Source organism: Pimephales promelas, chromosome 16 (genome assembly GCF_988280905.1).
Source record: "Pimephales promelas chromosome 16, fPimPro1.hap1.1, whole genome shotgun sequence".
In the NCBI taxonomy this organism is placed as follows: Eukaryota; Metazoa; Chordata; class Actinopteri; order Cypriniformes; family Leuciscidae; genus Pimephales; species Pimephales promelas.
In genome coordinates this window covers 6,871,636-7,159,993 of record NC_142784.1, presented here as the reverse complement: position 1 = coordinate 7,159,993, position 288,358 = coordinate 6,871,636, and the positions used below count along the sequence as shown (strand labels likewise).

Genomic DNA, 288,358 nt, shown 5'->3' with positions numbered 1-288,358 from the left:
CAGGGAACGAGGGTTACATACGTAACCGAGACGTTCCCTTTCGTAGTCACTTCGAGTTACGTCAGAAGTGACGGAGATTGGGGGTCTGTGCCATCACGCCATCTTCAAGCTGTCTTCCAGTGCCCTGCGAAAATCTGAACCCCCCTTTTTTTTTTTTTTTTTTTTTTTTTTTGGGGACCCCACTTTGACACAGGATTACCAAGGTACACTGGGAAACATATCCCGGGAGGGACATGCTACCAGATGCCTACCGAAGGGAGGACTTAAGAATACTCATATGGCCATATAGGAACACATATGGAAACACTGGAGCACCAACTGTCGGTGGCTATTAATTTTTTTAACTCCAGGGTTGGCAGATGGCTTGCCAAGTGAAGACACATGCTCAGAGAGACTTACAGTGGATAATACACATGAGACGGTTACCAGAGGGAACTAGCTAGCATCCAGAGCGACAGCAGAGGAGCCCGCATCGTCGGTGCTGGAGGACTCAAGACTTCAATGGAAGAACTCAGGAATATCGCACTTATCCAGTCTGGGGAGTGGAGTGGCGAGCAAGCGAAGACACCTGAGCGGGTCCAGTACCGGCCTGAGCGAGTACATGAGAGGACACTGGCTCAATTCGCAGATTATAGAATCTGGCGAAGGTGTTGGGTGTCGCCCAGCCTGCAGCTCTGCAGATATCTGTTAGCGAGGCGCCGTGCGCTAGAGCCCAAGAGGAGGCCACACTCCGAGTGGAATGGGCCGTCACACCAAGGGGGCACGGACGGCCTTGCTGCTGGTAAGACAAAGCAATGGCATCCACTATCCAGTGGGACAGCCGTTGCTTTGAGAGAGCCCTTCCCTTCTGGCTCCCTCCATGACAGACAAAGAGCTGGTCTGAGGTCCTGAAACACTGCGTTCTGTCGACATAGGTGCGGAGAGCACGTACCGGACAGAGCAGTGCCAAGGCTGGGTCTGCCTCCTCCAGGGGCAGTGCTTGCAGGTTCACCACCTGGTCCCGGAAGGGAGTGGTGGGAACCTTGGGCACATATCCAGGCCGGGGTCTCAGGATCACGTGAGAGTAAGCCGGCCCGAACTCCAGGCACGCTTCGTCAACGGAGAATGCGTGCAGGTCCCCCACCCTCTTGATGGAGGCCAATGCAACCAGGAGTGCTGTCTTCATGGACAGAAACTTTAACTCTACCAATTGCAAAGGCTCAAAGGGATGCCTCTGCAGAGCACTTAAAACTACTGAGAGGTCCCAAGAGGGTACGAGGGTAGGATGAGGCAGATGTAGCCTCCTTGCTCCCCTCAGGAACCTGATGACCAGGTCGTGCTTCCCTAAGGACTTACCCTCCACTGCTTCGTGAGAAGCGGCAATGGCCGCGACGTAAACCTTAAGGGTGGAGGGCGACAGCCTGCGCTCCAACCCTTCTTGCAGGAAGGAAAGCACGACCGCGATCGAACATCTCCGGGGGTCTTCTCCGCGAGAAGAGCACCAATTGACGAAGAGGTTCCACTTCAACACATAAAGGTGTCTCGTGGACGACGCTCTTGCGGAAGTGATGGTTGCCGCCACCGCAGGTGGCAGCGAACTCAAACCTCCCTCGTCCCGTCCAGGAGCCACACGTGCAGCTTCCACAGGTCGGGACGAGGGTGCCACAGAGTGCCCCGTCTCTGAGAGAGTAGGTCCTGTCTCAGAGGAATGGGCCAAGGAGGTGCTGTCGCGAGGAGCATGAGTTCGGAGAACCACGTCTTGGTGGGCCAGTAGGGGGCTACTAGCAAGACCTGCTCCTCGTCCTCCTTGACCTTGCACAACACCCGTGCAAGGAGGCTCACTGGGGGAAACGCATACTTGCGTGGGCCCCGTGGCCAGCTGTGCGCCAGTGCATCCGAGCCGAGTGTGCCGCGGGTCAGAGAATAGAACTGGGCGCAGTGGGTCGAGTCCTGAGAGGCGAACAGGTCGATCTGTGCCTCCCCGAACTGGTCCCAGATCAGCTGGACCGACTGGGGATGGAGTCGCCATTCGCCGGAGATGGGGCGGACCCGTGACAGCTCGTCGGCTGCCAGGTTCCGGGTTCCAGGAATGTGTACTACACGAAGGGACCTCAGGTGCTTCTGACTCCATATCAAGAGGTGGCGGGCGAGCTGCGACAACCGGCGCGAGCGTAGACCCCCCTGGTGGTTGATGTACGCTACTGCGGTGGTGTTGTCTGAGCGGATAAGCACATGCTGGCCCTTGAGCAAGGCTCGGAAGCGGTGCAGGGCGAGCCGTACTGCCAGCAGCTCGAGGCAATTGATGTGCATGAGGCGCTGGGCTCCTGTCCAGGAACTGGCGGCTGCATGCCCATTGCACATGGCACCCCAACCCGTGGTAGACGCATCCGTGGAGACAACGAGATGCCTGGAAACTCGCTGAATAGGGACCCCTCTCCGTAAGAAGCTGAGGTTCGACCACGGGAAGAAGGTTCGGCGGCACGCTGGAGTCACTGGAACTCGGAGCGAGCCGCGATGCCATGCCCACCTCGGGACTCGATCGCGAAGCCACAGCTGAAGCGGTCTCATATGAAGCAAACCGAGCGGCGTTGCCGCGGCCGCGGATGCCATATGCCCCAGGAGCCTCTGAAATAGTTTCAGTGGAACCGCACTCTTGCCCTCGAACTGTCGAAGACAAGTCAGCAGTGAGTGCGCGCGCTTGTTCGTGAGCTGCGCGGACATGGCGACCGAGTCTATCTCCATGCCGAGAAAAGAGATCCTCTGCACGGGGCAAAGTTTGCTCTTTTCTCGGTTGACCCGAAGGCCCAGACGGGCTAGGTGCCGGAGCATCAGGTCTCTGTGTTCGCAAACCTGAGCTCGAGAGTGTGCTAGTATCAGCCAGTCGTCGAGATAGTTCAGGATGCGAACCCCGTGTTCGCGAAGGGGAACAAGGGCTGCCTCGACGATCTTCGTGAAGACGCGAGGGGACAGAGCTAACCCGAATGGGAGAACCGTGTACTGATATGTCTGGCCCTCGAAGGCAAACCGAAGAAACGGTCTGTGTCGAGGTAAAATGGAGACATGGAAATACGCGTCCTTCAGGTCGATCGCTGCAAACCAATCCTGAAACCGAACACATTCGAAAATGCGTTTGGCTGTGAGCATTTTGAACGGTAGTCGATGGAGAGAACGGTTCAAAATGCGCAGGTCCAGGATCGGTCGTAACCCACCGGTCTTCTTGGGGACAATGAAGTAGGGGCTGTAAAACCCGGACCTCACCTCGGCTGGAGGGACTGTCTCGATTGCACCCTTCGCCAGCAGGGTGGCAATCTCCGCTCTCAAGACTGGGGCATTGCCACCGACCATCGTGGAGCGAACTCCCCCGAACCGGGGAGGAGACCGCGCGAACTGAATCGCGTAGCCGAATCTGATCGTTCTGATGACCCAGCGGGACACCCCGGGAAGCTCTAGCCAGGCTTCCAGGAAGTGAACCAGCGGGGTCATCCGAACCACAGACGTCCCCCCGGAGGGGCAGCGGGGCGGGTCGACTGGCACGCGTGCAGGGGTTACCCCGCTCGGATGCGTCGAAGCCCGCTCCCCGACAGAAGGGACCAGGGAAGGCGAAGCGTTCCACGGGGGTCTGTTCTGCCGGGGGTCTGGCGATAGAGGGGGAAGGGATTGGCGTAGCCCGGGGGCGACACTCGCACCCTTCCGCGCCCTCAGAGACAGAGAGGAGTGTGTGGGCTGACGCACCGGGGCATCGAGCGCACCCACTCCAGTCTGTGAGCTCAGTGAAGATGTCAAGTCTTTCTTTAACCAACTCAGGGTGCTGCCCACCCGTGGGTGAGCAGCGGGGAGCTGAGAACAAAAGATTCTCCCCCGGCCCTCCACCGGGGGAAGGAGGGGGCCTGCTACCGCCTCCTGGGAAAGACTCGAGATCGACACTGAGCAGCCCGTGTCAGGATCTTCGCTTGGCCTGGCGTTTAGCGGGGCGAGCGGCCTGAGGGGGCTGTGACGCCGGCCTGCGGCCTCCTCGACGCCGGGGCCCGGGTGAAGGCTGCTGCTGGGGCCGGGCGGGAGGGAGGGGAGCTGCAGGGGGGCTTCCTCGGCGGCGAGCAGCGGAAGGCGCCTGTGCCGGCGACTGGGTGGAGGCAGCAGCTGGTCGCCAGGGCAGGATGTGTTTAATCGCCTCCGTCTGCTTCTGGGCGGTGGAGAACTGCTGGGCGAAGTCCTCGACCGCACCGCCGAAGAGGCCAACCTGGGAGAGTGGAGCGTCGAGCAGACGAGTCCGCTCGGCGCTCCGAGTGTCTGCCCGGTTGAGCCAGAGATGGCGCTCCTGGACCACGCTGGTGGCCATCACCTGACCAACGGCGCGAGTGGCCACTTTCGTTGCCCGGAGAGCAAGGTCAGTGGCGGACCGCAGATCTTTAAATGCCGTTGGGTCAGTCCCGCCCTCGTGCATGTCTCTGAGCAGCTTCGCTTGGAAGACCTGCAAAGTGCTCATTGCATGCAGAGCTGAGGCCGCCTGTCCCGCCGCTCTATAGGAACGCGCCGCCATAGCAGACGAGAACCCACAGGCTTTGGATGGGTGCTTAGGAGGACCCCGAGAGGAGGCGCTCTGTGGACACAGCTGCATCACAACAGAGCGCTCCACCGGAGGCATCCCAGTGTACCCACGGGCGGCCGCACCATCGAGGGGGGGAAAGGCGGGGTAGAGATGGCGCTCTCGAGTGGACAGGGGAGCCCCCCAAGAGTGCGATAACTCCGCATGCAGCTCGGGGAAAAAAGGTATTGGAGTCGGCCGTGGCCTTGCGGCGGCAGCATCGTCCAAAAACCAATTATCCATCCGCGATAGATCGGGGCAGGACGGAGGTTTCCATTCTAGCCCGATACTCCCAGCGGCTCGAGACAGCATGGCCGTCAGCTCAGGATCTGACCCGGACAACGCTGGTACTCCCGAAGGAGGCAACGCAGCCGGATCTTCCTCTCCCGAGGACTCAAGCCCGCCTAGTGATGCTGCGATCGACATCACATCATCATCTGGAGCGCTGCTCGACGCAGCCGGTGCCCCTGAAGAAGCAGCCGACTGGATCGAACTAACGCTCGCTGGCTCACGCACTGAGGCGGGAGGTGTGCCCCGAGGAATCGTCGGGGCTTTATCCCACACCGTCACCGATAAACCACCGGGTCCCCGGGTCGACGGGCCCCCTTTCGTGAAGGAAGCAGATCGACTAAGGGGGACCGGGGCTCTCACTCTAGTGAGATCATTTAGTCTTAACCTCAGTGTGGAGATGGTCATGTCCCCACAGAAGGAACATGAGTCATCCACGAACGCTGCTGCTGCATGCTGAATGCCCAGGCATACAAAGCAGCGATCGTGACCATCAGATGACGATAGAAATCGACCGCACCCAGAAGAACACGGGCGAACCATCTTTAAAAAGACGTGCCACGTGCAGCTCTTTTACAGAGAGGAAAATTCACTCTTTCAGCGCTGAGGCGACCAGGGAGAAGCGCAAAGTCTGGCAGACCGCTGCACAGATCGCAGGCAATGCAGAAACTCGCTGGGTACCGCCGTCACACCAACACTGAAGAGGACGCTCGTCTCGAAGAGTCTTGTGATAGCTTTCAGGAGTGAAGAGGTTCTCTTGGCTCCGAAGCGAAAACATACTGCGGTTGCGTTCACTTCCTCCTTTTATACTCACGGAGTAGGGCGGAGTACGCTATGCAAATTTCCGCAGCCCCAAGGCATTGCATGCCATTGGCTCGTTTTTAAATACTCGAAGAGGATTGGCTTTCTATGCGAAACCCCCAATCTCCGTCACTTCTGACGTAACTCGAAGTGACTACGAAAGGGAACTGATCCTACTCTCTTCCATTGCCAGCCAATCTTGCGTTGCTCCACACTCTCCCATCTCATCCACTCTCCCTGCTTGGCCTGGGAAATGGCCTTTATACACCTCATCCTCTCCTCCTGCTTTCGCTCCTCGGTGAATAGCAGCTTCCTCCTTTGAGCTGGGCCTGCCATTTAGGAGGAGCTAAATTGAGCCCAAAACTTCCATGCTCTACTCTACACATTTGTCTCTACTAAGGTCATTTCCAGTCTGACCTTGGCACACTTAAACTCCTTGGTTATAACAGAGACTGGCAGCTGCAATGATCCTTTACTATAAACTTTAAAGTCCCACTCTGCTGAGGCAGCGTGGGCCTCCCAACCATTTCCTGATATATGAACTAATTAAGGGCCAATCCCAATTCTACCCCTTACCCCTTTCCTTTCCCCTAGCCCTACCCCTTCGCCTTCCCCTTGACCCTTCAAACAGAGTGGCAATGCGTAGGGGTGAAAATATTCCCCTAAGAAATGGGACACCACTACACCTCCGTTAAACGTCATTATAAGTCGTCGCTAGCGCCTACGTCACAGGATATGCGCCGATGTTTATCACAACATCCAAGATCCCGTCGACAGCTGCAGTTATCTGTCGCGTGGGTTACAGTGGGTTATCTTGTGAAGTTCGCAGGAAACAACGGAGACGACGAAAATATGTTGCGGGACTATCGTTAGCAAACTACAGTAGTTTTAGGGATTTTTTTACAAACGTTTCTGTGAAGAAACTGACCGTAAATATGAACACAATATTGAATGTAACATAAAGCAAATCATTATTTGTCGTTATAATACTTATTAAAGCCACAAATACTTAAATTTATGGGTCTCCTTTGTCGCTTGGGCAGCCAGGCTGGGTTAGCAGCGACACTTCTCATACCCCTTCGTTTGAAGTGTGCTCCCGAAAAATCTTCGTTTGAAGGGCTATCTGCCCCTTCACCCTAGCCCTCCCCCTCCAACCAAAAGAGAATTGGGACAGCCCTACCCCTTCACGTGGACGCGCAAAACGGAGGGGAAGGGGAAAGTGAAGGGGTAAGGGGTAGAATTGGGATTGGCCCTAACTCTTCCAGCTTATCCTCTGTTGTCAAAGAAACCTCATACACAGTCAGTGGCCAAAGCAACATCGGCAGTAGACCAAACTGAAAGCACCAGATTTTTTGCTTACCTGGTAGAGCACAGCTGTTTATGCTCTTCAACCCTTCCACTGCTTCTCCCACATCTAACTTCTCCCACTCGAACTGTGTCCTTAAGATCCCCATCGAACCATCTCCCAAGACTCTTCACTGGCTTCTCTGAAACTGTAGGTATTGCCTCACCATTAATGAAGAATGTTTTATCTACTACCTTTCCTTTAACTATCGAGATGCTCCTTGATCTAGAGGGCTTAAATTGCATTTGTGCCCATTCAATATTATCGGTTAACTTCCCCAATAACCGATTAGTACAGGCTACTCTTGTAGTCATGGTTGTCATGTCATCCATGTATGTTCTAATTGGTGGTAGTCACATCCCAGAAGCCAAGCGCTCTCTTCCTACTACCCATTTTGATGCCCTAATGATTACTTCCATTGCCATGGTAAAAGCCAGTGGTGAAATGGTGCATCCTGTCATTATTCAGTCATTAATAATTCTGTCCATGTAGTGCTGAATTCTGGAGTTGAGAAACTAGACTGCAAATCTCCAAAATAGGCTTTCACTACATTTGTTATTGACATTGGTACTCTGAAAAAAATAGTGCCCAAAGAAGCTCATGTGACACTGAACCATATGCATTAGCCAAATCCAGGAATGGCACGTGGAGCTCCTTCCTCTCCTTTTTAGCTGATTGAATTTGTTGCCAGAAAACACTAATGTTATCTGGCAACGAATCTAAGCATTCCGAGAACCCAGTGTCAATGAAGTGTCAATGAAGCCATTCTTTAATAGGTAGGTGGACAATCTCTGAGCAATAATGCTGAAATATTACCTTCAACATTTAATAGTGAAAAATGACCAAACTAACTGATGCTTGTATCTTCTTTTTCTTTAGGTATAAAGACTCCACCTGCTCTCCCATGCTCTACCGTTGTCGCCTTGCTCCAGCCACAGACACAAGCTTGGAGTTCAATGACTTACTAACTGCAGATCTTGAACTAGTCTTACTCTCCAGACTCATATCCGTTTCCATTCCTAAGTCGTTAACCACGTTGTCCAACATTGAGTCATCTTCTGCCCCCGCTCTCGCAGACTCTAGGGTTATTTGGTAACACTTTATTTGAAGGGGTGTGCATAAGACTGACATGACACTGTCATAAACATGACATAACACCTGTCATGAACATGAAGGAGTCTTCATGAATGTTTATGACTGTTGTCATTAAGTATTATTCGATAAATTATGACACTTTTAATGCAAAGTTGACATTGTTTAAAGGGCACATATCATGCAAAATCCATTTGTCCGTTTTAGCCATTAAATGCATTTTGTTGTATATTTGGAGTGTTTATAAGTACAGAAAAGATGAAATTATTCTCTTCAGGTGCTTCATTTATATCTTTATATTCTGTTTTGGTAATATTTTTCAACCTGTTCAGATTTTTCTGTTCTCTATTACGTTTTTTGAACAATTACGTCACAGTATTTGCAGCGGAACTGACAAATAAGGACATTGACTACCGGTCCAACACTTCGAGTAATCCGCCATTAGTATTCCTCGCTCCGATTTTGTAGTCCAAGCTCAATGATGCAGAAGTTACGAGAGGGCTAGTCAAAATGTTTGGTTGTTGGATGTAGTGACCTGAAGCAGCCTCCGCCAGTATACAGAAGGGTTTGCCGATCGACTGAATGAGGGGTAAATTCCTTCTATCATTTAGTGTTTTCTGATGCTTTCTAAACGTAAGTTATTATATTATTATCAATACAGATTTTTAGTGGTAAGATCAGACTGCAGTCATTTATCTTGTCAGTGTGCTTGTTTTAACAAGAGAAATAGTCAACTTTCACTAATAACACAACATAGTTAACTTACATACCACTGCATCCATATGAAGACGTTGTTCTGCAGGTTCGTCGTCGTCTTTTTCGACTGTGTTTTTGAGATGTGTTTTTAGTCTAGAAACTTGAGATGTGTTTTTAGTCCTTAAACTTGAAACAGTATGAGCAGCAACAGGTAGCCAGAGCAGAGAAATGAACAAAGGTGTGGCCCTTTTGGGCTCGTTGAAGAAAAGACAAGCTGCAGCATTCTGGATAATTTGTAGAGGTTTAGTTGCACATGAAGGAAGTCTATTCAGAAGAACATTACAGTAATCAAGCCCTCAAAAAGAGATCTTTGCAGCTACTGTGGGACCATCTGGTTGAAATGAGAGGTAGAGCTGGGTGTCATCAGCATAGCAATGGTAAGAGAAACCATGTGCCTGTATAATGGGTCCCAGTGATGTGGTGTAAATGGAGAAGAGGAGCGGTCCAAGCACTGAACCCTGAGGAACCCCTGTGGTCAGTTAATGTGCTTTGGATACCTCGCCTCTCCATGCAAACCTGAAGGATCTACCAGTAAGATAGGACTCAAACCAGTGGAGAGGTGTACCTGTGATGCCCAGGGCTGAGAGGGTGGACAGAAGGATCTGATGGTTCACAGCGTCGAAGGCAGCAGACATCCAGAAGAAAGAGAACTGATGATTTGGAAGACAGGAAAGATGATACTTGGTGGAAAAGCAACTTCGCAAAGAACCTCAGATAACCAGGGGTTAGAGGGAGAAGCGTGTGCTGGCCTGGAGGAGAGAGGGCAGATATTGTCTAAAGAAGAAGTTAAAGTGGAGCATAAAGTATCCGTTGCCATATTCACATCCAGAGATGAGAATTGTAAGGGTGAGGGAAGAGAAGATGACACAGCAGAGGAAAGGTGGGAGGGAGAAAGTGAGCGCAGGTTTCGTCCGAAAATAACTGGTAGGGGAGTTGGTGGAGTGTGGGTAGTGAGTTGTAAATTGAAAGTAATGAGGAAATTATCTGAAATGTGGAGTGGTTTCACCAAAATGTTGCCTGTGATGCAGTTGTGTGTGTAAACCAGGTCCTGTTGGTTGCCTGACAGTACCTGAGGTGATGAGCCGTTTGAGATCGAAAGAGCCTAGGAGAAAGATGAAGTCTGTTGCATTCAGTTTCTCTGGATGAATGTTGAAATAACCAAAGACTACAAGTGGGATGCTATCTTCAGAGAAAGAGGACAGCAGCACATCCAGCTCCTCTACAAAGCTTCCCAGTTGACCTGGGGGCAATATATGACAACTATATGGATCTTAATGGGAGTAGTAAGTGTAATGGCATGGTATTTAAACAAGATGTTATTGCATAGAGAGGAAAGATTTGAGAATTTCCAACAGTACCAGTACCCCAGTACCCCAGTACCCCAGTACCCCCAGCCCTCCACGACTGGTCAAGTCAACTCAAGTCAAGACATCTTCATTTATATAGCGCTTTTAACAATGTAGATTGTTCCAAAGATTGTTGCTGGATCCGGCGGACTGCGGTAAACCTCGGAATAAAGAGAAAAACTAATATAGATAACTAATATAGTGTAGATGCCATTCTTCTCATGATTTAACGAGTACATTAGGATTTATGGGAAGTGTTCCCAGTTCCGGCTGACCTAATCTTTGCAGCCTAACATTGAATTATAGAAGTCTCACAGCTTCTCTAAAGGAAGAAGTCACTGAGGCACCAATGGACTTTTTTGGGGGATTTTCAGGAGGAGATTGAAGCTTCAACTTTAATTTCTACATGTTCGTAACTGTTTGTTTCACACTGACATAATGTGTTGCACTGCAGTAAACTGAAGTAACCGTTTCTGCGAGAGTGAGTGTGGGACCTTGAAATCACCGGCTCCACTTTACGCTCACTGCTGCGCAGACTCGGGTTCCGCATTCAGTACTGCGCAGAATCAGGTGCTCGAGATATCAGCGCCACATTAGGAATTTGGCGGCTTCACTTTTCACCAATGGAAGAGAGTCAAGGTGTGTCGTCCTTCTTTTTTTACAGTCTATGGTCGAAATACACCAAGCACCCCAAAGTTCCTAGTTCCTGGGGAAAGTTCCTGCAGTGGAAACGTGGCAAATATGCCAGTGCAGTGACAAGTCCCAGTTAGTCTAGCAAGGTTTTTCTTTTTTAAATAAAAAATAAATAGATGCAGAAAAGAACATAAGTGTTAGTATTAATGGGTCAAATGTTGTCAAAAAAGATCTTTAGCTGTTTCTTAAACGTCTGTCTTTACAGTACAGTAAAAAAAAAATAAATAAATAAAATAATCCCCTAAAGAGCTGCCTATATCAAACAAAAATGTACTGTATATATTAACCTTAAAAAGTTTTTAACACTGTATATTAATTACAACTAAACAATCAGCAGAGACAGCCAAAAGTTTCTAAATATTCCATCCTGTATTGCATATATATTTGTCTGTTTTTATTTATTTGTTGTGGGTCAGATGAGGAGCTATAAGCCCCTAAAAGGACAGAGTTGGGAGGAACGTTCAACTTTTAATGGTTTTGTGTTCTTTTACACTTTTGTTTTGTGTTTTTTCTGTCTAAAAAAAGTTCCCCCTCAAATCTCATCTTTTTTCCATCACCATGTCCCTTTAGGGGCCCTGAAGGGGTCTGACTGTTGAAAGGAATTTGAAAGTGAAATGTTTGCATCATTTTATTGCGCTGTTTTCTTTCTCTTCAAATCAATTATGTGACGCCACATTGATTATGCTGTATTGAAAACATATACATAGACACAGAGAATTCTGAAGATTCTTGTAGGATCCTCACTGGTTGTCATTTTAAACCACAATGATGCATGTTATACTCTCTTACTTTCAACCCATTCACAACAGATGAGGGCAGTGAAACGAGTTAGTAACTGAAATGCAAAATCTGTTATGACATGCACTTTTCTTCAAACTTTGGCTTATCTTTATCTTTCCGTTTCAAGTGTGCTCAACCTAACCACTCCCCCTAGAAACATGTGGTTGTAATCAATGCCCCTCACAGACCTCCTGCAGATAAAACTCCCTCAGCCCATAATTAATTCCAGACAGAGGAATAGTGATAGAGAAAGAAAGGAATTTATTAAAAGAGATTTATTGATTCCTGAGTTTCACAAGTATAAAAATATTCGATTTTCTATTTTCTAAAGAATATGTAAGCAGTGCTGTCCTGTTTAAAACTCTCTGCCAAGATACTTGGGTGTTGTGGGTCATTTCCAGGGTGGCACTATGCAGTTGTCTTTTGTGTGTTTTAGTGTGTTGAAGTTGCTAGGGCATTGGATACAGGTCAAGTGAAAACTCCCTCCTCTGGTTTCTGTAATATTCTTTCCCCAAGCTACTATAAATGTGCCCCCTTTTCTGTTTTCTTTATTGCTTTCTTATTGAGATCTTTCATTTCAGTCAAAACTTGTTCAATGCAGAGAGTTAATCAATAATGTATTCAGATATCATTTAATTAACCCAATTCATTTTGAAACCCTGACTTTATTCTTACAAGGAAGACAAAAAGGTAAATTGAAAAAATGTTGACACACAATATAAAAGGTGATTTTCTGAGTATATAACTGCTTTTTAATGGTGTATAACTGTATTTATCTATGAACTGCTTTTATGGTGGGGGTTTTGCCCCTGGCTATACAGGAATCTAAAGCAATTTGAAAAAAATAAAATAAAATAAAAAATAATTAAAAAAAGCTAAAGATTTTTGTGTTTCACAGAAGAAAGTCATATACATATAGGTTTGAAATGGTTAAACAAATTATTTACTTATTTTTATGTTTGTGAACTATTCTTTTAAGAACACTCTCATTCTATTTGTGCTACATTAATGTGGGAGTGTGCTTTCTAACTTCACCCCACTGCTGTTGTTTATGTTCCAGAATGTCTGGCATTCGTTTTTCCATTTCTCTCTCTCTCTCCTTCTCTTGGTAGTCATGTATTTACAATTCCCTACATGAGTTTGTTTAAACGTTCTCAGAACTTTAAAATCCCCATACCAGTCATCAGTCCACCCATGAGGATGCTTCATTGTCCATCCCATGGCCGTTTCATTCCCCTGTCTGTCCACCCACTGAACTTCTCACACTTTTTGTTTTTACCTCAGTTGGGGTAAAACGTCTTAAATATAATATTGATATTATATAAATATTATAAAACAACAATATAAGGTAACACTTTAGAATACGGTTCCTTCGTTAATAAATAACTATACACAATATTAACAATCTAGTAACTATTGTTAACTAACAAGAAACTCTGATTAACGAAATAGTAAGTAATAGCGCACAGACGAAAGTGGTAGTTCACTATTAAAAGTAATCAACAACTACTATTTTTAATACTTCCCAGAGAACTACTGAAAAATTTTATTAACAATCTAGTAACTACTATTAACTAAAAAAAAACTCTTATTAACGAATTAGTAAGTAATAGCTCACAGATAAAAAGTGTTACTAGATACTTCTGTGGGAATTACTAATTATTTGGATTCGGATTATAAAGTGAAGATCATTGGAACTAACTAGTAATTACTCAAGTGTTACTAAAGAAATTTTCTAAAAGTATACTAAAGTTCACCAAAAATCTCAAACGTTTGCACAAATCATGACTAGATCATGTAGTAACACTTGAGTAATTACTAGTTAGTTCCAATGATCTTCACTTTATAATACGGATCCAAATAATTAGTAATTCCCACAGAAGTATGTAGTAACAATTTCATCTGTTACTATTACTATTACTATTACTACAACTATTACTTACTAATTATTTGGATCCGTATTATAAAGTGAAGATCATTGGAACTAACTAGTAATGACTCAAGTGTTACTACATGATCTAGTCATCATTTGTGCAAACGTTTGAGATTTTTGGTGAACTTTAGTATACTTTTAGAAAATGTCTTTAGTAACACTTGAGTCATTACTAGTTAGTTCCAATGATCTTCACTTTATAATCCGAATCCACATAATTAGTAATTCCCACAGAAGTATGTAGTAACAATTTCATCTGTGAGCTATTACTTACTAATTCGTTAATAAGAGTTTCTTTTCAGTTAAAGGGTTAGATCACCCAAAAATGAAAATTCTGTCAGTATTTACTCACCCTCATGTTGTTCCAACCCCGTAAGTTAATTAATATATTACATATCACATTACATATCATAAGATATCACATTATATATCACAAATTAAGATATTTAAGATATTAAGATCGCTCCTGCATACTAGTCCATATATAGGCTTCTTGAGGGAATGACTTGCTGGCCTCGAAAAGTCATTAAAGGACATCGTTAAAATAGTCCAAGTGACTACAGGGGCTCAATCTTAAGTTTATCAAACGACGAGAACACTATTTGTGCGCAAAAACAACAAAAATAACAACTTTATTACAACTATTCGTTTATTTCTCCCCCTGCCTCGAGTCAGGTTACTAGTTTAATAGCGTAAGCTTCTGTTATTGTACGTCACACGCATCACACACATGACCAGCCTCGGCCAATAGTGAGCCTACGTGTGACGTAGCTCTACGCGATCACAATACGTTAACTGACTACAGGCCCATAGAGAAGGAAGTGAATAGTTAAAATAAAGTCATTATTTTTGTTTGTTTTTGCGCACAAAAAGTATTCTCGTCGTTTGATAAAGTTAAAATTGATCCACTGTAGTCACTTGGACTATTTTAACGATGTCTTTGATGACTTTTCGATGCCAGCAAGTGTCATTCCCTCAAGAAGCCTATGGACTAGTATACAGGAGCGATCTTAATATCTTAAATATCTTAATTTGTTTTCCGAAGATGAACGAAGGTCTTACAGGGTTGGAACAACATGAGGGTGAGTAAATATGACAGAATTTTCATTTTTGGGTGAACTAACCCTTTAATAGTAGTTACTAGATTATTAATAAACTTTTTCAGTAGTTCTCTGGGAAGTATCAAAAAATAGAAGTTATCGATTAGTTAATAGTGAAATACCACTTTCATCTGTGCGCTATTACTTACTAGTTCGTTAATCAGAGTTTCTTGTTAGTTAATCATAGTTACTAGATTGTTAATATTGTGTTACTCATTGGTTCTTGTGTAGTTATTTATTAACGAAGGAACTGTATTCTAAAGTGTTACCCAATATTAATATCATTTAAATATTTAATATAGTATATACTACTGTCTGCCCTTCACCGATCAATGTCTTATCCTGCAAAGAAAAAAGTTATAATTAAAAATGGTCTGAATGTGACTAGAATATTTTTAAAGTAAATAATTTTTTTTCTAGATTTATTCGCTTAAATTACAACTCAAACGTTTGAAGGTTCTGCATAACAGAATCCAGTCCACAGAGAGTGAAAGTTGATATTTGAGATTATCACACAGATTCATTCCCTAAACATGAGGAGTGAAAGTTCACACACACTTGTACCTTCACTCTTCCTGGAGCTGTTTCACAGGGCTGCTGATTCATCCTGGTGCCGGTTTCTTCACGGTGGGGTGTCCTTTGTGAGTCAGACCACCAGATGGGTTGGGAAAACATTCTCGTAATCAACTTCCTATGTCTGCACGAATGGCCATCTCAAAGATATGTTTGTGAGTTTCACACATAACTGACTGACCAAGACATTTGACACTGAATCATGATATTATTCAAGTCCAGGAATGATACGTTGTCTGGGTCATAAAGAGACTTTGATTATTATCAGAAAAAGAGACACACTTATGACTTATGAGAGTCAGCCACCATGAATCAGCAGGAGTCTGTCTTTCGTTTTACAGACTAACCCCCAAACGTCTGTCCATCTAGTCTCATAAATGGCTGCAGGAGTTGCTGTACGCATGGATAAGCAAACATTCAGACATGATAGTGTGTGCGTCAGATTTGCTATGTTGTCCAATAATTTCCGTTTTGCATGTGAACTTTCCGACTCATTACCCTGGTCACACACTTGATCCTGTTTGCACTTCTTTTTTTTGACTCATCATACTTTCCTTTTCCTGGACCTGTTCTCAAATCTGCTCTTTCCGCAATCCCAGAGCTGTTGTGTTTCTCTGACTCCATTAATGTATCTTGTCTGTTCATACTCATATTTTTCTGTCCTTTTGCAGTCCTCTCTATTTATAAATCCAGTGTGTCTGAAGCCTCAGATTATACCCTTCATCTCATGCGTCTCTTGACTCCTGAGCTCTGGTCATTAAACCAAATTGGTAGCCCCAACGCAAAGAAAATATATTTCCTTAAATATGAACGATCAATATGTTAAATGATGGTATATCTATTGAAAATATACAGAATAATATAATGAATAAAAAATAAGGAATTTGCCCGGAATTATTGCCATAAATTGCCTCTGAACACGCTCAAGTCTAGCACTGCTAGATGTAGAAACCATTGTTTCCCACAGTCAGTTAACTTGCTTACCATTCAGCATGTCATATCTCTGGCCACCCACCCACTTACTTCTTAGATTTTGTTTAATTTTTTTTGTGACTCGTCTCCATCATATCCTCTAGTCTAAACCATGTTTCTATGTCAAACTTTATTCTCACCAGCACATCTTCTGTTAGTGATCTACAGTAATGACAAAATCTCTAAAAGTTTGTGGTTTGTGAAAATGCCTGTGATCTTATTGTGCCTATTAAAAAAAACTCAACATTTAGTTAGTTAAAATGATAGGTGCGTATGTTTTGTTACAACCTTAATAACATGTGAATGCTCAGACATTTGCCCGAGACACTGCAGACCTTATATACTGTATCAGCTACACAAAATATATACATTTCAGGTAGATAAGTTTGATATAATTTATTTTGTTTTATGTGATGAAAGCCCTTTTCCAACTTGATGAAAATACACTAATAATTATTTACCCTTATTTAAATTTAGTAACATTAAACATTATCATAAACTAACTTAAACTAACATAAACTAACATAAACTAAATCTTTCCCTTTACCGAAAAACTCTTTTGTACATGGAAACACTTTACAAAAAGGTTCATTAGTTAACATTAGAATTAATAATAAACTGCACTTACAGCATTAATTAATCTTTGTTAATATTAATTTCAACATTTACTAATACTTTATTCAAATCTTGTTAACATTAGCTAATCCACTGTGAACTAACATGAACAAATGATTTACATTAACAAAGATGAACAAATACAGTAACAAATGTTATTGCTGTTACGGAACAGACTCCAGAGTACACAGGGGAATTGATGATAACCAGCTTTATTGGTATAACAGAAGGTAAGTCACAGAGGGAATGGATGACAGTGCTGGACGGCGGAAGATGGATATGCCAATCGACTGTCCTTACTGGTGATGAGGAAGAATGGTGTAGGTAATAGAAGGATCTCTTGATGCTTTAGGAGAGGAACGGAGAGATCGCTGGAGATCGTACGGAGATCGCAGGAGCTTGGAGTGATGTATGGAGTAATCGCTGGAGATCAGGGATATCGCTGGAGATGCTGGAGATAATGGAGATAATGCTGGATAGCTGGTAAGATAGCAACGACGTGAGTCTGTACATCTACAAACGAGACCAGACAAAGTGACTGTGGCTAACGAGTGCTTAAATACATCCTGTGAAGAGTGTCTGATGTCGTGCAGGTGTGTGAATAATTAATACTCAGGTGAAGGTGATCTCTGTGATGATGTGGTGATGGAACCTGGCTGATCTCTGACAGTACCCCCCCCTCCACGGCCCGCTCCCGAGGGCCGTGGACCCCGACGTCGTGGTGGTCGACCTCTTCCTCGGGGTGCTGGGCGGTCTGGGTGAGTATCGTGGAAAGTGGTGAGGAGGGTCGGATCTAGTATATCCTCCCTGGGTGTCCATGAACGTTCCTCAGGTCCATAGCCTTCCCAGTCCACTAAATACTCTAGACGACCGCCACGACGTCGGGAGTCCAAAATTTCCTTGACAGTGTAGACTGTTCCATCCTCAAGTACCAATGGCAGGGGGGGTTCTTCCACAGGTTCAGGTTCTGTTGAGGGAATAGGAACAGGTGAGTAATAGGGCTTGAGAAGTGATACATGAAAGGTAGGATGAATTCTGTAGTGTGGGGGTAACTGTAGTTGGTAAGAAACTGGATTAATTTGCCGTGTGATGATGAAGGGACCAATGTATCTGGGACTCAGCTTCTTGCAAGGCAGGCGTAGCTTGATATCCCTTGTAGAGAGCCATACCTTCTGTCCAGGCTGGTAAGTGGGTGGTTCAGCTCTTCGGGTGTCTGCCTGGACCCTTTGTCTGCGCACCGCCCTCTGGATGTGATGATGGGCGTCGTCCCAGACTCTCTCACTCTCTCGGAACCAATAGTCAACCGACGGAACATCAGAGGGTTCTCCTGACCACGGAAACAATGGAGGCTGGTAACCGAGTACGCACTGGAAGGGAGTGAGACCAGTAACAGACTGACGTAGTGAGTTCTGGGCGTACTCGGCCCAGCCTAAGAATTGGTGCCAGGAGTTCTGATGACCATGACAGAAGGTTCTCAGGAAGCGTCCAATTTCCTGAATCTTTCTCTCCGTTTGCCCATTGGTCTGAGGATGATAACCTGACGACAAGCTAACGGCCACCCCCAGGAGTTTGAAGAAAGCTTTCCAGACCTGGGAAATGAACTGCGGCCCTCTGTCTGAAACAATATCCTCTGGAATTCCGTAATATCGGAACACGTGGTTGAACAGCAACTCGGCTGTTTCCAGGGCAGTAGGAAGTCCTCTTAATGGGATGAGACGGCAGGACTTGGAAAAGCGATCAACAATTACAAAGATGCAGGTATTACCTTCTGAGGGTGGTAGGTCAGTAGCGAAATCAACTCCTAGATGTGACCAGGGGCGTCGGGGAATGGGTAGTGGAAGGAGCTTGCCGGATGGAAGATGACGTGGGTTCTTGGTGATAGCACAGTCTGAGCATCCCTGGACGAATCTTCTCACATCCCTTGCCATGTTGGGCCACCAGAAGCGATCTTGAAGCAGTGAGAGGGTGCGATTTGCCCCAGGATGACCAGTGCCCACGGACGAATGTGCAGAGTGTATAAGGTTATTGCATTGTGACCGAGGAACAAAGAGGTGATTGGGTGGACATCCTGGCGGAGATGGGTTAGCGACACTGGAGGAGGTGATCTGTTGATGTAGAGACCATTTAATGGGACTCAGAAGAATCTTTTGGGGCAAGATGGGTTCAGGATCCTCTGTGTTTTCCTCGGGATTGTAGAGACGAGATAAAGCATCTGCTTTGAGGTTCTTTGTACCAGGACGATATGAAATGTCAAAGTTAAAACGGGTGAAGAACAAAGCCCATCTCGCCTGCCGGGGATTAAGTCGTTTGGCCTCTCGGAGATATTGCAGATTTTTATGATCAGTGAGAACTGTGAATCTTTCCTTGGCCCCCTCTAACCAGTGTCTCCATTCTTCCAGAGCAAGCTTGATGGCTAGTAGTTCTCTATTGCCAATGTCGTAATTCATCTCTGCTGGGGAAAGTTTCTTTGAGAAGTAAGCGCATGGATGAAGACGGGCCGGGTTTCCCTGCTGCTGTGAGAGCACCGCTCCCACCCCTGTAGTAGAGGCATCTACCTCTACGATGAAAGGCTTGGTAGGATCTGGATGGGTAAGGAGTGGTGCTTGTGTGAAGGAGTCCTTTAAGCTTTGGAAAGCTAAGGTGGCTGCAGGTGTCCAAGACAGAGACTTGGGTTTCTTTCGGAGCAGGTTTGTTAGGGGTGACGTGATGGTACTGTAGTTGGGGATAAATCGGCGGTAGAAGTTAGAAAATCCCAGAAAGCATTGTAACTCCTTGATGGTGGTAGGTGTTGGCCAGTCCCGGACTGCATTTACCTTCTCCTCGTCCATCTGAATACCATGCTTACTAATCCAGTAACCGAGAAACTTTACGGATGGTTGATGGAAAGTACATTTCTCAGCTTTGAGGAAGAGTTGGTGTTTTCGGAGACGTTGGAGGACCTCCGCTACGTGATGGCAATGTTCGGCCAGACTCCGGGAGTATATCAGAATATCATCTATGTAAACGATAACGGAGTGATGAAGGAAATCTCGGAGCACCTCGTGCATGAAATCCTGGAATACGGAGGGGGCGTTTACTAAACCATACGGCATGACCAAGTACTCATAGTGGCCAGTAGGTGTCACAAAGGCGGTCTTCCACTCGTCTCCCTCCCGTATCCGGACGAGGTTATAAGCGCTGCGGAGGTCCAATTTGGTAAACACGGTGGCCCCACGAAGTTGCTCAAGAGCTGTTGGAACCAGAGGAAGTGGGTACCTGAACTTGACAGTGATGTTATTGAGTGCTCTGTAATCTATGCAGGGCCGTAAGCCTCCGTCCTTCTTAGCTACAAAGAAAAAACTAGACGCAGCAGGGGAAGTGGAAGGGCGGATGTAGCCTTGTTGGAGTGCTTCTGAAATGTATTCTTCCATAGCCTTCTGTTCCGGAAGAGAGAGTGGATAGATTTTACCGTGGGGCACTGGTTCATCTGGCAGGAGATCTATGGCGCAATCCCACGGTCGGTGTGGTGGTAGAGATGAAGCTTTTCTAGGACAGAAGACATCGCTGAAGTGAGCATAACAGGTGGGAATTTCCAGAGACTGTTTCTCTACTGGACTCTCGATGGATGTGGAGTGAACGGAGAGAGGAGTGATGGGTCGAGGCAGACACGTAAAACAGTTTGGAAAACAGTTATCACCCCACTTCAGAATTTCTCCGGTGGTCCAGGAAAGTGATGGATTGTGTTGTGCCAGCCATGGAAGTCCCAAAACGATATCAACAGTGGAGTTCTCCAGAACCAGGAGAGAAATGGATTCGCTGTGCAGGAGTCCAACCTGTAATTGGAGGGGTCCTATGGTGTAACGTACATTATTTTTGTTGAGTGGCTTACCGATTATTGATTGAACCTGGTATTGGACCGGATTGCGCCTCTTCGGGAGGTTGAGCTGGCGGCAGAGGGAGCCGGAGATGAAGTTGCCAGCTGACCCGGAGTCGAGAAGGGCGTAGACTGGAATCGAGAGATGGGAAGTAGAAATGGTTACTTGGGTAGTAAGCGGTTTCATACTGCTGGGGAAGCTCTGGATTACACTCACCCATGGACGTGGTGGACGAATGGGGCAGACGGAAATGAGGTGTCCTACATCGCCACAATACAAACAGAGACCCTGGGTCATCCTCCTCTGTCGCTCAGAACGTGAAAGACGGGTGCTGTCAACTTGCATGGGGACTAGTTCTTGAGAACTGGCTAGTTCGGGTTGACGAGATGGAAGAGGTGAAAACTGACTCTGCATATCTCCTAGGCATGGTTGCATACGACGATCGGTGCGGATGGCGAGATGCATGAACCTTTCCAGACCAATGGCGTCGTCGTAGGCGGCGAGATGTAGTCGTAGCCCTGGATTTAAACCTTGCCGATAGGTAGTAAGGAGAGAACGCTCGTTCCACCCACTGGCTGTTGCTAGGGTTCGAAACTTAAGAGTGTAATCGGAGACTGAATCAGCATTTTGTTTGAGATGATATAATTTCTCACCCGTGGTTGAATCACCATCTGGAATTCCGAAGACCTCTCGGAAATGATCAATAAAGTTGTTGAATGTACGTGTGACTGCAGTTTCTTGATTCCAGATAGTTTGAGCCCAATGCAGAGCTCGCCCTCTCAATAAGGAAATGACATATGCGATTTTCGCGCGTTCTGTGGGATAACGCGGAGACTGCATCTCCAAAGCCAGTGAGCACTGTAGTAGAAATCCCTCGCACTCCTCCGCCACGCCAGAGAAGGGCGCTGGAGTGGCTATGGGACTGACGGTGGCGTGTGGCGAAGAAGGATCGATGTCGGATGATGCGGAAGCGGCTGACGACAGTGCATGTTTGAAGACGTCCACCAACTCTTCGAATGATTCAGGGGAACTCATTTTACAGCTGTTCTATTATATAATAGGGTCTGGTCTTCTGTTACGGAACAGACTCCAGAGTACACAGGGGAATTGATGATAACCAGCTTTATTGGTATAACAGAAGGTAAGTCACAGAGGGAATGGATGACAGTGCTGGACGGCGGAAGATGGATATGCCAATCGACTGTCCTTACTGGTGATGAGGAAGAATGGTGTAGGTAATAGAAGGATCTCTTGATGCTTTAGGAGAGGAACGGAGAGATCGCTGGAGATCGTACGGAGATCGCAGGAGCTTGGAGTGATGTATGGAGTAATCGCTGGAGATCAGGGATATCGCTGGAGATGCTGGAGATAATGGAGATAATGCTGGATAGCTGGTAAGATAGCAACGACGTGAGTCTGTACATCTACAAACGAGACCAGACAAAGTGACTGTGGCTAACGAGTGCTTAAATACATCCTGTGAAGAGTGTCTGATGTCGTGCAGGTGTGTGAATAATTAATACTCAGGTGAAGGTGATCTCTGTGATGATGTGGTGATGGAACCTGGCTGATCTCTGACAATTGCATTGATTCAGTTCTTGAATAACACCAGTTTAATAAATAGAGTATTGTTATGAGCTGGCAGGAATGAAGCAGAGAGTGAATCCAATCGCATGCACTTTATTGAATAAACTCAGAACAGGAACATGAGGACAGGAACAGTAACCATAACAACATCAAGAACTCACAAGGACTAAACTAAAACACAGGGCTTGAATACAGAGGAACGGATGAGTGAAACAAGACACAGCTGGGCAAATTAACGAAGAACACAGGTGGTAAACATGAACCCAAACGAGGAGCGGGAAAACTGGAAGAGGAATGATCCAAATATACAATAATGGGGGGAACACAAGACAGACAGGAACCCACACCATGCCAACCCCCCCCCCCCATGGGCGGCTTGCGACGCCCATAAAAACAAAACAGTTGAGGAGGGTGGTGAAGCGGGGGCGGTCTTGGGGAGGGATGGAGGGCCAGGTCCGCGCAGGGAACGGGCCCAAGGCCTTGCAATGGCGGGCATGGGCCATGGAACGTGGGCGGAGCAGGACGCACCGGGGGCGACCAGAGCGGAGCAGGCTATGCAACTGGCCAGGGCGGTGACAGTCCATCGAGTGGCCAGGACGAGGCGAACAGTCCCTCGGGTGGCCAGGACGAGGCGAACAGTCCCTCGGGCGGCCAGGACGAGGCGAACAGTCCATCGGGCAGCCAGGATGAGGCGAACAGTTCATCGGGCGGCCAGGATGAGGCGAACAGTTCATCGGGCGGCCAGGATGAGGCGAACAGTTCATCGGGCGGCCAGGACAAGGCAAACAGTCCATTGGGCGGCCAGGACGAGGCGAACAGTCCCTCGGGCGGCCCGGACCAGACGAACAGTCCCTCGGGTGGCCAGGACGAGGCGAACAGTCCCTCGGGCGGCCAGGACGAGGCGAACAGTCCATCGGGCGGCCAGGATGAGGCGAACAGTTCATCGGGCGGCCAGGACAAGGCAAACAGTCCATTGGGCGGCCAGGACAAGGCGAACAGTCCCTCGGGCGGCCCGGACGAGACGAACAGTCCCTCGGGTGGCCAGGACGAGGCAGTACAGTCCATCAGGCGGCCAAGCAGAGATGACCCCTCGGGCGCCCAGGGCGGAGACGACCCCTTGGGCGGCACCGGCTCAGGAACAGCAGTGAATAGAACAGTAACGGCCACAAGGACAGACACAAACATAGGAACAGACGTTGGCTCCGGCTCAGGAACAGCAGACACCGGCTCAGGAACAGCAGCCACTAGAACAGAAACAGCCACAAGGACAGACACAAACACAAGAACAGACGCTGGCTCTGGCTCAGGAACAGACGCTGGCTCCGGCTCAAGAACAGACACTGGCTCCGGCTCAGGAACAGACACTGGCTCAGGAACAGACGCTGGCTCCGACTCAGGAACAGACAACACACACTTGGGCTCGGGAACAGACAACACACACACTGGCGCGGGAACAGGCAACACACACACTGGCTCGGGAACAGACAACACACACATTGGCTCGGGAACAGGAACAGACATGGCTCAGGAACAGAAACAGACTCTGGATCAGCAGAAGTAACGTGAACAGTCTCTGAATCGGCCATCTTGTCCGTAGACACTGGCTCGGAGGAAGTGACGTGAACAGACTCTGGATCAGCCATCTTGTCCGTAGACATTGGCTCGGAGGAAGTGACGTGAACAGTCTCTGGCTCGGCCATCTTGTCTGTAGACACTGGCTCTCTAGAAGTGACGTGAAGCGTCTCTGGCTCGGCAGAATTGACGTGAAGCATCTCTGGCTTGGAGGAAGTGACGTGAACAGTCTCTGGCTCGGCCATCTTGTCTGTAGACACTGGCTCTGTAGAGGTGACGTGAAGCGTCTCTGGCTCGGCAGAAGTGACGTGAACAGTCTGTGACTCAGCCATCTTGTCCGTAGACTGGCTCGGAGGAAGTGACGTGAACAGTCTCTGGCTCTGCCATCTTGTCTGTAGACACTGGCTCTCTAGAAGAAAAGTGAAGCATCTCTGGCTCGGCAGAAGTGATGTGAACAGTCTCTGACTCAGCCATCTTGTCTGTAGACACTGGCTCGGAGGAAGTGGCGTGAACAGTCTCTTGATTAGATTAGATTAGATTTATTTGACCACTTAAATATAAAAATATGAAGAACAGTAAGAAACTGTTGCATACATTAAAAACAAATACAAAAGTAGTCAGGGATAACACAATAAAGCCCGAAGACTTATTTCCATTGTGGTCCCTGGTCTTGCTCGGCCATCTTGTCCGTAGACACTGGCTCGGAGAAAGTGACGTGAACAGACTCTGGATCGGCCATCTTGTCGTAGACACTGGCTTGGCAGAAGTGACGTGAAGAGTCTCTGGATCGGCAGAAGTGACGTGATCAGTCTCTGGATCCACAGAAGTGACGTGAACAGTTTATGACATGGCAGACGTGACATGAACAGGCTCTGACTGGGCAGACATGACGTGAACAGGCTCTGGATTGGCAGAAGTGATGTGAACAGTCTCTGACTGGGCAGAAGTGACATGAACAGTCTCTGGATCGGTAAACATGACGTGAACAGTTTCTGGAACAGCAGAAGTGACGTGAACAGTCTCTGGATCGGCAGAAGTAACGTGAAGCTCAGGCTGGTCAGGGCTGATGTGAGGCCCAGGCACGGCAGGGCTGACGTGCAGCTCAGGCTCGGCAGGGCTGATGTGAGGCTCAGGCTCGGCAGGGCTGACGTGGAGCTCAGGCTCGGCAGGGCTGACATGGAACGAAGGTTTGGCAGGAATAAGCTCCGGCAGGTCGGTCTCTGCGGCAGCCATCTGGTCCATAGGCACTGGCTCGGCGGCGGCCATCTTTGGAATAAGGATCAGGCGTCGCTACTTGGCTGGAGATTCCCCTTTAGTGCTGCTGGATTCATATTTGGTGAGTTCTTCTGTTACAAGCTGGCAGGAATGAAGCAGAGATTGAATCCAATTGCAAGGACTTTATTGAAAAAACTAGGAAAAAGGAACACAAAGACAGGAATAGTAACCATAAAAACATCAAAAACTCACAAGGACTAAACTAAAACACAGGGCTTAAATACAGTGGAACGGATGAGTGAAACAAGACACAGCTGGGCAAAGTAACTAAAAGAGCACAGGTGGTAAACATGAACACAAACGAGGAGCGGGAAAACTGGAACAGGACCGAACCAAATATACAATAATGGGGGGAACAATAGCAAACTATAGATTCCGCTGAGACAGGTCACGTGTGTAAGGACTCTGCCAAGGTGAACATTTTTCAAACCATCGTCCTCCCCCAGGACTCAAACACACACACACAAACATGAGCCCTTCCCTTCCCCCCACACACGAGGGAGACTCCTGTTACCAGACTTTATAACTCATCGGAATGTCGCAGAATGTCTCTGAACAAAGAGACGGACATTTCTGTTATTTAAAGATATAAAACCATTAAGTATATTTTGCTAAATGTATGCATGTTTTCCCACGTCACAGTGAAATATCTTTGCATAAATAGACATTAGAAATACCTTCTTTGTGCATTTTAAATACCTTTAAATACCTAGTATTTTTCCTTTGACTTTCATTTGAGGTTTTTGACACCTCTAAAATGCTCATGGAACGGGCTATCTGAATATGCACAGAGATATAAAGTAAAGTGTATTTTTAATATGTTTTACTGCCATTGAAGATTCAAACTGTTAAACTTTTAGCAGCTCTCCTTGAACACACCCCCTTTCACGAGGAACATGCTTCTCTCGTGCGTCCTTATTTGCCTTCAAAATGTAATCCTCGTGTCGGCCTACGTGATCCGATCCTGGATCTTTTCTTTACTTGCAAGTCCAAAGTCTGTTTTCTGTATTCAACTCGTTTCACTTCCACGAAGTGAAATGAACTGAGCCGAACTATTTCCGTTGATAACATTACCTAAAAGACTTCCAACCGCCGTTCAAAGACTCGCGCCGCATCACGTGACTCTCCACGGAACAAAGGATTCAGCTCACGCACACAGCTAAACCATGTGGGCCGCACACACACAGTGGACAGAAGATCCTTGCAACTACTAGCTGGCCTCCGTTACACTCACCCCCCTAAACCACCCCCTTATCCGGGTCACGGCACCAATGTAACCCCTCCACCCGGGTCCTAATCAACCCGCTCCGAGCGGGCCTCAAACCCGGGTCTCCGGCATGAGAGTCAGGCGCCCTAACAAGGAGGCTAAAGACTGCAACCTCTGGCGTCTGTCGCTAGATGCCTATTGAGATGAGAGGAGTGAGGTTTACTTGCACAGTAACTACTAGCTGGCCTCCGTTACATATGTCAACTCTGAGGGAAAGTGAAAATCCCTAAAGCAGAGTCAGCACTGACAACATTCTCCACACCTTGCTCTTCCTCGTCCTCAACCTCTTCCTGCTTGTTCACCACCTCTTACACACATACTCTTCCTTCTCTCCCGCTTATATTGTTTCCATCCATTGTTGATATCAAAATTCAGTGCAACATTTTGAGTAAATTGTGGGACTCTAAACTGACTTGTATGATGTACAGTTGGAAATAAGTGTGAAGAATTTTGAGTCATTGTGTGTAAACGCTGACGACTGTGTTGCATCACAGTGCAAAATGTGTTTTAGTGAGTGAGAATGTGTTTAAAGTTTTGAAAAAAGAGTGTTTTTACCACCTGACCTTGTTTAATGTTTTACAGAAAGAGTGATTTATTTGACAAATTGGTTTAGACTATTGAGAATTTGGTTCAGAGAATGGGTTTTAGTGTTTTAGCAATTCAGAAAAACTGTAATGTGATGGCTTGTGTTAACTGTTCAAAATGAAAATACCATTTTTACGAAGGTTTGAAGAGTTAAGCAAGGTCTTTTGCAAGAGAACTACAATGTTTTGCTGATTTGGTGGAGTGTTTTCTTATTTGTGTGTAGAGTTTTGCAAAAAAAAAAATAGCCAAGGGTTACGAAAAATGTGCTTAAAGTCGGCATGAAACGGAAGTTGAGATTGTAATTTTTTCCTTATTGTGATGTATATCCGAGTGAAACGGCTTCTGAAATTTCGTTGGAATTTGGATCGTTAGAATTTGGGCCTTACAAAAAAAATGGAGGCAGATTTGAATGCCAGTATACATTCAGTCTGAGAGGCGGTGCACCAACAGCCACACCCTCATCGGCTTTGGCCGCATCCTTTTCGCCATGGCACGTGACTGAAAGAGAAGAGAGGTCGTTTCGAGGAGGAGGGAAGGGTAATGTATTTGGTTGAAGATTATAAGGGTACATGAATTTAAAAAAACTAATAAAGTGCACAGATAAATCATTTATAATAAACACTACAATATTACATATAAAAAGACGAATTTGATTTCATGCCGACTTTAAGCCATCAGAAAAAACTGTAATGCGTTTAACAACCCCAAATCACAGTTTCTCATTGAAGCAAAATTGCTTTGTTTGTTCGATGGATGGGTCAGATAAACATAGACTATTAACTTCTATTATTTATTTTAATAATACAAATACCTCAATAACCCGCTGTTCGCACCACGCTGGTTCCCTCGAGAAAGGCCCTCTAGGATTTTCCCATAGGCTTTTGGATTATCAACAAAAGTTTATGATACTTGCATGTTTTGTCCATCAAGATAATTATCACAGATGAACACAACTTTTATTAAGTTTGAAGCCTAAATGCAGTCGTGTGAAGTAAAAAAGCTAGGAAGGCTATAAACAAACTACACCATGGTCCCATGACTTCAACGTCACCATGACTAAGCTTCCCACAGTTCTTTCCATTTTCATCTAAAAACATTTTCCCAGAACCTTTTTGAGTTAGAATAGATTGTAAGAGCATGATTATGAGCATAATGAGGCTGCGGACTGAGTTTACCTTTTCAGTGTGTTGATGTTTCAAGGGACACTCCACCCATTTGCATTAAGATTTCCATTGGTAGAAACCCAGTTATACTATATTGAATGGTCATGCAACACTCTCTCATTTTCCTCTGAGACGAGAGAAATCCTTTTTCACTTCCTCCTACAATGACGCAAAATCGTAATGTTACGTCATTGTAGGAGGAAGTGTAAGAGAGGGGGATTTCTTTATAGACTACAAGCACTAGATCTCACCCTTTCAAACCCGCCCATAGGGGGCTGGGCCTAATGCACTAACAGACCAATCACAGATCAGTGCCAGTGCGTTTGATTTCACTGGCAGAAACTTTTTGAAAATATGGACGAAGGTACTGAATACTCAGACGGATGCATTATGGTTGGGTACCGAAACGCGGTGCCAGACGTAACGGTAATAACCAGACCGAAAAAAACTTGACTCTAGTCTTCATTGACGAGCGGTGTAGTGAGAGTGGCCTGCGGAGCTGAGCATTGCAATGCACTATGGGGATTGTTGTCTACAATTCATAAGCACTGAAAAGTCATTTTCTGCCTATTATCAGCCAAGAAGAACCCAAATTAGAAATTTATGATACTATTCTACAACATATTTGACCCACTTTCAATACATATTCATGTCTCCACCGGTGGAATTACCCTTTAATCTCATCAACACCCTCTGTAGTCTCATTTAACCACTTAAATAACCCTTTTTCAAAACACACAACCGATTCAAAGCATCACGACTAGTGTATTATTGATGTATTCTGTGTCGTAGAATAAAATGTGAAAGTGTCTTGAGCTTTTGTTCACCACAGACCTTATTTCAGCCATTGAACCAAAAGTCTTTCCAAAAAACCCATGAATAAATCTGTATGATTCATGGGTTTACAGATGAAAAATGTTTTGATACAGTTATGACATAACAAAGTCTCATATACTGAACCATGCGACTTTGAAAAACCGTGTCAGTTTGAAACACCCTCCGAACCACTGATTCGAAACAAAGATTCATAAAGGTTTCTGCTTCATGAGTATAGCACCCGTCAAGTGCGCATGTGTTAACATGCTTTAATGGAAATCGTATGTTGGGTCATTGTAACTTACTTAAGTTAAAACAGCATGCCCGTGCTTATGTTACATAAAACTGATTGAAGTAGGTTACAACAACAAAATTAGAGGTAGAATCAGGTTTTGATATTGTCCTTGTTTTGATATTTATTTTGGCCTTGCTGCCTTCCAAAGTCTGGTATGATGCGTTGTATTCAGTTTATTTAGTTATTTAGATAGTTTAGATAGTTTGTTTCATTCCTTTAATGTCATTAAAGAGTTTCTGTGCTTGAAGTTTGGGAAGTGAAATTGGGAAGTCTAATTTTGTTGTTCCCCGTCTTTTGTTGCAGGTCTGTTTTTAACCTTGATGGAAAGGTTGAAACGTTTTAAAAATCAAATGTAAGTGATGCAAATACATCATAAAATATCATAAAACACTCAAAAACAATAGCCAAACATTGATAATACCTTATCAAACAATATACAGACCCATCAAATATAATAAAGACCCTACAGAAATTGAAAACAAATTCTGAAGAAGGTATGATTTATTTTAAGTGGTGGAAGAAGTCAGTAGTATGTTCAGTAGTATGTTCCTACACAAAAAAATTACTCCAGTAAGAGTATTCACTCAGAAAACATATTTTTACAAATGGTCTAACATTTGTCTTGAAAAGGCCTTTTTATCCCTTGGAGAAAAATAGGTTAAATTTAACACAAAACGAAATGTTTATAAATTATATATATATATATATATATATATATATATATATATATATATATATATATATATATATATATATATTTGTTTTTTATTTTATTTTTTTTAATATATATAATATATATTAAAATGTATGTATATTCATTAAAATAAAAAGTAAATAATATGAAACACGAGACATGACCCACACAAACATGTACAATAAAGCTGTTGTGCCCTCTACAGGCATAGTCAAAACATTACACATTGTCTACTATTGGCAAAGACATCACATAGGTATAACCAAACTTACCTTTATATTCTTCGCTGAGATCAAACGAACAGTTTTTAATAAGAGGTGTATTATCCTTTTATTAATGCATTTAATGACGCCTTGTTTTATTTTGTAATTATTTTGTATTTTGATAGTATTTATTTATTTATGGGCTCTATCTGCACCCATAGACAGATCTGCACGGCGGTATTTCCGGTGAAGGTCTACTTCCCAAAAAAAAAAAAAAAAGGTTTAACGTTACTTCCGCCGATCGTAGTGCATGCAATACCGAGAATATTGAATGAATGTTATACTCCATCAGGGACGTTGGAACTATTTTGTGAGAGGAGGGGCAGGATTCCCGGGGGAATCCCCGGGGGGGGGGGGGGGGGGGGGGGGTTGGCTGTCGGAATTACGCACCGTTTCAAAATATTGGTATTAAATCCATTTTCTGAGAATTTATCAGTCAACTTGTTGATTAAAACGATTGATTAAAATGAAATACAATTTATAAAAACGAAATTCTTTTAAAAAACATAATAAGACAGATTTACTGTGGGCTATGTCTGACCCATTCCAAATGTTTTCCGATATGGTGACTCTACTGATGGACCGCTCCTTGATCCATCAGTGCTTGAGTCACCATATATCGGAAAATAAAACGTTTTAAACATGAATAAAACATATCCTGTTAAGCAGAGCATTAATTTAGTTCGTTTAAATAAGAGATCTAGCGCTAAAATGTTTTGTTTTTGAAATCAAGAGGAACGCTTGTTGCCGCTGCTGTCAGTTGTAGGCTGTTCTCTGTGGCGCGCAGTCTTCACTCGGACGCGCACTTTAATCGCCTTTACGTCGGAGACTCTATTCATTCCGGTAAAATCACAAAATAAATGTGTCCTATGCTTGATATTGACTGTAACCACAGATGGACATATTCTGTTTTGATGAGAGAGAAAAAAAACTGTACCTAGGGCGGATTAGAACCCGTAACCTCTGGCACTCTGGGCAAAAGAGCTACCACTAGACCATTCAAACGGTCAAATAAAATTTGGCGGATCGACGTATTTATTTATGGGTTGAATAGAAAGGCTGCACAGTTTGACAAGTTTGTACCCAGCACTTCCGAATGTGTCTCTGTGCCCAGCAAATTTCAAACTGACGCCCGTGCTTAGGTGAATTTAGGGGGCGGCCGGGGGAGGGGGGCGCCCGTAGGAGGGCGCCCCTCCCGCCCCCCCTGTTCCAACGTCTATGTACTCCATGGTTATATTAAAGAAACGTTAGTCGCAAAAACAAACAAAACAGACACCCATCATTTTGTTTTTGCTTCTTTGTTTATTATGTTAAATAAACATAACTATATAAAATTACATTAAAGTTTCGTTTCAAAGACGGGAGGACAGTACATTTTCATTTTGAAGACTCTGCCATAATCCCGTTTTCCTCAGCTTTAAATCTCCCCAACCGGAAACTGAAGAGCAGCCTTGCGTCAAATATGGAATTTATGCGTGCATATAGCCTATTCACAAAATTTGGCAATAACTGCAATAAGTTCAAATCAAGCTCATGTTGTTGCTCTGGAGACTGTTCTAGACGAACAGTGCTTTACGACCCTTTTGCAATTTTTGCGACAGCTCTTCGCATTCTCATGGCAGCATGGCGGAATACGGCAGTGAGAAGATGGCGGAAGAGGAGCAGAATTCCAGTGCAGAGAAACTCAAGGAGAAGGCGAATAACTATTTTAAAGGTAAAAGCTCATTAGGTACCCACTGTAAATAAGAGACTGGATTCCTATTGACTAGATAGGGCTGTGTTGGTGCAGTTTGCGGTTTTATAAGGGCTGATGTGATTAATAGTAGGGAAATGTGTGAGATGAGCATGAGCAACACATGATGAATCAGGCAGACACATGAAACACTCACTCATCAGACTTAACTGTTATGTAATCATAATTATGATTTATTTAATCAACATATATCGATGACGAGGTGAGATTAACATAGAATCCTGCTATGAACTGTCAAGCTAGATGTTCATAATGCTGTTTCACTCTGAAGTGTATACAATGAAAATGCTCTGATAACAGCAAATAAATATTATAATGAAGTGAAATTATTGCACCAGTTTGACACCCTCGTTAGCCAATGGAGTCATCTGTCACTCATTCATTGATGTCATAGATTTGCCTGCAGTCGTCATATAACATAATCCGGAAAAAACTGCATAATTTTGTTCAATAGATTTATTAAAAAATCGTATACGTGTTTCCGAAGGACATTAATCTTTAGTTCAACTGTGGTTCTATCTAGCATTTGAAAATGTGTTAAATTAAAACCGTGGAATATATATTCCATTTTCACACAATTTATCTTTAATTATTTTATTAGATTCATTTATTGATTAATCATTTATAACAACACTTTGTATATTTTATTTCCTTATTTATTTAACACTTTATTTATTTCTTGCTTTGTTTTGTGATCCCGCTATTTTTTAATACATTAACATTTCTTAATTTTTTTAGTCTCCCCAATAATATATGTAATAATATAGGTAATAATATGGGTATATTTTGAATTTAATCTAGTGTTCCATTAAACTAGATTAGTCACTAGATTAATTGTACAATTGACAATTTTTTTGTCGTAATAAAACGGACCTAAGCAAAAAATAGCATTTAAAATGATTTAAAATACATGTATGACAATGAGGCAATAATTTTTGGTTTGAATTATCAAAAGCAAGAAGTCATGCTTTTATTAGAATAATACTGTTAAATAAAATACATAATATACATAATATAAGCAATCATCTCATGTATGTTATATATTATAACAAATGCCTGCAGAGGGCGCCAACATCCTGCTGATTGTTGTTCATTAAAATGTTAACTTAATCTTTAATATTTGGCCACTTCTTTAGCATAGAAGTTTTATAGCCACTGTTATTTTTTGAACAAGAACATGTGGACATTAAAGCATGCAAACCCAGAGTGAGGGTTTAAAACCTTTATTTTGAAGTCGCGATGAACAATTTGCATACTTAGAAACTTGTTGATGTAGTTGGCGTAGGTTTATAAATGATTTACCTTACAAATCTAATGTAATGGCACACACTGCATTCCAAGATGAACATTATTAGCAACCCAAACTCACAGCATATGGAGTTTGAGACACGCTTCATGCATGTAAATACTAACAGTTAATGTAGAGAAGTATGCAATTAAAGCGCATATATATATTTTAAAGGTGCAATGTGTAACAAAGTTGAGTATCTATTAACAGAAATGCAATATGACATCCATAACTATGTTTTCAGTGGTGTAAAAAGAACTTACTTAATTAGCCGTAATGTTTTTATTACCTTAGAATGAGACATTAATAGCTCCATAACCGAGGGAATCCCCTTCTAGGAAGGTCGCCATGTTGTGACGTCATATTCCTACCGTAGCCGAACGCGAACAAACAGCGCTACAGAACGCGTTTCATCACTACCTTGAAAGAGAAGTAGCGGAAAGCTGGAAGCTAGCCTTACACTCCGTGAGTAGTGACTTTTCCCTTGTGAGTGGTGTAAAATATGTAGTTGGGATTGTTTCATGTAACTTAGTTCTCCCTCGCTGTGTTATGGGTTTGTTATGTTGGGGATAGATGTGCTGTTACGTTCGTGAGACAGCTGATTATTAGTATTCATGTCATTGACCGTAAAACAGTACGTTACAGGAATCACTAACCCGTCGATAGAGACTTTTACTAAAGTCTTTTATCACTAAGGTCGATCGCGAAGAATTTTAAAAATCAGAGAAAAAAGCCTATTGTGTGTAGTAAATAGTATCTATGGGATGCGGAGATGACATGATTGTAACAGCGCGCGCACTTCCGACCTTTGGACTCATGCAGACGCGTCCCAGCTCAGCCACAGTAACAGCTCATATTAGCCAGCTAAACTATTACTTACTACCCTGTTAGAAAAAATATATAGCTGCTCCCTCGCTGTATTATGGGTTTGCTACAGTATGTGGGGAGAAATGTGCTGCTGGTTACGTTTGTGAGACAATCAGCTGATTATTATTTTATTAAATTATATATTAAAACCCTTGATCCTCACCTGACTATGGCTTTGTAAACAGACAGTATTCATGATGTGGTTTATAATGGACTGTGGTACAGAAACAGTGACAATGTTACACACTCTTGGCTTACTCTGGCTATTCTCTGCTGTCTCAGCCGACGAGATGTTTGTCCCGTTTTAGCAACCGTAGCTTCTTCCAAAGGGAGGGGTGAGCAGTGGGCTGAGCCCTTAGTGCAAACCTGGTGCAAACTCGCAACCGAACCACTAGATGTCGCTAAAAGTCACACATTGCTCCTTTAAACCCGCAGGGCATATATTTGTTTAATTGAATCGGTGCATTTGTCAATTACTTTTTTTTTCAGTCACTAACAAGCATTTGTCCAAACAGTTGTCACATTTTCAAAACTCTAAACACAATTAGCACAGCATCGATCTTTTGTGACCATAGCATTCACGCATTTCATGTTGTTTTCACACAATATGCAGTCAGTGAACACATTTCCACAATGCTTACATTTTCTTAACAGATAAGCTATACCTCCCAACAAAATGATGGATTGTTTTTGTAGTATTTACAAATGTTAACACACACCATCCCAAAATAGCAAAAACAAACCTTAAATATAGTATAAAAACCTCTGCTTCTGCAATGATATCAGTTCAAAAACAATATATCTCAGCTGATAATAAACTAAACAATTGAATACTGTAATTGACCCACAGCTTATTTATGTCGGGTAAATTGGGCCAACCGCAGCTGTTTTCAGTCTGGCTTAGACTCAGTGGCAGGGTTTTTTTTTTCTATTACATTACAAAAGGAGGACTTTACAGTAAAGAGTAATGTTTTTGGAAACAGAAAAAGACAAACACTGTAATGTCTGGACGAGGAGAGTAAGAGCCCAGGGAGAAGAGCAGGCCCAGTGAGAGATGCAGTGAGAGATGCAGGAGCAGTGAGAGGTGTAGTGAGAGATGCAGGAGCATTTAGAGATGCAGTGAGAGATGCAGGAGTATTGAGAGATGCAGGGAGTGGTGTAGTGACCAGTGAGAGATGCAGTGAGAAGTGCAGTGAGAGGTGCAGTGAGAGATGCAGTGAGAGATGCAGGAGTATTGAGTGATGCAGTGAGAGGTGCAGTGAGAGATGCAGGGAGTGGTGTAGTGAGCAGTGCAGGAGCAGTGAAAGATGCAGTGAGAGGTGTAGTGAGAGATGCAGGAGTATTGAGAGATGCAGTGAGAGATACAGGGAGTGGTGTAGTGAGCAGTGAGAGATGCAGTGAGAGATGCAGGAGTATTTAGAGATGCAGTGAGAGATGCAGGAGTATTGAGAGATGCAGTGAGAGATGCAGAAGTATTGAGAGATGCAGTGAGAAGTGCAGTGAGAGATGTAGTGAGAGGTGCAGTGAGAGATGCAGTGAGAGATGCAGGAGTATTGAGTGATGCAGTGAGAGATGCAGGGAGTGGTGTAGTGAGCAGTGCAGGAGCAGTGAAAGATACAGTGAGAGGTGTAGTGAGAGATGCAGTGAGAGATGCAGGAATATTGAGAGATGCAGTGAGAGATACAGGGAGTGGTGTAGTGAGCAGTGAGAAGTGCAGTGAGAGATGCAGTGAGAGATGCAGGAGTATTGAGAGATGCAGTGAGAGATGCAGTGAGAGATGCAGGAGTATTAAGAGATGCAGGGAGTGGTGTAGTGACCAGTGAGAGATGCAGGAGTATTGAGAGATGCAGTGAGAGATGCAGGGAGTGGTGTAGTGAGCAGTGAGAGATACAGTGAGAGGTGCAGGGAGAGATGCAGTGAGAAGTGCAGGGAGAGATGCAGTGTGAGATGCAATGAGAGGTGCAGTGTGAGATGCAATGAGAGGTGCAGTGAGAGATGCAGGGAGAGGTGCAGTGAGAGGTGCAGTGGGAGGTGAAAAAAAATTGTTTTTTACTGGAATGCTTTTGAATGTGAACATTACTGTACATGTGGACAGTTCCCAACCAACAAATGTAGTGTAAAAAATGTAAAAAATTGCATATTTTTCATGCAAATACCTGTAAAACTGAAACATCAAAGTCTATGCAGTTTTTGTATTGTCAACAATAGCCAGTATTTTGAAACCTGGTGTACTTTGATTGACTGCATGTACCCTGTGAAGTGAAAACAAGTGTTATTCTTTGACAGAATAATTTCATTTTGAGTAAGATGTCCAGTGTTTTGGTAACGTTAGTGTGTGCAGAGAAAGATGTGTTCTAATTTGAAATGAAGAGTTAGTGTATATTTAACAAAATGTGTTTTTGAGAAGAAAATTATCCATTTGACCAATTGTGTTTTGTAGGTGTGGGTCTGTGTTAAGATCTGAAGTATGGGTAAGCGCTTGTTAGGGATTGAAAAAAACTGTAACAATAGCACAATGCTGTTGTATGGTTTATAAATGTTTTTAGTACATCACACATCCTTAGAAAAGGGTCTAATAATGTGGTTAATTGATTCTCTTCTGGTTCTTTGTTGATTAGTTGACAATTTAATCGAAGTATTGTGACAGCCCTAATACGCTGTGTTTAATAGATCTGCATGATTAATTGTTAAAAGATTGTGATCTCGATTCAAACACCCATGTGATTCACCTATTAAACATGTCTATTCGACATTTAATAAAATCACTGCCGAATATTAACATCTGCATTGGTGCGGATGCTGACCCAGAGAGAGTATTTTCAACCACACAGTATCATTATTTCTGTGTTAAAAATATTCATATCACAGGAATACTGGGATAAAATTTATATTTCTGATATAAACAATACAATACCGTACCAATCAATACAGAGTAAATCAATTTTTTGAATGTAACATGACACTACAAATAACGATTCGATTGTATCAATTACATGAACAGTCTTCCAACGCAAACATCCTAAACATTTAAATGGGTATTTGTTTAAAGTCGGATATTACTCCTGCTTATTTAAAAATTAAGTATATGTGTATTGTGAACTTAAAATATAGCTCTTTCGGATTGTGTTTTACAGATAGATCAGTAGTCTGTTCAAGTGTTTTATTAGTTAGCAAAAACATGTTCAGTAAATGCATATACAAATTGTATAGGTTAATGTACGCCTGTTTCAACTCTTATTTACTCATTTACACTGCACACGTCTGCGGCGCATTATAGTTGCGACACGCTGATCGCGCCCACTCTAGTCAATGCATCAACGCGGTGCGTTTCTATATCCTTTTGTGAACTTCGTTTTACACTTGTTGATGCACAGTGGGTCATCTTAAAAGTGCCGTCGGAGCTACCAATCTCTGTATAACGGCCGTCGGAGCTACGGCACGTTTAGAACGGCATGAGCTATCCAGTCATTATATAGATCAGTGGATTGGACCAGCCCAATGTCATTTAAGAAAATAATAAATGGGCCGCTGATCTACACATTTCGTGTGCCGGTCTGTGAGAAAGGAAAAAAAAAACCCAATGCTGTGCCGATGTGAGTTTTATTGTATGTTCAGACAAAAATAAATAAATAAAATATGAGATGTATCGGCCCACCGGGAAAATGCCCGATGGCCAGTTCAGCCCTGCCTACATTGTAACAAAAGCGTTCAGGATTCAAATAGTTAAAGGGTTAGTTCACCCAAAAATGAAAATGAAGTCATTAATTACTCACCCCCATGCTATACCAACCCCGTAAGACCTTCGATCATCTTCGGAACACAAATGAAGATATTTTTTATTAAATTTGAGGGCTGGATCACCCCTCCATAGGCTTCCTAAGGGACTAGCACTTGACGGCCCATAAAGTCATTAAAGAAAATGTTTAAATATTCCATGTGCCTACAGCGGCTCATTTATAAGTTTATCAAGCGACGAGACTACTTTTTGTGCGAAAAAAACATAACGACTTTATTCGACTATTCCATTACTTCCTTATGGGCCTTGAGACGAGAATTGAAGAGATTTCCAGAACGCATGCGCAAGAACTGAGACGAGGACGTTCTTCTTCGACTACTTCTTGTTACCGGCTACTCACCGCTAGTGGCTAGTATTACCGCCCCCTACCGTATAAGATGACGTGCTGATATAGCTGGAAGCGCAAAACTTTCTGTTTACAAGCAGAGGAAGACGCGCGCTGTACATACGCCTTTCAATTACCGTATTTTCCGCACTATAAGGCGCACTTAAAAGCCTTTAATCTTCTCATATACGACAGTGCTGTGCGCCTTACAATCCAGAGCGCCTTATATATGGATCATCATCTTATACGGTAGGTGGCGGTAATACTCCTAAGCGGTGAGCAGCCGGTAACAAGAAGTAGTCGAAGAAGAACGTCCTCAGCTCAGTTCTCGCGCATGCGTTCTGGAAATCTCTTCAATTCTCGTCTCAAGGCCCATAAGGAAGTAATGGAATAGTCGAATAAAGTCGTTATTTATGTTTTTTTTTCGCACAAAAAATATTCTCGTCGCTTGATGAATTTATAATTGAGCCGCTGTAGGCACATGGAATATTTAAACATTTTCTTTAATGACTTTATGGGCCGTCAAGTGCTAGTCCCTTAGGAAGCCTATAGAGGGGTGATCCAGCTCTCAAATTTAATCAAAAATATCTTTATTTGTGTTCCGAAGATGAACGAAGGTCTTACGGGGTTGGTACAGCATGGGGGTGAGTAATTAATGACTTAATTTTAATTTTTGGGTGAACTAACCCTTTAAAGCTCCAGTCTGTAACTGCTGTTTTGCTGTTAAAAATGATCCAAAATAATTTGAGCAAGTACATAATTAGCCAGTGTTCAAAACTCTTTGCTTGCCTTAATTTGATTCAAAAACGGTAAGCTTGTAAGAATGGTTTTAAAGGGATACTCCACTTTTTTTGGAAATAGGGTCATTTTACAATTCCCTCAGAGTTTAACAGTTGAGTTTTACCGTTTTCAAATCCATTCAGCCGATTTTCTGATATTTAGAAGAATATCAGTAACCAGACAGTTTCTGGTCTCATTGACTTCCATAGTATATTTTTCTTACTATGGAAGTCAATGGGACCAGAAACTGTTTGGTTACTCAAATTCTTCTAAATATCAGAAAATCGGCTGAATGGATTTGAAAACGGTAAAACTCAACTGTTTAACTCTGAGGGAGTTGTAAAATGAGCCTACTTCTGTACACACACAGCTGTACTCACACGTGTACTCACACATCTGGACACATACATCTGTACACATAATGTAGAATCTCGGCTACAAGGCTATGAGTGTGAGGATGTTGGAGGTGGAAATTTATAGCCTTTTCTCACAGCACTTGATATAATTAAACTTATGAATTTGATGGCGTATCTAGAAAGGTTCAAACAACAATCACCAGTGACAACAAATTCACCCATTGAAAAATGCAAAACTGCTGACTGACAGCCACACATTCTCCTCAAAACATTGTGTTCATCATCTGCGCTCTGCCTTGTCGAGGCACAACCCACGTAAAGTTGATAATTCCGTGAATGACTGCAATAGCAGATTTCAAGCAGAGATGGCGACAAAGAGGAAAAACTACAGGCTGCAGCTTTGATATTACTTTATTAAGATGATCCATATGAACAAGCAGTTTATTCCAAGTCAAGACATAATTGCTTTATTGGATGAACAGTTTAAATTTAGGCTTTAATCACTTTTAGATAATTGATCCATGCATACATGTAGAGCACATCAAACTTATACGTGCTTTTCAGTTCAAACACAAAGAAACTCACATAGAAACATACTGTGGCAAAAAATGTTTTATTTTTAGATGATATACGTAAAGGGTAACTAAACACCAAAACAACTTTTTTTAGTTAATGATCTGTAAGAATGGAGCTTCATAAATGCTGTTCATTGATTCGAGTAAATTTTTTTGACAATTGAGTATAAAGTGTTTTGATTTTCAAATATATGGTGTAAAAACGTCTGAGTGCTGCCCTCTTCAGGTTAAACGGAAAGCTCCTGCAGTAGGGGTACTTTCTGACGTAGGGAACTCTCAGACGCCACTCTGTCACGCCCTTGGTGCGAGCTCACCACGCCCTTGGCAGCCCCTGGTATAAAAGCATCTGGTTCCGTCAAAACTACTGTAGCGAGTCAGGAGTTGGATTTATGAGTATTGAAAACGATCAGGATAGCATATATTAGCATCTAGTTAGCATAGCATTTATATAGTTATTTAGATTATTTAGATTATAAATCTATAATCTAAATAACGCCCCCTGGCCCCGCTGGGGTCTGCCCATTTTTTCAGCATTTTTCAAATATTGCTAGTGGGTGGAGTCAGGCTCTGACCAGGGGTTTAGTTACTCTTTAAGCAGCTTCACACGACCAAGAGGGCATGTTTTCTTACTATCAGCACGATTGCAAATGTGACATCGGTCGATTTTTATATAACAGTTCAATTAACAAGTCGTTAATATTAATTATTACATGGGTCTGTGGAATACTTGATTCTGATTGGTCAATCGCACTATCAAATGAAATGTTATTCCCCAATAACAACCAGTAAAAACTAATAACACGGGCTCATCCGGGCATTTGTTACTGAGTTCAGTGCTACAGGATTGCTAGGAACGTTTTTCCTCTTGAAAGTCTTGCGTTTGGTGAGCTAATAAAATATTAAAACCCAGTAAAATCAATATTTTGTGTACTGTTATTTAATCAGGCCTATATCATCCGGTTATCCGGACTCACTCACTCTCGTTTCAAACAAACTCATCCGCTGCCATTTTGCGACTATTGTGTTTGGAAGATAAACAAAAGTTGTATGAGTCTTGAGCGACATGAGGGTGAGTGTATGATGACAAAAGATTTTCATAATTGAGTGATACTTGCCTTGGTTCACAATCTTATGTAACATAGATAATCCACAAGTCCATTGATTATCTCACATATTTTAGAGAGGGATCCATTCTATGTCATGGCAGCATTAATGGAGTAATTCACTTTTCAAAAAACTTTTGCTGATAATTTACTCAACCCCATGTCATCCAAGATATCCATGTCTTTCTTTCTTCATTTGAAAAGAAATTAAGGTTTTTGATGAAAACATTCCAGCATTTTTCTCCATATAATGGACTTGGGAATGACACCAGACAATGAATAAGGGTCTTATCTAGCAAAACGATCGCTCATTTAAAAAAAAAAAATTACAAAGTTTAACTTTTATAAGCTCAAATGCTCGCCTTGCTCTGTTCTGTGATGCACGTTCGTGACTCTCCTGTTCGAACTCGTTCATCAAAATGAACGAATCTTTTTCCGAGTCAATACGTTCGTTTCGTTCGTTGAATGAACCAAATGACTCGTTCAAAAAAGATTTGTTCATTTTTACGAACGAGTTCAAACAGGAGAGTCACGTACGTGCATCACAGAACAGAGCAAGGCGAGCATTTGAGCTTATAAAACTTAAACTTTGTTATTTATTTTTAAAATGAGCGATCGTTTCGCTTGATAAGACCCTTATTCATCGTCTGGTGTCGTTTAAAGCCCTTTGAACAGTTTGCAGTTTGCACTGAGACTGTCTTTTGGACCTTGAACCTTTGGTTCCCATTGAAGTCCATCATATGGAGAAAAATGCTGGAATTTTTTCATCAAAAACCTTCATTTCTTTTCAACTGAATAAAGAAAGACATGGACATCTTGGATAACATGGAGGTGAGTAAATTATCAGCGAAAGTTTTTTCAAAAGTGAACTACTTTAATGGTCTAATGCTCTTATTTCAGATAAGGACTATGAGAACGCCATCAAGTATTACACAGAAGCAGTGGAGCTAAACCCGACCAATGCCGTCTACTACAGTAACAGGAGTCTGGCGTACCTGCGCACAGAGTGTTATGGCTACGCGCTGGCGGATGCCACCCGAGCCCTGGAGCTGGACAAGAACTACATCAAGGGCTATTATCGGCGAGCCACCTCCAACATGGCCCTGGGCAAGTTTAAAGCAGCGCTCAAAGACTACGAAACGGTAAGACTCTTTATTTTCTCGTTTTGAAACCATCTATATTCTATGAAGCGTGACTTGACTTATGTAAAATTAGGGTTGTAACGGTATACCGGTATGGCGGTTTATTGCGATATTGACATGTACGATTATCAGTACGCGGTTTAAAAAAAATAATTAAACCAGAATTCACCTGCACTGCCGCAAGCAACTTCTTTCATCTTGACTGCTTAGACTCCACCCATACCTGTACAGTGCTGAAAATGTCTGAGACAGAGGTTGCGAATCTCCTGCCGAAAAAAAAAAAGTTTAAATCTGGAGTATGGGAATATTTTGGATATCCGAAAAACGATCGGTGTTGTCCTTGAAGATGGATATCCAGTTTGCAAGATATGTGGACGAAGAGTGGCGGCAAAAGGAGGAAACACATCTAACATGTTCTCCCATATTCATCCCTCCGTGAAGATATGCTGAGGGAATCCCGGTCTGTCAAAAAGACGCAGACCAGTCTTTTTGCATTACAATACAGATGCCGCATGAAATGTGCGATTTGATAGACACTAGATGGATGAATAAATCAAAATATAGCTGTGCAGTAAATCAAATCGCGATGTGCGTGTCTGTGAATATACAGCGCAAAAAGACTGCTGTGCGACTCCCTTAATTCTATATTCAGCGTGTCTCTGTATGAATGAGCAATGCCGTTTCGTCTAGTAGATCTAGTACACACTCAAGTACGCATGATGCTCATAGTTTTTAAAGCATCTACTGTCTCACCCACTATGTGAAGACGTGAACACATGAACATATCCAGACAGAGAACACTTAACCCTCAGGTGCTCTTCGTTTCGGAGTCACACTTGTTATCTTCCCGGTCAAAAGTGACCGGACACCTAAAAATGAAACTTTCTCCATCCCAGTAAAACCAATGCAATTTATTTTTGTTCTATAATATTTATTCTTTTTAATTTAGTATTTTGAGACAATTTAATTGAATTTATTAATATTTATGCAATATTTATGGTTTATTTTTACCATGGAATATATATATATATATATATATATATATATTTCTATATATATATTATTTTTGTTCAAAAAATATTAATGCATTATTTTAGTTTAATATAGAGTCTAGGCCTTCATAAAAAAAATATATTTTTTGAAGAAAATTAGCACCTCCTGGTTACAGTATAGAGAAAAATCATAGAATCATGGTGTAACCACTAGATGGCATGTACAGCTCTCCATGGAAAGGCATATGAATTCCCCAGCTGTTTATGAACACATTTTTTGTTGTTGGTGGATTTGAATATATAGTTGAAACAATCTCAAAAACTATTTCTTATTAAAAAGAATTGACAAACAAAAATTCACAATTTTTTTTACAGTTTCCCATTCATTTCCTATGGGGGTCATTTTTGACCAAAGACCACAAGTGTGACTATTTTTTTTAAGACCACTTAGCATGCTCAGATCATGACCTCAATTTTTTTGTGTGTTCACATACATAATCCCATAAAAGTCACAAAGTTTCGTAACATTGCGATGAAGCTGTGATTTTTAAAAATTCAAAACATACTTTTTGTAATCAAAATGTATTGGTGTGTATGTGTATATAAGTGTGTTTGTATGTGTGTGTGTGTTGGTGGGTGTGTCTGTTTTGAACTCTAGATGTTGTAGAGTGTCATTCCTTTCCTGCGGTGTACTTTTTTTTTAGAATTGTGGCCGATTTGTCGATTGTACATACAAAATATCAGAGATTTTTTTTTTTAGTCAATTTCCCATTCATTTCCTATGGGTCGTCATTTTGACAGAAGAGCAAAAGTGTGACTCATTTTTTACGACCACTTAAATAGCTCGAATCATGACCTCAATTATTTTTTGTGTGTGTTCACATACCCAATGCCATAAAAGTCACCAAGTTTCGTAATTTTCTGAAGAAGCTGTGATTTTTAAATATTCAAAACAGATTTCTTTAATCACAATTTATTGGTGTTTTTGTGTATAAAAGTGTGTGTGTGTGTGTGTGTGTGTGTGTGTAGGGGTGGGTATGTCTGTTTTGCACTCTTGATATTTTAGAGTGTCACCCCTTCAATGCTGAGCACTTTTTTTCTGCATCGTGGCCGATTTGTAGATTGTACACACAAAAATTCTCAAAGTTTTTGTGTTTTTGTCAATTTCCCATTCATTTCATATGGTCGGTCATTTTTGACCGAAGTCCACAAGTTTGACTATCTTTTTTACGACCACTTAGCCTGCTTGGATCATGACCTCAAATTTTTTTTTTGTTCACATACCCAATACCATAAAAGTCATCAAGTTTCGTAACATTCCGATGAAGCTGTGATTTTTAAAATTTCAAAACAGAAAATTTTTTAGAAAAGAAGAAGATTTTATAATTGTTTTTTAAAAGAATAATCATCAAATACACTGACTGAAACTCATAGGTGTTCAGTACAACCTGTAAAAAAAAGTTTGGTTTAGCCTGAAGAAATAATGACTAAAATATATTACTATTGTTTATAGTTTTTTTTTGTCCATGTTTTAATTTAGTAAACCTCTCTTGTGTAGATAAACAAAAGTTGTTACATTTTATCTGATTGCATTTTCAAAAATACATTTTGTATTCAATCACAGAATCCAGAGCAGTTATATCAGACAACCCAGAATTTCTGAGGAAATAAATATACATTTCATAAAGATTTATACTTCCATAAAGTTTTCTTATTTTCATAAAAAAAGTTTGTTACAATAAACCATGTTCAACCAAAAAACATATCTTTTTTTTATTCATTTAAAGGTGGCATATGTAATAATTGAGGTAACAATATACGAAAAATGAGCTACACGCATCAAAAGAATGAGAAGAAATAAGTGCAAAGATGTCATTAAAAAACTGACAAGTTATAGTGCTGACGAGATATTAACCTGAATTAGCATGCTAAATTACTAGCCCCGGCCCGGCAGGTATCGTAATACCAGTTCCGGCCATGGGAGGCGGTATGCGGACGGGCAACGTTAGCACCAGCCAAACTGCAATAGACGAGTGAGTCGCGCTCGCGCCGGCTTGTGGGTACTTGAACCTGATGTCAGTCGTGTTGAAATACAGCCAATTACTACATTTCAGTTCAGGGAAGAGTTCAAAAAATGATTGGTCGACATTATGCACGAGGAATACATTTTGGTAAGTTGTAGCATACTGTATCTTTCAACAGTGTTCGTGTTCTTTTTCCATTAGCTAGTAGAGACGATCGGTTCACGTGCGCTAGGGATCTGTAGTGTAACATGTACAAGCGCCAAAACGGTATTTATTCTTTGAATTGCGTAATATAATTGACAGAATCTGAGAGCTTAACTAACCTGCTTGCTAAGTGTCTATTGCGTGTGTCTCACGGTGAATTCACGGCGCTAGCTTGATCAACATCAGCGAATGCTGTCTGTCAAATTAATTCACTAACAATAAAAGTGTAATATGAACAAAACGAATACCATAAACTTCAAATAATTGCCCAAGCTTTTATTTTCCCATACCGTCGAAATGCACCAGCTTGTTTTTGAGATCTATGAGGCGGTCTTCATCATTTAGTGTTGAGATTCATAGTGTTTAGTTTAGTTCACTCTAGTGTTTAGTTCATTGAGTCTCTGATCTCTAAAAATCTCCAAATGTTCCACGTGAAACTGCGGTCTTCCAACCTTTTACTATCATGTCAAATGATTTGAATAACATGCACGATGGTAGGAGCACAAGTCATTTTTTGGAGGTATACTGCCCCCATCTGTTATGGAATATGGAGTAGGATTTGATTTATGATGTTAGATGGCACCTTTAAGGTTCATTGTAGCTGATGATGATGATTATAATAATAATGATAGTTTAATATCTAGGGGTTTCATCAACTAGTCGACTAGTCGACTGTCACAACCACTAGTTGGCGCTGTTGGCCTTAGTCGACTAGTCGGAAACAAAATGATGACATATAGATTTATTTTTTTTGTTAACTATCCCTTTAAATACAAGCGGCAGTACTATATAAAGCACTAGGGCGCACCTTCAATGACCTATTTTAGAACATTTTTCAAACGTTTGACTGGGTTTGCGTTATGCATCCACTAGATGTGCTAAAGGGAATGCAGCGAGTGCGCGGCGTCGGAGGTGAGGCGTTTATTTAGTAAGCGTGAGCGCGCTGGGGCGGGCACGTAACTTACATTCGCAGCCTGCTGACAGCAGTGTCTGTTCGTGTGTGTGTTAGAGAGAGCGCTCGTGAGCGGGAGATATTTTATACGAGCTTGAACTGGCCGTGTGACAAAGCGGATGGATTATAAAGCTTGAGAAAAGGCCAGATTGAGAAAATTAAAGGCTTTTAAGTGCGCTTTATAGTTCGGAAAATACGAGTACTACTCTCGCTTTTAGACCAGCACGCGACGTGTTTAGTTTAATATAGCCGCATATTAGCCTACACCAGATTTTCTCTCAAATGTTTGCTTTCACTTTCTATATGGGGAGGCTGCACTTTAGACATAGCCAATTCTGTTTATGTAAACATTGTGTGTATTTAACAGTATTAGCATAATAAGACTTGAAAGATAACTTAGTCCAGTATTCAGGCGCTGTTCGACAGGCTTCTAATGCCTGTGAGCGTCGGGGATATGCCGCGCGCTCAGGAAAGCGCACGTTAGAACAGCGCGTGAATTAACTGTTTAACCGGCAAGGCTTATGCAAACAATGAACTTTTGTGAATTGCAGTGTCCCGTACCTATTCCTTAACGTGTGATGTTTAGGCTACGTCGCGTTGTACAGTTGAGAGGCGCCAGAACTGATAGAATGCACTGTAACACGATACTACTACCATATTTCTTCAAAAGCAGATCGTGGAGACATTTACTATTCGTGTTGTCGCACACCCCTAGAATTTAACGACTAGTCGACTAGTCGTCGACTGTTATGCAAAACTAGTCGACTAGCAAAAATCAGTAGTTGTGAAACCCCTATTAATATCGTATACCGTGAAACCGTGATATTTTCGGAGACGATTATCATACCGTTACAACCCTATGTAAAATACAGTTTCTTGTTTTACTTCTGATTTTTGGTTGGATGTGATAGCTCAATATTAGCTCTTGATTATTATGTGCTAGGTTAATTTTGGGAGGAAAACATATCTGTGCTGAATGAATGTCTCGTTGACCTGTCGTTTCATATACGAAATTTATAAACTCACCGGGCACTTTATTTGGTACACCTTGCTAGTACCGGGTTAGTCCCGCATGTGCCTTCAGAACTTTCAGAATTCATAATGGGAGAGATTCGACAAAGTGCTGGAAACATTCCTTAGAGATTTTGGTTCATATTGACATGATATCATCATGCAGTTGCTGCAGATTTGTCGTCTGCACATCCATGATGAGAATCTCTCGTTCCAGCACATCCCCAAGTTGCTCTATTGGATTGAGATCTGGTGACTGTGAAGGCCATTTGAGTTTAGGGAACTCACTGTTATGTTCAAGAAACCCGTTGTTTTGAGCTTTGTAACATGCCCACGTTTTCCTGCTGGAAGAGGCCATCAGAAAATGGTACACTGTGGTCATAAATGGATGGACATTATCAGCAACAATACAGTGGCGTTTAAACGATGCTCAATAAATCAATAAAATAGACATGTTGAAGATTTACCTTGGATACGAGCGAGAGTGAGCCTGCTGTCTATTGCGAGTGCAATCAGGGCCTTTCCAAATCATCGAAGTGTCATGGCAAAGGCTGTGAATACTTACGTACATGTGATTTAAATTTTTTTTTTATATATATATACATTTGCAAAGATTTCAAACAAACTTCTTTCACGTTATCATTATGAGGTATTGTTTGTAGAATTTTGTGGAAAATAATATATTGAATCCATTTTGGAAAAAGGCTGTAACAAGAAAGTGTGGAAAAAGTGAAGCGCTGTGAATACTTTCCGGATGCACTGTATGTACGTATTAGTGTGAAATGATACTTTTGAATAGTGCCTTGCTGGAAATTTTTGTAAAAGTTTTTCATGCCATTGTCATTTTCAGGTAGTTAGAGTTCGTCCCAATGACAAAGATGCCAAGATGAAGTACCAGGAATGCAATAAGGTTGTCAAACAGAAGGCCTTTGAACGGGCCATCGCCAGCGACGAGCTCAAACGATCAGTAGTCGACTCCTTAGACATCGAGAACATGAGTAAGTGTTTACGGATTTATTACATTTTTTGGTATCACTTTATTTTATATTGTCCTTGTTACACATTACATGTACGAACTATAGTAATAACAGTAAATTGTGCGTAATTACAAAGAAACAACCTCAGCCCTATAGTACGTCATTTTTGTTAATTATTGTTACTCCGTACTTAATTGTGTCGCACAACAAGTGAATGGCAAAAGTGAATGTTAGTCATACAAATATATCTTCTGGGGGTGGAAATAGCCATGTTATTCTCATGGAAAAACTGATTTCATTGAGGTACATTATTTTTAAAAATTCTAATAATACTGTTAGCTATTACGTATCTGATTCAAACCTTTTTTTATTCTCTCCCACCAGCAATTGAGGATGACTATTCTGGACCTAAACTTGAAGATGGGAAAGTTACACTGAAGTTCATGAAAGAGTTAATGGACTGGTTCAAAGACCAGAAGAAACTGCACAGAAAGTTTGCTTACCAGGTGAATGCTCTTCAAGTACACGCATATACATAGATTTTGAAATATCTATTCATCTATTATTTATTTTGGGTAAAATTCAACATTTTGAACAGTCACATTGGGCATCCACATATCTCTAGGATTGAACCATGTAGGGCCTTTAAAATGAAGAAGATTCCAAAAGAGAAGTTTTTTTTAAGAACCAAAATCTAAAAGGGTAATAACATATTTTTTTAATCAGACACTCTTCTTTAAAAGAAAAAAATATCAGCTTTATGCTGACCCGCATATGATTTGACCACTTAAAATTTGTACAATTTACTCATGGAGTGAGATTGAAAGCCGTATAGACCATTTCAATAGATGTAAACAACACTGGTCCAGAAGCACTTCCTGATTCAGTTTTTTAACACTACATAAAAGCTGGGATAAATTACAACCAACAGAACATTTAAAACTGAATCAAAAAGTTAAACAAACATCTTTAAGATGTTTTCTTTACATGTGAAATAAAGAAAACAGTTACAAACTGAAACAGGAAGTGTTTCTGGACCAGTGTTGTTTACATCTTGTGAAATGGTCTATATCTCTGGAAATTAACAATATAAGCCTTAAAAATAAAGATAACAGAAGAAAAGTTTAAAGGTGCTGCATGTATTTTTTTTGGACTGTACTAAAGCATATTTAAGTACCATATTATGTTTGCAGGTAGTTTGGAAAAATGCTAAGTTGACATACTTGTTCCTCAGAAAAACAATGCTACTTTGAAATCTGCGATCTGAGTTGGAATGTCTGTTGTTTTGTTTTGTTTTGTTCTTTGTGATCCTGTTCAGTAATTTCACTTAAATGGCAATGAAGATTACCTATTAATTGTCATTTAAGTGAAATTACTGAACTTAAATATACAAGCTTGATAAAAATGGTCATTTTAGAAGAAAATTTCAAATGGCATTTAGAGGCTTTTGCATCTCTTCATATTATTTATGATTCATTTAGGTGGACAACAAGGCTACCAAGTAATGTGAACTGTGTGCAGCTAATTCATTTAAAGTTTCTTTTTCTAACGTCATTTTTAGTCGATTTTTTTGTTGAAAATTTCAGACTTCAGTCGACCAAGATTTTCTTTGGTTTAGTACAGCCCTAAATAATACAATCAGAAGGTTTGAGGGTTCAGTTTTAAAAAGACAGAAAGAGAAAGAGAGTCTGTTGTTCCAGCGGAGAGGTGTATAGTGGCTAAAAGCAGCATCAACAAATCTTATGGTTCTGCTTTGTGGGATCTGAGGATCTTTACTGAAAGCGTTTTTGAGATAGAAGGAAAGCTCAACGCAGCATAATATAGAGATATTAATAAAAATCTGGTTCAGATCATTCAGAACCTCGGACAGTGACCCTAAGCACACGTCATTTTGGTGACCACGTAGACGGTGTGCGTACAACAGCACATGTGCGAGTGACTTGAGTGCTTGAAAACAAAGTCCACTAAGTCTTCTTACTAGAACATCTTTCCGGGCTCACGGAAAGACATTCTAGCAAGAAATACTTTGAGAGGCTTTTGCGTGAGATGGAGCAGAGTGCTGAAAATGAAGTACACCTGGGCCTTAAGACAATGCAAGAGTGTTTTTTATGAACACTCTGATTGTTAACTTCAGAATAATGCCATCATCTGAGATGTTAATGTCTATCCTTCTTTCTTCAGTCAAAAAGAAAGCAAGGTTTTTGTGGAAAACACTCTAGGATTGTTCTCCATATAGTGACTACAATGGGGTCCAAATGGTTGAAGGTCCAAATGTGAGTTTCAGTGCAGCTACAAAGTCTCTGCACGATCCCATCCGAGGAATAGGTAATTTTAGGTTATTTTATCAAATAAATAAACTTTATATACTTTTTAACCACAAATATTTTTTTTAAAAACGATCAATGTTTTCGCTTGGTAAGTCTCTTATTCCTCGGCTGGGATTTTGTAGAGACTTTGAAGCTGCGCTGAATCTCTCATCTGGACCTTCAGACCGTTGGACCCCATTGAAGTCACTATATGGAAAAAAATCCTGGACTGTTTTCCTCACAAACCTTCCATTTCTTTTCAAAGAAAGACATGAACATCTTGGATGATGTAGGGTGGGGGTGAGTAAATTATCAATTTTAATTCTGAAGTAAAGTACTCCTTTAAGAGGATCTGAGGAGAAGAATGGTAGAAAATCCCCAAATGTAGATGTCCATCAAAGATGTGTGTCTGTAAAGGTGCTGTAATTATTTCAGTTTTTCATTTTTAATAATTTTGCAAAGTTGTCACAAATCTTTGCTTTGCCATTAGGGGTTTTGAAATTTGAAAAAATGAAAACAGTTTAACACAAGATTGCAATACAAAAAAAAAATGTGAACAAAAATGAAGGGGTATGAATGCTTCAGGGCTACTAATTGCTTTACGATTGTGCTTATGCAACTTCTCTGCTACAATATGTTGTCTCTTTTTTTATAGAAAAAAGCAACACAATTTAGAGAATGTGTTAATTTATGTCATACAGTAAACATAATAAATCAGGAAACTGAATGAGTCAAAACAAAGTCCTTTTAGGCAAAGTCCTTTCATGCCACTCGGCTGCCATCTTTGCAGCGCCTCCGGGCAGCTATTTCGGACTAACAAGACCAGGCTCCTATCTAAACGAATGGGCAGAGACTCAGAACTGCACTTTTACTGGTCACCAGGACATACAAACTGCTTGTATAGAAACATTAATAAAATAGGATAAAAATTGCTGAAAAAGTTTGATGACTTTGCCCCAAAATAAGGTTTAAAACGCCTTTTTCCCCACAGGTTATACTTTTACTGCGCATGCACAAGGGTTCTCTCGCTCTCTTTCGTGTGCGCGCTACTGCTCACTCGCTCTAGATTCCGGGAGATTTGAACTAATTTGCGGTCCTGGAACTTCCGGGAGACTTGGGATGTCTGATATCTACACAACTAACACATCAAATCTGCCGCCTTTTCAAACAGTAACATGTTTTCGTTGTCACCTCAACTGTGCGCATGCGGCAGTTGGCTTAAATGTTTCCCGGCTTGACTGTTAAAAGCAGACGATAGTAGACATAGATAGGGGCATGTGCATAGAACCGCCATCTTTGGGTCCATTTTGCAAGATGTAAACAACGCTGGTCCAGAAGCACTTCCTGTTTCAGTTTTTTAACACTACGTAAAAGCTGGGATAAAATACAACCAACAGAACATATAAAACTGAATCAAAAAGTGAACAAACATCTTTAAGATGTTTTCTTTACATGTGAAATAATGAAAACAGTTACAAACTGAAACAGGAAGTGTTTCTGGACCAGTGTTGTTTACATCTTGCAAAATGGAGTGGCTTGTCTCTATATAAATAGTCTGGTCAAAATCTGGTCAATTTGTGCATCTAGTGCAATAATTCTGATGAAATGTAAAAATAAATTTCTCAAATGAGAAACATGATTATCAGTTGAACAAATTTCAGGCATTCCACATTCATGGAAGGTGTGTGTTAAAGTTATTGTCTTTTCTGAATTGCATTTGTAATGTATTTATGAACGCATCAAATAGATCCTACAAAACAGTCACGTCATTGACCCATGATCATAATAAACCTGTCTGCGTTTCAGATGCTGATTCAAGTTAAAGAACTGTTATCCAAACTTCCTAGTCTTGTTGAAGTTTCGTTAAAAGAGGTAAGAGAATAGGATGAGCATTCTGCTTGAATGCAGTCTTTATGTTTTTGTCTTCATTACAGTAATTCCCTTTGATATCTAACTGATTTTCTTCTCACTGTTCACTTGTCTTGTTGTTTAGACAGAGAAAATGACTATTTGTGGGGACACGCATGGCCAGTACTACGATCTTCTAAATATATTTGAGTTGAACAGCTTACCATCTCCAACTAATCCTTATGTATCCTTTTCCTTTTGGGTTTGTAATCTTAATTGTGTGAGAGCTGTTCTCATAAAAAAAAAAAAAATCAATATTATATTAATTTGAATTAAATGAATAAGCTACACAGTACAAGCTTATCCTTTGCATTGTTTTATGATTTTATGTGTTATGCTTTTACCCAGTGTAAGGACAGGAACACGTGGCTGCTATAAAACCCTGACAGCAGCAAGACGACGAAAGGAACCAATGTTCCATAGTATATGTTATTATTATTAATAATAACGTCAACATTTATTCCTCCTAGTAATCTAGTTTAGCCGAACTGTTTGCAATGTACATTTTTGGCAGCATTGCACAGTAATGTTGAATTGAGCTGAAGTGCTATACACATTTCCCCCACTGAGATCCAGTAGCCTTGACTTTAGGATCTCAGCTGTTCAATGGTGACTTTGTGGACCGTGGCTCTTTCTCTGTAGAAGTCATTCTCACACTTTTTGGCTTCAAGCTGCTCTATCCAGAACACTTCCACCTTCTTCGGGGTGAGGAGTCCACACCAAAGCTTCCTTGTATTGTACCAGCAGAATTCCCCAAAACATTTGACATGTTTGTGTGAGAGATAAACGTTATATTTTTCCTTTTGGTTTTGTGAAGGTAACCATGAGACGGACAACATGAATCAGATGTATGGGTTCGAGGGTGAGGTGAAAGCAAAGTACACTGGCCAGATGTTCCAGCTTTTCAGTGAAGTTTTCCAGTGGCTTCCTCTCGCCCAGTGCATCAATAACAAAGTGCTGGTAAGAAACAATTCGGACGTCAGATTCAGTATATATTCTGCAGTCGGTTTATGACGCTTCGTATTTTTGTCTTTGAGTTTGAGTACAAGTGGCATTGTGTTTCAGGTGATGCATGGCGGACTGTTTAGTGAGGATGGCGTGACCTTAGATGACATTAGAAAGATAGACAGGAACAGGCAGCCTCCAGACTCTGGTAAGACTTGTCCGATATCACAAGATAATGTTGTTGATGCCAAAGCTTTTACGGCCCTGCACTGTTTGTGACCTCAAAGATTCCTCAAATCAGGTGGCTTGTTGCCGAGAGGTGTGCTATTACTTGTGATCAGATTTAAGATTTTATTCTGGCGGACTGTAAATCGGTGATCGGCGTTCGTAGATCGACTGGTAGAGACTAATTTTCAAAGATGGCTTCTTCCTGTTTTTGCGAAGTTGACTGTATGTATAAAAAATCTTCTTATTAAACTGTATGGACACTGACAAAGTTCTAAATGCTTCCTTATTATGCTACCGTGTTACTATGGGGCTATTTTGAGCCTTGTTAGTGGTAATAACAAGCGATTTTTATTTGTCATTACTCTATGCCCTATCTACTAGCGTTTTACTAGCGTTATAGGCTAAACTGTTTTTATAGATAAAACTATTTACATTCGGCAATCATGAAAACAAATCTCAGATAACGGTTGACTAGGTAACAATGTGTAATTAGACCAAAGGTTCATTTTGAACCGAAGTTCTCCTTTAAGGATCTGGATGCTTAAATAAATTATTTTGTAATATGACAATGCATGGTGTGGTTTTAATGCACAACAAAGCAAATATTTTATCAGTTAACTTTATTTCAATATACGAGACATGTTCATTTTGTATTAAATGTTATTTATTACATATCTAATGTTAGATTATATGAAATATTATTGTAATGTAAAGACAATCAACAACATACATGTGCATAAGTTTGTGTCTGGACGTGAGAGAGAAAAAATCGCATGACAGGTTAATAACTTTTGGACGCTGGCTCTGTTTATCATCAAAACAAACATAAATGACAGATTAGGTGGATGAGGGCAAGGGTGATCCTCGCTGGCTCCTATGTGGGACAACAGGTCATCAAACTGGGCGCGAGACAGGCGGAAGTACCGCTGACAGCGGCTGTCATTCAGCGCAGCTCCTGGAGCGAGGAAGTGGTGAAACTCGCCAAACGGTTCGCCTCTGAAGGGTCCGGTGGACACAAATACGGCGACGGACGATGATCCCCACGCCGCTGTTCTGCTCTCCAGAGCAAATACAGAGTGGTGACAGAAAAAAAGATGGCCGCCAACGGGTTTGGATTCTGACGCGCGTAAATTTTGCTTCAAACTTTTGTTTTTACACACGTCAATTTCTCTCTTTGACACGCGAATGGACTCAAAGTGTTCAAGCGTATAGACGCGGTAGGCGCGAATTTGGCGCGCTGTTCGCGTCTGGTGTGAAAGCACAGTTAGCCACCACAAGGCCCCAGACTGTGACTTTTTCTTGCCGGCGTGACTACATTTACTTTTAGCAGTCACACTGGTGCCACTTCAACATTACTAAATATTTGGTGACATTTTATAATATGTATACGGTAATAAAGTGCTCACAAATAAGTAGTTAATTTATAGTTTATATATTGTCGTCTCTACATTGGTAATATATTACTTGGCCATATACAGTTCTTTTAGTTCTTTATTCATTATAACACAATTATTATTGTTTAATTAGCTCATAAAATAGTTAGGTGATGTTTTTTTATGCTTAGTGTAAAGTATTTTTAAACCAGTAGTAAATTGATTGTTAATGGTTATTAGGAGTAAATACTTACATTTCACTCTATAGACCTTATGTAGCCCCGCCCCTTTTCAGTCTTTCGTCTTCTAGTTTGTATTTTCACTGCGATCTGACATGTTTATGAATGAACTGCTCATTTTCAAATCTTCCTGGTCTACTATCATTTTTTAAGACCTCTGCTTTTAAACATTGCAATGCTCATGATGAGTTTCGTTTACTGTACAATAAGTAAATCCACTTCACCAGTTAATTACTCCTGGACAGCGATGCTATAGAGATATATAGAGCTACCGCAAAAACTGAAGTTAAAAGACAATATTCTTGTGACGGCCTATTACAGCGAGCTTCCAACAACCACCCAAACACTTTAACAACCACATATTGATGCCCTAGCAACCATCCAGAGTACCGTAGCAACCACATAATTCTGCACTTAGACCACTCAGAAGGCCTGGCCAATCACACACAACACTCAAAGTTGCATTTAAGCATGTTTTTATTGGAAAATGTAATTTGTAACTCTGTTGTGCAGGTCCAATGTGTGATCTCCTGTGGTCAGATCCTCAGCCGCAGGTTAGTTTCTGTTCCCCCTTCAGATAACCCAAGATCCCTACGTTCACCTATGTTTGACTGATGTGCATTCTCTTCCAGAGTGGACGGTCCGTCAGTAAGCGGGGTGTGAGCTGTCAGTTTGGGCCTGATGTCACAGAGCGCTTCCTGGAGCAGAACAAACTGCAGTACATAGTGCGCAGTCATGAGGTGAAAGCCGAGGGTTACGAGGTCACTCACTCAGGGAAGTGCATAACCGTGTTCTCAGCGCCAAACTACTGGTATGATCGTCTCTCTCTCCCTTATTAGTGCATTGTGATTTTAAAGGCATAATATGTAAGATTTTTGGATTAAGATACAATGGTATATATTTTATGGACTTGTGTACTTGCATCGTCCTAAATGTTTCCAACAATGTTTAAATCTAGAGAAAACAAACAATTTTAACCAGACTCATAACGGTGTTGCCTGTCAAAGACGTCATATTTACATTACCCTTGATTTCCAGGTTGACTTATGTAGAAACCTTGGAAACACCAAAGATGATTTAATATGCGTTTTATTAGACAGATGAGCATCTGTTTGGATACCTTTATCAACAAAAAAATAACCATTGTTATATAGTTCAACGTGGTTAGTCTCATTGTTTGATTTACCACGAGTATCATAGTTGTACCATGTCTCTGAGACAACACTATTGTGTTGTGTCAAGTGGCTATCATAGCATGATCAGAAAGAGCTGTATTTGTTGTTACAGTAATAGCCTTTTTCTTCACCATACAATGTTTTAAAATTAATTGCATGTCATTTTGCAACACATATCATCCAGATTTTATTAATGTGATTTAAAAGCGATCTAGTTTACTGCAATGTTCAACAAGTGTCTCACAGCAGCCGTGTCACAATACCACACACAGAAAACGGGTAGATCCAAGTCTAGATCTAAAGTGGCAAGTAGTAATTCAGCACTTGCGGCTTTTTCATTAGAATAAAGTAAAATAATGTGAATTAGGGCTGAACGATTTTGGAAAATAATCTAATTCCGTTTTAATTTATTTTTTCAACATTGCGATTATTTTGATAAGCAATAAATCATTGTTTAGTATTGGTCATTGTATAGACCAACATTAGATACATTAAATATAAACTGTGCTTTCCTGTATGCCAGGCCTGTATATTATGATGAAATTAGGTGATTAAATTAATATGAATAACATATTTTTATTTAACTACTTCAATCATAGTAGTATATTGACTGATTTGTTGAACTTCCAGCCTTGTAAACATGTAATAATTATAATGACAACATTAAGTACTGATGAATAAGCCTGGTGTGAACATTAATCTGAAAATCAGTAACAAATCACACAAACTAAAGTGCAGACTTTACCAGACTCAGTGTTTAGATTAAATTCACTGTAATAGTCAAATGTAAACAAGTGGATTGCACTTTTTAAACAGTCTGTGACCTTTACAGTCTTTAAACACATTAATGCAAATATAAAATATATATTATTTTACTGATCTCCTGATTTTCTGCACACAAAGTGCAGAAAAATAAAGAACAAGTATCTCTTTGAAAATATTTAGGTAAATCAAAGTTAAACTTAATGGAAACGTGAATTGCACTTTTTTTTCAATCTTAAAAGAAATAGAACTAGGTTTGGCTCTTAATATAGACTAAACGACTAGATTCACAAAATTGAGTAGAATCAGCTCTAATAGTGAATAAGAATATAGTGTTTATCACTTTCTCTGAGGATGAATGTGTTAGCAATTTCAGTTTCAGTTTTTTTTTTTTTTTTTTTTTGCGTTAAGTTTGTGCACACACCTGATAAAAAGACATAATCATCTCTGGTAGTTGGGGCTCCCAAATGTCTGTATGCTATTTTTAAACATTTGGTACGCAAACATGTCATGGTCAAGGGCCTAAAATTTACACTCGCCAAGGTGTGTAAATATTGCATAACATATAATACTATATTGCATATACAATTTAGCATAACAATGGACGATGCTCTGTGTAGGAAGTTTTCTGTGTGAAAACATCTGAAGCGCACTCCCAGATATCCGTGTCTCAGCGCACAGTTGAGAAATTAAACGCATGTGTAACAGTATATTGGATCCGTGCTGCTCTTAAAGTGACAGCAGCCTAATATTGCTGCTACTCTCTGTGTTTTTAATGCTAATCACACAACAAAAAAACAAAAACAATTACTCTTGGCTTAACTGAATAACTTTTATAACTTTAATAAAGATAAATAAGGGTTTACTGGAAGGTAAAATATATTTATGGCTGGTAAATGTTCTCAAGTCACTGGCAATTGGCAGCTGTGAAAAAAAGTTAGTTTTAGGCCCTGTTTGAACCCCGTACTACAGACTCATTTTCCATCAGTTACAAATTGTGTGTATATCTTCATAACTTTTTCTTTTCTGTGTTCTTCTTTTTCTTTCAGTGACCAGATGGGAAATAAAGGAGCTTACATTCATCTCAGGGGATCAGACCTCACTCCAGAGTTCCACCAGTTTATTGCTGTGGTCAGTGGAATTGCATTTTTACACATATTTACTTTCATTCATTTTGAAGACGTTTTAATACAAAGTGGCTTACAAATGAGTGACCTCTCAAGATTATTGGTAGGGATGCAACAAGATCCAAAAATGCCATACATGGAAATCACTGCAAATATATTATAATATTAATAGAATCAAAAGAATTGTTTCAGAAAAGTGTCATCTAAACAGTAACACTTTACTTGAAGGGGTGTTCATAAGACTGACATGACACTTTCATAACCATGACATGACAAATGTCTTGAATTTGAAGGTTTATGCATGTTTATGATAACTGTCTTTAAGTGTCTTTTGCTCAATAATGACATTTTGAATGCAAATATGACATTGTTTAAGATGTCTTTAACATGTTATGACATCTTGACATAAACCATAACATCATAACCTGTCAATGTCTTTGTCATGACAACTTAACATAAAATTAAGTTAAATTGTCATGTGGTTGGCTTTGACATTGGCTGTCATGAGGCACTATAACTGTGTCATGAATATTTTTCGTGACCTAAACTACAGTGGTACACATTGAATTTGGCATTCAAAATTTATAATGGCTTCATGACAGCCAATATCAACACCAACCACCTGACAGTTTAATGTAATGTTAACCAATAAAGCTAGGTGGTTTATTAAGTTTGATAATTAATGTCATGTTTATGACAGGTTGTGTTGTCTTAGTAATGTCAAGCTGTCATGACAAAGACACTGACAGGTTATGATGTATTGGTTTATGTCAAGGTGTCATAACAAAGACATCTCAAACAATGTCATATTTGCATTAAAAATGACATAACTGAGCGAATGACACTTAACGACAGTTGTCGCTAACATGCATAAAACTTCCTTCATATTCATAACATATGTCATGTCATGGTTATGAAGGTGTCATGTTAGTCTTATGCACACCCCTTCAAGTAAAGTGTTACCAAATGATCTTTTTTTCCACTAGTGTCCAAAATATTTAGGGCCAGATTTACTAACAGCTTGCGGCAGCACTAACCCTCTTTTGACGTTAAAAACTACCGTGAGGATTACTAACGACTGCGCATCTTTAGGCGTAGACAGGGTTATTTTTGTGGCTGATCTTATTGCAGATGCCTTGGTAGGAGTTTCTCTATCAGACCCGAAATTTATCCACAAGTTTCCTACGCCCCATGAGGCCTTGCGTCAAAAGTGGGCGCGACTTCCGGTTTGAAGTAAACAAAGCGCTACTTGACATGCTTGACACTCGTTCATTCAACAGTTGACAGTCATTCAAGTTATAGCGATGCAAACTAGCTAACGATGTGGGAACACAAACTCAACGAAATGAAAAAGGGTGAAAAAGGGTGAAATAACAGTACCTTTACCCTCCGCAGTAGTTGATTGGGAGTATTAATAACATTATTAATAATCAATACTCGTCAAGGCATGGTGACAGACAGTTGTGCGAGCTGACAAACAATTAAAATAAAAAATACACACTTAGTCATTGTGCTTTGGAGTTTATTCAAAATTATAAATGAATGTGCTACTTGAATACAATAACTGGCACATTTGGTATTCTGTCAACTCAGGCTTTGATCCTGAGTTTAGGTGTAACATCAGTAGCGAACAGCCAAACACATGCTGATAGAGTTTATAGAATATTAAGATTTTAAACAAATGTACACAGGATGATTCGTTGTCTTTTGGGAGGTTGATGGAAACTTCAGTCGTTGGTAGGATCACTGTGATTTCGTTTTCAGCTTATGTTCAAAACAATCACGTTTAAGCCACTGAATTAGTTTAGTCCGGTTATACATACAACCGCGAACAGCACATGTTGTCCCTGAGCTCCGTAACGACATCTCTCATAAAGATTGGCGTCTTTAAATAGTAAAATAATTCTCCGAAAAACAGCTAGCCTCTTCGCTAACTAACACACAAAATACCATTGGAATGCTACTTCCGCCGCCTCACCGGAAGTTTCACCCACTTTATTTTTTACAGGAGCGCCCCTCGGAAACTTGTGGATATGAGGATATTTGCGCTCGTCAATGTACTGGTATTTACCTCCCAAAAAAGCTTGTCTTAAACTACACGCTTGTAGATTACATTGGTCAGAACAGAAATGTTCTTTCAGGTGTTATTTAATTTGCGTGATGTGAGTAGATCACGTCCCATTGGTGTGTTTTGGTTTTGCGCTCTCTCACTCTATTTTGCCTTGTTTCGTAAATCTGGCCCCTACTTTTTCCTATTGGGAGGAATTTTCCTATTGGTGCATCGAGGCTCTATATGCCTAAAATATGTGTTGCACAACTTATACATTATTTATTTTTTCCCTTTCCTCAGCCTCATCCAAACGTCAAGCCGATGGCATATGCTAACTCTCTGATGCAGATGGGAATGATGTAGAGATTTTCCATTTATCACACAGCAGCTGCTGAGGTCGGAAGTCCACGCCCCAATCCCTCTATATCCACTCTCACATTCTTCTCATCTCTGTTTCAAACAAACTGCTTCTTCCTTGCGGTCACACACACACTTTTCCAGTGCTCGTCATACCTGTAGTTACATGGGGAGAAATCACCGAGTCATACATTGGCGATGCCTTGACTTTCAAAAGGAAATAGGAATGTAATTTGCTCATTAATGGATGTCATTCTTGGGATGATGCTCCCCAAAAGATCATAACACCCCCCCAACGCCCCCACTCCCTTGTCATTTATGTATCAGTTCATGTAGAGCTGCATAGTTTGAATTGGATGTTGCTCTATGATAATGGAGCTGAATTGTACCAAAGAATGGGCAAATGTATACAATGCATCCCACAGTAAGAGTGCTGATGCAGAGGCATAAAACCTGATCAGCGCTTTTACCCAAAGGTGTGTTTCTACATAGGGCCTTTATTTTAAAATTTTGCCCCCATGAATACTTCTCAAGCCCCCCATGTTATTTCATGTTAGTGAAGTTCTGTCGGGAGGGAGAACAGTGTGTCATTCCATTTGTGCAGCAGTTAATGTGTTGTATGTGTCATCTATCAAAAACCATTAAAAAGCATAATAAAAAATGAACTTTTTATAATAAGCTCCATCAGGAAACCTGGCCCAGGGCATCGGTCTAATCTGTCAAATAAACATTACAAAAACGAGTTTAGGTAGTGTGTAACTGCAGTAGTTTTCTTCACACACTCTCTTGCAGAATGGGCAAAAGTGCAGCATTGTGAAGCTCAGTTACTGTTTGGTGTTCTCCACTATGTAGGCAGCTCCCACATGTTCTCTCTCCCAACATGCTCGACTGAAATGCACTGGAGATCTTCTTTCCCCGTGTACCTTCCACTGTTTGTCTAGCAGATCCTGAACCCTTTGTGTGGATTCAAAATAATACAGCAGAAACCTACCTTCCTCTCTTTAAGCGCACAGCAGCCATGTCCCATGCCCTTGACTTTTTAGAGAATATCGTTATATACACCAACATGTGTGTGTGTGTGTGTGTATATATATATATATATATATACACTGTATCATTGAGATTTCTGTGGATGTTTGGAAAAAAGAAGCTATTGAATAAAAAACGCCAGTCCAATAATACAGAATGTGCTCATACCTTTTTTGTGAACAATATTTGTGTTTTAGACATGAGTTGCACACCAGTAGTGACACAGGTTGGCTGCGGCTGATAAGAAAAGGAGCGTTTCATTAATTTAACGGGGACAGAATGGGAAAATGTGTCGTTTTATGTTTCAATATTGCACAATAGGCAACATGTCTGGCAGTATGTTTTGAATAAAAATTGAAATACAGACAAAAAAACTAGTTGTGTGACTTTTGTGACTCCTGGAGGTTTAGCTGGTCCTATCGATAGTATATACTGTATTTGGAAGCGACTGAGAAGTTCATCACTAACCCCTTAATAGGACCCTAAAATGTGTTAGGTCAGTCAGATAACTACAGAATTCATGGTACAGGAGTTTCTAACACTGCTAAACATGAACTGCGTTATGCTCGAGACTTCAGAACCATTTACACTTATCAAAGTCTTGGAGAACCCTATTTGCAATTGCAAGATGGCTCTCAGAGACTATCAGAGAGCAAAGATTGTGGCTGTAATGATAAAAGATGCTACAATAGTTGAATATGAAGCATACCCCATATGCACTGGCAAGGAGAAAACTTTTCCAAACTAAGGGATCCACGTTACACATAACAAACATTACAAAAGGGAATTCAATGCACACAGATATGTATTCTCCCAGCCAAAACCAAGAGCATGGAGACTTTTGAACATCAAACTGAGACTGAGCATGAAATTAAGTTTAGTTTTGGTGAAATTAAGCTTTTTGCATTTATTCAAAATGCATCTGATCACTCTGCACAATAATCTAGAAACAATAAATCAACACAACTGAAGCAGAAACCTATGAAACAGTTTATTTCACTGCCAATTCTTCTTTAGTTCACCATTAAGCAGTCCAGTGGACTAATCTCTTGAGCCCTTTGTCTTACACTGAATGGCATTTACCTCATTTCATTCAAGGATTATTATAAAAAAATACTAAAAAAAATACCTTTCTCGTTTAAGGTTATTTATTGTTGCAGGAATAATGAATGTAAATAGATTAGTAAATAAATAAAAATTAAATTTGTTTTGGTCCCAAGCCTCGGTTACACCAGAAATATGATTAGTGGCTAAGTACAGTAACATTTGACCTGAAAACCATATCTTCCCTGAGATGGACTGTTTTCATTTGGTTAAGGTATACTTGTATTTTATGAAGACATATTGTAAAGTAAAGTTAGAATGTGAGAAATGTTAAACATCAGAGACTATTAATTATCCACTTATTATCTTGTTTTAAATAGTCCACAAATTTGAAAGCCTACATAATAATCATTCACGGTAATGTGAATGTAGGCTATAGTGTATAGTGTACTACCCTTGTGTTGTGTAGAAAGAAAGAAAGAAAGGAAGGAAGGAAGGAAGGAAGGAAGGAAGGAAGGAAGAAAGAAACATATGTTAGGGCACACCATAAAATTGCAGAAAAACAATCAAACATGAGATCACTTTGGTATTAAATTCCAGACTAGTCAGCAGTTGCATTAATCTAAAGTTCATTGACTAGAATAGTGGGTGGAGTGAGTCCACCAGCCAGCACTCCACAAGGGGCTTAAAACCTGCTTTAAACTTTTGGTGGAAGTCCCGTGCCCTTTTGGAGTTTCCCTACCCCTTTAATTTATAAAACTTATTTGTAAAAAAGCTTATTTTAATTGATTCGTATGCAAATCCGTTTGAGTTATGTGAAAGATATTACATTTATTTGAGCTTCTGATTTTAGATATTTTTTAATAAACCTTCTGTTTGTGAATATGTGCAATATGTACCCATATGCTAATCTCGTTTTTTTTCTAGAATAAAATAAAATGCCAACTAAACTATCTAAGGTATGTTTGCATGTTGTAGGCTTGCATGTGATGTTCTCAAAAATGACTTATCCTATAATATTTAGATCTTGCAATAGTAGATAGCATAATGCATTTGTTAAAAAAAGAGAAAAAGAATATGACGACGAGTCACCTGAAACTAACACACAAGCCCAACCCACACACGCCGTGACACACACCAGTTCCTTTCCATCATCCGCCTTCAAGAAAACCATGAGCAGACTGGGTGTCTTTCACACGCATGGAGGGTTTTCACTTGTGATACACACGCCATGAGTCTGGGACAAGAGCTGTAAAACAAACACATAAGATGGAAGTGGAGGAAGACTTCTACTCGTACGAGTTCAGCAACGACGCCGGCCTGGCGGTGTATAAGGACGGCGAGGAGCTGTTCGCGGCTCTTCGGCAGAAGGAGGATGAAGTTCTTCTGGCTGCTCAGGTGGGCAAAGCTCTGCTCATAGAGAACAGACAACTGAAAGAAGACAGAGACACACTCCAGGACAAGTACATGGAGCAGCTGGAGGTGAGACTCGAGACAAGTTTCCATCTCTCTGCAGCGGAATAATAGAGAGTCGTCATAATTCCGTCTTTTTGTTTGTCAAGTCAACTTTATTTATAGTTCCTTTTACCATACAGATTGTTTCAAATCAGCTGTGATAACAAAAAATAATTCAACAAAAAAGTGTGTTTCTGATAGCCTCTCCGAGTCTGGACAGAACAGTGATGTTTATAATACTGTATGCTGTTGCCCCCCTAAATGTTTTTGGACACGTTAAAAAAAAAACATTTAAAAGCAAGTGTGATCTGGTGATGTTTTCCTCAGAACCAGCCTTAAGCTTGGTGTCATGATCATTTTTAGGGACTGTATGAAGTCAGTTTCCCACACAGGTCTTCTTTTCATCTCTGATATTGTTCACTCTATCTTTCTTTGAACAGTTTTCTGTTCTGTTTTCTTTTAACAGTGCATCTATTTACTATAAGGCAAATGACACTTGCTTTGATAGTTTTTCTAATCCAATCAGACATTTTTTATTTTTCAAAAAACTTTTTCAGGCCAGTTTATCAATATATAAAGATGTTTTTTAGGCAAATATTCAAAATCTCATGATGCAACAGTAAATGTAACGGTAACACTTTACAATAAGGTTTCATTAACTACTTTAACTAACATGAACTAAGAATGAACAATACTTCTACAGCATTTATTAATCTTAGTTAATGTTAATTTCAACGTTTACTAAATCAAATGTATTTGGTAACATTAATGAAGGTGAACTAACATTCAACAATAATCAACAAACAGATGGATTTTTATTAACAAACATTAATAAAAACTGTAACAAATGTATTACTAATTGTTAGTTCCTGTTAGTTAATACATTAACTAATGTTATCAAATGAGACCTTACTGTAAAGGGTTACCAATGTAACAAATTCTTCATATTTTTATAATTTAGAAATGAGATCTGAAATAAGAACAGGTTCACATCAGATTTCATGCGTCTTGTCTCATTTAATGACTGCAAATCAGAATCAGTTAAAGTTGTATGACTTTTTCAGCTGTGGAAATCAGAACAAGATGTTTAAAAATATATAATTTGATCCCATTTGCTTTCATTGTATGGATAAAAAGCACTGAGACGTTTTTTCAAAATATATTTCATGTTACACAGAAGAAAGAAATCAGAAGGTTTGAAACGTCATGAGGGTAAAAGTGTGGAAGACTATCATTGTAAGTTTACTACTACTAAAAATAAAGATTACACAACATAGCTGCGTTTCGCTGTAGGATCCACTATTAAAGTAAAGTTAGGCCGTGTTGTTTTTATATAACGTTAGTGTGATATCCCAGATTAAAATGCAGTGCAGCTGTAGTGATTGGACCTCGGGCTGCTGTGTCCTCAGGAGCTCCAGCAGTGCCGATACGAGCTGCGGGGCAAGCTGGACATCTGTCAGGCTCAGTGGCAGAGCCAGGTGTCTGAGCTGGAGCGAGATGTGCAGGAGCTGCAGGCGCAGGTGGACACACTGACCCAGGCTCTGAGCGAGGCTGACAGCGAGAAGACCAGACTGAAGCATGAGCACAGCGAGCAGAGCCAGAGACTCAGAGAACAGCTGCAGACGGTCAGTGACACCTATACTCCACAGCACACAGCTTTTACCCTTTTTTAAGCATCACGTTTACCAGTGCGGTTCGTGATCTGAACAAACATCAACCCCGAGTATTAATCCGTGGTGTATCATTGGAACTACTAGCATGAAATGGCACATCAAGTAGTGCAGCGTTTGATACATAATTATTAGGGCTGTCAAATGATTCATTGCGATTAATCGCATCCAAAATAAAAGTTTGTGTTTACATATATGTGGGTGCACTGTGCATTATTATTTTATATATATAAATGCACACACATGCTTGTATATATTTAAGAAATATTTTCATGTATATACTGTATATGTAAGCAATAAGGTACGAGAGGCTTGCTGTATCGTGAACGCTTCACGTCGTGCCTAACAACGCCCTTCAGCCGTTACTTATTCATGATACAGCACTTGCCTCGAGTACCTTATTGCTTTTATAAAACGGTTGCCACACAATATTAATGTAAAAAACAATGTATTAGTGCAACTTTCTTGAAGTAAAGTCACTAAAAGCCTTCCTTCCGCTAGAAAAAATAGTCCCTGAGCGTGAAAAGCAACAACGTTCCAGTGTGTACAATGCATGAAAGCTCAAATAAAAACAGCATAGAACCGCAGTGTTGTGCAGCGATCAATAGAACCATTGGGTGAAGCGGTCATAGCCGTGTTTTATCTTGAATAAAGCACAGCTCTTGACCAATCAGAATTAAGGATTTGAACTAACTGTTTTATAAAGATTTATATAACTTGCTAGCTAACGATGTGGGAACACAACCTCAACGAAATTAAAAAGGGTGAAATAACAGTACCTTTACCCTCCGCAGTAGTTGGTTGGGAGTATTATAACATTATTAATAATCAATATTCATCAAGGCATGGTGACAGACAGTTGTGTGAGCTGACAAACAATTAAAATAAAAAATACACACTTAAGTCATTGATGTGCTTTGGAGTTTATTCAAAATTATAAATGAATGTGCTACTTGAATATATTAATTGGCACATTTGGTATTCTGTCAACTCAGGCTTTGATCCTTTAGGAGTTTAGGTGTAACATCAGTAGCGAACAGCCAAACACATGCTGATAGAGTTTATAGAATATTAAGAATTTTAACAAATGTACACAGGAAGATTCGTAGACTTTTGGGAGGTGATGGAAACTAACGTTACAGTCTGATTTCGTTTTCAGCTTATGTTCAAAACAATTATGTTTAAGCCACTGAATTAGTTTAGTCCGGTTATACATACAACCGCGAGCAGCACATGTTGTCCCCGAGCTCCGTAACGACATCTCTCATAAAGATTTGCGTCTTTAAATAGTAAAATAATTCTCAGAAAAACAGCTAGCCTCTTCGCTAACTAACACACAAAATACCATTGGAATGCTACTTCCGCTGCCTCACCGGAAGTTTCACCCACTTTATTTTTTACAGGAGCGCCCCTCGGAAACTTGTGGATACAGTAAATACATGAAAATATTTCTTAAATATATACAAGCATGTGCATGTATTTATATAAATAAAATAATTATACACAGTGCACCCACATATATTATGTAAACACAAACTTTTATTTTGGATGTGATTAATCGCGATTAATCATTTGACTGCCCTAATAATTTATATTATATATAAATATAAATATTTTATCTATAAATACATGCATGGGTGTATTTATATATATAGAACATAATTATACACAGTGCACCCACATATATTATGTAAACACAAACTTTTATTTTGGATGCGATTACTCGCGATTAATCGCTTGACAGCCCTAGTAATTACACAATGTCGAATCATAATCATTGTAACCTTCTCCCTAATATATTATGTAATGATCATAGTGATAAGCCAGTGTTCATGATATGATCATTCAATTCTGGTGCATTTGTTGCTTTGCCAGTGGAAAGAGAGAATGTGTTCTTTTTTTAAATTTATTACACACGTAATATACGCACACATATGTAGGGGTCATAAAAAAAGACGATAGCGATTAGAAGGCCAATAGTGCAACAGAGACCGTCTCTCGCTCAGAAAAGACGACGTCACACTGTTCCTTGCACAGTGTAGCAGATATGACATGGTAAAATGAGCCACTCACACATTTTAACTGCCAACTTGTGCCAAGTCTGCAATATTTTCTTTAAGTAAATCTATGTAACACTTACAATAAGGTTTTAGTGGTTAACTACACAAGTAAACATGAATGAACAATGAACAGCATTTGTTGTATGTAGAATCTTAGTATCTGATAACATTAATGCTCTGTGAATTGTATTTTGTATTAACTAACATTAACAAAGATTAATAAATTCTGTAAAAATATATTTCTCATTGTTAGTTGAATAAAGAGCATTTACTAATGTTGAATAAAGCATTTACTAATGTTAACAAATGGGAGATTACTGTAAAGTGTTACCAATCTATAAAAAACATCAAGAAAGTGGTATCATCTCATCTGATCTCAGCATTTCTCTCTGTGATTGGGGAAGTGCTGTTTTGTTGCATTCCTCTTTTCTTTCATCATCCTTTCCATATGAGCTAAGCAGCAACATCTGACTCATATTCCAAGGATAATAGTATGAAACTCATAAAAACACATTTCAGCGCAAAATCAAAAGAGAAAAACAAGAAAACATATTTTGCATAAAGAAAATGAAACATATTTTTGGACAATTAATATTTTTTCCCGACTATTATGTTTTTTGTTTTTTAATAATAATTTAGTTCATAATGGTTGTTCTCATTACTATAATACAGTAAAATAAAGATTTTTTAACTTGTCTCCTAGTCAAAACAAATAAGACCTTGTCTAAAAACAACAACACAAATTAATTTACCGTGCGTATAGACATAATCTAAATTTAGATCCATCTGCTCCCGTTGACTCATTCACACACGTTGCTCTCACATCGGGCTGATATCTAATCTCTCATTTTGTTATGCTCAAGGTCAAGGTTTGCACTGCACTTTTTTTTTACATGCTTGTGCTCTTGCCAGGAATCTCAGTTCAAACTCATGAGCTCATTTAAAAAGCTGTTTAATCACAGTTTTGCATTACAGACATGCCAAAACACCAGGGCTGTCTTCTGTTCTGGGTGTAGTCATGTGTTGTGGTCAGTTTGAGCTGCTGGAGTAATGGCTAACTCATACTGTTCCACTGGGTGGTCACTGGTCCGCTCATTCTCCACATGACAGTCGACTGAGGTAGACGTCTTTGACGTTTTTTTTCCAAGAAGTCAAGGTTCAGGAAACACTGATGTTTACTGTATGCATCCTGTCCTGCTCTGAAGGAAGAGGAAGTGTCTCTCACTCATTCCACTGTGGCTCCCGCCGTCTATAAGCTCTTTTTTTTACTTCTCTCGAACAGTGTCTAGAGTGGAGTTATTGATAAGCGGTATTGAATAACTTTTATGGTTCGGTTGGAGATATGCTTTTGTCAGTTATGGTAAACAGACCTTGACTGGTGAGTTTTAAGCTATACTCTTTGAGACTGAAGTAAACTTGTGTTTCTGTCTGTGTGGACCAGTGTACAATAACGTAATATGCTTAATGAACATACCCAATAATGTCTTCATAAAAATGCAGAACGTTTTTTGTGAGTGTTTAGATTAGGTTGTGTGTAAGTGTTCCTTATACCTTCTGGTGTTACTGTCTTTTACATACTGTTTGTGCTCGACTGTCTGTACAGTATCATGAGAATCCTGGGTAATTTAGAGGACCCCACCCCTCCCAGATTGTTTACAGAGAAAGCTCAAAACAAGCAGTAGTTTTTCAAGGAAAGCTGAGCCTTCCTGTTGAAGAGAGTAAACCTCTCAGAATGCTTCAAACACACATCATTCAGGAGTATCAGTTTGATTGTGTTGTTGTTTCTTACATGAGACAATAAACAAGGGTATTTGTAAGAACATAACCCTGTTTTTTCTACACACTTTGAATTCACCTTTTAATGGGTATACTGGAAGTGGAGAGTTGTTGAGGTCACATGACTGATTTAGCACATCAGTCAGTTTAATTGCATTTGTAAATCATTCACACTTGTGCTGTTCTTCAGTCAGCTGACCACGGTGGACCAGTCTTACGTAATGCCACACCTAGAGCTATAGCTTCAAGTTTACAGCAATAGTGATGCATCCCAACACACAAACACCATCAATGGACTTCAATTGGTTATATGCAATGTTCTGACTTTAGAAAATAAAGTCTCTAATAAACAAGTCTCTACACAAAGTTGCTTTCAGAGTTGTGCGCAACATTAAGTTGTTCCCTGATTTTTCTTGTTGGTTTTTCTTCAGATTTTTTTGTTTTGTTTGTTTGTTTGAGTAATTTCACTCTTTTATGGAAGCTTGTTCCGCCATAGAATGAAAAATAAAAAAGGTAATTGTGACTTTTTTTCTCACAATTGCGAGTTTACATCTCGCAATTCTGACTTTATTTCTCAGAACTGCGAGATGTAAAGTCATAATTACGTGATATAAAGTCGCATTGCGAGATATAAAGTCAGAATTGCGAGTTATAAAGTCAGAATTGCGAGATATAAAGTCGCAATATACAAAAATTGCATGATATAAAGTCAGAATTGCGAGATATAAAGTCAGAATTGCGTGATATAAAGTCAGAATTGCATTCCATAAAGTCAGAATTGTGAGATATAAAGTCACAATTGCGTGATATGCTAAAGTCAGAATTGCATGATATAAAGTCAGAATTGTGAGATATAAAGTAAGAATGGCTAGATATAAAGTCAGAATTGTGAGATATAAAGTCAGAATTGTGAGATATAACGTCAGAATTGCGAGATATAAAGTCAGAATTGTGAGATATAAAGTCAGAATTGCGAGATATAAAGTCATAATTGTTCTGACTTTGGAAAATAAAGTCTCTAATAAACAAGTCTAAAGTAGGGAGCCTCTACACAAAGTTGCTTTCAGAGTTGTGCGCAACATTAAGTTGTTCCCTGATTTTTCTTGTTGGTTTTTCTTCTGATTTTTTGTTTGTTTGTTTGTTTGAGTAAATTCACTCTTTTACGGAAGCTTGTTCCGCCATAGAATGAAAAATAAAAAAAGGTAATTTTGACTTTTTATCTCACAATTCTAACTTTTTTTCTCACAATTGCGAGTTTACATCTCGCAATTCTGACTTTATTTCTCAGAACTGCGAGATGTAAAGTCATAATTACGTGATATAAAGTCGCATTGCGAGATATAAAGTCAGAATTGCGAGATATAAAGTCGCAATTGCGTGTTATGAAGTCAGAATTGCGAGATATAAAGTCACAATTGCGAGATATAAAGTCAGAATTGCTTGATATGAAGTCGCAATTGCGAGATATAAGTCAGATTTGCGTGTTATAAAGTCAGAATTGCGAGATATAGTCGCAATTGCGTGATATACTAAAGTCAAAATTGCGTGATATAAAGTCAGAATTGTGAGATGTAAAGTAAAGGCCATTGCGCGTCCCAAATTCGCATCCGAAATTTTCGCACGTTAAAAAAATAAATTCAATCTCACGTTATGTCAATCACGCTTGCACACCGCCTCCGAAACTTTCGTCCGTCATAAAAAAAATCGGATCTGGTTCGATTTTCTGCATTTTTCGCATCCACAGCCAGCATTTTGAGAGGTTTTTTGACAATTCAGGGTCAGGGGGAGCTCGTTTACTGTCTATGGAGCTCGTTCCGCACATCATTGCACATATGCACAGTGCTTTCAGTTTCAGTTTTCAATTCGATCAAGTGTTTATGTTCTCTTCTCTCGATTGGAAAGGAATAACCTCCCCTTTCAATCAGATTAAAATTTCGGATCGATTAATGTGTGATTGAGCAGCCAATTCGATAACTAATGTATTATTTGGGTACAATATATAACCTGTAGCCTATACAGCTGTTCTGTCTGCCCAGCGCTTCCACTGGGCCGCGTGCGTGCGTGTGTGCGTGTATGTTTGTGTGTGTGTGTGTGTGTGTGTCTGTGTGTCCATACCTTAGACATAATGACAGTCTCTGTTCAGAATCGATTGGTTCACGGAAATTGGTGGTCTTGTTTTTAAAATGTGGCTCCAGAATCGCAAGCAAAGCATCAAACTGTTCCACTGACATTCTGAGGTAAATTTTGAATCGCTCGGGATAAATTCGAAACTCCTTGATAAGGAGGTGCTTCCTCTTGGCGCAATTTCAGGATTAGATGGATGTAATATTTTCTCTTTCTTCTTTTTTCAATAAGAGAGAGAACAACAAAATCATCCGTTTTTTCCCGCAAAGGTTCAATAAATACGCATGATACGCATCGGAATCAGTGTGCAAGGTTTCTGTGCGCGACGAATTTTTAGGCTGACGAACGCGTAAAAACGCATACGAAAATTTCGTACTCAGTGTGCAATGGCCTTAAGAATTGCGTGATATAAAGTCAGAATTGCAAGATATGAAGTCAGAATTGTGAGATATAAAGTCAGAATTGTGAGATATAAAGTAAGAATTGCGTGATATAAAGTCGCAATTGCGTGTTATAAAGTCAGAATTGCGAGATATAAAGTCACAATTGCGTGATATAAAGTCAGAATTGTGAGATATAAAGTAAGAATGGCTAGATATAAAGTCAGAATTGTGAGATATAACATCAGAATTGTGAGATATAAAGTCAGAATTGTGAGATATAAAGTCAGAATTGCGAGATATAAAGTCATAATTGCGTGATATAAAGTCAGAATTGCGAGATATAAAGTCAATATAAAGTCAGAATTGCGAGATATAAAGTCATAATTGCGTGATATAAAGTCAGAATTGCGTGATATAAAGTCAGAATTGCGAGATATAAAGTCAGAATTGCATTCTATAAAGTAAAGTCAGAATTGTGAGATATAAAGTCACAATTGCGTGATATACTAAAGTCAGAATTGCGTGATATAAAGTCAGAATTGAGAGATAAAAAGTCGCAATTGCGTGATATACTAAAGTCAGAATTGCGTGATATAAAGTCAGAATAGTGAGATATAACGTCAGAATTGTGAGATATAAAGTCAGAATTGTGAGATATAAAGTCAGAATTGTGAGATATAACGTCAGAATTGTGAGATATAAAGTCAGAATTGTGAGATATAAAGTCAGAATTGCAAGATATAAAGTAAGAATGGCTAGATATAAAGTCGCAATTGCGTGATATAAAGTCAGAAATCTATTATATAAAGTCAGAATTGTGAGATTTAAACTATTCTGAGAAGAAAAAAAGTTAGTCTTTTTTCCCATTAGAATTAGCCTTATAACTCACAATTGTGAGTTTATATCTCACAATTCTGAGAAAAGATGTCAGAATTTCGACATGTAAACTCGCAATTATGTGTTATTAAGTCAGAATTGTGAGAAGTAAACTCGCAATTGTGAGAAAAAAAGTCAGAATTGTGAGATAGGAAGTCACACTTCTGTCTTTTTTTCTCAGAATTGCGACTTTTATATCACGCAATTCTGACTTTATATCTCACAATTCTGACTTTATATCTCTCAATTCAGGCTTTATATCTCGCAATTCGGACTTTATAACACAATTCTGACTTTATATCTTACAATTCTGACTTTATATCACGCTATTCTGACTTCATGGAATCACGGAATTGTGAGATAAAAAGTCGCAATTATTTTTTCTTTTTTTATTCAGTGGCAGAAACAAGCATACTCTTTTGACCACATTTGTAAAAAAAAAATATATATATATATTTTTTAGCTCTTTAGTGTTAGTGTTGAGAGCTAGTAGTCCCTTGAGAAAAGCCTGTGATACAAAATGATTAAGAATACATTGACATTTATTGATCTGGGGACGCCACAGGAGGTAGACCCACCATGACTGAGGTCTGGCTCGGGGCATCAGCTGGCAGGACCGTTACCGGATGCTTACAGGAGCTGGACTTGTGCTGGTTAACATAATGGTACGTTAGTGTTATCTTCAGTCCTGAATAGCCTTTCCCTCAAGGGACCACTAACCTTGTGCCGGTTGGTAGTTGAGTGTCATTGAACAAGGACCTCTTGCCACCCCTCCATATGCTGCTGGGCGTGGGGTCATACCCCGCCCCCGTCTCATACACACTCACAGTGGCTCTCTTGGATGATGAGGATGCCACCGCCAAGACTACGATGCCAAGCTGCATCTGTCATGTGTCTCTTTGATCGGGTCCTGAGCGTGTGTGATGGACGCTGAGGGCTGTCCAGTTATCTGCTGATCAGGCTGGTCTCCACAGGCCTCCCAACGCCCGGTGCCGGCTTTTGTGCAGCTCTCATCAAGCGAACGTAACTCCTTTTCATTATGAAAATGGGACACATTCCTTAGTGGAAAAACACTTCTCTTTGTTACTGTTGCGTTCTCTTCTTAATTGCGACTCTCCCGAATATGAACTCATTTGATTTGTGAACACACTGCATGCATTTGAGAGTTTTGTGGTTGATAAGTGAGCTGTGTTGTGTATGTTTAGGGTACGGAAGTAGAGCGAACCATGACCAGCGAGCTTCAAAGGCTAAAACAGGAAATGAGAGAAAGGGGGCATGCCAGACCCCAGGATGAAGAAATCATCAATGCTCTTAGAGAACAGGTGAGGAACGCTTTCATACTTGCACACTCAGATATCTGTATGGCATTATATATGATCAAAAAATAGTCCAGACCAAAATAGACCAGAAATCCCGGACCTCAGATTTGCTTGGCTGAGAGACGTTTAAAGAGGGCTTTCACTGTTTGTCTCTGTGGCTTTCTAGACTAGATCATGTGTGCAATTCTTTGGGGGGGATTCATTCAAGGATTATAACAACCTGCAAACTTTTAGAAAGTTGTGTTAAATTTTTATGTGTGTGTCTATGTTCAGGTAGCACGGCTCACGCAACGGGAGCAAACACTTGAACAGCGCTTGAAGATGACTTATCACGAGAATGAGGAACTTAAAGACAGTGTGTCCTCACTGCACAAACGCCTGGATTTACAGGAACAACAGAGTCACACACATATACAACAGGTTCGGTCACTCACACAACACACACACACACACACACACACACAGACTATGCTCAATCAAACAGAATGCTTAAAAAAGTAGTTCACTTTAAAAAAAAAAAACTTTTGCTGATAATTTACTCACCCCCATGTCATCCAAGATGTCCATGTCTTTCTTGCTTCAGTCGAAAAGAAATTAAGGTGTTTGATGAAAACATTGCAGGATTTTCATCATCTGGAGTAGTTTAAAGCCCTTTAAAGCTGCACTGAAATTCTCATTTGCGGCTTGAACCGTTTGGTTCACAATGAAGTCCATTATATTGAGAAAATCCTGGAATGTTTTCTTAAAAAACTTTAATTTCTTTTTGACTGAAGAAAGAAAGACATGGATATCTTGGATGACATGGGGGTGAGTAAATTATGAGCAAAAGTTTTTTTAAAAGTGAACTACTCATTTAATGGTAAATATTAAGGTGGGAAACCATTGCCTGTAGATTACTTGGAACAGGAAACTGGTGTTCTGCTTGTGTTAGTACAAGATGTCTATGTGTGCACCAGAGGGAGAAATCAACCAGGGCTCTGGGTTGAAGTCCACCAGGGCTCTAAAATCACACCAAAAGTGGCAATATGTTTGTTTTGTTTTATAGAGTTAAGAAAAAATATCCTCTTGTAAATGTAAAACAAATCACAAATTTCTGAGTCAAACGTTGGCTCTTTCTAGAAGATAGCGTGCACACATTTGTACATAGCCTACATGAGTACTAATAGATGTTCGCCTGTGTCTCAGCTGGCAGAGGCCTGGCGAGACGTGGACGGGGCTCGTTCATGGGCACATGAGCTGCAGTCTCGGCTAGAGGAGCTGCAGGAGGAAGTGGCCCTCCAGGAGAAAAGCCACAATGACACTTCTTTACTGTCGGAGCTGGAGAACAATCTGGACACTGCAGACTGGAGCCTGGACAAAGAACAGGTGATGCACTGAACTGTTCTCACGGTAACCCGATAATGCCACATTGTACCACACTCTACACAGCAAAATCCCCAGTGTTAAATCAACACTGAGAGTGTTAAATTAACACTGAGAAGTGTGAATTATATCAACTCTGATTGGTGGCACCCAGAATGCAATGCAACTTGCTTTAGAATTGTCACCATTGTTGAGATTCACAGGCTAATTATTGATGTCTGTGTGTCTTTTTGAAGAAAAAATGAAGAGAAGTAAAAAATTGTATGAGAGAAACTTTTAAGAAATTATTTTGAATACATTGTAAATGTTAAAATTCTAATTGTTGTAATTAATATAGTAAACCTAATTCAGAAATTAGGCTCTATATGAATTCAGTGATTTAGGTCAAATGATTGTGAAATAAAACACAACCATCACCATGAAACACAACCATCACCATCAGATCACCTTTTCTATTTGTTTATCTGGCTGTTACAACTCATGTACCTCAGCCAAAAAAAATCTAAAGTTAATGAATTAAGGGTCAAGAGCCCAACTAAAGCAAACACTAATCACCATAATGGTGACTTACGGTTTTCTCCTTCAGAGATTCTTCTTGTTAACATCAGGTGTCTTCAATAATGCTCAATCATCACTCAATTATGCACTTAATTATCTCATAAACTTTAAGTCCCATATTTCAGCTCTGTTTTTAGATCACAATTACCTGCATTAATACACCGTTGATCGTCATCATAACTCTGCCATACTGGCCACTCACATGACGTTAAACATTTTCTGGCGCATAAGGTGACGTTCGAGAACCTAGTTTCTCCCAGTTGACACAGCAACACATAACCGGAGTTATCAGAAATCTCCACTTTGGCCAGAGTTTTTAGAAATAATCTTTTTCTGTGATAACAACTGGGTTTCCGTGTAAATGAGAGGCCAAACCGCAGGGAAGTATCTCCCTTCGTCTAAACAGGGCATTAGTGTCCCGACTGATTTTGAAAAAATTGTGTTCCTTATTTCTTCTCTCCTAAATTTTCTGTGCTAGATGATCATAAAAGTAAGTAGTAGTCTACTGTCACGCGAGAATAGCCTAATCACAGGTCTCCAGTCTCATCTATCTACCCTTGCCTATCAGGTCTCTCGGGAGGTGCACGTCATCCTGGAGTTGCTTCAGCCCGTGGCCTACAGAACAGAGGCCGAGCAGAACTCGGATGACAGCCTGCAGGGCATGCTGGGACAATTGAAACATGCAGCACAATGGATAGCACAGAGCGAGACTCTACAGGTAAAGTTGTTTTGGAGCACACAGTGACACAAGCGTAACAGAAGCTGTTTTTTGACATGTTTTGACATCTCGTTCAGTCTCGCATTTCAACAACAATAGTTCACATTCACAAGCACACAGAAGTGGCCAAAACTGATGTCCGGAGGTGATATTTGTTTTTAACGACCTTACAAGTTCGAGGTGAAAAAGACGTACTGTTAAATGTATTAAAAATGTTCTTGAGTATGTTTTTAGTACGATTAGGGATGGGCATTCGATTAAATTTTCTTAGTCGATCGTGGGAAGAATTAACGATCGACTATCGATTAATCCTTAATATTTTTATATTCAAATGTATTATTTATTTAACTTTTTATAAATTAAAAATGCAATGAAAATACAAAAATACAGCGTGTTTTTCCTCGATTAGATCTTTATTACAAGATGATTAAACTGGGCGTTCGGTTAGGCTAAATTTGAAGATATGCGCGGCGGTTCTCTAACGCAACTGAACCTGCAGCTGCGAGTTGGCCCTCGTGAGACCCTCGTTTGTTCCAAAATAATAAATAAATAACTTAAAGTTAACCAAAAACATAATAATATTTATATCTGACAGGTTTTGTCAAAATGTAACGTTAATTCAACTATCCAAGGCACAGAGTCGAGAAAGGGTGAGAGAGATTAGCCTACTTAACAATCAATTAGGCTAGGCTACTTAAAGCTTCATAAAAAATAACTCGCATACAACGTCTGCTCCAGTCTACTGATTTTTGTTGAGAAAGATAAGCATGTTGATGACATGATCTGGGATCAGTCGCGACCGCAACCTGCATGGTGACCGTGAAGCCTTGTTTACACTTTCGCCTGGCTCGATTAGCGCGCGTCTCTTCAGACTCACACTACGCAACGCAGCAGCATTAGTTTAATGATAATCGATAACTAATTAACGTGATCTACGAAATTCTTCATGATCAATAATCGATCGTCGATTAATCACGCCCATCCCTAAGTACGATACAAATATACTTGCATTCTTAATACATTTAACAGTACGTATATTGCTCAAATATTATATATGTTTTAAATATTTTAAGCTCGAGGGAAGAACAAAATGCTAAACTTGGTTAAAAGGTATTTAAGTAAGCAATACAGTTTGAGAGGCTGTGCTGTATCGTGAATAAGTCACAGGTGAATGGCCTTGTTAGTCTCGACGCCAAGCGGAGTCAGCCGTGACTTATTCACGATACAGCACTAAACCTCTCGTACCTTATTGCTTATAAAACGGTTATCACACAATACAAATATTGAAGCCGAAAAATATGTATCTAAGCAACTTTCATGAAGTAAAATCACTAAAACCCTTCCTTCCGCTGGAAAAAATAGTCCCTGACCGTAAACAGCAACAGAAGTTACATACATGATTTTTCCATTAGATGAAGGCAAAAACTGTCTTTATGAGTGAGTCAGTCAGTACTGAAGATTTCTACATTTACATTTATTCATTTAGCTGACGCTTTTATCTAAAGCGACTTACAATTGCTATATATGTCAGAGGTTGCACACCTCTGGAGCAACTAGGGGTTAAGTGTCTTGCTCAGGGACACATTGGTGTCTCACAGTGGATTCGAACCAAGGTCTCTCACACCAAAGGCATGTGTCTATCCACTGCACCATTTACATTCAAAAGACTCAAACTTGTGAACACGGAAAAGCAAGACACAACTGACAAATGACTAGGGCACAGAAAACCCCTCAACTGTTAAAAGGACAAGATATCGCAGCGAACGTTCAAACGGATTTTCTTAAATAAATATAGGACTGACCTGAAGGATGCTACGTCTACTGTAAAGTACACTCGCGGCCTCGATCTCTCGCAATACTCTACTAAATAAGCTTCAATGAACAACATCATTGAGAATATAATATAGCCTATGTTTATGTTGCTAAGATGGTTGCTAGGGGTGTTGTGTAGTGATACATAGAATCGTTGGGTAAAGCGATCATAGCCACGTTTTATCGTGAATTAAACAGCTTTTGACCAATCAAATTCAAAGATTGGAACTAACCGTTTTTAGAATGGACAATTTTGTTTTTAATAATATTTGAATAAAGGGTTAAGATTTCATATTTCCTAGAGAATCACTTTTGGCCACTACTCTATATCTTCAAGTATAGCTTCATTCAGACAATATCAGTCATCTTCTATTTGTCCTCGTGGCTTATAAAAAGTTTTGGTAACCCTTCCTTTTACAGTCCAGTTACCCATGTAAATACTATGTACTTATTTTAGTAACTACAATTACAGGGTAATAACTAGTACTAACCCTGAAACTACCCCTAAACCTACCCCTGTTCCATGTACTTACCTTATATTAGCCAGTACTTTCTAGGTAAGTACACTGTAAGTACTGTACTGTAAAAGGAAGCATTACCAAAGTTTTGTCATTGGGTGAATCTTTCGTAAGCTGTCAAGAACCTTCCCGGATCATATTCCTTTCATATTATAAGGGGGAAAAATAACAAATAATCATTTGCTTAAAGAAAGTGAAGTAGTTTGAACCCTGGTGTTTTTGGATTGGGATTTTTTTTCCAATGCAAAACAAAATACATATTTTTTAAAACGTATTACATGAATGATCATTTAATAATTAATTCAGCATCAGTATGAAGAGAATTACTAAAAATTTAACTGAAATATTTGACTGAAAATGAACTAGTTAATGAAGATAATGCAAAACATATAATGGTAATATAAAACATGCAACACATTTCTTTCTTTCTTTTTTTTTTTTTTTCTTTTTAATTATTTGGAGGTAAAATGTCACCTGGACCTGTTTTTGGGAGATTTGCCCATTATGAATGGAGATCAGAAAACATATTATGTATATATTATTGTATACACAGCAGTAACTGCTGAAGTGTGCGATGTTATTAATGGACTAAAGGTTTGAATATTAAACATATTGATATTGATTCATAATATAAAGCTATATTGCAGACACAGGTCCATATAACACATCATACAGTACATGTATATGAATAGATAGTTTAGGTCATTGGTTGAGTGTTGGTGTAAGCATTGAAGTGGGAATTGTGTCAGAGTGTTTCGCTCAGGTTGGGGTGTGTTCAGTAAGGATCAGTGAAGCCACACATGTAGCCCGAGGTGGAGACTGAGAGAGAGAAGGAGGGAGAGATGGAACAGAAGGCTATTTATGTCTGTTACATGATACTGATGCTGAAGAGAGATACACCACCCCGCCATCAAGGCCTAACAAAGGCGACGCTTCACCAATTCTCCCAGGGTAATACCCATGCAGTGCTTAATGCTCCTGTATCATTGGTGTCTGCAGGAGATGAGGAAGTCCATTGTGGGACCGGTGAGCGATCCTTGTGAGAATGTCATCCGGACACAGGAGCTACAGGATCAGGTAACATTTATCCGTGCATTCAAGCTTTCACCCGCAACCAATAACAGCCCAATACCACTGTCACTGACCTCGGGTCAGTTTCTTAAAAATGGCTCCATTCTTTGGAGGGCCTGCAAAGCCTGAGGAATGTTTTTTTTTAATTTTTTTACAAAGATTCACTTTTCCTGCTGGGATTCTCAGGTGAATATCCGATAGATATGCTTTTATTAGGAAGACTGTCCTCCCTCACTGACTCTTATTTGGGCCTTTCACACTTTAATTGGCTAAAGTTGAAATGTGTAATTTCTGGAAAAAATATATCAATTACATAACTGCACCCCATCTAAATGACATGCTTTACCTTTAAACTCACCATTTACATAATCCTGGCTTATCTTCTTCTGTGTTTTACACTGTTCATACTTTGCCCTAGGGTTAACGTCTGTCCTGGGTCAGCATTGTTCAAGTTTTTGGTTAGCAATACTCATTTGCATATTTATAGTGGAGAAAATAATTATTTGAACTCCTGATGATTTTGTAAGTTTGCCCACTTACAAAGAAATGAAGGGTCTATAATTTGTAACGGTCAGACAGAATATCAACCAAATAAAAAAAAAATTCAGAAAAAAACACATTATATAAAGGTTATAAATTGATTAGCATTTGGTTGAGTGAAATAACCAAATGCTAAATTTGTAACAGACAGACAGAATATCAACCAAAAAAATTCTGAAAAAAAAAACACATTATATAAAGGTTATAAATTGATTAGCATTTGGTTGAGTGAAATAAGTATTTGATCCCCAACCAACCAGCAAGAACTCTGCCTCCCACAGATTGGTTATGTGCCCATGTGGAACACAGATTAGCCCTGTCATTTTAAGAAAGTACTCCTCATGTCAGCTAGTCCACAGAATCTGTGTCCTTCATTCCAACCTCTCCACCACCATGAGCAAGACCAAAGAGCTGTCAATCCTGGACGAGAACCTCCTTCCTTCAGCCACTTAGGGTTGGGTTGTGGATCGGTCTTCCAGCATGACAATGACCCCAAACACCCTTACGGAAAAAAAACATATGGATATATACTGCAAAATATAATGCAATATAAAATACATAATGTTTTCATATATGGGATTTGGTAAACTAGTGCTTATATTTTGCAATATACTGCAATATGTGCATTTTTATATATTAATGGATATAAAATATTTACAAATGAAGACAAAATAGCATTACATGTGATATTCACAAAGTTTAATTCTTTATTGTGTACATATACAGTATTGCACATACATGTTCCAATATAAATGTGAATGTATTTTTACATCCATTCACACACACACACACACAAATTCACGGAATGAGTTACAAATGTTAAAACTAAGTGTTGTTTAATGTGTTTTGCTCAATATTAATATTAATAGGGGAGATCTTTTAGTGTTTAATGTTCTATTATTTGGGAATTGAAAAGGTTTTCTGGCATGTGTGAGTTGTTGGGGTCATTGTGCTTTGCTTGATGATTGGCCTGAACACATTAAGACTATATTTACTATATTTAAAAGTAATGGCCGTATACTCCTCAGCACAGTGATGTACTTTTGGTTAAATACTTTAATACATGAGCTTTTGATATCTAGTTTGAAAATATTAAAAATGTAAAATCTCAATAATAATGATAAAAAAAAAGAATTATATTTAGGGCTGTCAAACGATTAACCACGATTAATCGCATCCAAAATAAAAGTTTGTGTTTACATAATATATGTGGGTGCACTGTGTATAATTATTTTATATATATAAACACACACACATGCTTGTATATATTTAAGAAATATTTTCATGTATATACTGTATATAGATTTATATATAATTTATATATAAATAATATTTTTTTCTTAAATATACATGCATGTGTGTGTATTTATATATATACAAAATAATTTTACACAGTGCACCCACATATATTATGTAAACACAAACTTTTATTTTGGATTAATCGTTTGACAGTCCTGATTATATTACATTATGTATTTCTCGATATGTGTTGAGTAAATAGATTACACATGCAGAACCATATCTGATCACATGTACATCTATATATTGTGAAGTGTATTACTGAATATAAAATTACATACATTACATTATATTATACATGCATATATTATTCATACATATATTAGTAAATATATTGTCACATATTTTTCAATATATGAAAAGCGGCACTCCCTTATGTATTATTCACTATATTGTAATACTTACAAAATCAGCCGGGGATCAAATAATTATTTTCCCCACTGTACAAGGTTATCAACATTGATTGGACATGTTTTTAACAGATGGTGTTGTGAGGATGGTCAGTGTGTTGGCTAAACAAGCAGAAGAAAAAAAAAACATTGTGTGAAATTTCTGCAACTGAAAGCTCATCAATATTTCATGAGCACACTCATAGTTTCTGTTTCTAAACAACTCGCTGTCTAAACATGTTTTCCGATCTGTACACTACCAGGATTTAAAAAAATATATATTTCTCATTAATTTAAAAACATGTTGATCAGTGAGATTAAGCTTAAATGCTGGGAATTAGTTTTGCAAGCAAGCAGAGCAAATACAGAACGTGTGTGTCCGTGTTCTCTGAGAGACATTAAGGTTGTTATTTGTTGCATTAGACAGACATATTAACCATAATTTGTTGGCACCCTCTCCAGATCGAGCGCCTGATAGCAGAAAACACTAAGCTCAAGCTGCGACTCGTGGATGAGGAGGTGGTTCAGCAGGCCATTAAGGACAGAGACCATGCCATCGCAAAGTAAATATTAAACACTTACTTCAAACTGTGGTTCCTTGAATGAGAAAGACAATATACATAATATAATTATCATTTATTATAGAAAGGTCATTTTTAAGAAAGTGTTGGTTTCCTCTCACGCAGGAAGACAGCGATGGAAGCAGAGCTGCTGAGGATGAAGCATGATATGATGTGTTTAAACAACCAACTACTGGAAGCCATTCAGCGTAAACTGGAGCTGTCGCAGGAACTGGAGGCCTGGCAGGTAGAAAACCGTAGTTTGATCACAACAGTGGATTTATAAAAGGATTTGCAGTTGTTAGGATAATGTTTGTGATGCTGTTCAGTAGTTGTGCTCTGTCTCCCCCTGCTGTTCACAGTGGAAGCATGCGGCTGTTTTAAAGGAGTAGTTCACTTTTGAAAAAACTTTTGTTGATAATTTACTCACCCCCATGTCATCCAAGATGTCCATGTCTTTCTTTCTTCAGTCGAAAAGAAATTCCCGGATTTTCTCCATATAATTTAAGGTCCAAAAGACAGTTTCAGTGCAAACTGTTCAAAGGGTTTTAAACGACACCAGACGATGAATAAGGGTCTTATCAAGCGAAACGATCGCTCATTTAATAAATAAATAACAAAGTTTAAGATTTATAAGCTCAAATGGTCGCCTTGCTCTGTTCTGTGACACACGTTTGTGACTCTCCTGTTCGAACTCCTTCATCAAAATGAACAAATCGTTTTTCAAGTCATTTGGTTCATTCAACAAACAAAACGAATGAATTGACTCAGAAAAAGATTCATTCATTTTGATTCATTCATTCATTTTCGTCACAGAACAGAGCAAGGCGACCATTTGAGCTTATAAAACCCTTATACCCTTATTCATCGTCTGGAATCGTTTAAAGCCCTTTGAACAGATTGCAGTTTGCACTGAAAGTGTCTTTTGGACCTTGAACCGTTTGGTTCCCACTGAAGTCCATTATATGGAGAAAAATGCTGGAATGTTTTCATCAAAAACCTTCATTTCTTTTCGACTGAAGAAAGAAAGACGTGGACATCTTGGATGACATGGGGGTGAGTAAATTATCAGCAAAAGTATTTTTCAAAAGTGAACTACTCCTTTAATGTGCCATCATGGAACTGTGTTTGAGATGAAATTAATTGATATCACATAGACAAATAATTATGTGCAAAAGAATAAAAACGATTGACGTGTACCCCTCAGGACGATATCCAGATTATCATCAATCAGCAGCTGAGGAGCCAACAGCAGACAGAACAGCAGCAACTTCACCCGAAGAGATCCACGGGGCGTCTTTCTTTCCTGCGTAAGTCCAGACGGCCCTCTTCTTCCCCCACGGTCGTGTCGGCCGAGATCGGCCCAGAGCAGAACCTGTCCCACTGGAGAGACTGGCTCAGACTGAGCAAATGAACCTCAGACACTTATGATCAATGCTAAAAACACATTCTAACCATGTTAGAAAACAATGAAAAACAACAACAACATTTCTTTTCTTGGAGAAAAGTCCTGCCTTCACATGTGCAAAAACACTTGGTCACATGTGGAACACACACTTTGCACATGTGAAATCCATGTGATGGCATACTCATGTGGTTTTTCAGGAAGGGTTGGCTGAATCTCACAAAAATGCATTTCTCCCCAAACTCAAAAAATAAAAAACAAGTAATATTTTGAATGAAGATAATGCATCCTTTTACAAATTTTGACAATCAAGCACATTTCCCTCTCAAAATTCTCATAAATGTAAAGAGTCCAAAAGTTGAGCTTTTATTTTATTAGTTTTGTGATATGTGGCAATGCTTTTACTCTTTCAGCAAAAATGAATGAAATATAAATATTCTTAAATAATTCTTTATTTAAGAATTAAATGAAACATAAATACTGTGGTACATACGATGGTATATGAATATTTTACCACTTCAGAATCCCTGTATTTTTGCATTACGGTAATAGCGATGAGATATTTTGTTGTGGTAGTGAAATGTGCTGTGGTTGTATTCTTTTTGTTCCTTTTTCAATCCTTATGCAAAATAGGATTTCTTTTTCTTTCTATTGACTTTGGAGTGAAATGCTTTGCTTTTAAAGGCTTTTGTGAGATTTAATTGTATATTATGAGTATTTATACTTACTTTACAGTCATATGATTTTGTAGAAAACGTGTTTATTTAAATGGTACTATTAATTTACATGGTAATTTTTTGCTGCTGTCAAACCCTAAATGTAAGTGATGAGAGAATCAATACAATGACATCATGCTGGCCATGATCTTGTTGATTTGAATGGCATTTCACATAATACTATTATGATATAATGACATTACACAGAAAGAAACATTTACCTGAACTGCAAGTATGTGGGCATGAAAGTATGTTTCAGTAGACTATAGTGAAATACTCAAAATGGTGCTTAAGATTACAAAAACTGTTCAATGCAATAATGCTCCGTATCAAATGAAGAATCTCAAACTTGTGCCATTGTAATGATCTAAAGCCTGTTCACACCAAGAACGATCACCGTAAAGATAACTCGACTAGCATTCACACCAGCACACGTTTTAAATGCTTTAAATGCTCCTTAAAGCAGGATTGACATTTTTTATTGTTCATCAGCTGGAAATCGTTCTGAAAGCCATTCCAACGATATAATTTCTTGACTTTAAGAACCATATCTTTATTGTTGTAGTTATCATCCTTGGTGTGATCGGCCCTTAAAATGATTCGATGGTCTTTGTGCTCTGGCACAGATCTTCTGCTAGAAGCGAGTTATCATTAATGCTGTTTTTAAAGCTAGTTTTGTATGTAATTGATGTATTTTTCAATGTGACAGATTTATACAATTAAATGTTTTTATTATGAACAGTCTTCAGAATATTTATTGAGAAATGCATTTGCACAGCAGCGATTTATGTTTTCCGTTGTAAAGATTATCATTACTATCATAACTATCATTAGTTATCAACTTAGGGAGCCCATCACACGGCACTGTTTTAACTGAAAACTGAAAACTGGCCGTCATTTACACCACAACAGCGTTTTGGTGGCCTGAGAACACAAACTTTGAAATAGTTTTTTCTGTGGCCTCTTCATCATTGGTAATACACGGCAATACATTATTATAATTCATTTTTTTTAAAGGAAAAAAAGTTATACATTGAACAAACTTATACACGGAACAATGAAACAACCCCAGATAATGAATGTTCACTAATACAACATCACATTGTCCAGGTACAAAAGCCCATTAACCTAGTCAAGTCATCACATTTCTTCAGGGAATGAGCCAAGTATAGCAGAGAAAAACAAAGCAAAAGAGATTAAAAAAAATCACAACAAATTAGTCATTTAGTAAGACAGATACAGTGTGCACAACAGGACATCTTGTTTTCCAGGTAAAGGAGGATATTTATTGATTGAGTTAAAGGGTTTTAACAGAGAAAAACCCTTTCAACAGAGAAAGTACTCCCATCTTCACAAATGTATTCTTACAGCCAAAGTAAAAGGAAGACCTCACCTCCTCTTCCAATCCAGATTAATTATTATAAGGAAACCATTCACTTTTTTCTATTTATTTTATTTCCCGAAAACTTTCAAACTAACCTGATCTCATATGGGATCACTCTTGTAAAGTAAAATATCTTCTTTTATTGCTGCTTTCAATTGCAAAAAAAAAGGGAGTGAAGCAACATGGGTATCCTTGATACATATCCGTCAAGTCTAAAAGGAATTTCAAAGTATTTAGTGAGGAATATAAACCTTTGCAAATACTGTTTGTTTTAGGTTGCTTGTTTGTTTAGTCTTTATCTTTTGCAGGGATAAGAAGCACCTTTACTTTTCAGCTGGTGAACCAAAAGTTATTTGATTTGTATTTGAGATTAAGCTTCTCCAAAGATCTACATGTGTACATTTTTAGATTTTTGAAGGCCAAAAAAAAGGGGAATAATAGGTTTAAAACCATGTCTGTGGGCACAAAATATTTGTAAAGCATATAACAGATTCTTAAAAATGAGAATCTGATTAAATGTTACATTAAATAATCGACACTGGAAATACAGAAGAGTTGTCTAATTTCTTTCCTCCCAAAGTGTATTAAAAACAGTTCAGTCAAATATACTTTTATCATTTTGGATTAAAATGATAGAAATTTGTCTCAAACAGTGCATAAACATAAGCAAAATGTGTTTTATATGAGCTATTTGTTTGAACATAAAAGCTCAAATAGTTTCAGTAGCTTTCTTTCCTGAATTGACATGTTTCAGTCACAGTCACTTGTGGCCTCCTCCTTGGCTGAATGATGTAATTTGCACTGAAGTCAGTCTGTTCGCAATGTTCCCAATGCTGATTGCAGTACATTTACTGAATGTATGTACACATTCTTTATTAATCATATGCTGAATATGCTGAAAACAGCTCCCCTAATGTCACAAATATGAATCAGCTTGTCATGATTCAAAAATAAGCAAAAGTATATTAGTTTGCAATGATGATTAAGTGTTTGGAGTGTTTACGGTATGGTTTGTATCAACCAAAAGAGCTACAAGAAAGGACAACCTTTGAACCAGCATCAGGCATCAGTGTATTCTTTACCGCTGTAATTGTTTCGAAGTCACCAAAATGGTGATCAGTGTTCCATTAGCTTGGGATCTTGGGCCCTCTGTATTCATATTTAAATTTCTGATCTAGCCAAGTTAGAAATGTGAAAAAAAACAACATTTGCTAAAATTATGTTAATTAGAATATGAAATTGTTCAGTCAAACTATTCTTAGCATGAATGTGAAGATTGTATTTTAGCATTAAAGGGTTTTGTTCACCCAAAATTAAAATTATATCATTAATGACTCACCCTCATGTCGTTCCAAGCCCGTAAGACCTCCGTTCATCTTCTGAACACAGTTTAAGAAGTTTTAGATTTAGTCCGAGAACTTTCTGTTCCTCCATTGGAAACGTGTGTACGTACGGTATACTGTCCTTGTCCAGAAAGGAAATAAAGACATCATCAAATAGTCCACGTGGGTTAGTTAGAATGTTTTGAAGCATTGAAAATATATTTTGGTCCAAAAATAACAAAAACTACAACTTTATTCTGGATTGTATTTGTCTTCCGGTTCTGTTGTGGATCTGCCTTCAGTGATGCTGTTGACGTGTTATCAGAGCGCCCGAGCTTCGCTTACAGTCTGAGGGAGACGCACGCTGCAAACAAAACAATCTTCGCAAACATGTCTAAGTATTTCAACATAGAGGAAGACTTGCATTTTTTTGCCCAGCCATATTTATTTGAACCCGAATACACGAACACACCAGATGACACGTCAGCAGCATTACTGCAGAGTCGTGAATGCGGATTGACAACAGAAACGGAAGATAACACAATGCTGAATAAAGTCGTAGTTTTTGTTATTTTTGGACCAAAATAAATTTTCGATGCTTCAAAAAATTTGAACTAATCCACTGATGTCACATGGACTATTTTGATGATGCCTTTATTTACTTTCTGGACAAGGACAGTATACCGTACAGAGATAGAACCAATCAGTATATGGGGACGATGAGGAGGCCATGATGGACAGAGGCCAATGAGCAAATGTGGCCAGGATGCCGGGGTTACACCCCTACTCTTTTTCCAAAGGACATCCTGGGATTTTTAATGACTACAGGACCTCGGTTTGATGTCTCATCCGAAGGACAGATTTATGTGTTTTTGGTTATACATAATAATCAAGGCAGGAAATAGGAAGATAAAGGACATGACGAAAGACATGAACGAAGAACATGAGACACAATCTAAACAGACATGACATGATCACTAGCATTCAATTTTAACCTGGGATTGTTATTGTGCCTCAAATAAATGTAAAATTCTTCTTCTTTTAGTCAATTATTTTTTATACAGACCTACCATTGACTAAAACTGCATACACTATGTGATATAATCATCACTGTCACAGAGAAAAAAAACAACAAATATGCAAAATATTAATATGTAAAATATAACCATTAAATATGGCCTTTTTGCCAATATCAGCAGAATATGAAACTGAGCATTTCCTCCCATCAAACACAAGGTTTCTGTTTTTTTGAGAAAGAAGCACAGATCTTGTGCTTGCGCTGATCACAGATCAGTGACTCTGGCGGTCCCTCACCTTCTCCAGTATCGGTCACGTGACATCAGTTTCAGATCACTGGTGAGTTTCCAAGTTTGAACAAAGAGATCTCTGTGAAGTACTAGATTGAGATCTATAAAGAAGACAACACTTAAAGTCATTGGGCTTAATTATGTTATTCATTAGGAAACTGGAAAAATGAAAACCTAAAAATATTTAACAGTTTTACAAAAGGTGATTATGCATGCCATTATATTCTGTTATTTTTTGATGTACAAATTCCTTATAATGTACATCATAAAGTCTGTTAAATGAAGAAATGTAAAATGTAATTGTTAAAAGTGTTCTGATCACCTGCTATTGTCACCTGTATTGTCTTTTTTATGTGCTATACTTAATGGAAAATTAAGAACACTTTGAAAAAGAGTGCTTATTACAGAAATAATGTATACGTATGTGTATTACTTAACTGCATGCCATTTGCTATTGAATGAAACATTTATATATCGGTGTAAAGTCCGTTATAGTTTTTAAATGATTTAAAATGTTTTAAACTTTTTAAAACTTTTAATTAGGCATTATTACAAAGTGCACTTTATAAAGATGCCATTAATACAATCAATACAATTATTAAAGTATAGTCTGAGATCTCATGTAAACAAAGCACTCATTGATATTTCAGGCTGCGAATCTCAACGTCTGTTACAGTATGTTTGTGTTATGTTGACTGTTGTGTTACTTGATAAAAGGTTTTACTTTAACTGTTGCCCTTATTTTCCTAGTAATGCCATATTAAATTAATGACCATGTTTACATGCAAGTTCATATTAGGGTCTTAATTCCCCAAAAAGACATCTGCATGCTTTACGAATGACCCTGCAGACAGCTAATGTCCAAATGAAAGAAATTCTACTGTTTGTTTAATCATTTTAGTTACTCAGCAAGTAATTTATTCAAATCATTACTTCTCATTCATTTCTGCACACAGCAGACTTTCACAGTGCTTTTATAGACATGGAATAAAGAAAAACACATTACAGTTAGTAGTATGCTTTCCGTCATCTGTTGCATATAGATTTTATATGGATGGAACAACAGTTTAGCAAACAGCTGAATGTAGTTGACCATAAAAATACACTAAGTAGATTATGCATCTCTTAAAGGGGGGGGGGGGGGGGGGGGGTTGACTGCGATTTCACTTTTTTCATTTTAAATAGTGTGTAATGTTGTTGTTGGTGCATGAACAGTATCTGCAAAGTTGCAGCGCTGAAAGTTCAATGTAAGCAGAGATATCGTCTTTTAAAAACCAGGAAGTGTAAACGCCTACAAAAACGACTCGATTGGGACTACAGCTGGGTTATGGTACATCACTAACCCACACATTTGCATAAACCACTCCCTTCAGAATATGCAGGAAAGGGCATGCGCATATTTCTGCAGCACGTCGAGTGAGTTGTGTTCACCCAGCTGACAGGTCTTGCCACGGATGCTACTTCATCAACAATGGATACAATTTATGTTTGATTATATTCCTGAAAGTGACTATCGTAATCTAGCTCTCTGTGCTGCGCATTTTACGGAAGACAGCTTCCAGAATCTCCACGAATTCAACACCGGATTCAACAACTAAAACATGAAGCAGATCCAACTTTAAAACCAGAGGCAGCAGTTGTTGGGCCACAACCTGTAAGTAGGCTAAGACTTCATCATTTTAGATGTATTTGTATAATTCCAGACGTAGCCTTGTGTTTTATTTTTTCAAATGCCAGCGCTGGCTTTATAGCCACTAGGCTACTAGTTATGCTAGTATTTTGTGTCTACGACAAACGCGTACAAACATTATGGACCTGAATTTTGTTTAAGTACTAATGTTTTAAATGTATTTTTCATGTATATATGCTTTATGACGTTATTTTCGATTTGATCTAGAACATAAACTTGCCAACGCTGTTTGTGTATAACATTAGTAGCCAGTCAGTTGCTATCGTTGCCAGTCAGATGCTATTGTGTAAAAACATGGTTAAAAAATGTAGCAAATTATCATTCAGAAACGTTTAGTAAGATCCGTGTGTGGTGAGGTTCTGCTTGACTCTCTTCATCGCAGCTTTCTCGGTCTGATTCTGCCTCACTGATACTGCAGTCTCGACATCATCATTTACGTGTATCCACCGTCTATCTATGGTATCAACCTTTGGCATGCTCGTTTCGCCCGTAAAGGTAATGGTCGTTAACCAAGGGGGTAATCCATCGACCGGAAGTTGAAGCCTCGCGGGAGCGGACATCTTGTAGCAGAACTTCACTTGCGTTAGCATTCCCATTGACTCCCATTCATTTTGGCGTCACTTTGACAGCGAATAACTTTACATCTGAGGGGTTTGAAGACCCCATTTGTCCTTTATTTATTTTTAAAAAAACACGACAATCTATAAATAGCTCCATTCCCTTGTAGCTTATGTTATGGCCCCGTAGAAGCAGTTTTAGTGAAAGTAGGCTAACGATTGCGTCATACCCACGCGACTCTCTGTCGCACGTAGAAAGATTACCGTATGGACATGAGAAGAAGCTCGCACGCAATCGGGGAAACGTGGAGGCAAAATGACAAAATAATTAATCAGAATACCTAGCAAAATTGTCTCCTTCTCCTAGCTCATGGACAGCTCCTATTCACACTCTCCGCCTCTGCAAGTTTCAGAAGGGAATGATTCAGATTTCTCATGCTACAGCACTAGAAGACAGACGGGTCACTCACGTCCCACTACGTAGTCAAGCTCTGTTTGAGTCTGCGCGTCTGGGACGGAAGTGCTAAAAAATCGCCAAAAACGGGCTTCAATCGTCTCAATGGAGTTCCAATGAGATCGCTCTGTCCATTTCTTTTACTGTCTATGGCGTTAACCTTCCGGATAACGTGAGCGACAGTTTAGCCAATCACAACACACCCGCCCAAACGAACCAATCTGAGCCCACTGCCTGTTTCTGAGGGAGTGGTTTCATAGACTCAGGAAGTCAACCGCTCGTTCAGAGGACAGAGGAGAGCGCGGCTTACAATAAAGGTGCAGTTTATGAAAAATAAGTCTTTATAAAAAATAAAAACCACAAATACATGGTGTTAATATGATCAATGTCAGTAATTAAGCCTGTGTGCTGGTCTGTGCTGACACTGATCCTGTGTTTATAGAAACAGGTGTTATACCCTGGTAAAGTGATATGCTTGATCTATGCGTCATTCATATGAGTCCCTGTTCATATTTCAAGTTAGCGCATTAAATGTTTTTTTTTTTTATACATTTGTTGCATTGTTTGGTTTCACTTTATTTTGATGGCCCCTTCAACACATTCTGTTGTCTATAAGTAACATTGCACCTACATGTCTACTAATTCTCATTATAGTATTAGTAGAGTATAAGCAGACTGGTATATGGGTTAGGGTTAGAATAAGTTGACATGTAGTTGCAAAGTTATTATGTTGTCTTTTGGAGGACCATCACCCACTGTTTTTCTATAATGAAGATAACTTCAGCTAGATAATTAACCTCTGACAAGTGTGGTTGTATTCTGTCTCTTACTTGCCACCATCTGCCACCTACACTTGTAAGGTGATCTGTTGATGATTTCATGGTGTGTATTTGGCTTTGTTGCTAACTGGAGGTAACATGGCCCCATGGCTTGAGTTTCAGGTTTTCTCTAGTCATCGTGATTATAAAGGAACAGATCCTGAAATGAATTCAAGCATCCATACTGCAATATTCAAAATTCATCGTGGGTTGGTCTATTCATTTGTCGTTGAACTGAACAATGTAATTTTCCTGATTAACAATACAATAGCTTACACAGATTATTAACTTAGACTAAACTGACCGCGCTCAGATCCTCGGCTGTTCTTTCTGCCTCAGTGCTCACTATAAAGTAGCCACACTCTCACCCACAATAGCCCACTTCAATGAGGCACTTTTTAGTTCAGTTTAGTTATTTTAATTCTTCAAATACAAATTGCAGTGGCAGCAAATGTTTATCAAACAATGATACATGTAAAGTATGTACATGTGGAGTATGTGCTTCTCAAATTCCATTCCTACAGCTTGATGAAAAACATTGTATAAATAATAAAGAAATGCACATTACAATTCAAATCATGTAAAGTAAATACATGAAAACATGGACATTTACCTGTGTCTACTTGAGGAAAAAGGACAATGACAAGTTTAAATTCTCCAACTTAGTAAACACACAGTCAACTCGTCTGTGCCAAAAATCTTAGTGCAACTAGTCCTACAAAACTAAAAGAAATGGCCAATAAATAAAAAGTCAGTTTTAAACACCCCGCTTCGTTGAGAATTCGGTCGAGAGGAACAGTCCGAGTTTACATTTTCATAGCAATTAACAGAGGTAATTTTCACACGGTCATATTCTGAACAGCCAATACCGCACTGACATAGCTGAAATAGAGATAAAAAAAACATCAAACATCAACTTCCTCAGACATGTTCCCCCGTGGCATATTTCCACTTTAATCCAGAAAATATGATGTCCACATATTGAGCTGTTGGTTTCACACATAGTCTCTTCTGTCATACCCTCCTCCACCCGTCGAGCGAGACGCAGGATACGGCATTCGAGTCTGGCTGTATTTCTTGTCCTGTGGAGGACAGGAGCAACAGAGCAAGGAACCCCCCATGATCAAGAGCGCAGATGCTGCCCAGCCGATGTACAGCGCTGCTCCCAGCTCCCGTCTCTGGGCATCGGGCAGCAAAGGGTTGTAGAAGTCCCTGATGATACTGTTGGCAGACCAGGACACAGGAATCAGCTGCATAAGCCCAGCCACGATGAAGATCACCCCTCCGAAGATCATCACTTTAGCTTTGGACGACTCGTCCTCAATGCAGTTAGTGCACTTTGCTCCTCCGATGGACACCAACACAGCCAGGACGGTCAGAAGGATGGATATCACGGTCAGGGCTCGAGCTGCCTGGAGGTCCTGCGAGAGGGCTAGCATGGAGTCGTAGACTTTACACTGCATCTGTCCCGTGCTCTGAACCACACAGCTCATCCACAGACCATCCCAGATGATCTGAGCTGTCACGATGTTGGAGCCAATAAAGGCTGTGACCCTCCACATGGGAAGAGCACAAGCCACGATGGCCAAAAGCCAACCCAACACACTTGATATCATACCTATGAGCTCCAGCCCTAAAGACATGACTTCTTAAAGATCTCCGACCGCTACATGCAATGCCAGAGCGTCCAGTAACCGGGCAAGCAGCTAGAGCAGATACAAGTCTAATTTAAGCCAATGCCTCAGAGCAAATGGAGCGCATCTGTGACAAAACAAGTGTCCTTTATATCCCAGATCAGGTAGAGAGGAGGAGTTTGTCAGGATGAAGACATTACACGGAGGAAGGGCTTAGTCACACCAGAACTGAAACTGGTCTCTATTCTTGGAAAGTATTGGGGATTGAGAACAAAACATCATTTATTTGCCCATCAACGCTTGTGCACATTCATTTTAGACAAAATATACAATTGAAGGTATTCTTTTGAAAGGATTAGCATTTTTTTCTGTAATACCAGCAAAGAGCTTTACATTGAGTAGTTTAAAAGTATAGTCATTCGTGAAAGCTATTTTAATTTGTAATAGTAATTCCTTCCGATGATTTGGTAACACTTATGTCATTGCTAGTGGGTTACCATGATCTTAACTATAAAATACTGATCCAAATAATCAGTAATTGGTTAAAGAGCCCCTATCATAGCATTTGAAATGTTCCTATTTTTGTTTTAGGAGTTCCCAAAAACAGTTTAACATGCATTGCAAGGATATAAAACACATTATTTGTCTTATAATATGCATTTATTTTTAACTGATTTCATTTGCTCACCGACTCCCAAATGATTCGTACAACGACTCATTTTTCCAAACCACTCCTTTGCGTGATGCTAATCGGCGGTGATTGGTCAGGTGACAGACCCAGCCAGTTATTGTTTGTTAGCATAACGCATAAACATATTGATAAAGCACTGCAGTACTACAAGACGCTCTATTCTTTATGACAACTCCAATACCAGCGACAAACATTTCACATATTTTAAAAAAATTGACATTGGAGACCTAGAAGCTGCGCTGAGCGTAACTTACAGTACACACACACACACACACACACATATACTTATTGCGCCTTCCCTCCTCGCGCCCGACGCTACAAAACCGTTCAAAACCCATAAAAGCAACAATTATTAATAATACTTACAGGTTGTGATTCATAGGAGGAAGCTGATCCATATACACTGGGTAAGTAAGTTACTAAGCCCTCCTTCAGGAACAACCGCTTGCGAATCCACATTTGAATTCATTTATGTTTTTTAACGATTTGCAATTAAAATTATGAGAACACAGTCGGGCTATACTGTTGTGGTATCATTGCAAATATGAACTCTAACCACCGATTCTTCACATGCTCGTCTCTGGTAAATGAAAACAAAGTGGCTGAACTATCTTTGCATTGTAGAACACAGCGTCTTCTCGACATGATGCTATGATGAAGTATTTGAATGTGTAGACTTCAAGTTTACACTTCCGTCTGCGCGCAGTAACTGGGCGCGGCCAATGACCTCTCTACGTCACGATGTAACAGCTAATGACTCGTTTCAAAAACAATTCATTTCATAGACTCAGAGTCGACTCTCACATTTGAAAGACAACTTTATATAACTTTATATACGGTGCACTTTCAGATATAAATCTTTGCATGATGTTTTCATTCCCTTTAGAGCTATATTCCACACCATATGAACAGTCATTTTCAAAAATCCATGATAGTGGCTCTTTAACACTTTAGTGTAGAGTCTAATTAACATGAGTAAATTCAGTTACACTTTAGTTTAGAGTCTAAACAGTGTGTTGAATGTTATATTCACTGCAATTCACTGCATAACCTGGCTCCTTCATACTTATCTGACCTACTTTCAACATAAACTCCCTCTCAAACTCGCCATCGTCTACATTCTCCTTAGTTCTTCCTCTGGCTTCTTACTTACTTCCACAGGATATTCACAATAGTGACTCACTCCTTCAATTTTAAAATCTCATTTGAAAACGTATCTTTTTAGGCAGGTATACTGGTCATATTTTGTATTTCCTAATGGTCCTAATGCGTTTCGCAGGCTGCTTCCCTGATTTTCATCTCTTCAGTGAAGCTCTTCGGATCTTTGATCAGCAGAAGCCACGTCGCCGTTGAGGGGCATCTAGCAAGCTTGGACAGTGCCTAAAGAAGCCGGCCGTCTTCGCCACCTTCAGCTATTCTGCGAGCTATGCCATTCGGCAACGTATCCTTTTTTGATCATTAGTTCCTCTGTGAACTCAAAAGAGTATCTTTTTCAAGATGCATCGCATTTTCTGCGACTCATGCCTTGCCCCTCTCAGCGACGGAGACCGCCATCTCATTTGCGCTCACTGCTTGGGACTGGAGAATGCAGAGCTCGCTCTCGATGACGGCGGATGCAACCTCGATCTGCAAGGAGCTTCTGATGTCGACCCTGCGGGTTCGACTCGAAGCTTTCAAAACCGAAGCCGCCGCACCGCCTTTCGTCTCACCGCGCAAGAAGAAGCCGATGGAAGGCCGCCCAAAGGCCGTCGGAACCACCGATGGAAGCGTCTGTCTCGCCGGAGCCTCTCCCTCTCTGCAAGGCCCCCCCCCCCTTCCGGACGTGCAGTTGCCGCCGAGCGGCCGTACTGCTGCTAATTCGGACGACGAGGCGGATGAAAAGAAATGCTCTTCCATCATGGCTTTGGACAGCGAGGAGTGGTCAGGCTCCCACACCTCCTCCTCGGCTGTGGAACCCAACCCGAAGTCGGGTTAATGCGCCTCCTCCCACAGGCCGTCGACCACCTTGGGCTCGAGTGGTTTGCTCATCACTCACATGTGTCTCTCTCCCCATTCACTTCAATCAGGAAGTCACTCACAGAACAGCCAACACTGGTTGTTTGCGAGCCGTCATGCACGAGCACAGTAAGTGCGCTCACACACACTGTTCAGCTCGTTGCGTGCAGCAATCAGGGCGATGTGGCCATTCACCCACTGGCGTTACGCTCCAAAGCGTGGGAAGCTATCCCAGCATGGGTGTTAAGCACAATAAAACGAGGTTATTTGCTACAGTTCGATCGCCGTTCGATCGAGCGCGGCTCGAAACCACTGTGAACACGGAAGCAGCCAGTCTGCAAAGCTTTTGTGCAAAAGGGCCATAGAGAGAGTGCGCCTTCTCTGAGCGAGTCTGGGTTTTACAGCCGTTATTTTCTTGTCCCCAAGAAAGACGGCGGCCTCAGAACGATTTTAGATCTCATATTTTTGAACAGAGTGCTTGCAAAAAGACTGTAAGTTCAAAATGCTTACAGTCAAGAAACTCCTCGCGCATGTGCACTAGGGGGACTGGTTTATTCCTCTTGATCTGAAAGATGCCTATTTTCAGATTCAGATAAATCCCCGTCACCCGCCATTCTTGAGAGTCACCTTCAACGGCCAGGTTTATCAATACACCGTCCTACCGTTCGGCCTATCCTTAGCACCCCGTAGGTTCACGAAGTGCATGGATGCGGCGCTCACACCCCTGCAGAGCCTTGCGAATTTTTAACTATCTGGACGACTAGCTGATTTTGGCACAGTCACACACGGCTTCTGTCTCATCGGACAGTTCTCCTCAATCATCTGAACAGTTTGGGTCTTTCTGTCAATTGGACAAAGAGCTCGCAGCCCAGTTAGGCGATTTCCTTCCTAGGAATAGAACTAGACTCAGTGGCTATGACGGCTCGCTTATCAACACAGCGAGCTGGCGTGTTCAGCGACTAGCCGCTTCTTTTCAGATGAACAGCCTCACGCCTCTGAAAACTTTTCAGAGAGTATTGGGTTACATGGCCTCAGCGCATGTTACTGCGCATGTGCACTGCGCATGTGCCCACTTCAACTCTGGCTAAACAACTGTGCGACTCGGGCCACAGGCTGCCAGCCGATCAGAGTGACTCAGACCTCTATCTCAGCTCTGCAGCCCTGGACAGTGGCCGAGTGGTATCAGCGGGGAGTGACTATGGGAGCTGTTTCTCGCCGAAAACTCATCTCGACAGATCAGGAGAAGTTCAGGAGAAGCACCTTTACAAAAATTATCTGGAAATGATAGCGGTCGAGTACGCGCTCTCACGCTTCCTCCCGATCATTTAGGGTCACCACATCCTGGTCCACTCGGACAACAGGTCTGTGTTATCCTATCTAAACCGTCAGGGCAGAGTCAGATACAGGAACCTCTTCTATCTTACAGAACGCATACTGAGTTGGTCCCAGTGCCATCTGCGCTCACTGAGAGCGACCTGAATGACGGCCCAGACAGACTGTCCAGGGACAACATTCCCCCAGGGGAATGGTCCCTCCATGTTCAAACAGTCCAGAAGTTATGGTGAATATTCAGCAGAGCGGGGATCACTTTGCATCAGAAGAGAACACTCACTGTCCAGTATTTTTCTGGACAGTATTTTCAGTATTTTTCTGTGTTAAACTAGGTTAAATTTGATTAAACAAAGGTAACATGATTTCCATATATCTGCCTGCCATCTTTCTGTATCTCTGCTTTTGTTTTATCAGCATTTAAACAGTGAAATACTTTTGTGTATGGTGTTTTTAAAGGAGAACAAGATCATGTTTTTTTTCAAAATAAGTCTTAGAAATGTGTCTCTGGAACAAGAAAAATTAAATTCTATTCAAACTCAATTCAAAACACACAATATTTTGGAAATTTGCCATCATTCCTCACATTCTTGAGGCACACCAATGCACTGTTATTGAGTCAGGTGGCCTACACTCATTGGGCACTAGGCACATCTTTCTGATACTGGCTATCAGCCTGATTTCTTTTTGTCTTCAACAAGGCACTGGAAAGATTCCTTACATTCTGAACCATCACAGTTACTGCAGATTTTATGAAATGCAAAAAAAAAATTCCAAAATAACAAGAGCACAAGGAAAGTTAACAAACTATTGTAATGGGGTGAATTAGGATGAAATTCATATAGCATACACTGTGAATGTTTGTGGTGTTTATTTGCTGTGTAATATGTCAATGATGATTCAGGGAGTAAAAAACTTTTTCGCATTTGTAGTGCAAAGTGTTTGGTTCAGAAGGACAGTGGTTTCTCAGTTGGTCACTGTTACGTCCATGAGACCTCACCTCACCACTGGCTCTAATTTATATATATATATATATATATATATATATATAAAGACATTAACTCATGCAGGAAATATCTACCAACTTCCTCTGATTCTACAGTTAAATGAGGCCAACAGTCAAGTCAAGTCACATTTATTTATATAGCGCTTTTCACAATACAGATTGTATCAAAGCAGCTTCACAGTGATAACATGAAAGTAGTACAACACAGATCAATAATATTGCTAAACACTAAATAACCCCAACTGAGCAAGCCAAAAGCAAGGCGACAGTGGCAAGGAACCAAAACTCCATCAGATTGGATGGAGAAAAAACCTTGGGAGAACCCAGGCTCAGTCGGGGGCCAGTTCTCCTCTGGCTTACATTCATATTGTTTATATATAAATATTAAATATAAATATTGTTTATGTATAAAACGGCGCCATAACATATCGCAGGCGTTGAGTCGTCTCTTCACAGGCGTTGATCTTCTCATCACATGCGTTGGGGCATCCGAAATCCCCGTGAGAGGCTGGAGACAAAACTGGACCTGACGAACGCCATTTTTGCGCTTGTCCCGAGATAACAGCAGAAAGGCAGATGGGAAATAATTAGCATAGCTGATGTTCATAATGATTTCCATTATACGGGAGTCGGTGTTAGAAACCACTATCTCACAAACTCTCCGGAACCTGAACTCTCCGGAACCCAGCTAGTCAGCTAGTCAAGTCAAGTCAAGTATATTTATATAGCGCCTTTTACAATATAGATTGCATCAAAGCAGCTTCACACTATCAATCAAAATATAATAAAAATGTTTCTTAGTGGAAAAACATCCACGTTTAGTAGAGCTGATCAAGGGTATTACTGATTGGTTAATTAAGTTGAATATCCCCAACTGAGCAAGCCAAAGGCAATAGTGGAAAGGAACCGAAAAACTCCATCAAGTGACCTAAAGGTGTCCTAAAACTGGTGACCCAATGGTGAAAAAAAACCTTGGGAGAACCCACAGGCTCAGTCGGGGGCCAGTTCTCTGGCGTTTATGAACTAGAGGCCGGATTTACAGTAACTGTAAGGAAAAAATTTATATGAATGTCTCTAAACAGACTTTAAATTGAACCTGTGATAACCTGTTCACATACGTATTAAGAATTGATTATATATTATGTGCGTTTGAATACAGGTTTGTAGCTCCCCCATGCCTGAACAAATTACTTGTCTATAAATTTGATACAGAATTTTGTTTTATTATATCACTTCGGGGTAGGGACGCGAAACGAAATCACAGCGCTTAATCTGTAGAGTGGGAAAGGGATCCTCCATAGAGAGAGGCTAGTTGGCACTTGTCATCAGGTCCAGGCTAAAAACAAGGCATCTCTAATGAGACAAGGCATTTTCATCAGCAGAAGTGGAACCCACTGACTGTATATGGTTTATTTGTTAGTTATTTTGTTTTTCACAGACTACTGTGCATGACAATTCCAGGAAATATGCACCAAGATCAATTCCTTTGAATAATAGGTAACACTTTATAATAACTGCACACTATTAATCATTAGTTAAGCGTGAGTAAACAGTTAATACATCATTTATAAAACATTAATAGACATTAATATGCAGTTTATAAATACAGCTATACACGTTTTTTTCTTGATTTATAAGCATATCTATAATGCGTTTAATGATTGTATTTTCATACTTTGTTAATGATCAATTAATAATTTCTAAATGAAGTATAGCATTATTTACAAACCAGTTGTTTAAGAGTTGTTAGTCATTCATAAGATCACTTAGAAAGTGTAAGTAAATGTAGTAAATACAGGTAGTTATAAAGCATTTATTAGTGGTCAGTTAACTATTTTTGTGAGCTAATCTAAAGTGAGGACTATTCATGTTTTGTAAAGCATTTATAAAGGTGATTTAAAGACTTGTCAATCTTCTAAACAGTAAAATGTAACAAACACAACGCAGTGATACAGAACATAAAAATATTTAACAGCCTTTAAAAATGCTTTACAAGGCATGAGTAGTCCTCACTTTAGATGAGCTCACGAACATAGTTAACTGACCACTACTAAATGCTTTATAACTACCCAAATTAACCCTTAATTACAGCATTAATACATGTTAATAAAGCATTTATTAACACATTAAGTTACCATCACTATATGTCTGAATAATAAGATGTATGAATGCACATTTAAATAGTTTATTAATCATTTACTCGCTCTAAGTAATCGTATGAACCACGGACAACTCTTAAATAACTGGTTAATAAAAAATGCAATTCTTCATTTAGAAATGATAAATTGATCATTAATAAAGGATGAAAATACAATTATTAAACAAATTATAGATATGCTTTTAAATCAAGAAGAAATCATTTATAGCTGTATTTATTAATGTCTATTAATGCTTTATGAATGATGAATTAATGGTTTACGCATGCTTAACTAATGATTATTAGCGTGTAGTTATTATAAAGTGTTACCGAATAATATCCTATTTCTAAATCTGATTTTAACAACAACTGAACATCTTGACAATAGCTTGTTACCTCAATCAACATTCTTTGTATATTAAAGGTCCCATTCTTTGTGATCCCATGTTTCAAATACCATGTTGTTAGAGTATAAATAATATCTGTAAAATTATAAAGCTCAAAGTTCAATGCCAAGAGAGCTATTTTATTAAACAGAAGTAGCCTACATTGAAAGGCCCGTTTGTACTACATTCCTCTACTTCCTTCTTTAATGACGTCAGTAGAACGGTTTTTGGACTATCGTCCGCCCACAGGAATGCTCCCTCAACTCCCTCAGCTTGCACACTTCTTATGACTTACTGTGTTTACTCAGCTCTTACGGTGATTTTCTGAAGTAAAACTGACGCTTCATCTTTTGTGTGATGTACAATAAACTTTATTAAACTTATCAGTATATGTTTGATCATCATTCGGACCTGGTCCGAAACAGCAGACGTGTAGGCTATTAATAAATAATGGATACATACAAGCAGACGACAAACACGTTATAAAAACAGTGCGTTTTTCTGAGCCCCCCAAAAATGACAATTTAAACATGCTGTAAAAAATGATCTGTTGGGTATTTTGAGCTGAAACTTCACATACACATTCTGGGGACATCAGAGACTTATTTTACATCTTGTGAAAAGGGGCATAATACGGGACCTTTAAACGCCATAAGTGCAAAATTACAATTTCAAAAGGTGCAACCATCTATCTTTTCATTTTTAGACGTCAACGTAATAATTGTGCACCAGAGAGGACTCTAAATGTCTAAATGCTAAATTGTTCGGTTTTGTCATGTTTTAAGTGATATAATAATATTAAAATATGATAAATTAATTAATAAAACAACACATTTGAATGATTGAATTTATTATGTTGGTATTTAGAAACATTATTTACCAAGAAGTAGCTATAGCACGTCAGTGAACATCAGACCATGAAGCACTTATAACAGCATTCAATGATTCAACAAATATGTTACATATAGGAAATAACTGAATCATTCACAAAATAAAATTTCCTCCCATAACAATAATACATTACCTCAGTAAATTCGTCAAGAAAAAGATTAGGGAAATATCCTGTTATCAAGTGAAAGACTGTCAGTGTAAAATAAAGAGGCATATATTTCTTTTAAAACTTGCCAGTCCTCTTTGCATTGGATTCAATACATCACTTGCAAGTCTATATAGGTTGCACCCCAAAAATCAGAGTGCACAAATATAGGAAATAAAACTTAACTGTTCCCTTGGAATTCGGACAGCACTACAAAATGCCTGATGCATATAGTGGTAAATAGGGAAAGAATATGGATGCAGAACATGTCTGTTTGCTTTCATGCAGTTGCTGCCCTATGATCACTCATTTGTAGAGGCATGCCACTAAGTGTTTAACTATTGACATGTCAACAGGAAGCTCTGTCTTATACTTTATGGATGGCATAATACTCAACTGAAGAATTCTTGAGTTTCAAAGATCCATTATTAAATGTAAGAAGCACAAAGAGATGTTTGTTACATTCCATGACCCAGCGCCTCATCTTCATCCCTGAAACAGGCCCATTGTCTGGGAATCGCTTGAACAGTTAGATTAGGGCCCTGGCAAAGACAAGATTCTTGTGCAGAGAGCAAATAGATCTTGAAAACAGGTGAATAACAAGGTAGTGACAGCCGATTCAACTCATCACCTCATTATTAAGGCTATGAAAGGTTCTGTTTCATACTAGACAACTCAAGAAAGATGGCACAGTCAGTTTGTTCAGTGCATTTTAGTTAGAACCAGAAAAAAACATATAGATAAAATATATAGATAAAAATATAATATAATATATATATATATAAATTCATTTCTATTTTTACCAACTATTTTTCTGTTTTTATTGGTTAATAAAAAAACACCCTGCAGCAAACAACAGAGAGTGGCACACTTAGAAAAGAAGTCTTAAGAGAACATGAGCTCATACATCATGTAAACACATGTACTGAAATGTTTGCAAAAATATAATGAAACACTTTTTACTCACATTAATTATTAGTAAAAACACAATACTAACAATTACAACAGCATTATCATATTTATATATAGATGTGCTCAGTAGTCATAATGTAATACTTGCAATTCTTCAAAACTGGGTAACACCACCAAATTGGGAAATACATTTCAATGGCAAACCCACAGAACTCACTGCACATTGTCTTGTCCTTTAACAGGCACATTTTCTGTTCAAAGAGAGTACGTTTGTTCACACATAATTCTGTTTGTCGAAGCCACTGGGTGGAACAGAGCGCGCAACGGAGTAAACCATCCTGCTGGGTGGACCGTACCTATTCTCCTCCTGTGGGGGGCAGCTGCAGCAGAGAAGGCCCCCGCCGAGGAGCAGAAGGGCACTGGACGCCCATCCCAGGTAGAGAGACGCACCTATCTCCCTTTTCTGTGCCTCCATGATTATGGGGTTGTAGAAGGCTCTGATGATACTGTGAGCAGACCAACACACGGGGATCAAGTGCATGACCGCAGCACAGATGAAGGTGACTCCAGCGGCGATCATAACTCTGGCTTTGGCACGCTCCTCCTCTAGGCATTTAGTGCACTTGGCCCCTAAAATAGAAAGCAGGAGCGCCAGCACTCCCGTCACGATGGCGATCACACACAGTGCCCGGGCCGCCTGCAGGTCTGAGCTGAGGGCCAGCATTGAGTCGTAGACTTTGCACTGCATCTGGCCAGTGCTCTGCACCACACAGCTCATCCAGATTCCTTCCCATATGGTCTGCGCCGTCACGATGTTCACCCCGATGAAAGCCGTGACCCTCCACATGGGTAAAGCGCAAGACACAATGCCCACAATCCAACCTAACACAGCCAGGGTGACCCCTAGTATCTCTAACCCCAGAGCTGCCATTCTGATCACTTAGGCTGGAAGAACGTGCTAGGATATAAACTCACAGGCTGCATTCGCTAAGGGAAGGCTCTCGGCACAATGAAGGCTTTATAACGGCAACGGCGAGGAAGGTGGAGTTATGCTGGAAAAAGTCTCGGGGGATTGGCTAAACTGTGCTGGTTTTTGAGTAAACTTAACCTTGGCCAGGAAACGAGTTCGTTTAATGATTCAACCCTCTTCATCTGGTATTTCCCACTCCGAGACCAAATAGTGGACAGATAACAAAAGCCCAGCGGGGACTGGTTAAAGGATAACAGACAAGACCACACTTTTGAAGAAAAATTCCAACGGTGTGAGATTATAATGCATGCTTGAAACGTGTGAGCAAGTAAACCACAAACATACGGTTTCATCATTTTGTTACGATACTATGAGCAGACATTCATTTGAAATTGATAATTCAACTTAGGGAGCTGATTCTGCAGGATTCACTATAATGTCCACTGATGCATGAGAGCATGTCTGTAGCTGCTATCAGCGCCACAAGGCCAATCTAATCTAAACAGAGTCAATCTAATCTAAACAGCATCACAAATAGGCATATTCAGCTCTCTCTCTCACACACACACACATTATACACACACTCACACTCTAATCAGTCATGCATAGGTTTGTTGCATGTCTTGTGACCTTGCTTTAACCTTTTCAGTAGTTATTTATTTAGGAGCATGATACTAAGGAACAAGTGGAATGGGCATCTTTTCTGTGTGCAAAAGCACGTTCAATTCTATTGCATTGATGTGCGCTAAAATTGTGGTTTTGTTGCATGAAACAATAATTAATTCAGACACAATTGTTTTATATAATCTGTCAATATTTCAACTTAAACAGATAGTTCACCCAAAAATGAAAATTCTGTCAGTAATTTCTCACAATCATGTTGTTCCAACCTCGTAAGACTTTCGTAGTTCCAACCCCAAGTGACTACAGTGGCTCAATCGTAAGTTTATCAAGCGACCAGAATACTTTTTGTTCGCACTGAACTTTATTCCAGTGTTGTAGTACTCGAGACTCGGACTCGCCTCGGACTCGGTCTCGAGACCATATTTTAATGGTCTTGGTCTTGTCATGGACTCGTGTGCATTTGGACTCGGAATTGACTCGCACTCGAACATATTTTTTTTTTTAGGACTCGGACTTATTCCCCAGTCCACTCGTGTTCAATTCAGAATATTTTTCATGATTATTAATGTATGTTAATAAAATATTTCTTTGAATTGATTGACACGCCCAGTGATTGGTGATTTTCTAGTGCGCAACTGCGCATGACAAATTGTAATAAAATTGCTTTTAACACCACCTACTATGTGGCCTTTTTACCCTAAACTGATCATATTTTTTTAAACTCTAAGTAAATTCAGTAAAAAAAAAAAAAAGGATTTCTCTAAGTAAATAAAAGTAAATTAGGTAATCAACCCTCACTGGTCTCGGTCTCGACTCGGACTCGACCGTCTCTGGTCTCTGACTCAACTCGGACTCGACTCTCTATGGACTCGGTCTTGACTCGGACTCGACTCTCTCTGGTCTCGGTCTAGACTCGGACTCGAGTGAGGTGGTCTCGACTACAACACTGCTTTATTCAACTATTAATTTCCTTCTCTGAGGGCCTCTAGTGAGTTCACGTACTGTAGCGCTTCTGTGCTGTACGTCACAGGCTCACTATTGGCCGATGCTGGTCATGTGTGTGATGCATGTGATGCACAACACAGAAGTACTGCGCTGGTGCACTATGTGAACTCACTCGAGGCCCACAGAAAAGGAAATTAATAGTTGAATAAAATGATTTATTTATTTATTTTTTTGCACACAAAAAGTATTCTCGTCGCTTGATAAACTTAAGATTGAGCCACTGTAGTCACTTGGACTATTTTTACAATGTCTTTAATAACTTTTCTGGGCCGGCAAGTTTCAATCGTTTAGTAGCCTATGGAGGAGTGATCCAGCTCTCATATTTCATCAAAAATATCTTATTTTGTATTCCGAAGTTGAACGAATCTTACGGGATTGGAACAACATGAGGGTAATTAGTGACAGAATTGACTTTTTTGGGTGAACTATCCCTTTAAATGAGTAGTAAACAAAATACCATTACAGTACCTCGAATTATAATATTTAATGAGCTGCAAAAGAAGGTTTGCATAATAACCCCCTAAAGCTTTACATGTTTTACTAATTACCAAACACTAGAGTAAATAGTAATATCTAGGCGTCCTTTAAGCAATAAGGCAGGTGCGTTTATCTTTCCGTGGTAGTCTCAGTTACGCTCTCCTGACTAAAGAATCAGGCACAAAGAGGTTTCGAGATTTACCAGAACAACCAGCGCATTGTCTCCATTCACAACTGGGAGAGTATCATTTATTTTTTTGGTAGACCTTTAAGAGTAGGATTGATTTCAAATGATGATAAAGTGATAAAGAGTTTTCCAAGTACTTTGTTTCCATAGTTCCTCCATTCAATGTTATTGAACTTTTATAGACTTTGAGGGGTGAAAAAGTAAAAAAAAAAAAAACAACAAAAAAAACTCCAACAAGTTTTGATGTTTTCCTTCAAATCATTTCATTACTTTCAGATTTATACTTTAGTTTCCACCAATATAGGATATATGAATTTTTTATTTTAGACAAAATCTAGCATTTAGCGATTTCACTTAATTTTGATGGTCCCCTTAACACATTCTGTTGACTATAAGTAACGTTGCACCTACATGTCTACTAACTATCATTAATAGAGTATTAGACTGGTAGGGTTCGGGTTATTAGAATAAATTGACACTCATAGTCAGCTTAATGTCTGCATCACAATAAAGTGATAGCAGTAATTCAGCAGATAGTTTACTAATACTCTAATGAGAGCTAGTTGACATGAAGTTGCAAAGTAGTTATAGTCAGAAGAATGCATAAATAAATTGTTACCTATTTAGCAAAACTGGCAAAATAATTATTAATAAACGGACCAATGTCTGTTTCAACAAAATCATGTTCATTGATCATTTAATGAATCTTCCAGTTTGAATGGAAAAGCATCTACGTATTATAATCATTTCAGTGAGTCAAAGAGCTACTGATTATTCACCTATTAGCAACTGGGTCAAAAGACAAAATTCCAATGAATACTTTCAAATGAAAACAAAAACAAAAGCAATAATACTATTTTATATCTGCCATGTTGGTGTTCAAGATTCAGCATCAATTGTTAATTTGCTGTTGACATTGAATGCTTGTCCTTTAGCAGACTTGTTGGCTTTTCTCTCAAGGAGGTCCTTCATGTGCAAAGATTCAGAGCCCTCAAACATAGTCTCTCCTGTCGTATCCATTCACAGAGAGGGATTTGACCCCTGAGTAGTCCACTCTTGTCGGCACGGCATTGTTCTGTGCTTTTGAGGAGCAGGAACAAGACAAAATGGCTCCACCTAGGATCAGCAGGCAGGAGGCACCCCATCCGAAGTACAGCGAGTTCCCAAACTCCCTCTTCTGCGTCTCCTCTAGAAGCGGGTTGTGAAAATCCATGACGATGCCGTTAGCTGTCCAACAGACGGCCACTAACAGCAGCAGCCCACAGGTTATGAAGGTGCCCCCAGCTGCCATCATGATGCGTGGCTTGCTGGCTGCGTCTGAGGTGCAGTTGGTGCACTTCGCCCCAGCCACTGCCAGAGCCATGCCCACCACCCCGAGCAGAGTGCTGACGACGGTGAGAGCGCGCCCAGCCTGCAGCTCGTCCGGAAGTCCAAGCATAGAGTCGTACACTCGGCAGTGCATCTGTCCTGTGCTTTGCACCACGCAGCTCATCCACAAACCTTCCCACACGATCTGTGTGATGACAATGTTCTGGCCTATGTACGCCGCTACTCTCCACATGGGCAAACAGCAGGCGACCATCACGCCGAGCCACCCCGCCACAGTCAGGATCATCCCCAGGATCTCCAGGCCGGCTGAAGCCATTGTGCTCTCCTGCCGTGTGCAGTTTCACAGACCGTGGTGCTCGGTGTCCAGGACTAAACGCTGAAAGTTAGCTCTGATATTAGAGCTGTCCTCAGACTTGAAGACTTGCTTAAATGAAGAAACGGTGAAAGAGAGAAAGGGAGAGAGAGAGAGAGAGAGAGAGAGAGAGAGAGAGAGAGAGTTTCTACCTTCTTTATACTGCTAAGAGAAGATGGAAGGTGGAGTTTTAGATGGCATCATGTTTTGTGTGGTACAAAAGAGAATGGGGCTTTTTAAAGCACACAACAGGGTGGAAATATTCAAATGATCCTCTCAAATGCTTCATATCTGGATTGTAAAATATTTGTATTCCAGTTATGTAATTCTTTAGTCTTTAATGACATAAGAAAATAGGGGAAAAATAGAAGAATACAATCTCAGAAAAAAAGGTACAAAAGATGTCAATTGGGCTGTACCTTTTCAAAAGGGAAAACTTTTGTCCCTTTTAGGTACTAATATGTACAATTTAGGTGATAATATATATATTTTAGGTGCTAATATGTACCATTATGGTACCAACATGCACCCTTTAGGTACTTTTAAAAAGGTACAGCCCCAGTGACAGCTTTTGTATCTTTTTTTCTGAGAGTGTAGCGTCATGTATCATACATGTTGTTAGTGAAAAAAGTGTTTGAAATGCATTCAGTTAAAGGTAGAAAGAAGTATTGTATTATTAATATTTCAAGGTTATCAGAAACAAATTAGAAAAATAGAAATACCCATAAACCTGCAGATCACTGATAAATGTTTCTATTTCTTCTCATAGCGTTGGGTTTACCAGGACCACACACACACACACACACACAATGCATTAAAAAGACATAACATATATTTCTTTCTTCCTTCGGCACCAGTAATCGTATGGTTCAGATTTCTGTTCTTTCTACACCTGCATACCTTGGCACTATTTAAAATAATACATTTTTGTCCCACATTAAAATGAAACTCCACTAGTGTCTCATGTGTCCACTTCTCCGGATAACCTTGAGATCTGCTGAATCACTGCTTGTTGCGAAGGGACAATTCATCTCTTTGTCTTCAGTTGTAAGACATAATCCAATGGGATCTCAGCAGTAATCATACAGTAGGCATTCATACTGTGCATGAGGTTCTAACACACTTCATTTAATCTCAAAATGAACATTTTCTGATAAATTTATTCATCCCAATGCCATCCAAGATGTTCATGTCTTTCTTTCTTCACTGGAAAATAAATTAAGCTTTTTGAGGAAAACGTTTCAGGATTTTTCTCCACACAATTGACTTCAACCCTTACGAAACAAAAATATATTGCCGTATATTGGAATATACCATGTGATATATTAGGCAATATATTCCCATATATAGGATTTAATATTTATATTGTCCAATATATTGCAATATATGCATAATCCATATATTTATATATATTGATACATATATTGCAATCAAGTATATAAAGTTTGTCTTTATATGCTTTAATATACTGCAATATATATATATATATATATATATATATATTTATATTTATGAAATTATATGGAAATATATAAATAAAATATATGTATAGATATGTGTTCAATATGTTGCGGAATATATTTTAAATATATATAAAATTGTATGGAAATATATAAATAAAGTATATGTATAGATATGTGTTCAATATATTGTGGAATATATTTTATATATATTAAATCAAATTAAATAAAAAATTTAATAAAGACAAGACAATAAAGAGGGTACAGACATCTTTTTACTTATGAGAGTCTCAGTCTGCATTACATTATCAATGGTGTTTTAGGATGCCAAACAATTATTATATTAATGTAATAATGATTTATATAATTATTCCTATGACATAAAATCAATATAGCCTATAAATTATGTACTATATAAATGAAAATTAATATTTCAAAAGTATATTTTACTCAACATTACACTATATTAATATAGGAAAATGAAAATACTTTTGTCCTTATTTCTTCACTTGCAAGAAATAAACCCTTGAGCTTTTATTTAGGAGGAAACGCAAGATGACCATGCTGATCGCGTGAGCAAAGTGCACACTTTTCTTTAAATCACCCAGCACAAACAGGAAACCTATTCTTAAAGTCTTGTGTTGTTTTATAAAGGCACAGAGCTATGTCATGAATTTGATTTTAGTTCATTGGCAAAATATAACACTAGATACCTTTATGTTAGGTTATACATTTGTACATCTCATACTGTATGTGTTGTGAAAAGGCAGAATTCGGCAAAAGGCGGATTCGAACACAGGTCGAACACATCAAAAGCTGTTTCACGCACTTCACGCTCTACGACCTACGCCACTGTAGCTATTTTGTGATGGACGTCTTTTTGCAAATAACACTGCCACTTAGTGCAAATATACGCTCCGTTTTATCAGACAGGCCTCGAAACACTACTGGCCCACCGGGGAAACTCCCGACTCTCCCGCCCCTTGTGCCCAGGGCCCCTTAGATGTCATGGGACCCTGGACAAGTGCCCAATTGCCCTAATGGTTAATCCGGCCCAGGGTGCTACTTCGGCTGGTGGCCAGGGTGACCTGAGGGTGCGAGCGTGGAACAAAACCGCTGACTGTTTGTTCATGGACCACGCCCCCCTCTTTAGTGACGCAACCTGCGAGTGTTAAGGGCATTTTCGGATGTCCCGCGGTTTCCCAAAACGAGCCAATGGCAAGAAAATGCCATGGGTCTGCAGAATTTGCATAGCGTAACTCTGCCTCACCTCGTGAGTTTAAAAGGAGGAAGTGGACGCAACCGCAGTATGTCTTCGCTGAGGAGCCGAGACTGAACTCAGTCTACCCAGCGGTACAGCAGAAGTGGCAGGGAGACGTAACGTCTCTGTTACCTACTCAGGGAACAAGGGTTACATACGTAACCGAGACGTTCCCTTTCATAGTCACTTCGAGTTACGTCGGATGATGGAGAATGGGGGTCCCCTGTGTAATCACGCCACCTTCACAGCTGTCTTCCAGTGCCCCGTGAAAGTCTGATCCCCTGTCGTGAAACTTAACACGGACGAGGAGTCCAACTTAACACAGGAATACCAAGGTCCACTGGGGAGCATATCTCCGAGGAAATACGCCGCAGTACGCCTATCCGTAGGGAGGACTTAAGAATACACATACGGCCCAGAGGGCTTCATATGGAGGAACACGGGAGTCACCAACCTAGAATCTGAACTCCAGGAGTGGCAAGGTGGCTTGCCGAGGGAAGACACATGCTCAGAGAGGCTTACAGTGGAAATACACGTGTGGGGGTTACTAGCAGGAACCATGCACGTGGAGGCACCTAGCCGACGTCCAAGCAAGATACTGGCATCAGCATCAACAGTGCTGGAAGAACTCAGGGCTTCAAACGAAGGCTCAGCTGAGGAAAAAAAACGCACTTATCCAGTCCGTGGAGTGGAATGGCGAGAAAGGGAAGACACCTGAGCAGGTCCAGTACTAGCCGGATGAGCGAGTACAAGAGAGGACACAGGCTCCACTCGGAGATTATAGAATCAAGTAAATTTGTTGGGTGTCGCCCAGCCTGCAGCTCTGCAGATGTCTGCTAGTGAGGCGCCATGTGCAAGAGCCCAAGAGGAAGCCACACTGCGGGTGGACGCCTCCACTCGGCGTCCCGCATGTCGGCCAGGTTGAGCCAAAGGTGACGTTCCTGGACCACGTTAGTGGCCATCACCTGACCCAGGGAGCACTTTAGTGCCACTTTAGTGCTTTAGTGCTTTAGACCACTTTAGTCGCCCGGAGAGCAAGGTCGGTGGCGGCACGCACCGTCAAACGTCCCTGGATCAGTCCTGCCCTCGTGCATGTCCCTGAGCAGCTGGGCCTGGTAGACCTGTAAGGTGCTCATAGCATGCATGGCAGCAGCCGCCTGTCCTGCAGCTCTGTAAGACCTCGCCACCATAGATTACGAGAAACTACAGGCCTTTGACGGGTGCTTTGGATTACCATGAGAGGAGGCACTCTGAGGACAAAGTTGCATCGCAACAGAATGCTCCACCGCGGGAAACCCAGTGTACCCATGGGCAGCTGCGCCGTCGAGGGGGGAAAAGGCGGAGAAAGCTGACGAACGCTCACGGGAGGTCAAAGGAGCCTTCCATGATTTCGTCAACTCCTCATGCAGTTCCGGTAAGAAAGGAATTGGGGTCGGCTGTGGGGTTGCGGCAGCCGCGCCCAAAAACCAATCATCCAACCACGACCGCTAACCACAACCGCTAGCGAGCGGGACAGGGCAGACGGTTCCACTGCCCGGGACAGCATAGCAGTCATTTCGAGATCCGACACAGGCAACGCTGGAACTCCCGAGGGAGGCAATGCAGCCGCATCATCACTTCCCAATGACTCCTGCTCGCCTTGTGATGCAGCGATCGACATCGCGTCCTCCTCTGGAGCGCCGAATGAAACATGCGGGACCTCCGTAGAAAATCCCGCCTGAATCACCGCGGCACTCGCGGGTTGCAACACTGGAGAGGGGGGCATGGTCCGAGGACGTGTCGTCGGATCATTCCACACCGTCACCCTCAGATCACCCTGTCCCCCAGCCGAACTACCAGCTCTGTTAGAGGAAGCAGAACGGGTGGTGGATGCGGGGACTCTCACTTTTAGATCATTGAGTCTCGATCTTAGTGTTGCCATGGTCATGTTCCCACAAAAAGAACATGAGTCATCCAAGAGCGCTGCTTTTGCATGCTCAAAGCCCAGACACACAAAACAGCGCTCGTGCCCATCAGAAGATGACAGATATCGACCGCAACCAGAAAAACACGGGCGAGATATCTTTAAAAAGACATTCAACGTGCAGCTCTTTCAGGAGAGGAAACTCTGCAATGCTGAGGCGACCAGGGATAAAACACAGAGTCTGGCAGACCACTGCACAGATCGCAGGCAATGTGAAGACTCGCTGGGTACCGCCGTCACACCAACACTGGAGAGTTACTCGTCTCGAAGATGTGAGTCACTTGTAAACTCAGATCTTGTGGCTTGTGGAGTGAAGAGGTTCTCTTGGCTCCAAAGCGCGTCTGCTTCCTCCTTTTATACTCGCGAGGTGAGGCGGAGTTAAGCTATGAAAATTCTAACTCGGAGTGACTACGAAAGGGAACTGCACCTTTCATACGGATTACATAATCAGAAGGTATTAGCTTACGATTCGAATTTGTTCTTTTTAAAGTGGACATTTAAAGCTTTAGTCTATAAAGGCTATTGGTTCAGTTCTTGCGCTCCAGTTCACGAAGATCATAAAGCGCGCCTCATTGTTTTATGTTAGGCTATTTTACAAAAGCACAACATTTTCTTGTTATTGTGACATTACGTAAATAAAAGTAGTTGCGAATAATGTATTATTATTTTCTGTATAACCAGAAATGATAGGATATTTTAAGTTGATTCCACTGTTGATGGGAAAATGGAAGTGTTCACGGCGTGCCCGCGCCTGTCTGCCATCCAGTGCGTGCTCCAAACTCCGCACACACTCTTAGATATTGGACAAAATTGAGTCTTTATTTGTGATAATCTTAGCCCTATTATTATTATTGTACAACCTGTACTATGAATGAGATGTGACGAATTGCTTTGTTCCTTTTTTGGATAAAAGCGTCTTCTATAGGGGTGTAACGATTCACTCGTTTTCTCGATGCATCGATTATAAAGCCTGGCGATGCATATGCATCGATCCTGAAACATGTATTTTGAATCATGAATCGTTTATTTACGTGAATAATCGATTTAAAAGGCTAAGAATCAAATTAATCACGATTTTATAGCGATTCAGTGGTTTAAAATATATAAACACAACCTTAAAGTGTTCCTTTTTTTTTTTTTTTTACCTTAAAGTGTTCCTGGTACAAGCTGCCTCACGCATTGGCCGTCATACGACATCCGCATTTGATTGGTTTCAGGCGCTCACACACCCCTGATTTCGCACGCTGAAGCCCGGTCGGTCAAATGCCTGAAAGATGAGTTTATCTTTCTACCTGTTGAGCTACTCATGTCGTGATCAGCTTGTATTACCGCAAATTAGTTAAAATCTCCCGGAATCTAGAGCGAGCGTGCATACGAGACAGAGGTTGTGCTCCAAACCGCGTATCGCGCGTTCACACACGGCTGCACGCACTCGGCAGAGAGGGAAAGCGAGCGAGAGACCACCTTGCGTGTACGGAGAGTCCATGTAATAAATGAATGAAAGCGTTTTATTTCATAGTGCCCACGCAATGGCATGGCAGCTTTATCAATGGCTTGAGCGGTTTGCCTCAAAACTATTGCTTTCTCGACAGAGAGCTCAGCTGGAGAGCTCAAACATCCTGCTCAAAAATCTGTAGTTAACATTATGAAAGCATGAGAGCTATGGGACCGAGCGCGAGCAAAATCCAGTGAAAAGATGATAACGAGTGCACTGAGAGGACGTAAAATGAAACTAATGAAAACGTCTCCATTAATGTGTGCATGTAGTTATTTAATGCAATACTTTAAAAGCCTTTTTCAAAATATTTGCTACTTGCAAATGCTAATTTGTAGGCCATTGAATTTTTTTTAATAATAATATATTCATTAAAATTAAAAACAAACATGAACTAACATTAACAATGGACAAAATCCCCACTATCTGATCCCCGAAGGCTAATTCAAACCCAGACAAAGATGGGTGAAGCATTGAAATAATACTATAATGCATATAAAAAATTAAGAATCGAATCGAATTAATCGAATCGCATCGAATTTGGATGTGAATCGAATCGAATCGTTCTGAATTTACACAAATCGTTCATGAATCGAATCGAAAAACCTATGAATCGTGAATCGAATCGATTCGCTGTCTACCCAAAGATTCACAGCCCTAGTCTTCTACATATGTAGCCTAATAAATGTTATAATAGGCTAATGATGATAATTATTATTATTATTTGCGGACACGGACCTAAAACACACATTCAGTCTTCTAAGTGAAAAAATCCTTTTTCGAATTGCCTGAAAAACCTCCTCATGCTAGCGTAAAAACATTTTTGCGATAAACAGGAGTTTTTGCGAAATTGACGTGTTTCCATTGAGCATATTTTCATTTCGCAATTTCAATTTGCGCAAATTGAAGGGTAATGGAAACGCAGCTAGTGTGAACTTACATTTATGAGTCATTAAATCACGTTTAATCTGGACTTCTCTGTGCATGCTCTTTGAGGTGGTGACCATAGACCTGCATTATATGACAGACAGACAAGAATGGTTTGACCTAAAATATCAAAATTGAAACTACTTCGGAAACAAAGACATCTACATCTTGGATGCCCTTGGGGTAATTTAAAACATATCAAAAATTCATTTCAAAGTGAACTAAATAGTTCTCACTAGATTTGGTCAAGGAAAATAGGAAAATTACATAGATTAAGGGCTTTAAACCGACTGGACTATAAGAACTAAATCGATGGAGATTAGATCAGTTCTCCCTACGCATCCATCTGTGTTTCAAAAGATTTGGTGTTGTTTTCAAGGCTAAAACACTTTTCACAGGTTAGATTGCTAATATCAAACTTGATGAACATCAAATACATTTTCAAGATAATTTCAAGATATATAATATTTAAAAAAATATATATTTTATATATTATATATAAACTTCTTTTGTGGTCTGTGAGCACGCCGACAGTGAACAGCACGTGTTGTGTGTTTTATTCTTGCATTCAGCTGATAGAGGGAGCTACTAGATAACAACTCATCTCACTCAAACAAGTTTGGTTTTGTGAGAACAAACACGACAGCAATGCAAACAAACTTTAGCAATGAAAAATGTCTTAAAATATATATATTTAAAAAAAAACAAAAAAAAACTTACTATTAAAATATAATTTATTGTACAAGTGTGTACAACATTCAGGACCATGTGAGCGTAACAAGTGCAAGGATTTAAAGAGTGGTTTAAAATGTGCTTATGTTAAGCACCAACCAATATATTATTATTATAATATTTTTTTTTATTTTTTTTTTACTGACTACAGGTTGTTATGTTTAAAATAGGTCAGCACTGCATTTCTGTGTGGGAGTGTGAACCTGTTCCACCATTTAGTTTCTCAGACGGCGCACATACTCTAGAGTCGATATTTGTTCAATCTTTTGAAAAATGTGACTCTGCCTAAATATTTGCATGCATGTATGCATTTCTTTGCGTTTTCCAGCTAAATCCCTTTTAATCCCTTAAATTTCCAGCTTTTAATCTCTTAAATTATGATTACGGGACTTACTGTCATTTCCTGACACCAGAGTGTCTCAACATTTGGAAATAATTTTGTAAGCTAAGGCTTTAACATATACTCCTGATATAACTATCAGTGAAATAATGTATCTTTAATGCAAAGTCTTTTGCCGGAAATGGTTGCCTGAAACTCAGTAGTTCAATGTTAAATATCTTATAGAAAAAATATCATTTTTGATAGAAACCACAAATAGCCTATGCTGGTATATAGATATATAAGATATGATATAATATATATATATATATATATATATATATATATATATATATATAATGGTGTTAATGTTTATTAATTTAACATTTAATTTAATATTCAACAATAATATTGATCTGCCTGGATTGACAATACAAGAACTGAACTGGACTATATAAGAGCAGCTATATATATATATATATATATATATATAAATTAAAATTAATAAATTACAACAAAAATGAATCATTGAGCTTACTTAAGCTGGAGTGTGAAATAAAGCTCTTTATTTTCTTCTGGAAACAAACTTTGTTACATTATCTTCCTGTTATCTCTGTAAAGCTGCTTTAAATCTTCTGTAAAAAGCACTATATAAATAAATAAATGTGACTTGACTTGACTTAATGATATTTGCTATATAATGGTTTGGTAGACAATTTGAAAATAAGTTATTTTTATGTGTGTGTGTGTATGTGTATGTATTTATTTCCTTGCTTATTTATTTACTAACGTGAATAATTACAAGCCACATCAAAACTACCAGATAGTACCAGGAATAAAGTATTTGATTTTGTTCAATTTGAAATGATTGATTTGTTGACTTTCCCTTTGCAATATATCACATTTGTCCATTGTTTGTTGCTCAGTATTTCAACATTTTCAGTCTTCTGGTCTTAATTACATCACATATAACTTCTGAAAGTGAAGACAATTAACTTTAAGGTTTATTTTCTGATGAGCTTGACCAAGATGTGTAGTCCACTGTTCTGTGTCTGGTCAAGCATGTTACTAGAAACTCACCAGTCTTTAATGATCTGGCTGGGTCAAGCATTGAGTGTTCCCAGAGTGGTGTGTTCTTGTTTGATCATTGGAAAGCACCGCTGAGTCATCCGTCTTTTCATTCTTCTAGATCGCTATCACTGATCACCCATTGAAACTGTCTACGCGTCCCACGAGCCCGGGGGTGAAACTCTCTGCCGTCAGACAACTCCCCCGCCACCGAGGAGGGAGAAACTATTAAAAGATTGATTAGTATTTACCCAGGTGACTGTAAACAGTGTGGAGACAAATGACTCACTGCTGAAAGTAGAAGTAAAAACATTTCCCATTGCCAGTGTGGAAATATTTGTTAATACGTACAGAAATGAAATGTATTTATGTTTCCTATATCTTAATGTTTGGTAACACTTTACAAAAAAGTTTCATTTGTTAACTACATTAGTCAACATAAACTAACAATGAACAATATGTCTATCATGTATTACATATGTTAATCTCAACACTTACTAATACAAATACTTGTAAGTTCAAAAGTTGTACCTGTTATGCTCTGTGAACATTTGTATATTTTTACACATACTTGCCAAAGAGGCTTATATTTTATGAAAATGTTCTTCTCACATTACAAAACTTATAGTATGAGCTGCTCTTGATCATTTTCCCATGTGTACAGTAATATTCATTTGCCTAACATCTAGACCAGCCAGTTCTCCACATGTTTAATATTCATTTGCCTACAGTATATCATCTAGACAGCCAGTTCTCCACAGCCGTTTAGGTGTTGTTGTTTTCAAGAGCCTCGCAATGATTAGCTAATGATTCTGTTCTAGTGCAGAAACCTCTAACTTGTGTGTCCATACAGGACAAACCCAATTAAATTACTGCCCTTGGATGTTTCAACAAATGAACAGTAACCATGTGACTCATTGTTACCGATTTACTAAATTACAGTCATGTGATTATGATAATATTTCAATACCAATTGAACGAATTCTGATGACTGTATTGAAATGTTTGATACCACAGCCTCAAATTGGATTTCATAGAATTGAAAATACCTGATTTTCTGAGAAGGTAAAATTTGGCAGACCATCTCTCCTCAATTCCTTAATTGCAGACATTCCTTCCCTGTGTGGAACCGTATCCTCTTTCTCCTTTCCAAGGGGATTTTAATGAGCTGCCGTGTAAAATAAAGCCGTTCTTGTCCTCCTGGCCACCAAACAGAGCCTTCATTCATTCACGAAACAAACAGTATCTCTTACTTTGTCCCTCTTTCCCCCCCTCCATTTTCGACACAGAAAACACCTGAGATTGATTTTCATCCCTTCACCATGTGCTTCTAATGCCTGTTCCCTGCGAACCGTTGGACAGCGAACGCTTTTTCGCTCTTTTAACTATATAGCGCAGCAGTGGGAAGGAAAGAAGTTAGGAAAGATTCCACCTTTCTCTGGACATTGGAAGCCAGGTCAGCATTTTACTGCTTTTTCCCCTCGTTTCTTTAGAAATTGGACTATTTAGTAAAAATATTACATATTTAAAGAATGGAAGATTGTGGAGTTTCAAATAGTGACTGTTTTAATCTAATTCAGGGTTCCCCAAACTCGGTCGTGGAGGGCCACTGTCCTGCAGAGTTTAGCTCCAACCCTGATCAAACACACCTACCTGTGAGTTTCTACTGATCCTGAAGACCTTTATTAGCTTGCTCAGGTGTGTTCGATCAGGGTTGGAGCTAAACTTTGCAGGGAGAGTGGCCTTTCAAGACCGAGTTTGGGGAACCCTGATCTAATTCAAGCAACTGCCTTTTCCATTGAATGTCTTTTTGTGAGATTAAACAAAGCCTTGGTGAGAGGGTGTCATGAAATCCGCTTTGCTCGAGATGACTAATTTCATTAAATCATTTGTCTAAAACGTTACTAAAACTGCATATAATGGTCACATAATTATGTCTAAGTAGAAATGTTTGGCTTTATGGAAAATCATCCTTCTAAGCTAAACAGCTACAATTAGTGAGGACAAAAGACAGTGAATCAAAATTAAGAGTGTTTTGGGTGTGTGTTTCAGAGGCTTAAAGATCTTTTGTACAATTCGTTGTACAATTTAAAGGTTTAAACGTTTTGCCTAGAGTTAATAATGTTACTTCATCTTTCAAAACCGTTCACGCGCCTTCTGTGTATTATATTTTTGTGTCTGCCTTGCTTCTTTAATCTTCATTTATGGATTACTCCTATAGTTGAACCATGAATCATGTTGTTTTTCACAAAAACTATGAATAACTAATGATTCATAAAATGTCCAAAAGAAGTCCACCCTAATGCGAGCATGAGTTAAGACCCGCCCCGGGATTTGCTTGCTCGATGACAGCGAGGGCCAGGGGGCGAATCATGGTGACGGTGTGCCTGTGAGTGATTCCCTGCTGCCCCTCCTTGTTCCCCGTCACATAAAAGAGCCTGCTTTATTCCCATGTTCACTAAACTGGCTCTACAGAGAGAAGCATACTGTTTCTTTCACTCTCTTTGACTTCAACTCATAAGCAAAGAAGCGTCCACCATGGGATCAGCAGGGTTGCAGATGCTGGGCATTGCCTTGGCTGTCATCGGCTGGATCGGGGTGATTGTGGTTTGCATTCTCCCCATGTGGCTTGTCACGGCTTTCATCGGACAGAACATCGTCACAGCGCAGATCACCTGGGAGGGAATCTGGATGAGCTGTGTGGTGCAGAGCACTGGCCAGATGCAGTGTAAAGTCTACGACTCAATGCTGGCCCTCAGCTCAGACCTGCAGGCGGCCCGGGCACTGTGTATCATCTCCATCCTGGTGGGTGTTGTTGGGATCCTCCTAGCGGCTGCTGGAGGGAAATGCACCAACTGCATTGAAGATGAGACAGCCAAAGCCAAAGTTGGCATTGTTTCAGGAGCCATCTTCATTGTCGCTGGGATTCTGTGTTTGATTCCAGTCTGCTGGACCGCCAACACAATCGTAAGGGACTTCTACAACCCGTTAACCATCAGTGCACAAAAGAAAGAGTTGGGAGCTTCGCTGTTTATTGGGTGGGCTGCTTCGGCACTGCTGGTTATTGGCGGCTCACTGCTTTGTGCAAATTGCCCTCCCCGGGATCAGTACACCACGAAGTACACTGCTCGACCTGGAGGAACCAAAGGGTATGTGTGAAGAGCAGCCAAAGAGCACTGCAAATAATGACATTGAAAGTGCCCAATTTGTGAACCTTGGTCAGCTTTTGACCTGTGGTGTAACAATTGACCATGCTCTATCACTGACCAAATGGTTGAATTATAGCCCTCAGCTCTCCAAGATATGACAGCAATGGTGAAACGCTCAAAATGTGTCTGAACAGAACTCTCCTGCCAAAGAACACTGTAAATATTGCTTCTTAACTTTGCTGACTGGCTTCACACTCTGAGGATGAGCCTAAACTGTTAAGGATTTATATCAAATGTAAATGTATGCATTACAACAAATAAATTCGTTACAAACACTCAAATTAGTGTCTTGTGCCTCATTACACAGTTAAAAGGGGATTTTTGCATTTTGCATGTCTATTATTTATTTATCTGATATTATTACTGTTTTTTTTTAATGCTTACACACAATTTTATAACTATGGCTCCGTTTCTCAAAACTCTACACACAAAACCACAAAACATGGAAACTGTCACAAATATCTTTCAAAAGCAACACTTTCAAAACTATGTAACACTTTAGAATAGACCATTTCAAAAGATGTAAACAACACTGGCCCAGAAGCACTTCCTGTTTCAGTTTGTAACCGTTTTCTTTATTTCACATGTAAAGAAAACATCTTAAAGATGTTTGTTTAAATTTTTGATTCAGTTTTAAATGTTCTGTTGGTTGTATTTTATCCCAGCTTTTATGTAGTGTTAAAAAACTGAAACAGGAAGTGCTTCTGGACCAGTGTTGTTTACATCTTGTGAAATGGTCTATACAGTTCCTTCGTTACTGAATAACTACACAAGAACCAATGAGTAACACATTATTAACAATCTAGTAACTATTATTAACTAACAAGAAACTCTGATTAACGAACTAAGTTATAGCGCACAGATGAAAGTGGTACTTTACTATTAGCTAATAAATAAGTACTATTTTTTTTTAAATACTTCACAGAGAACTACTGAAAAAGTTTATTAACAATCTAGAAACTATTATTAACTAAAAGAAACTCTGATTCTGACTAGTAAGTAATAGCCCACAGATGAAAGTGTTACTAGATACTTCTGTGGAAATTACTAATTATTTGGATCCGTATTATAAAGTGTAAATCATAACTAGTAATGACTCAAGTGTTACAGTACTACATGATCTAGTCATCATTTGTGCAACCAAACACTAAAGTCATTTCAAGCGTTTGAGATTTTTGCTGAACTTTAGTATACTTTTAGAAAATTTCTTTAGTAACACTTGAGACATTACTAGTTAGTTCCTCACTTCATAATACGGATCCAAATAATTAGTAATTCCCACAGAAGTATGTAGTAACACTTTCATCTGTGCACTATTACTCACTAGTTCGTTAATAAGAGTTTTTTTTTAGTTAATAATAGTTACTAGATTGTTAATAAACTTTAAAAATAATATAAAAAACGTTAATAAATACTTTAAAGAGTATTAAAAAAATAGTAGTTATTGATTAGTTAATACTGAAGTACCACTTTCATCTGTGCGCTATTACTTACTAGTTCGTTAATCAGAGTTTCTTGTTAGTTAAAGGGTTAGTTCACCCAAAAATGAAAATTAAGTCATTAATTACTCACCTCCATGCTGTACCAACCCCGTAAGACCTTCGTTCATCTTCGGAACACAAATAAAGATATTTTTGATTGAATCTGAGAGCTGGATCAGTCCTACATAAAATGCCTAAGGGACTGGCTCTTGACGGCCCATAAAGTCATTAAAGAAAAGGTTTAAATATTCCATGTGCCTACAGCGGCTCAATTATAAGTTTATCAAGCGACGAGAATACTTTTTGTGCGAAAAAACCATAAATAACGACTTTATTCCACTATTCCATTACTTCCTTATGGGCGCATGCGCGAGAACCGAGATGAGGACGTTCTCCTTCGTCTACTTCTTGTTACCGGCTGCTCACCGCTTAGGAGTTTTACCGCCCCCTACCGTATAAGATGATGTGCTGATATCTGGAAGCGCAAAACTTTCTGTTTACAAGCAGAGGAAGATGCGCGCTGTACATACGCTTTTCAATTAGCGTATTTTCCGCACTATAAGGTGCACTTAAAAGCCTTTAATCTTCTCAAAAAACGACAGTGTTCCTTATAATCAAGAGCGCCTTATATATGGATCATCATTTTATACGGTAGGTGGCGGTAAAACTCCTAAGCGGTGAGCAGCCGGTAACAAGAAGTAGACGAAGGAGAAGAACGTCCTCGTCTCAGTTCTCGCGCATGCGCCCATAAGGAAGTAATGGAATAGTGGAATAAAGTCGTTATTTATGTTTTTTTCGCACAAAAAGTAGTCTCGTCACTTGATAAACTTATAATTGAGCCGCTGTAGGCACATGGAATATTTAAACCTTTTCTTTAATGACTTTATGGGCCGTCAAGAGCCAGTCCCTTAGGCATTCTATATAGGACTGATCCAGCTCTCAGATTCAATCAAAAATATCTTTATTTGTGTTCCGAAGATGAACGAAGGTTTTACGGGGTTGGAACTGCATGGGGGTGAGTAATTAAAGACTTAATTTTCATTTTTGGGTGAACTAACCCTTTAAAGCTACACTGTGTGATTTTTACCACCATCTAGCGGTGAAAAGGTATCCCAGATAGCAAACTGACATTGAATCAACGTGGAAATATGACATCGAAACAATGTTGATCTGACATTGTTTTGCGCATCGAATTAACGTTGAACCAACGTCAGACGCGTCATTCTTTCAAAACTAACGGAAAATCAACTTGAAATCAACGCGTTGTTTCAACGTTATGAAAGCAAACCAATTTTCGATTTTCATTTAGCTTTGAAGAATGCCGCGTCTGACGTTGGTTCAACGTTAATTCGATGAGCAAAATCAACGTTGTTTCAATGTCATGAGAGACGTCGTTTCCACGTTGATTCAATGTCAGTTTGCTGTCTGGGATATGACAGCCTGGTCTCATTGTTAATACGTAGCTATTTTACGTTTTTGCAAAGATAGAAAACGTACTTTTTAGTACGTTTGCATAGATGCTGAAACGTATAATATAGACGTATCTGCAACATTTAAACGTAACATTATTACGTTTTTACAGCTACAAAACGTAAACTATTTACGTATATTCTATATCATACAGATATCTGGATAATTTCCCTTTTTACTATTTTATAGATAAATGTAAGATCCCGTAACCCTAATCCCAAACCTAAACATACCCATTTTATACTTAATATAAAAAAGGATAAAACGTAACCAGTGTTGCCACAGTTACTTTGAAAAAGTAACTAAGTTATTTTACAAGTTACTTGATTTTTAAAGTAACTAAGTTACTTTACAAGTTACTTGATTTTAAAAGTAACTAAGTTACTTACAAGTTACTTTTACTAGTTACATTCAGCAGTTGCCGACAACACACCCTCAACATAACGACCTCAACATAAAAAAAAACACACAACGTCAACATAAAAATTATAACCGGTTTTGCCAACATTCACTTTATTGGAAGTGTATTTTTAACAGTAACATCAACAATCTATCTCCTGTCATTGAAAGTGTAGCTTAAAAACTATTTCCTGAAAAAAACATTTTTTACCAAAAAAAAAAAAAAGTCTTTCTTGACTTAACTTAAGTCTTTCTTCACCTCACTTAACATAAATACTTGTTTTTATAAAAAATAAAATAAAGACAGCCTTTCTTGTCTTCACTTAACATAAATACTTGTCTTTATAAAAATTTAAAATATAGACTATAAAATTTCTTGACCTGAAATATTTAACAGTTAACACTGTGACAACTTACTATTTATAATCTGCATTTTTTATTTTTTTATCTTTATTTTTTATCTTATGTTTAATCCCATGTTATGAGTTAAGGAGAGAGGCGAGTAAAAACCAGTGGTTGTACATCATTAACAGAAGCTTCTCAAACCTCTCGGGTTGAAACGAAGGCGACCGTGTTTAATCGCAGCATTTCCTCCACAACAAACTGCCCGACCAACTTCTTCAACTCCCCCCACTTACTGGTTTTGCAACGAAGTCCAGCTTTTGCTTTTGTGGTGGGGAACCTGCTCTCTGCTTCGCATCACCTGGCGTGACTTGCTCTGTTTGGCTGTGCGGTGCTGCGAATCCAAATGTTTTTTGTTTGTTTTTTGTTTTTTTCAAATTTGACGAAGTGTTTCTGTAGGTAGATAACACTTTGTCACCGCCAGCAGTTTACAACCGACCTTAATGTTGCCGTCTTTAGCTGAGACAAACTCAAAATAGTGACTGTATTTCCAGCTAGAAAAAGCGCATCTCTCTCCTCCCTCCAACGTTGTTTACATTTGTGTCGCTGCGTGCGTGGTACACGTGACGCGAACCTCATGCTGAAAACGTGACTTGTCGCGCACACTCCCCGAGATGCAAGAAGAAATAAATATATGTATTTACTAAGGAAAATTACAAAAATAGTAACGCACAGTGACCTGGATAAGTAACTTTAATCTGATTACTGGTTTCGAAATAGTAACGCGTTATATTACTCGTTACTGAAAAAAGGGGTCAAATTAGAATAACGCGTTACTTAGTAACGCGTTACCGGCATCACTGAACGTAACAGACAGGTGTTGGGAAAGGGCAGTTTTATTAACAATATAGCATTAAAATATATTTTGAGCCACCTACTCCTACCCCTAAACCTACCATAACAATTCCTTAAAACTACGTAAAAAACGTCTCGGTTACGTATGTAACCCTCGTTCCCTGAGTAGGGAACGGAGACGTTACGTCAGAAGTGACGGAGATTGGGGGTTTCGCATAGAAAGCCAATCCTCTTCGAGTATTTAAACACGAGCCAATGGCATGCAATGCCTTGGGGCTGCGGAATTTTGCATAGCGTACTCCGCCCTACTCCGTGAGTATAAAAGGAGGAAGTGAACGCAACCGCAGTATGTCTTCGTTGAGGAGCCAAGACTGAACTCGGCATCTACCCAGCGATACAGCAGAAGTGGCAGGGAGACGTAACGTCTCCGTTCCCTACTCAGGGAACGAGGGTTACATACGTAACCGAGACGTTCCCTTTCGTAGTCACTTCGAGTTACGTCAGAAGTGACGGAGATTGGGGGTCTGTGCCATCACGCCAACTTCAGGCTGTCTTCCAGTGCCCTGCGAAAGTCTGAACCCCCGAGCCTTACCTGTTTCCCTTAGGGGATCCGACTTAGACCCAGGATTACCAAGGTACACTGGGAAACATATCCCGAAGGGGACATGCTACCAGCTGCCTACCGAAGGGAGGACTTACGAATACACATATGGCCACATAGGAACACATATGGAATCACTGGAGCACCAACCGCAGGTGGCTACTAATTTCAGCTCCAGGGGTGGCAGATGGCTTGCCAAGGGAAGACACATGCTCAGAGAGGCTTACAGTGGATAATACACATGAGACGGTTACCAAGGGGGAACCGTACGCATGGAGGCACCTAGCCAGCATCCAGAGCCACAGCAGTGGTGCCCGCATCGTCGGTGCTGGAGGACTCAAGGCTTCAATGGAAGAACTGAGGAAATATCGCACTTATCCAGTCCGGGGAGTGGAGTGGCGAGCAAGCGAAGACACCTGAGCGGATCCAGAACTGGCCGAAACGAGTACGTGAGAGGATACCGGCTCAATTCGCAGATTATAGAATCTGGCGAAGGTGTTGGGTGTCGCCCAGCCTGCAGCTCTGCAGATGTCTGTTAGCGAGGCGCCGTGCGCTAAAGCCCAAGAGGAGGCCACACTCCGAGTGGAATGGGCCGTCACACCAAGGGGGCACGGAAGGCCTTGCTGCTGGTAAGACAAAGCAATGGCATCCACTATCCAGTGGGACAGCCGTTGCTTTGAGAGAGCCCTTCCCTTCTGGCTCCCCCCATGACAGACAAAGAGCTGGTCTGAGGTCCTGAAACACTGCGTTCTGTCGACATAGGTGCGGAGAGCACGTACCGGACAGAGCAGTGCCAAGGCTGGGTCTGCCTCCTCCAGGGGCAGCGCTTGCAGGTTCACCACCAGGTCCCGGAGGGGAGTGGTAGGAACCTTGGGCATATATCCAGGCCGGGGTCTCAGGAATACGTGAGAGTAAGCCGGCCCGAACTCCAGGCACACTTCGTCAACAGAGAGTGCGTGCAGGTCCCTTACTCTCCTGATGGATACCAATGCAATCAGGAGTGCTGTCACATAGGACAGGGCAAAAACTCTACCGACTGCAAAGGCTCCAGGGGAGGCCTCTGCAGAGCACCCAGGTCTACTGAGAGGTCCCCAGAGGGCAGGAGGGGAGGGAGGCGGATTTAGCCCCCTCACTCCCCTCAGGAACCTGATGACCAGGTCATGCTTCCCATAGACTTACCTTTCACTGCATCATGAGACGCGGCAATGGCCGCGACATAAATCCAAAGGGTGGAGGGCGACAGCCTGCGCTCCAACCCCTCTTGCAGGAAGGAAGCATGACTCCGATCGAACATCTCCGGGGGTCTTCTCAGCGAGAAGAACACCAATTGACGAAGAGGTTTCACTTCAACGCATAAAGGTGTCACGTGGACGACGCTCTTGCGGAAGTGATGGTTGCCGCCACCGCAGGTGGCAGCGAACTCAAACCTGCCTCGTCCCGTCCTGGAGCCACACGTGCAGCCTCCAAGATCGGGACGAGGGTGCCACAGAGTGCCCCGTCTCTGAGAGAGTAGGTCCGGTCTCAGAGGAATAGGCCAAGGAGGTGCTGTCGCGAGGAGCAAGAGTTCGGAGAACCACGTCTTGGTGGGCCAGTAGGGGGCTACCAGCAAGACCTGCTCCTCGTCCTCCTTGATCTTGCACAACACCCGTGCAAGGAGGCTCACTGGGGGAACGCACACTTGCGTGGGCCCCGTGGCCAGCTGTGCGCCAGCGCATCCGAGCCGAGAGAGCCGCGGGTCAGAGAATAAACTGGGCGCAGTGGGACGAGTCCCGAGAGGCGAACAGGTCTAACTGTGCCTCCCCGAACTGGTCCCAAATCAGCTGGACCGACTGGGGATGGAGTCGCCATTCGCCGGAGATGGGACGGGCCCGGGACAGCTCGTCGGCTGCCCGGTTCCGGTCTCCAGGAATGTAACTGCACGAAGGGACCTCAGGTGCTTCTGACTCCATATCAAGAGGTGGCGGGCGAGCTGCGACAACCGGCGCGAGCGTAGACCCCCCCTGGTGGTTGATGTACGCTACTGCCGTAGTGTTGTCTGAGCGGACAAGCACATGCTGGCCCTAGAGCACGCTCGGAAGCGGTGCCGGGCGAGCCGTACTGCCAACAGCTCGAGGCAATTGATGTGCATGAGGCGCTGGGCTCCTGTCCAGGAACCGGCGGCTGCATGCCCATTGCACATGGCACCCCAACCCGTGGTAGACGCATCCGTGGAGACAACGAGATGCCTGGAAACTCGCTGAATAGGGACCCTGTCCGTAAAAAGCTGAGGTTCGACCACGGGAAGAAGGATCGGCGGCACGTCGGAGTCACTGGAACTCGGAGCGAGCCGCGATGCCATGCCCACCTCGGGACTCGATCGCGAAGCCACAGCTGAAGCGGTCTCATATGAAGCAAACCGAGCGGCGTTGCCGCGGCCGCGGATGCCATATGCCCCAGGAGCCTCTGAAATAGTTTCAGTGGAACCGCACTCTTGCCCTCGAACTGTCGAAGACAAGCCAGCAGTGAGTGCGCGCGCTCGTTCGTGAGCTGCGCGGACATGGCGACCGAGTCTATCTCCATGCCGAGAAAAGAGATCCTCTGCACGGGGCAAAGTTTGCTCTTTTCCCGGTTGACCCGAAGGCCCAGACGGGCTAGGTGCCGTAGCACCAGGTCTCTGTGTTCGCAAACCTGAGCTCGAGAGTGTGCTAGTAACAGCCAGTCGTCGAGATAATTCAGGATGCGAACCCCGTGTTCGCGAAGGGGAACAAGGGCTGCCTCGACGATCTTCGTGAAGACGCGAGGGGACAGAGCTAACCCGAATGGGAGAACGGCGTACTGGTATGCCTGGCCCTCGAAGGCAAACCGAAGAAACGGTCTGTGTCGAGGGAGAATGGAGACATGGAAGTACGCGTCCTTCAGGTCGATCGCTGCAAACCAATCCTGATACCGAACACATTCGAAAATGCGTTTGGCCGTGAGCATTTTGAACGGTAGTCGATGGAGAGAACGGTTCAAAATGCGCAGGTCCAGGATCGGTCGTAACCCACCGGTCTTTCTTGGGGACAATGAAGTAGGGGCTGTAAAGCCCGGACCTCACCTCGGCTGGAGGGACCGTCTCGATTGCACCCTTCGCCAGCAGGGTCGCAATCTCCGCTCTCAAGACTGGGGCATTGCCACCAACCATCGTGGAGCGAACTCCCCTGAAGCGGGGAAGAGACCGTGCGAACTGAATCGCGTAGCCGAATCCGATCGTTCTGATGACCCAGCGGGAACCCCGGGAAGCGCTAGCCAGGCTTCCAGGAAGTGAGCCAACGGGGTCATGCGAACCACAGACGTCCCCCCGGAGGGGCAGCGAGGCGGGTCGACCGGCATGCGTGCAGGAGTTACCCCGTCCGGATGCACCGTCGAAACCCGCTCCCCGACAGAAGAGACCAGGGAAGGCAGAGCGTTCCACGGGGGTCTGTTCTGCCGGGGGTCTGGCGACAGAGGGGGAAGGGATTGGCGTAGCCCGGGGACGACACACGCACCCTTCCGCGCCCTCCGAGACAGAGAGGAATGAACGGGGCGACGCACTGGACGTCGTGCGCGCTCATTCCAGTCTGTGTGCTCAATGACAGTGTCAGCTTTTCCTCAACCAGCTCAGGGAGCTAGCTAGAACAAAAGATTCTCCACCGGCCCTCCACCGGGGAAGGAGGGGCCCTGCCACCACCTCCTGAGAAAAACCCTGACACTATCACTGAGCGGCCCGCCTCAGGAACATCGCTTCGCCTGGCGTCTAGCGGGGCACGCGGCCTGAGGGGGGGCTCTTTTCTTGGGACGCTTACCTGTGGCCTCCTCCGCGACGCGAACCGGCTGAAGGCTGCTGCTGGGGCCGCGTGGGAGGGAAGGGAGCCGCAGGGGGGCGTCCTCGGCGGCGAGCTGGCGGAGGCGTCCGAGCCGACGGCTGGTTGGAGGCAGCAGCTGGCCGTCGGGGCAGAGAAACCGCCTTCGTCTGCTCCTAGGCGGTCGAGAATTGCTGGGCAAAGTCCTGGACCGCACCGCCGAACATTATGATGCTCCTGGACCACAGCGGTGGGCATCACCTGACCAAGGGAGCGAGCGACCGCCTCCGTGACCCGTTTAAGGACAAGGTAGGCGCCAGGCTCGCAGCTCGCTTGGTCCGTCACCTCCTCGTGCACATTCCTGAGCAGCTAGCTTTGTAGGTGCTCATCATATGCAGGGCGGAGGCTGCCTGTCCCGCCGCTCTACAGAATCGCGCCGCCATAGACGACGAGAACCCATAGGCTTTGGAGGGGCATCTGAGAGCAACCGCCGGTTGACCGGGGGAGCCCCAGCGTACCCACAGACAGCCGCATCGCCGAGGGGAGGAAGGGCGGGGAACTAAGCACGCTTTTTTATTTTTTTATTTTTTTATTTATTTTTTAGTGCGTGTCAGTTCCGCATGCAACTCGGGGAAAAAAGGAAATTGGGGTTGGCCGTGGCCGTAAGGCGGCAGCGTTACCCAAAAACCAATTATTCAGCCGCGAGAGATCGGGATGGGGCGGAGTTCCACCCCCACCCGATGCTCACGGACGCCCGAGATAGCACGGCCATCATCGCGGGATCAGACACGGCGGCGCTGACGCTCCCGAGGGAGGCAACGCGGCCGCATCCTCACTTCCCGAGGAGTCAAGCCCGCCTAGTGATGCTGTGATCGACATCGCATCATCATCTGGAGCGCTGCCCGAAGCAGCCGGTGCCACCGAAGAAGCAACCGACTGAATCGAACTAACGCTCGCTGGCTCTCGCACTGAGGCGGGAGGTGTGGCCCGAGGAATCGTCGGGGCTTTATCCCACACCATCACCGTAAAATCACCAGGTCCCCGGGTCGACGGGCCCCCTATGGAGGAAACCGATCGAGCGGGGGGGACCGGGACTCTCACTCAAGTGAGATCATTGAGTCTCGACCTCAGTGTAGAGATGGTCATGTTCCCACAGAAGGAAAATGAGTCATCCACGAACGCTGCTGCTGCATGCTGAAATGCCCAGGCATACAAAGCAGCGATCGTGACCATCAGATGACGACAGAAATCAATCACACCCAGAAGAGCACGGGCGAACCGTCTTTAAAAAGACGTGCGCGTGCAGCTCTTTCAATGAGAGGAGGAAATTCACTCTTTCAGCGCTGAAGCGACCAGGGAGAAGCGCAAAGTCTGGCAGACCACTGCTCAGATCGCAGGCGATGCAGAATCTCGCTGGGTACCGCCGTCACACCAACACTGAAGAGGACGCTCGTCTCGAAGAGTCTTGAACAGTGCTTTCAGGAGTGAAGAGGTTCTCTTGGCTCCGAAGCGAAAACATACTGCGGTTGCGTTCACTTCCTCCTTTTATACTCACGGAGTAGGGCGGAGTACGCTATGCAAAATTCCGCAGCCCCAAGGCATTGCATGCCATTGGCTCGTGTTTAAATACTCGAAGAGGATTGGCTTTCTATGCGAAACCCCCAATCTCCGTCACTTCTGACGTAACTCGAAGTGACTACGAAAGGGAACTACAATTATGAAGAAAAACATAACTAACAGACAAGTATAATCACAATAATTTATTTATTGCGAAAATGTCAAAACCGATACCAAAAGCCGTTCACATGATGAAGCGTTGCAGTCGCAGTCTTCTCTCTGGCAGTATTGTAATAGTTTTGTATGAAGTACAGAGCAGAAATTAAATTACTAATGAAAATGTTAATCCGGCTTCGGTTGGTTCGCGCTTCTCCATTTCAAAATTCAAATGAACTACTAACCAACCGTCTACAGTCCTTCATGTCGCAAACTGTGACGAAGCAGGGAAGAGCCAATGAACGTTTGATATCGCTGCCGTAAAAGATGACGTATGGGCGCAATATTTGAATTTGAATTCATCACCAGCGCGGGGTTTGACTTGTTGTAACGTTACGGTCGCTGCTGAGAATGGAGATCACGAGTCACGACTGGATAAGAGGCTGAAATCGCTGAATTAGGAGTTGTTTCTTGCAAACAACTATGGATTCTAAAGATTTGGATTACATCAAACTATTAAAATTGATGTCTTTTGTGAATTTTTGTTGTGTTTTATAGGAGAAAACGCTTTATGTGTCTCAAGGTAAATAAACTATTACAAAATGGTTGAACGAGTAACGTTAAAGAATGCATTTTTTAAGGTTTTATAGTGTATTGTTTAACACCATGCAGGCGAAACGAGCAAAATGTTAATATTTATGAGTATTATATCAATAATGCGACTGAAAACTTCATTAATAAGACAGTGGGATGCAATAGAGTCAAAACATAATGCTACGATATTAATATGCATAAATTGTGATACGTACAATGTGTACGTCGGTGGATTTGTTCATACGTAAATAAATTACGTTTTTGTGCTATCAATACGTAAATATTTTACGTTTTAGTACTGTAAATACGTCAGTATTATACGTTTCTGCGCATATAAAACGTAATTATATATACGTATGATAGAACGACACTTTACGTACACATACATACGTATTCTCATGAGATCACGTTGGATATGACCATCCAATGAATATTAGTTTCTGTTCCTCTCAATTCCTCTCCACTTCGACCTCGTTCATGATTGTTAATTCAAACGTAAACACGAAAGGTGAAGCTTGAATTAATGGGTATGTCCTCTTTGGCTAATGTACTTCCAAGATGGAGGGGCAACATTGCGACCGGCATTAGAACCCCTTACCCGTATGTATTTTCAATGGCATATTATACACTCACGAGAATACTTTATTACTTGAATGAAGTAAATATATATTACTGAGCTCATATATTTTTGAAAGAACTAAGTGTTTTTAGCTAAGAATAAACTAAAAGACTTACACAGTGTAGCTTTAATAGTTACTAGATTGTTAATATTGTGTTACATATTGGTTGTAGCGTATTATTCATTAAGGCACCATATTCTAAAGTGTTACCCAAAACTATTTTTTACACACAGACATTAAATGTTTAGCAACACACATGGCAAACAGATGTGAAAATCATAAAACACCACTGTATTGTGTCTTTTGCTTGTTGTGCATTGGAGTTTGTAAGGAGTTTGTCATAGCATTAACTTATACATGCATATGCACAAATACACTGTATACCAGTCTATATAGTCAAGTCACATTTTTATTTATATAGTGCTTTTTAAAATACAGATTTTTCAAAGCAGTTTTACAGAGTAACAGGATAATAATGCAAAAAAGTTTGTTTCCAGAAGAAAACAGCATCACAGTCCATTTATTTATCCGAATTTAAAATACTACCAGTGATTTCATACAAAACGAAAATAAAATAAAAGGTCATTAATAAGTGAAGCTGGTAATGCTGTTACTCATCCTCTGCTGAGATCTTCACAGATTTAATGTGCTGCTATGCATGCAAGTTTTGGTTTGATTAAATCTATATATTTTTGTTTAGATCAAAATTAGAATTTAAATTAACTGACTTTCTTCAACATGAAAAATCTACTTTGTACCAAGTTTTATAAAATCATTTTCATAGACATAAGAAAATATTGGTTAGGGTAAGTTATTTATTATTCATTGGTTCAAGTTATAAAATATAAATGTGAACCATTACCCTACATTTTTTAAATTGAATGAATTAACTTTTTTTTTTCAATGTGTAACTTTGAAATTGAAACTTCGTTAAAACAAATTTTTCTCATTTAAGATCTTAATGAAAAATATTTATATTTAGCAATGTTTTGAACCAAAAAAAATATAACTTGAAAAATAAAATAAATAATAGTAAGGCCAGGTCTAGTCCTCTCTCGTCCTTCACTGCTGTCGCTCCTCCTTTGTTGCTTGAGATACGAGACCGGTGGGACTCATCAGAAATCACGCCACCCGCCCGTCCTGTTTAACAACCCTGCATTTTCAGAGTGCAGTTATTATCATGTACATGCATTTTGTTCTGTTGGTTAGGTTTAGGGTTAGGGTAAGGGAATTTATGGTTGGCGTGCATTTTTGTATAAATTCTTGCAATTTTGTTTGTTGTATCATCTACCTATATCATAAAAATGGTAAAGAAAACATGAAATATTTTAAAAACCATAATCACCCATGGCCATATCTTTTCACAGTAGCTTTTAAGCAAGGTCATTTAGAAAAGTTATTGTTTGACTGACCTTGAAGAACCTCAAAGTGTTGCTGTGCTTTGTCAGTTGCTCTTGTTTTGTGTTTATAGTGAAAGCAGCCAAATGAGAAAGCATAGGGGCTCTCCAGAAATCATCAACTCAGGAAAAGCAAACTCCGCCTTTTCACACTTTTCCTATAAAGAGCAAACATGTCTGGTTTGCACACTTTTGGCTACTTTATCACCTGTGATTTAAAAACATGGTCTCCCAAGGACTTCAGATTATGGGCATGGTCATGGCCATGCTGGGTTGGCTGGGGGTCATTGTCGTTTGTGCTTTGCCCCAGTGGAGGGTGTCTGCGTTTATTGGAGCCAACATTGTCACAGCACAGATCATCTGGGAGGGCATGTGGATGAACTGTGTGGTGCAGAGCACTGGACAAATGCAGTGTAAAGTCTACGACTCCATGCTGGCACTCAGTTCCGACCTTCAAGCCGGCCGGGCTATGATCATCATCTCCATTTTGACCGGACTCTTTGGAATTATCATTTCTATGGCTGGTGGGAAGTGCACCAACTGTATTGAGGACCCAGGGTCTAAAGCAAAGGCGTGCATCATTGCAGGGATTTTCTTCATTGTCTCTGGACTTCTTTGTCTGATCCCAGTTTCATGGTCAGCAAACACGATCATACAGAACTTCTATAATCCGTTGATGATAGAGGCCCAGCGGAGAGAGTTGGGTGCAGCTCTGTATATCGGCTGGGGATCTGCTGGGTTGCTCTTACTAGGAGGAGGAATACTTTGTTGGAGCTGCCCACCAAAGCAAGAACGCATCTACAACCCCAAGTTCTCCGCTGTGAGGTCCAGTTCAACAAGAGAATTTGTCTGAGACGCAGAACCCACATGACTGGCCTTAAGTCGAATTACTGTACGTCAACAATTCATCCGTGGAATCACTTGAGTGTAACATTTTCAATCTCCCAAGCAATGAATATCTTCTAGAAAGAGATAATTCTGCAAAATGATGTACTTTTATATGTTGGCAAGTGCTAGAAACATCATGGCTTTGATCATCTGAGAATGTTTGAATTGCTAAAATGTATACCTTAAATGGATGGGAATATTTATAGGTTTCTTTAAAATGCTTACAACAATGCATGGTTTTTTTTGCACTACCATCAATAAATAACATTGTTTCCCAAGTCTTCAGACTGGTATTAATTAAAGATTACGTATATCACAGGTTCATACAAGTTTAAAAACTCTTGGGCAACAGCACACTTCCAATATACTTTCACAATGTTTTCTCTAATAATAATAATAATAATAATAATAAACATTTAAATCTGATGGCAAAATCTGAATCCTAATCATCAAAATGTCAGAATATTTCTCTCTTGGCTCTGTGTAACTAGCATGAAAGTCTGCACTGGCCTCTTTAATATTCAATATTTTCATGTTTCACATTCATTGGAGTGTCATTGCTCTTTTAACTGAGCAATGACAGTTTTAACTGCACATTATTAGTGAGATTCTAATTTCAGTGATGGAAACTTAAGGCTCAAGGCACTTAAAATAAGTCTATAACTTTGTAACCTAAAATAAAGTGTAAACATTCCAAAAACTAAAAACTGTAAAACACTTTTTTTTTTTTCATTTTCATGTTTTTTTTTTTGTTTGTTTTTTTTACAAATTAGTAATAGCGTGAATGCATTGACGTCACTTTCCCGCCGGAACAAAACCCCTTATCCTGACAAAAGATCTGCTGCGTGACTGCATTTAATAGGGGAAACTGCAAAAATGCGACTAAAACTAACAATTTTATCAATTTAAACTAAATGTTGGACTCAACTTACTAAAGATCCAGTGATCCATGGATATTGACATACAGCCAGGAATCGTGTTGCCTGACATTTATGTTTGCCTGATTTCGACACTGGGGAAATAAAAGCAATATAGACCTAAACATAAAGCAAATTTGCCTGTGAACGCTTTATAGAAATACAATAGGTAGGTTTAAATCTGGGTGATCACTTATATCAGTGTTATATAGCCTATATATATCATTATATCGTCCAGCCCTAAAACTTTACAGTTTTTTTTTTTTTTTGGTCAGTGTTTATTAAAAAAAACATCCAATAATGCAGAATATGCAATTATAAATATTCAATTGATGACTTGTTAATATATATATAACAATACAAAATATATGGGTATGGTTTTACAGCTAAATTCAGCATATTGACACAAAATGATAACTGCAAATCCACCTTTCGCTGACTGGAGTCCAGTTGTTTCTGTAAATTGCAGTGATCCATTCGCTCCTCTTTCTATAGCAGTCTGTAAAAATATACCTCCGATTTTTTTTTGTCAAATCTAGTTGTAAAGTCAATCGCAAAGCTCTTTCCCACTTTATATGTGCTGTGTTTGTTTTTCGCGGCATTCACGCTGAAAACAAATACAGCCACTCAGTCTTTTTGCCACTCACTGTGAGGAACTGCAGGCACTCCGGCTGACGGTGACGTCACGCGCCTCTATACTGTAATAATATACAGTTTTTCCAGCATTTCACCTCTTTCAAATATTAATTTAATTTCAAATCTTGTGTTAAACACTATTTGTTCATTTGTAATTAATTTCTACACATCTGAGAGAATCTTCAAATCTTTGATCTATCTTTGACTCAAGAGAGACTGAAAAGACTGAAACCGGTTGGAAAGCATGTATTGTACCAAACGCAGATCTTCGCGGAATGGCTGCATATTTTAAGAATCTTGTTCAGCGGGTTTAAAACAAACAGCTCTGCAAGACTCCTCCCAAATGAGGATCTGTGTCAAACAGGCCATCATTTCCTGCTTGTTTCTCACACACTCATGGATTACGACCAGACCAACAGCTGATTTTGATTGTGACAACACCATGGGAAGGATTGCTAAAGAGGTTTCTGGCCAGACCCTGTGCTTCATTGGTTTTGTTGGTATATGTGTCTGTTGTGGCATCCCATTATGGCGCGTCACTTCGTACATTGGTGCCAACATCGTCTCCGGCCAGATTGTGTGGGACGGCTTGTGGATGAACTGTGTAATGCAGAGCACAGGACAGATGCAGTGTAAAATCCAAGACTCAATAATGCGACTGACCCAGGACTTGCAAGCGGCACGTGCGCTGACCATCATCGCGATAGTGATCGGCGCCATTGGGATGTTACTGACGTTTGTGGGTGGCCAGTGCAGTAGCTGTCTGAAGAAAGAGTCCTCCATGGCTAAAGTGCTGATCCTGGGTGGCATCCTCTGCATTGTAGCCGGAATCGCCTGTCTTATTCCGGTCTGCTGGTCGTCAGCTGTAACCATCTCAGATTTCCAGAGTGTTCTCACAATCGAGACACAAAAGAGGGAGCTTGGGGCATCCATATACATTGGCTGGGGCGCCTCAGCATGTCTTCTATTTGGAGGGATCATTCTGTGTACTTCCTGTCCACCGAGTGAAGATATGTATCCAAATTACCCAGGCATGTACCCCTACCAAGGACCTATGTATGCGCCTCCTGGAGCTTATATGCCTGCTAACACATATGCACCTAGTGTAGCATATAGTGGAAATTACCTTCCTAACAAACCTTATCCACCCCCAGGTTACTCAACTGCTCCGGGACAATATCTTTAGCTAATGGAACATTTCTTTGACTCTCATCTTCTAAAACTGTGTTCCTCAACATTTTTGAACGCAATCTGTACTTACTTTCAGTGTTTGATTGAATAAAATGTATCCAACCACAAATCTAATTAGCGACCTGTTTGCAATGTCTTATTCTCTGCAAGCCTTTGAATGATGATTTGGAAAAACCTGTTTGTCCACTTCTTCCACTCATTCCAGTCCAGGGATTTTGTAATGCTAATTGGCATATGAATACATGTATGTTTCAACACAGTGGGTAATATTTGTGAGTACTGCTGTGTTGGTCACTTTCTGTAAATGAAGCATTTTGTGATGTTTTTTGTGATGAATATAGCCTTGGATTTTAATAAATCTCTGAAACATTACAAATGGTTTTATATTGTCATTTCTACATTTATCCTTTGTTAGTTGATTAATTAAAACTTGAGCAATAGACCTTTTTTTGCTCAGCTGCCAACGAGTTAAAATGATTAAATAGAATTAAAATACTTCTTTAATTTTTTGTTAATTTTAATTATTGAAACTAATTGCATGTGAACAGATTAGCATTGGTTTAGTTACCCAGACTGAGCTGTTTTTTCTCCATTCTGCCACCTGATGGAGTTTTGGTTGTCTTTTACCTTTGTTGCCATTGTCTGGGCTTGCTTAGTTGGAGACATTAAATGTAACATTTAATTTATTATTCAACAATATTATTGATCTGCCCGCATGGACACTATTATACTAGAACTGAACTGTATATATACAGTAAATTAAATAAATTAATAACTTTTTTTAAAACAAAAATGAAACATCACTGAACTTAAGCTGGACTATGACACTATTTTCTTCTGGAAACAAACTTTTTTTTTTTTTTTGCATTATTTTCCCGTTATCTCTGTAAAGCTGCTTTGAAACAATCTGTACAAAAAAGTGCTATATAAATAAATGTGACTGTACTTGACTTTAGTTTTTAACAGTATTAAGAAAAGAAAGCTAACCAAAGTGTAATGTCAAAAAGAATTGACTTCATCCGGCCATCAAAACACTTAGCTGTATTTTTAGCTTCATATTTTGTTGTTTTGAGTCTCAACAACGCTTGCGGTTAATACCAACCCGATCCTTTCTGTTGATGACTTGCCTCATTTGTATTCATGACATGGCCATTGTTCAGTTCCTTGCCGATGTGCATCTCATCGAAACTGGCCACAGTATCAACATTCCCTTCTGAGGAATCTGGTCAGGCTGGAAAATTTACCTTAACCTGGTTTCAGGTCCATCCAACTTGGACTCCTCCCCTTCGTCTGAGAAAATCTTAAAACTCTGAAGGGAGGACCAGAACTCATTTCTACGATAAAGAGAGAAGCGAACATTTTCAAGCCAACGAAGCCAAGCAAACAAGAGAAAAATGGTGTCTATGTGCCGACAGATACTGGGCATGTCCCTAGGAATTATTGGTTTCATCGGAGCTATTGTGATTTGTGCCCTTCCTATGTGGAAGGTGACCGCATTCATTGGAGCCAATATTGTGACTGCACAGACCATCTGGGAAGGCTTGTGGATGAACTGTGTGGTACAAAGCACAGGACAAATGCAGTGCAAAATCTACGACTCCCTCTTGGCCTTACCTCAGGACTTGCAGGCTGCTCGGGCACTTGTGATCATCGCCATCATCGTGTGCGTCTTTGGGATCATCATGGGAATTGCCGGTGGAAAATGTACCAGCTTTGTCGAGGGTGAAAGCACAAAGGTGAAGGTGGCTATTGCTAGTGGTGTAATCTTCATCATCGCTGGAGTGCTGGTTCTGGTCCCCGTCTGTTGGTCAGCTAACACCATCATCAGGGATTTCTACAACCCCTTGCTCACAGATGCCCAAAGAAGGGAGATGGGACCTTCTCTCTATATTGGATTTGGTGCAGCTGCACTGCTGATCCTGGGAGGAGGTATACTGTGCAGCTCCTGCCCACCTAAGGAGGACAACTATGGCATCAAGTACTCTCAGCCACGTTCCGTTGCCACCAGCAAAGCCTACGTCTGAAAGAGATCAAGTACACTAAGACTTTTTACTTGCAAAGACTCTCTTTTTTCCCTTGTAAAACCTCTTTATTCCCAGCTGTGGATATTTTTTTTTCCCAAGGAGAAACAGTAGAAGGACAGTGTCTGATATGACATATAGTTTATATTCTGTTTTGTGCTGTGCTTATACAGATCACTGAAAGAGAAAATTGTGAATGTATGTGATGAGAGGAATCCAACACAGGGAAGCAACAGAGATCTGTTTTTCATAAACAAGCCATTCTTGCAATTTATGTTTAAAATTACAATAGTAATGGTTTTATTAATCAGAAAGTTAAAGATATCTAACTGTTAATAAAATACAATGTCTTTGGTTTTATAAAATGTGTGTTAACCTTCTTATCAAGTTTGTTTTAGTTACATAAATTGGCATTTTTTTGCACAAAGATGTCTTGATCATTAAATTTGTCTAATTATTTTGTTATTAAAATAAATGGCTCTGTAAAACAACTTATTGATACTGTATTGACATTATTTCATAATAATACTTTGACAATATATTCTCATGAACCATTACAGATCAGATCATGCTGGCCTCTCATGCAAAAATCTCATGCAAAACAGTTTTTTTAAAAAAACTTTTTGCTGTAAAAAAATCTACATTTTGCTGTGAAAGAAAACAATAAACAGCATGTTCAGTCTGTTCCCACTTCATTTGAAGCAAAAAGTATTGTTTCTTACAATACATGAACATGAAAAATCTATTTTTATTGGGTGAATAGATACTGTATATGATAACACTTGGTAGGGGTACATGCCTTGGTAATTTTGATACATATCTTCTATCACTTTTTTGTGCACCAGTACAGCGGTCCTAATAAGTTGTTGGAACAGTGCATTTGAAACATTATTATTATGGCAATAATAGAGCTATGCTAACACTTTAACACGATTAGGACCCAGGCACAGAGGCATAGAGGCCTGAACCAGAGGCACTAAAGCCCCATAGTTTTTAAGCAACTTTTTTTCACTATTATTAATATATATATATTTTTCTCCTTTAGAGAATTTGCTCGTTTTTGAGGCCTTTGCCATGCATGAAACTTTGCAGACACATTAGACCTGTGAAAACTTTAAACGTAATACTTGGACTTTGGCGTGGTTGAGTACAGGCTGTCATCAAAATGAAGTTTCAAAATGAAGGTGATTGATGACATCATATAGGACAATGTTCACTTGTTTTTATCTGACTCCGCCCAACAGGAAGTCAGCCATCTTGGATGGTATGTGGCATTTTTACATTTTCCCAGCTGTTTTGATGGTCTTACCACGGCTAAAATATCATGAAAGTTAACAGATAAATTTGTCTCATGACATCTTTTGGTTTGATTCTGCAGTTTAGGAGACCCATGCCTCATTGGCTCCACAGCGCCCCCTAGTTTGAAATTGCATTTGGGTCCCTTTAGAAAATGCAAAAAATTAGTACTAAACTAAATTCATTGAAGCTTAGCAACTCTCACCAATTCTTTGGTCATTTGTTTTGGGTGTGGCCAGTGGACTCCATAGTGCCCCATAACATATCCAAATTTATTTATCACTGTGGTTGACACAGATTTTGTCTAATATTCAATATTTTGGTAGGGTAATTAGCCCCTTTCACACAAAGAGTCTTTAAAAAAAAGGTTTTTGCCTTTTATTAGGATAGAACATGGGGTGGTTGTGATGGCGCAGTGGATAAGACACATGCCTTTGGTGTGAGAGACCCTGGTTCGAATCCACTGTGAGACACAAATGTGTCCCTGAGCAAGACACTTAACCCCTAATTGCTCCAGAGGTGTGCGACTTCTGACATAGTTGCTTTGGATAAAAGCATCTGCTAAATTAATAAATGTAAATGTAGAACAGGGGATAAACAGGAAAGTGAGGTGAGTCGACGGAATTAAGAAAGGTCACCGAGCCGGGACTCGAACTCTGGTCGCCAGAAGCATAATGACACTACATGTCGGCACACTTGCCCATGAGGCTATTAGTGCCGACTACACAAACAGTCTTTACTGGTAAATTACCAGTAAATAACCAGTAAGAGATCATGTCTGAACAGAATCTTTTCAAAAATACCGGTAAATTGGTTCCAGCGGAATTGACAGCGGAATGAAGATTACTGGTATGATCACGTATGAGTTCAGAGTGCACTGATTAAGAAGTCTGCTTTGAGCCAATTGTCACCTTTGTCACCTTTATTTATATAGTGTTTCTTTTTTTACAATACAGATTCAAAGATGCTTTACAGTGATAACAGGGAAATAATGCAAAAATGTTTGTTTCTGCTGAACAGCAGATCTAGAAGAAAGAATTTTCATAGTCCAAGTTCAGTAACTTCAGTGATGGTTAATTTTCGGTTGTAAAAAAGTTATTCATCTAGTTAATTTATATTTAGACGCTCTGGATAATACAGTGATGTCATGGTCCAGCCCAGTTCAGTTCTCATATAATAGTGTCGATGCAGGCAGATCAATAATATTGTTGAATATTAAATATCCCCAATTAAGCAAGCCAAAAGTCAAAGGCAACAGTGGCAAGCAAGCCAAGACATTGAAGACTCTAAATTGGAAACGGCTTTTTGATATCTGATAACATGATGGGGAGGGGCAGTGAACGGGGGACTCCTGGCTACTGCCCGAACCCGGAGGACCCGTCGCCGTCCACCAGGCGGCGGAGGAGTGTCGAGCCGCCCCCCGAGGGCTATCCAGTGCCACCGCCAGATACCACGGAGAAGATCACCCAGCTGGTGGAGGACCAGATGGCAGTGCGTTTTGGAAACTGGACCAAGATATTTTTTCTTCTTTCCTCTCTCCCCCTCTCGTCTCTGTCGGTCCACTTGCTTCCGTATCCTTTTCTCTTGCCTCGTCTATCTCGGGAGCACCCCCCGGCCTGTGAGGGGCAATAGGGGTATGTGGCGAGCAGGGCAGGCTGAGGGCTGCGAGAGAACAGCGCGTCTTTAAATTGCGGCAGTGGCTCAGTGGTTCATGTGGGTTGTCTACGAACCGAAAGGTTGGTGGTTCAATCCTCGGTTCCACCTGACCAAGTGTCGAGGTGTCCGTGAGCAAGACACCTAACCCCAGCTGCTCCCGACGAGCTGGCTGGCGCCTTGCATGGCTAACACCGCCGTCGGTGTATGAATGTGTGTGTGAATGGGTGAATGTGAGGCAAATGTAAAGCGCTTTGGTGGCCATTAGGTCTATGAAGGCGCTGTATAAATGCAGTCCATTTACCATTTAATTTAATTTTAGTACTGATTTATTTTATTATTAAAGTTGTTAAATATTTGCCGGTTAAATGTTTCTGCTGTTCCACCAGAATGGTTTGCTTTCACGAATAACGCACTGTAGCCTGACATGAACCGGCCCCAACTTAAGAAACGAATGGAGACGTAACACTGCAATGTGTTGTTTGCCTGATTATAATCAGTGTGCATCCTGGTTAAAAAGCACTGATGCCTAGCCCTCTTTTACCCAGTTGTACAGTTTGCCCTGGCTATAGATTGTAATACAGTGCGAAGGCCCTTCTTTCCCTGTGATAGGGGGACCCCTCACTGGTTTTGTTTTTGTGAGATTGAACTGACTGCCTTGTTTATTAAATAAAGTGAGTGTAAAACACTAGATCACTAACTCACTATAAAGGCTTGTGGTTGATATATGTGGTGGTTAGGTCATCCTCGTTGATACGCATCTCACAGAAATGAACTGTGTCCCACATTCCCTGCTGTGGAATCTGGTCAGGTTTAACCTGGTTTTTGGTTGATTCAACTTGGACTCCTCCCTTTGATCACAATCATAAAGGTTGGAACATTCTGAAGGCTAGGAACAGAAGTAATTTCTTGGATTAAGAGAGGAGCGAACACTTTCAAGCCATCAAAGCCAAGCAAACAAGAGAAAAATGGTGTCTACGTGCCGACAAACCCTGGGCATTTCTCTAGGCATGATTGGTTTCATCGGAGCTATTGTGATTTGTGTCCTTCCTATGTGGAAGGTGACCGCATTCATTGGTTCTAATATTGTGACTGCACAGATTTTCTGGGAAGGCTTGTGGATGAACTGTGTGGTACAAAGCACAGGACAAATGCAGTGCAAAATCTACGACTCCCTCTTGGCCTTACCTCAGGACTTGCAGGCTGCTCGGGCACTTGTGATCATCGCCATCATTGTGTGCATCTTTGGGATCATCCTGGGAATTGCCGGTGGAAAATGTACCAGCTTTGTCGAGGGTGAAAGCACAAAGGTGAAGGTGGCCATTGCTAGTGGTGTAATCTTCATCATCGCTGGAGTGCTGGTTCTGGTCCCCGTCTGTTGGTCAGCTAACACCATCATCAGGGATTTCTACAACCCCTTGCTCACAGATGCCCAAAGAAGGGAGATGGGACCTTCTCTCTATATTGGATTTGGTGCAGCTGCACTGCTGATCCTGGGAGGAGGTATACTGTGCAGCTCCTGCCCACCTAAGGAGGACAACTATGGCATCAAGTACTCTCAGCCACGGTCCGTTGCCACCAGCAAAGCCTACGTCTGAAAGAGATCAAGCACACTAAGACTTTTTACTTGCAAAGACTCTCTTTTTTCCCTTGTAAAACCTCTTTATTCCCAGCTGTGGATATTTTTTTTTCCCAAGGAGAAACAGTAGAAGGACAGTGTCTGATATGACATATAGTTTATATTCTGTTTTGTGCTGTGCTTATACAGATCACTGAAAGAGAAAATTGTGAATGTATAATGTGATGAGAGGAATCCAACACAGGGAAGCAACAGAGATCTGTTTTTCATAAACAAGCCATTCTTGCAATTTATGTTTAAAATTACAATAGTAATGGTTTTATTAATCAAAAAAGTTAAAGATATCTAACTGTTAATAAAATACAATGTCTTTGGTTTTATAAAATGTGTGTTAACCTTCTTATCAAGTTTGTTTTAGTTACATAAATTAGCATTTTGTTGCACAAAGATGTCTTGATCATTAAATTTGTCTAATTATTTTAATATTAAAATAAATGGCTCTGTAAAACAACTTATTGATACTGTATTGACATTATTTCATAATAATACTTTGACAATATATTCTCACGAACCATTACAGATCAGATCATGCAAAACAGTTTGAGCAATTTTGCAGTAAAAAAATCTACATTTTGCTGTGAAAGAAAACAATAAACAGCATGTTCAGTCTGTTCCCACTTCATTTGAAGCAAAAAGTATTGTTTCTTACAATACATGAACATGAAAAATCTATTTTTATTGGGTGAATAGATACTGTATATGATCACACTTTACATAGCTCCTGGTAGGGGTACATGCCTGGGTAATTTTGGTACATATCTTCTATCACTTTTTTGTGCACCAGTACAGCGGTCCTAATAAGTTGTTGGAACAGTGCATTTGAAACATTATTATTATGACAATAATAGAGCTATGCTAACACTTTAACACGATTAGGACCCAGGCACAGAGGCATAGAGGCCTGAACCAGAGGCACTAAAGCCCCATAGTTTTTAGCATATTTTTTCACTATTATTAATATATATATATTTTTCTCCTTTAGAGAATTCGCTCGTTTTTGAGGCCTTTGCCATGCATGAAACTTGGCAGACACATTAGACCTGTGAAAACTTTAAACGTAATGTAATACTTGGACTTTGGCGTGGTCGAGTACAGGCTGTCATCAAAATGAAGTTTCAAAATGAAGGTGATTGATGACATCATATAGGACAATGTTCACTTGTTTTTATCTGACTCCGCCCAACAGGAAGTCAGCCATCTTGGATGGTATGTGGCATTTTTACATTTTCCCAGCTGTTTTGATGGTCTTACCACGGCTAAAATATCATGAAAATTAACAGATAAATTTGTCTCATGACATCTTTTGTTTTGATTCTGCAGTTTAGGAGACCCATGCCTCATTGGCTCCACAGCGCCCCCTAGTTCGAAATTGCATTTGGGTCCCTTTAGAAAATGCAAAATATTAGTACTAAACTAAATTTGTAGAAGCTTAGCAACTCTCACCAATTCTTTGGTCATTTGTTTTGTGTGTGGCCAGTGGACTCCATAGTGCCCCATAACATATCCAAATTTATTTATCACTGTGGTTGACACAGATTTTGTCTAATATTCAATATTTTGGTAGGGTAATTAGCCCCTTTCACACAAAGAGTCTTTAAAAAAAAGGTTTTTGCCTTTTATTAGGATAGAACATGGGGTGGTTGTGATGGCGCAGTGGATAAGACACATGCCTTGGGTGTGAGAGACCCTGGTTCGAATCCACTGTGAGACACAAATGTGTCCCTGAGCAAGACACTTAACCCCTAATTGCTCCAGAGGTGTGCGACCTCTGACATAGTTCTTTGGATAAAAGCATCTGCTAAATTAATAAATGTAAATGTAGAACAGGGGATAAACAGGAAGTGAGGTGAGTCGACGGAATTAAGAAAGGTCACCGAGCCGGGACTCGAACTCTGGTCGCCAGAAGCATAATGACACTACATGTCGGCACACTTGCCCTTGAGGCTATTGGTGCTGACTACACAAACAGTCTTTACTGGTAAATTACCGGTAAATAACCAGTAAGAGATCATGTCTGAACAGGACCTTTTCAAAAATACCGGTAAATTGGTTCCAGCAATTTACCAGTAAGGAAAGTAAATTATAGGTAATGTGCTCTGTGTGACAGCGGAATGAAGATTACTAGTATGATCACGTATGAGTTCAGAGTGCACTGATTTAAGAAGTCTGCTTTGAGCCAATTGTCACCTTTGTCACCTTTATTTATATAGTGTTTCTTTTTTTAATACAGATTCAAAGATGCTTTACAGTGATAACAGGGAAATAATGCAAAAATGCTTGTTTCTGCTGAACAGCAGATCTAGAAGAAAGAATTTTTATAGTCCAACTTAAGTAACTTTAGTGATGGTTAATTTCTGTTGTAAAAAAGTTATTCATCTAGTTAATTTATATTTATATACAGTGATGTCATCGTCCAGCCCAGTTCAGTTCTCATATAATAGTGTCGATGCAGGCAGATCAATAATATTGTTGAATATTAAATATCCCCAATTAAGCAAGCCAAAAGTCAAAGGCAACAGTGGCAAGGAAGCCAAGACATTGAAGACTCTTAATTGGAAACGGCTTTTTGATATCTGATAACATGATGGGGAGGGGCAGGGAACGGGGGACTCCTGCCTACTGCCCGAACCCGGAGGACCCGTCGCCGTCCACCAGGCGGCGGAGGAGTGTCGAGCCGCCCCCCGAGGGCTATCCAGTGCCACCGCCAGATACCACGGAGAAGATCACCCAGCTGGTGGAGGACCAGATGGCAGTGCGTTTTGGAAACTGGACCAAGATATTTTTTCTTCTTTCCTCTCTCCCCCTCTCGTCTCTGTCGGTCCACTTGCTTCCGTATCCTTTTCTCTTGCCTCGTCTATCTCGGGAGCACCCCCCGGCCTGTGAGGGGCAATGGGGGTATGTGGCGAGCAGGGCGAGGCCGAGGGCTGCGAGAGAACAGCACGTCTTTAATTTAATTTTAGTACTGATTTATTTTATTATTAAAGTTGTTAAATATTTGCCGGTTAAATGTTTCTGCTGTTCCACCAGAATGGTTTGCTTTCACGAATAACGCACTGACATGAACCGGCCCCAACTTAAGAAACGAATGGAGACGTAACACTGCAATGTGTTGTTTACCTGATTATAATCAGTGTGCATCCTGGTTAAAAAGCACTGATGCCTAGCCCTCTTTTACCCAGTTGTACAGTTTCCCCTGGCTATAGATTGTAATACAGTGCGAGGGCCCTTCTTCCCCTGTGGCAGGGGGACCCCTCACTGGTTTTGTTTTTGTGAGATTGAACTGACTGCCTTGTTTATTAAATAAAGTGAGTGTAAAAACACTAGATCACTAACTCACTATAAAGGCTTGTTGTTTTAATATGTGGTGGTTAGGTCATCCTCATTGATACGCATCTCACAGAAATGAACTGTGTCCCACATTCCCTGCTGTGGAATCTGGTCAGGTTTAACCTGGTTTTTGGTTGATTCAACTTGGACTCCTCCCTTTGGTCACAATCATAAAGGTTGGAACATTCTGAAGGCTAGGAACAGAAGTAATTTATTGGATTAAGAGAGGAGCGAACACTTTCAAGCCATCAAAGCCAAGCAAACAAGAGAAAAATGGTGTCTACGTGTCGACAAACCCTGGGCATTTCTCTAGGCATGATTGGTTTCATCGGAGCTATTGTGATTTGTGTCCTTCCTATGTGGAAGGTGACCGCATTCATTGGTTCTAATATTGTGACTGCACAGGTTTTCTGGGAAGGCTTGTGGATGAACTGTGTGGTACAAAGCACAGGACAAATGCAGTGCAAAATCTACGACTCCCTCTTGGCCTTACCTCAGGACTTGCAGGCTGCTCGGGCACTTGTGATCATCGCCATCATTGTGTGCATCTTTGGGATCATCCTGGGAATTGCCGGTGGAAAATGTACCAGCTTTGTCGAGGGTGAAAGCACAAAGGTGAAGGTGGCTATTGCTAGTGGTGTAATCTTCATCATCGCTGGAGTGCTGGTTCTGGTCCCCGTCTGTTGGTCAGCTAACACCATCATCAGGGATTTCTACAACCCCTTGCTCACAGATGCCCAAAGAAGGGAGATGGGACCTTCTCTCTATATTGGATTTGGTGCAGCTGCACTGCTGATCCTGGGAGGAGGTATACTGTGCAGCTCCTGCCCACCTAAGGAGGAGGTCAACTACGGCGTCAAGTACTCTCAGCCACGGTCCGTTGCCACCAGCAAAGCCTACGTCTGAAAGAGATCAAGCACACTAAGACTTTTTACTTGCAAAGACTCTTTTTCTCCTCGTAAAACCTCTTTATCCCCACCTATGGACTTTTTTTCCAAGGAGAAACATTAGAAGGACAGTGTCTGATATGACATATAGTTAACATACTGAGGTTTAGTGATGTGGTTATACAGATCACGGAAAGAGAAAATTTTGAATGTATAATGTGATGAGAGGAATCCAACTCAGGGAAGCAACAGAGATCTGTTTTTCATTAACAAGCCATTCTTGCAATTTATGTTTTAATATGACAATAGTCATACTTTTACTAATCAGAAAATAAAAAATATATAACTGTTAAACACAATTTCTATGGTTTTATTAAAAGTTTTATTTTAGGGGGTTACATACAGTATTTTTTGCACAATGATCATTAAATATGTCTTACTGTTTTGTTATTAAAATGAACAGTTCGGTAAAACAACTTATTGCATTAAACATTTCATAATAATAGTTTGACAATACTGAATATTCTAACATCAAAGAAAACTTCAGATCATGCTTGCTTCTGTCATGGTAACTAAACTGCTGAAAAACTCATCAGATGTTGGCAAAGATCTCCTGTAAAACAGTTTGTAAAAAAGAATAATTACTGTAAGAAATAATAAACAACTATTAGGTATGTTCAGTCTGTTTATACTTAATTTGTTTCTTACATAACATGAACTCAATGAAAAATAAATGAGATATTATATTGATGCCTAGTAACATCTGGCAAGGGGACTGCCGATGAAAACTAGCCTGCGGCTAACTCGGGTGCACTTACATTTGTTGTGAATGTTGATTAGTGTACATTGTCCCTTTTCAAATAAACAAATAAATAAAAAATAAATATGATATTCTATCACTTTGTTGTGCACCAGACATTTGGACAAGCAAATCAGCAAGGGGTCTTAATAAGCTGTTGGAAGAGTGCATTTATTAGAATTGTGTTTTGAAACATTATTATTTTATGGCAATAACTTTAATGGGATCATTATAATATGTGATAATATGATCATTTTGTAATATTAGCCAGTAGTGCTAAGCACTAGATCACTAAATGATTTTTTTTTTATGTAACAAAGTTTGGGAGAAGCACGTTCAGGTAATCAACCAATCAGCTCAAGAGGAAGCCGATATGAATAAAGCTTTTCCTCACCTGTCTCACGACAAGTGTCTCAGCATCCCTCCACCCCATCACCTCACACTCGGATGTCCCTCCCCCGGACAGCAAGGCAAACACGCATAAATACAAGTTTAGATTTCATGTAAGTGTGAACTCGTGAAATCCATATAAAGGCTTGTGGTTGACATCCAAAGGTTTTTCGGTTGATGACTTGGTTCATTTTTTATTTGAACCGAGTCATCAATCAATAATTGCTCATTGATGCACATCTCAGAGAAACTAGCTGTATCCACATTCCCTGCTGTGGAATCTGGTCAGGTTTAACCAGGTTTCAGGTCCACCTGACTTGGACTCCTCCCTTCTGAGAAAAACTTAAAATAGGTTAGTCATTTCTACAATTAACAGAGGAGCAAACACTTCCAAGAAAACAAAGCCAAACAAACAGAATAAATAAATAAATAAAAATGGCGTCTAAGTTTTGATTTATCCTAGCCATGTCTCTACCCAGACAGCAAACTGACATTGAATCAACGTGGAAACGACGTCTCTCATGACATTGAAACAACGTTGATTTTGCTCATCGAATTAACGTTGAACCAACGTCAGACGCGGCATTCTTCAAAGCTAAATGAAAATCGAAAATTGGTTTGCTTTCATAACGTTGAAACAACGCGTTGATTTCAAGTTGATTTTCCGTTAGTTTTGAAAGAATGACGCGTCTGACGTTGGTTCAACGTTAATTCGATGAGCAAAACAATGTCAGATCAACGTTGTTTCGATGTCATATTTCCACGATGATTCAATGTCAGTTTGCTATCTGGGTAGCCATTATTGGTGTCTGGAGAGCCAACATGTTCTCATCCTTTGGCGTCATATAGGTGACGCCATATGACATTTTGTTGAAATACTACGCACATGGCACCCTTTAGTGTCAATATAACACGCACTGTTGTGGGTAGGTTTAGGTCTGGGGTAGGGTCTGCATCTCATATTGACGCTAAAGGATGCCAGTCACGTACAATGCCATATAACGCCAAAGGATGAGAACGGGCTCGGGGAGTGTTATGATTTGTGCCTTTATATGTGGAAGGTGACAGCAGTAATCAGAGCCAATATTGTGACTGAGCAGACCATCTGGGAGGGCTTATAGATGAACTGTGTGGTACAAAGTGCAGGACAAATGCAATGAATTCACGGTAACACTTTAGAATACGGTTCCTTCGTTAATGAATAACTACACAAGAACTAATGAGTAACACAATATTAACAATCTAGTAACTATTATTAACTAACAAGAAACTCTGATTAACGAACTAGTAAGTAATAGCGCACAGACGAAAGTGGTAGTTCACTATTAAGTAATCAATAACTACTATTTTTTTAATACTTCCCAGAGAACTACTGAAAAAGTTTATTAACAATCTAGTAACTACTATTAACTAAAATAAATTCTTATTAACGAATTAGTAAGTAATAGCTCACAGATGAAAGTGTTACTAGATACTTCTGTGGGAATTACTAATTATTTGGATCCGTATTATAAAGTGAAGATCATTGGAACTAACTAGTAATTACTCAAGTGTTACTAAAGACATTTTCTAAAAGTATACTAAAGTTCACCAAAAATCTCAAACGGTTGCACAAATCATGACTAGATCATGTAGTAACACTTGAGTAATTACTAGTTAGTTCCAATGATCTTCACTTTATAATACGGATCCAAATAATTAGTAATTCCCACAGAAGTATCTAGTAACACTTTCATCTGTGAGCTATTACTTACTAATTATTTGGATCCGTATTATAAAGTGAAGATCATTGGAACTAACTAGTAATTACTCAAGTGTTACTACATGATCTAGTCATGATTTGTGCAAACGTTTGAGATTTTTGGTGAACTTTAGTATACTTTTAGAAAATGTCTTTAGTAACACTTGAGTAATTACTAGTTAGTTCCAATGATCTTCACTTTATAATACGAATCCAAATAATTAGTAACTCCCACAGAAGTATCTAGTAACACTTTCATCTGTGCGCTATTACTTACTAATTCGTTAATAAGAATTTATTTTAGTTAATAGTAGTTACTAGATTGTTAATAAACTTTTTCAGTAGTTCTCTGGGAAGTTTAAAAAAATAGTAGTTATTGATTACTTAATAGTGAACTACTACTTTCGTCTGTGCGCTATTACTTACTAGTTCGTTAATCAGAGTTTCTTGTTAGTTAATAATAGTTACTAGATTGTTAATATTGTGTTGCTCATTAGTTCTTGTGTAGTTATTCATTAACGAAGGAACCGTATTCTAAAGTGTTACCGAATTCACTATTGGCTGCTTGGGCACTTGTGTTGCTTGCATTTATACTGTGACGTGTAGCTTGTTTACCTCTGTCGTTTACCTCGTCTGTGTACTTCCTGTTTTGGTTTGCTCATATTGTTCCGTGTTATCAGTATTTAGGTGGTTGTATCTCCTGTGTTCTCCTTTTCCCCCTGAAGTGTATTAGTGAAGTTCACAACATAATTTTGGGAGGAGTGAACTTATCTAATCTTTCAATTAACTGCCGGAGCATATTAGCATATTAGCATTACTCCCCTTGCTCTGGAATCAGTTGTTCTGGTATTCCTCCACCTCCCCAACTCCACTAACATAATTTAAGTATCTTGCTGTCATAATCATCATTCAACCATAAGTAGCCCCCTAGCTGCACTGCGGACAGCAAGCCAAATATGCTTAACCTTATTAACTTAAAGATTATAGGGGCAAAGGAACTCCGAGCTCAGAATTCGGCCCAAACCTGTTTTAACAGTTTATTACTGTTAAAATACATTTCGTTGATGTAACCTTTTAATTTGCACCTTTAACCCTTTCAACCCCACAGGAACATACTGTAGTGTTCACACTACAAAGAGAAAAAGTAACACTGAAGCAGTGTTGCAGTGAGATAATTAAGTGAATATGTAAGAAGAATCAATGAAGGAAAGAGGAAGAAGAGCAGAAAAAAGAGACAATAACTGCAACTGACTTCCAGCCATTGCACATTTTTACACTTATTACTAACCAGTTTGACTTTATTTCTGTTATACATCTTCAGAATCTCTCATTGAGAATTATCAGAGGTTTAGATATTGATCTTTTATTGAAACTATTTGGTTTGAATTACCATTATGGTGATCAGTATTTGGGCTCTTGAACCTTGCCATTTTAAAACTATTTTTTTCTTGTGCTGCTTTAAATGTTATTGCAAACCACATTTATGGTTAAACGTGTTTTTGTGATGATGATCAGTGAATGCTGATTGTAATGCATTGATGATGACATAACCATCATGTTCAATCCTATATTAAAAGTGTTGCATTATAAAAAAAAATAATTAAAAAAATGCTTACATGTTTCATTACTTCCACTAAACCCCCCCCAAAATAATTTAGACAAAAAATGGCATAAAAAAAACATTAAGCCGCATAGTTTACTCAGTTTTATAACTGATTACTGAATGAAAGCTGTAGAATCACATAGCTACTATCACCCATAAATATAAAATTAAAAGTCACAGAATGGGATCATACGAGGTCATGATGATTGATTATGGCAACACAGCCAGAAACACCTGATCAAATTCCTCTTGGCTTTGTCTTGCCATGACAACCGTGCTTTTTATACACACAGTTACAGCAGCCATAAAAAAATAAAAATGTTAAAAAGTCAAGGGTCAAGATGGTGACTAAAAACTTTTATTATTTTCAATAAAACATCTAAACCATTGTTAAATCTCAACAAGAACTTCTGTACATGTATGAAATAAACTGGTTTGTAATCTGGTTTCACACTCAGTGTGGCTGGAAGTCAGTGTAGTTCTCATGTTTCTGCTTATTCTTCTCTTTTTTTCTGTTCTTGTTTCTATGTCCTTCAGTGATTCTACTTGTCAGCTATTTATCAGTGTCTGAATAAACTATGGACTATTTTAGTGAATTAATGTAGGGAATAGTGAATGAGAGTATAAGGAGTAATTTGGCACACTTTGAGGCTACATTCTTTTCTTTGTTTTCTATGGTGTGAACAGTACATTTATTTGAATTGCAATAATAGAGTTACTTTAACACTTTAGAATATTATTTTTTGTAAGATTGGATTGACTGCCAAAAATAAAATTAGAGTCTAGTTGACACAATCGCAGGTCCTTCATTTGATTTGGACACAGCCCAGAGACAGCTGACTATATAATGCATTGTGGTCGTGTTTAGGTGCAGGTCCTTCATCTGGTCTGGATACGGCCCAGATCCGGCTGACTACATCATGTGTTGTGGTCGTGTCTAGGCGCAGGTCCTTCATCTGGTCTGGATCCGGCCCAGATCCGGCTGACTAGATCATGCATTGTGGTCATGTCTAGGCGCAGGTCCTTCATCTGGTCTGGATACGGCCCAGATCCGGCTGACTAGATCATGTGTTGTGGTCGTGTCTAGGCGCAGGTCCTTCATCTGGTCTGGATACGGCCCAGATCCGGCTGACTAAATCATGCGTTGTGGTCATGTCTAGGTGCAGGTCCTTCATCTGGTCTGGATACGGCCCAGATCCGGCTGACTAGATCATCATCTGGTCTGGATACGGCCCAGATCCGGCTGACTAGATCACGCGTTGTGGTCATGTCTAGGTGCAGGTCCTTCATCTGGTCTGGATACGGCCCAGATCCGGCTGACTAGATCATGCGTTGTGGTCATGTCTAGGCACAGGTCCTTCATCTGGTTTGGATACGGTCCAGATCCAGCTGACTAGATCATGCGTTGTGGTCGTGTCTAGGTGAAGGTCCTTCATCTGGTCTGGATACGGCCCAGATCCGGCTGACTAGATCATGCGTTGTGGTCATGTCTAGGCACAGGTCCTTCATCTGGTCTGGATACGGCCCAGATCCGGCTGACTAGATCATGTGTTGTGGTCGTGTCTAGGCGCAGGTCCTTCATCTGGTCTGGATACGGCCCAAATCCGGCTGACTAGATCATCATCTGGTCTGGATACGGCCCAGATCCGGCTGACTAGACCACGCGTTGTGGTCATGTCTAGGTGCAGGTCCTTCATCTGGTCTGGATACGGCCCAGATCCGGCTGACTAGATCACGCGTTGTGGTCATGTCTAGGTGCAGGTCCTTCATCTGGTCTGGATACGGCCCAGATCCGGCTGACTAAATCATGCGTTGTGGTCATGTCTAGGTGCAGGTCCTTCATCTGGTCTGGATACGGCCCAAATCCGGCTGACTAGATCATCATCTGGTCTGGATACGGCCCAGATCCGGCTGACTAGATCACGCGTTGTGGTCATGTCTAGGTGCAGGTCCTTCATCTGGTCTGGATACGGCCCAGATCCGGCTGACTAGATCATGCGTTGTGGTCATGTCTAGGGACAGGTCCTTCATCTGGTTTGGATACGGCCCAGATCCAGCTGACTAGATCATGCGTTGTGGTCGTGTCTAGGTGAAGGTCCTTCATCTGGTCTGGATACGGCCCAGATCCGGCTGACTAGATCATGCGTTGTGGTCATGTCTAGGCACAGGTCCTTCATCTGGTCTGGATACGGCCCAGATCCGGCTGACTAGATCATGCGTTGTGGTTGTGTCTAGGTGCAGGTCCTTCATCTGGTCTGGATACGGCCCAGATCCAGCTGACTAGATCATGCGTTGTGGTCATGTCTAGGCACAGGTCCTTCATCTGGTCTGGATACGGCCCAGATCCGGCTGACTAGATCACGCGTTGTGGTCATGTCTAGGTGCAGGTCCTTCATCTGGTCTGGATACGGCCCAGATCCGGATGACTACATCATGCATTGTGGTCGTGTCTAGGCGCAGGTCCTTCATCTGGTCTGGATACGGCCCAGATCCGGCTGACTAGATCATGCATTTTGGTCATGTCTAGGCGCAGGTCCTTCATCTGGTCTAGATCCGGCCCAGATCCGGCTGACTAGATCATGCGTTGTGGTCATGTCTAGGCACAGGTCCTTCAACTGGTCTGGATACGGCCCAGATCCGGCTGACTAGATCATGCGTTGTGGTCATGTCTAGGTGCAGGTCCTTCATCTGGTCTGGATACGGCCCAGATCCGGCTGACTAGATCATGCATTGTGGTCATGTCTAGGCGCAGGTCCCTTATCTGGTCTGGATACGGCCCAGATCCGGCTGACTACATCATGTGTTGTGGTCATGTCTAGGCACAGGTCCTTCAACTGGTCTGGATACGGCCCAGATCCGGCTGACTAGATCATGCGTTGTGGTCATGTCTAGGTGCAGGTCCTTCATCTGGTCTGGATACGGCCCAGATCCGGCTGACTAGATCATGCGTTGTGGTTGTGTCTAGGTGCAGGTCCTTCATCTGGTCTGGATATGGCCCAGATCCAGCTGACTAGATCATGCGTTGTGGTCATGTCTAGGCACAGGTCCTTCATCTGGTCTGGATACGGCCCAGATCCGGTTGACTAGATCATGCGTTGTGGTCGTGTCTAGGCGCAGGTCCTTCATCTGGTTTGGATACGGCCCAGATCCGACTGACTACATCATGCGTTGTGGTCGTGTCTAGGCGCAGGTCCTTCATTTGGTCTGAATACGGCCCAGATCCGTCTGACTACATCATGCGCTATGGTCATGTCTAGGTGCAGGTCTTTCATCTGGTCTGGATACGGCCCAGATCCGGATGACTACATCATGCATTGTGGTCGTGTCTAGGCGCAGGTCCTTCATCTGGTCTGGATACGGCCCAGATCCGGCTGACTAGATCATGCATTTTGGTCATATCTAGGCGCAGGTCCTTCATCTGGTCTAGATCCGGCCCAGATCCGGCTGACTAGATCATGCGTTGTGGTCATGTCTAGGCACAGGTCCTTCAACTGGTCTGGATACGGCCCAGATCCGGCTGACTAGATCATGCGTTGTGGTCATGTCTAGGTGCAGGTCCTTCATCTGGTCTGGATACGGCCCAGATCCGGCTGACTAGATCATGCGTTGTGGTCATGTCTAGGTGCAGGTCCTTCATCTGGTCTGGATATGGCCCAGATCCAGCTGACTAGATCATGCGTTGTGGTCATGTCTAGGCACAGGTCCTTCATCTGGTCTGGATACGGCCCAGATCCGGTTGACTAGATCATGCGTTGTGGTCGTGTCTAGGCGCAGGTCCTTCATCTGGTTTGGATACGGCCCAGATCCGACTGACTACATCATGCGTTGTGGTCGTGTCTAGGCGCAGGTCCTTCATTTGGTCTGAATACGGCCCAGATCCGTCTGACTACATCATGCGCTATGGTCATGTCTAGGTGCAGGTCTTTCATCTGGTCTGGATACGGCCCAGATCCGGATGACTACATCATGCATTGTGGTCGTGTCTAGGCGCAGGTCCTTCATCTGGTCTGGATACGGCCCAGATCCGGCTGACTAGATCATGCATTTTGGTCATATCTAGGCGCAGGTCCTTCATCTGGTCTAGATCCGGCCCAGATCCGGCTGACTAGATCATGCGTTGTGGTCATGTCTAGGCACAGGTCCTTCAACTGGTCTGGATACGGCCCAGATCCGGCTGACTAGATCATGCGTTGTGGTCATGTCTAGGTGCAGGTCCTTCATCTGGTCTGGATACGGCCCAGATCCGGCTGACTAGATCATGCATTGTGGTCATGTCTAGGCGCAGGTCCCTTATCTGGTCTGGATACGGCCCAGATCCGGCTGACTACATCATGTGTTGTGGTCATGTCTAGGCACAGGTCCTTCAACTGGTCTGGATACGGCCCAGATCCGGCTGACTAGATCATGCGTTGTGGTCATGTCTAGGTGCAGGTCCTTCATCTGGTCTGGATACGGCCCAGATCCGGCTGACTACATCATGCATTGTGGTTGTGTCTAGACCAGAGGTCTCAAACTCGCGGCCCGCGGGCCATTTGCGGCCCGCGGGATGATATTTTGTGGCCCCCTACTTGATATTAAAGTTTAATGTTAGTGCGGCCCGCCATTGCGTTTGCCGCGTTTTTTTTTATTATTAATATTTTTATCCCTTATGGGCTACCATATATAGTCTCGTGACAGCTTACGGTGGGTTTGTTGTCAGTTGTCATAGACACCACGAAGTACAAATATAGGCTACTGCGCCTGGAAAAAATGAGCGCGTCGTTTCAATTATGAGCGCGCTGGGCGCTTGATGCGCGCCTACATCTGAAATGTACTCGAGCGTGCAAAATATGTGAGCGCGATATGTGAACAAGGCGAGCTACCACCACCAAATCAGGCCACAGCTCGCGAGCGACGTGTTGGATACCCCTGCTCTAAAACAATGTGAGAATAATCATTTTGAGCTTGTAATATGCGTTGTGTCTGAACGCGTTCAATGAAAGATATAGTTCATGATCTCGTTCATATTTTGGGCGAACGTGAACTGAACGTAGCCTACTGTATTACTGCCTGATGAACGTTACAGTAAACTCGTTCATTCTAGTAGTGTCTGTGAACCGAGGAGCGAGGAGGCGTCGTAAGATCATTTAAAAGGGTTTTATGAGGTCGGTGAGGATGGGAAAATCTTACATGTCTGTGCAAACTTTGCCCGTCGACAAAATTATTGTTATCTGTGGTTGTATATGGGCTGTGGCAATAATAATACCATAATAATAAAAAAGAAGCTCGCAGCAACATATGGAAAAAAAGAACTAACTAGTTCATTTTAAAATTTGTGAACTGAACTTTGAACTAGTTCATGTAATGAACTTGGTCCAACAGGTTGATAAGAAGGTTTGCTTTGATATGTGCAAAGTCAGTAATTTTAGTAAAAAAGAGACACTATACATGTGTAGAAATAATTATTTGTATTTCAAAAGCAGTAATTGTTTTTCTAAGTATAATAAAAGGAAATGTGCCTTTCGGAAAAAAAAAGAAAAAAAAACATTCAATATAATAGTGTTGTATAAAGAAAATTAAAAAGCAAATTTGACTATTATCACGAAGATGTTGTGTATAAGAAAAAGACAGAAAGTTTGTAAAATGAACTTCAACTGTCAGAAGGACAGCTCATGAAGAACCAATCATGTACAGAAAGGATGTTCAAACAGTTCAGGAACAGTTCAAAAGAAACGTTAATAATAAAGATTGAGAAGATTGGATCAGTTGTGCTCCATTTTTGGAATACTTAAATACAATTTTTTTATTTTTTGGAATTTGATGCGGCCCGGCCTGACCCAGACTCTATCTCCAGCAGCCCCCAGTTAATTTGAGTTTGAGACCCCTGGTCTAGACGCAGGTCCTTCATCTGGACTGGATACGGCCCAGATCCGGCTGATAAACCTCGGAATAAACAGAGAGATTAATCTACCGCTTGCAGTCGATTTTGATATCCTAGGTATTATCAACTGGTCGGAATTTTCAAGATCAATTTAGACATGACGGACTATAATGCGTTTAGACCTCGCTCAAGTACTGGAGAAGTACTGGGGAGCTAAACCATTCATACCCCTTTTCCACCAACAAGAACCAGGTGCTGGTTCAGAGCTAGAGCTAGTGCCGGTTCAGAGTTGATTCGACTGACGAGCTTTCAAAGAACCGGTTTGCCTTTCCACAGGTGCTTTGGTGGTGGAGCTGGTCCTTTCATGTTCAAAAAACAAAGAACTGATTTGAAACTAGGCTCTGTCTCTGACCCAGCACCAGCTCTGCCTTGGTGGAAAAGTGCTTTGTAAATAATCAGCTAAGTACCAGACAGATGCAGTGTAAAGTCTATGACTCCAGGCTGGCACTGAGACCTGATCTGCAGGATGATCTTTTCCATCTTGGTGGGTGTCGCTAGGATTCCTGTTAGACTTGTCTCAGGGAAATGTACCAACTTGAACAAGGAACAAGGAAAAGTAAAAGCATCCATTGCTGCTGTGGTGGTTCTGATGATCTCTGGGCTTCTTTGTCTTATCACTGTCTTATCACCTATCCTGGACCTCTGTCATTATAATAACTGACCTCTACAACCTCTTGAGAGATGAGAGCTTCATTCGACCACTCAGCATCTGTCAAATATAATCCTGTAATGATGGTAAAGCCATCTAGTGGTCATGATGCTCTTCCCGGCCACACAGTGCCAGTCCCATGGTCTCCATCTCCTCCCAAGACCTACACACAGTTTCATTAGAAAGATATAGTTGTATATTTTGTAGTGTATTTTGACACAACAAATTAGTGTAGGAGAAATTCTTGGAGCACTTTTAACTGGAATTCTCTTGTGCAAAATCACTTGTTTTTTACTAATTATGTGAAGTTTTATATGAAGTAAACATGTTGGCTCACTTGTTCTTGGCTTTTGTTATCATTTTTTTTGTGTGCATGCCAGAGGAACATACTTTACACAACACTAGGAAAACCTGCTGTTCAGGAACACCCACTAGTTTCCACTAGTCAATCGAACATAAGCGTGATCTCTAAGAACAAGTTGATCCATAGCTATTGTTTTTGTACTGCTTGACAAACTGTAAAAATACAGGTTCTAAGGGATATACATTTGTTTATAGTCACTTTTAACGTGGGTGTAGGTTACTGTACTTTCTTAATTATGAATTTTTTTTTTGTATTTCACCTGCATTGTGTGTTTCTTCATTTTCTGAGATACACTGAACAAAGAATTATAAATTAAAAATGTCTTTTTGACACATTTGAATTCAAGTTAATATAAACTGAGTACAGAAGTTAAATAGAAAACCAGTTCTCCCACTATTAACCTTTCTTACAGGGCTCATATTACATGGCTCAGGCTTACATACACAAACATCCTGCGTTTCCTAACAATGAGAGCTTTTCACAGAGTCACGGTGTTATTTCAGATGACCACTACAGGGAAATGCCAGGTTTTCTCTTACGCAAAAACCGCCACATATTCTTTTATGTCCAAACACGTGCACTACATTCTTAGAAATGTAAACAAGTGATGTCAAAGACAGAGCTAAAAGTATGACAACCACCACTAAACCATGCAGCTCTCTGTTGAGAAATATATTTCTTGGTTAGTATCGGTTTCATTCAAACTCCAAACACAACTGTCTTGTTGAGCAAACTCATTTCAGTGCTCACCTGTATTTTGAAATCTACTGCCCCCTAGTGAGAGAAAATCATTCATGTTACATGTATGTATGTATGTGTCAAATGTATGTTACAGAAACACTGATAAAAGACAGAATTAAATGTTGTCTCTGTCTGTTTTTTGTCATCCCCAGCCCCATCCATGGCTCTGCAGGTCTTGGGAATCACTCTTTCAATGATTGGCTTTGCAGGAACCATCATCATCTGCGCTCTGCCCATGTGGAAGGTAACCGCCTTCATCGGCACAAACATTGTGGTGGCACAGGTCTTCTGGGAAGGATTGTGGATGACGTGTGTGTACGAGCGCATTGGCCAGATGCAGTGTAAACTGTACGATGCCCTGCTGGATTTGGATCCTTCCCTTCAGGCGTCTCGTGGGCTAATGGTGACCACCATGGCTTTGGCCTGCTTGGCTTTCCTCATTTTTCTGGTTGGGGCTGATTGCACCAACTGCCTAAGTAACCCACGCGCCAAAGCGCGGATTGTGGTGGTATCTGGGATTACCTTTATGCTTTCTGGACTGACTACTGTGGTGCCTGTGTCCTGGACAGCCGACTCCATTATAAGAGACTTCCATAATCCCATAGTGCATGAAGCACTTAAGAGAGAGATGGGGGCAGCCCTGTATGTGGGCTGGGTGACAGCGGGCCTTCTGTTCGTTGGGGGAGCCGTTCTCTGCACCAGCTGCCCACCAGAGCGGGACAACTATTCCCCTAGATACACCTTAACAAAATCTGACACCCACAGTGGCTACGCCATAAAGAACTACGTCTGATATACAGCACATGCCTCTGAGTAAAGCGGACATAATGTACAAGTGCTAAACGAAACACTTCATCAGATCCTGAAGAATTGCTAATTAAGAAAAGTGAAATTTTAAGTGATTAAACATCTCTCTCTCTCTCTTAACCTTTTTTGATTTTCATATGTTTGTTCTTCTGTTACATTCAGAACATTAGATTACACATTTCAGCATGTGTGTTTGAATATTTTGTGAGTATGTGTGTTCAGGTTTTACCTACTGTACTGTACATTACGAGGACAGTAAAAATCCAGAATAGGAGTAAAACAATAGAAATCACAAACAAATGTGTGTTTCTTTGCGAGTGTGTGGGAAAAGAGAGAGTGAGAAAAAAGACTACAGTGGTTAATTATATATATACAGTGCCGCTGCTAGCCATTTTGGTGCCCTAAGCATAATTCCTTTATGATGCCACCCCCACCACCCCCCCCCCCCTCCCTCCCTAAAAAAAAAAAAACATTTTCATTTAGGATTTTCATTTAGCGGGTATGATTTATAAAAAAAATCAAAACTGAAAAAGTTACCCTTTAAAAAACTCTTTAGTTTAGGGTCTAACGCTTACTATTAACTAGTTTCATTACCTGATTGGTTTTATAATCACTATGCAGGCTGGTTAGGGGGTTTGGGGTTTCCCCGAGAAATTTTTGGATTTCTCTGAACTAAAGATGTGCATTTTAAGATGTTGTGAAGGCAAAAAACAAAACAAAAAAAAAATCGATAACAACAGCTTTATGTCAGCATCACACTCTTTTTCTCTTTGTTTTTATCTATCCCTGTCTCTTATATATATATATATATATATATATATATATATATATATATATTGTAGGGACTGAAACAAATAATAAAGTTGTGCAAAAAATAATCCCTCTCCGTCACACTGACCCATTGGGCTGTACATTTTCTGTCATGCTCCATTTTTGAATAATTAATGAACAATAACAATGGAGTCATTTAATGAACAATATCCTATGAATTATTCTATTGAAATAAAGTGTCTCTCAACAAAGTTTTCACTGCAATATTTTATCGAGTAATGTTCTATTTATCACACTGCAATTTGACACTACACTATCTTAGCATTTATCACTTTCTGTTTTATTGCACATAATGCTTTTATTGTATTGTGTTGCATTGTGTTGTGTTGTGTAGTGTTGTATTAGCATCTGGAGGTTTCTGCTCCAGAGTTTCATTGTGCATGTACAGTGACAATAAAGACCTTAATTCAAATTCAAATATAACCACTACTTAAACAGAGCCACTAATCCTATGACAACCACTAAACCTAATTCTAAACACACACACACACACACACACACACACACACACACACACACACACACACACACACACACACACACACACACACACACACACACACACAGAGAGAGAGAGAGAGAGAGAGAGAGAGCACAATGAATTGTACATATTATTCTAAAATGTTTATTTTTTTCAATTTAAGTCAAGTCAAGTATATATATATATATATAACTATACCAATACATTGAAATGTTAAAGCACATTTTAATTTTTATATTACAGCAGTTATGAAGTGCTCTCTGGTGGTGTATACGGTAGTTTGGTGAGAGTTAAGGAGTACAATTGTGAAGGCGTGCATATTTTCTCTGTAATTAAATATTAATGAGGAAGATTTAAAATTTGACTTCACAACAGACCATCAACACAGCCATTCCAAAATGATATAATAGCAGAACTGGAGACAATATGCCTTCGAAACACAACTATTATTATTCCTAATGGGGGAAGGAGAGAAACAGATTTCACAGGAATAATCTACATTTTCAAATATATTAAACTATAAAACAGTTATTTTAAATTTGAATAATATTTCACAATATCAAAGTTTTTTTGTTATATTGTTTTTTATAAAATAAGTGCAGCCTCAGTAGAAGAGACTTATTTATTTATATATTTTAACTTTAATTGTTTATCCAGCCTCATAGATTCGAGTTTATAAAATTGGCTTTTGGTGCCACTTATTTTACCAGTAAACTTTGTCAATTTGCACCAGAAGGGAATGTTGAAGATTTAATCATAATGTAACAACATAATTTAATCATCAGTCAAGATGTCTAAACTCTTGAGTGATTGCGTTTAGGGCTCTCAACTTCAGTCCTGGAGGGCCGGTGTATGAACAAACTAATCCAGATGTTCAGAATTACTGTCAAATTACAGAAGGCTGGGTAAAATCATGGGATTGGTACTAAAGTCTACAGGACACTGGCCCTCCAGGACTGGAGTTGAAGAACCCTGGTGTATATCTTAAATTGTATGATCACAATATATTTAAATGTTGTTGCAGTGTAAGTAAGATTATAAACAACCACTGTTGGGAGTAACGCATTACAAAAGTAATACATTACAGTAACATATGACTTTTTGCTGTAACGCAGTAGTGTAAGGCATTACTAATCAATTTTCAGTAATATTTTACTCGTTACATGTTCAGTGAGGCTTGTATTACAGCTGTATTACAGTGTATTGTCTGCTTTTACTTCTTAAAGGCAACAGACTATATGTGAAAGTTTTAAAGCAGTCTTTTAGTGCCAGTTCAGAGCGGTCGCGTCTGTAACATTGTTTTTTACTCATAAATGCGAACACGAAAACTAAAATAAAATGAATATTTTAAGTTCTATGGTTACTGCAGAGCCAGCCCTTCCTCGTCCGATTTGCGCAGTGTAATTAACAGAATTACAAAAAATATATTTTGCCTCCTATTTTTTTGTCACGCATGAATGTGTGTCTTTTCCTTAATATTAAAAATAAAACATAGACTGATATTTGTCTAATGTCTGCAGTCCTTTAAGGAAATAGCCTATATACGTTTCAATACATGTATTTTCTGAGAATTTTTATTTCAAGTTTTGACTGCAAATGTCATGTCCATAATGCTGGACTTCCCCAATTTTAAATAATTTATCCTCAACTAGTTTTGTGGTGTAGGTCTACGTATTTTATAATGTTAACTTCAAATAATACTAATAGCCTAATTTAAAGATAAGGCAGCATTGGATATGGACGGTAAGGAGAATAACGCTGGAGTTGGAAGAGGTGTGTCGCGATTCTGTAGGTTCGTGGATCTGAGTCGTGTGGCGAATCGCGATTTCGGTTTCATATTGCATATCGTTACAGCCCCAAAGTTAAGTTCTACTTAGTTATTTTGGTGAAAGTAACTCAAAAGTAATACATGAGTAATGTAACGCATTACAATTCTGGGACAGTAATATTGTAAGGTAATGAATTACTTTTAAATAACAGTAACAAGTAATACCTAATGTATTACAGTTTGGAAGTAACTTGCACAACACTGTAAACAACATGTACTTACTTTAGTGTTAGGGTTAGTTACTTGTAATAATGCATAATTTTAAGTTTCAACTATTAATGCATCCAACACATAGGTAACAAGGACACATTAAAATAAAATAGGACTATCCGATCCTGCTCCGGAGGGCCACAGTTTGTTTACTCTGCTTCTGAAACAATTGCAGGAATGCTATCTAACCAACAAGTTCTTCTATTTGACCACTCAATTTTTTCCCCCATCCTACTGGAATCTGTCTTTTAGTGCGCCAAACAAAGACATCTTTCAAGACTTAAGAATAATTGTTTTCAGTCTAAAATAATGGACTTTGCTGGAACTGAACCACTAGAGGTCCCTAGCGGATCAGTTGATGCTTAAAAAAGGTATTGGTGGTGCAGAGGGAGTGAAGGAGAGAAGTAAAAGTTCAAATTTGAATAATAGGGTGACTGGGGATGGTTGTAACATTTTTGACATTTTTGTCTGCTATTAAATGTAGCTGTTCTTTGCATCTTGCATAAACAGAAAAAGCATGGTTTAGTTTCAAACACGAGAAGTGAAATGTTTCAATTCACCCCATAGTCTGGGTTAGTTGTAACATATCCTAGGGTGAGATGTACTGTAACATCATGATATCCACCAGGGTGATTATGGATTATGACAGCTTTTTAAACACACTGACTTTTCAACATAATTTATAATTTATAAAGCACTTTTAACAGTACAGATTGTTTCAAAGCAGCTTTACAGTTATATTAGAAACAGACACAGCCAGAGATGGACCAATAGCATGGACATCGCACGACCCACTGACCGCGCGGTAACCTTCGTCGCACAAAGCACGAGGTCTGGCGCGATGCAAAGTTCCTGGAGAACTTGTGGATGATGACCACCCTCGTGCAGGACTTTCAGTGCCTTGGCCTGTTAGACCAGCAGCAACACCATAGCATGCATGGAAGAGGCAGCTTCCCCACAGGCCTTGCAAGCCTATATCCGACGAGTACCTACAGGCCTGGGAAGGAAGACACGGTTCTCCACGGCAAGTGGAGTTAGGGCACAGCTGCATTGCAACGGTCCGTTCCACTGGCGGGACACGCGTGTATCCCTCAGCTGCCCCATCAAGGGTGGTGAGGGAGGAGGACGGTTTCTTGTAGTGAAAGGTGCCGTCCACGTCCCGGTGAGCTCCTCATGCACCTCCGGGAACAAGGGCACTGAGAATCAGCGCGCGCCACCCTGAGATACCAACCATCAAGCCTCGAGGGCTCGGGACACGGTGGGTGAGGGTTCTACACAAGCCGGATCCTGTTGGCGGCCCAGGAAAGCATGACCATCTCTGGGTCTCTGATCTCTGGGTACGACTCGGGCACCGCGCTGGCACACCCGAATCTAGGCAGCGGGTCCAAGCCGTCGTCCATTGAGACTTCTGACGCTCCCTCTGATGCAGAGATTAATTTAATTTAAACAGCATCGAAGTGTTGGCTCCGAAGCAAAAAAGAATTAACTGCAATCCCAGCAGCTGCTCGTTTATCGTCTAACGAGGTCGCACAGCCGATGCAAATGATTGCACGCCAATGTGTATTGGCTTGTTTTAGTTTCACTCGTCTCGAAGTAGATTGCCTCTCTTGCGAGATTCCTATTGGTCAGTCATTATTATTGGCCATAAAATTGAATTTGAACACAAAACTTTCAATACTTTCAATGTTCAATCATTTTCACCTGCATGTTTTACATGGGCACTTGTATAATTTGATCATTTTCTTACTTTCACCAAACATATCCCTAATCCTACTGTTTTTATCCTACTTACCTCCCATGGACACAGTCCATAAAACGCTTCAGCTGCCCTTATAAGTTATTTCTCTTGTTCGTCAGTGAAGACCTTCTTTCCGCTGTGGAAGCTCCCGTGATTCCTTCTCTTCCAAATTTTTTTTTTTTTTTTAGAATCTGTACATGGTAAATATGAAAGACTCTCCCTAGTCGTTTACATTACTCTTTCTCTTCCAAGACCTACAGTAGGCATACTAAAATTCAAAGAAAACATTTAAATACAACACAAAATTGCTTGGGGTAGGTTGTAACACGTTTAATTGACGTTACAACTAACCCAGAGTCTTGTAGCCATGAACAAGCTCACTTTACAGCCAACAGCCAAAACATAGCACTAGCAATTTGCATTGAAAAATGTGATGTCATTACATTAATGCACCACTAGATGGCACTCAAGCTTCTTGACTTAGATATATGTGTAAAGTGAGAGGAGAGAAGAGAGAGAATGCTGTGCATGTGTGTGCATGTTGGGTGCTTCTCAAACAGAAGTCTGCATCCTACTGATGCTGTGTACCTCTTAGAATTTGAAAAGGATTGTGGGTGATTTAAGGCCGCAAAGGATACATCCGACATACGTTCACATGAAGACAAAAGTATCCACACAGACACAAACTTTGATGAGTTTTAAAGCAGGCATTGTCGTCATAAAAATAAATTAAATAAAAAAGCTACTTTCTTACCTCAAAATGAGTTTTTCCCCTTTAGAATCTGTTGGCTCTATCCGAAATTGCATACTTCCAGGCTAAAAACAGTATGTGACAAAAGAAATATGTCCAAATTCACAGTACTCAGAAAGATAGAAGCTGATCAGGTGAAGTGATAGAGGTGGTTTGTAACTTGTTTCTTATTGAGTAATTGGAAGTGTTCCAACTGACCTATTTTACACCATTCCTGTACTCCCTCTATGCCATTTCTCCTGTTTTGTTTGCTACCGAACACCACAGACTTTTTCATGGACACCACTAGATAACCAAACCTTTGATGTGTCAGTATTGATGTGTTTTAGCATACAATCTCCATAGCTCCCTATTCATGTCTCATCGTGTGAGGAAATAGAGGGATTTGTTATGAAACCATGGCAAAAACACAAAAGATTCCCCCACGTTTCAACCACAGTGTCTCTCCGCCCACAGCTGGAATGCAGTGCAGCTGGTTTCCGTAATATGAGGAATAGTTCTGCTCCACGATCCTGAATAAACACGGACATGGATATAAAAATTGAATTTGCTAGTTTCGGGCTGGCTAGTGCAGGCTGGTTTTGCACTATCCTTACAAGATTTCTACCAATGTGGAAAGTAAGAGGAACGGTGGAGAACACCACAACAACACTTCCATTGTACTGGGATGGAGTCTGGTTAAACTGGCAACACCACACAACTGGCAGACTTCACTGCACCTTCTATCAGTCTCTGCTGTCTCTGACGGAACATTTCACATCTTGGAAAATCCTCGTCATCACATCTATAGGAATTGGATCTATTGCCATGGCAGTTTACGGTATTGGGTGGATACGTTATCCTAAGAATATATGGTTTAAAGCTGCCTCCGGGCCATCGTTTGTTGTAAGCGGGCTGCCTTTACTGGTGGTGATCTCCTGGACTACACATTTAATAGATGCGAATGCCAATGTCTCATTAACACTGGAATGGGCAGCTGCGATTGTCACTGGCTGGATGGGAATAGTGTTGCTTGAGGTGGGTGGAGGAATGCTAAGCATTATTTGCTGTCGGGCAGTCCAGAAGCAGAGACAGGATGAAAGACAAGCGCAAACTTCTGAGCCAGGGGTTCAGTATCCTCTCCACACTACTTCATTTATACAAAACCCCTTACCGGAATACTGAATTAGTATACTGTGTATCTAAGAACTTATGAACACGTGTTGGTCGTATTTAATGTTAGACAAAGATAGTTCATAATTCAGTGTTTGACAACTGACATTTTGAATTTTTCTTCTTCCTCTTTATAATCTCCCTGTGATCAGATCTACACTTTCTTTCATGTAAACATTCTTCTTCTTCTTCTTCTTCTTCTTCTTCAGACATTTGCAACTGACTAGATTCATTAGAGCCGTATTGCTGCCCTCCTCAGGTTATCTGAGGAACTACGCTTAATAGGTTATATCCTTATATGAAGTCCAAGTGTATGCAAAAAACCTATAACAACTTTGGTAACACTTTATTTTGATCCCTTTTGATGTAACTTTGCACCTACATGTCAAATAACTCTCATTAGATTATTAATAGACTGTCTACTTAATATCAGCTTCACTTTATTGTGATGGTCCTCAATAGAAACTGACAACAGACAGACTATAAGTAACTTTGCAACTACATGTCAACTTCTAACATGTCTTCTACTTTCTAACCCTAACGTTGCCAGTCTACTTAGTGGACATGAAAGTGTGACATTACTTATAGTCAACAAAATGCGTTAAAGGGACCATCAAAATAAAATGAAACCACAACTTTAGTGTCTTCCTTAGTACTAAGAATTGAATTTAATGAATAGTTTGTAACTCCAGATTCCAGTAATTCTGAATACATGCGATTTCTCTCTGTATGATGGATTTAGCTTCTCCACACATGCATCTGCCATTTGGAGGATTTCCAACCATTGTCAGCCGATTATTAAATGCACAATGCCCCAATCTCTGTCTATTAATAACCACACTAGCCATCCTTCCCAATCTTATGTTTGTTAAATGGTTGTAAGATGTTTGTACGGACAGCTCTGGAGCTCATATCATTTAATTTTTTTCCTACGTTTGTCATTTCACTTCGGAGGTTTGTTTTCCTAAAGTTTTCAAATAAACTCTTTTCATGAACTCTCTGCATTTGAAACCTCCGTTAACATATACCTTAAAAACCATAGTCTATATCAATGTTAATATGGTGGAACATTTATTTATACATGTGTGCCATGTTTTTTTGGAATTTGGAGTTGTCAAAGGCCATTTTGGGCTGTTTACTACTACCTATCACTGATCTGATCTATTTTCTTTGCAATCCTTATCACCTCTGCTGTTTCTGAAAGGTTTGAAAATGTGTATTGCCTGTGCCATGTAGCCTGCTGTTTATGCAGGGTTTAATCTTTAATTTATTTTAATACATGGTTTTACAACAGGGTTTAATACATGTTAATTTCAGTCTGGTCCCAGCTAACAATTTTAGGTTCTAAGACCGTTTTCATAACATTCCCATTAAGTTATAAAAACATTATATCTGGATGAGCTATCCTGTTAGCTCGTTACGCGCCATCCTGGTCTGTTCATGGCCAATATATATATATAGAATGTTCATTGAGGTCCACTTATAATTTTAACAAGTTTTTATTACATCAAATTACACATTTAGAATTGTTTTAAAAATGTCCTGTTGAAAAACGGCAACTGATGGAGTTTTGATTCCTCGCCACTGTCGCCTTTTTCCACCTTTGTTGTAATTGGCTTGGCTTGCTCGGTTGGGGACATTCAATTTAAAATGAAATATTCAACAATATTATTTATCTGCGGCACTGACACTATTATAAAATAACTGAACTGAGCTGGACGAGGACATCATGGTTTTCTCCAGAGCGGCTATATACATATATATATATATATATATATATATATATATATATATATATATATATATAAACATATATATATATATATATATATATATATATATATATATATAAACTAAACTTTTTTACACCAAAAATGAAACATAGTTGTCATAATTGATAGGATAACGAATGTTTTTTTGTGTAAACTAATTATGAATGAATGTACAGTAGGTCTGTGTAACTTGGGATAATTTGTTTTCTCGTTTTCTGAAACTGTAGAAACTGTTAATTTATCACATATTCGACCCTTCTCATGAACACAAATAAACAAATCTCGCATTGTTTTTTTAAAGTTGTATTTTCCTTATTATCACACTTTGTTTTAATTTGCCAAATGAAAACACAATAAACCAAAATTGATAAACAGGCTTGAATATTTGATACATGCTCAGGAATAAGGCGCCCTTTTCTGCTGATTGGTCCACCAAACATCAAGCCGTGCCGTCATCAGTTCTTACTCAGTTAGGGCCAGGAAGCAACCATCTAGAAACCAGAAAACCCTAAACATACTAAAAACAGAACACCTTAGCAACCACATGGAATTGCCTTGGCAACCAAATACATCAGTATATAAATTAATGTAATACAGTGAGACAAAATTAAATGTCACACTACATTTGGTTGGTGAAAGATTTTGTATAGGACATTTACTGTATATATTGTATTTGCAATGGTTGCCTCACATTAATCTGCTGTTGTCATCACAACCATGCACACACATACACACAGTTTCCAAGCCATGGAGAGCAAGGCTAGTGTTTGGGTGATAAGGTTTCTCTCCCACACAGACAGCCTCATGCAAGATTCAGAATCTAGCATTCACACTAGAGAATCAGATGTCTCTTGTTAACAACATAGTGTGTTGGTATTCAATATTGTGTGTGAGTGAGTTTCAGGTAAATCCTACATTATCAAAATGTCCCCACAAAAATGGCCATATACAAAATAATTTACAAAATACAAGTTATGTTTTTTTTGGAAATGTAAACTGCAGAAAGTTTTCTGTGATGGGTAGGTTTAGGAGAAGAGTAAGGGGATGTAATATACAGTTTGTAAATATAAAAACCATGATGTCTATGGAAAGTCCCCATAAACCCAACATTACATTTCTTGTTTGTCAAATGTGGTATTTTTTAAACTGTATGCTGTCTTTGATTAAATTGTGATCACAGTGTGAAGAGGAAAACAAACATTAAAGCAGAAACAACTGCATGCTGAGCTTAGCCATTTTGTGGTTATGTATATTAGGGCAATTTTCTGTAATTTTCCCCATTGTATGTCCCTTTGTAACCTTTTATTTGATGTGTATTCGTTAGAACGAATTCTTTGTTAGACTCAAACACAGTATTCTTTATTTTAATGCTTGTGCTATAACTAAAGGGCAATATCTTTAACCTCTGTTTTATGCTGCTTTGGCAAATGCATATTCATTGGACCTCTTGATGACACTGGATAATTGTGTATGAATAACACACAATTTCTTTAAGGGTGCTAATTACAGGTAATTAGCCATGGTTGAGGTTGGTTTCTATTGATCACCTCTTCCTCTCTTTTCAGACATGTACAACAGGTTTACGTCTGTATTTTCTGCAGCTAAATAGTTTTATTTTTATTAATATTGGCAAGTCTCAAGATGAAATATAAAATGATTTATTTTAATAGCAATAAATCCCAAATATGCAAATACTTGAATGCATACTTGGACCATATTAATTATAGGAAGTACTCCTGCCATGAACGTAGAGTGATAGTGGGTTAATCATCTATCTTAGCACTGAGAACAGAATGAGTAAGAATGTATATGAAGAAGAGACACGTAAATAATAAACTGAATGAATCAACATATTAAGGTGGTATAATAAATGCAAAACTACAGTGGTTGTTCTAAATGACTCAGCCACAAAATATATGCAGTATGCATAACACTACTGTAACCTTTAACAACACATGGAAGACATCTTTTGTCATGACCAGTGAAAAGGATCCTATATGACGACGCCAGCATGTATGGAAAGCGAGACCATCAAAATATATTTTTGTTAAATCAACATTCAAATGACAATTGTTACTTCTACTCTTCCGAAAGACGTAAAGGGGACATGTAATAAGTACATGCTTATGGGGAACTTTTCCATCCTAGATTTGTTGCTACTTGTTGACTGACCTGATGAATTTTTTAAGCTCCTTGGGAGGCGCATCAGTTACCACTGAATCTATCGCAGATCTCCATCTCTGTCTGATGACAAATTAATTGCCTTTGTCCTCTCAGAGAAAGAAATTTAATCAGGATGTCCTTATAGCCAAGTGTTCTATGTCTATTTTGTTTATTTGTATGTGTATTTTTCCTCCATGCGCACTATTCCAGGCAGAGTCAGCCACCGAAACTCAACACTCTGTCTGTGATTAATAAAACATAGCCCCGAGGCCCAAAAGGCCAAACACCTGAAGGCTTTCAGCTGTATAAGTGGTGAAAGGCGACATAATCTCCCCGGGACAAGATTTGGACTGAGATTGAAAGGCACTGTGGGAGAGGTCCAATATAAGGGAGTGGAAATAGGACTCTTTATTCTGCACTCGAATGGGCAGGTGAGACGGATAGTCTGGAAGCATGGAGAGTGGACGGAGCTTGGTGAAGGTGATCTCAGAAATGCAGAATGAGATCAGAAAGCTAGAGAACGAAAACCAAACACTCCGTGGGCAGCTCGGCCGACCAGCATCGGCTTCGGACTCGATGAAGCCACGTGCATTATCTACTCAGCAGAAGGACGGGTCAAAGGAAAGCTTGACCCATGCCAACCTGAGACGGAACGTGTCTGCACCAGAACTTGAAGGACAGTTCAAAGGTAAATATCGGTGTGTTACTCAAACTTAAGCATGTGCCACATCGGAATTCTGACCAATGCAAATAAGTAGTTTGACTGTAAAAATGTACAATTGCTATTAGGTAGGTTGATCTAGCGGACCTGACTAAAAAAAGGCTTACTCATAGGTGGTTAAATCATATTTTTGACCAACAATAAAATACTTTTGAAATAAAACTAGTTAACTTAGATATTACCTTATTTTATATTTATATATGTGTGTGTGTGTGTGTGTGTGTGTGTGTGTGTGTGTGTGTGTGTGTGTGTGTGTGTGTGTATTACGCCATGCTGTTCAAGAAATTATTGTATTTATAATATATAATTTGAGGAGATGGAATATAACTCTTTAACTCTGAATAAATGGAATGAAACTCTGAATATATGGAATGCAACTTGAATATATGGAATGAGATTGAATAAATGGAATGAAATTGAATAAATGGAATGAAACTCTGAATACATGGAATTCAATTTCATTCCGTATATTCAAGTTTTATTCCATATATTCGAGTTTCATTCCATATATTCTGAACATATGGAATGAAACTCTGAATGTATTGAAAGAAACGTGAATATATAGAACAAGAGAGACCCTGAATATATAGAATGAAACTTGATTATACAGTCTATAGAATGACAGTATGAATATATTCTAAATATATAGAATGACATTTGTATATATGAAGAGTTCAGATGCAAAAGCCTCTAAGTGCCATTTGAAATTTTCATCTAGAATGATCATTTTTATCAAGCTTGTATATTTAAGTTCAGTGATTTCACTTAAATGGCAATGATAATTACCTATTAATTGTTATTTAAGTGAAATTACTGAACTTAAATATACAAGTTTGATAAAAATCATCATTAAAGAAGAAAATTTCAAATGGCATTTAGAGGCTTTTGCATCTGAACTCTTCATATATATATATATATATATATAGAGAGAGAGAGAGAGAGAGGGGGGGGATTAAAGTGTGAATTTATGGGTTAAACTCTGAATAAATGGAATGAAAGTGCAAACTTGACAGTATTTAATGAATAATGTATAGCTAGATATATCCTTGTTATCAGAGTGATATTGCATGACTTCTGAATTCCAAGACTTTAAACAACTTTGTTGAACTAGAAAACTTTTGAAATAGCTGTTCATACTCCAGACAACTCAGACAGTATGGAGCCTACATCCTGTCACCTTGAGGATCGTATTTTCATTATTGTAACATTCATAATGATTATGAGTAATTGTGTTAATCAAAATGTTGCTGAAAACATTATGCATCATTATCGAAGGAATTTATGAATATGTTAGGGTAGAAGTTGATATACAAGTGCATAGTATTTGGAGAGCACATTCTGCATCACTTGTAGACGGGGGGTGATGGGTGCTCCCTGTGAAGTGGGATGCTTGTTTCTTTCTCTATCTATGTTTGCCTGATAAGCAGGAACATCCAGGCCTGTGAGCTTCATGAATTTTGGTCTTCCGCATTTAAATAGTGAATGCATTTCTTCATTAGTAGAACTGTATTGAAGAAGGTTACCAGTATTTTCCTCAGTATGCATTAATAGCTCATCATTACTTAGGATTGCTGCAACTTAGTTTTATTTTATATATATTTAGTCCCATTCCATATATTCAGACTTCCGTTCCATATATTCAGAGTTTCATTCCATATATTCAGAATTTCATTCAATGTGTTCAGTTTCATTCCATATATTCCAAGTCCCATTTCATATATTCAGTTTCATTCTGTATATTCAGAATTTCATTCCATGTATTTAGTTTCATTCCATATATTCCGAGTTTCATTATATATATTCAGTTTCATTCCATATATTCAGAGTCCAATTTCATATATTCAGAATTTCATTCCATATATTCCGAGTTTCATTATATATATTCAGTTTCATTCCATATATTCAGAGTCCAATTTCATATATTCAGAATTTCATTCCATATATTTAGAGTTTCATTCTATATATTCATAGTCAATCTTCATATTGTAAATACAATAATTTCCACAATGCCATAATTTGTATACATGCATTGTGCATTTGAAACCATATGGCAGGGGTGGGCTGATCTGGTCAGGGTGGTGGATCTCATTCAGCTCCCTGTACAAAAATTCTGACACAGGTATGGACCCTTACTCACATTGGTTTACACTGATGGTTCTATTTCTGGTGACATGGCAACGTCCTAATTCAACGTCACTACTGCTGTATTTATGAACAACTGTAGCACATTTGTTTGTTATTTAAAAGTAAATTACTTTGATTGTGACATATCCCTGCAACATTTCATTTGTAAATTTATCATAAATGTTATCTAGATTTTGTTCATTACCTGTCTAGCTATGTATGTTTATACTGAAACATAATTAGACAACGGTTTTGATTTTTAATTGAAGTTCTAAAAGTAGGTCCGAGAGGAAGCCTAAAACATTCAGTCCCGTCAATCATCATGACGAGCATACTATATAAGCAGCAGACATTGCGTCACCCCATAGACAAATACGAAGTACAGCTCTTCACTTAGGACAACAAATTTACCTGCGATGCAGAATCATCCGGTGTCGTAGAACTGACTCCAGGATCATCCTACTGGACAAAACAAAGGGGATCGAGGTCGTCCTTCTCAAAGCCCATTTAACGTTTTACCATGGAATTTCCCCACCTCCGACTAGGCACCCACGCACCTCAGCTAACTCAAATTCTCCTCCACACCAGCTCATCCGATTACATTTGGATCATCTCCAATCCCTGAAATTTCAAAATTGAATTAACCTGCTGCTGCCGCAAGCATCTGTTTTTTTCCCCACCATCCCCGGAATGGTTTCCAGCGTGAAGTTGCCTTCGTAAATAGGAACCGCTCTGTCAAGTCTAGCAAAGTCATCTTCAATGTAGATTGTTCCAAAGCAGCTTTACAGTGATACTAGGAAATTAAAGTAACAGATTGTTTTGAGGGGGAGGGATTGCTTTATGGCAGCTCCAGAATAAAGTTATTTTCCAGGTAAAGTTAGTTTGATTGATTCACTTCCGTCGCAATGATCAATAGTTATTAACTTAGGGTCTGCTAACATTCTTTTAACAGAAAACTCTTAAGTTCTCTCTACGCAAACTTTAAAAACGCGAACCTGTGAGAACGCTGATGGCGTGCACATGCGTATTAAGAGTTCATTCTATAGGTATGCGCGTTTGAATATATGTGGGCAGGCATGCAGTCCTTCCCTAAAAAACCAACCCTCAACAAACTACTTGTCTGGACTTAAAATTTACAATACAGAATTGTATTGCTTTGGCGTAGCAATGTGAACCGGAATTATCCCAACAACGATTATCTTTACAGAGGTAAATGGAAGGAGGCCTTCACAGGGAGAGACTAGTGACGCTTCAGGACTGTGTTGTCCTTGTGTCCAGAGTCCAGGCGCAGGTCCATCAACAGATCTGGATATGGCCTGGATCTGGCGGACTGTGGTAAACCTTCGGGATAAACAAAGAGACTAATATAAGCGTAGTTGCCATTCTTTTTATGATGTAACGAGTACATCGGGATTTATGGGAAGTGTTCCCGGTTCCCGCTGACTTAATCTATGCAGCCTAACATTGAATTATAGAAGTAAATTATGTGTTATGTTCATGCTAGGTCAAAGAGATGTGTTTTTAGTCTACCTTTGAATTGACAAAGTGTGTCTGCTTCCCGGACAATGTTAGGAAGACTGTTCCAAAAGTTTTGGTGCTAAGGAAAAGGATCTACTGCCAGCAGTTGATTTTGATATTCTAGGTATTATCAACTGGCCGGAGTTTTGAGATCGCAATAGACGTGAAGGACTGTAATGCGTTAAGAGCTTGCTCAAGTACTGCAGAGCTAAACCATTTAGTTCTTTGTAAGTAATCAGCAATATTTAAAAACTTACACATATTAAATCGCCTTCTCATTCTCACCTTCTCATTCCACAAAAAGATTTCCGTTGCTCCATGGACTGTTATTCTCAGAGATTCACAATCTAATTCAAATCTCATCCTCTCCTTGTACTAGCTTTCGCAAAATATTCCGAGATAATCTGTTCAGTCTTTAAAAACAGACGAAAGGAACTGAGCAATTTCCAATCCATCATCGCTGACTTATCGTTGTCATTCGGTGGCATTCATTTATAAACTTATCTACCAGAAATTATTTTCTGCAAAAATGTGCAATGAGAGTCATACATTGAAATCAATGCCCATTCTGGTAGCCCTGGACTTTGAACTTCACAACAGAGTTTTCCTGGGCTGCTGCAATTTTTAATGTGCCATCTGTAGGTCCATCGATCATCAGTTCCATACTTGCCCTCAAACCCCTCAAATTTTCAGCCGTCCTTCATTGATATTAAATTCACCTCACAGTCCGGGCTGGATCGCTCTCTCTTTTTTTGGAAAAAAATAAGGAGGTTTTTCTTCCAGTTTAAATCACCAGGTCCCATATACAAATCTTCAGCAAAAAACAATAAAGATAAAAAACAAAATATCACTTTTCTCCTGTTAATGTTCCTCTCAAGAGTCAAGAGCACATGATCTAAAAAAAACATCCCGACAAACAATTTACTTATTTCTAGTTTACAAAAAGTCGATCCCTGGTTAGAAAGCCTACCAGACGCAACTTTCGATTGTAATAATTTTCGATTGTAACAATCTGCACTGACCGATCCAGACACTGTAGATTCTCTCCTTGCAAAGGATGTGGATTCTAACTTTATGATCGGCCCATTCAATCTCCCAGCCCATTCGACGTCTACCCCATTAACCCCAATGGAATAGCAACAAGAATGTTTTCAGTAAAAAAAAGTGCATAATTATCAATCTCTCCCCTGATTGCTTCGTTCCAAGCATCAATAGCCTAATCCGTCTGTCCAAGTTCTCTTTGAACTATCACGGCGTAGACCAGGCAATTCAGCTAATTAAATCCACTGGTCACAGAGCATGGTTAGCTAAACTCGACATCACATCACCCTTCAAAGTTATGCCATTAAACCTTCTGGCATCTCTTTATAGCATAACAAACATTTTTTTACGCCGAACGTATGACTTTTGGATGTAAACGAGTTCCTTGGAACTAATCTCGATCCAGTCAAATCCCGGGCTTCGCTGCTTAAAGAAAAAAATTACAGAATCATAAGCATGATCCAAAACCTTCCCCCCACCTCCACTTTTCATCCTCACTTTCTTTTCGCGAGTTTACCTGCAACTCCAAATCCGATCCCCAGATTCATTTTCCTTTCTCTGATCTTCAGGTCCTGGACAGCGGCACAATCCGATTCAACATTAAGCACAGCAAAATATATCAACTAATGCATGGACACCCAGTATTATTTTTTAATCTACCCAGCCCTCTTCAGCCTTAACAGTCTATTTCTCTATTTTTAGCTCAATGACATTCCCGAAAATTACTCCCCCATGCTGTACCAACCCCGTAAGACCTTCGTTCATCTTCGGAACACAAATGAAGATGTTTTTGATTAAATTTTAGAGGTGGATCACTACCACATAGGCACCCTAAGGGATTGAAACTTGACAGCCCAGAAAGTCATTGAAGAAAACGTTTAAATATTCCCTGTGACAACAGTGGCTCAACTATACGTTTATCAAGCGACGAGAATACTTTTTGTGCGAAAAAACAAAAAAAATAATGACTTTGAATAACGTCCTTCTGGGCCTGAGACGAGATTTCAAGAGATTTACACTACGCATGCGCGAAAACTGAACAAAAAGTACTAGAAGAAGATCGCAGTTCTCGCACATGCGTCGTGGAAATCTCTTGAACTCTCGTCTCAGGCCTATGTCACGGGTCTATGAAGGAGGACTCAAATGCAGAACGAGTGTTAACAGATTTATTGACAGACAGTAGACAGATGGCAGGATGTGGTGGGAGAGGTGAACAAGTCCAGACAATAGGCAGGGATGAGACACAATGACAGCCGTAGGAACTAGCCGAGCAGCAGTAGTACTAGCACGATGACTGGTAGCTGGAGAGTAGTAATGAGACCTGATGATACTAGCAGTTGCCAGACAGGAACTTCCAAGAACTGCAGGCACTCAGGGATCTCAGGCTCAGCACCAGGCTTGCTCCAAAGCAAAGACTGTAAGCAGCCAGGGACACTCTGCTTGCAGGACTGGAACTACAGACACGGCACACTAGGCAGACAGGACAGATGACAGAATCAATGCACAAAACACTTCTACAAATTTAACACTGTCGCCTTGCTTTTGGCTTGCTTTGAGCTTGCTCAGTTGGGGTTATTTATTTAGTGTTTAGCAATGTTGTTGATCTGTGTTGTGCTACTTACATGTTATCACTGTGAAGCTGCTTTGATACAATCTGTATTGTGAAAAGCGCTATATAAATAAATGTGACTTGACTTGACTTGACGGTAGACCTTAGTCACAAGAAACATACGATGAAGTACACAGTAGTATTACATCTAACAAACTGGCAAACACATGAGGGAAAGAGCACACATATAAAGGGAGCTAAGAACAAGAGGAACAGGTGTACACACTCAGGTAAACAAACAAGGGAGCAGAGAACACGGGGAACAGGTGACACTCAGGCAAACGAGGACTCAACTAGACAAGAGGGCGTGGTACAGGGAAACAAGGAGGCAGGAACAAAGGAGCACATGGCAAACACAAACAAAAGCACAAGTTCAAGCACAACACAAACATAGAGACATGAAACAAAGACAACACAGACAAAGCTGCCAGGGCAGAACCCTGACACTGCAATAACTTAATTAAAATTTTTGGGTGAACTATCCCTTTAACACCTAAAACTCATCTTTTAGCAATCATCATTGGCAGTATTGATCTCAGCCACCGCTCTATCAGTTTAATTAAATTAAAAATATATTATTTCTCACTATGCAGCAGAGAATTGGCCAGCACCTTCATATTAGCCTCCAAATTAAAACTTTATCCCACCGCCGCACCAGTGATTTCGGCCACCGCTCTCACATCAGACTCCTCCAAGGACAGCAAGCCAAGTTAGTTTACAATTAAAGGATTAGTTCACTTTTGAAAAAACTTTTGCTGATAATTTACTCACCCCCATGTCATCCAAGATGTCCATGTCTTTCTTTCCTCAGTCGAAAAGAAATGAAGGTTTTTGATGAAAACATTCCAGGATTTTTCTCCATATAATGGACTTACATGGGAACCAGACGGTCCGAGGTCCAAACGACAGTTAATAACAGTTTCAGATGTCTTTAAACGACACCAGACGATGAATAAGGGTCTTATCATGCGAAACGATCGTTTTTTTCAAAACTTATTCCAAAAATGTAACTTTTCTAAGGACAAATGCTAGCCTTCCTCTATTCTGTGAGGCGGGTTTGCAACGTCACGTAATACGTAATTACGTTCAAAAGGTCACGGGCGACGTAGCCGGAAGTACAGAATCAAAATCGTCCGACATCGTTGTTTTACCGTTTAATTCCTTTTTTGTAAACGGCATTTGAGTTAGTTTGCACGTTCAACTTGTAAACACTCTGACTCCAGACTCTGTACTTCTGGCTACGTCGCCCGTGACCTTTTGAACGTAATTACGTATTACGTGACGTTACAAACGCGCCTCACAAAATGGAGCAAGGCTAGCATTTGTCCTTAGAAAAGTTACATTTTTGGAATAAGCATTGAAATAACCGATCGTTTCGCATGATAAGACCCTTATTCATCGTCTGGTGTCGTTTAAAGACATTTGAAGCTGCATCTGAAACTGTTATTAACTGTCGTTTGGACCTCGGACCGTATAGTTCCCATGTAAGTCCATTATATGGAGAAAAATCCTGGAATGTTTTCATCAAAAACCTTAATTTCTTTTCGACTGAGGAAAGAAAGACATGGACATCTTGGATGACATGGGGGTGAGTAAATTATCAGCAAAAGTTTTTTCAAAAGTGAACTAATCCTTTAACCATTAAGGCTGAATGGGCAAACAAACTCATGAAATGAAGTTCCAAACGTAGGTTTGAGAGGAGCTTAAAACATTCAGTCCCGTCAATTATCATTACAATTGAAGAGTTCAGATGCAAAAGCCTCTAAGTGCCATTTGAAATTTTCTTCTAAAATTATAATTTTTATCAAGCTTGTATATTCAGTAATTTCACTTAAATGGCAATGAAGATTACTTATTAATTGTCATTTAAGTGAAATTACTGAACTTAAATACACAAGCTTGATAAAAATGGTCATTCTAGAACAAAATTTCAAATGGCACTTAGAGGCTTTTGCATCTGAACTCTTCAATTGCACTATATAAGCAGCAGACACCACGTGATTCCATTGACAAATTGTTCCTCCAGCCCTCCTCCCTCTCTTCCTCCCCCTCCTCCTCCTCCCCCTTCTCCTGACTAATTTATTGCTTCTCTGATTTCTTTCTATAGAAAACATTATTATGACCGTGCGGAGATACTCCATATCCTCAAATATCATGAACGGCTCTCGAAAGAAGGAGATTTTGGACAAGCCAAGACTATATGAGACATTACATGATGGCTCACTCGGGCTTCCTTCTATTGCCTATTCAAAACCAGACATAGAGAAATTAACCAACAGGCATTCCCTTCAGGAGTTTGTCAACAAAAACAGGTGAGTTAGGCTTTAGTGAGCTGTGTTTGAAAGATTGATTTACTAATTTGTATGCTAATGATTTTATTTAACATTTTAGAGCCAAAGTCAAGACGGTAACTTTCCTGTTGCCTGTGGATGATATTTACACCAATCGACCAGTACTGGCCGAGCACCTGCCTGAAAGGAGCACCTGTGAACTCAAAACTATAGCTGAAACTGACTCGTGAGGTCCAAACTACTAGCAGGAAACAGAAACGCCTGTGAAAGGAATGTTTGTGAATCTGACAAATAGGAGGTTCAGTAATGTGGTCAAACTCTGTCCTAATTCATTTAAGACATTGCAGGTGAGTCCTGCGGTGAATTAATACCTACACCTGACCTCAACACTTTGACTCCTGTTACAGATTTGGTTTCTCAAAATAATCCAGCTGAAGAAACTCAAGTCATCTCGTGGTCTCGTCTGAAGACCTGGCAATCTCGCTGTGGCGTATGGATCAGGTGTCTGTACACACATTCTGATCGTGTGAAGTGCCACGGGAGACATGCACTTCCTGCCCACTTCTACGAGTTTAGCACAGAGCGCTTTGAATGACATACTTTAGTTGTTTGAGTCATTTTGTTTTTATTTCTCCCTGAAATCTTTGCTTGCCTAATTGGAACTTAACATAGTTGACTTCAAAACATGTTTATCTAAAAACTAAGTGCATGCAATCTTCATACTATTAAAGCTGTGACTCATTTGCTACATGAAAGAGAATGAAGCCAAAGGAAGGTTTACACTTTATTATTAGTATTATTATTATTATTAGTGAGTTAATTGGGCTATATGTGAGAATGTTCATGTGTTAATAGCTTTTTTGTTGCCAATGTGTGAACTGCTTATTAAAAAAAAAAAAAAAACTAGATTGTCTATGAAAGCCTGTAGAGGTGCCAGGACGTTTTTGCTGGGAAAATCAAAAGGTTGTTCTGCCGAGAGCCCCATAAAACGAATGCTTATATAATGTTCAGGATAATACAGAAAGAGCTTTCTGTACTGTAATGTCAATGTGTCATGCAAAAAAAAAAAAAAAAAAAAGATTAATTCAAACTATAGTCTCGCATAGCCAGATCTTTACAGTCTATAGTCTCGGTAACACTTTACAATAAGCTTCATGAGTTAACATAAGTTAGTTATTAGCATGAACTAAGAATTAACAATACTTCTAAAAAATGTATTAATCTTAGATAATATTAATTTCAACATTTACTAATACACTATTATTAATTATTAGTTAATGCACTGTGAACAAACATGCATAAACAATGAACAGCAGTATTTTTATTAACTAACATTAACAATGATTAATAAATATTATAACAATGTATTGCTCATTGTTTGTTCATGTTGGTTAAATGTATTACAATTTCTTTTTAATTCTAAGCAAAGAATGAAAAACAAGTTTGTGAGTGTGAGTGTGAGAAGTGAGTGTGTCGGGTTAAGGGTACTGAATCTCGTTCAGTTTCTCGTGTTTTGTGTGCACGAGTGCGAGCATGATCACTTAATGCAGTTCACTTAATGGCCACCGGTGTCACTAATAAGTGTTTCTGAATTCTGCATATAGCCCCTTTAAGATCTGCCCCTTTAAATCTGCATATGATATCAGTGCCATTGACAGTCCAGAGGCTTTGAGGTCATAGTCCCGAGAATCTTTTTGGGGCCATGCTCCTGATATCAAGTATTGCCCAGGGGACCCTCATTTGAGAAAATAGAAAAAAGGGAAAAATATCTGAAAAAAAGTTGAAATGATGGGATGCAGTGTAGACAATACTACACATAATTTAGTACATGACAATTAGATTGTCTCAGACAGCCATTTTCCATATTACCATTACATTAACACATATAGAGTTACAGTGTAACATATTGGATACATCTGGGCTCATGAAACAGATCAGAATAACAAACAGAACCTAGTGTGAACATGTTTGCTCCGTTTATCAATTGAAGGTTTCTTATTGTCAGTCTTGTTGGGTGTGCTCTCCTTTGTGAGCTCCTCCAATGAGCTTTTCTCACTGTAAAGGCTCCCATAACTCTCAGAATCTCGTGGTTTACCTGTTAGTGAACATAGCAGTCAATATAAGCAATGCCAGTGCACACATTTGTTATAAATAAATGTAAAAATGTAAAAAATGTGAAGTGGACATCCCCTTATCTCTCAAAATTACATTGATCAGACTTCCCCATTTATTATAATTTTATTTTCTGCTGTACTGCATGGTGGTGATACCTGTTATATTGCTTTTCTGAGGTTCAATAGACTGTGCGGGAGGTTTGCTCTCTGTTGGACTATCTCCATATTTCATTGGTACCAATGGACAACTGTCTCCTTTCTGCAGTCTCTGTGTAGCTTTAAGAAAGGAGGAGATAGAAAGGAAGAAAACAATGACATATAGAAAACAGTAACACAATTTATTTTTTCTGTACATTACTTAATTTATAATTATTTATTATTAATAAAACTATAATTTTATATGGAATGGACCAATAAAATCTGTTTCTCTTTTTTTATTGCAAGCACAGCATACAGTATATTCACTGTAGGGTGCAAAATAGGTAATAAAATGTACCAATTTATTTTTGTTTTTGTTTTTGTTTTTTCTCAAAAAATGTCAGTGAAAAGGAATGCAATAAAAAATATATCTGCTGTTTAATTTTATGATTATTTTATATTCACTATCATTTTCAACTGATACAACTGATTTGGGGACAGGTGAATACAGGTTGAAACCCGGATGTACAGGGGTGTGTTCCAAATTGGATAATAATATATATAAGTAATATACAATATCATATTTAATACAATATAAAACAGTTTATCTAGTTCTCCCGATAAAGAATGGGATTTTTGGCCTGGTTAAGAATATATACACCCATTCGCCATGCAACTGGTAACCCAATAATAAACACATATTCAACAGACCTTTTGACTCCGCCCTATAGTGAGTTAGCTGTGAAGCACAGTCTCTTCCAGAATGAGTCATCTTCCTGACTGAGTCAGCAGGGTTGTGCACCAAAAGCCCCATAATCTCACTCTCTGTGACTTTTAGGTTCCTCTGTAGGAAGTAGGTTTGCATTCTTCCTTTACCTTTCACCTCTATCTCTCCACGCTCCTCCATCTGATAGCCTTTATTTCTTAGAGCACTGTTAACAAGAAATCAGCCAAATAAGTATTAATACACGTTAAGGTTTATATATCTATAGCCTTTATATTTACAGTGCCAAACAGAGCTTATTTGAAGTAACTGTAAGATGATAGAGGACATATTTTCATGCTTCTCACTGATAAACACTGGGACTAATGTGGATTTTGTCAGGCAGGCCATGACTCTCCATTCGGGATGCCGTGTTAACTGTATCTCCAAATAAACAGTAGCGAGGCATCTTCTCACCAACCACCCCTGCCAATACCGGTCCACTGTGCAAGCCCACCCGAATCTGGGACACAAAACACCACTTTAATAGAAGTATATATAAAACAGAGAGTGTTTAATAAGATATGAATAAGATAAAATTATATTTTTTTGGAAAAAATCAATCTAAACTCTTTCCTAAACAGACAAAACTTCTGAAGATTTATAATGCTTCTCATGGAAAAGTGCAGGTATATGGCTTGACATTACAGACTGAAACACTGAATCTCAAGTCTAAAGTATTAATCATAGATAACCCCATCACCTGAATAGGGCAACCAGTCACAGGGTTAGTAACTTCTTTTGCAGCTATGATCATGCCTAGGGCGAAGTTAGCAACGCGCTCAGTGTGACTTGACATCAAGATTGGCACACCACCGACAACCATGTAAGCATCTCCAATTGTCTCAACCTGCCGAACACATGTTGTAACACATATCATTCAAATCAAAATGATTTCAGTTTAGTCTTACATTTAAGAAAAATCATCATGACTAAGGTTCACCTTGTAAACATTGTGTACAGAGGTAAGACGGTCAAACTTCAGGTACATAGAATTGAGCATGGAAACAATCTGGATGGGTTCACACTCAGAGCAGATGTCTGTGAAGGTCACCACGTCACTGAAGAGGATGGTGCACTCTTCAAACTCACCTAAAAGAAAAGCAATGTAGAGTCAAGATTTGAGTAGCAAAAACGTAAATTATAATGAAATGACGTAAGCTGCGTTCACACTACAAGTGACTTTGGGGGATCGCAAAATTGCAAGAAACACTATCTTTCTACAAGACAAGACAACTGGACTGGGGAGCTCTGGAATCATGTTTTTTTTTTTTTTTTTGATGAGCGTATAATAAAAAACATTTGTTGTTTGCTTTTGGGATCTGAGAGCATTTGTCATAAAGAGCAATTGGATCCACATTATTGCTTAATCCTATGCATTATGTGAGAATTTTAATTATAAAAAAGATCACAATACACAGGGACTCTTATTTTGAATTGGGAAGAGAAGAAGCCCCCTACATGGATCTGGGAATCTGCATCTACATGTCATAGAAAGATATTTGAAGTTCTTGTGATCCATTCTGTCCAACATGGGATGAATTAGTTCCAGTAAATGCATAGAACCAATCCTGATCCAAATATGTCCTAGAGTAGTGATTGTCACCTAGGGGTGAGATTACCATGGGGGTAGTTAAATAAATATATGAGGGTACATTTAGATTTGGCTTTGTTAAACACATAAACAGCAGAAAAAAGGATGGTTGTCCATTTTTTTATAACCACATAACATTATTTTTCAACGGTTTCTTGTGCACAAGATAAGGTGGCATTGTGGATTGCACAAATCTTTTGTTACTCAGAGCTAATAAAGTTATAAATCTGCAAGTCATTTTAAATATATGAAAGGAAAGGCATTTGAGTAAATTACACACTTATGTGTGTGTGAGGGAACTCGGCTTGATTACGTTGTGAAGTCCATTGCAAGCCCGAAACGTCAAGGCGGGTGACGTCATAGACCAGGAAACTATAAAGTACCCCTGAAGTCAGACTGTGCCAGCTTCTGAAAAAACCAGAAGCAAGTTGATCAGGGCAGGCAGGAAGTATGGCAGGCGAACGCAGCTCTCGTTCCCTCTCAGGGAACCAGGGTCACATACGTAAACCTGAGAGGTTACCTTTCAAGGGAAACTCAAGCTGCCTTAGAACGCGATGGGAACCCCATACCCACTACGCCATGCTGAGAAATGCCCGTTCTGTGTGAAGTCCTTGCGCACACTTAGAATGGTAAATGGACTGCATTTATATGGTGCTTTCATAGACCTAATGGCCACCAAAGTGCTTTACATATTGCCTCACATTCACCCATTCACACACTCATTCATACACCGACGGCGGTGTCAGCCATACAAGGCGCCATCCAGCTCGTCGGGAGCAGCTGGGGTTAGGTGTCTTGCTCATGGACACCTCGACACTAGGTCAGGTGGAACCGAGGATTGAACCACCACCTTTTCTGTTTGTAGACAACCCATATGAACCACTGAGCCACTGCCGCCCCCAGAAGCAAGCAACCTAGCCCCTGGAGTGGAAAGGTCAAGGTCATAAAATCGAACAAATGTATGCAGAGGACCAACCTGCCGCATTACAAATTTCAAGAAGGAAAACACCCGTAATTAAGGCCGTTAGAGGCCGCCATACTCCTAGTAGATAGGTGAAGGCTGTCCGGCCACTTCATAAGCCAATGATATAGCCTCGACTATCCATTTGCTCATAACCTGTTTAGATGCAGGGGACCCAATTCTTGAGTGACCCAAAGTAGACAAATAATTGTTCAGACTTACGCCACAGGGCAGCTCTGTGAACGGAGACATCTAATGCCCGAACTGGACGTTCACCACACCAGGATGAGAATAATTTCCATTTCAATGCATACAGTCTTCTCGTGGAAGGGGCTCTGGAATGGAGAATGGTCTCAACGACCTCAGTTGAGAGGTTTCCACAACTCCGTTCGAGGGTGAAATATCTTGCCCCCTGCCTGGGACAGCAGGTCAATCACGAGCGGAATCTCCATGGGAGAGCCGTCCAGAAGAGACATAAAGTCCTAGAACCAAACTCGAGTCGGCCAGTAAGGGGCTACTAGTAGCAGATGAGCCCCTTCACAGCGAACCCTCTCCAGAACCCGCGGGAGCATATATATCGGGGGAAATGTGTACAAGTGCAGCCTCGGCCACACCTGCACCATCGCATCCAGTCCGAGAGGAGCTGGCTGCCTGAGGGAGAAACATATAGAGCAATGCGTTGTACAAATGATGGGAAAGGACGACTTGACTTTAGTTTGACCAAAGTTCTCCCTAAGAAGCTCCACCGCCTCGGGGTGAAGTCTAAAATCCCCTGGGCCTCAGCTCCTGCCTCAACAGGATATCTGCTCTGATATACAAGACCATCAGTGTGTTGTCCGCCATTCGCCGAGCAACCACTCATGATCTCCCCCTCTTGTGAGAGAAGCATCCGTCGATAGCAATATGCGTCGACAAGAAGCCCCCAACACTGGGCCTGGGTGAGGAACCACGGTTCTTCCACATGACCAAGGCACGAAGGCATAGCCGCGTGAACTTGATCATGTGAAAACGTATTTCCCCTCGGAGAAAAGCCCTTGGTCCTGAGCCATCACTGCAGGGTCTCATGTACAGAAGGCCAAAAGTAATTACGTTGGACATAGCTGCCATGAGACCCACCAGTCTGAAACTGTTTCACAGTGAGTGACTGGCCTAGATATACCCCATTATGGCTGTGAGAATCGCTTCACCTAGATAAGTGGTCCTCAGAGCACACTCTTCTTGGCATTGAGAGGCAACCCCAACAACCTTAAATGAGACAGAACGACAACTCGATGCCGGACTGCCACGAACTCAGACTGAGCTAGGATCAACCAATCATTGATGTAGTATAATACACGAATGCCCTGGAGTCCAGAGGAGCCAGAGATGCATCCATGCATACTGTAAAGGTGTGGGGTAAAAAACCTAGGCCGAATGGGAGAACCTGATAATGGTATGCTTCGCCCTCGAAAGCAAACATCAGGAACCTCCCTCATCCTCCTTCGGAAACAACGAAGTAATGGCTGTCTGCTGGGAGGAGGAACCCTTTCTACAGCTCCTTTTGCAGAAGTCTCAGTACTTCCTGCTCCATATCCAAAGCCTGCTTGGGGTCCACCAATGAGAGGAGGACCCCTAGAAATCAGGGCAGATGAGAACCGAACTGAATTCTGTAACCCGATTCTATAATCTGCAGGACCCAATGAGATATATTTGGCAGAAGTTTACACGCTGCCAGAAAATCTACTAAGGGTACCAGTCTCTCGAGACTGGCCTCTGGAGTTGATTGAACAGCCACTTTGGTGCCCTGAAATGCACAACCGGCAGGGAACAACCGATTTGACTGTTCTACAAACCTCCTCGAAGGACCGTTTGGGGACGCCGACACGTCGGTGCCCTGAAACGGATAACCGGCAGGGAACAACCGAACTGACGGCGCTGCGACTCCCCTCAGAGAGTCGCACCCCAGAGGAAAAATTATTTCTCAAAACCATCCCTTGGTTACACAGTCACTAGCCCAGAAGTGACGAACCAGCAGGGAACAACCAAATTGTCCGTTATACGACCTACAACCTTAGATGCTGCAACCCCCCTTGGAGGATCGTTGGAAAAAGCAGACACCTCGGCGCCCTGAAACGGTGAACCAGCAGGGAAACCGAACTGACTGCTCTTCTTTTTTCTTATTTGAAGGCTCGTTTGGGTACACTGACACCTTGGTGCTCTGAAACCGCAAACCATCAGGGAATCTGAACTGGCAGTGCTGAGACCCTCCTCAGAGAGTTGCACCCCAAAGGGCGCTGAGGAGAAACGATTTCTCAAAACCGTCCCTACCCCAGAGGGGACCACCCATAGAAGCCTGACCACCTCTGTTTTTCACTTTGTGCTGCGAGGAGCTTAATAGGCCGAGAATGCTCCCGATCAGCAGTCTCAGGAACATTAGATTGGTGAGAAAGAAACCTCTGGAATGCCGCTGAATGGCTTATTTCTTAGTCTTCTTGAAAGCGGAGCGTCCAGAAGAACAGACATATTTATATCTTTATTTTCCCTTTATTTTTCCTGTCCCAACCCCCGCTGTCAGATCCGTTTGAGAACCCCGAAATGTGAGTTGTCTCCATGCCTCGGCAACCCGTGCGGGGAACGAGAACCGAACCGTCCTCCTCAAAGAACACCCGGCGGGAGCGGAGCGTCCTCGTGGACAGCTTCTCGCAATGCTCACAGTCAGCTCCCTCAAGAACTGACTGCTGGCATGCTCCACTCCCAAACAGCAACATTATAGCTGATGTGTGTCCCCACCCGTGAAGTAACGAGGGCAGGGAACAACACAACGTCTATAATCTTGCTTGCTAGCCATAAAGATAGATAGTGATATATTGGGCTTTGACAAACAACAATAAATAGACAAGGAAAGATTTCACAGAGAACGCTTGCTGAAGGTACAGAAGCTGGCGCGGTCTGACTTCAGGGGTGCTTTATAGTTTCCTGGTCTATGACATCACCCGCCTTGACGTTTCGGGCTTCCATTGGACTGATTTTACATGTGCTTCACGACGTAATCATGCAGAGCATTCCCACCGCGTTCTAACGCAGCGGTTCCCTTGAAAGGGAACTTAGGTGTTTTTTCCCATCTATCTCCATATTGAACTGTTTTATGTGTTTACTGTATCCACTTATGATTGTATCATTATGGAAACACGCTCATGAACAATATAAGTTATTACTTTCTATAGGACCATTTGAGCCCTAGAGCAGACCGGAGATCTCTCCATTTGTTGAAAGCCTTCTCGATGTTGACTCTCGTCTTATTCCGACGCCTGGCACTAGACAGATGTTTTATTTTCTTTGTCTTACGTGGAGTTTGCGTTGGGGTTTGGAATGAACTATAAGCCAGTCTTTTTGAATCCATCTTTTACTTTTGTCGAAAGTTGACTAGTTTTTTCGCTCGAGTTGTCTTCGCTGATACGGAGAATGGCAGCGAATACAAAAACCTGCCAGACATCACCAGGTGAGGGTGAAAGCACATGACGTCACACCAAGTCTCAAACTCGCGAAAAACGGCAATTTTACAAACTTATTCTATCATATATATAATAAAATCTGAATGAACAATAAGTCCATCAGGTGCCACAGCAGCGAAACAAGTCACAGCTCGAGATCCTTGATCCTGTTGCACTTTCAGACACAGATGTTAAAACTCACTGTGCATTTGTACTTTTTATTCTGACAGTCTATGCAGAGAGTTAATTTTGGGCAATTTGAGAGATGGTTGTTAATGAATGGAATTTGAATTACTGAATGATAAATTAATGAATCAAATGAGAACCTAGCACCTTACAACTGATTATGTAAATGGAATGACTGCCTAGCTTTAATTGAAAATACCTGAGAGGTACATTGTGGGACACACTTCTATTGTCCCACCCCTTCTACTGAAACCTTACTCATTGCATTCTCTGCTTGCCTAACCATCCATCCCTCCATTTGATTCACCTGCCTCCACTCTCTTGCCCTCTTTCAGCTGGTTGGCAACATGTTTAGGCAGCATGGCATAGAGTAGATTTTCAGTCTTCTGTCTTTCTTCCTCAAGGTGTTTTGATAGATGATGCAGCTCTTCTTTTTTCCGTTCTAGCTGGTTGGAGAGCTCCATCTCCGCTAGACGCTGCTGGTTAAGCAGGATCAGATCACGTGTAGCGTCATGTGGAGCAATATCAGAGAGGTGCATGCAGTGCTCCTCCAGCTCCTGCAAGCTGCGAAGTAAGGGCGAAGCTAGGTACAGCATGCAACGCAACAGAGGCATCCATATCATTTGTCCTGGGAGAAGGAAGTTAGAAAACTATTAGGAAAGAGTTATAGAGGCAAGTGCATTAAGAGATGCAGAGAATGTTAAAAATGGGGCTAGTAACAGATGAGACACCACATTTTAGTGTAATTAAGTTACTAAACAAGTCATTAGAGAGGTTAATTTGATATTCCCTAAAGGTACAAAAGGGTGTGAGGTGGACATAAGGAGATGAAAAAGGGGAAAATCAGATCAGAAATTTCCCTCCCCTCTCATTAATGGGTCACTCCCACTTTCCCCTTCACCATCCCTTGAATGCATATGCATGACATCAAAAGCACATTTTGCCATTTTCAGTTCTCGCAACTGGCAGTTTGCACTTTCATCTCGGTGCGTCCCATTCGTACATACCTCGCCATGGTTTTATGCTCACCTTGAGAAACAAATACACCTGAAGTGGGTGCAAAAGCTTTTATCTGGCCCATAGTGTTCCCCACACCACTTTCATTTCAATTAATATACATACAGCTCATATTACATATAATTTTTTTTTTTTTTTTTTTTTTAATTTTTGACAGAACAGCAGAAACAATCAGATATAAATGGCTGAGATTTCTCACCTCTCAGTTCTAGCATGGGTCTCTCTTTCCAAGCCATAGGCATTATTTCTCTTTTTGTCCGCAAAATAAAATGGCTATTAATGAACTTGAGGATGCTGCAGATGTTGAAAGTCACCTTTGGATTCTGGATGGTGAAAAATTGATCCAGCTGGCCACACCTGGTCTGTAACTCTGGCACAATTCTCTGAATAGTCACCCCTGCCTGTCTAACCTGTAGCTGAATGGATGCATTGAGTAGAAGAAAACATTAATGACTTCATTTAACAAATATTAGGCACTGAGCAATGCAGAACATGTTAATCAGAATACTTTCAAACTATAGCTCTCTCAGTCACTTTATCAACACATCTGTAACAACATGGCAACTTTCCACATTTAAAGGGGGGGTTTACTGCTTTTTTTCTTTGCATGATTCTCTTTATGGGGTGCAATATAACATGTATTCATGGTTTTTCTTTTTTAAAAAGTGTTATTTTTCATAAACTTCACCTTTATTGTAAGCCGCGCTCTCCTCTGTCCTCTGAACGAGCGGTTGACTTCCTGAGTCTATGAAACCACTCCCTCAGAAACAGGCAGTGGGCTCAGATTGGTTAGTTTTGGCCGGTGTGTGGTGATTGGCTAAACTGTCGCTCACGTTGTCCGGAAGGTTAACGCCCATTACCTTTACAGGCGAAACGTGCCTGCGCTCCGGTCCAGATGTAGATAATGGTGTCGAACTGCAGTATCAGTGAGCCAGAATCAGTCAGACCCAGAAAGCCGCGATGAAGAGAGGCAAGCAAAACCTCACCACACACGGATCTTACTAAACGTTTCTGAATGATAATTTGCTACATTTTTTAACTTTATACACGTTTGTTTTACACAATAGCATCTGACTGGCAACAATAGCAACCGTCTGGCTACTAATGTTATACTCAAACAGTGATGGCATTAGTTTTCGTTCTTGATCAAATCAAAAATAGCATCATAAAGCATACATGAAAAATACGTTTAAAACATTAGTACTTATACAAAATTCAGGTCCATAATGTTTGTACGCATTTGTCGTAGACACAAAGTAGCATAACTAGTAGCCTAGTGGCTATAAAGCCAGCGCTGGCATTTGATAAAACTAAAACACAAGGCTACGTCTGGAATTATACATGCAAATCAGGGGCGGAGTGGGACCAAAAAATCTACCGGGAAATTTCGTAGACCACCGGCCCTCGTCGCCGGCACGATTAGCCAATAGCATTTACAGTTTTACTGATTTAAAGGGAACTTTGTTGTACTAGTATGCTGGAGTAAAGTTCATAAATGGTCATTCTTTCCCATAGTACTTTCTAAAAGTAGTTGAGTGGACTCTGTGCTTCTAGGGGGGTTCGGGGGCATGCTCCCCCGCTAGAATTTTAAGGTTATAATGCATCAATCTCATGCTCTCTGAGAGATCGAAATTAAGACCCATGAACTGCTCGTTGAACAAAGAAAAACATTAATTTGTACCAATAAAGAGGACTCAAACATATTTTTAGTTATGAGAGTCTCAGTCTGCATTACATTATCAATGGTGTTTTAGGATGCCAAACAATTATTATAATAATGTAATAATGATTTATAATTATTCCTATGACGTACTGTAAAATCCATTTATAGCCTATAAATGTGTAAATGAAAATGAGTATTTCAAAAGTATATTTTAACCTACATTACACTATAATATAGGAAAATTAAAATACTTTTGTCCTAATTTCTTCACTTGCAAGAAATAAACCCTTGAGCTTTTATTTAGGAGAAAAGACCAGATGATCGCGAGAGCAAAGTAATTACGCAGAACAAACTGGATGCTATTCTAATATCAGTTATTATAATGGCGCAACGCCATATGGTTTCAATTTTAGTTCGTTGGCAAAATATAACATAAAATATAAAATTAGGTTTTACATTTTACATCTTTACATATCTGTGTTGGGAAAAGGGAGAAGAGAGAGTTCGGCAAGGCGGATTCGAACTCGCGTTCAGCGCATCAAAAAGCTGCATTCAAAAACACTTCACGCCCTACGACCTACGCCACTGAGGCTGTTCTATGACGGGTGTCGTTTTGCTGTAAAGACAGGCATTTAGTGCAAATATATGCTCCGTTATAAAAAATGTAAAAAAAAATTGTTTTCTTCCCTTAGCTTGGGCCATGGCGAACTTCCAATAAATACATTTTATCAGACCGGGCCGGCCCTCGCGGCCTCGTAACACTACCGGCCCATCCCGACTCTCCCGATTGCCACTCCGCTACTGATGCAAATACATTTAAAATGATTAAGTCTTAGCCTACTTACAGGTTGTGGCCCAATAACTGCTGCCTCTGGTTTTAAAGTCGGAACTGCGTCACGTTTTAGTAACAGTTTCTTGTTGAATCCGGCACTGAATTCGTGGAGATTCTGGAAGCTGTCCTCCGTAAAATGCGCATCACAGAGAGCTAGATTACGATCGTCATTTTCAGGAACATAATCAAACATAAATTGTATCCATTGTTGACGAAGTACAGCGTCTGTGGGAAGCTCGAACACAGAAGACCTGACAGCTGGGTGAACACAACACACTCGACGAGCCGCAGAAATATGCGCATGCCCTTTTTTGCATTTTCCGGAGGGAGGGGTTGATGCAGATGTGTGGGTTAGTGACGTCTAAAACCCAGCTGTAGTCCCAATCCAGTCGTTTTTGTAGGCATTAAACTTCCTGATTTTTAAAAGATGATATCTCTGCTTACACTGAACTTTCAGCGCTGCAACTTTGCAGATACTGTTCATGCACCAACAGCAACATTACACACTATTTAAAATGAAAAAAGTGAAATCGCAATTAACCCCCTCTTTAAAAAGGCTCAAAGAAATACAGCCCACAGCAGTTGAAAATTACAGTCCAATCTATTTCCTTTCACTGTCTAAGGCCCTCGAACGAGTCTATCTTTGACACTGCATGTTTCTAAAACTCTGCTGTGGACAAGAGAACTCGGTAACACTTTATAATAACTGCACGCTATAATCATTAGTTAAGCATGAGTAAACAGTTAATACATCATTTATAAAACATTAATAGACATTAATATGCAGTTTATAAATATAGCCATACATGCTTTTTTCTTGATTTATAAGCATATCTATAATGCGTTTAATGATTGTATTTTCATACTTTGTTAATGATCAATTAATAATTTCTAAATGAAGTATAACATTATTTGCAAACCAGCTGTTTAAGAGTTGTCAGTCATTTATAAGACCACTTGGAAAGTGTAAGTAAATGTAGTAAATACAGGTAGTTATAAAGCATTTATTAGTGGTCAGTTAACTATTTTTGTGAGCTAATCTAAAGTGAGGACTATTCATGCTTTGTAAAGCATTTATAAAGGTGATTTAAAGACTCGTCAATCTTCTAAACAGTAAAATGTAACAAACACAACACAGTGATACAGAACATAAAAATATTTAACAGCCTTTAAAAATGCTTTACAAGGCATGACTAGTCCTCACTTTAGATTAGGTCACAAAAATAGTTAACTGACCACTACTAAATGCTTTATAACTACCCAAATTAATCCTTAATTACAGCATTAATACACGTTAATAAAGCATTTATTAACACATTAAGTAACCATCACTATATGTCTGAATAATAAGATGTATGAATGTACATTTAAATAGTTTATTAATCATTTACTTACTCGCTCTAAGTAATCGTATGAACCACGGACAACTCTTAAATAACTGGTTTATAAAAAATGCAATTCTTCATTTAGAAATGATAAATTGATCATTAATAAAGGATGAAAATACAATTAAAGCTGCAAGCAGCGATGGGCGGGCCCTCGCACCTGTAGCACGTCGGGGTGTGAGGCGGCCGCGTTTCATTTTCTGCAGCTCAGCCAGTGCGGCTGTGCATTTGCCACACTGCTTCGTTAAAGGCCACTTCCTGTTGCCAGCAGGTGGCGCTATGACTGTGGGTGAATGTCGGCATGTAGATTTGATCAGGGCGGGACTCTTGTCAAATGTGTTAAATTTCGTGCAGATCTGGGCATTTACAGCCAAGTTACTACAACTTCCTGTTTCATGGCGAATCATCGACGCCACGGACACGCCCATCGACGAAAACGCGCAGATAGCACAACTTTTCATTGTCAATGCCTTTAGAAGGTACAGCAGAAATTTGAAGGCGATCCGACTAAAGCCCTAGGAGGAGTTAGTTAAAGTACGTAATGAGTAAATCATCCAAAAATGGCGGTAAAATTAGAAATGGCTGACTTCCTGTTGAGTTTAGGGCATCGCTCCAAGAGACTTTTCTGTGCGTCTGGACATGGTAGATGTACCACAGAAATTTCGTACATGTCGGTCAAACATGCGACGGGGGCTGCTTCGTTAAATGTCACTTCCTCTTGCCACTAGGTGGCGCTATGAATGTGGGTGAATGTCGGCATGTAGATTTGTTCAGGACGGGACTCTTGTCAAATGTGTAAAATTTCGTGTAGATCTGGGCATTTACAGCCAAGTTACTACAACTTCCTGTTTCATGGCGAATCATCGACGCCACGGACACGCCCATCGACGAAAACGCGCAGATAGCACAACTTTACATCGTCAATGCCTTTAGAAGGTACAGCAGAAATTTGAAGTTGATCTGACTAATTCCCTAGGAGGAGTTCGTTAAAGTACGGAGTGTGTAAATCGTCCCAAATCGGTCGCCGAATTCAAAATGGCGGACTTCCTGTCGAGTTTAGGGTATGGGTTCTTGAGGCTTTTTTGTGCGTCTGGTCATGGTAGATGTACCACAGAAATTTCGTACATGTCGGTCAAACAAGCAGCGGGGGCTGCTTCATTAAAGGTCACTTCCTGTTGCCAGCAGGTGGCGCTATGACTGTGGGTGAATGTCGGCATGTAGATTTGTTCAGGGCGTGACTCTTGTCAAATGTGTAAAATTTCGTGCAGATCTGGGCATTTACAGCCAAGTTAGTACAACTTCCTGTTTCATGGCGAATCTTCGACGCCACGGACACGCCCATCGACGAAAACGCGCAGATAGCACAACTTTACATCGTCAATGCCTTTAGAAGGCACAGCAGAAATTTTAAGTCGATCCGACTAAATCCCTAGGAGGAGTTCGTTAAAGTACGGAGTCTGTAAATTGTCCAAAAATGGCCGCCAAATTCAAAATGGCGGACCTCCTGTCGAGTTTATGGTATGGGTTCTTGAGGCTTTTTTGTGCGTCTTGATATGATACACGTCCCCACCAAATTTCGTGCATGTAGGTTGAACGTGGACGAGGGGCTAATTTTTTCCAATTTTCTAGGTGGCGCTAGCGTGCCATTTTGCCCCGCCCATCTGCGAAACCCACAAAATACGAAATTTTTCACCAGTCCTGACATGCGTGCCAAATTTGGTGAGTTTTTGAGCATGTTGCGGCCCCGAAAATGGCACTTACTTTGCAGAAAAAAAAAAAAAAAAAAATTAAAGCTGCAAGCAGCGATGGGCGGGCCCTCGCACCTGTAGCACGTCGGGGTGTGAGGCGGCCGCGTTTCATTTTCTGCAGCTCAGCCAGTGCGGCTGTGCATTTGCCACACTGCTTCGTTAAAGGCCACTTCCTGTTGCCAGCAGGTGGCGCTATGACTGTGGGTGAATGTCGGCATGTAGATTTGATCAGGGCGGGACTCTTGTCAAATGTGTTAAATTTCGTGCAGATCTGGGCATTTACAGCCAAGTTACTACAACTTCCTGTTTCATGGCGAATCATCGACGCCACGGACACGCCCATCGACGAAAACGCGCAGATAGCACAACTTTTCATCGTCAATGCCTTTAGAAGGTACAGCAGAAATTTGAAGGCGATCCGACTAAAGCCCTAGGAGGAGTTAGTTAAAGTACGTAATGAGTAAATCATCCAAAAATGGCGGTAAAATTAGAAATGGCTGACTTCCTGTTGAGTTTAGGGCATTGCTCCAAGAGACTTTTCTGTGCGTCTGGACATGGTAGATGTACCACAGAAATTTCGTACATGTCGGTCAAACATGCGACGGGGGCTGCTTCGTTAAATGTCACTTCCTCTTGCCACTAGGTGGCGCTATGAATGTGGGTGAATGTCGGCATGTAGATTTGTTCAGGACGGGACTCTTGTCAAATGTGTAAAATTTCGTGTAGATCTGGGCATTTACAGCCAAGTTACTACAACTTCCTGTTTCATGGCGAATCATCGACGCCACGGACACGCCCATCGACGAAAACGCGCAGATAGCACAACTTTACATCGTCAATGCCTTTAGAAGGTACAGCAGAAATTTGAAGTTGATCCGACTAATTCCCTAGGAGGAGTTCGTTAAAGTACGGAGTGTGTAAATCGTCCCAAATCGGTCGCCGAATTCAAAATGGCGGACTTCCTGTCGAGTTTAGGGTATGGGTTCTTGAGGCTTTTTTGTGCGTCTGGTCATGGTAGATGTACCACAGAAATTTCGTACATGTCGGTCAAACAAGCAGCGGGGGCTGCTTCGTTAAAGGTCACTTCCTGTTGCCAGCAGGTGGCGCTATGACTGTGGGTGAATGTCGGCATGTAGATTTGTTCAGGGCGTGACTCTTGTCAAATGTGTAAAATTTCGTGCAGATCTGGGCATTTACAGCCAAGTTAGTACAACTTCCTGTTTCATGGCGAATCTTCGACGCCACGGACACGCCCATCGACGAAAACGCGCAGATAGCACAACTTTACATCGTCAATGCCTTTAGAAGGCACAGCAGAAATTTTAAGTCGATCCGACTAAATCCCTAGGAGGAGTTTGTTAAAGTACGGAGTCTGTAAATCGTCCAAAAATGGCCGCCAAATTCAAAATGGCGGACCTCCTGTCGAGTTTATGGTATGGGTTCTTGAGGCTTTTTGTGCGTCTTGATATGATACACGTCCCCAACAAATTTCGTGCATGTAGGTTGAACGTGGACGAGGGGCTAATTTTTTCCAATTTTCTAGGTGGCGCTAGCGTGCCATTTTGCCCCGCCCATCTGCGAAACCCACAAAATACGAAATTTTTCACCAGTCCTGACATGCGTGCCAAATTTGGTGAGTTTTTGAGCATGTTGCGGCCCCGAAAATGGCACTTACTTTGCAGAAAAAAGAAAAAAAAAAAAAAAAAAAATTAAAGCTGCAAGCAGCGATGGGCGGGCCCTCGCACCTGTAGCGCGTCGGGGTGTGAGGCGGCTGCGTTGCATATTCTGCAGCTCAGCCAGTGCGGCTGTGCATTTGCTACGCTGCTTCGTTAAAGGTCACTTCCTGTTGCCAGCAGGTGGCACTATGACTGTGGGTGAATGTCGGCATGTAGATTTGTTCAACGCGGGACTCTTGTCAAATGTGTTAAATTTCGTGCAGATCTGGGCATTTACAGCCAAGTTACTACAACTTCCTGTTTCATGGCGAATCTTCGACGCCACGGACACGCCCATCGACGAAAACGCACAGATAGCACAACTTTACATCGTCAATGCCTTTAGAAGGCACATCAGAAATGTGATGTCGATCCGACTAAAGCCCTAGGAGGAGTTCGTTAAAGTACGGAGTGAGTAAATCATCCAAAAATGGCGGTAAAATTAGAAATGGCTGACTTCCTGTTGAGTTTAGGGCATCGCTCCAAGAGACTTTTCTGTGCGTCTGGACATGGTAGATGTACCACAGAAATTTCGTACATGTCGGTCAAACATGCGACGGGGGCTGCTTCGTTAAATGTCACTTCTTCTTGCCACTAGGTGGCGCTATGAATGTGGGTGAATGTCGGCATGTAGATTTGATCAGGGCGGGACTCTTGTCAAATGTGTAAAATTTCGTGCAGATCTGGGCATTTACAGCCAAGTTACTACAACTTCCTGTTTCATGGCGAATCTTCGACGCCACGGACACGCCCATCGACGAAAACGCGCAGATAGCACAACTTTACATCGTCAATGCCTTTAGAAGGTACAACAGAAATTTGAAGTTGATCCGACTAAATCCCTAGGAGGAGTTCGTTAAAGTACGGAGTGTGTAAATCGTCCCAAATCGGTCGCCGAATTCAAAATGGCGGACTTCCTGTCGAGTTTAGGGTATGGGTTCTTGAGGCTTTTTTGTGCGTCTGGTCATGGTAGATGTACCACAGAAATTTCGTACATGTCGGTCAAACAAGCGGCGGGGGCTGCTTCGTTAAAGGTCACTTCCTGTTGCCAGCAGGTGGCGCTATGACTGTGGGTGAATGTCGGCATGTAGATTTGTTCAGGGCGGGACTCTTGTCAAATGTGTAAAATTTCGTGCAGATCTGGGCATTTACAGCCAAGTTACTACAACTTCCTGTTTCATGGTGAATCTTCGACGCCACGGACACGCCCATCGACGAAAACGCGCAGATAGCACAACTTTACATCGTCAATGCCTTTAGAAGGCACAGCAGAAATTTTAAGTCGATCTGACTAAATCCCTAGGAGGAGTTCGTTAAAGTACGGAGTCTGTAAATCGTCCAAAAATGGCCGCAAAATTCAAAATGGCGGACCTCCTGTCGAGTTTAGGGTATGGGTTCTTGAGGCTTTTTTGTGCGTCTTGACATGATACACGTCCCCACCAAATTTCGTGCATTTAGGTTGAACGTGGACGAGGGGCTAATTTTTTCCAATTTTCTAGGTGGCGCTAGCGTGCCATTTTGCCCCGCCCATCTGCGAAACCCACAAAATACGAAATTTTTCACCAGTCCTGACATGCGTGCCAAATTTGGTGAGTTTTTGAGCATGTTGCGGCCCCGAAAATGGCACTTACTTTGCAGAAAAAAAAAAAAAAAAAATTAAAGCTGCAAGCAGCGATGGGCGGGCCCTCGCACCTGTAGCACGTCGGGGTCTGAGGCGGCCGCGTTACATTTTCTGCAGCTCAGCCAGTGCGGCTGTGCATTTGTTACTTTGCTTCATTAAAGGTCACTTCCTGTTGCCAGCAGGTGGCGCTATGACTGGTGGGTGAATGTCGGCATGTAGATTTGTTCAGGGCGGGACTCTTGTTAATGGTGTGAAATTTCATGCATATCTGGGCTTTTACAGCCAAGTTACTACAACTTCCTGTTTCATGGCGAATCATCGACGCCATGGACACGCCCATCGACGGAAACCCGCAGATAGCACAACTTTACATCGTCAATGCCTTTAGAAGGCACAGCAGAAATGTGAAGTCGATCCGACTAAAGCCCTAGGAGGAGTTAGTTAAAGTACATAATGAGTAAATCATCCAAAAATGGCGGCAAAATTAGAAATGGCTGACTTCCTGTTGAGTTTAGGGCATCGCTCCAAGAGACTTTTCTGTGCGTCTGGACATGGTAGATGTACCACAGAAATTTCGTACATGTCGGTCAAACATGCGACGGGGGCTGCTTCGTTAAAAGTCACTTCCTCTTGCCACTAGGTGGTGCTATTAATGTGGGTGAATGATGGCATGTAGATTTGTTCAGGGCGGGACTCTTGTCAAATGTGTAAAATCTCGTGTAGATCTGGGCATTTACAGCCAAGTTACTACAACTTCCTGTTTCATGGCGAATCATCGACGCCACGGACACGCCCATCGACGAAAACGCGCAGATAGCACAACTTTACATCGTCAATGCCTTTAGAAGGTACAGCAGAAATTTGAAGTTGATCCGACTAAATCCCTAGGAGGAGTTCGTTAAAGTACGGAGTGTGTAAATCGTCCCATATCGGTCGCCAAATTCAAAATGGCGGACTTCCTGTCGAGTTTAGGGTATGGGTTCTTGAGGCTTTTTTGTGCGTCTGGTCATGGTAGATGTACCACAGAAATTTCGTACATGTCGGTCAAACAAGCGGCGGGGGCTGCTTCGTTAAATGTCACTTCCTGTTGCCAGCAGGTGGCGCTATGACTGTGGGTGAATGTCGGCATGTAGATTTGTTCAGGGCGGGACTCTTGTCAAATGTGTAAAATTTCGTGCAGATCTGGGCATTTACAGCCAAGTTACTACAACTTCCTGTTTCATGGCGAATCTTCGACGCCACGGACACGCCCATCGATGAAAACGCGCAGATAGCACAACTTTACATCGTCAATGCCTTTAGAAGGCACAGCAGAAATTTTAAGTCGATCCGACTAAATCCCTAGGAGGAGTTCGTTAAAGTACGGAGTCTGTAAAGCGTCCAAAAATGGCCGCCAAATTCAAAATGGCGGACCTCCTGTCGAGTTTATGGTATGGGTTCTTGAGGCTTTTTTGTGCGTCTTGATATGATACACGTCCCCACCAAATTTCATGCATGTAGGTTGAACGTGGACGAGGGGCTAATTTTTTCCAATTTTCTAGGTGGCGCTAGCGTGCCATTTTGCCCCGCCCATCCGCGAAACCCACAAAATACGAAATTTTTCACCAGTCCTGACATGCGTGCCAAATTTGGTGAGTTTTTGAGCATGTTGCGGCCCCGAAAATGGCACTTACTTTGCAGAAAAAAAAAAAAAAAAAAATTAAAGCTGCAAGCAGCGATGGGCGGGCCCTCGCACCTGTAGCACGTCGGGGTCTGAGGCGGCCGCGTTGCATTTTCTGCAGCTCAGCCAGTGCGGCTGTGTATTTACTACGCTGCTTCGTTAAAGGTCACTTCCTGTTGCCAGCAGGTGGCGCTATGACTGTGGGTGAATGTCGGAATGTAGATTTGTTCAGGGCGGGACTCTCGTCAAAGGTGTAAAATTTCATACATATCTGGGCTTTTACAGTCAAGTTACTACAACTTCCTGTTTCAAGGCGAATCATCGACGCCACGGACACGCCCATCGACGAAAACCCGCAGATAGCACAACTTTACATCGTCAATGCCTTTAGAAGGCACAGCAGAAATGTGAAGTCGATCCGACTAAAGCCCTAGGAGGAGTTAGTTAAAGTACGTAATGAGTAAATCATCCAAAAATGGCGGTAAAATTAGAAATGGCCGACTTCCTGTTGAGTTTAAGGCATCGCTCCAGGAGACTTTTCTGTGCGTCTGGACATGGTAGATGTACCACAGAAATTTCTTACATATCGGTCAAACATGCGGCGGGGGCTGCTTTGTTAAAGGCCACTTCCTGTTGCCAGCAGGTGGCGCTATGACTGTGGGTGAATGTCGGCATGTAGATTTGTTCAGGGTGGGACTCTTGTCAAATATGTAAAATTTCGTGCAGATCTGGGCATTTACAGCCAAGTTACTACAACTTCCTGTTTCATGGCGAATCATCAACGCTTCGGACACTCGCACCTGTAGCACGTCGGGGTCTGAGGCGGCCGCGTTGCATTTTCTGCAGCTCAGCCAGTGCGGCTGTGTATTTACTACGCTGCTTCGTTAAAGGTCACTTCCTGTTGCCAGCAGGTGGCGCTATGACTGTGGGTGAATGTCGGAAAATTAGAAATGGCCGACTTCCTGTTGAGTTTAAGGCATCGCTCCAGGAGACTTTTCTGTGCGTCTGGACATGGTAGATGTACCACAGAAATTTCTTACATGTCGGTCAAACATGCGGCGGGGGCTGCTTTGTTAAAGGCCACTTCCTGTTGCCAGCAGGTGGCGCTATGACTGTGGGTGAATGTCGGCATGTAGATTTGTTCAGGGTGGGACTCTTGTCAAATATGTAAAATTTCGTGCAGATCTGGGCATTTACAGCCAAGTTACTACAACTTCCTGTTTCATGGCGAATCATCAACGCTTCGGACACGCCCATCGACGAAAATGCGCAGATAGCACAACTTTACATCGTCAATGCCTTTAGAAGGCACAGCAGAAATGTGAAGTCGGTCCGACTAAATCCCTAGGAGGAGTTCGTTAAAGTACGGAGTGTGTAAATCGTCCAAAAATGGCCTCCAAATTCAAAATGGTGGACTTCCTGTCAAGTTTAGGGCATCGCTCCAAGAGGCTGTTTTGTGCGTCTGGTCATAGTAGATGTACCACAGAAGTTTCGTACATGTCGGTCAAACAAGCGGCGGGGGCTGCTTCGTTTAAGGTCACTTCCTGTTGCCACTAGGTGGCGCTATGACTGTGGGTGAATGTCGGCATGTAGATTTGTTCAGGGTGGGACTCTTGTCAAATGTGTAAAATTTCGTGCAGATCTGGGCATTTACAGCCAAGTTACAACAACTTCCTGTTTCATGGCGAATCATTGACGCCACGGACACGCCCATCGACGAAAACACGCAGATAGCACAACTTTACATCGTCAATGCCTTTAGAAGGTACAGCAGAAATTTGAAGTTGATCCAACTAATTCCCTAGGAGGAGTTTGTTAAAGTACGGAGTGTGTAAATCGTCCCAAATCGGTCGCCAAATTCAAAATGGCGGACTTACTGTCGAGTTTAGGGTATGGGTTCTTGAGGCTTTTTTGTACGTCTGGTCATGGTAGATGTACCACAGAAATTTCGTACATGTCGGTCAAACATATGGCGGGGGCTGCTACGTTAAAGGTCACTTCCTGTTGCCAGCAGGTGGCGCTATGACTGTGGGTGAATGTCGGCATGTAGATTTGTTCAGGGCGGGACTCTAGTCAAATGTGTAAAATTTCGTGCAGGTCTGGGCATTTACAGCCAAGTTATTACAACTTCCTGTTTCATGGCGAATCTTCGACGCCACGGACACGCCCATCGACGAAAACGCGCAGATAGCACAACTTTACATCGTCAATGCCTTTAGAAGGCACAGCAGAAATTTTAAGTCCATCCGACTAAATCCCTAGGAGGAGTTCGTTAAAGTACGGAGTCTGTAAATCGTCCAAAAATGGCCGCCAAATTCAAAATGGCGGACATCCTGTCGAGTTTAGGGTATGGGTTCTTGAGGCTTTTTTGTGCGTCTTGCTATGATACACATCCCCACCAAATTTCGTGCATGTAGGTTGAACGTGGACGAGGGGCTAATTTTTTCCAATTTTCTAGGTGGCGCTATCGTGCTATTTTGCCCCGCCCATCCGCGAAACCCACAAAATACGAAATTTTTCACCAGTCCTGACATGCGTGCCAAATTTGGTGAGTTTTTGAGCATGTTGCGGCCCCGAAAATGGCACTTACTTTGCAGAAAAAAGAAAAAAAAAAATAATCCTAACAGTTTCAATAGGGTCCTCGCACTGTTAGTGCTCGGGCCCTAATAAAATAATAATCCTAACAGTTTCAATAGGGTCCTCGCACTGTTAGTGCTCGGGCCCTAATAACCCTAACAGTTTCAATAGGGTCCTCACACTGTTAGTGCTCGGGCCCTAATAACCCTAACAGTTTCAATAGGGTCCTCGCACTGTTAGTGCTCGGGCCCTAATAACCCTAACAGTTTCAATAGGGTCCTCGCACTGTTAGTGCTCGGGCCCTAATTATTAAACAAATTATAGATATGCTTTTAAATCAAGAAGAAAGCATTTATAGCTGTATTTATGAACTGCTTATTAATCTCTATTAATGCTTTATGAATAATGAATTAATGGTTTACTCATGCTTAACTAATGATTATTAGCGTGTAGTTATTATAAAGTGTTACCGAGAACTCTTGTTCTGTCCTCATTCCACTGGACCGGTCTGCTGCCTATAAACCATCTGATGTGTATAAATGTTGCATAAGTACAAAATTAATAGAGAAATTTGTGCACATACAAATTCAAATGCATATAATATATTAGGATAAAACCTAACTTATATCTGCACAGCGAAACACGTTTTACCAGTGAAGATTGCTTAGCTCTCGATAATTCTGCTCTTAATTCGGGTCTTCATTCTGAAATAACATTCTGAGATTATTTTCAATTTCACGCAAATAATGACCAACAATAAGATGACAGACTCACTAAGAAGATGACAGCCAATGACACAGCTTGTACAACCACTGCCTTGTGCATGTGATCTGTTGCTGTCATGTGCAGTATTTATTGCACAACATTGGCATCTTATATTTTTCCACATCTTATATTATGCCACTGTTACGTGCTGGCGGCTTTCTGTGGCTTGATCAGTTGTGGCCTGTTTGTCCTTTACGGCTTTACAGTGTTGACATTTAACAGATTAACTTATAAATATTAGTTTGATTTTACCAGGATATTTGCTCATCCCTCAACAAATGCTTTCGATGGGTAAAAACCAATACACAACCTTAAACAAACTTCCTATAATAATAATATACTCGTTTTGCCACTACCTTTCTGCAGTTTATTTCTGCTCTAGCTTGTGTACTAATCTGACACACGTTCCTTATTTGTAAGTTGCTTCAGATAAACTTGTCTATTAAATAAATAAATGTAAATCCTGAAGCATCACTTACTTCTTCATCAAACACAATGTGGAAAGGGAAGGCATTGCAAAATGTCTTTAGATCGATGCAGAGATTATCTGGATACACAGGCTCAAATCCCCTTAAAGTTTTATCTGATGTGGAAAGAAAATCTAATTAATACAATTACCCATAAACACAAAGTTCATTTTTGTGTAATATAAGAATGTTGCTGATTACAAATATTTGCCATCATTTTGTGATTGACTAAAATGAATTGCCAATTTTTGCATCTCATACATCATGGTCTTCCTAGAACAAATAATTGTTTTCTATCTTTACCCTTCTCTGGATGTATCAAGCTTCTGACTGTGCCCCAGTGGTTTTTCTGCACAGGATTTTGAGACTTCTTCAAGAGGGACCTTTTAGAAAAGTCCTGGAGAGAAAACAGTGAAGGTGTATTTTACCGTATGCCCTAATCCTCAATAGTACAGTAATACACAATGTTAAATAAAACTGTGAAATAATACAATTATTATTAATATATGTTACAACATATACCAAAAATAAATTGTCTAAGAGTTGGTGAGAGAGCATTTTCAGTGCATACTTTGTCTAAGAACACTGGTGTGATGAGGAACACAACATGCTCCTTTTTTCCCATCCTCTCGACTTCCTCTATCTGGTTCACTATTTCCATCTTTATTGTGCTGTTGAAGAAGTCTTTGGCCACAGCTCCAATAATACCTACAGCATCAGAATGACCAGTCAACCAGAAGATTTTATCACTTCCTTAAAGGAGTAGTTCACTTTTAAAAAAACTTTTGCTGATAATTTACTCATTCAAGATGTCCATGTCTTTCTCTCTTCAGTTGAAAAGAAATGAAGGTTTTTGATGAAAACATTCCAGGATTTTCTCCATATAATGGACTTCATTGGGAACCAAACCCTTCAAGGTCCAAAAGAGAGTTTCAGTGCAGCTTCAAAGGGCTTTAAACGACACCAGGCGATGAATATGGGTCTTATCTAGGACCCTTCGAGTCATGACTCGAAAAAAGATTTGTTCATTTTGATGAACGAGTTCGAACAGGAGAGTCACGAACGCTCCTCACAGAACAGAGCAAGGCGAGCATTTGTGCTTATAAAACTTTACCTTTTTATTTATTTTTGAAATGACCGATCGTTTCGCTAGGTAAGTCCATTATTCATCGTCTGGTGTCGTTTAAAGCCCTTTGAAGCTGCACTGAAACTGTCTTTTGGACCTTGAACCGTTTGGTTCCCAATAAAGTCCATTATATGGAGACAATCCTGGAATGTTTTCATAAAAAAACCTTCATTTCTTTTTGACTGAAGAAAGAAAGACATGGACATCTTGGATGACATGGGGGTGAGTAAATTATCAGTAAAAGTTTTTTTTTTAAAAGTGAACTCCTTTAATGGATGGATGGATAGATAGATTGCTTACCAGGGACAATATGACAAAGACCTCGTCGGTCTGAGTAGTAGTGTAACTGCAAGGTGCCGTCATTGTTTTTTTCTACACGGAATGATGGTGCGTTCATTTCCTACAATGAAATAAAGACAACACAAATTTGCTATAGAAATTTTGCCTACATGCACATGAAACACCATATGTTTTTGTAGTTCTTATCACAAGAATAAATATTTATAAATGATTCTGAATGCATGAATGAATAAATCACTAACTCGGAAGAAGTAATATCAAGTGAGAATGAAAGGTCCTGTTTTGGCACATCAAAAGTGGGCTATTAATTCTAGATTAACAAATAAATTATGAAACAGTGTCTTTGATCGAAATTCTCCTCAAGATGTTTATGAGAATAATAATGTCCTGCTCACTTTACCTTGTAGGAAAGAGAGAGATAGCTGTGCAGTGAATCCAGATTCTCCATAAACTCAAAGAGATTTCCTCCAAGGGTGCGCAACATATGATCATATCCAGACCTTTTGCAGAACTCAAAGAAGTATTCTCCAAACTGCCTCAGCAACACACTTTGTTCAAGGTCTTTGGAAAAACACAGAAAGTGTACATTAACTTTGATTTAGGTGATAAAGAACAAAGCACGCTCTTTCTAATAAATACAGCTGGGTGCTCTGAAATTCAAAGTGAAAAGGCTTCACCAAGCATCTTGCAGGCCTCTGTCACTAACTGCATGGTGATGTCATCTGTGTACACTTCATAAGTCATGAATGTGTCTTGAACCCTTGCTTCATCCCTGCAAAAATGCAATCAAAACCAGTATTTTTCTGTGTAAAATCAAGTCATTTATAGGAGTGTTATGGATGCTCACCTTAGTTTATCCCATGTCTCTTCTCCAAATCTGTCAATCACTAGAGACTTCAAACAGGTGTTGATGAATCCATACTGGACGTGAGAGTTAAACACACAGCCATTTGACATGTTTTGTAGAAACAATACTGAAGATTAAATTCACATTGCAAGAATTAATGTTTGAAATAATAAAGTTGTCCCAAGGTCTATATCAGTTACTATTACTAAAAGGTTTTACGTCAAACATTATATTGCACAATGCAAAAAAACAAAAACAAAAAACCCTCTCCCAAATTGGAATAATTCATCCTGCAAAACTAGTCATATACAGGCAAGAGTAAACTAATGAAGCTATGGATCATATAAAAGAGCATTTTGCTTTGTTATTTAGTTCTATGCCCTGATTAGGCTATTTCACATTACACTTACTGCTCCACATTACAAAATAACAACTATATTTACAAATGATCATGTTGAAAGTATAGGTCCCAGCTATGCTTTTATTAAAGTAAAAGCATACGGACAGCACAAACCTCTCAAAATTAAATGAAGTCATGGCTTTAGACTCTCCCCTTACAGTGGCAGAGCTGTATGAAGCCCTTAGACATATGCCTTGCAATACTAAAGCTCCCAGACCAGATGGCTTCCCAATAGAATTTTATAAAGAATTTCGGACAATTCTGGCACCAACTTTTTTTTAAATGGTCACACAAATTAAAGAAGAAAACTACTTAACACCAACCATGAACTCTGCAAACATTATTGTATTGTTAAAAACAGGCAAAGATCCTACATTACCAGCTAGTTATCGCCCCACATCACTGATAAATGTTGACCTTAAAATAATTTGCAAAACCTTAGCAGGAAGATTAGAGAAAATAACTCCTTTTATAATTCACCCTGATCAAACGGGTTTTATAAAAGGCAGACACTCCTCTTCAAATATGCGCAGATGTATTAATTTAATAGATTATTCCAACATTAGTAATTTAGAAACAATTATAGTATCTCTGGACGCGGAAAAAGCCTTTGACAGAGTTAATTGGAAATTTCTTTTTGCTATTTTAAGTCAATTCGGCTTTGGATCAACCTTTATTAACTGGATTAAGATCTTGTATAAATCCCCTAATGCAAGAGTTAGGACAAATGATTAAACCTCTCCTAGTTTCAATCTGCAGAGAGGCATTAGACAGGGATGCCCTCTTTCCCCATCACTTTTTGCCATCTTTATAGAACCTTTAGCAATGGCAATCAAGAATGAACATAAGATAAGCCTTTATGCCGACGATGTTTTATTATTCCTTCAGAACTCACGTACATCTTTCTCTGAAACAATTACATTACAGTTTTTTCTGAATGCTTAGGCGCTAATCGTGATTCTTGTAGCACAATTTCTAAAACTATTAATACGTATGGCAAAACCACTCACTGAGTTTGCAAAACTAAAAGCACAAAAACTGCTTTGCACTCAATTTGCAATTTTGTAACACACACTTTGCAAAACTGTAGGCACAATTCACTGCACAACACTCTTTTTGCAGAACTTTAAACACAACTAGCAAAATTATACACATGTATGGCTATCATTAACACTATTTTGCCAACTGTCTGGCTCACTTTCACATGTGAAAACTGTTTTAGAAAATTAGTTAACTTTGCAATCAGCCTAAGCACTATAAATAAGTCACAGGTACGCTGTCTGTGTGGAGTACAATGGAAGGAGCAGTAAGAGTGAGAAGAGTGAGAATCAGAGGAGGCCGGGGGAGAGGACATGGAGGTGAAGAAGTTGGAGGAAAAGGACGTGGAGGTGAAGAAGTTGGAGGAAGGAGCTAGAAGAGGACAAGGAGGCAGAGGGAGAGGATGTGGAGTTGAAGAGCATACCCGATATGTCATCATATGGGACAATGTTAGTTTCCATAGGGCTGCTTTGGTCCGCAACTGGTTTACACACTGAAAACCCTAATAAGTTGATTTAACTCAATTGATTTGAGTAAACTCGTTCCCTCAATTTAATTGAGTAATGAGAACTCCCAAAACTTGCATAGTTAAGTTTACTTAACTTGGTAGTTATGTAGACTTTACTTAAATTGTTTAGTTCACCAAACTTGACGATTATTTAATGTACTTAAACAATAAAGTTCACTTAACTTAGTGTTAATATCAATTGTACTTGTATATTTAAGTAAACTCAACATGAAAATTTAACTGTAATTTTATTTCAAAATTTTAAAGCTCATATTTTTGACTGTAAGCTGTGTGCACACTGCACTTACATAAAACAATGAACAACATATTGATCCTTTGAGTCTTTATTGACCAAAATTTCAAATGGAAATGAGTCACACCCTGTACATAACTCTAAATGTGGCAACAGTATCCAACATTAAGTAGTGCACTATCAATTGTACAACTCTGATCACTTACACATTACATTTAAGTCTCAAATTTTTGTAAATGTACTGAACATGTACACGTAATGTACATTGTTTTTACATTTTACTTGTTTAAGCTTTATGAAATCACAGCAAACTAAGTAAAGCATAGTGACCATAGTCAGTGTCTTTGACCAAATATTTGCACAATATTACAGTACTGTATCTTCTGCAAATCATTTGTAGAACATTTCTCAGAGTGGTGTTAAAGTCTCACAGTGACGTTTTTTAAACAAAAAGCTGGTTTGCCAGAGACTGCAATTTAGGCTTGAGAGAATACCGTCCCATTGACATTAGCACACGTAGATCAGACAGCGTAGATCAGACCGAAGAGGAGACACATAGCCTGTGGGAGGTCCTGCGTTTTTTCAATCACCACTTGTCCTTCAAGTATTATTCCAATCGTAGAAGTTAAATACAAGGAATTGGGGGGCTGAAGTTCAGTGTCCTCAAATAAGATGCCCACTGGCACATTAAGGATGGAGTTGCGATGATCAGACACCTAGTGAAAAAACAGACATAAATAGAATATTACGATCAGGAATCAAATGTTTATGAATTCATGTTTCTCAGAACGTGCACTAGATCTATTAAGAACACATAACACTAACCTTAATCCCAGAGTCACCATCATCTCCAAGCATGATAGGTTGTCCTCGAATCCCAAGGGTTCGGACCTCCGTTGGCTGGGATGATTTTAAAGGAAAACACAAAATTCCATTAATGCCAACAACTAATCAATATATTTGAAGAATTTTTATACGATTAAATGCTGACAAAATTAAATGCTTTTAAAGGGATCGTTCCCCCAAAATGAAATTTCTGTCATCATTTAGTCACCCTCAAGTTATTCCAATCCAAACCTGTACATTTCTTTGCTCAGCTAAATACAAAGGAAGAATACATTTTGAAGAATGTTTGTAACCAAGCAGTTTTGGGCCAACATTGACTTTTACATGCTTAAAAAAAAAAAAATACTACGAACATTAATTGTACCCAAATCTGTTCAATTACAAACATTCTTCAAAATATCTTCCTTTGTGTTCAGCTTTAACAAATACATGTATACAGGTTTAGAACACCTTGAGGGTGAGTAAAAGTTATCCTGTTAGTTATTTTAAATAAGACAAAACCTTTATTTATTATTAACCATTACTAACCTTTATTTGATTTCAAACGTTAGCCAAGTACTGACCAGGAGTCCCCCTTTTGGCTGTAAAAAGGTCCATGAACTGTATGTTCTGTAGAAGTAGAAATCCTGTTTTAGGTTTTTTTCTGTTGAACTTGATCTGAGGGGAGATAAAGACAGATCACATAATCACATTAGTGTGCACATAGAAATGCTTTATTGCTTAATTAGGAAACAAATGTAACTTAGAGGCTAAGAAATATTTTTAACACATTAAAGGAATAACTTAGTCCACTCAAAAATGAAAATTATCAAGTACTCATGCTCAAACAGTTTTGTGCATGGTTTTGTTTGTAGCCAAAAGTTGCTAGTTTGCATTGACAATAGTATTTTCCATATGATTAAATCGTTGGTGACAAGCGTGACGAAACATCACTAATTCGTCCTAGCTATAGTAACAATGTTCTTAAAACTTATCTCAGTCAATCAGAAATGTATCATGATGAAAATATTTGCAATTAACGTTAAAGTTACGGGTAACTGACAAAGTTTGCCCGGAAAAAATCTATGGGAAAAATAACCCACATGGTCTGTGCAGTAGCTGCCATGTTCTTTCTTGCACGGAAAAAGATCATCAAATGTGTAACTTAGCTAACTTATCTCGCTAGTAAAATAAGAAATAAGCTGTTGACATTTCAATAATCATACTATCACAAAGTCATGAAGAAAATACCGTTAATTGATGTCGAGGTTGTCAAAGTTTGACCAGAAAAAAGAAAAAAAAACATCAGTTGACTGGTCTAAAGTAACGTTAGGCTAAGTTAACGTTAGTTAACTATGATCTTTTGCAGAGAAATACATGATTACACAATTGAACTAATAAATTAAAGAATCGTTTGATATCGCAGTTATCATGTCATCACAAAACCATCGATAAAACGTTATGTTGGAAAAGTTTGACCAGGAAATATTGTAATTAACGTTGGCTGCGTTCTCTTTTAACCGTGCAAGGATTTAAATAAACATAATTCAGAGTTAAAAAGTCATACAAAATAACTTTATATATTAATAATTCTACTTACCGAGAATGTTACACAAAGAAAACCTCCCGTCTTGAGATTTGAACTTGTGTCAGCAGCAGCAACAGACGATGCGAAAATCACCAATTTTGAAATCCACCAATTAGTGCATTAGTTTTCTTGTTGCCAGGCAGAACTCCTTGCGTGGCCAATCGCATCAGAGGAAGATCAGAGAGAGACATTTTAATTAAACCGATTTGAAATGAATTTGATTTAACGTTAAACATAATGTGTCGTCGCTGTATTTCTGTAAGTTTGTATATTATTTTTTCATTGATACATGGTTGGTGGCTGATGTGAGGAACTCTTTCATGCATTTTGTCACGTGGCATATATGTGCACGTGAAATGTATGAGCTTGTATTTTGTTTGTTTTATTGTTCTGTACATGTTGTTTACTGCATAAAAAAGGCTACTGAGTGAAAACTGCAACCCACAGTATTACAAAAACACTTGAATACAGATATTAAAGTTTATTTATGAAGTTTAAAGTATCAGGATTTTTTTTTTTAAATAAACGTTTATTTACATTATGATCAATAATTGTAAAATGAAAGCCATTTGTTTTCTGGTAAAATAAGAATGACACCTTGCACTTGAAGAAAGCATGTATGAATGTATCCTTCATTTCACAGTTAAGAAATTTGTGAAAATGACCTTTTGTAAGTTTTAATCATTATTTTGAGTTCACTGCACTTGGAATCTTAAGTTTTTGTATTTTGAAGGTAAATTAGTTATTTGAACTTATATTTTTGAGTGACCTGGCCAAAATGCACAATTTCAAGTAATGTTTAGTCAAGTACACTTGATTGTTTAAGTAAAGACAACATTAGGGTTTACAGTGCAGACCACACATTCTTCATGGCACTCAACCTCCCTCCATACTCTCCATTCTTACGTAAATCCCATTGAGGAGTTCTGGAAAGTGTACGACCGTCATCCTCATCAACAGGTAGCACTTTTACAGGCAATGGAGGAGGCATGTGGAGATATTGACCAGGCATCATGTCAGGCCTGGATAAGGCATTCAAGGAGATATTTTCCCCGGTGCCTTGGACTGGAGGATATTGCATGCGATGTGTGGACGGAATTTTGCGGCCGAACCCAGAAAGACGACATGATGTAGGCTGATTGTTTTTTTTTTTTTTTTTGGGGGGGGGGTTTTGCAAAATTACTCTTTTGTGTTCTGACTTTGTCTTGGTTTTTATGAGTGTGAATAAACACCAATACTTGAAGTTTGTATCCTTGTATGTTTACATGACACTATGACAAAAGTATGACCTCAAATTGACATCTGTACACAGAGACAGCAAAAGCCAGATGTGTTTTGCATTCATACCATCAGTGTGTAGTTGGCACATTGTGTGCTTAGTAGATGATGGCTTGTGTTTACTGTTTGATACAAAAACACAATTTTTACGAAGGTGTGAAGAGTTAATCTAGCTGTGTTTGATTTTGCAAGAGAACTACAATGTTTTGATAATTGGGTGAAAGGTTTTCTTATTTGTGTGTAGAGTTTTGCAAAACTAGCCAATAGTTACAAAAAATGTGCTTAAGCAATCAGAAAAAACTGTAATTAATACTTTTTCATCTTTGTCCGATTATTCTATTAACTGGTCAAAGAGCACAGTTCTACCGATTAACTGTAGGTTTCAAGGGCCATCCAGTATAACATTACAATCAGGAAATATAAGATATCTTGGCATTAACATCTCTTCCAGATTGTCAGATTTAATAAAGTTAAATCATACTCAACTGCTATGAAGACCATAGAAGACGATCTTGCTCGGTGGAAATCTCTACCCATCTCACTCATGGATAGAATTGCCGAGCCCGTTCTCATCCCAAAGCGCCATATAGGACGCTTTTGCGAGCGCCACAATAAAAATGATGATTTTGCCAAAAATGAATTACTTGGTTTCCATGGTTCCTACGAAACCTCCATATACGTGGTTTAGATCACTAGAATCACACATTTCTCAATTCCTCTGGAAGAACAAACCCTCTCGAATCAGCCTGAAAACTCTACAGAAAACGTCTCGGTTACGTATGTAACCCTCGTTCCCTGAGTAGGGAACGGAGACGTTACGTCAGAAGTGACGGAGATTGGGGGGTTTCGCATAGAAAGCCAATCCTCTTCGAGTATTTAAAAACGAGCCAATGGCATGCAATGCTTTGGGGCTGCGGAAATTTGCATAGCGTACTCCGCCCTACTCCGTGAGTATAAAAGGAGGAAGTGAACGCAACCGCAGTATGTCTTCGCTGAGGAGCCAAGACTGAACTCGGCGTCTACCCAGCGATACAGCAGAAGTGGCAGGGAGACGTAACGTCTCCGTTTCCTACTCAGGGAACGAGGGTTACATACGTAACCGAGACGTTCCCTTTCGTAGTCACTTCGAGTTACGTCAGAAGTGACGGAGATTGGGGGTCTGTGCCATCACGCCATCTTCAAGCTGTCTTCCAGTGCCCTGCAAAAGTCTGGACCCCTCCTCTCTTTTTTTTTTTTTTCAGGGATCCTACTTTGACACAGGATTACCAAGGTACACTGGGAAACATATCCCGGGAGGGACATGCTACCAGATGCCTACCGAAGGGAGGACTTAAGAATACTCATATGGTCACGTAGGAACGCATATGGAGACACTGGAGCACCAACCGCAGGTGGCTGCTAAAATTTCAACTCCAGGGGTGGCAGATGGCTTGCCAAGGGAAGACACATGCTCAGAGAGGCTTACAGTGGATAATACACATGAGACGGTTACCATGGGGGAACCGTACGCATGGAGGCACCTAGCCAACATCCAGAGCAACAGCAGTGGTGCCCGCATCGTCGGTGCTGGAGGACTCAAGACTTCAATGGAAGAACTGAGGAAATATCGCACTTATCCAGTCCAGGGAGTGGAGTGGCGAGCAAGCGAAGACACCTGAGCGGGTCCAGAACTGGCCGAAACGAGTACGTGAGAGGACACTGGCTCAATTCGCAGATTATAGAATCTGGCGAAGGTGTTGGGTGTCACCCAGCCTGCAGCTCTGCAGATGTCTGTTAGCGAGGCGCCGTGCGCTAGAGCCCAAGAGGAGGCCACACTCCGAGTGGAATGGGCCGTCACACCAAGGGGGCACGAACGGCCTTGCTGCTGGTAAGACAAAGCAATGGCGTCCACTATCCAGTGGGATAGCCGTTGCTTTAAGAGAGCCCTTCCCTTCTGGCTCCCCCCATAACAGACAAAGAGCTGGTCTGAGGTCCTGAAACACTGCGTTCTTTCGACATAGGTGCGGAGAGCACGTACCGGACAGAGCAGTGCCAAGGCTGGGTCTGCCTCCTCCAGGGGCAGCGCTTGCAGGTTCACCACCTGGTCCCGGAAGGGAGTGGTGGGAACCTTGGGCACATATCCAGGCCGGGGTCTCAGGATCACGTGAGAGTAAGCCAGCCCGAACTCCAGGCACGCTTCGTCAACGGAGAATGCATGCAGGTCCCCCACCCTCTTGATGGAGGCCAATGCAACCAGGAGTGCTGTCTTCATGGACAGAAACTTTAACTCTACCGATTGCAAAGGCTCAAAGGGATGCCTCTGCAGAGCACTTAAAACTACCGAGAGGTCCCAAGAGGGTACGAGGGGAGGACGAGGCGGATGCAGCCTCCTCGCTCCCCTCAGGAACCTGATGACCAGGTCGTGCTTCCCTAAGGACTTACCTTCCACTGCTTCATGAGAGGCGGCAATGGCCGCGACGTAAACCTTAAGGGTGGAGGGCGACAGCCTGCGCTCCAACCCTTCTTGCAGGAAGGAAAGCACGACCTCGATCGAACACCTCCGGGGGTCTTCTCCGCGAGAAGAACACCAATTGACGAAGAGGTTCCACTTCAACGCATAAAGGTGTCTCGTGGACGATGCTCTTGCGGAAGTGATGGTTGCCGCCACCGCAGGTGGCAGCGAACTCTAACCTGCCTCGTCCCGTCCAGGAGCCACACGTGCAGCCTCCAAAGATCGGGACGAAGGTGCCACAGAGTGCCCCGTGGTCCTGAGAGAGTAGGTCCTGTCTCAGAGGAATAGGCCAAGGAGGTGCTGTCGCGAGGAGCATGAGTTCGGAGAACCACGTCTTGGTGGGCCAGTAGGGGGCTACCAGCAAGACCTGCTCCTCGTCCTCCTTGATCTTGCACAACACCCGTGCAAGGAGGCTCACTGGGGGAAACGCATACTTGCGTGGGCCCCGTGGCCAGCTGTTTGCCAGCGCATCTGAGCCGAGCGTACCCCCGTTCAGGGAATAAAACTGGGCGCAGTGGGACGAGTCCCGAGAGGCGAACAGATCTATCTGTGCCTCCCCGAACTGGTCCCAAATCAGCTGGACCGACTGGGGATGGAGTCGCCATTCGCCGGAGATGGGACGGACCCGTGACAGCTCGTCGGCTGCCAGGTTCCGGTCTCCAGGAATGTATACTGCACGAAGGGACCTCAGGTGCTTCTGACTCCATATCAAGAGGTGGCGGGCGAGCTGCGACAACCGGCGTGAGCGTAGACCCCCCTGGTGGTTGATGTACGCTACTGCCGTAGTGTTGTCTGAACGGACAAGCACATGCTGGCCCGAGAGCAACGCTCTGAAGCGGTGCAGGGCGAGCCGTACTGCCAGCAGCTCGAGGCAATTGATGTGCATGAGGCGCTGGGCTCCTGTCCAGGAACCGGCGGCTGCATGCCCATTGCACATGGCACCCCAACCCGTGGTAGACGCATCCGTGGAGACAACGAGATGCCTGGAAACTCGCTGAATAGGGACCCCGGTCCGTAAGAAGCTGAGGTTCGACCACGGGAAGAAGGTTCGGCGGCACGCTGGAGTCACTGGAACTCGGAGCGAGCCGCGATGCCATGCCCACCTCGGGACTCGATCGCGAAGCCACAGCTGAAGCGGTCTCATATGAAGCAAACCGAGCGGCGTTGCCGCGGCCGCGGATGCCATATGCCCCAGGAGCCTCTGAAATAGTTTCAGTGGAACCGCACTCTTGCCCTCGAACTGTCGAAGACAAGTCAGCAGTGAGTGCGCGCGCTCGTTCGTGAGCTGCGCGGACATGGCGACCGAGTCTATCTCCGTGCCGAGAAAAGAGATTCTCTGCACGGGGCAAAGTTTGCTCTTTTCCCGGTTGACCCGAAGGCCCAGACGGGCTAGGTGCCGGAGCACCAGGTCTCTGTGTTCGCAAACCTGAGCTCGAGAGTGTGCTAGTATCAGCCAGTCGTCGAGATAATTCAGGATGCGAACCCCGTGCTCGCGAAGGGGAACAAGGGCTGCCTCGACGATCTTCGTGAAGACGCGAGGGGACAGAGCTAACCCGAATGGGAGAACCGTGTACTGATATGCCTGGCCCTCGAAAGCAAACCGAAGAAACGGTCTGTGTCGAGGCAAAATGGAGACATGGAAGTACGCGTCCTTCAGGTCGATCGCTGCAAACCAATCCTGAAACCGAACACATTCGAAAATGCGTTTGGCCGTGAGCATTTTGAACGGTAGTCGATGGAGAGAACGGTTCAAGATGCGCAGGTCCAGGATCGGTCGTAACCCACCGGTCTTTTTGGGGACAATGAAGTAGGGGCTGTAAAACCCGGACCTCACCTCGGCTGGAGGGACCGTCTCGATTGCATCCTTCGCCAGCAGGGTCGCAATCTCCGCTCTCAAGACCGGGGCATTGCCACCGACCACGGGGAGGAGACCGTGCGAACTGAATCGTGTAGCCGAATCTGATCGTTCTGATGACCCAGCGGGATAGCCCGGGAAGCTCTAGCCAGGCTTCCAGGAAGTGAACCAACGGGGTCATCCGAACCACAGACGTCACCCCGGAGGGGCAGCGAGGCGGGTCGATCGGCATGCGCGCAGGAGTTACCCCGCCCGGATGCACCGTCGAAGCCCGCTCCCCGACAGAAGGGACCAGGGAAGGCAGAGCGTTCCACGGGGGTCTGTTCTGCCGGGGGTCTGGCGATAGAGGGGGAAGGGATTGGCGTAGCCCGGGGACGACACACGCACCCTTCCGCGCCCTCAGAGACAGAGAGGAATGTGTGGGCTGACGCACTGGGACGTCGAGCGCACCCACTCCAGTCTGTGGGCTCAGTGATGATGTCAAGTCTTTCTTTAACCAACTCAGGGTGCTGCCCACCCGTGGGTGAGCAGCGGGGAGCTGAGAACAAAAGATTCTCCCCCGGCCCTCCACCGGGGGAAGGAGGGGGCCTGCTACTGCCTCCTGGGAAAGACTCGACTTCGTTACTGAGCAGCCCGTGTCAGGATCGTCGCTTAGCCTGGCGTTTAGCGGGGCGTGCGGCCTGAGGGGGCTGTGACGCCTGCCTGCGGCCTCCTCCACGCCGTGGCCCGGATGAAGGCTGCTGCTGGGCAGTGGAGAACTGCTGGGCGAAGTCCTCGACTGCACCGCCGAAAAGGCCAACATGGGAGAGTGGAGCGTCGAGCAGACGAGTCCGCTCAGCGCTCCGAGTGTCTGCCAGGTTGAGCCAGAGATGGCGCTCCTGGACCACACTGGTGGCCATCACCTGACCAACGGCGCGAGCGGCCACTTTCGTTGCCCTGAGAGCAAGGTCAGTCGCGGACCGCAAATCTTTAAATGCCGTTGGATCAGTCCCGCCCTCGTGCATGTCTCTGAGCATCTTCGCTTGGAAGACCTGCAAAGTGCTCATCGCATGCAAAGCGGAGGCCGCCTGTCCCGCCGCTCTATAGGAACGCGCCGCCATAGCAGACGAGAACCCACAGGCTTTGGATGGGTGCTTAGGAGGACCACGGGAGGAGGCGCTCTGTGGACACAGCTGCATCGCAACAGAGCGCTCCACCGGGGGCATCCCAGTGTACCCACGGGCGGCCCCACCATCGAGGGGGGGAAAGGCGGGGGAGAGATTGCGCTCTCGAGTGGACAGGGGAGCCCCCCAAGAGCGCGATAACTCCGCATGCAGCTCGGGGAAAAAAGGTATTGGAATTGGCCGTGGCCTTGCGGCGGCAGCTTTATCCAAAAACCAATTATCCATCCGTGAGAGATTGGGGCAGGACGGAGGTTTCCATTCTAGCCCGATACTCCCAGCGGCTCGAGACAGCATGGCCGTCAGCTCGGGATCCGACGCGGAAAACGCTGGTACTCCCGAAGGAGGCAACGCAGCCGCATCCTCCTCTCCCGAGGACTCTAGCCCGCCTAGTGATGCTGTGATAGACATCACATCATCATCTGGAGCGCTGCCCGAAGCAGCCGGCGCCGCCGAAGAAGCAGCCGACTGAATCGAGTTAACGCTCGCTGGCTCTCGCACTGAGGCGGGAGGTGTGGCCCGAGGAATCGTCGGGGCTTTATCCCACACCGTCACCGTTAAATTACCGGGTCGACGGGCCCCCTTCCGTGAAGGAAGCCGATCGAGTAGGGGGGACCGGGGCTCTCACTCTAGTGAGATCATTGAGCCTCGACCTCAGTGTAGAGATGGTCATGTCCCCACAGAAGGAACATGAGTCATCCACGAACGCTGCTGCTGCATGCTGAATGCCCAGGCATACAAAGCAGCGATCGTGACCATCAGATGACGACAGAAATCTACCACACCCAGAAGAACACGGGCGAACCATCTTTAAAAAGACGTGCCACGTGCAGCTCTTTCAATGAGAGGAGGAAATTCACACTTTCAGCGCTGAGGCGACCAGGGAGAAGCGCAAAGTCTGGCAGACCACTGCACAGATCGCAGGCGATGCAGAATCTCGCTGGGTACCGCCGTCACACCAACACTGAAGAGGACGCTCGTCTCGAAGAGTCTTGAAACAGTGAGAATGGCTTTCAGGAGTGAAGAGGTTCTCTTGGCTCCGAAGCGAAAACATACTGCGGTTGCGTTCACTTCCTCCTTTTATACTCACGGAGTAGGGCGGAGTACGCTATGCAAATTTCCGCAGCCCCAAGGCATTGCATGCCATTGGCTCGTTTTTAAATACTCGAAGAGGATTGGCTTTCTATGCGAAACCCCCCAATCTCCATCACTTCTGACGTAACTCGAAGTGACTACGAAAGGGAACTAAAGACAGGGGTGGACTAGATTTACCTAATTTCCATCATTATTTCTTAGCAAATAAGTTACAGTATATTTGGCTTAAATGGCTTAAACCTAGTGCATTAGATGAAACATGGATGGATATAGAGCAAGCACTATGCGACAATCTGGAAATTTCTAATCTACCGTATTTCAGCTCGAATATTAAATCTCATAAGTGCTTTAAGAGCATTAACATCAGCACTTGTTTGACAGCTTGGTGGGAATTTCTTAAAAAAACAGATTCTTCAATGATCCCATGTAGACTCACCCCTATATGGAATAATCCTGATATCACGCTAAACAAAAATATGATCAATTTTATCCAATGGAAAAACAAAGGAGTTAAATATTTAGACCATTTAATCCATAACTGTAATTTTTTACCATTTCAAATAATCACCTCACAGTATGGGATAAGTAATAACAGATTTTTAGAATATCAATGTCACTGTCCTTCGTCTGCACCAGTCTGTCTTTGTCATCTGCACTACACGTCCCAGGATCCTCTTGTCTCCATACCTGGCTGAACTCACTCCCTCATCAGCCACCTGTTCCTCGTCTTGTTCATCCGTATCACCTGTCTTCACATCGTTATGTTTGATTCTTGCCTGTATTTAGTTTGCTTCAGTTCAGTTAGTCATTGTTGGTCATTGTAGATGTTACCCTGAGTTTAGTGAGTGTTTCTGCCTGTACCTGTTTGCTGTTTTGATTTATTAAGTAAAGTAATTGCATTGGAGCATTTACCTCGTCTGTCTTCATATGCCTACACTCCACACCAAAGTGTGACAATCAACAACTCAAATCAGTAATAAGTAAAAAATTCTCTCTTAATCAAATAAACCTGGAACTCCCACCAAGTGTTACAGAATTTAGGTGCCTTGGTACTTCAAAGCTACTATCGGAAATATATAGAGTTCTAAAATAGATGATACAATTTCATTATCAATTGCAAAATGGGAGTTGGATTTATCACTAAATCCCACCAATCAGTTTTGGTCAGAAATAATATTAAACAATTTTAATATGTCTGACAGCCTAAATCTACAACTTGTACAATATAAAATCCTCCATAGAACTTATTATACAGGACAAAGGATGTTCAAGATGGATTTTAATCAATCAAATACTTGCACACAGTGCACAAATAATACAGCAGATGATTACATGCATGCCTTGTGGCTTTGTACAAACATTTTGGACTAAGGTTAGTGAGGACTTATCAATATGGTTTAATTGTAATAGGCATACCTACTTGTCCAAAGCTATGTTTATTAGGGGATTTAAATGATATCAATATGGAGATCAACAAAGCACGTATGGTCCTTACCTCATTATCTGTCGCAAAGAAAACGTCTCAGGTTACGACTGTAACCTATGTTCCCTGAGAACAGGGAACGAGACAATACGTCGAATGACGCAATGGGGAACGCCTCAGGCGTGACAGGTGTCTGAAATCAAATATCAACTCACAGTAATCAGGTTGACCGGCGACAGCCCGTGCATCATCAGCTTGAATGATGAGCGCGTCAATCTGGATGTATAAGAAGGGCGCCTTGAAACCATGACAACATCCTATCGTCTGAAGGGACTGTTGCAGGCAGGCCCCGAGGCATGGCAACGAGACGTATTGTCTCGTTCCCTGTTCTCAGGGAACATAGGTTACAGTCGTAACCTGAGACGTTCCCTTTCGAAGGGAACTCAACAATACGTCGAATGACGCAATGGGGAACGAAATACCCACTCCGCCATGCTGAGGGGAGTGCATGCCGAAAAGGCAGTGACAACTGTCAGAACCAGTAATTCCAAGGAACACTGAAACCACCCTATGTTACATCGGGCTGTCAGTGACAGCACTCCCTACCGGTCATAGCCCAAGCTAATGAACCAAGAAAAACCAGAACGTAATAACGTGGGTAAATCAGGGCCAGCTCAAAGGCTTTAGGACCACAACTTCAAAATAGAAGGGGTCCCTTCTAGGGAGTGTGGCTAGGGGGCCAAAGGGACCCCCAGCCAGTCACTATTCAGGAGAACACTCCTCCTGAAATGCCCCCAGGCTGGCCTGGTGATCTGTACTAAGACACACAGTCTGGCCATAGCCTGTCCGTCCAAGACAGAGCCTCTGGAAATTGCCTAGAAAAGGCATCCAAAAACTGAAGGCCCGCAAAGCTGGCAGATACCATCGAGTTTCGGATCACAGAGACGGGATCCTCCGGAGAGTGTGACTCAACCTCAAAACAACAGGAATCGTACACTCAATCCACGAGTTTACACCCAGTGCTCGCTTTTGAGCACTGAGGAAGTAAGAGAGGGATCAAAATCAGGAAGGTCAAAGAGACTTAAGACCTGATGACCCCATGTGTGGGGAGCTCCGATACATGAGGGCTCATGTCAGGAAGGCCGTACATTGTGCGGCCTGAAACCCAACGACCACAGTATGTGGAAGCTCATCCTTCAGGAAAGCCAGAGGCTAGAACCTGACAGACCCACAATGTGGGGCTACCTTCGAAAAAGGTCTAATGAGACCTAAAACCACCAGTTGTGGGAGATAGCTCGAACAAGGGAAGTGCCTGTCGTAATGTCTTGCGACAAAGACACATCTAGAGTGGGACCCAAAGTGAAGAACCGGAGTCTGAACCACATAAGAAGGGACCGAAGCATACCGCGCGTGACCCCCACCATAAGAAATGGATTTTAAAAAGTGCACAAGACATCTTGTCGGGTGACTTATCACAATAATAGGTGAAGTATGGGTTTGTGTACTTCACTCTGAATTCAGGAAGGCCTGTTGAGGCCTGTAACCTGTCGACCACAGTAGCCGCGTTTCCACTGCCGGGCCAGGGCCGGGCCGTGCTAGTGCGTGCCAGGGCCAGTCGCGTTTCCACTGTCACTTCCGGGGCTTGATCGGGGCTTCCTCAGGGCCAACGGCCAGGATTTCTGGCCCGTCGAATACCTTGGGCCAGAGGGGGCCAGCTCGGGCTAGAGGCGTGCTCAAGGTAAAAGGCGGAGTTTATCGGTGTTATGGAACGTTATGATCTGAAGCAAGATGCACATAGGGATGTCCATGTTTAACCGATTAACCGTTTAAAATTACATAACATTTTAATTTGAACATATAGGCCTATGCCAAATGCTGCGCAACAATATATAGGCTAGCTATATCGACGAATTTTCAGACATTTGTTTGATTTTTTTTGCCCCTTAAACATTTAAAATATTTGACAAATTAATATGAAAAAAATATATATTTTACTGGTTTTCTGAGGCCAAATTAGAACCTGGAAATGATATTTTCCCCGCAGTGCTGAATGAGAAGAGACGTAACCACAGCCTACAGAAAGGGGATTTATGGGTGATTTATAGGCTATAATAAATGTGTCTGATAATAAAATAATATAAAATAACGAGGCATTAATTGTTTATTAATAAACTATTGTTTTCTAAATGATTTTCGGCTAAAAACATATCTCCATCTCCGGATGCACATTTAGAGAGAAATTAAGCAAACACAGAAGATAGTGGCTTTCGATTCGAATTTGTTCGTTTTAAATTGGACATTTAAAGCTTTAATCTACAAAGGATATAACCCCTGTAGACTAAAGCTTTAAATGTCCAAATTAAAACGAACAAACTCGAATGCGGTGGCTGTTTCAGGTCTCGCGCTTCAGTTCAAGGAGATCATGAAGCGCGCCTTGATTAGCCTAATTAAAGCACAACGTTTTCTTGTTATAAATAAATGTATTTGCGAATAATGTATTATTATTTTCTGTATGACCAGAAATTAAAGAGTATTTTAAGTTGTTTCCACTAAAAGAAATGCAATGAAACTGTTCACATGGGCGTCTCGCAGCCATCAGTGCGTGCTCCACACACACTGGATATGCGCTGATATTTGTCAAAAATATTGTGTTTATTTGTGCTCTGTTCCTTTTTTGGATAAAGGCGTCTTCTACATATGCAGCCTAATAAAATGTTACAATAATGATGATGATGGTTATTATTATTATTATTTGCAGACACTGAGTTTTTGTGAAATGGACGTTTTGCTTATTTTCAATTGGCAATTTCAGTTTGAAGGGTGATGGAAATGCGGCTTTAACTGCTCCGTAGGCTACTTGCTGCGTTTTATTTCTATAAATTAATTTCGTTTCAAATGGGGTCCAATCAGTTAGGCTATTAAAGGTGTTAAAAATTTACTCTGTATCTCGAGGTTGCGGCGCGCACACTATGCACCGAGTATTAACCGATGGGCATCGGTTAACGATTAATGAATAACTTGAAAACGTGCCCGCAGCCCTACTTGTTATATCGCGCAAAAAATCGCTGCTTGAAATGGAGAATCGCCTGTACTGGTCTCGGGACACTATTGCAGCCACTACGGCAGGTGAGTTAATGCTATCTTCCTAATTTAAAAAATAAATTAATTCATAATACCCGCTGAAATGGGTTGGGTTTTATGACGTTTGATCCAGAAAGGCGTGTTAGGGGTGGGGTCTGGGGCAGCGCTGTGGGGCTACTGGCCCGGCAGTGGAAACGCAAGCCCGGTGCTTGAGGCCCGAGGCCACTAGCTCGGCCCGGCTCGCTGTTAGCTCTGGCCCAGCCCTAGCCCGGCAGTGGAAACGCGGCTACTGTGTGGGAGCTCATGGCCAGGAAGGCCTGGTAAGGCCTGTAACCTGACGACCACAATATGTGGGAGCTCGCAACCTGGCAACCACAGTATGTGGGAGCTCATAACCAGGAAGGCCTAGTGAGGCCTGTAACCTGGCGACCACAGTGTGGGAGCTCGTGACCAGGAAGGCCTGGTAAGGCCTGTAACCTGGCGACCACATCAGGTGGGAGCTCGTACTCAGGAAGGTCAGTCAGACCCAGCCTGGTGTACCTGAAAAACCACACCAAGTGGGAGCTACTTCCAGAAGTTAGCTCTTAAGAACTCTTAAAGTGGGACCCGAGGAAAGACCGGGGTCTGAGCGACATAAGAAGGGACCGAAGCATACCGCGCGTGACCCTCACCATAAGAAATGGATTTTAAAAAGTGCACAAGACAACTCGTCGGGTGACTTACCACAATAATAGATGAAGTATGGGTTTGTGTACTTCACTCTGAATTCAGGAAGGCCTGGTGAGGCCTGTAACCCAGCAACCACAATATGTGGGAGCTCATAACCAGGAAGGCCTGTTAAGGCCTGTAACCTGCCGACCACAGTGTGTGGGAGCTCATGACCAGGAAGGCCTGTTAAGGCCTGTAACCTGGCGACCACATTGGGTGGGAGCTCGTACTCAGGAAGGTCAGTGAGACCCAGCCTGGTGACCACAACCTGTGGGAGCTTACTCCACCAAGTGGAAGCTACTTCTTCCAGAAGTTAGCCAGAGAAGGGTGTCCCTGTAGCCTACTTAAGTGACAGGACACCTCTTAAAGTGGGACCCAAGGGAACACCGGGGTCTGAGCCACATAAGAAGGGACCGAAGCATACCGCGCGTGACCCTTACCATACGAAATGGATTTTTAGAAAGTACACAAGACATCCCGTCATGTGATTTACCACAATAATGAAATGGATTTTAAAAAGTGCACAAGACATCTCGTCGGGTGACTTACCACAATAATAGGTGAAGTATGGGTTTGTGTACTTCACTCTGAACTCAGGAAGGCCTGTTGAGGCCTGTAACCTGGCGACCACAGTGTGTGGGAGCTCATGGCCAGGAAGGCCTGGTAAGGCCTGTAACCTGGCGACCACAGTATGCGGGAGCTCGTAACCTGGCGACCACAGTATGTGGGAGCTCATAACCAGGAAAGCCTAGTGAGGCCTGTAACCTGGCGACCACAGTGTGTGGGAGCTCGTGACCAGGAAGGCCTGGTAAGGCCTGTAACCTGGCGACCACATCCGGTGGCAGCTCGTACTCAGGAAGGTCAGGGAGACCCAGCCTGGTGTACCTGAAAAACCACACCAAGTGGGAGCTACTTCCAGAAGTTAGATCTTAAGAACTCTTAAAGTGGGACCCGAGGAAAGACCGGGGTCTGAGCCACATAAGAAGGGACCGAAGCATACCGCGCGTGACCCTCACCATAAGGAATGGATTTTAAAAAGTGCACAAGACATCTCGTCGGGTGACTTACCACAATAATAGGTGAAGTATGGGTTTGTGTACTTCACTCTGAATTCAGGAAGGCCTGGTGAGGCCTGTAACCCAGCAACCACAATATGTGGGAGCTCATAACCAGGAAGGCCTGTTGAGGCCTGTAACCTGCCGACCACAGTGTGTGGGAGCTCATGACCAGGAAGGCCTGTTAAGGCCTGTAACCTGGCGACCACATTGGGTGGGAGCTCATACTCAGGAAGGTCAGTGAGACCCAGCCTGGTGACCACAACCTGTGGGAGCTTACTCCACCAAGTGGAGGCTACTTCTTCCAAAAGTTAGCCAGAGAAGGGCGTCCCTGTAGCCTACTTAAGTGACAGGACGCCTCTTAAAGTGGGACCCAAGGGAAGACCGGGGTCTGACCCACATAAGAAGGGACCGAAGCATGCCGCGCGTGACCCTTACCATACGAAATGGATTTTATAAAGTACACAAGATATCCCGTCATGTGATTTACCACAATAATAGGTGAAGTATGGGTTCGTGTACTTCACTCTGAATTCAGGAAGGCCGAACTTGAGGCCTGTAACCTGGCAGCCATAACAAGTGGGAACCCATAATCAGGAAGGCCTGACAAGGCCTAACACCCGATAGTCCCAATGCATGGGGAGCTCACATTCAGGAAGGCCGCTGAGGCCTGCAGCCTGACATGTGAAGACTCACCACTACAACTTAGCGACCACGAAAAGTGGGGGTTTCACATTCAGGAAGGCCTGGTGAAGCCTGCAACCTGACATGTGAAAACTCATAACCAGGAAGGCCAATGAAGCCTGAAGCCTGGTGACCACAGAGTGGGAGCAAAGTGCTCAGGAAAGGTGGTGAGGCTGTAGTCTGGCTACCGCAGCATGTGGGAGCCCACATTCAGGAAGGCTGGTGAGGCCTGTAAACTGACTACCACAGTATGTGGGAACTCATAACCAGGAACTCATAACCAGGAAGGCCCCTTTGAGGCCTGTAACCTAGCGACCACAATGTGTGGGAGCTCATAACCAGGAAGGCCTGGTGAGGCCTGTAACCTGGCGACCACAGAAAGTGGGAGCTCATAACCAGGAAGGCCTGGTGAGGCCTGTAACCTAGCGACCACAATGTGTGGGAGCTCATAACCAGGAAGGCCTGGTGAGGCCTGTAACCTGGCGACCACAGAAAGTTGGAGCTCATAACCAGGAAGGCCTGGTGAGGCCTGCAACCTGGCGACCACAATGTGTGGGAGCTCATAACCAGGAAGGCCTGGTGAAGCCTTTAACCTGGTGACCACAGTATGTGGGAGCTCATAACCAGGAAGGCCTGGTAAAGCCTGTAACCCAGCGACCACAGCATGTGGGAGCTCATAACCAGGAAGGCCTGGTGAGGCCTTCAACCTGGCGACCACAGTATGTGGGAGCTCATAACCAGGAAGGCCTGGTGAGGCCTGTAACCTGGCGACCACAATGTATGGGAGCTCATAACCAGGAAGGCCTGGTGAGGCCTTTAACCTGGCGACCACAGTATGTGGGAGCTCATAACCAGGAAGGCCTGGTGAAGCCTGTAACCCAGCGACCACAGCATGTGGGAGCTCATAACCAGGAAGGCCTGGTGAGGCCTGTAACCTGGCGACCACAATCAGTGGAAGCTCATAACCAGGAAGGCCTGGTGAGGCCTGTAACCCGGCAACCACAGTATGTGGGAGCTCCCACAGATGTCTCTCCGTGGCCACCGACGGCTTGTTTTCTAGAAAGGAATGGAAGGCTCATCCGGGCTGGTGGCTTATGGGTGGGGAGGAACCAGCCATCCAAAATACCATGAGGGGTTCCTCCCAGACGCGCCTCCACTGCAACTGCAATCTGTCTGTGGCGCGCCCCATAATGTCAACCAGCTCAGCGTGCACTGGGCAGGAGGGCTGAAATGGTTCGGTCTCAACCAAACTGACATCCTTTTCTATATATATATATATATATATATATATATATATTACATATTACAGCCAACTCCTGCTCTGCCCGAAGAGAACAGTTACAGATTCACCAAAGAGAGAGAGCGCTCATTTTCTCTCTTCTTAGATGTTCAGCGTTAATCTGTAACTCACCCTCGTCAGCTGGTAGATCATCCGCGAGGTTAACGCCCCTCTCCCGATAATCTGCCAGCTCCATCTGAAAGCTCCACGAGCTCAACCGCCACTGAGCCTCAGCCCGAGCGGGAACCGGAACCGCGGGGTTCAGATGCCGCGCCCACTTCCCTCGAGAAGTGGGTCAGACGAGAGCAGAGAGTTCTGAAAGGAAAACTCTCAGTTCGCGGAAAAAACTCCCTCGAGAGCTTCCCGCGAATGCTCTTCTCTCAGGCAGAACACGCACAGATTGTGTGAATCCTCCGGTGTCAAATATCTAGACACAAGTCGGCACACTCGCGCAAAGTGTTTCTCCACGTCTTTGCGCGCTTAATCGTTGATACTATCACACAGACAAACAGTCCCTGAAGACGAAAAGATGTTGTCATGGTTTCAAGGCGCCCTTCTTATACATCCAGATTGACGCGCTCATCATTCAAGCTGATGATGCACGGGCTGTCGCCGGTCAACCTGATTACTGTGAGTTGATATTTGATTTCAGACACCTGTCACGCCTGAGGCGTTCCCCATTGCGTCATTCGACGTATTGTTGAGTTCCCTTCGAAAGGGAACTATCCTTTTGAATTGGAAAACTAAAAACAATCTTATCATTAACCAGTATGCAGTTAGCATAAGCCCCTGACCAGCCTGTGCCCAGCAGTCTGCAGCTAGCAGAAGTCCGTTACCAGGCTGTGGACTGGTCCAGTGGCTTACAACTACTAGCCCAAGCCATCTTACAGTCTATGGACCAATCTGTCACCCAACAACTAGCCTAAGCTAGCTCACAGCCTGTGGACCAGCCCGACATCCAACATCCAGCCTAAGCCAGCTCACAATCTGTGGGCAAGTCTGGCATCTTAAAACCAGCGCAAGTCAGCCCACAGTTTTTTGAACTGTCAGATAGCCTTCTGTCAGCTCAAGTCAGAACACAGTTTGTGGACCATGCTGGCATTCAACAACCAGCCTAAGTCAGATGACACTCTGTGGACCAGTCTGGTATTCAACAATTAACCTAAACCAGCTCTCAATCTGTGGACTGACGTGGCATCCAACAACCAGCCTAAGTCAACACACAATCTGTGGACCATTTAACAACCAGCCTAAACCAGCTCACAGTCTGGCATCCAACAACTAGCCCAGGTTATCTCATAATCTGTGGACCAATCCGACATCCAACAACCAGTCCAAGCCAGATCACACTCTGTGGACCAGTCACAACTGGTAGACCAGCCTGGTATCTAACAACCAGTCCAAGTCAGCTCACAGCCTTTGGACCAGTCTAACGTCTAATAACCATCTCAAGCCAGCTTACAGTCTGTGGACTAGTCTGGCATCCAACAACCAGCACAAGTCAGCTCATAATCTGTAGTCCAGTCTGGTATCCAATAACTAGCCTAAATCAGCTCACAGTTTGTGGACCAGTCTGGCATTTAGCATAAATCAGCTCACAATTTGTGGACCAGCCTGGCAGCCAGCCAAAGTCAGCTTACAGCTTGCGGACCAGTCTGGCACCTAACAACCAGCCCAAGCCAGCTTGCAAACTAGGGACTAGTCAGGCATTCAATGACTAGCTTAAGCCAGCTCACAGTAGGTGGATCTGTCTGGCATTCAACAATCAGCCGAAGCCAGCTCACAATCTATGGACTAGTTGGACATCCAATAAATAGCCCAAGTCAGCTCACAACCTGTGAACCAATCCGGCATCCAACAACCAGCTCAAGTTAGTTCACAATCGGTGGACTAGTCTGGCATCCAGCAACCAGCCCAAGTCAGCTAACGGTCTGTAGACCGGTCTGGCATTTAACAACTAGCAAATGCCAGGTTACAATCGTCAGTCCAGTCTGGTATCCAACAACATCCCAAGCGAGCTCACAATCTGTGGATCAGTCTGGCATCGAACAACCAGCCCAAGTCAGCTTACGATCTGTGGCCCAGTTTGGCATTCAACAACCAGCCCAAGTCAGTTCACAAACTGTGGTTTAGTCTGGCATCCAGCCCAGTCAGTCTGTAGACTGGTCTGGCATTTAACAACCAGCACATGCCAGGTTACAATCGGCAGACCAGTCCAGTATCCAACAACCAGCCCAAGCGAGCTCACAATCTGTGGACCAGTCTGGCATCGAACAACCATCCCAAGTCAGCTTAAAGGTCCCCTGACATGAAATTTTCATTTTCTGAGGTTTTCTAACATTAATATGAGTTTCCCTAGACTGTATTTGGTCCCCTCGTGTCTAGAATTTTCAAACGGTGTAAACCGAGCTTTGGCTATTTTTCTCTTCTCTGCATCCGTCTGCATCTCAGACTCGCTGATCTAAAATCTCCCCTTATATAACGTCATATAGGGGAAAGGTTACTCCCCTTTCACTGCTTTGCCCGCCGAGAGAATTTGGCCCGACGATGAGAAAACGAGCTAGAAACAGGAAGTACGAACACGTGCAGACACGATTTTATTTTTTCCTAGAAAAAATAGGAGATTTGAGTTTTTCCTCGAGAGATTGCAAATGAGCGAAGCATGGCAGTTGCTCAGTGTTCGGATGTACAAATGAACACAGAAGTATTTTTTAGTTCCTTCATCTGCGCCTCTGAAGAAACAATGGGTTAATTTTATTTTCTCTGGAAATGCGGCGACTCAACTCTCAAAGTTTTGTATGGTCCAAACGGGTAGAAGACAGGTAAGTTAATCTTTCTCTCAACATCGTTCGATACTGTTTATGCATCAGTAAGTCAAGTCAGACTATTATCAACTTCACATTGTTTCATTGAGTAGGATGAAAATAATCTTATTTAAAGAAAGTGTTTAGCAGGATTGATATTCTAAAGGGTAATTCTAAATTGATATTATAAAGCGCTGCATTGTTTACGTTATGTGTATCTGCAGCCCCGGCAGCGTCGGTTTTCCTTTTTGAATGACGAATATAGACTTACTGTATAACGTTATATCTGCAGAAATAGACAGTTGGCTTATTAAAGGATTAGTTCACTTTTGAAAAAAATTTTGCTGATAATTTACTCACCCCCGTGTCATCCAAGATGTCCATGTCTTTCTTTCCTCAGTGGAAAAGAAATTTAGGTTTTTGATGAAAACATTCCAGGATTTTTCTCCATATAATGGACTTCAATGGGAACCGGATGGTTCAGGTCCAAAAGATAGTGTTAATAACTGTTTCAGATGCAGCTTCAAACGACACCAGACGATGAATAAGGGTCTTATCATGCGAAACGATCGGTTATTTCAAAGCTTATTCCAAAAATGTAACTTTTCTAAGGACAAATGCTAGCCTAGCTCTATTCTGTGAGGCGCGTTTGTAACGTCACGTAATACGTAATTACGTTCAAAAGGTCACGGGCGACGTAGCCAGAAGTACAGAATCAAAATCGTCCGACATCGTTGTTTTACCTTTTAATTCCTTTTTTGTAAACGCCGTTTAAGTTAGTTTTCACGTTCAACCTATGCGTTCAACTTGTAAACACTCTGACTCTGTACTTCTGGCTACGTCGCCCGTGACTTTTTGAACGTAATTACGTATTACGTGACGTTGGAAACGCGCCTCACAGAATGGAGAAAGGCTAGCATTTGTCCTTAGAAAAGTTACATTTTTGGAATAAGCATTGAAATAACCGATCGTTTCGCATGATAAGACCCTTATTCATCGTCTGGTGTCGTTTAAAGACATTTGAAGCTGCATCTGAAACTGTTATTAACACTATCTTTTGGACCTGAACCATCCGGTTCCCATTGAAGTCCATTATATGGAGAAAAATCCTGGAATGTTTTCATCAAAAACCTAAATTTCTTTTCGACTGAGGAAAGAAAGACATGGACATCTTGGATGACATGGGGGTGAGTAAATTATCAGCAAAAGTTTTTTCAAAAGTGAACTAATCCTTTAAACGCAGGTGCAGAACGCATAGCTGACAGTCGCCTGTAGTTCTCTCGATGTGTTCAAGTGCAGCTTTTTACCTCGACGAGAGCGGACGAATTTCGGGCTTTAGAGAGAACAGAAACTCCGTTACACTGCACAACGAAGCTCTGGCAGATTATTTGTATTATATATGTAAAAGAACATATCGATGTCTAGCAATCAATTAAACTAATACATTGTGTTTCATTTGTATTTTAATGAGATGTAATATGTGTTTGTGGCAAGAATTTTCACGTGACGAAATACAGAGATCTGACAATGACACACAAGCATTTCATTAGTCCAGTGGCAGAACTTTTGCCAAGTGTGACAGAGGTTCTGGGTTCTATTTGCGCACTCGTATAATTTTTTTTCTCTCTCTGATTAAAACCGATTATGTTTATCAGTTGTATATTTGTGTGCATTTTACTTTGTGATTTCACCGGATCCAATGTAGTCTCCACAACGGATTAAAGCGCGAGTCCGTGTGAAGACTGTGTGCGACAGCGCGAGCCACAAGAGAACTGTATCCACGCCACTGATCGCAGCGGCAACGAGCACTTTGACTACTTGTTTTCAAAAGCAACACATTTCAGCGCTAGATCGCCTCTTATTTAAAGAAATGAAATAAATGAATGCTCTGCTAGTTAACTAGAGATGATTTATTTATTTGTATAATTTACATCCGTGCCGCGAGAGATGTTTCAAAAGTGGTGGGGACAATATCGACCCTGGCTAAAAGTGGTGATGTCCCACCCATCCCACCCACAAATTACGCCTATGCGATTCAGTAATCTTGATATCTGTAATAGTAAAAACGTATAATAGCTGTAGTAAAACGTATTCAAGAGAGTTTCACATGTAATATGTAGCTATTTCATATGCAAGCATGTCAGCCAATCACAGCAGTGGGCGGTTACATTGAATCCCACAGCAGACACGCCCCTTCTAACAGAGCGTTCCAAGCAGAGGCTTAAATCAGGCTAGGAAAAATGCCTTTTATTTCTAAATTATGACTATTTTTGATCTAAAAAAACATACTAACATTATAAGGGCAACCCAGGAAACATTATAAAATAATAATAAAAAAACATGTCAGGGGACCTTTAAGATCTGTGGTCCAGTCTGGCATTCAACAACCAGCCCAAAGTTCTCACATCCCCATGATTGATGCTTTGATTATGGCCTACACTGTGGAGATGATCAGCATCGAGATGGTTGTGTCCTGCGTGAAGCGGTTCTCCACATTCAGTGCCTCCAAAGAGCTCCCCTTTGACCTTGAGGATGCTATGATCTTCTGGATCAACAAGGTGAACCTGAAAATGAGGGAGATCACAGAGATGGAGCACAAATCAAAACAGCATCTGCTGGATTCTCCAAGTCATCAGAAGGTACGGTATCGCCGGGATCATGCCTCAGGTTGACAGATGCCCTTCTTCCCCCTTTTGGAGGACCTGATCAGGGACGTGTGTGACGGTGCTGCACTGCTGACTGTGGTCCATTACTACTGCCCAGACCTAATGAAGCTTGATGACATCTGCTTGAAAGAGGTGACCTCAATTGCAGACAGCCTTTATAATATCCAGCTGCTGAAAGAGTTTGCCAATGAGTACCTAAACAAAAGCTTCTATTTGACTTTAGAGGACATGTTGTATGCACCTCCTGTGCTCAAGCACAACGTCATGGTATTTATAGCAGAGCTCTTCTGGTGGTTTGAGATTGTCAAGCCTTTAGTTTGTCCAGCCAAGAGATGTTCAGGAATTTAAAGGTGCAAGAGCAATAACTCAGCCCAAGAGAGCCAGGCCTACAGTGCCCATCTCCAATGCCACCAAACGGAGCTTCCTGGTGTCTCCTGGTGTGGTTGATCCAGCTCTTCCTGTCCAGAGCAGCCTGGAAGTTTGTAAAAGTACTAAGGGGAGTTCCAGCTTCAGCCCCTCCCATCCACTTCTGCCACTGAGACAAAGACAAAAGAAGGCTCAGCCAGGAGAGGAAAGCACAGCAAGAGCAATAACTCAGCCCAAGAGTGCCAGGCCTACAGTGCCCATCTCCAATGCCACCAAACGGAGCTTCCTGGTGTCTCCTGGTTTGGTTGATCCAGCTCTTCCTGTCCAGAGCAGCCCAGAAGTTTGTAAAAGTAATAAGGGGAGTTCCAGCTTCAGCCCCTCCCATCCACTTCTGCCACTGAGACAAAGACAAAAGAAGGCTCAGCCAGGAGAGGAAAGCACAGCAAGAGCAATAACTCAGCCCAAGAGTGCCAGGCCTACAGTGCCCATCTCCAATGCCACCAAACGGAGCTTCCTGGTGTCTCCTGGTTTGGTTGATCCAGCTCTTCCTGTCCAGAGCAGCCCGGAAGTTTGTAAAAGTAATAAGGGGAGTTCCAGCTTCAGCCCCTCCCATCCACTTCTGCCACTGAGACAAAGACAAAAGAAGGCTCAGCCAGGAGATGAAAGCACGGGACCCAAGCTTTTCAAGGAGCTGAGCTCGAAGTCCAACAAACCAATAATCCACAACGCCATCTCTCATTGCTGCTTAGCAGGGAAAGTAAATGAACCACAGAAGAACTCCATTCTAGAGGAGCTGGAGAAGTGTGACTCCAACCACTCGATGATTCTCTTCCGGGACAGTGGGTGCCAGTTCAGAGCCCTTCACTCCAACTTCCCCGACACAGAGGAGATCCACAAGCTCACCGGCACAGGGCTCAAGAGCATCACTAAGAAAATGATCGACAAACTCTAAGTACAGCTCGGACCGCAAGCAGTTCAATGTAATCCCCGCCAAGGCCGTGTCCGTTAGTGTTGATGCGCTGACTATCCATAACCACTTGTGGCAAGCCAAAAGCAGGACCAAAAAAGAGTGGAAAGTGAAGTCCGATGGCACTCATAAGATCTGCACTTTAACATCGAGGCCAGTAATCACTTTTCTGCTTCCGTCAGAGTTTGAATGGAAGAGGCTCGCTGGACATAACAAACAGGCATGAGTCAACATGCACTTCATTTGAATGTGTTTTTGGGTTGAAGTAGTCCTTTACCCCCAATCCTGTGGTCTTTTTACCTAATACATTTTTTGTTACTCTTAAGTATTTATTAGTTTGGCACTGAATAGCGAAATGCTTTCCCCATGATTGTTTTCATTTGATTTGTTTCCCTCTTTTTCGCAAGGGATATGACTATTCCTTTTACCATCTTCAAAACATGTCTGCTGCCTCTGAGGATTGCCAGAACACGAATTCATGTAAAAAAAAAATAATAAAAAAAATAGCTGTTTTAGGGTTAAAGGAAATGTCTCTAAACTTTACAGAAAATGTCCTGGCAGACAATTACCGGTGCCTTTTCTGTTTTTCTACAGATTTGTATTTTACAGTGAGGATGATCGGTGTATATTGTTATTCTGTTATTCTATAATATATGAAGAGTTCAGATGCAAAAGCCTCTAAGTGCCATTTGAAATTTTCTTCTAGAATGATCATTTTTATCAAGCTTGAATATTTAAGTTCAGTAATTTCACTTAAATTGCTATTAATTGTCATTTAAGTTAAATTACTGAACTTGAATATATAAGCTTGATAAAAATGACCATTTTAGAAGAAAATTTCAAATGGCACTTAGAGGCTTTTGCATCTGAACTCTTCATATATATATATATATATATATATATATATATATATATATATATATATATATATATATATTTCATATAGCCCTACATTTTTTTATGCAGTAATTCTGAAGGGCAATTAAACAATTAGATTACCATATCTTTAAGACATCTATCTTATATTTGTATAAACTCTGCAAGAGATTTATAAACTGAGAGGTGTTTATGCACTCTCCTGCATCACTGTACGCACACTAATAAAAATGCAATAAAGCAAAATGTATAGCATATACAGAACATTTGCTGCAAGTAAAATAAAATTGCAATATCCTTACCATTTCTCTATCAGGTTGTTTTCCTTGGGCAGATGAAAGCTTACAGTTGAATAACTCAGTTTCTTTTATATTCCATGGATCAAACATCCACCTCCATGTCCACCATGATTAAACAAATAATACCAGGCAGGCTACAGTTCAATTCCAACAAATACAGTTTTTCTTCAACTATTTACAAAATTATTTATCCCAAACATGCACAACCCGAAATGTCCGCAGCAGGAGATACAGCACGAGCCCACATGACAACATGGATGAGAACGCATGACCCTAATGAGAGATGGAAGACCCTCTGATGTCTTGCCAGTTGCGCCTCCAGGAAAGGTTTAATGGGGCAGCCAGAGGGGGACAGTTAAGAGACCTAGGGTGGCACACTAAAGCCTACACTGGAAGAAAATCTTACCTTCATTTGTAATTTCAAGATATATTCCTATTTTATCTAACCCACAAAAAAACTACTTCTTTATCTAAACCACAAAATTAAATTAATTTATTGGATGTAATTTGTCAAATTGTTATTTAAATGTTTTACTTGCATGAAATCTGTTAGTTTAGATGTTCTTACATAAAACACATATATTCACCGTATCTTGCACTTGTAAATCCTGTGTAAATGTATTTATACTATTGTATCGGAGGGAAAATTCAGGATGCACTCTGCCAAAAACCAAGGAAATTAATGTTTATTTAATAATTAATCAAATGTATTTGATAATCAACATTCAAATAATACACAGCTGTACAAACATTTAAATTACACATAGGGCAGTTTTTATATTAACCTTTTAGTAATAGAATTATGCTTCTTCTCCAATTTGTTGGTGAAATAACCTGCGGTATGCTCACCTGGCCACTGAAGCAGAACAGCGAGGATGGAGAGTCCAGGTTTATCCAGTGGAATTGGGTTGTCGAAGTTTTGTGGCACACTCTACAACCTGGTTCCTCAGAGACGTCGGATTCAGTGGCCAAGAGTTGCATCGCACAGTAAAGAACTTATCTGAAGCAGCAGAAAGGAGCAGCAACTGGCTGTGGTTGAGACAGAAAGATTCTAGCTGGTTATGTACAGGCCGCCACGCTACGGTTTCGAAGAATTCTTGAAAAACTTGACGAGTCTGTTGGTTTATTTGTATGGGTTGCATAGTAATTAGTCATTACGTTCCTGTGAATATTGCGTGAATGACGGGTGGTTGGGCAGATATTGTGTTTTGTGGTAGGTGTTATGCCATACGGAAATATTGCCACTGAAACTGCTTTAACGCACCAGTGGGGCTCGACAGCCTTAGTCAAGCGTGTTGGCGTATATGGTGGGGTTGCGGAGAGATTGTGGTTAGGTCACATGTGAACTACGAGAAAGGAGCAACCTCAGCAGTAAGAGGGATGTAGAGGTCAGTAAGCAGTAAGCCTTAGTCAAACGGGTTGGGGCGTGTGGTTGGGTTGTGGAGAGTTTGTGAGATTGTGGTTAGGTCACATGTGAACTATGAGGAAGGAGCAACCTCAGCAGCAGGAGGGATTTAGAGGTCAGTAAGCTGGGCTGAGTTGAGTGGGGGACGGTGGGGGGTGATTCTGGGACGCCAGAGTCGCTGTCGAGCCCTCTTGAAGTGTTGTGGGCTAGTCGACGAAACACTGAGGACGGAAGGTGCCCACTTGAAGACCCTAGAGATGTCCCCTACTCGGCTCAATCCAGACGGTTGTCATGCTGGTCAACTGGGAAGTAGTGTTAATTTTACCAGCCATTTTTAAATTTAGTTTCAGTTTTAGTCCAGTTTCAGCATCGCTTATTAGTTTTTATCACATTTAGTCGACATCATCCCATTTTTATTTAGTCTAGTTTTAGTCGACTATAAGTCGAGCATTTTATTCGTTTAGTTTTAGTCAAAAAAAACTGTCAACATTTTAGTCTAGTTTTAGTCAGGACATCATTTTAACCTTTTACTTTTTTGTCAGCAGATAATATTTAACATTTCCTAAAATTATTTCACATTTCAACATTTTCTCTCATCTTTTTGATAAAAAAACACAATTTTAAGGAACACATGCAGACATGGAAGATGTGCTACTCTGACTGTGCCCGCCTGCTCCAGGTTTGAACGTGGGTGTGTGTGGCGGAAGAGCTGACGCGGAGGAGGCGGAGAAGGAGACAGGATTTGACAAAACCATATCATATAATAATATGTAATTTTCGTCTCGTCTTTGTTCGTGAACTAAAATGTCCATAGATTTTAGCCCAGTCTTTATTTACCGAACTGCATTTTCGTCTCGTCTTTATTAGTCTACGAAAATTATTTCTGATTTAGTCCCAGTTATTGTTTATTAGTGGGGATTTTAGTCTCGTCTCGTCTAGTTTTCGTTCGGTGAAAAATGTGCGTTGACGAAAATATTTTCGTTTAGTTTTCGTTAACGAAATTAACACTACTGGGAAGACCATACTATAGTTGCAGCCGTCGTGTGCACCAAGTACACTGCAGCCGTTGACGCCGGACAGAAGGGGAGTCGAGCCCGTTCTCATCCTTTGGCGTCATATAGGTGACGCCATATGACATTTCATCAAAATACAATGCACATGGCACCCTTTATAACACGCAGAACCCAAGGCATCATACAGATGACTGGCATCCTTTAGCATCAATATGAGACGCAGACCCAACCCCAGACCTAAACCTACCCATAACAGTGCGTGTTATATTGATGCAAAAGGGTGCCATGTGCGTAGTATTTTGACGAAATGTCATTTGGCGCCAAAGGATGAGAATGTGTTGGGGAAATCACACCACCATATGGAAAGAAGCGTAAATGGATGGGGAAGCATAGGTTACTGTAAGCTACGTCTTAGTTGTGCTTATCTTGGCGAAAGCCGAGTACAAATCAGCATGAAGTTTAACATCTACTCTCGTGTAATGGAAATCATAACCACTTAAATAAACGGCAGTGATAGTCTAACTTGTTTGAAAGTTGAAAGATGAAAAGATGTACTTAAAAGATGTACTTAAACATAACCTATAATGATGAAAACATTATGTCAAGTCAAAATATAATGAAAGGGTTGAGTAAAAAATAATGAATATGTAATTTCATATATGTCTTTATCAAAGTGCTCCTCTTTAGAATTATTTTTTTTTCTAGATAACTAAAGGGTTATGGTCATTGAATAGCTTTGCTGAGGTAAATCTAACATTAGTGGCATTGTTCATAAGCTGTTTTATTGATGTTTTGATGTTCCATTTATTGATGTTCCATTTATTGATGTTCCATTCCTCTCCATCTCTTCCAGCGACCTCTCCATTCCTCTCAATCAACTCCAGCGGTCTCTCCATTCCTCTCAATCGACTCCAGCGATCTCTCCATTCCTCTCCATCTATTCCAGCGGTCTCTCTATTCCTCTCAATCGACTCCAGCGATCTCTCCATTCCTCTCCATCTATTCCAACGGTCTCTCTATTCCTCTCCATCTATTCCAGCGGTCTCTCTATTCCTCTCAATCGACTCCAGCGATCTCTCCATTCCTCTCCATCTATTCCAGCGGTCTCTCCATTCCTCTCAATCGACTCCAGCGATCTCTCCATTCCTCTCCATCTATTCCAGCGATCTCTCCATTCCTCTCCATCTATTCTAGCGACTTCTCCATTCCTCTCCATCTATTCCAGCGATCTCTCCATTCATCTCAATCGACTCCAGCGATCTCGCCATTCCTCTCCATCTATTCCAGCGACCTCTCCATTCCTCTCAATCAACTCCAGCGATCTCTCCATTCCTCTCCACCGACTCAAGCGACCGCTCCATTCCTCTCCATCGACTCCAGCGACCGCTCCATTCCTCTCCATCGACTCCAGCGACCTCTCCATTCCTCTCCATCGACTCCAGCGACCGCTCCATTCCTCTCCATCGACTCCAGCGACCACTCCATTCCTCTCCATCGACTCCAGCGACCTCTCCATTCCTCTCAATCAACTCCAGCAATCTCTCCATTCCTCTACATCTATTCCAGCGACCTCTCCATTCCTTTCCATCGACTCCAGCGACCGCTCCATTCCTCTCCATCGACTCCACCGACCTCTCCATTCCTCTCCATCGACTCCAGCGACCTCTCCATTCCTCTCAATCAACTCCAGCGATCTCTCCATTCCTCTCCATCTATTTCAGCGACTTCTCCATTCCTCTTCATCTATTCCAGCGATCTCTCCATTCATCTCAATCAACTCCAGCGATCTCTCCATTCCTCTCCACCGACTCCAGTGACCGCTCCATTCCTCTCCATCGACTCCAGCGACCTCTCCATTCCTCTCAATCAACTCCAGCAATCTCTCCATTCCTCTCCATCTATTCCAGGGATCTCTCCATTCCTCTCCATCGACTCCAGCGATCTCTCTATTCCTCTCCATCTATTCCAGCGATCTCTCCATTCCTCTCCATCTATTCTAGCGACTTCTCCATTCCTCTCCATCTATTCCAGCGATCTCTCCATTCATCTCAATCGACTCCAGCGATCTCGCCATGCCTCTCCATCTATTCCAGCAACCTCTCCATTCCTCTCAAACAACTCCAGCGATCTCTCCATTCCTCTCCACCAACTCCAGCGACCGCTCCATTCCTCTCCATCGACTCCAGCGACCGCTCCATTCCTCTCCATCGACTCCAGCGACCTCTCCATTCCTCTCAATCAACTCCAGCAATCTCTCCATTCCTCTACATCTATTCCAGCGACCGCTCCATTCCTCTCCATCGACTCCAGCGACCTCTCCATTCCTTTCCATCGACTCCAGCGACCTCTCCATTCCTCTCAATCAACTCCAGCGATCTCTCCATTCCTCTCCATCTATTCCAGCGACTTCTCCATTCCTCTTCATCTATTCCAGCGATCTCTCCATTCATCTCAATCAACTCCAGCGATCTCTCCATTCCTCACCACCGACTCCAGTGACCGCTCCATTCCTCTCCATCGACTCCAGCGACCTCTCCATTCCTCTCAATCAACTCCAGCAATCTCTCCATTCCTCTCCATCTATTCCAGCGATCTCTCCATTCCTCTCCATCGACTCCAGCGACCGCTCCATTCCTCTCCATCGACTCCAGCGACCTCTCCATTCCTTTCCATCGACTCCAGCGATCTCTCCATTCCTTTCCATCGACTCCAGCGACCTCTCCATTCCTTTCCATCGACTCCAGCGACCTCTCCATTCCTCTCAATCAACTCCAGCGATCTCTCCATTCCTCTCCATCGACTCCAGCAACCTCTCCATTCCTCTCAATCAACTCCAGCAATCTCTCCATTCCTCTACATCTATTCCAGCGACCGCTCCATTCCTCTCCACCGACTCCAGTGACCGCTCCATTCCTCTCCATCGACTCCAGCGACCTCTCCATTCCTCTCAATCAACTCCAGCAATCTCTCCATTCCTCTCCATCTATTCCAGCGATCTCGCCATTCCTCTCCATCGACTCCAGCGACCGCTCCATTCCTCTCCATCGACTCCAGCGACCTCTCCATTCCTTTCCATTGACTCCAGCGATCTCTCCATTCCTTTCCATCGACTCCAGCGATCTCTCCATTCCTTTCCATCGACTCCAGCGACCTCTCCATTCCTTTCCATCGACTCCAGCGATCTCTCCATTCCTTTCCATCGACTCCAGCGACCTCTCCATTCCTTTCTATCGACTCCAGCGACCTCTCCATTCCTTTCCATCGACTCCAGCGACCTCTCCATTCCTCTCCATCGACTCCAGCGACCACTCCATTCCTCTCCATCGACTCCAGCGACCTCTCCATTCCTCTCAATCAACTCCAGCAATCTCTCCATTCCTCTACATCTATTCCAGCGACCGCTCCATTCCTCTCCATCGACTCCAGCGACCTCTCCATTCCTCTCAATCAACTCCAGCAATCTCTCCATTCCTCTCCATGTATTCCAGCGATCTCTCCATTCCTCTCCATCTATTCCAGCGATCTCTCCATTCCTCTCCATCGACTCCAGCGACCGCTCCATTCCTCTCCATCGACTCCAGCGACCTCTCCATTCCTTTCCATCGACTCCAGCGATCTCTCCATTCCTTTCCATCGACCTCTCCATTCCTTTCCATCGACTCCAGCGACCTCTCCATTCCTTTCCATCGACTCCAGCGACCTCTCCATTCCTCTCAATCAACTCCAGCGATCTCTCCATTCCTCTCCATCGACTCCAGCGACCGCTCCATTCCTCTCCATCGACTCTAGCGACCACTCCATTCCTCTCCATCGACTCCAGCGACCTCTCCATTCCTCTCAATCAACTCCAGCGATCTCTCCATTCCTCTCCATCTATTCCAGCGACCTCTCCATTCCTCTCCATCGACTCCAGCGACCTCTCCATTTCTCTCCATCGACTCCAGCGACCGCTCCATTCCTCTCCATCGACTCCAGCGACCTCTCCATTCCTCTCCATCGACTCCAGCCACCTCTCCATTCCTCTCCATCTATTCCAGCGATCACTCCATTCCTCTCCATCGACTCCAGCGACCTCTCCATTCCATTTCATCTCCATCTCATCTACCGTTATCACTTACTATTCATCTGTTTAAATAAATAATTTTTTTCATCATCACCTTCAGTCTTGAGTCTGTGTTCCATAACAGTGACTGCTTAAATGAAAAAGCCACAATATGTATTTTTTCTGCTTTAAAAATAGCAAAAATAAATGTATCTATGTTATATATTTCTATTAGATGTGTACTTACATTATCCCGACAGTTTCCTCCAACTTTCAAATACGGAGAAATTTATAGTTTAATTCGAAGACACGGGAAGTTTCTTTATTTCCGTTTCGTCGCCAGTCTATGGCGTCATGTAACCTTTGACTCCTCTATTTTCTCTAACTTCCTTGCGGAACCCGGCGAAACCGCCAAACACAAAGGGGAACACCGGACTACCGCCAATAAAGCAAAGAAAATGACGAAGAAAAAAAAAAGTAGTACGTATTTTTATGTGTGTAAATCACGTGCCCGCTCACGAGCGCTCACTCTTAACAGACACACTGTCCCCGATGCTGCTCGCGCATAAAGCGCTCCCCGTTCACAGTAACCGGGTCGTCTCATTCAAAACAGCCAACTGTTGCTGTTAGCGAGCTGCGCACATTGAAAACTCATATGAGTCAGAGTCAGGCTGCGAATGTACTGTGTGCCCGCTTCAGCGAGCTCATGCTTACTAAATAAACGCCTCACCTCCAGCGCCGCGCACTACATTCCCTTTAGCCTTTAGCACATAGTGGATGCATAACGCAAACCCAGTCAAACGTTTGACTGCAGTATCTTATGTGCTTTATAATCCGGTGCGCCCTATATATGAAAAATGTTCTAAAATAGGTCATTCACTGAAGGAGCGTAATATGAATATTTATATTCGTCTGTATTATAGTTATGGACCACGATTACGCTTTGCCTGCACGTTCTGCTGCTACAGCCAGCTCAGTAAAGCTCAAACGTACGGGTGAAAAATATGACCCGAGAAGGGTTTGGGACAGGAGAAAAAGCATGACACAGGTAAACATTGGGGTTGCATTTAAAGCTTCTTGACAAGCTAAATCTACAGAGAGATGCCGTATCCGTATCCGTATATTTTGTGAAACGATGATGTCATGTCATGAGATGAGCTGATTGTCATTGACAGCGACAACAACTCCCGTGAGCCCACGCTCTTTCCCGACGTCATCAAAGTATGTCTTTTGTTATTATTTTAAATGAGTGACCCCTGGTGGCCAAAAATCACATACTGTGCATTTAAGACTTCACTGGGACAATTCCAGAAAATAATTCATCAACTTGTTGACTGCTGCGGTTGTTTTAATTCTTTCTAAAAATATAAAGGTTTTTGGTTTAATATATTCTTAATATATAAGACTGTCAATGAACTACTGTATTGTTGTTTTATATTTTATTTGTTCATTGTTTATTTTGTTGGATTTTAGTTGGACTTGGTCAGAACTGTCTCAGAAATAGTTATCTGCATGATATCTGCTGCCTTTGGGCTCAGTGATATTGAATGATTTTAAATTTAAATGTAAAATAAAGATATATGTTTTCTGGAAGAGACTAAAGAACAAAGTATTTTTATCAGCTGAAATGCAGAATACAAATGTTTTATCAAATAGACATTATATAACAGTTTCGGGTTATGTTTTAGTTTTGGTAACATGTCTCACATTGTCCCACACAAACTAGTAATCGTCCCACGTTTGGTTTGTTTGATGGTGGTCAGGTCCCCCTACTGGTACTCGACCCGCTGTGAGGCGACAGCGCCATCCATTGGATCGTTTGGAAGACGCCTTTAAATTCGTGAGCAGAAGTTGTGTTGAAACGCCATGAATTTCAGTGTGTTTTGTTGATTACTTGAATTGTTTCGAATAAATTATTATCGTTGCTGAAGACAGCGTTGTCACGTGATACTTGTTACATTTCCCAGTGCCTGTCCAAATGGACCAATTACAGTTGTTTAATGGATAAATGAAGACATGTTATTTATAGCAATTGTTAGGACAGATTTTCATACTAATCTTTGGAAATATTCGTCTAGATGTGCACCAACCCCTCTAATTAGACAAAATGACATGAGGATATGACTCAAAAAGGCCAAAGGCTCATTTCTGGGCAGTCAAGCGCCTCTGAGGAATGCAACTTTGTTACTTCAGGGGAAAGCATTCTTGTACAGTAGATGCCATGGACCCCTCCACCCTAAAATTTATAAGGCATCTGTTTTTTTTTTAATAAACAACCAGTTTTTATAGAAATAAAATAAAACTTAATATTAAAAAAAGTTATTTTTTGATTATTTAATATTAATACAATTTGTATTTACTTTGTATTTATATTCATATATTTTTATTTCATTTATTTTGTTCTAATTTAATCTATTTAATGGATACACAACTAGCTCATTTTTTATTTTTAAAATTATTTATGTATTTATTTCGATCTAATTTATCGATTTACTCATTTATTTATATTATTATTATTATAATATTTTTTTGTAAATGTTTTTCTCTAGCCTTGTCACTCCCTTGCAGTCCCCTGGGGGTCAGCAGACCCCAATTTGAAAACCTCCAACTTGTTGAGCACAGTCTTTAGCCAATAACATTTACATAATCCGAAATACAGTTATTAATTATTCCATAAAAAAATGCAAGTACAAATTTCTAAAATATTGAGGGCCACTAAATGTAATGAGCTATGGCATATATTAAAGAATCAACAAATTGTGCAATATAAGATCTCGCGTGAGTTCACCTCAGTGTAGAGAATCTGCGAGATTTGCGCGTCCGCCATCACTAGAGCCCGAAAGTAGCTGAATGCGAAGCGGTTGTCAACAAGTCCGAAGAGTGAGACTCGTAAAGAAGGTCAAGTGGGGGCTCAGCGCTGCCTCAGTATACGTGTTCCCCGTCTTTTGTCAGAGAAGACTTTCATGTGAAAGGAGACAACGGCGGGGAATAAGCCAGACATGTCAAATCTCAGCAAAGGGGGGACTAAAAAAGACACCAAGATGAGGATACGAGCCTTTCCTGTGAGTATGAGCGTTCAGAACAGGCGGAACATCCACTCGAGCTCCGGGGATCCAAGCTGACAGGCCTATGTGGACAAATCCCTTCACACTGCCTCGATGTTTTCCCATATCCCACAAATAATCAAATAACCATCATGAGAGGAGTGCCAGGTTGATCTAGATTTAGGATCTCATGCGTTGTTTTTTTTTGTTGGTCATAATGACAACGCAACGAGCCTGTTGTTAGCTGGCTAACCTGTTTAACAGCAGTAAGTTGGAGATAATAATAAATAAACGCACGATTTCCCAAATACAATGATGATTTCACTGTAGAGGTTCCCTCAGTGTACATATACAATCACCGGTAAATTTGAGTTAAACACTATTCAATCAGATTCGCTATAGTAGTGTTGTTTTTGGCAGGTTGATTTGTCTATGATAACTTTTCCCATGATGTGTCGTTGTCTTGTATATGTCACACATGGCCAGGCAAATTCACCTGTGTGATGTGACACGCTTCTAGTGAGCGTTTAGTTCTTGCCAGCGAAGAAACAAGTTCACTAGCCCTAATGCTGCAAGAGTGTGTGTGATGTTTACAGTTGGTCTGGTCTAAATACTCAATACTGTAAAACCAAACCGATGCTGACGAGCAGTTTTGTTGTGAATCACATCTATTGATCTGAACTGTTTGATATTGCAGTTTGATTTTAAGCAAATATAGACTACTCCAGAACACACACCTGTTTTAAGATACTCAGACTTTGAGACAGCTCCCCATCCCCGTCCTGTTGGCCAAGACTTCTGCATTGCCTCAGTAGACATATGGATATGGTAAGCTACAATGTATGAGTGTCATGAAACATTGAAGTAAGTGTCGTCCAATGTTCTCTAAGCCGTCGCCTAAAGTTCACACAGGTGTCCCAGTAGAGTAACCATTACATAGGTGTAGTCTGTTATTAACCATGGAGGTTTTCCGTGACAACCAGAAAATGGCACAGTAATTGTGCCTTTTCGTGAGATGCTATGCTTGTCAAGGTTGTTTGTGTTATCTTTCTTTATGAAAAATGCACTTTGTGGTTGTTGTAATATTCCCACATTTTCTTACATTGTGTATTAATTTAATATCTAGATTGGTAATCTGTTACCAATTCAGGGTTATGCTGACTCATATCAAGAGGAAGGTACTGCTTCTGATGATGCTTTATATTTTGAATCGGGCAAACTTCATTATCACATTATTATCGAAAGTTTTGAGCAACTCTATCACCGTTTCTCTCTTAATGGTTTCCCCACTTATTTGATCTCCACCTCATTACAGATGACCATGGATGAGAAATATGTCAACAACATCTGGGATCTCTTGAAAAATGCCATTCAGGAGATCCAGAGGAAAAACAACAGTGGGCTAAGCTTCGAGGAGCTCTACAGGAACGCCTACACCATGGTCCTTCACAAACACGGAGAGAAGCTCTACACAGGCTTGAGGGAGGTGGTCACAGAACATCTCATCAACAAAGTAAGAGCCATATGTCTCTGTCGTTCCTCTTTTCCACCATGAGGGTGCTGGTGTCTGATCTGGAACCATTCTGTGCGTTTCCACAGTTCTCAGATCCCCTGGCCGAGTACTGAATCTGACACAAGAACTGATACATTTATGCATTTGGCTGATGCTTTTATCCAAAGTTCATACATTTACTGAGAATGTTATCCTATGGCGTTGGTGTTGCTAATGCGATTCTGTGCTGTTTAAGCTACCTGAAGATCCAGCACCAGTTCAGTGGAAGAGGGATATCAGGGGGTAGAAAGTAGCGCTGCAGGATTGACGATGTTGTGATTATATGATGCAAAATGCTGCGATTTTATATGAAATAAACAAATTAGGGCTGTTAACACAATTAACACAGCATCTCTTATTTTTTTGCCAAACCTTGGCTAGTGTTATGATCCCGCTTGGCTCTTATTCGTGCGAATGCTTTTAAACTATTCATATGTGACAAGTCAAAAGAGCACGCTGCATGTCTGTATATGACTTGCATAAAGATGCGCGCCAGTATCATGTGCATGCACCGACCACGGGCCAGAATACAGCTCTATTTCACACTTGAACGAACAATAGCACACACAATTATGCCAAAATGTTGTTTTGTCCAGTTTCTTCATAACGTAAGAGCAGTCTTATGATGGACGTAAAGAGTCAACAGTGGCTGCTTTTAAAGGGCCAGGAGCCAATAAAGCAGGGGTCTCAAACTCAACTTAACTGGGGGTAGAGTCTGGGTCAGGCTGTCACAAAAAAAAAGTATTCAAGTGTTCCAAAAAAGGAGCACAGCTGATCCAATCTTTATTATTAACATTTCTTCTGAACTGTTCCTCTGAAGTTCTCTGAGCAATCCTTTCTGTACATGATTGGTTCTTCATGAGCTGTCCTTCTGACAGTTGCAGTTCATTTTACACACTTTCTTTGTCTTTTCCTTGTACACAACATCTTTGTGATGCTTCATTTTACAAACATTCTTTTTCTTTTCCTTATAACACTTGTGATACTTATACAAACCCGATTCCAAAAAAGTTGGGACACTGTACAAATTGTGAGTAAAAAAAGAATGGAATAATTTAGAAATCTCATAAACTTATATTTTATTCACAATAGAATATAAATGACATATCAAATGTTGAAAGTGAGACATTTTAATTTGCCATGCCAAATATTGGCTCCTTTTGGATTTCATGAGAGCTACAAATTCCAAAAAAGTTGGGACAGGTAGCAATAAGAGGCCAGAAAAGTTAAATGTACATATAAGGAATAGCTGGAGGACCAATTTGCAACTTAAGTCAATTGGCAACATGATTAGCCGCGTTTCCACTGCCGGGCCAGGGCCGGGCCGTGCTAGTGCGTGCCAGGGCCAGTCGCGTTTCCACTGTCACTTCCGGGGCTTGATCGGGGCTTCCTCAGGGCCAACGGCCAGGATTTCTGGCCCGTCGAAAACCTTGGGCCAGAGGGGTCCAGCTCGGGCTAGAGGCGTGCTCAAGGTAAAAGGCGGAGTTTATCGGTGTTATGGAACCTTATGATCTGAAGCAAGATGCACATAGGGGTGTCCATGTTTAACCAATTAACCGTTTAAAATTGCATAACATTTTAATTTGAACTGTAGGCCTATGCCAAATGCTGCGCAAAAATATATAGGCTATATATAGGCTACATATCAACGAATTTTCAGATATTTGTTTGATTTTTTTGCCCCTTAAACATTTAAAATATTCGACAAATTAATATGAAAAAATATATATTTTACTGGTTTTCTGAGGCCAAATTAGAACCTGGAAATGATATTTTCCCCGCAGTGCTGAATGAGAAGAACCGTAACCACAGCCTACAGAAAGGGGATTATAGGTGATTTATAGGCTATAATAAATGTGTCTGATAATAAAATAATGTAAAAAATAACGAGGCATTAATTGTTTATTAATAAACTATTGTTTTCTAAATGTTTTCGGCTAAAAACATATCTCTATCTCCGGATGCACATTTAGAGAGAAATTAATTAGCTACATAATTACATAGAAGATATTGGCTTTCGATTCGAATTTGTTCGTTTTAAATTGGACATTTAAAGCTTTAATCTACAAAGGATATAGGCCTAACCCCTGTTGACTAAAGCTTTAAATGTCCAATTTAAAACGAACAAATTCGAATGCGGTGGCTGTATCAGGTCTCGTGCTTCAATTCACGGAGATCATGAAGCGCGCTTTGATTAATTGTTAAAGCACAACGTTTTCTTGTTATTAGGCTATGAGTTTACGCAAATAATATATGTATTTGCGAAAAATGTATTATTATTTTCTGTATGACCAGACATGAAAGAGTATTTTAAGTTGTTTCCACTGAAAGAAATGCAATGAAACTGCAAAGTGTTCACATGGGCGTCTCGCAGCCATCAGTGCGTGCTCCACACACACTGGATATGCGCTGATATGCGTCAAAAATATTGTGTTTATTTGTGCTCTGTTCCTTTTTTGGATAAAGGCGTCTTCTACATATGCAGCCTAATCAAATGTTACAATAATGATGATGATGGTTATTATTATTATTTTTATTTGCAGACACGGAGTTTTTGTGAAATGGACGTTTTGCTTATTTTCAATTGGCAATTTGAAGGGTGATGGAAATGCGGCTTTAACTGCTCCGTACTTGCTGCGTTTTATTTCTAATTAATTTCGTTTCAGATGGGGTCCAATCAGTTATTAAATGTGTTAAAAAATTAACTCTGTATCTCGAGGTTGCGCACACTATGCACCGAGTATTAACCAATGGGCCTCGGTTATGAATAACTTGAAAACGTGCCCGCAGCCCTACTTGTTATATCGCGCAAAAAATCGCTGCTTGAAATGGAGAATCGCCTGTCTGACATTGCAGCCACTACGGCAGGTGAGTTAATATACATGCTATCTTCCTAATTTAAAAAATAAATTAATTCATAATACCCGCTGAAATGGGTTGGGTTTTATGACGTTTGATACAGAAAGGCGTGTTAGGGGTGGGGTCTGGGGCAGCGCTGTGGGGCTACTGGCCCGGCAGTGGAAACGCAAGCCCGGTGCTTGAGGCCCGAGGCCACTAGCTCGGCTCGGCTCGCTGTTAGCTCTGGCCCAGCCCTAGCCCGGCAGTGGAAACGCGGCTATTGGGTATAAAAAGAGCCTCTCAGAGTGGCAGTGTCTCTCAGAAGTCAAGATGGGCAAAGGATCATCAATTCCCCCAATGCTGAGGCAAAAAATAGTGGAGCAATATCAGAAAGGAGTTTCTCAGAGACAAATTGCAAAGAGTTTGAAGTTATCATCATCTACAGTGCATAATATCATCCAAAGATTCAGAGAATCTGGAACAATCTCTGTGCGTAAGGGTCAAGGCCGGAAAACCATACTGAATGCCCGTGATCTTCGGGCCCTTAGACGGCACTGCATCACACACAGGAATGCTACTGTAATGGAAATCACTACATGGGCTCAAGAATAATTCCAGAAAACATTGTCAGTGAACACAATCCACCGTGCCATTCACCGTTGCCGGCTAAAGCTCTATAGGTCAAAAAAGAAGCCATATCTAAACGGGAACCAGAAGCGCAGGCGTTTTCTCTGGGCCAAGGCTCATTTAAAGTGGACTCTAGCAAAGTGGAAAACTGTTCTGTGGTCAGACGAATCAAAATTTGAAGTTCTTTTTGGAAAACTGGGACGCCATGTCATCCGGACTAAAGAGGACAAGGACAACCCAAGTTGTTATCAGCGCTCAGTTCAGAAGCCTGCATCTCTGATGGTATTTGGTTGCATGAGTGCGTGTGGCATGGGCAGCTTACACATCTGGAAAGGCACCATCAATGCTGAAAGGTATATCCAAGTTCTAGAACAACATATGAAGAGTTCAGATGCAAAAGCCTCTAAGTGCCATTTGAAATTTTCTCCTAGAATGATCATTTTTATCAAGCTTGTATATTTAAGTTCAGTGATTTCACTTAAATGGCGATGAAGATTACCTATTAATTGTTATTTAAGTGAAAAAAAAATCATCATTAAAGAAGAAAATTTCAAATGGCATTTAGAGGCTTTTGCATCTGAACTCTTCATATGCTCCCATCCAGACATCGTCTCTTTCAGGGAAGACCTTGTATTTTCCAACAAGACAATGCCAAACCACATACTGCATCAATTACAACATCATGGCTGCGTAGAAGAAGGATCCGGGTACTGAAATGGCCAGCCTGCAGTCCAGATCTTTCACCCATAGAAAACATTTGGCGCATCATAAAGAGGAAGATGCAACAAAGAAGACCTAAGGCAGTTGAGCAGCTAGAAGCCTTTATTAGACAAGAATAGGACAACATTCCTATTCCTAAACTTGAGCAACTTGTCTCCTCAGTCCCCAGACGTTTGCAGACTGTTATTAAAAGAAGAGGGGATGCCACACAGTGGTAAAAATGGCCTTGTCCCAACTTTTTTGAGATGTGTTGATGCCATGAAATTTGAAATCAACTTATTTTTCCCTTAAAATTATGCATTTTCTCAGTTTAAACATTTGATATGTCATCTATGTTGTATTCTAAATATAATATTGAAATTTGAAACTTCCACATCATTGCATTCTGTTTTTATTCACAATTTGTACAGTGTCCCAACTTTTATGGAATTGGGTTTGTATTTGCTCATGTCCTTTTTATTTTCTTTATAGCCTACAACATATGATATTGAAGGTTTTTTGGATGGCACTTTTCCATTTATACTTAAAAAAACAATTATTGCTTTTGAAATTCAAATATTTGCAGTCATCTCTGCCGTCTTATTGAATTCTTTCTACTAGTGCTGGGCCGTTATCGGCGTTAACGTGAGACTCTTATCGGGCGATTAAAAAAATATCGCTGTTAATCAAAGTTGGGTTGGGATCATAAATAGCTTTTTCGAAAATCGTTATATTTTCGCGCAATTCTGACATTTACAAATGAATCACTCTCGATTCTGTTCAAAGACTTCATCAAACAAGCTGTCAGATCTGTCTAAATCGGTTCTCGAATCAGTTGATCTGTTCAGTTCCTCACGCGCTGAATCGTCTGAAGCGCTTTCAATTCACACTCGAGGAGTCGTAATTAACAGGAAGATTTAAGAACATGAAGAGCGTTGGATGAAGTGGCCATGGATCTACAGTCTAGTCTAGTGAAAGCAAATCTGCAAATGCATCATATTTTTTGCCAGCGATGAAGATCTTTATTCGTTGAACATCTTCGTATGCTCTCTGTGAATGAATGATTCCACAGGATACATTCGATTTAATTTCATTCAGGTAAATTTACAACCAAACAGATTATTACGCCACGACAGCACTAAAAAGTATGACATTATCCGGTTTTTGGACATACATTAATTTATAGCCTACAAAAAAATGCTTCAGAGCGTCGGCGCGATGGTTAACAGGTTAAATAAGCTACCATTGTCCACAGTTTATGAAATGAACACCCGCCATCCAATTTTCACTTGCACAACCGGGCCAGTCTTACCAGGTTAAACATTCAAGCGATGTTAATCTAATCTAATCTCTCTGGGATGATTTTCTATTCAATTGGCTTATATTGCTTTAACCCTCAAAACTGTGTCAATTTCGGTCTTCGTGAGTATACTCTAAACATAGTCGGTTTTGTCTTTAATAAGCATAAAACGCATGCCAGTATAATGAACAAAGAGTCCGTGCACTAGCTCTTAAAGTGACAGCACCCATATGTGTCGGTCATTAATTTTGTCGTCAAAACAACAAAAGAGAGCTTTAAGTTAAAGGAATCAGGATTAATAGCCTATGTGTTTAATTTATTCAGAACTAAAATAATACCCAGTGTTATTTTCCATTTGATTACTTTATTCAGTTTTTGTCTATGAATACTAGTGTTAGACCTATTCAAAAACTTTTCTCTTTATTTGTATCTTAATTATTTTGTGTTTATTTGTGCTACTTATTTTAACGTAATTAAATAATTTAAATCAAGCCTCTTCGTGTTGTGTAAATTCTTATCAACAATATTACCCCATTGTAAAATGCAGTGAGCGCAAACATTTAGGCAAGATAAATGTAATAATTTAGTTTGGAAAGTGCGTGTTGGTTTGCACAGCACAGACACGTTAACAGACTTTAATTCAAAGGAAAATGTTTTGGCACTGAACATTTGTCTTGATGTGAACAGGCTATTGGATTAATGAGATAAAAGGGACTCTCTTAAGTGGGTTTGAGGTGTGATTTTTAATGTATGTCATGTGTTTAAGTTAAAAGAAAGAAAAGTGCTTCATTAATGAATTAAATTACACCAAGTTGGGTTTCTGCTTGCTGGGTTGATATGAATTATCAGGTTGTTTCCCTATCTTTTTTTTGTCCTTTAAAAGGTACGCGAGGATGTGTTAAACTCCCTGAATAACAACTTTCTGCAAACACTGAATCAAGCCTGGAACGACCACCAGACGGCTATGGTGATGATCAGAGACATCTTGATGTACATGGTGGGTCCTCGTGGCAACCTTTCATTGTGTGTGGTTTGATTTTCATCTTGCTACTTGTCTGTGTGAATGGAGCTTTTCACAGGGCTTGCATTACAACTGGGCTTGCATTAGCACTGGGATGTTTTCAGCAACTGCAGATATATTTTAGTTTCTCCTGCTGGGTGGTTGTGGATATTTCCAACTTATCTGACTGTTGCTCGGAGAAGAGCTGTATCTCCTTTATTATGCTTATCCCTCTCTCTCTGTCTCCCCTTCTGTCTTTGTATAGGACCGGGTGTATGTTCAGCAGAATAATGTGGAGAACGTCTATAATCTAGGCCTCATCATCTTCAGAGACCAGGTGGTTCGATACGGCTGCATTCGGGACCATCTAAGGCAGACCTTACTAGACATGATTGCCCGAGAGAGAAAAGGAGAGGTGGTGGACAGGTGGGTCTCGTCTTGTCTTGTCTTGTGGTTGCATAGCAGATATAGACCATGCAGAAATCTTTGTGTAATTGATCAAACCCTATGTCTGCTAAGTTCTTTGCCAAGGAGATTTTATAAATCCTGATGTGAGGCCCACATGTGCTCTCTTTGCTATTCCCTTTTTGTGCACACACAACATCAAAGCATGAGCCTCTGGCTTGAAGGTCTGAGATTAAACCCTGGAATGAACTGGGGTGTAAAAAGTACTGAGAAATTTAACATAAAATAGGTCATATATCAGAATTATATTTGAATTCAAAATTACAAAAAAAGAAATTCCACAATTAATTGTACTTAATGATCTATTCCCTTGATTCGTTAAATCAAGAGTGAGTGCGGTTGGTTTCATTAAAGGGAGAGTTTACCAAAAAAGACATTTCTGTCATCAATTACTCACTCTCAGGTCGTTCCAAATCTGTAGGACTTACTTTCTTCTGTGAAACACGAAATAAGATATTTTGAGAAAAGTCTTGAAGTTTTTTGTCCATACAGTGGAAGTTAATGGTAAAAAACTGTTGGATTACAATTCCAACATTCTTCAAAGTATCTTATTTTGTGTTCCACAGAGGTAAGAAAGTCATAGAGGTTTGGAACGACATGAGGGTAAGTAAATATGACAGAATTCTCCTTTTTGGGTGAACTATAACTTCAAAATCTCTTTATGCATAAAGCATACTGGTATGAAAAATATGATATTGTGACAAGTTTACAAAGCATTAGCATCGGTAAATATGAGGAGCCGCACAATAATAGGGATAAATTCATCCTCTTGATGTATTGTAAAAAATAAATAAATTGTTGTTTTAATTTTTTTTTTGCCTAACAGACATAAAAGACACTCAAAAATGAACTGATATTAATATCACCTAAATAGGGCTGCACCATATAGAAATTATCAAAATATAGATATGTACGGTACAAAAGATATGTATATCGCAATTGCTTACAATAACGCAATGATTTTAATACTTCAAAAGATAACGAAGATTAGATTTCAGGTTATTTCTGCAGTTTAAATGGCCACATACACACATTTATGTCCATAATCCTGTGTTGGTGAGCACTCACAGAACCTATATATAGTACAATTTTAATTTATTTTATACACTTAAAGCATTATCGTGTCACGTATTGAATTATTTAACGAGTTATTGCATTTTTTTTATTTACTTTTTTCTACAATAGTGCAGCCCTACTCCTGAACTTCGCATCAGTTTGTTAGATGTTGGTTAATTAAGTCTTTATTCCAGTATTTCAGTATATTAATTTTAAGTTAAGCTTTACCAAACTTTCTTTACATACTTGGACATTCTTTCTTATTTTCATTTTTCTGTTCTGTGTCAGAATGCTTTCTTTCTCTGTCGTTTTTGATGTGACGTGGACAAAGGGTTAGCAGTCACCATGCAGAAGCAAAAGGCATTTTCATATAAAGCCGATGTGTATTATGTCACTGCATGAAGGTGGAAATGGGGGATTACATATTTTGAAATTAAAATGGTGGCACAAATTTTATTGTGATGATATATTTTAGGCCATATTGCCCATCTCAGTAGGGCTAGTGACAATTTGGGACTTGGCCAGTGGGAAAAAAGCCCTGCTGGGTATACAGTGATATCGTTTATGCATCTTACACGAAAGTAAGACTGCGTTCAGTGCGGAAGATTGCTGTGGTAGCAGACTATTTTATTGTAATAGTGAGTAAAAACATCCTGCATATCAGTAAATTGAAATATGTAGTTTTTGCTCACTTGTTTCTGTGAAGGATCCAGTTAGACGTGTAGTTCTTTACTTTTTCAACACGGGCACTCTTACAGGCACCCTACTGTACGTGTCCTTCGCTTTAGATTAACTAATCTTTTAAGTGTAAATTAAAAATGAGAAGTTTGGGATCGGCATGATTTTTAAAAGAATCTCTTCTGCTCACCAATGCTGCATTTATTTGATTAAAAATACCAGAAAAAAAAACAAATCAGTAATATTGTGAAATATTATTTCAGTCTAATTGAAAGCTGAATAGTCAGCATCATTACTTCAGAAATTATTGTAATATGATGATTTGCTGCTCAAGAAAAAAGTTTATTACTATTATAATTTTTTTTCCAGGATTCTTTGATTAATAGAAAGTTCAAAAGAACAGCATTTATCTGAAATAAAAAGCTTTTGTAACATTATACACTACCGTTCAACAGTTTGGAGTCAGTAATATGTTTTTTTTTTTTTTTTGGGGGGGGGGGGGGGGGAGGGTTAGAAATAAAACAAATCAATACTTTTATTGAGCAAGGATGCATTTTGATTGATTAAAAGTTACAGTAAAGACATTTATAATGTGACAAAAGATTCTATTTCAAATAAATAGAACTTTCTATTTAGAATTTTCTAGAATCCTGAAAAAAAAACTGTTTTCAAGATTGATAATAATAAAGTTTTTTGAGCATCAAATTAGCATAATCTGAAGGATCATGTGACACTGAAGACTGGAGGAATGATGCTGAACATTCAGCTTTGATCTTAGATCTTGATGGATTGTCATAATAGTTAACAATATTACTGTTTTTTGTTGTTGTTGCACTTTTAATTAAATAAATGCAGCCTTGGTGAGCATAATGGCGCTTTTCCACTGCTGGTACGGCTCAGTACGGTTCGGCTCACTTCGCTTTTCCATTGCGTGGTATGACTCGGCACGGCTCGGTTCGCTTTTCCACTGCAGTTATTACCGCTTCAAAGTGGGTGGGATTGTAGTCTGACCACTATAGTTTACTTGCTCCTCAGCAACCAACGAGAGGAACTTTGTCCATTGACCACGATTCAGCCATTTCTTTTTTGGAAGTTTTCTTTCTTTCTTTTGTCAAGTCAAACAAGGAGTTTTAAAACTGACCAATGAGTGATCTGCAGTGTGTTTGCGTCACATTTTAGGACCGGTAAAGTTTTGCCAATTTAAACATTCAAACAATTTTAAACCATTCGGTACTTCCTCGTTGCAAAGCGCATGTTTAATGTTAGACTGCACAGAGTAAGCCTAAGTAAGAGTAATATTAGACTGCACAGATGTTTGCCATTGCAGAAGATAACTGGAGCTCCACCCATTCTTAGTTTTAGCATGTGTACATAGATCTACATTTACTGTTTTCCACAACCATCAGATAGACAGAATATGTTAAATGTAACAGGAAAAGTTATCTAACCGTAGGTTTTTCTTATAAATGTTTGTCTTCATTCAGGGGTGCCATTCGTAACGCTTGTCAAATGTTAATGATTTTGGGATTGGAAGGACGTTCTGTTTATGAGGAGGATTTTGAGGCCCCATTCTTAGAAATGTCTGCTGAATTCTTTCAGGTTTGTATAGCTAGATTACACTTTATTGCAGTAGTATTTCTCTATTAGTTGGAATATGTGACATATAACATTTAACACATTAAATATATATATTTACACTTTTATAACATATATATATATATATATATATATATATGTTTATACTGTACATACATGCATACAATACCGGTCAAAAGTTTGAAACATTACTATTTTTTATGTTTTTGAAAGAAGCCTGCATTTGTTTGATCGAAAATGCGGTAATATTGTGAAATATTATTACAATTTAAAATAATGGTTTTCTATTTTTCATATACTTTAAAATATGATTTATTTCTGTTATGCAAAGCTGAATTTTCATCAGCATCATTACTCCAGTCTTCGGTGTCACATGACCCTGCAGAAATCACTCTGATATGTTGATTTATTATCAATGTTGGAAACCGTTGTGCTGCTTAAGATTTTTTTTAAAACCTGTGATACTTTTTTCAGGAATCTTTGATGAATTAAAAGTTAAAAAAAGAACAGAGTTTATTTAAAACTACCATTCAAAAGTTTGTGGTCAGTCAGTCTTTTTTTTGAGAGAGAGAGAGAGAGAGAGAGACAAATTAATACTCATTATTCAGCAAGAATGTGTTAAATTGGTTAGTACATTTTTATATTGTTAGAAACTATTACTATTTTGAATAACTGTTGTTTTTAACTATTTTATTCATCAATAAATCCTGATAAAAGTATCCCAGTTCCAAAAAATATTAAGCAGCACAACAGTAAATAATGACTGATTTTTTTTTATATCTGTTTAAAGATATATTGAAGGAAGTATGTTTTTTTTTTTTCTTCTTTTGGTTTAAACCTATTAATTTGTTATATCTTTTTCAGATGGAAAGTCAAAAGTTTTTAGCTGAGAACAGTGCGAGTGTGTACATAAAGAAAGTGGAGGCCCGGATAAACGAGGAGATTGAGCGAGTGATTCACTGTCTGGATAAGACGACGGAGGAGCCGATCGTAAAGGTGGTGGAGAGAGAGCTTATCTCCAAACACATGAAGACCATTGTAGAGATGGAGAACTCTGGTCTGGTACACATGCTAAAGAATGGAAAGACAGAAGGTACACCGTCATTTATCATTACCATTGTTGGTTACTCTTTACTTGAAGGGGTGTGCATAAGACTGAAATGAAAATTCATAATCATGACATGTGATGAATATGAAGGGGTGTTTATGCAGGTTTATGGCAACTGTCATTAAAGCTATGTCCACATTAATCTGGATACATTTGAAAACAGCGTTTTCGTTTAAAAACGCTCTCCGTCCACATTAGCGTTTTCCGGCGTTTTCCTCCGGCTTCATAGTCCACACTACAATGTGAAAACGGCATTTTCAAGTTTATCCGCTTTGGAGAGCGTATTCCAAAAGCTATATTTTCATTTACTTAAAATGCTGTCGCAGTGTGGACGGAAGGCCAAACCGGAGAGAAAAATACACGTTTTTCGCTCAATTATGACATTTTTAATGCAAATATGACATTGTCTTGACATAAACCAATACATCATAACCTGTCATAAATATGACATAGCAGATTAATTATCAAACTTAAGAACCCACTTAGCTTTATGGGGTAACTTTACATTAAACTGTCAGGTGGTTGGTTTTGACAAAAATGGATCAGGAGATTTTTTTCCACTTATATAATTTTTTCACCTTGCGGTGTCCACAAATCAAGAAATTTTGATAATGACATGACCCCTTGCTTGGGATAAAAGAATTTGATGAATTAAAGATCACAATTAATTTTGTTCCTAAGTTCAAAATAAAACACTTAATGTGTATGAAATACATTTAAAATTAACATTAAATACAAAATTAATAGGAAATTGACTTCAATGGTTTGAGATCTTTTCTATGTGAGTAGTATTAAGATAATATTCGTGTGTGTGTGGACAGATCTGGCCTGCATGTACAAGTTGTTCAGTAGGGTGCCAAATGGCCTGAAGACCATGTGCGAGTGTATGAGCTCATATCTGAGGGAGCAGGGCAAAGCTCTGGTGTCTGAGGAAGGAGAAGGCAAGAACCCTGTTGACTACATCCAGGTACCAAGATAAGAGATAAAACCGTACCTAACTAGAAGAACACAAACCATTCATGTCAAACCTCCCTCTTTCTTTCTGCTTCCTTTCTGTAGGGTCTTCTCGATCTGAAGTCACGGTTTGACCGCTTCTTGCAAGAGTCTTTCAACAACGACCGTTTATTCAAGCAGACGATTGCAGGGGACTTTGAGTATTTCTTGAACCTGAACTCTCGTTCACCTGAGTATCTCTCGCTCTTCATTGACGATAAGCTGAAAAAAGGAGTGAAAGGAGTGAGTCATTTTCTCTAGTCACTAGATTAGTGGACACCTTCCAACTTTTGTGATAATTGTGTAAATGTGAATGCTGTTTTCCTTATACCATTTAAGGCAGGGGTTTCCAATCCTGGTCCAGGTGTGTTTAATCAGGAAGGAAGATAAACTCTGGGAGCAGGATTGGACAACCTTGATTTAAGGGGTTATAAAACAGCGATTTAACATACTTTTGTTCCTGCTGGTAAAAGTGGCTTATGTGGCCATCTAAATTTATAAGCGTTTTTGACGAGCGTGTGATGCGCGTACATGTGCGTGGGCAGACGGATATTTTAATTAATAAAAAGATGGTGAGAAACAAACTTGGTGACTGTGATGGGTTGTTCAGAGTAGAGCACATCTATTGATCAACTAAAATGTAGGCATTTTAAAACCTTTGACCGTTAAGAGTAATCAGTTTTTGTAGATATTAATAGTAAGGTGTTATGTCTGGTGTTTGTCCCTCCTTCAGCTGACAGAGCAGGAGGTGGAGTCCATCTTGGATAAAGCCATGGTGCTCTTCAGGTTCATGCAGGAGAAGGATGTGTTCGAGCGCTACTACAAGCAGCACCTGGCCAGAAGACTCCTCACCAACAAGAGTGTCTCTGATGACTCAGAAAAAAACATGATCTCAAAGCTAAAGGCAAGATCTGCTGCTGAACAGAGCAGAAGGTCAGTGTGCATATAATACTATATACGTCTTATTTCATTTGTCTCTCGTTCCACAGACAGAGTGTGGCTGTCAGTTCACATCTAAACTGGAAGGCATGTTCAGGGACATGAGCATCTCAAACACAACGATGGACGAGTTTCGGCAACACCTGACGTCAACAGGGGTAAGGTACAAATGGCACTCGACCAGAATCAGTGTTGTTTTTGGCAGCCCTTTTAGTCTTAGTCTTAGTCTTTTGGACGAAAATGCTTTTAAGTTTTAGTCACATTTTAGTCACTTATAAACTAAACTAGTTTTAGTCAAGTTTTAGTCAACGAAAACACAAAAGGTTTTAGTCAAGTTTTAGTCGACGAAAACACCAAAAGGTTTTAGTCAAGTTTAATCAATTTTAGTAAAAAAAAAAAAAGTAGTCTTTAACAAATTAATTTAGTTTAAAAAGTAGTGGAAATGGGCTTAGGTTTGACAGATTTAGCAAGTGTTGCAGTTCATAAAACAAGCTAACCTTACAACCTTTGCATAATAAACTAGACTTTCTCATTGATGGAGATGCAGTGCTGCCATTGCCAAGCTGTACTTCATTGTCACATTGGGCAGAAACCTTTTATCCCCATATTTCAAGTTATAGTTTTACCCCTGAATATTAAAAGCTATTTTCACCAGTTATCACAGTAATAAAGGAATGGTTTAAAGTTTAAACAGCAAAAACGTTGAGCTACTAGAACATTGTACACAGATAAAGTGGTAACAGTGAAATCACTGTTTTACTCCAAAAAAGCCAAGAATAAAAACATTCTTACTTTGGCAATTGTGGCTTTATTTGAGAAATTGCTAAAGTGCAATGAACAACGTAGTATGCAACAATAAGATGCACATTTTTTGTAAACACAAACATTATGTATATAACCCAGTCTATCTTTAACTTGTGCAAACTGCAAAGTTGCAAACATTCTGAAACAAAATAATAAAATAAATATCTAATACTGAGGTGCATACTCGAAGAATGCATACTCGAATATAAAGTATGAAACAAACATGACACTTGGAGTGTGTTGAACATAAAAATGAATAAGACAATCCCAGAATAAACACTGTATTTGGTCTTGGTTAGTTCAGTATTTTACACTTAAGCCCTGTTTTACGATCGTTTCTGATGAAATAGAACGGTTAAGATTGAAATTTGGACAAATGCTGTCCCGAGAATTTTAGGTTTGTGTGTTAGCACCCACACAATCATTCATAAAACGCATTAAACATTCGTTAAAGACGTCAAACTCACCGAGTGCTCAGGGATGTTCACTGATATGCTCACACAAACATCGCTGCAAAATATGCTTTCCAACAGGTTTTATCCTAGTTTTTGTCCGACTCTATTGACTTGACTTGGTACAAAATTTACCATTAAACCCTGTGTTGTTGTTGTGTGGAATCTAGTGCGCGCGTGGCGGCCGGTGCTGGGCGCACAAGCAGCATTGCTGATACTTATTTTTAGCTCAATACAGACCGATTTCACGCAAAACAGGCATAAATTGCATGCATTGTGAACGTCAGACTTTTAATCATTTTCGTTCCGTCTCGTCAACGAAAACTTGAAAACGTCTCGTCATGTTTTAGTCACCTCAGAGCTATTTTTAGCTAGTCATCGTCGCGTTATCGTCATAAAAAAACGGTGCGTTAACGAAATCATTTCGTTATCGTCATCACTGACGAAAACATCACTGGCCAGAAGTGAGTCCCGGTTACTGCTGCCGTTTTTGCGGCACATGCGTTTACTCCTGTTGACATTGCTATAACCATAGACTAGTTATGACATAGACAAATGTGTATTTCACAAAGTGCATTTTCACGATTATATTCTCCTTGCCATAAAATAAAAATGATTGGAAAGGTGGATTACTCGCATGGCAGCATTAAGAGTAGCAGCCTAGATTTCTAAAATATGGTTTAGTATGCTTTGTTCATATTTCATATTTGCAACAAAGAAAATTTTTGGAAATTTACTTTTAATAATCAAAACGCTGTGCATTGCAATAGGTCATGCACATACGTTATTCATTATCTATTCTCTTTTTAAATCTTTTCCCATGCTGACAGCCCTCATTACTCCTTCTGTTCATGCTCAAGAGAGATTTACACTGAACCCCCTTTCTTTCTCTCAGCCACATATACTGGCTGTATATGTATGCCTGTCGCGATAGTCAATAAATCAATTAAACGCACAATTAAAAAAATAATGAGCTTGATAATCTTTCCGGCCGCGATAATTCCTGCAGAATTCTCATACCAATTACCATTTGCATGCCTGTTGGTTTTCCTCGTCTCTCTCTACCAAAGAGACTGGATGACAACTCTCGGTTACTTAGCGTGAACTAGACCTTAGATTCTCTGCCCGAGCCCAAACTTGACCCGACACTGTCCTCGGGCCGGGCCCTTGATCTAGAGACGTGCACTCCCAACGCAATAGAGTGCGGCGCAGCACTAGATTTGATGGTCGAGTGCGAGCGTGACCGGTAATGCACTCTGTGTGTGCGGGTTGCAGGAGAATAGAGTGCCGAATTTACAACGTCGCTTTGTGAGTTATCATTTTAGCACTCCCGCTTCCCTCGCTCTAAAGTCTATGGGATTTTTGAATGGGTTTTTGCTAAATCGCCTGAAATAAGGTCTGTGGTGAACAAAGCCTCTAAATATTTTCACGTTTTAATCTATGACCTAAAACACCAGTTATAATCTGCTTGTGGTTTTTTAAACTTTATTGTGTCTGCTTGTGTTTTAAAAAAAAAACTTTATATAGGCTTCAATTAGGGCTGGGTATCGATTCACATTTCAATTTCGATTCGATTTCGATTCGCAAGCTCTCAGTTCGATTCGATTTCGATTCTCGATTCGATTTTCGATTCTCGATTCCTGATTTGATTCTCGATTCAACTATAATGAAGATGTAATAAAAATCCTATATTTATAATTTATAAAAAAGAACAGTGGACATAAGTTTACTAGTGGTTAATTAATACAAGAAAATTAAGAGCCATAAACCTATATATAAAACACTTTTTATTTTAGGTACACTAAATGCATACAAAGACTAGACAGGATTTTGATGCAATATGCAAAAAAAGAGTCGCACAGTCGCACAGAACAGTCGCACAGCTTGATCAAATAGTATCATGTTATTTTATGTTTAAGATAGATAAATATATAAATATTTAGACATTTTTTACATTGATCTTACCTAAATGTTAATGTATTTTTTTTTGTTAAGAGTTTATGTAGGGAAGCTTGATTTCAATCTTTGAATTAAATTGAAAAAAGTAGCACAAATAAAAACAATAGAATAAAGACAAAAATTAAGAGACATTTTGGGGTCGTTTTTTTGGGTATGTCAGAAATACTACAGAAACTGAATAAAGTAATCCAATGTAAAATAACACTGGATAGTCTTTTTAGTCCAGACTGAATTAAATACAAAGGCTATTAATTCTGATTGCTTACAATTAATAGTATATTCTGTTGTTATGACAACAGAATTAATGACTGACACAAATGGCTGCGTTCACTTTAAGAACTAGTGTGCGAATCCATTACTGTTTCATAAACTTTCTGTCACACGCGTTTAATGCTAATTTAAGACATTATCGACTGTCTTTACGAGTTACTCACCAAGACCAGAGTTTTGACATAATGTCGCGTGTTTTAACTGTTAAAGTGATATAATCCAGGGATAAAACTATTGTTTCTGGCGAGCTGTTTGTGAGGCGGATTTAGGCTGTGCACGCAGTGAAAGAAATCTCTGAGAGTGCGCGAGCACGGGATGGTTTAACATTGCTTGAGCAAATAAATGATAAATGTTAGTTACGATCATAGGTCACGATGCAATGCTGGCCCGATTGTTAAGTGAATATTCTGTCATGTCCCGACTCCTAAACGCGTGTGTATCGACAGCTGCAACGCTTGCCGCTTGCCTAGTGCAGAGAGACGAGAAGATGCAGCACCGCGTCCGCGAGCCCTTTATATGGAAAAAAATCGATTCGTGGCCGTTGAGAATCGATTTTGAATCGACCACATTTTAAAAAACGATTAATCGAAAAATCGATTTTTTTGCCCAGCCCTAGCTTCAATATGTATAAATTTTGGATAAACTTGTAAAGACAAATCGTGTAAGGGTCACAACTCTGTGTTGAACACAGATCTTATTTTTTGCGATTTTCCAAAAGTCTATGGGGAAAATGCATAGCGCTGCTGAGTTGTCCTACAAATTGTCGTCATCACTTCGGCACTGTATATGCTGATATTACGCAGCTGCCATTTTGAAATGGCTCCAGTGGGAAGAAAACCTGAAGTGCCGCTTTTAATCATAGGAGAGTCGCGAATGGATGGCGTATTGTTGTGTTTAATGTAGAAATTAGTTATTCTAAAAATGTACATTAAAACCCCTAAATTTCTTTCATACTTTAGTTTAGACTATATACAGTGAAATTCATTTGGTAACACTTTACTTGAAGGGGTGTGCATAAGACTGACATGACACCTTCATAACCATGACATAAATATGAAGTAGGGTTTATTTATGTGTATGACAACTGTCATTAAGTATCTTTCGCTCAATAATGACATTTTGAATGCAAATATGACATTGTTTAAGATGTCTTTATGGCATCTTGACATAAAACAATACATCATAACTTTGTCATGACAACTTGACACAAAATTAAGTTATACTGTCATGTGGTTGGCTTTGACGTTGGCTGTCATGAGGGCATTATAACTGTGTCATGAATATTTTTCGTGAGCTCAACTACAGTGGTACACATTGAATTTGTCATTAAAATGTTAAAATGGCTTCATGACAGCCAATATCAAAACCAACCACCTGACAGTTTAATGTAATGTTAACCAATAAAGCTAGGTGGTTTATTAAGTTTGATAATTAATCTGTTATGTCATGTGTATGACAGGTTGTGTTTTAGTAATGTCAAATTGTCATGACAAAGACACTGACAGGTTACGATGTTATGGTATTTTCGTTACACCTGTCATAATTATGAAGGTGTCATGTATTATGCACACCTCTTCAAGCAAAGTGTTACCAACAATTTTTTTTTATATAATTCAGAACGTAAAAAAAGAAGCAGAAATGAACTATAGACGTATCCTATATTGGATATTAACATTCAGTGGTGTAAATTGTTGTCTATCTGTACCTCTGGGGTTCTTCCCACCGGAGCCTCGCTTTCGATTTCAAAATGGTGTCTGCGTGAAATCAGCGTATAAAACGATTCGCGAGACTCCCGCAAACTAGAAATATCTATGAACAAAGCATAAAAACGAATGGATTTTTATTCATCTGTTGCAGAAAAGCAACAAGAACAACTAAAACAAAATCGAAACGATTTGCAGGCCAGAGTTTCTATTCATAACATGTCCAGTCATATTATTACAGTCATATTATTAAAGACAAGAAAACAGTCAGTGATAAAATAAGACCAAATAATCAAATCACAAGCAATAGCCCAAATAGAACAGAGATGCCAATGAAGTAAACTGTGCCATTCATGTTTTTCAGGCAGGTCTAACAGTAGTTTTGGATAAAGTAATCAAATGTAACTTATTTACTGAATAAGTTTAAATCCTAAATGTATCCCTATTTGAAGTTACAAAAGTTATTCAGTCAGTCAGCAGTGAGTGATTGTTTTTTTTTTTATTAAAAACACAGGACTATTAGGCTGCGGTCACTTTAACGTCTTTCAACTTCTTTCAAAAGTGCACAGATCTAGAACCCTGATACTGTACACATGCATTTTATTTAGCTACTGTTTACATTCACTTTCTGCATGCCATTACCATTATTATGAGTAGTGACATTTGAATGGAGCGTTTGACATGTGTTTGTTTCTTCTCAGGTGTCTTTAGGTGGCGTTGACCTCACAGTGAGGGTTCTGACGACAGGATACTGGCCAACACAGTCCGCAACTCCCAAATGTAACATCCCCCCTTCACCAAGACATGCTTTCGAGGTCTTTAGAAGGTGTTTATTATTGTATTTTGCCATAGCTTAGTTCCTTTTTGTAGTTCAGTTTTTTAGGAAGCTCATTTGTGAAGCACTCTAATTTTGAAAGTCAATCGTGGGGTTTTGTGTGTGTTCACGGCGACTCTTGACTCTTTCATTGCAGGTTTTATTTGGCCAAGCACAGTGGTAGGCAGCTCACATTGCAGCATCACATGGGTTCAGCAGACCTCAATGCCACCTTTCATGGGCCGATAAAAAAGGTGAAACACCTTTAACAATCAATCACAGATGGTCAAAAACACACAATCTTAACTTTCTAACTCCCAGCCCCCTGTGCTTCTCCCTGCAGGAGGATGGCTCGGATATGGTCAGTGGGGCTCAGGTTACAGGCACTAATACTAGGAAACACATTCTGCAGGTTTCCACATTCCAGATGACAATCCTCATGCTTTTCAACAACCGAGAGAAATCCACGTTTGAGGTACTGCACTCATGACATGATTTGTAAAGTTTGTGAAGGTAATTTCTCAGCAAATGTATGTAATAAAAAAATTGTGTTCAAATTAGTAAAATTAGAACTTGCATTCATGCAGAGGAAGTCTTCATTTGTACATTAAAAAAATATATTTTCTTTAGTGGTTTTTAGGCTGCTTTGGGATTTAGTTGGTTTGGGTTCAGGACTCAAGAATAAAGAGTGCTACCAATGCATGATTCACCTCACAGAATAGTAGAGCATAAAAAGTGCTTTATAAGCCTAAATAATGCAACACAGCCCTTAAAATGATAACATCAGTCGATAAAGACTAACTAAAAGTCTCAGTACCTGGAACATAGTTTTCTTAACCAAATCTGTAATTTATGAGCTATTAACCCTCTGGGGACGGATTGGGTGTTACTGCCCAAAATGGCATACTTTTACAAATGTGTAATTATCTTAAAAACAATTAATGATAGAGAGGTGCAGTGTTTTTTGCCGTCTACCTCAGATTCCGCTGAAAACAGTGATAACTTACCCGGCTTGTATACACACTTCCTTGTTGCGCAATACCACTAAGTCAAAGGCCAAAGAAATCGATGTTGTTTGGCAGATTCACGAGCAACAACCAATGGAAAAATTGCAGATGGAGAAATATTTTCCTTACCCAATCAGGGGAAAGTTACCATGACGTATTCTAGCAAATCGGAGGACTCTGTTGCCTTGCAAGCGGTGGTACTATAATAAGGGATATAACGCAAACAGCGTCGAGTGGAAGAGACGACAGAAAGCGAACGGACACGGCGAGTATAAACAAAGCTTTATAGTATAGAGCGAGAGCACATATATATATATATATATATATATATATATATATATTTGAAGAGTTCAGATGCAAAAGCCTCTAAATGCCATGTTAAATTTTCTTCTAAAATGACCATTTTTATCAAGCTTGTATATTTAAGTTCAGTAATTTCACTTAAATGACAATTAATAGGTCATCTTCATTGCCATTTAAGTGAAATTACTGATACCAAACCATAATGACATTAATGACACTGACACTAATCCATAGATACCAAACACATCAATGGAGTGTTCCATCTCCATTACATAAAGCAAAGTGTCTTAACTGAAAACCCGCTGCGCTGCCAAAACGTTCACAAGCGCCCACAACTAGGCTAAAAACACCAAGGTGGACTCGTGGCCGAAGGTGTCTCAACAAGTCGCTCATGTGATCATGATTGATTCTGCTTTGTCATTTCCACCACTTGCTGTGTTTCAGATGACAACATTTACACGTATGCTTTTATCCAAAGCGACTCGATTTGCATTTCAAGGTATTTACATACTTATCACTTCTTGATAAGACCCATGATCTTGGCGTTGCAATGCTCTGCTACAGTTCAACTATGTTTTGAATCTAGATTTCTCGACAGTCTGCATGCAACGGTGCCCATGAAGCGTGGGAGTGGTGCTCATGACCACATTGTTGTGAGGAGTTGTATAAAGTCCTGGAAACTTGCGATCCAATCTCTTTCAGCTTGGGTCATTATTTCTTTCACTCCATTGATGAATCTGTCGGTTACATCATCTGGAACATTCACATGTAGATTCTCATCCGTGCAACAATGGTTTAACGTGTGGAAAGTAGTGCTTGGTTTCACACAAGCACAATGTCATGGTTACACCATGCACGCTTGGTGCACGTTAGGGCCTTCATTTTGAGTCCGGCTCTATCCTCCTGGTTTGGAACTGTAAGAACCAGTGAGCCGTATCGCTTTATCAATGCATTGTGAACTCAACTGTGCTCTGTGCAGAGAAATCCTCGGATCACAGGAGTATTCCTCAGGTTGTGTCGGGCCATTGAAATTGCCTGTATCGCGATAATTCAATGTGTCTTTTGAATGACATTTCTTTAAATAAAGTGTCTTTAACTATCATAACCTCACGCTCAAACGGCCCAAAATCCGGCATCCGACCAGCACGGAAGGTCTTTACGTGTTACTGTCTTTTCTCGTGGCAAAGTATTTTTGATTACATTTCTAATGTATTCTCTCATTATTTCGTCTGACTCCATAAATGAAAAGATTTTGTAATTAAATATAAGTGAATGTTTGAATATTCCATTTAAATCTATTCCTTTGAGTCTGTTAGAATAAAATCAAATGTTTACAATTTATTATGTGCGATCATTTCAGGATCAGTTCAAGATAATCAATACAAAACAACAAATGCTCTGGAATAAAGAGAAGACGAACCCAACATTAGGAAATACATGAAGCGTCGACTCCCGGCCGCTCTCAGCCTCACGGGCTGATCTGAGATACAGAAAGGCCACGCGAGCCCTTTGCTACATCTCATTATATAGACAGATGTTACACCTTTTGAGAACAGGGGAGTTTGGCTATCCCACCTTCCTTTTAGGTGTATGTTAGCTCTTAACTCTTAAAAACCGTGTTACCTTTTGTTTTACTTATTTGGAAATGAGACATTTGTACCAGTCGCACTGAGACATTTCAAATGATACCAAACATGTATAAAACTTGATTATAATCATTCACATTAAACTATTTAGATTCTTGTGAGTTTGGGTCAGTACAGGTAGAAAGTTTGGAAACATGAATGTTTTTGAAGTCTCTTATACTCATCAGGCCTATTTGATTTGATCAAAAATGCAGAAACTGGAATATTGTGAAATGTTATATACAATAAATATCATTTATTTCTATGATGCAAAGCTAATTTTTCATCAGCATCATTACTGTCATTAGTGTCACATGACCCTTCAGAAATCATTCTAATATGCTGATTATTATCAATGTTGGAAACAGCTAACGATCCTTTGAAAAAAAAAAAAAAGAACAGTGTTTATTTAAAATGGAAATCGTTTTTAACAATATACAATTTGGGGTCAGTCTTTTTTTTCTTCCTTTAAAAAAAAGAAAAGAAATGTGAAATGTGAAAAGGATGTGTTAAATTGATAAAAAGTGATAGAAATATTTTCTAACAATATAATCTATAAATACTATTTTGAATAAATGCATTCTTTGTATTCATCAATGAATCCTGAAAAAAGCATCACAGGTTCCAAAATAATATTAAGCAGAAACATGATAGCATTGTTTCCAACTTGGATGATAACCGAGTATCAAATTAATATCATAGAGTGATTTCTGCAGGGTCATGTGACACTGAGGACTGGAGTAATGTTGCTGATGAAAATTCTAAGAAATAAATTATACTTTAAAGTATATCAAAATAGAAAAACATTATTTTAAACTGTAATATTTCACATTATTACAGTTTGTTCTGTATTTTGGATCAAATAAATGCAAGCTTTTTATTTGTCATTAGAACAAAATGAGGCATCAAATTACGGTTTCATCAATTTACAGGTTATGAAGTTTATTATTCTGGCTATGTGGGCGCTAAGTGTTTTCTGTCATTTAGCCAAAATCACGTGTTATTAAAGACTACACACAGGCTAGTTAAGGCAGTATTAACTTTATTGCAGGTCAAAGAAACTTTGCAGTCACTCTTAAAATCTTTTTTTTTTGAGATTCAGATGAAACTTTTTAAACAACTGGGTCCAGAAATTGAATTCTGGAAGTCATTCACCTTTATTTATATAGCGATTTATACAGTACAGATTGCTTCAAAGCAGCTTCACAGTGATTAAAAAATGCCTGAAGTAAGGGCATCACCATACTTTCCCTATATCCCTGTTCTCATGTCCCGATTGTGTTTTCCTCTTTTGGCAGGAGATTCAGCAAGAGACAGATATCCCAGAGAGAGAGCTGGTGCGGGCACTGCAGTCTCTAGCCTGTGGAAAACCCACGCAGCGAGTCCTCACTAAAGAGCCCAAGTCGAAAGAGATCGAGAGCGGCCACGTGTTCACCGTCAACGACCAGTTCACCTCCAGACTGCACAGAGTCAAGATTCAAACCGGTAACAATCATCTGGTGCTGATGCTTTAGAACTTGCTGTAAGCCAAGTCAATAATGAAAACCCCCCAAAAATGCATATTCAATGCATATTCATCTGAGTGTGAAAGAACAATTTTCACACACACACACATATTCATCTTAGTGTGAAAGAACAATTTACACACACACACCGATCAGGCATAACATTATGACCACTGACAGGTGAACTGGTTATCCCCTTATCGTGGGTGGGATATATTGGGCAGAAAGTGAAGATTTTGTCCTCTAACAGTGCGCTCACACACGTCAAAGTGTGTATTAATTTTTATTAAGTCTTATTTCTTCAGGTCTTAAAAAGCCAAAAAAATGTGCATCAACTCTAGTAAGGGAAGAGAGATGTTTTCCTAGGTAATCATTTGGAAAGCCCGTTCCACTAACCTGTGTGTGTCTCTTTCCTACAGTTGCAGCCAAACAGGGAGAATCAGACCCTGAGAGGAAGGAGACGCGACAAAAGGTGGATGACGACAGGAAGCATGAAATTGAGGCAGCTATTGTTCGAATCATGAAGTCCAGAAAGAAAATGCAGCACAATGTTCTTGTAGCAGAGGTGCGGAGACTACTTTTTTTTTGTGACAAAAATTTGAGCATTTAAAAAAAAAAGATGTTTGTATGAGAGTTTGTTTCCGCCACAGAGTAAAAAATAAAAAACGTAATTGAGACTTTTTATCACAATTTGATGTAAACTTGCTATTCTCAGAATTGCACTTTATATTTCGCAATTGCGAGTTAATAGCTCACAATTTTGAGAAAAGATGGCAAAATATAAGTCAGAAATTTGAGATATAAAGTCACCATTATTTTTTTTTAAATGTGTTATTCTGTGGCGGAAACAAGCTTCCATATATTTGATCTATTTAAATATTGTAAAAACATAATGAAGTATGTAGCATTTGAAGCATAAAAGCATAATGAAGTATATAACATAAAAACATAATGAAGTATATAGAATAAAAGCATAATGAAGAATATAGTATACAAACCTAATGAAGTATATAGCATACAAACATAATGAAGTATATAGCATACAAGCATAATGAAGTATATAGAATAAAAGCATAATGATGTAGCATACAAGCATAATGAAGTATAGAGCACAAAAGCATAATGAAGTATATAGAATAAAAGCATAATGAAGTATATAGCATAAAAGCATAATGAAGTATATAGCACAAAAGCATAATGAAGTATATAGCACAAAATCATAATGAAGTATATAGCATACAAGCATAATGACGTATATAGAATAAAACTGATGTAGTGTACAAGCATAATGAAGTATATAGCATAAAAGCATAATGAAGTATATAGCACAAAAGCATAATGAAGTATATAGCATACAAGCATAATGAAGTATATAGAATAAAAGCATAATGAAGTATATAGTATAAAAGCATAATTAAGTATATAGCATAAAAGCATAATAATGAAGTATATAGTATAAAAGCATAATGAAGTATATAGCATAAAAGCATAATAATGAAGTATATGTATAAAAGCATAATGAAGTATATAGCATAAAAGCATACTGAAGTATATAGTATAAAAGCATAATGAAGTATATAGCATAAAAGCATACTGAAGTGTATATAGTATAAAAGCATAATGAAGTATATAGCATAAAAGCATACTGAAGTATATAGCATAAACGCATAATAATGAAGTATATAGTATAAAAGCATAATAATTAAGTATATAGTATAAAAGCATAATAATGAAGTATAAAGCATAAAAGCATAATAATGAAGTATATAGTATAAAAGCATAATGAAGTATATAGCATAAAAGCATACTGAAGTATATAGTATAAAAGCATAATGAAGTATATAGAATAAAAGCATAATGATGTAGCATACAAGCATAATGAAGTATATAGCACAAAAGCACAATGAAGTATATAGAATAAAAGCATAATGAAGTATATAGTATAAAAGCATAATGAAGTATATAGCATAAAAGCATAATGAAGTATATAGCACAAAAGCATAATGAAGTATATAGCACAAAATCATAATGAAGCATACAAGCATAATGACGTATATAGAATAAAACTATAATGATGTAGTGTACAAGCATAATGAAGTATATAGCACAAAATATTAATGAAGTATATATATAGCACAAAAGCATAATGAAGTATATAGCACAAAATCATAATGAAGTATATAGCATACAAGCATAATGAAGTATATAGAATTTCAGCATAATGACGTATATAGTATAAAAGCATAATTAAGTATATAGCATAAAAGCATAATAATGAAGTATATAGTATAAAAGCATAATGAAGTATATAGCATAAAAGCATGATAATGAAGTATATAGTATAAAAGCATAATGAAGTATATAGCATAAAAGCATAATAATGAAGTATATAGCATAAAAGCATAATGAAGTATATAGTATAAAAGCATAATGAAGTATATAGCATAAAAGCATACTGAAGTATATAGCATAAACGCATAATAATGAAGTATATAGTATAAAAGCATAATAATGAAGTATATAGTATAAAAGCATAATAATGAAGTATATAGTATAAAAGCATAATAATGAAGTATATAGTATAAAAGCATAATGAAGTATATAGCATAAAAGCATAATAATGAAGTATATAGTATAAAAGCATAATGAAGTATATAGCATAAAAGCATAATAATGAAGTATATAGTATAAAAGCATAATGAAGTATATAGCATAATGAAGTATATAGTATAAAAGCATAATGAATTATATAGCATAAAAGCATACTGAAGTATATAGTATAAAAGCATAATGAAGTATATAGCATAAAAGCATAATGAAGTATATAACATAAACGCATAATAATGAAGTATATAGTATAAAAGCATAATGAAGTATATAGCATAAAAGCATAATGACGTATATAGCACAAAATTTTTTGTTGTTGTTCACCCATGTTAATAACCGTACATAACTGTGATGTCTCTGGTTGTGAGGGACTCCAAGGGCCACAAAAAATAAGATCAGCAGCATTTTGTGTTTCACTGTATCCAGAAATGTGTATTTGGGCTTCTGCTGCGAGAAGTTCAGCTTGTCTCGTGTGTGTTTGCCTTTAGGTAACCCAGCAGCTGAAGGCGCGATTCCTCCCGAGTCCTGTGGTCATTAAAAAGCGTATTGAAGGACTTATTGAGAGAGAATACTTGGCAAGAACACCAGAAGATCGCAAAGTGTACACATATGTAGCATGAAGGAGCGAAGGTGAATCTGGCATGAAAGAGCGAGTGAGATTGAGCAAGCAAGCATCGTTTTTGGGACTTTGTCACACACCTCACATGGGATGTTATTTTATTTTATGTCCTTTTTTTGCCTTTGTTGTCATTCATACTGGGAATAAACTGAGAAGAAAAGCTTCACATTCTAATGAACTTGTTTTAAATTGTTCTTACCGATTCCCACAAGGCTTTCCACTGGATTAGATTCAAAGCTTTTACAGAAGGTTTTGGTCTCTATGAGAGAATTTTTTTGTGTGTGTGTGTGTGTGTCTGTCCCTTATAAGCATACAACCAAATTAATAAATTAAGTCACACTGTGTCCCATTATTAGATTTAATTAAGACCATTCATGTCATTTGGAAATTCCTTTTTTGTTTTTAGTTTTCTTCTATGTGTGTAAGCGAGTTTGGTTCATGGCACCTTATAGTTAGTTCAGGTCCTCATCTCTGACTGCTGCCGCCTGTGCCTCGCTGTCAGGGCGCCGGAGTGAACACAGGTGGACTTGCACCGCATACAAAAAGGTGGTTTGGCTGTATTTTTTTTTTTCTTTTTTTTTTTCTTCATGTCTGACATGGCCAATTGTAAGATGACTTAAAAGCGTTTTATTTTAAAGGAATTCTTTTGAATGCTGTTTAAACACAGATGGGGGGCAGTTTGGGTTTCAGCATTATTATATTTCAATGTGTATAAATTGTAAAATAATTGTTATTGTACTCAATGCTGAAGTGAACTGTACAGGGCCTTGTTTTCATCAATAAATTTAGAAAAAGAACGGGAAAAAAACAATAAAAGGATTGGCCGTTTTGGGTCAGACTGTTCGTCGTCTTGCTGTTGTAGTCTTTCACAGTGGAGGATCCTGGGAGTCAGGACATGAAAGAAGCGACAGTTGTCTGAAATTACACATTTCTTTTCACACAACATGTTATTCTTCTTTTCTTCAGAAGACTGGAAGAATAACTTCATAGGACAAACTGTATGTGACATCATCACATACCCTTCACCATACCATGGTTTTATTTCAGTTAGCCTAATAGCTGGTTTGATTTGCATTGAGAGATGATCTTATGGAAAGTACCCCATGTCAGTCTCTTGGTATGGTGAAGGGTGTGTGATGATGTGGGTCTATTTTAATTTCAAAATCCAAGGGAACTTTATCTGGATGCAGAGTATTCTAATTAGGGGCCTAGCACCGAAGGTGTGGAGACACCTATTGTATCTGTTCTCGTTCTTATTATTATTATTATTCCGACTGGGCGTCTATGGCAGCCCATAGACCTGTTTGAGGGAAAGTTGTTCTGATTTGACATTCTGATAGAGGACAGTCCCAACATTAAATACACCAATTTTGGTGTCTTTAACTCATTCCCTCTAGCGCCACCACCAGTCCAAAGTTTCACTTTTATTATGATAATATTGAACCATAAGGCCTATCAACAAACTTCTTTTTTTTCCTCTGATTCCTGAGCTCATGACGATTCGATTGCACCCTATAACGTCATTTTCCATCAAAAAAATAAATAAATGGTCGCCATTTTGAATTGGTAGCCTACTTTTGTGAACTCATCCTAGGCGGTTTGTCCGATATTCTCCAAAATTGTACCAGATCATCTCCAGGCAGTGCCGACAAGAAGTTATGGAATTCAAGTTCATTCGCTTAACCGTTTTCGATAAACACACACACAAATTAATTTTACGTACCACATGCGAAAACAGACGTAAGGCTGTATCTCCGCACAAGCATGACCTGAGGCTACATGCTGCGTTTCGGCGCAGCGCCACCTACTGGTCCAGAGATATGAAAAATGCCTATTTTTGCTCATAACTTCTGAATGGTTTGTCCAAAAATAATAAAAGTGGTCTCGTTAGATTCAGGGCGTCATGCCGAGTCCATGACATGCAGAAATAGCGCCCCCAGTGGTAAAATTACATTTTCAAATGCGTATAACTCTGGCTGTGGTCGACGTATTTTTATGGGAGTCAACTCGTTGGATTCCTGAATCGATACCAACGATACCAATCATTCTAGGTTTCGTCTTATGGTTTGTGTAGTGTTACGATTTAGCATTTAAAAACATTTGCCGATGTCTGCGAAACTGCTAGTCCGATCGAGACGAAACCACCGTCAGAAGTTTGGAAATATAGGTCGCTGGCTTCTCATTAATGCCTAAATGCAAAAATATTGATATAGTAAGGGGTAGTAAAATTCAATCAAAGTCATGTGTCAGTCATTAGGCTTGTTCGACTTCATGCAGCTCTGCGCAGACCGATCGTCGGCTGACTTGAAACAGTGCATGCCGGTTAGAAATTTTGTCCGACTTGATGCAGCGCTGACTCCACGTGACTGTGACATATGCCATCAAAGTACCGCGAGAGCGATACGAGAGTAGCCGGAGGACTCAGCCAGCGCAGCTTCTCAAGAGCGGCTGCACGAGCTCTGATGATGTCACAGCTGTTCCACGATTCGCCGGATTCACCGCATGACAACGATCACGTGCGTTTCGTGTTTATTCTCACACGTTTAGTTCCACTAAAGCTCACAAATCAGTATTTTAAACACTCTTTTCATGTAGTCGCAATGTTATATTGTGTCATGTTTATTATGTTTATCAAAATAAAACTGATTAAAAAACGTTGATTCCACGTCATTGATTATAGGCTTATTTTGAACTTTATTCTAGTTCAAACAGATGCTGTATGAAGCAGTAAAGTATTGAATGAAAATGTGTCTGAAATATCTGTTTATTTGGCAAATGTTGCATTTATTTCACTTCAGCTGTGGTAAGCATGCAAACACCACGTGAGCCGTCACTACGGGAACCAGAATTGTTCGACTTCACGTCTCCGTTTGCAGCTCCTCCCCGCCTGCACGCGGCTGTTCTCGCCGATCGGTTGCATCCAGCCGCAGGCGATGTCGAACACACCTATTGTTTACGTGTTTTTTTTTACATAACTCCGAAGCGAATTGAGATATTTTCACCAAAATTGGCACACAGATGTATGGGCTCATTCTGTGGACACGTAAAAAAATTGTTGGGACTGGGCCTCTTGGTGGCGCTATAATAGAACAAAATGTGAAATTGCAATTGAATTCAGTACAGTTTTGTGATATAAATGCTATACTTAACAAATGCATTGGTGTAACGTTACGAAACTCAGTGTGTGCCATAAGCAGCATGCCCTGAAGGTACTCAAAAGATTTTTAGACACCTGTTGGTCAAAAGTTATAATTAATTTCTGAAAATGCTAATAACTTTTGAATAAATTTGCCTATTTTAATGACACTGTTCTTAATATATTTCTTGGGTTATGCCAAAAACATAGATACCAGGTTTGCCATAATCAGCCAAACTTCCTGTCCGCCATCTTTATTGTTTTTTAAAACTTTCTTTTTTGAACTTCTAGACCGTTGGTCCGATTTTCACCAAAATCAAATCATATCATCTCCAGACCGTGCCGACTAAAAGTTATGGATTTTGTGACAATAGATTTAGTTTTCGTATACCACAGCATCAAAGTTGAGGCATGCTACGAAAATGACTATTTAAGCTTTATCTCTGAAATGCCTTCACATTTTGACACCAAACTTTGTATGTCATTGTCACCTCACTCTGATCACAATGTATCGATTTCATAACTGCGCCACCTATTGGTCGAAAGTGATAAACCATTAAATAATTTTATAAGTTTCTGTATAAATAATTTAAGCCATTTTGCCCAAATTCATCTTTAAATGTCTTTAATTGCTCCTTGCTGCTGTTGGTCTGAAACTCCCAGCCATGTTGGCATGTCTTGTCGTCTTCTTTTGTCCTTGGCCCCGTAATGGCTGCTTGCAGCTATATTTTGCTCATTATTATTATTATTGTATGTGTGTGACGTTTTATTTGAAAAAAGAAAAGAAAACCACCTCTGTTATAGGATCATCGAATGCTTTGTTTGTGAGTTTGTGGGTGAGAGAGAGAGTGTGAGTGTTTACCACATTGAGAATGTTGTACGGATCCCCCTTTTATTTGTGTGTGTATGACATGCATTGTGTTGGATGATCTATTGTCTTTTGTTTTGTTTTGTTTTTGAGTGACACTCAATATCTCAATTTTATAGCAGAACAAAAAATATAAATCCAAGTGGATTGATGCTCACTCACATTGATAATCCAAGTGTCTCGCACGCACACACACACACACACACACACTCGTCTCCGATGACAGCATCTGCTCGGGTTCAGACCCCTCTCTGGACTGTTATTGTGAGGAGCCCTTCCCCCGACTGTTCTCAAAAGACACTTCTTCTAGTAGCGACTCCATCTAAAAGATCGGTTAGCTTGATATTTTAGGTTTATAGTTTGAGTGCCTCATCATCAAAAATGATGAACGCTGAAGTGACGTCAGCGTGAACTCGACTCCTCGAACACAAGCGGGTTTGAACGACGCTCGCCGAAGACCTCGAGCATGATTACAGCTGGATTTGCGCTCGAGTAAACGCACATTATGCTCCTCCGACAACCGCTTCTCTTCACGGGTAGGACGGAGGATGAGGCGGCGGACTCGGGCGCGGACACTGCGGGGTGAGTTAGCGGAGAAAGCTAAAGATAAACTCACTTTTGTTTGCGTCTCTAAGGGGGAGAAACACGGTAACCGACAGCAGCCGAATGCTTTATGACGTCAGCAACAAACGGTACACTGTAACAATACAAATAACTTTTTTACCTTCTAGTATGCGCGATTTAATGTTATTTAATCAAATAGACTAGTAATCCAATTATTTAATAATACATATTATTAAATATATTTAATCAAATAGTAAAGCATGGCATAACGGCAACAAAATCTAAATCCCACAACTAACGTTACTCTTTTGTATGCAACCTACTAAATTTGTTTTGATTGAATGAACATTTGAATGAAACGGTAGCACTTCACAATAAGCTTCTTTAACATTAGTTGACCACTTTAGAATGGCTAAATCTTCAGCATTTATTATTCTTAGTTAATATTAATTTCAACATTTAGTAATAAGTTGTTAAAATTAAATGTTACATTTGTTAACATTAGCTAATGCACTGTGAACTAACATGATAAACCATTTACATTAACAAAGATGAACAATGTATTGCTCATTGTTAGTTCATGTTAATTAATACATTAACTAATGTTAACTAATGAACCTTATGCTTTTTGTTAAGTGTTACCAATTAAACTTCATTTAAAAAGTTTTTAATGTTTGATTTCTGGGAAACAACTGAAAATAATTAAAATTAAAATAGTCTCATGGTCACAATAGGCCATGCTAAAGGATGGATGTCATCAGAACGGTATTAAACCCATTATAATAAGTGTTTTGGTTTCACTTTATTTGGTGGTCCCTTTAACACATTCTGTTATATGTCTATACTAATTCTCATACTAGAGTGAACAGTAGACTGGCAGGGTTTGGGTTAGAATAAGTTGACATCAAGTTTCAAATTTACTCATAAACGTCAAAATAATGTTCAACAGGGACCATCAAAAACACAAGGTAACACTTTATTTGGAGTCCACTTTACACATTCTACTAAATAACTTTGCAACTTCATGTCAACTTGCTCTCATTAGAGTATTAGTAGACTCTCTTCTTAATATCTGCTATCTATCACTTTATTTTGATGCTTCTCAACAGACATTATACTGACTATGAGTAACTTGGCAACTAGTCAACTTATTCTCTTAACCCGAACCCAAAACATACTGACAGTCTACTAATACTCCATTGAGAGTTAGTTGACATGTAGTTGCAAAGTTACTTTTAGTTAGAAGAATGTCTAAAGTGGACTATCGAAATAAAGTGTTACCATGTTTTTCTTTTCTTTTCTTTTTTTTAGATCTGACTGCGGTAAAATGTCATGCAGTAGCAGCAGCAGTAAGTCCATTTTCCATAAATTACTATTCAATATCACATGAGCGTGTGATTCAGCCAGATCTGCTGTGATATGTTCCTGTCTACCTGTTACACAGCTGAGCTTGTGTCCGGCCCGGGTCAGGAGGAGCGCCTCCTGGTTACCCTGCACCTACTCACCAACCCCGGGGACTCGCTCCTGCTCCAGCTCACCCTGGACCGCCTGCTCCGCTGGGTCCGGCCCGGTCTGCGCCTCTTCCGGGTATCTGAGCGCGCCTGTCCCCTTCAGGAGGACGCCAGGACTGACCTGTGCCCTGTGGACGGCTTCCCCTCTCTCGCGGTGACCATGTTCTTGCACGAGTCTTTCGGGGAGGAGCGTATTCTCAGGGTGCTGGACTTTCTGCAGCGCCCGCCCTGGCAGATCCACCACGCGGAGAGCTTTAACTCCCCGGCCAGCGCCCCACTGAGGCCCTACCTCCTGCCCAGCCGGGACTTCTCCAGCCTGGGTGCGGGGATGCCGGTGTGGGGAGTGCGGACGGTGCACTACGGGGAGGAGGTGGTGCGAGTGACCCTGCACAGCACTTATGATAACTTTGAGGACAGCGTGCGTTTGTACGAGACGGTTCTGCGGAGGAGGGCGGAGGAGCAGAAGCCCGGGTTCGTCTGGTTCACCCTGCTCTCAGAGCAAGGCTTCCGGCTGCAGTTGGCCATCAAGCAGCTCTCGCCGGGGGTGCGGGTGCAGCCGTGCTGCTCCGCCGTGCTGCAGTTCAGCGTGGGAGAGATCGGACAGCTCGTGCCCCTGCTGCCCAACACCTGCTCGCCCATCAGCTCCACCCGGTGGCACACTGAAGACCTGGACGGCAACAAGATCCTGTTTCAGGTGGGTCAGGGGAATGCGCTCTGTTTTTTATATCCCCTCTTATACTTGCAAATCATGATATAAACCAACCCTAAACTAATAGGGTTCTTTAATATATGATATTTGACTTAAATTTACTTTAAGTCAGCAGCTATACACTCACCTAAAGGATTATTAGGAACACCATACTAATACTGTGTTTGGACCCCCTTTCACCTTCAGAACTGCCTTAATTCTACGTGGCAATCATTCAACAAAGTGCTGAAAGCATTCTTTAGAAATGTTGGCCCATATTGATAGGATAGCATCTTGCAGTTGATGGAGATTTGTGGGATGCACATCCAGGGCACCAAGCTCCCGTTCCACCACATCCCAAAGATGCTCTATTGGGTTGAGATCTGGTGACTGTGGGGGCCAATTTAGTACAGTGAACTCATTGTCATGTTCAAGAAACCAATTTGAAATGATTCGAGCTTTGTGACATGGTGCATTATCCTGCTGGAAGTAGCCATCAGAGGATGGGGACATGGTGGCCATAAAGGGATGGACATGGTCAGAAACAAAGCTCAGGTAGACCGTGGCATTTAAACGATGCCCAATTGGCTCTAAGGGGCCTAAAGTGTGCCAAGAAAATATCCCTCACACCATTACACCACCACCACCAGCCTGCACAGTGGTAACAAGGCATGATGGATCCATGTTCTCATTCTGTTTACGCCAAATTCTGACTCTACCATCTGAATGTCTCAACAGAAATCGAGACTCATCAGACCAGGCAACATTTTTCCAGTCTTCAGCTGTTCAATTTTGGTGAGCTCTTGCCAATTGTAGCCTCTTTTTCCCATTTGTAGTGGAGAAACACTTCTGCTGTTGTAGCCCATCCGCCTCAAGGTTGTCCGTGTTGTGGCTTCACAAATGCTTTGCTGCATACCTCGGTTGTAACGAGTGGTTATTTCAGTCAAAGTTGCTCTTCTATCAGCTTGAATCAGTCGGCCCATTCTCCTCTGACCTCTATCATCAACAAGGCATTTTCGCCCACAGGACTGCCGCATACTGGATGTTTTTCCCTTTTCACACCATTCTTTTAAACCCTAGATGCATTGAAGCAACTGCCATGTGATTGGTTGATTAGATAATTGCATTAATGTGAAATTGAACAGGTGTTCCTAATAATCCTTTGATTGTGAGTATATATACTGTATATATACAGTATATATATTAGGGGTGTAGCTGTACCCTCATGTCCCGATTCAATACATCTCACGATACTGAACTCGCAGTATGATATTTTTGCGATACTCCATAGAATTTTCCTAAGTTTATCTGCTACATTTTAAGGTTGTTTTGAAATTGTCATCTTATCCCACACGTGCTGCTGTAACGAACTACACTGACTGAAAACATGGAAAAAAGGTTACATTTTGTACATGCATTTATTTAAAGTTCATGTATATATCTGTTCAGAAATATTCCTAACCCTTACCCCAACTCCACCCATTAGGAAATTTTATATTTTTAAAGATAGCTTTTTGTTCTAAAACAGCAAATAGCAATCAAATAATTTAGAAATAATTGATCAAATATATAAAAGCCATGCCAAAATGACTAGATTTGATCAATAAATAATAAATACATAGCACATTCCTAACATTCTTTCTTATTTTTTTCTTATTTTAAATTCAAAATAACTCACAATTTAATGCACAACTTTTAATTCAGCTCAAAATATTTTACGTCGGGTAAAATATTTTTTCTTCTTCTTTCTTTCTTTCTTTCTTTGCCGACCTCTTGTGGAAAAAAAATATACAGTGATGTGAATAAGTTTGGACACCCATGCTACAGTTGCCTAAAAAGAGGAATAAAAAATCATCTTTTGGATATTGAACTTAATGCCTTAATTAGAAAAATGAGGAAAACTCCAACCTATAAGGACACAAATTTTCTTTGTGAATGAATAATGTATCATAAATAAATAAATGTTTTTCCTTAAAATACAGGGTGCATAAGTCAGGACACCCCTATGTTAAATTCCCATAGAGTCAGGCAGATTTTTATTTTTAAAAGCCAGTTATTTCATGGATCCAGGATAATATGCATCCTGATAAAGTTCCCTTGACCTTTGGATTTAAAATATCCCCACATCATCACACATCTTCCACCACACCAAGAGATTGGCATGGGGTACTTTCCATAAGATCATCTTTCAATGGAAATCAAACCAGCTATTAGGCTAACTGAAATAAAACCATGCCAATCTCTAGGTGTGGTGGAAGGTGTGTGATGATGTGGGGATGTTTTAATTCCAAAGGCCAAGGGAACTTTATCAGGATGCATATTATCCTGGATCCATGAAATAACTGGCTTTTAAAAATAAAAATCTGCATGACTATGGGAAATTAACATAGGGGTGTCCTGACGTATGCACCCTGTATTTTAAAGAAGAACATTTATTTATTTATGAGACATTATTCATTCACAAAGAAAATTGGGGTCCTTAAAAGGTTTGATTTTTCCTAATTTTTTTTATTAAGATCAATATCCAAAATATGATTTTTTATTCCTCTTTTTAGGCAACTTTAGCATGGGTGTCCAAACTTATTCACATCACTGTATATAACATGATATTTCATGACTCCAGATGGACTTATAGCTCTGTCTATATGGAGCAAAATGAGCTGTTCCTCTGGGTCCTAAAGTCAATTTTTCTTCAGGATGCATTCAGATACACATGTAGACATTATAAAATAATATCTTGGTAAAGTTTTAGCATTTTTAGTTTGATTATGAGCATTTTACGTGTTTCTATGCATACTGAAACATTCCTTGCATTCAGTTCATTCCTCAGGGGGTCAAATTGACCCGCAAAGGAATTATTTGTTACTCTTTTTGTTACACAAAACTCCTCGAATCCATTGATTTTTTTTTTCCGTGTGTGTGTATTCATGGTTCAAGTGCGACAAAAGTCATTCAATTTAGGGTACTGATTTGTTTAGGTCTTGACCCCTCTGATGAACACTCAATAAAACTTTTAAAAACATTGAGCTTTCGAAATATTTACCCTCACCATATAGAAGGATGAGGGTGATCAGTTACACAAACATACTTAACAAATGCAAGTGTAATGCATGATTGTAGATATTTTTACTTTTTGATGGAATGATTTTGGAATTAATGATAACTGTTCCTAAAAAGTGTGAATTGTGTTGAAATGACAAAGCGTGGCCTCTTCTGCAGGTTAGCGCCCCAGCTCAAGCCCAGGCGCTCCACACGTCTGCGTTTCCCCTGAGCTGTCCCAGGACGCATCTAAGGAACGGGGAACGAGGAACCCCCTGCAGGAGGCCGTCCCGTGTGAGGGAGCAGCCTGTGGGACGGTCTCCTCGAGGGTTGAGGTCAGTGGCGGGATCAGACGGCACCTGCAGCACTCCTCCGGGAAGCTCCTGTTACTCGTCCCAGCGCAGCAGCCCGGCGGGCCAGTCCATGAACTGGTGTGAGCCGGCGGGACCCTCCGACACCTCTACATCATGCCTTCTGCTGGAAGAGGAGGAGCCTGAGACCAATGTGGACACGGGTTGTGCTGTAGGGGTGTCTGCGCTGGTGACCCTGTCCCGGGACCTGAAGCATGTGCTGTCTGAGCCGCAGTGGACCTCTGACACGGCGAAGCACGAGTCTCTGCTCCAGAGTCGCCATCCACACGCACAAGCAGAAGAGTTCTTCATTTGACCACTCTCATTGGAAAAGCAGTACATATTCACATGAATGCATTTGCCAGGTGCTTTTATCCAAAACGACTTTATGCCCGACATAAATTCTTTTTTGTTGTTTACTCAAGGGTAAAAAAGCAGTTAGTGAACATCCTGAAACCGCCCGCAGATGAATATGCAAATATGTGCTGCACGCTTTCCTCTCAATAGCAAAATACACACAACAAAAATGACAGCGCTGAGAAAACAGTGGTCGAGAAAGCATCTAATCATAGCGATCTGGATATGCACTCCAGTAAAGTCACGTCACCTTTATTAATAGCACTTTATACAACAGATTGCTTAGAAGCAAGCAGCTATACAGTATTAAACATGGAAAAAATGTCTGACCTCACTGACACTGAATGAACTGGAGAAGATTTCCATGGCGAAGAAGGCGGAGCCTCGGCACACTTATTACATCATCGCCACCGACCAATGGTGGTTCGTTTACCAGCCGAAGCAAACTTTTCCCTAAAGTGTCTGTAAACCTGTTTTGAACTCCTGAAACAATCTCCGAACTAATTTGCTTTTGGCCTGATTTGTTTAGAAATGACGTCACACCAGTTCGTTCTTCGATTCACGCTTGAAGTGCATCGGGGCCTTTACAGTGCATTCAGTTTGTTGTATCAGTTCATGCATTCCCTTTCATGGTTGATTACCTAATATCAATATATGATCATTTAATATAATTTCTTAATTGCATTTTATCTTTTGGATAGGCTATAATATCGGAGTTAAACACACCTGAGGCGGAGTTAACACTCCTGAGGCGGAGTTAAACACTCATGAGGCGGAGTTAAACACTCATGAGGCGGAGTTAAACACACCTGAGGTGGAGTTAAACACTCATGAGGCGGAGTTAAACACTCATGAGGCGGAGTTAAGTACTCATGAGGTGGAGTTAAACACTCATGAGGTGGAGTTAAACACTCATGAGGCGGAGTTAAACACTCATGAGGCGGAGTTAAACACTCATGAGGTGGAGTTAAACATTCATGAGGTGGAGTTAAGTACTCATGAGGTGGAGTTAAACACTCATGAGGTGGAGTTAAACACTCATGAGGCGGAGTTAAACACTCATGAGGCGGAGTTAAACACTCATGAGGCGGAGTTAAACACTCATGAGGCGGAGTTAAACACTCATGAGGCGGAGTTAAACACTCATGAGGTGGAGTTAAACACTCATGAGGCGGAGTTAAACACACCTGAGGCGGAGTTAACACACCTGAGGCGGAGTTAACACTCCTGAGGCGGAGTTAAACACTCATGAGGTGGAGTTAAACACTCATGAGGCGGAGTTAACACTCCTGAGGCGGAGTTAAACACTCATGAGGCGGAGTTAAACACTCATGAGGCGGAGTTAAACACTCCTGAGGCGGAGTTAAACACTCATGAGGCGGAGTTAAACACTCATGAGGCGGAGTTAAACACTCATGAGGCGGAGTTAAACACACCTGAGGTGGAGTTAAACACTCATGAGGCGGAGTTAAACACTCATGAGGCGGAGTTAAACACTCATGAGGCGGAGTTAAACACTCATGAGGTGGAGTTAAACACTCATGAGGCGGAGTTAAACACTCATGAGGCGGAGTTAAACACTCATGAGGTGGAGTTAAGTACTCATGAGGTGGAGTTAAACACTCATGAGGTGGAGTTAAAC

At 40.8% G+C, this 288,358-nt stretch overlaps 17 protein-coding genes and 1 long non-coding RNA gene across 19 annotated transcripts; 13 read left to right on the top strand and 5 right to left on the bottom strand.

The window, feature by feature from the left end:
- Positions 1 to 31,782: 31,782 nt before the first annotated feature.
- On the top strand, positions 31,783 to 60,990 carry ppp5c (protein phosphatase 5, catalytic subunit). Its single transcript, XM_039654860.2, has 13 exons — positions 31,783 to 31,940; positions 41,970 to 42,211; positions 48,245 to 48,392; positions 48,756 to 48,877; positions 52,484 to 52,549; positions 52,671 to 52,769; positions 53,185 to 53,290; positions 53,403 to 53,545; positions 53,651 to 53,738; positions 55,884 to 55,924; positions 56,003 to 56,181; positions 58,357 to 58,438; positions 60,785 to 60,990. Exons 1-13 carry the CDS (start codon positions 31,850 to 31,852, stop codon positions 60,845 to 60,847), a joined length of 1,470 nt encoding a protein of 489 aa, XP_039510794.1. The 5' UTR covers positions 31,783 to 31,849; the 3' UTR covers positions 60,848 to 60,990.
- Positions 60,991 to 64,053: 3,063 nt separating this feature from the next.
- LOC120465220 (BICD family-like cargo adapter 1) lies at positions 64,054 to 86,264 on the top strand. The gene is made up of 10 exons (XM_039654867.2): positions 64,054 to 64,396; positions 65,779 to 65,994; positions 74,464 to 74,580; positions 74,851 to 74,997; positions 75,763 to 75,942; positions 77,066 to 77,215; positions 80,545 to 80,622; positions 83,307 to 83,407; positions 83,531 to 83,651; positions 84,612 to 86,264. Exons 1-10 carry the CDS (start codon positions 64,184 to 64,186, stop codon positions 84,816 to 84,818), a joined length of 1,530 nt encoding a protein of 509 aa, XP_039510801.2. The 5' UTR covers positions 64,054 to 64,183; the 3' UTR covers positions 84,819 to 86,264.
- A 7,207-nt stretch (positions 86,265 to 93,471) lies between these two features.
- Positions 93,472 to 94,801, bottom strand: LOC120465186 (claudin-3). Its single transcript, XM_039654826.2, has one exon. It carries the CDS (start codon positions 94,698 to 94,700, stop codon positions 94,053 to 94,055), a length of 648 nt encoding a protein of 215 aa, XP_039510760.1. The 5' UTR covers positions 94,701 to 94,801; the 3' UTR covers positions 93,472 to 94,052.
- A 9,436-nt stretch (positions 94,802 to 104,237) lies between these two features.
- On the bottom strand, positions 104,238 to 105,195 carry LOC120465221 (claudin-4). The gene has a single exon (XM_039654868.2). The coding sequence runs from the start codon at positions 105,112 to 105,114 to the stop codon at positions 104,458 to 104,460; it is 657 nt and encodes a 218-aa protein (XP_039510802.1). The 5' UTR covers positions 105,115 to 105,195; the 3' UTR covers positions 104,238 to 104,457.
- Positions 105,196 to 107,704: 2,509 nt separating this feature from the next.
- Positions 107,705 to 109,128, bottom strand: LOC120465198 (claudin-9). The gene has a single exon (XM_039654838.2). The coding sequence runs from the start codon at positions 109,089 to 109,091 to the stop codon at positions 108,438 to 108,440; it is 654 nt and encodes a 217-aa protein (XP_039510772.1). The 5' UTR covers positions 109,092 to 109,128; the 3' UTR covers positions 107,705 to 108,437.
- Positions 109,129 to 119,733: 10,605 nt separating this feature from the next.
- On the top strand, positions 119,734 to 162,634 carry cldnj (claudin j). Its single transcript, XM_039654847.2, has 2 exons — positions 119,734 to 119,808; positions 161,648 to 162,634. The coding sequence occupies exon 2, from the start codon at positions 161,656 to 161,658 to the stop codon at positions 162,286 to 162,288; it is 633 nt and encodes a 210-aa protein (XP_039510781.1). The 5' UTR covers positions 119,734 to 119,808; positions 161,648 to 161,655; the 3' UTR covers positions 162,289 to 162,634.
- cldna (claudin a) lies at positions 120,806 to 121,836 on the top strand. The gene has a single exon (XM_039654841.2). The coding sequence runs from the start codon at positions 120,891 to 120,893 to the stop codon at positions 121,509 to 121,511; it is 621 nt and encodes a 206-aa protein (XP_039510775.2). The 5' UTR covers positions 120,806 to 120,890; the 3' UTR covers positions 121,512 to 121,836.
- On the top strand, positions 135,015 to 135,946 carry LOC148973298 (claudin-4-like). Its single transcript, XM_089120932.1, has one exon. It carries the CDS (start codon positions 135,057 to 135,059, stop codon positions 135,684 to 135,686), a length of 630 nt encoding a protein of 209 aa, XP_088977058.1. The 5' UTR covers positions 135,015 to 135,056; the 3' UTR covers positions 135,687 to 135,946.
- On the top strand, positions 137,414 to 138,841 carry cldnf (claudin f). The gene has a single exon (XM_039654845.2). It carries the CDS (start codon positions 137,618 to 137,620, stop codon positions 138,458 to 138,460), a length of 843 nt encoding a protein of 280 aa, XP_039510779.1. The 5' UTR covers positions 137,414 to 137,617; the 3' UTR covers positions 138,461 to 138,841.
- Positions 139,787 to 141,093, top strand: LOC120465207 (claudin-4). Its single transcript, XM_039654849.2, has one exon. The coding sequence runs from the start codon at positions 139,860 to 139,862 to the stop codon at positions 140,487 to 140,489; it is 630 nt and encodes a 209-aa protein (XP_039510783.1). The 5' UTR covers positions 139,787 to 139,859; the 3' UTR covers positions 140,490 to 141,093.
- Positions 144,322 to 145,696, top strand: LOC120465208 (claudin-4). The gene has a single exon (XM_039654850.2). It carries the CDS (start codon positions 144,404 to 144,406, stop codon positions 145,031 to 145,033), a length of 630 nt encoding a protein of 209 aa, XP_039510784.1. The 5' UTR covers positions 144,322 to 144,403; the 3' UTR covers positions 145,034 to 145,696.
- LOC120465206 (claudin-4) lies at positions 148,660 to 149,347 on the top strand. Its single transcript, XM_039654848.2, has one exon. The coding sequence runs from the start codon at positions 148,675 to 148,677 to the stop codon at positions 149,305 to 149,307; it is 633 nt and encodes a 210-aa protein (XP_039510782.2). The 5' UTR covers positions 148,660 to 148,674; the 3' UTR covers positions 149,308 to 149,347.
- A 5,707-nt stretch (positions 162,635 to 168,341) lies between the features above and the next one.
- LOC148973297 (claudin-1) lies at positions 168,342 to 170,288 on the top strand. Its single transcript, XM_089120930.1, has one exon. It carries the CDS (start codon positions 168,670 to 168,672, stop codon positions 169,303 to 169,305), a length of 636 nt encoding a protein of 211 aa, XP_088977056.1. The 5' UTR covers positions 168,342 to 168,669; the 3' UTR covers positions 169,306 to 170,288.
- Positions 170,289 to 173,552: 3,264 nt separating this feature from the next.
- Positions 173,553 to 183,184, top strand: LOC120465238 (coiled-coil domain-containing protein 195). Its single transcript, XM_089120929.1, has 3 exons — positions 173,553 to 173,916; positions 182,349 to 182,553; positions 182,633 to 183,184. Exons 1-3 carry the CDS (start codon positions 173,682 to 173,684, stop codon positions 182,760 to 182,762), a joined length of 570 nt encoding a protein of 189 aa, XP_088977055.1. The 5' UTR covers positions 173,553 to 173,681; the 3' UTR covers positions 182,763 to 183,184.
- Positions 183,185 to 183,303: 119 nt separating this feature from the next.
- LOC120465228 (putative guanylate cyclase soluble subunit beta-2) lies at positions 183,304 to 209,701 on the bottom strand. Its single transcript, XM_039654878.2, has 15 exons — positions 209,482 to 209,701; positions 209,312 to 209,406; positions 209,035 to 209,195; positions 208,635 to 208,734; positions 207,780 to 207,916; positions 207,512 to 207,605; positions 207,221 to 207,324; positions 192,975 to 193,191; positions 192,066 to 192,386; positions 186,491 to 186,639; positions 186,251 to 186,397; positions 185,856 to 186,010; positions 185,496 to 185,716; positions 184,803 to 184,922; positions 183,304 to 184,627 (listed from the first exon to the last, which is right to left on the bottom strand). The coding sequence occupies exons 1-15, from the start codon at positions 209,589 to 209,591 to the stop codon at positions 184,467 to 184,469; spliced, it is 2,292 nt and encodes a 763-aa protein (XP_039510812.2). The 5' UTR covers positions 209,592 to 209,701; the 3' UTR covers positions 183,304 to 184,466.
- Positions 209,702 to 211,755: 2,054 nt separating this feature from the next.
- LOC148973296 (uncharacterized) lies at positions 211,756 to 214,296 on the bottom strand. Its single transcript, XR_016146806.1, has 4 exons — positions 214,106 to 214,296; positions 213,055 to 213,183; positions 212,506 to 212,580; positions 211,756 to 212,396 (listed from the first exon to the last, which is right to left on the bottom strand). It is a non-coding gene; the product is annotated as an uncharacterized LOC148973296 (long non-coding RNA).
- A 33,190-nt stretch (positions 214,297 to 247,486) lies between these two features.
- On the top strand, positions 247,487 to 276,369 carry cul3b (cullin 3b). Its single transcript, XM_039654877.2, has 16 exons — positions 247,487 to 247,702; positions 249,000 to 249,197; positions 255,584 to 255,697; positions 255,966 to 256,126; positions 259,384 to 259,498; positions 260,360 to 260,588; positions 261,425 to 261,570; positions 261,663 to 261,839; positions 262,330 to 262,500; positions 262,586 to 262,693; positions 268,425 to 268,549; positions 268,695 to 268,791; positions 268,881 to 269,012; positions 272,771 to 272,957; positions 273,397 to 273,542; positions 276,073 to 276,369. The coding sequence occupies exons 1-16, from the start codon at positions 247,640 to 247,642 to the stop codon at positions 276,202 to 276,204; spliced, it is 2,301 nt and encodes a 766-aa protein (XP_039510811.1). The 5' UTR covers positions 247,487 to 247,639; the 3' UTR covers positions 276,205 to 276,369.
- Positions 276,370 to 280,418: 4,049 nt separating this feature from the next.
- fam124b (family with sequence similarity 124B) lies at positions 280,419 to 287,652 on the top strand. 2 transcript variants are annotated; one of them, XM_039654870.2, is made up of 4 exons: positions 280,419 to 280,789; positions 282,083 to 282,120; positions 282,216 to 282,976; positions 286,190 to 287,652. In XM_039654870.2, exons 1-4 carry the CDS (start codon positions 280,713 to 280,715, stop codon positions 286,673 to 286,675), a joined length of 1,362 nt encoding a protein of 453 aa, XP_039510804.2. In that variant the 5' UTR covers positions 280,419 to 280,712; the 3' UTR covers positions 286,676 to 287,652. The 2 variants fall into 2 exon arrangements, with proteins under 2 accessions (XP_039510804.2, XP_088977053.1); XM_089120927.1 differs by having other exon boundaries at positions 280,733 to 280,855.
- The last annotated feature ends 706 nt before the right edge of the window (positions 287,653 to 288,358 follow it).

Coding starts and splice junctions, on each gene's coding strand:
- ppp5c (XM_039654860.2), top strand. CDS start 31,850: ATGGCGGAATACGGCAGTGAGAAGATGGCGGAAGAGGAGCAGAATTCC. Junction 52,550..52,670: donor TTGAAGTTTCGTTAAAAGAG/GTAAGAGAATAG, acceptor CTTGTTGTTTAG/ACAGAGAAAATGACTATTTG. Junction 53,546..53,650: donor GCATCAATAACAAAGTGCTG/GTAAGAAACAAT, acceptor ATTGTGTTTCAG/GTGATGCATGGCGGACTGTT.
- LOC120465220 (XM_039654867.2), top strand. CDS start 64,184: ATGGAAGTGGAGGAAGACTTCTACTCGTACGAGTTCAGCAACGACGCC. Junction 65,995..74,463: donor TCAGAGAACAGCTGCAGACG/GTCAGTGACACC, acceptor GTGTATGTTTAG/GGTACGGAAGTAGAGCGAAC. Junction 74,581..74,850: donor TCAATGCTCTTAGAGAACAG/GTGAGGAACGCT, acceptor GTCTATGTTCAG/GTAGCACGGCTCACGCAACG.
- LOC120465186 (XM_039654826.2), bottom strand. CDS start 94,700: ATGTCTTTAGGGCTGGAGCTCATAGGTATGATATCAAGTGTGTTGGGT.
- LOC120465221 (XM_039654868.2), bottom strand. CDS start 105,114: ATGGCAGCTCTGGGGTTAGAGATACTAGGGGTCACCCTGGCTGTGTTA.
- LOC120465198 (XM_039654838.2), bottom strand. CDS start 109,091: ATGGCTTCAGCCGGCCTGGAGATCCTGGGGATGATCCTGACTGTGGCG.
- cldna (XM_039654841.2), top strand. CDS start 120,891: ATGGGATCAGCAGGGTTGCAGATGCTGGGCATTGCCTTGGCTGTCATC.
- LOC148973298 (XM_089120932.1), top strand. CDS start 135,057: ATGGTCTCCCAAGGACTTCAGATTATGGGCATGGTCATGGCCATGCTG.
- cldnf (XM_039654845.2), top strand. CDS start 137,618: ATGAGGATCTGTGTCAAACAGGCCATCATTTCCTGCTTGTTTCTCACA.
- LOC120465207 (XM_039654849.2), top strand. CDS start 139,860: ATGGTGTCTATGTGCCGACAGATACTGGGCATGTCCCTAGGAATTATT.
- LOC120465208 (XM_039654850.2), top strand. CDS start 144,404: ATGGTGTCTACGTGCCGACAAACCCTGGGCATTTCTCTAGGCATGATT.
- LOC120465206 (XM_039654848.2), top strand. CDS start 148,675: ATGGTGTCTACGTGTCGACAAACCCTGGGCATTTCTCTAGGCATGATT.
- cldnj (XM_039654847.2), top strand. CDS start 161,656: ATGGCTCTGCAGGTCTTGGGAATCACTCTTTCAATGATTGGCTTTGCA.
- LOC148973297 (XM_089120930.1), top strand. CDS start 168,670: ATGGATATAAAAATTGAATTTGCTAGTTTCGGGCTGGCTAGTGCAGGC.
- LOC120465238 (XM_089120929.1), top strand. CDS start 173,682: ATGGAGAGTGGACGGAGCTTGGTGAAGGTGATCTCAGAAATGCAGAAT. Junction 173,917..182,348: donor ACTTGAAGGACAGTTCAAAG/GTAAATATCGGT, acceptor TTCTTTCTATAG/AAAACATTATTATGACCGTG. Junction 182,554..182,632: donor GAGTTTGTCAACAAAAACAG/GTGAGTTAGGCT, acceptor TTAACATTTTAG/AGCCAAAGTCAAGACGGTAA.
- LOC120465228 (XM_039654878.2), bottom strand. CDS start 209,591: ATGTCAAATGGCTGTGTGTTTAACTCTCACGTCCAGTATGGATTCATC. Junction 192,387..192,974: donor ACCCATGCTAGAACTGAGAG/GTGAGAAATCTC, acceptor TCCTTCTCCCAG/GACAAATGATATGGATGCCT. Junction 186,398..186,490: donor CTGTACACAATGTTTACAAG/GTGAACCTTAGT, acceptor TGTGTTCGGCAG/GTTGAGACAATTGGAGATGC.
- cul3b (XM_039654877.2), top strand. CDS start 247,640: ATGTCAAATCTCAGCAAAGGGGGGACTAAAAAAGACACCAAGATGAGG. Junction 247,703..248,999: donor TGAGGATACGAGCCTTTCCT/GTGAGTATGAGC, acceptor ACCTCATTACAG/ATGACCATGGATGAGAAATA. Junction 255,698..255,965: donor GAGACATCTTGATGTACATG/GTGGGTCCTCGT, acceptor GTCTTTGTATAG/GACCGGGTGTATGTTCAGCA.
- fam124b (XM_039654870.2), top strand. CDS start 280,713: ATGCTCCTCCGACAACCGCTTCTCTTCACGGGTAGGACGGAGGATGAG. Junction 280,790..282,082: donor TCGGGCGCGGACACTGCGGG/GTGAGTTAGCGG, acceptor TCTTTTTTTTAG/ATCTGACTGCGGTAAAATGT. Junction 282,977..286,189: donor GCAACAAGATCCTGTTTCAG/GTGGGTCAGGGG, acceptor CCTCTTCTGCAG/GTTAGCGCCCCAGCTCAAGC.